The sequence below is a fragment of the Perna viridis genome, chromosome 8 (genome assembly GCF_037379345.1).
Source record: "Perna viridis isolate PV_CMFRI_1.1 ecotype Kerala chromosome 8, ASM3737934v1, whole genome shotgun sequence".
Taxonomy (NCBI): Eukaryota; Metazoa; Mollusca; class Bivalvia; order Mytilida; family Mytilidae; genus Perna; species Perna viridis.
Genome location: NC_142452.1, coordinates 43,093,622 through 43,361,843, shown reverse-complemented (window position 1 = coordinate 43,361,843; position 268,222 = coordinate 43,093,622). Strand labels below are relative to the sequence as shown.

The following is a 268,222-nucleotide window of genomic DNA, read 5'->3' as shown; positions in this document are numbered from 1 at the left end:
AACTTACTGTAACGTTAACCCTCCCCCACCCCCCCCCAAAGAAAAAAAGAAATCTTGAGCAGTCATACCTCTACAGCACAAATTTTATAGCAAAAAATTGACATAAACGTAATACCAATTCATGCATGGAATGAAGTTAATACTACTTTCTAATTTCACATAGATATTTCTCCCAATTTCCTCTTCTCTTGACGATCAAAAACTTTCGTGCTGATCATAATGGTAAAAAATTAGGTGTTATTAAAAAAGCGGAGAGTTACTAGTATCGAATGAATCATGTGTGAAAAAAATGGATAATTCACAATATTATTTCACTCTCGGATTTTCTTCCGCCAAAATGTCAGAACATGAATATGAATTCGCCTTTCACAAATATAAAATTTATGCTGAAAATACAAGTAACAATCTATAAATAAAATCTGTATGATAAAAAGGATCATTAACCAATATTTAATTATTCGTGGAAGAACGCATGGAGATTTAACTCGTGTATGAAACAAGTTCTGCACACGCGCTAAATGTAAGTGTAACACACTCAGTTCTTCGGCACTCGTGATCATATTTTGGTTATTCACTCTTTCGAATTAATCATCTTTTTTTTTGTGGGGAGGATTTTTACGATTTAGCCTCGTTTTTAAAACTGTTACATTTCAACTGAATCACAATATTTTGCAAGATTATGGTAAAAATACTAAAATTTAGACATGGCGGAAAATTCGAAACAGGGAATCAAATATGTCTATGGGACGAAAACCCTACCAAATAACCTATAAGACTTTAAATAAACGATGAGAAATAAATCATGTCAGGAGTCAGCTGTCGACCGACCCGTTAAAAGACAAAAATACCGCAATAGCAAAATGGGCAACATGATATGCAAAAATTTGCATTTACCCCAAAATGGTTTCCTGTACTACTTGTAGCAGTAATAGCGCAGCAACGGAATTCCGGGATCAGATCCCATCCATTTTGTAGGAAAAACTCGTTCATACCGTGCTAAAGTTTAGCAAAAATTTGCGAATGATATTTTGAACCCCCCTCTATCTCAAAAATTTCTAAAGCGCCCAAAACAGTCATTTTTTTTCTAATGAAAGTGCTATATTTTTTCAGTAGAATGTGAGAAATTTATATTTTGACAAAGTTGTCTCCCCTTCTTATACTTCAATTTAATGAAAATCTAACTCATATGTGATAATTCATGTCTTTATTTCTTCGTTGTGGTGGTAAAAACAGTATAAAATAACACAACTGATTTTTTTTACAATATAGCAGGGCTGTCCATATTTTACTTTTTTTCTGACCCACTGCCTGATTATTACATAGACCGGTACTTAGTCTTAACTTCAGGTCAATCCACATCCGTGATCTTTAAAACTGTAGTAAACTCCTATCTAGCACTTTAACCCTACTTCATTGTTGGTTAAACCCTTATTTATCACCATTACAATAAGTATCAATTTCAAAATATTTCCCGTTCTATTTTAACCCGGCATTTTTTAATCTATGCCATGAATAAAGGAGCGTTCGTCGAAATATAAAAGTCACGACTTATCAAAGGACTCGGCTATTTAAAATGGTTGCATCTTTCTGAGATTTAATTCTCTCTGTGTTGACATGGAATTGACTGCTGTTTTACTTTCCATCATTATGATTTGTTGTTTAGCGATTTACAAGTAAGTATTTAAGTCTTTTCTGAATTAATTTTACAATTATTGGTGTTTGCAATTTCAACTTTTATTTCAATACATAATGTATTCTAAGAGGCTTCGGGAAACTCTACCATCTCACTGCCAGTAAATCACCACATAGATATGTAGCATGCTATGATCAACGCGAAATGTTTCTGCAAAGATGAATATACATAGAGTAAATCAGGCCTTAAGTTCCATCCGTGCGTACCCTAGGTAGACCTAGGGTAAGGGACATAACTTTAGGAATCAGTGATATGTTTGTAACATATATTCAATTTCACCAAAGCCTTTCAAGCTTCCCTTTGAAATAGAATGAACTCAGTCCAAGTTACTGTGATGCTTACATGAGATTGATGTTAATTGCTGAAAGCAAACGTTCCAATGATTTGTGAGAGTTGTGTCCATTACCATAGGTCTACCTACTTAAATCCCTGCTCCGAAATCTATGGCAACACCACCTACACATTGTCCAACGCTAGGCTTTATTAAAATTTCTGCTTCCATTAACGGGGTGATACATGTACAGTCTATAAGAGTATATACATGAACTAGAGTCAAAACAAGGCTAGCTACATCCGTCGTCTCATGATTAACTAACGAGAGAAAGTTTCATTTAAACAATCCATCAAAAAATTTAAAGTTCACCTAATAGCGGTGACATATTTGGAAAAGTAGAGGGTATGCTCACCTCCTAACGTTTTGGAAAAATGTATATTTTGCATGAAATCTATATCTTTCATTACCCCCCCCCCCAAAAAAAAACAAAAAACAAAAAACAAAACAAAACAAAAATTAAAAAAACAAAAAACAAAAACACACAAAAAACACACAAACAAAACATTCCTAATATGGAAATCTTGATCTTCAAAATACCCCCTTCTAATTAAAAATTATATTGTACCTCGTTTATTAGTTATGTTAGCGTCCCGCATCTGGATCCGATCCTTTCGAGAAAAAAGAATACTATTTGGTTTAAAAGATATTGGATTTTGTACGGAAGCTTAAGACAAGCAATATGCAATCGTAATGCCAAGATTTGTTGTAGTCGGATGATTTCGTAACTTCATTTATGAATGTAGTTCGGTACTACAATTAATCAGATACGTGTAATACATGTAACTAAGTATGGTTCAATTAAGTGTTAAATATACATATGCAATAGTTTACAACTTCTTAACCCTGCTTCTTGACCCCTACCACAAGCCAATTCATTACCTATTATGTTTTCTAACTATTTGTGAAAATACATCATAATGTGGTATAGAATATCCCCTCACGGAGTCAATCAGGTGTGTCGGGTATACAGATAACTTAATATTTAAATCTTTACAAAACTTATACCATCCAAACGCTTCTGATTCGAACATGGATGTATATACTGCTGGAGTACTCGCTTCTGTGATCACCTTGTCCATAATATTTGTGTAAGTAGAGAAAAATATCTTTTACCAATTTGTGCAGAGCAATTATAAATTATACCTTTATTTACAATAGTTCATGTTTTTTTAAGGTTATACAATTAACGTTGAATGTTTTTAAAAGCGACAAAATCTTAAGTTTTATGTGGTTAAAATATACACCTTTCACATGAGTGGTAACTTACATAATATGAAATTAAGAGTTCACAGAGAACGAAACTATCAAAATATTCGTGAATCACGCGTTAGTTACAGCTTGTGCCGATTACTTAACTATTTGACTCCGAAATAACTGTAGAATTGATATAAGGAATTCTAAGTATAAGGTAACACAAAACAATTTTACTCGTCGTTGATAATGATTCTTTATTTCCCCATTACTTAACAAGGCAGATTTTCAAATGAAAATATTGATTTTGGTTACTGATGAAATTTACCTCCAGAATAAAAATGGATGTTGCTTAATCACTCATGTTTCGCCGGCAATTCCTTTGACCAGACTCGGCAGATATAAAAAAAAAAGCTTGCCGTAAATGTAATAATTTTCGCGGTGTACTAATTTTCGCTATTTTGGTGGTGGACTGAAAAGCGCAAAAGTACCCATGAAATTGATCTTATGAACACTTTGTGACACTTATCATTATTTTAAACCACGAAAATTAATTCTCAAAAATATGGTCACTTGACAAAATCCGCGAAAATTGACAACAGCGAAAATTAATACGTAGTTACATGTAACTAAATGTACAATCTCCTGAAATTGATCGCATTCGAAAAAAAGTGTATTATGAATTTTACATGTAATCTGTTATTAGGGTCGACTCCTGGGACACCAACAAAAAAGTTTCATAAGTTGTCTCAATGCCAAGGAGGGGTATTTAGTGTACGGGGACTTGACTAGTTATGACCTGCAACGATTAATTATTATAGGTGTCACTTCCAGTAACACGATTTATATGTAACAGGTGTCACACTTTAGTGCTAAAATTGTATATGTTGTTTTCCACATGTGACAGATTAACCAAAATGTTAGCTAAACAAAATATTGGCAAAGTGTGAGTGAACACAATTCGTGGAATCCTATCTTCCCAAAACTGGCTTTGTACATTATTTTAATCAGCATCTTCAAAACGCTTTGTTATCGTAAATTAATCCCTGTATTTCAGTTTGCTCCTCTAACTGCAGTCCGCTATCTTTATTTTATAGACATGGAAAACTGCGTTGTAAGGAAAATACAAGTCTTGCACTTTACGGTTTTTGCCCCTACAAGGCCAAACAAACAAGGAAAATGCAAGTCTTGCACTGTACGGTTTTTGCCCCCCCCTACAAGGCCAAACAAACAACGTATTACGCAATCACCTCTATTTGTTATTCTTGTGGTTGACAATATTACAGATATAAATGAATATCAAATAAATATAATATTTTTAAAAGTGTTGATATTATTTGTAGTACAAGTAATATTTTGATATGACATGTAAAGGCCAGATATGTGGGCTAGATAAACCAGGAAGACTGCATTCACAGTAAACAAAATGATATAATTTAGTATGCTAAATTACAAGTGATAATAATAATTTGGCAAAACTAGTAGCATGTCAGGCACATATGTCTATCGAAGACTTATCCATTTGAAAATGTATATCTACATGAACTTATGTGCACACCATTGAAGTTCTACGTACTTTCCTTTTACCTCCTCCTTTAATTGGCCAGACATAAAATAAGAAATCTTTGGGTCATATTGGTCATCAAATCTGAATAGGCATCGAAAGTAGATTTTCCATAACAAAATTGCGAGTTGTGACATAATCACTTCTTATGTTCTTTCCATAGACATTAGGTCAAATCTTAACAAATTAGTTTACAACGAAAGATATTCAATTCTAAGGAATTACATGTAATAAAAGGTGTACTTTGAACGCTAAAAAAACTTGCAATGCTGCAATCTCAAACATCGAGTGATCAGAAAAGGATATCTAGAAGTCTTGATTTTGTTTTTGTTTTTGTGTTTGTTTTTAATTTCTTCCCAATAATTTTTTGTTAAATTTCATAAATGAACTATAAGGTTGTCTTTCTTGTCGTTTACCTTTGTGTATTTGTGTATTTGTTTGTTTGTTGGGGTTTAACGTCCGAGCAGCAATATTTCAGCTAAATTCAGACGATGAACATGAAATTGATGATAAAATGAACATGAAATGATGATGAAATGAAAAAGGGATGGGACACAAGGACAATGGGGTCGACAAATTTTGATTGCCACTGGAAATAGGGAGAGGTAGGTACGGTCGGGCAATTTAGCCTCCTGTGGCGAGCCCTATGGTTCCTACTCCGGGAGAATACCACAGTAGGTTTTGTTAACGTGCGAGGAACGTGGCATCTTTCCCAACACGGTGCACCACTATGGTTTGCGGTCAGGTTTTCTGTATTATAGCATGACAACCCCAGCATGTAACATACCAGGGGTACCCCATTCCACCACCTGGGGCACACAACCCAGTTGCTCTGTGGGCAGAACGCCCTAGTCCCCGGCTAAGGTTCTGAGTACTATTTAGTCGCCTTTTACGACAAGCCTAGTGCTACTGCAAGCCTATTCTTTTAACACCCGGACCTGCACGGCCACCTTCGTGTATTGGTCTCTCTACCAAGGACGATGATTGTGACTTACCGTCTATGTACTGGATTCCTAAACTCCACAAGAATCCATACAAACAACGTTTCATAGCTGGATCTGCAAAATGTACCACCAAACCTCTTTCAAAACTTTTAACTTCTATACTCAAAACTGTCAAAGAGGGTCTGCAGTTCTATCACAACACGTGTGGTATTAATTCAATGTGGATCCTGAAAAATTCGAAAGATCAGTGCAAGACTATTATCTGAATATAATAGATTAAAACCTATGATTTTTTAACACTGTATACTTATATTTCCCGTACTCAGTTAAAAACATTATACATCGTTGTTTTTCAAAAAAAAAAGATGGTACACCTAGATACAAATGTATAGTTCTTGGTAGAGATTCCTCATACTTTGTAAGAAATAATTCCAAATCATCTTCCAAATATACATATGAGAAGAAAGTGCTGGAATTTTTAATCGACATATTTGTCCAGTGTGGTGGACGTGTTTTTCAACAAACGGTCGGCATTCCAATGGGAACGAAGTGTGCTCCTTTACTTGCTGACGTATTCCTTCACTCTTATGAGGCTGACTTTATAGCTGATCTGATCAGAAATCAAGAATATCGTTTGGCTAGATCCTTTAATCTCAGTTTCCGCTATATAGATGGCGTATTATCTCTAAACAATCCTAATTTCGGGGATTTGATACATCGCATCTACCCCAAAGAAATTGATTTAAGAATACTACAGACACTGTGAAGTCAGTCTCATATCTTGACCTACACTTAGAAATCGATGGTAAAGGAAAACTATTGACCAAACTTTACGACAAACGTGATGACTTTTCATTCAGATTTGTCAACTTTCCTTTCATCTGTGGCAACATCCCTTCAGCATCTGCGTATGGAGTGTTCATATCACAACTCGTACGTTATGCCAGAGCTTGCCGAAACTACGCATACTTTTTGTATCGCGCTAGAACTCTAACAAATAGGCTTCTGGAACAGGGTTATGTTGCTATAAGATTGAAGTCATCACTACAGAAGTTTTATGGTCGTCATCATAAACTCGTGGATCGTTATGGTGTATCCATCTGTACCATAAAAACTTATTTATTCAACGGGTCATAGTTTTCCTTTCCTCGTTTGTCTACCCGGACTTGACTTTTTATGAGCAACTCGGCGGGTGTTTCTAGAAAAGCAGAGGACGCTTACTCTACCGGTGCACCTGGTCCATGCTTCCAGTTTTTAGTGGAGTCCGAGTTGTTCATTTGCTTTTGTTACTTTGTATGTATGATTTTAGTTACTCTATTTTCTTTGTTGTGTATGTCTGTTTCCCATGTCGGGTCTTTGTCCCTGGATTACATTCTTTTGGTTACCGCTATAACCTTGGTTCCCTTGATTACTCTTCAGTGTAAATAATTAGCGTTGTTCTTTGTCGACGAACGGTGCCATCTCTACCGGCTTTGAATGGTACTGTAATTCTCATGTATAACCAGTTAAATAGTAAATATCAATATTATTTTCGACATATTCCGAAAGAGGTACATTTCATTGTGATAATTAGTCCTTAAATCTTTGTTTACACAAAGTTTGAAAAGGTACTTGGCCATAGGTATTCAAAGAGATCCTTTAACAACAACCAGATTTTGTGAGTATCGCGGTTAATCTTTGTGTTTTTATAGATCAGATCATTGTAAATAGTAAATTGTTGACGTCGAATCTGCTCAGTTATTGACATGGTGCTTTAAAACAGTACTTCATGATATAATGACCTATATCCATTTAAAAACCTCAGTAAAGTGGCATAACAAGATGGCTAACAACATTATAACAGCTATGCTAAGCTTAATGTCTTTAATTGTGTAGTATATAGACCGAACACGATTCTTTGCTTTGTATAAAAGTGCTCCCTTCTGTATAGAGTCGCAAACATTTTCAGAATATCAAAATATTACTCCGCTTCGAAGTTAGTAATTTAAAAGATGTAGGGACGTGTCGATGATATCTAAGGTCACTCCTTGGTACACGTGTACAGCTTACCGAAATTTGAAATATTTTATGAGTGGTACTTTTTGTAAGTTTTCGACATAAGATAGTGGTTGATGGAATGGTATTCATTTTGCGGGTTTTATAGGCGTTTTCGGCAGGATTCATAACCCATCTTCCATTTTAAACACACTTTTGTCTCTATGCAAATTGTAGAAAACTCACCGAACATACATCTTCGTATGCAATATTTTTACGTAACAATAATCCTCTATATAAACAGATCTGTATTTTTAGGAAGCCATACTAGCTTCCATCTCGAAGTAAAATCAACCAAATTACACCAAATCCACAATTTGATTTCAAAGTGCCAATTTTATACGTAATCTGTGTAACTTTTGTCTCAAAATTTTAAGTGCAACAACAAAATGAAAAAAACTAAGACTGATTATATGATCTGTATAGTTTTCTCTAACTTAGAAATAAAAGTAAATTCGACGGATTTTAGGCCTACATGTATCCCATCCTGTCTAATTTTTAAAACGACTGCTACCTAATAACATACGTAATGTTATTTCTCCCATTCCGGAAACATGGCCGTTGAACTCAACAAAACAAAGCCTATGACATAGCACGCTTTAAAAGACTCGTTAAAGTTCTTAATCTGAACCAATCTTTTTTAAAAGAAGAAGGTTATCAAATCTTTGTCACTTGTAAACTGATAGATGTTCCTTTTAATATTATCCTATGGATATTAAATTCAAAATTTATAATTTCACGCATGGTTCGTAAAAATGAAAAACAACGATTGAATTAAAGTCATAATTTAACCTCAAGATAGGAGTTTAAAAATCTCAACCATCTTTCATTAATGACAAAAATTCAAAACAGTGAAACCTATTTCAACCGGCCCAAATTCAGACAGGCATTTTTGTTCGGTTTAGACATTTAATCGGTTTACGCAGGTTCAAAACTCATTGAAAATGATATGAAATTACTTCAAAAGATGTTTAGATTACACTGGTTTCCAGTTTATCCAGAGTTCGGTTGAGGCAGGTTTCACTGTAACATGCAGAATTTTTGCGGTGTAACCCTTTCAGATTCTATTCACTGAACAACAATACACATGTAAATTAAACAAGAAAAATTCTCACATGAGAAGGATTTATGGATTTGCATGGGGTGACAAATTGTATGAAATGAATATCAATGAAGTACGGTAGATGATTAGGTACTTCTTGCTGTTTCCGTTTTTAAATTGGGACACCACAAGGAGTGCTGTTATTCACGTTGCCACATCATCATTTGGGTCCACATTTAATAATGTGATGAAAAAAAATGAATTATAAAATAAATATTAAAATTACGCACATGGATCCGGTCGGGGGTATAGTTTTGACTCCCTTACTTTTAAGGGCTTTGTGCAAAATTCGTGGCAACAGATGATACCTTAGATCACTATTTTATAAATTTAAATTTCGAGATTAGATACCTACCCTTTGAAACATTTTCTTGGTGCGTTCCTAGCTGTTTTGTGAAAAAAAAAATATCTCCATTTTAGCTTCAAAACATTGATGATTTTGGTTAAACAGTTATACGTCTTCTTCATATACAACATGATGTTTCTAGATCCGCTAGAAAACTGGAGAATAAATTTGGTTTCATCGGCATAGGGTCCCACTGTTCATGAGATGCGCAACTTGGACGGGGCTGTCAGGCGCAACGTGATCGATGCTGTTAGAAAATGTTATCAATAGTACTTAACTGACCAGTTAGACATAACGAATTGTCAAACGAAAGACATAAAAAAAGAAGACAGTCGAAGAAAGTCACATACTACAGAAAAGAAACAATAATGTACCCACAGAAATCAATGACATGAAGCAAAACCCGTGGATGTATCCAAATGCTCTGAAAGGGTTGGTAGTTCCTGACACAAGTCCTGCTACGACGAATGATTGTAGGTAGTTCAAGAGGGTGACTTAAAACTAAACCATCCCTTTACTAATATTGTATTTAAATCGATTCAAACTGTATAGTCTGTTATGGTGATTTCAGATATACAAAAAATGCTCATGGTTTCTTTAGAAGAATTGGCATCAGTGGACCAGATCCGAAGCGTTTATTTGGAATATTTCCAGAATATAAATCGAAGGTGAGACAATAACTTTTATAAAGGGCTATACTGGACTGATTTATTGCACAAATATAGTAATACCTATTTGAATACAAGGACAGCAATTTTCATATTGGAATCATGATCAAACATCAAAGACAAAATCAATAATCCGAAACATAATCAATAAACTTACATGTACATGAAGAGCAGAAAACCAAAGTAAATATAAAACAGGTGAGAAACAAGAACAACACTGAGGAACCGAAAAAAACATTAAATAACACACTATACCCATCTAAAACTTGGAGTAATGCTCTGGTTCATCGGCAGGGTAAGTATCCTCGTTTCACCATTCCAAAAGAACCAGCTAAGTTCCTGATTCAAGTCGGACCACAGGGACTTGCTCCAACTCCAAATATGCAGCCCCACTAGCATATATAACCTACAGTCGTAGGTTATATACACTAGTGGAGCTGCATGTTTGATAATGGAAGCAATTGCAGGTTATGTATATACTAGTGGGGCTGCATATTTATAGTGGGAGAAAGCCCCTATGATCGGACCTGTACATGTATATTGGAGAAGGGAACAAAATTTACTTGTCCTTTAAAACGAAACCGTATGGTTTAAAAAACATAAAGCAAATAGAATCCTACAAACTGACCCACCACCACCACCCCCTCCGTAAATGATTCGGATTAAATAGGTTTTATTTGACCAGAAAAAACTAATATATGACAAAAAAAATTTTTATTGGAGTACACCAAATTTAAGGAACTTTTTTGAAAGCGACAGTCTACAAATGATTTAATTTCGGGACTATCATTTTTGACAACACATTTTAATTGTTCCCATTCTTAAGAAAGTCGAATAAAGGCCGTAAAATAAATAATTAATACTCGTAAAAGTAGTCGAGGACTTTTAAAACAGCAATGAACGTTAAAACAAAATTTTGACATAGACCTTAGGCTAGTTCTTCTCAGGTAGTATCCATAGCTCTGTTGTGAATTTGGAGTGTTTTCTATGTAAAATAGGGTATTCCACAAATATTCCCAGAAAAAAAGAAAGATGTGAGGTACCCGGAAATACAATGTAACCATATCATGTGTCCGACCTTGTGCACCTGATACAGGTAATGCAGAAAGACCAAGTGGTCAAGGTCGCTTTTGAATTCATTGTCCCGTTATCATTGTAATATTCTCCAGTGGAAGGATAAACGAAGCGATGCCGACAAATTCAATCCATACACGTAATCGTCTTGCTTAGTAATCTGATAAAAATATCTGATATAGAACAAGCCTGAACATCTTTAACGATATATTATACCTGTACATGCATACAGATACATGAGCTGCGTGATCTATTCTTGAGTAATTTTATTCGGGAAGTTTATCTTTGTGTAAAAACTATCAGTTGAACAAGTTGCATAAACAAGGTGAAAAGGAACTGGCATTCGTATTCGATATACACAATATTACTCAGAATCGATAAGCGTAGACTAGTATCAATGCCCAAATGCTGTTTGAATGTGTGGCATGATTGCTCACTTTTTCTTCATTTTGTGTGTGTATATATTTAATTAATGTGTGTTATTTTTTGTGTTGTATCTGTTTTCTTTGTCTAGACTGTCTCCGGGTAATGGATATCATATTCCTTGTTCTTACTTTTATTTGCAATATTTAATTCATGGGTAAATTGAGATATTCTATTTGATCACTTTCAGGGTGTTGCCCAGACTGATCTTGAACTGGTTAAACAATATGGGAAAGTAGTAGGGTAAGCTACATTTATCATAAATACATATACATATATTTTGTCTCCTAACGGGTGGAAGTTGTAGGTCAGAAAGTCCAGGATTCTTGCCAATTTAACGCGTCAAAGTTAAATGTTAAAATTTTTTTTCAAAGGAATGCAGACATATTATGCTGCATGTGTTGCACAAAATAAAAAAAATAAAAACCCACAACACCCCCCCCCCCCCTAAAGCCCCACTGCAGGATCAGAATGATAGAATTGACAAACGAACAAGACAATGCAAAATATTATATTTTATACAAAAATCACAAATTTCTAATGGAAAAGCTTTATGTGTTATTTTGGTCTATTTCTTTCTAGCTCTGCCCCTAAAAATAGTTGGTTGTTACGATATATCACCACGATATATTACCCTCATATGTCACTCTCAGCACGATGTATCTACTTCTTGACCAGAAATGCCTTTCCTTGTCCGTATATGCACCCTTTTCATTTTTATTCAAGGTGTATAGTGAAAGTGTTCATTTTTGTTACTTTGCTTTTGATTTATTTAAATAATAAAATACTAGTACTTGTAATGTTCATTCCAGTTACACATTGACTTTATCTGAGTTATTGTAACAACTACGATTGAGTTTCTTAAAGGTTAAAGGTTATGTACATGTACATAAAAGTGTGATGTATTAAAAATGGTATTCAGTATGATATAACATATATTGCTTGTAGCAGAATGTGGTAAACTTGAGTTACACACTCAGAAAATATATTTACCTCGTGTGTTACTTCGGCGTATCACCCTCTACTGCGGACAATATGTGTATAATGGAAAAGCAGTATTTGACCAGAAATGAATGAACTCACTTTGTCCTAATATAAACACTAATTACTTTTGGAAATACTAGAGATACATGTATAAATAATGAATGACCGCTTTCTTTATCTGGTGCAGACACAAAAACTCTTTTTTTCCTTCAAAACATTTATGGAGTTAAGAATATCTCATCACACTAACGTTTTTTTTTTCTCTCTCTGATTCTATTTATAGAATATATCACGGACACAAACCAGTTATATTGGTTGCCGACCCGGATATTGTGAAGTCCATATGTGTAACGGAGTTCGCGAAATTTCCAAACCGGAAGGTATTCTATTGCTGTCTGTTAGAGATAGACATACATACATCCTGATCAACTAGATTAATCTTTGAAAACAAATATTTTAAAATTGAATCATAATGGCAGATAGGGACATAATCTTTTCCTGTTCATTATCAGAGACATTATCCTTACTGGTATTTGTTATAGGCTTCCCAGAAGTTTTTAATTGTTCCCTAAGTATCCATGATAAGCGGAGTCAAAGTTCAATTTACAAGACTATTGTATATTGTTTTCTTGTCATTCAAAAGCGTAATACATCATAATTTTGCCACGGAAATCAGGTAAAAAGAGATACTGTAATATAACCAGAACGTGTATAATTGTACTGGAATCCCGAAATTTTATTTCCAGTGAAAAACAACAACTTTAGTCATATCCTAAGAATCTTGTATTCCGAATACAGCGTCAGAGCGATACCATGTATATAAAATATATTATATTTTAATTATATTTGATCTAATAAATATACTTAAATAATTCTTTCAGTATCGATAGAAATCCTATATTACTGTTTTGTGTAAATGATAAAATTCTATTAAGTTGAGGTTTAAACCTTGCAATATATAACATCCATTTTTCCCACAGTGTTTAAAAAAATAAATTACATCTAAAACCTTCACTCAATGTAACATTGTTGTTAATATACTTACCGTTGGCGTATCTTTTCAGACCAGCTTGGATCTGGGACCTCTTCTTAGAAGAACGGTTGCCTTATCGAAAAACAACCAATGGAAATTTCTAAGAGAACACATATCAGAGATATTCAAACCTATATACTTGACTAAGGTACTATTTTACACATCACATTGTATTTTTGTCAATTATGTTTTAGTTTGAAACATGACACGCACGTACGTGGCTTCCCTTCGCTGTACATATTGTATTAATGCTTGTGTTCACAAATAAACTGAGGACGGACGAACAGACGATAGAGTCACATATGTACTACTGTACATCCCGCGCTCTGGGATAACAAAATGCAATACTTTTTGACAAACTAAAGCTTTTGAATTATTCATTACATCCGCGGGATGCTATCAAATGATCAACTGAATGTCCGTCCTTACGTTTGCCCGCCACACATTTCATATTCCATGATGGATTCTTAAGAAAATTTCAGGGAACGATAATTGGACAAGCCACTTTGCGGTTGCTATTTTGATTATGTATCTAAATGACTTTGGGGTTTCCATATATCATAATTATCAATAATTTTGCGACCCAAATATATATAGTACTTTTTTACAGTGCACTCATTTTATAACTGCGATCCCCCCCACACTTTTTCGCGCCTTGATTTTTTTTTATTTTCATGTAGTTTGCTACATTTATACACCTTGTTTTAATTGTCGATTTCTGTCTATTAAAATATTACGATTTAAGGAGGTAGACCTGAGATAAGGGACATAACTCTTTAAATCAGTGATATGTTTGTAACATATTTAATTTCTCCAAAGCCTTTCGAGCTTTCCTTTGAAACAGAATGAAATCAGTCCAAGTTACTTTAATGCTTACATTAGATTGCTGTAAAATGGTAAATACAAACATTCCAATGACTTGTAATAGTTGTGTCCCTTATTCTAGGTCTACCTCCTTAATAGGCATTCTCAAAAGCATAACTATGCAGGAATGTAATTTGCGTCCGACTATACCCTTTAGGAACTATGCTGACGATATGTTTATAAGAATCATAGTTATTTTATTAATTGAGCTTTTTTATATAGAAAAAACAGGTATACCTATGTATTGTCGGATTTAAGTACCTGTCCACATAAAATTCTGACACTGCCAGTGGTAAAGTGATTTAAGGTGTAGAAAAACTCACCAAACAAATAAGGCTTTTTTAGTCTACATATGCTATATACTTACACATAACGATAATCATTTCTGCATTCAGATCTGCACCTTTTAGAAAATCATACATTCATCTCCCACTAAAATCAAACAAATGAAATCAAATCAAGAATGATAACTTCTGCAAAGGGCCAATATCATATACAACATATATCATTTTTGTCTCGTAAGCGCAACAAACAAATGAAAAACTGAGACTGGTCATGTGATCAGTAACTGTTTCTGAACAAGAAATAAAACTGAATTCGGTGGGTTTTTGGCATGCGCGAATCACATTCTGTCTGATTTTTAGAAAGACTGCTACTTAGATTTTGAACAAAATAAATTGTAGGTATAGCTCATGAAAATGATTACATTGTCTGTTACAACGACCTGACAGTAGATTGTTCCTACAGTACAAACTAAGATATCGGTCGTGTTTTGGTAGTTTTTATGGGGTTATTTGTTTGTATGATTTCTTGTACCAGGTACTGATTTTTTGGACCAACTTAAGCGATTTGAGAATAATGATAATATCTATATATAATGAATAGCCACTCATTACTGCCAAAAGAATAGACCACTCAATTAGTTTGAGAAACCAAACCGCTCATGAAAATGAGTTGTTCCCACTTTTTTAACCATCTGACGTTCCAGACCTACTTCTGAAAATAAGTTATAGGATAAACTCAAAGCGAGATTTGGCTGTTTTTGTTCCAATTCTATACTATACTGGAGAAAAGGGGGGTCATATCGCACATTTTAGGTAAGATAAAAGAAACATTTTATTGTCTTTAAACTAGCCTGCACGATTGGTTTTGTAGTTGTTTGATGTTTAGTTTGTTTTGCGTAGATTTTTTTCTAAATTTATATTTTCGTAAGATTATCTATAGATTTAAATGAGAACACCTCATTTTATGTGTCGCTTCTCTTTCTTTTGCGATAAATTAATCATGACTTCGCGTGCTACACCTATAGTACCATGTCTAGTATATTTAATTCTAGTGAGATAATTTTGATACTAGGTGTTCTCTTCCTTGTCCGTAATATTGACATCGCGTGCCTTCAAACCTTTAAAGATGTTTTTTATTATTTTCATCTATCCATGCATTATTAAATTTGATGAACCTTTGTTGTTTCAAAAGATTCGCATGTAGGTTATCGTTCAAGCATCGGTAGACAAATATTGTCACTATTGTATGTTTTCGTATGATCTTGAGGCTTTGTTACGAACGAACTTTAACCTCAAAGATATTGGTATTCATAATTTTGTAGTATGAGTTACTCTTACTTGTGATTTGTTTTCCGAAACAATAGATAATTGCCTGGCTTGCTACCGAGAATTTCTTAAGTTCTAAGACGGAACGTGTTTGCTAGTCTGAATTCCAGGTTGAATTTCGCGAAATTTGATATGAAAAACAACGGATGGGCTTTGCTTTTGTGAAACAAATGCTGAGATATAATATTTTGAAAGTATGAACGGATTTTTAAGTAAAAAATATATACCGTCACGTTAAATTATTATAGATTGTAGTGCATGCAGGTGAAAATCTTCAATATACGTTAAATCCGGGCAGTTGATACGTAAATAAGGTGCACCACTCCGATAGCGTTATTTTAAGATTATAAGTCCAATAAAATATACTATAGGTGAACTATACAGGCCTTCAAGTGGGTTTTGGTTAAAAACAGGGCTTTTAATAGGGCTAGATTTCTTGAAAAATAGGTCATTATAGGGCTAATCTGATGAAATGAAGGAATTTTTTTTTCTAAATTTTGTACTAAATTTAGAAATACATACCTATTCATTACGTTCATCTAATTATAATGAAGCACTCACCAATGGACATCATATCACGCGTACACACATAAATCGTGTCTTGTAAATGACTGCACTACACCAACTGAGAAACCAAGGTAGTTTTGCAAAATCTTGAAGTCTTCAGGAACCATAGATCTGCAAACTGCCAAACCTGTCTTGGTACCATTTTGTTGTAATCCACCACAAAGACTTGAGTATTGTGTATTACATGAAATGATTTTAAAAATCTGATTCTGAGAAAAAATAAAGCTATAATTGTCTTCTATTTGTAGACTTGACTTTTAGATGTGAATAAACATGATTTACTATTCAATCGAGGCGAGAAAAATCCAACATTTTAAAATTTTCCACCAATTAATTTCAATATATAGGGATAATATAGGGAATAGAACTATTTTAAACAAAAATATAGGGATTAAAGACATTGCTAAAATTATATATAGGGATTTTATAGGAAATATAGGGCCGGTTGAAGGCGTGACAATATTGAGGGCAAATTCTGTCAAAACACTCAACTTCGAGATCGAATGGTGATAATTAAGTTGCACTCCAACTAAGAATCATGCAATATGTGATTCATGGGTTAAAAGCCTACATATTTTTATTTTTGATATTTTATTTGAATTGCCATAGTAAACACTAAACATTCAGTTTTTCATATAACCCGTGTTCTTAGGAGATAAAAATTATATAAAATGCACTGTATATTTCAAAATTAAGGGAGATAACTCTGTAAATGACACCCAAATACAATAGAATCTATTGGATTTTCAATGTTGATTATCTCCTAAGAGCAGGCAGATTTGAATGAATAATTACACATTTTATAGTATAGACCCATAAAACAACTTAATTACAAAAATAAAAATATGTAGCCTTTTTTGGGGTGTATCACATTTTTCAGATTTTGCATGATTCTTACTTAATAGTAATCTGGGATATTTATCGATATTGAGATACAAACGAGGGATATTCCTTGGACAAAACAACTAATGGAACGCCAAACAGACAACATACAAAGAACAACAAATAAAACACAGAAATGTATACACAGAAAAACGGACAAAAACAATCAGCGCGATAAAAGGACATATATTATGTACTAGTATGTACCCAGAAAAACGCACAATTAGAACTCTACTTGAAACCCAGAGTGAATCTGGTGCTCTGGAAGGCAAGTTAAAGTTTAAAACATCATCTGCTTGGAGGACATGCATGTTGAAAACATTGAATTTTTTTCCTTGTTAGTACGGTCTTGCAATTAAAACCAAAGGCCCTTAGTCAAATGTTAAAAGTCGAAATCAAAGTAGGAAACAACGTAAACGTAAAAATCACCTACTGTAACAGTAACATTTCATGTGAATTTCATGTAAATTTCAGGAGATGCTCAATTTACCCGGATTTCACATTGAGAAGAATCATTGCTTGTGTAACTAATTTTTCTGTTTTATTTTGTTTTGACAATTGCTTTGTTAGAGTGTTGAAGTTTTACTTGTCCTCGTGTAGATGAAGCTATAGTTGTTACCTTGAATGGCTTGAAAATAATTTTGTTTGTTTTTATGTATTCAGATCACCAATAACCTGGTACAGTCAGCCTACTATCTTGTGTCCAATGTTCAGGAAATTCTAAAAAAAGAAAACGATTTCAATTTCCAAGAGTAAGTACCGATTTTGTACAAGTATAAGTAACATGATAATTGCAAAGCAATATAATTATTATACAGATAGCAGTGTTTTATCGAATGTTCCCTGTGTAATAAAATTTCGATAATTCACTGTGAAATAAATTCGGTAATTTCACTCTTGTGCTTTCTCCTGCCAAAACGCTACAACTTTGATATCAATCCACCAATCACAGAATTCAAAGTTCATATTGAAAATATCGATAAATTATGAAGAAAATCTATATAATAAATAAGATATTCAATTGGTTATCGTGAATAACCAAAATATTATCACTCTTGCAGAGAACGCTTGACATTTGACTCGTGCACGGAACAAATTCCGCACACTCTTTAAATCTAGGCGTTCTTCGGCACTCGTGATAATATTTTGGTTATTCACTCTTTCCAATTAATTATCCCATTATTATTCATTGTACACATAGTACCTTGGTGGGATTATCATAATATTAAGACATTGGGGACATGTTTTTTTCATTTTTATTGATGTCAGTTAAACCATTAAAAAGGTATTATTGATAATATTGATAGTAGCTACACATTGTTTAAGCTAGCATAAAAGAGGGGTAATGCATTATTCTTCTCTTTTTGATATGTCACTTTGCCCTTTTGAAGGCACAAAAAAAATATTTCAGTCATAACTGTCTATACTCAATGTATTATATATACAAGCCTTTTTAGTTGTACTTACGTTGTCAGGGGCCGATCCAGACACTTTGAAAAGGAAGGGTGCCAGCCGGGGTTCCTCAGAAAAAAGGGGGGTGCTAGAGAACATTATTTGCCACTTTAAATTGTCAATTCTACACATGGAAATGCAATATTTTCCAAGAAAAGGAAAGATGGGTGCCAACCTTCTGCACACCCTTGGATCTGCCACTGATTGAAATACTTTCTTAAATGAACAATGAATTATAACATTTAATCATAACTACACACAACCATTGGCCCTTTTGACGAGCAGGTTAAGCTGTCTCTTTTCCAAGATTGTGTCCCTCTGTTTTTCTTTGTTGTATGACTGCTATGCCTTTTTTTTCACCACACTCATATCTCTTTAAGAAAAGTAAACAAAAATAAATTATGATATGTATATATCTATCGTCACATTGATATTTAGTAAGACTGATTATATAGACGCAACAAAACCCCATGCATAAAGTGAAGAAATGCTTTTTGATTTCAAATTCGCTTGTTAGTAATTTCAAAACTCGTCCTTTAAATTATCTGCATCTTTTAGTTTTGGGGTATAAGGAGAATGGATATGGTGAATATGTCAAAGAGACAACAACCCCACGGGGTGTGGCATATGTCTATTTTGGTGTTTTCTTCTTTTACTTGTATAAACATATCGTAAATCAGTACTTTGTTTCGTATTTCAGACTTTGTTTGTCGTATTCTGTGGATTCTTTATGCAACAGTTTATTTAGTCACAATGTTGACTCTTACAATGATAAAAATGACAGCACAGTCACCATGATAAAAAAAGGCTGGGTAGCTGGCAATGTTGGTGTCATCAAACCTGTTCTTAGCTGTGGTATGTGGGTATTGGAACAGTAGTTGTCGAAGTGAGGTCTTTTACAAGAAAAAGCCGATTGAGCGTAACATCAGACAGACAGGTTAAAGCCATGAAGACACAAATTAGTATGAAACGGGACTAGATACAACAAAAACAAATGCAAAAATATAAAAAAAAAAAGCATAAACGAAGAGAAAGGAAGAAAGTAAAAACGAATTAGATATTCTATTAAAGATTAACAAGTTTTCATTTCAAAATTATATGCTTTACGCTTCAAACACATAATTAGTTGTGCTTAAATCATAGGTGTACAAATATATTACCTTTGATGACTGTTGTTATAGCTGTCTGTCCAGCCATGAGTAGATATTATGCAGCACGGAGGTATGATGCCATTCCTGTAGATGTGAGAGAGTTTTTAACACGTCTTGTCACGGCAAAGATGCAACAAAGACATGATTCTGAAGTAAGAATAACTTGCCCCTCGCACATGCAAAAAATACCAGGGCTGCAATCGACCATTTTGAAAAAAAAAATCATCTACTTCTCAAAAGGGTGTTAAGGATGAAATCATATATGTACACTTGTACCAGTGTTACAAGAAAGAAATAAAATTCATAGAAACTTTTTATGACTGGTGAAGTCTTCAATTTTTCATAATTTTAGATATTATTTATTAGGAATCGGATAGATCTGTTAGGTTACACAAGCAATATTATTTCACACGATTTTCAAGCCAATTGAACAAATTTGTGACACACTTCGCCTGAAATTTAGGTGAATCGAGCCTTCACGTGAAATTTGCGTGAATTGCTCACATGAAAGTCGTGTTTAGTTAATTTCACGTGAAAATCACGTTTATTTCACGTGAAGTTCTCGTGAATTTCACGTGAAGCTCGATTAACATTAATTTCACGAGAAAAATATTTGTGTAAATGTCATCCAATTGTGAAAATTAGTTTATAATGTGCAACAAAACAACTAACAATTTATACTATGCATATTGCAAACTATGAGTGATTATGTTTTGATTTTAGGAGTTTTCTGATTTCTTGTATTTTCTGATGAACAAATGTAGACGCAATTCTCTTGTTGTTGATAGCCAAAACAATACAACAAAACCTACTGGAAATCTGTCTTATGGTAAATTTTATCACTGATTAATGTATAGAAAAAATGTGTTCTCTTAACGCTTCATAATTATGATTTTAGGCTTATATTAAGGAGGTAGGCCTAGGGTGAGGGACGTAACTCTTGAAATCAGTGATATGTTTGTATCATATTCAATTTCACTAAAGCCGTTCAAGCTTTCTTTTGAAACAGAATGAAATCAGTCGAAGTTACTTTGATGCTTACATGAGATTGATGTAAATTGGTGAATACAAACGTTCCAATGATTTGTAAGAGTTGTGTCCCTTACCTTAGGTCTACCACCTTAAATGGACCGATTCAGAAAATCAACTTCGGATCCATCCTTTTTAACCACTTAACCTATCAGAGATGTCATGAACAATCCCAGAATTTCATGCAGTTTCTTAATCCCTCCATTGTACAAATATGCTAAAATGATTTATGCACTTGATGTTTTCGTCCAACTTTTCAAAAAAGTGATGAAGAAATATACAATGTCATTTTGTACAACACGAACGAAAATGTCTACAATGGATGATTAAAGTATAAAAACACTACATAGTTTTATATTCTACGGACCAATTCAGAAATTTAGCGTACTCGTAAAATTCGGCTTGATCAATCTGGGACGTAAAATGAACAATAGCAAAAAGAGGGTTAAGTTTCCAATTAGTATCAGCATACCGCATAAATGATTGAATCCTACTAAGACATATAACAGTTTTAATGCTCAGCTGTAATTTGATGGAAATTTCCCCAATTACTAAAAATATCAAGGAATAGTACAACCGTGTCCACATTTTTTGTATTTTGAAATAGTACCATTCTTAAGCCTGTTAATTTAGATTTGCCAGTATATAATTTTCTTATCCTCGGAAACACAAATGAAATACAAAATAAATGTTGGAGATAGAACGATAATTAATTGTGTGCTAATTATTTATTACATACCATAGACAACCTGCTAGCGTTGTATTGTTGTATAATTGCAAAATAACAATACAGAATTGTCCTACTTGATTATTGTGTTTGTTTCCTTTGTCTAAGATTAATATGGAGAAATCATACCAGTAAAATGTTCTGCTTATTGTATTTCTTCTCTGGTCAATTAACTTGAAAAGGTGTAAATTTAAAAAAAAATTCTAGGCCTACAACCCTTAACATTCTATTTTGTTGTTGAAAATTCCCTACTCTCCATTCATTAATAAATGGTCTTGACTTTTTTTTAACAGGATAATTACAATAAAAAATATTTAATTTCTCAAACCATCTAATGAAGAATCCAAAAATAACTTTCATATTTTTAGAAACACTTCTCTAGAGTTAACTATTTTTTTCATTCGATAAGTCCGAAACGTTCCGAACGTATCTAAGTTATGACGTCTGACGTGAAGGTAGGTCACAAAAGCCTGAAACAATTGCATCCTATATAAGATTTGTATTTCTTCTCATGTGGATATTTAATATTTTATATGAATTTTTCATCACCTTAATCACATAAATGCCCATCACTCGATTTGTGAACGACAATTAAGTTTCATGATTTAATCGACGCGTAACACCTCCCAACTCTACACATGACGTTGGATTTCTTCAAAAATAATATAAGAAATAAGTTTCCGTTCCTAATGTATAAAGAGTAAGTAAAAATATGAATTATCCAGGAAGCTACAAATATCATTGATTACTTTTTTGGTACACGATAAGTAATTAAAATTACGGTTTTTATTCATGCCGTTGAAACGATAAAGCAACCGAACAGCAAAGTACCTCCGTGGCCCCGAATTCCTTTGATCCAATCTGCACTGACTAATAGGAATATAACTATGATTGGGGGCGCTTTAAATACCGTGCGAATTTTTCAGTCTAATATGCCTCAGAAAATCATTCAAAATATTAATAATTTAATAACTTGGAACAGGTATTTTCAGTAAAATTTATGAAAAGAATGGTTGATGTTTGTTTACATCGATTTTTGGAGTGAACTCTTTCGACCAATGAGCGATGAGACCGCAATAAAATCACCCTCTCGGGAACCTAGGTTTCTCTTGTACTTTATTACCCAATGAAAAAGCTGACAGAATCGATTGACCAATGATCTTTGACCATCTAAAATGACCTCGATTTAGGACTTGAAATCACGTTACTTTGGACTTAAGAAAGAACTGTACTGCCAGTATGTGTTTCTGGCTTCCCGGCTGATTTTAGCAACCATATTGAAAAAATTCAGACATTGCAGTTTTGTAACTACAAGACTTGAACAAACTTATCAGAAAAAGGAGGAAATGAAAATTATGCATGATAGGTTAACATAGAGTGTACAAAAGAAAAAAGTCAAATTATTTGACTCGTAATTCCGCAATCTTCAATTCCAAGTCCTTAAACCTGTTGAAAAACAGGAAGAACTATACATAGACCATAGAGTTCTTGTCAAATACCATCTATGTGTGAAGTGTTTGTAAGAATCGGGCAAATTAAGAAAATAAGAAACATGCAAGTAAAAAACCCGCCGATCTGAAAATATAGTTTCACTCAAAGATGACTTCTACTCTTTGATCTCTGCATCACTGGATTTAGTTAAAAATATTTCTAAAGAATGTAAGAAAAATGAGATCTTTACGAAGTTGTCTGCCCTTAAAATGTTAATTTTCAGTTCATTTCAATGAAATTTTAACTCATGACCAATATGGAAAATCTTACATCTCTTTTTCATTTATTCTGATCATGAGTGCTACTTTCTAAATGGTAGGTTTTACGTAAGAAAATGTGACCTGAGACAAAACAAATTTATCAATTTATTCAGTTACATAAATGCCATTATACATACGATTATCAAAATGTGATGATTTACACCTTTATACATGTTTAAGTATGTAAATTTTCTTCGCTTTAGATTACAGGCTGTCAGATGAAGAGATAGTGGCCAATTCTCTATTTTTCTTCCTGGCTGGATATGATACAACAGCCAGTGCAGTCATCTTCATGTTATACTGTCTAGCTAAAAATACGGAATGTCAAGAAAAACTAATCAAAGAAATGAGATTATATAACAGGGGCGTAAGTGACCACTTAAAATCAAAGTTTGTGTCAGATTCCATATTGACTACCGACCGCTATCTGTAATCGATGGTTTCTTTTTTTTTTCACCCAGTATATTGATCTTCACGAGAAGCACGATTGATGCATTGCATTAAGCAGGAGCTACCCTCTCTGTTGAAGCACACAAGTTCTCCTCTAGTTTTGTTTGGGATGATGTTTCTGTATACTAAAATACTTATGTTGCTGTAGGGTTCTTTTTTTATATTCCCAATAGTCAGAGTGTTTTGTTCATTGATTTCACTTGGAGTATGACTCTCTGGTATTTCTTTATGTTGTTAGAATTTTCAGTTTGGCGTTTGTTTTTAGTCAAACTGTATTAAATACAAACCACGGATAGCCAAAATTAAAATGGTGCACACACCATGAAATTTCTGAGACAAAGATGAAAAGAAGAACAAATTAAAGTAAATACGAAGCCACACACAAACATCTTTAAAACATGAGAGAAAAAAGCAGATATTAGTTAAAAGTCAGATGACAAGCCCAGTGCACAAAAACTTGAACAAATCAAATTCTTGTCTGATAATGCGGTAATGTAACGAACCTGCTCTGTTGGTGAAAATGTTTATATTCATAAATATTATAATGGCGGCGATATTTCTCCATTGATTATACACATAATATATTTTCCTATTTTAGTCAAATCGTACTGTATATATAGAGAAATCTAAAAGAACGTTTGTAAAACAATCTTGCTTTATTTATCATTTATACCAGCCAGGTTTGATATATAGAGTTTCGGTATTTGGATGAATGCATCCTGTCGTAAAGTCATCCTATTATTCACTGGTATGATAGCCAAGTATTCAGTTCTGACTTTTCCTAGCCAGATTATCATTTTCTGTTTCAGAATATTTCCTACAATGCTATAGAAGAAATGCAATATCTTGAAATGGTTTTAAATGAAACTTTGAGATTATTTCCGACTTATTTAAGGTATGTACAAACGCACATTTCCATTCATTCTAATTGCATCTGAACTTATATTCCTTTAACTATTAAAACGTCAAAGATATAGAACCTATTATTGATGTTGAAGTCGATATACTTCTGTTGTTTATTGAAACCAATTGCTTACCAACATACACCGTAATCATTTAAGATTTAAATTTTCCCAGTATCATCGCTAGCTTTTAGTCCTGACAATTCAATCACTACATCCAGACATTTTACTAATGCATAGAATACAGTGTTGCGATCAGTTTCCATTGTTGCCATAATTTGTACGTTTTTTTTATTTTTCGATCCCTGCTTTTAATCTTAAAGAAATTGCAGCTTTGAAGGCGGATATTAGCCAACCTGATTCCATTCATCTAGAATTTGTAATAAGCAAGTCACTTTCCTTTCCTGATGATATTTTATCAATATCCAAAACTTGAAAGAAAATTCGCCTTTTGGATCCCTTAGTTGTTACTGCGAAAAAAAAACGATTTATTCAGTTTTTCTTTATTGTTTTTTTTTATTATTCATTTCTTGCAGGTTTGGAAGAGAGGTAGAAAAAGACACAGTTATTAAAGGAACAACATTTTCAAAAGGACTTGAAGTATCATTTGCGGTATATGCACTTCATATGAACGAAGAATATTTTCCAGAACCTGAAAAATTTGACCCAGAAAGGTGAAAACCCGAGAAACACAGCTCCCCTTAATAATATTTATATACTTTTCCAAAACAAGTCATTTTGGTAATCGTATTCTCAAACATGACTACATATAATGTTTAGTCCATAAATTACATGTTATAAAACAAAGCGGAAAAAATGAAATTTCGAAGACGTTTCGGACTAATAATCTATTTTTTCTTGAAGTACCTCAACATAAATTACATAAATATGTTTAAAACATCAAATTACATTTTTTTTGTTTTAGATGTTTTAGGACGATTATTAAGCATATGAGTCGTTGACTATATAATATATGAATATTTACCACAAATTACACAAGACAACTAGAACTAATCACAAATATGACGATTTAACTATTTACACAATACAGAAATATTGCTAATATAAACTTCTTTTTTGTAGGTTCAACGAGGAGAACACATCTAAAAGGCATCCTTACTGTTATATACCGTTTGGAACAGGACCAAGGGATTGTTTTGGACAAACCTACGCTAAGCTCGCTGTTAAAGTGGCTATTATCTCATTGCTCAAAAATTTCAAATTTTCTCTCAGTAAAGTTAAAAATGTAAGTGATTTGTTTACAAAACGATAGCCCTAATATATATATGTATCAATTTGATCCGATGGAGCAGTGTAGCGAATAGAGTCGTCACATTCTGAGACGTTGTATAATATTGATTTGTTGTGACATGCATCATTAAGTTGATCCTCTATCCTACATAATAACACCCAAATGAACTGTCCCGTACTACCATACATCGTGTACTAAGTTACAGCCCTAGATTAATCCTACGAGGAGGAATGACCCGGCCAGCGAAAGCTATATTTTTCTGGCCGAGTGGTCTATGGCGCTGAACTTAGTGCAGGCGGTGTTGCCATAGATGTCACAGCGGTACAAGTTCGAGTCCCGCGGAGGGAACGACCAAAAATTTGCATCGCAAATTTGACAGTTCTAACATCGTTGGGAAGTTTTCAGACCTATCTATACGTTTACATATCTTCCCTGTGTCAATTTGATCTGATGGAGCAGTGTAGCGAATAGAGTCGTCACATTCTGAGACGTTGTATATATATATATATATATACCGACATTTACATTATGTGTTTAGTTTCTACAGTGTTATGTCTCATTTCTGTCACCCGTGAAGGGGGGTACAATGTCGGGAGAATTGTGTGAAGTGGATCAAAATGAAATTAAATTGCGAGTTATTATGTTAACACAAAAAAGGTCTTTGACTAAACAAAATAAAGTTCAGTGAATGTCTGGTATATTTTTGGTATTTGTTACTTAAATAAACAAAGTCATATCAGATCTAGTGATTGATTGTTGGGGTTTAACGCCCCAGCAGCAATATTTCACCTATATTCAGGCGATGAACATGAAATGGATGATATAATGAACATGAATGATGATGAACTGAAACAAGGGATGGGACACAAGGACAATAGGGCCGACAAACTTTGATTGCCACTAGAAAAAGGGAGATGAGTAGGGTCGGGCAATTTAGCCTCCTGTGGCGGAGCGAAAGGTTCCTACTCCTATGGAATACCACAGCAGGGTTCTTTAACGTGCGAGGAACGTGGCATCTTTCCCAACACGGTGCACCACTATGGTTTGCCATATTATAGCCTGACAACCCCAGCATGTAACACGCCAGGGGTATACCCCATTCCACAACCTGGGGCACACATCCCAGTTGCTTTGTGTGCAGAACGCCTAGCCTCGCCTTTTACGACAAGCTAAGCGTGCTGCAGGTGTATTCTTTTGACATCTGGACCTGCACGAGGCCGAATCTAGTGAAGAATAAAGAATTAGATGAATAATTTCACTAAAAAGAATAGGTCAAAATAACTCATTCTTGACTATGTATTCTAAACTCTTTTGTGGTAAGTTTATGAGCATGTTCAATTTACACTTCCACGAAGTAGGGCTTGTGTAGAACAAAAGCATTTTCCTTGCGGAATGTATACTGCGCATGTTCCACGCATGCTCGTCGACTATCCTACAATTAGCAAAAAGGGTCTATTATCAATTTTACTTATTTTTCAGGACCCACCAGCCCTGTCTAAGGAAATGTACTTACGGCCAGCTGATGGACTTTGGCTCTCAGTTGAGCCACGATAAGATTTTAACATGCAGGGATAAAATATGTTTCTCAAATTCTGGTGCAATGGTGATAATTATACATATATCTATAGATTTTTACTTCATTTATTTTTGTTTGACATTCCTGCCTGTTTACTCCAATCTAATTAAAATTTGACTTATTAAATGTTAGATAACGTTATTCTCCACAAAACCTGTAACTGTAGTGAGGTCGATTTTGCACTTGTCTGTTACCGACAAATCGCATCATAAATTTCATTTTGTACTGTCCATGACTTCTTTTCGCAGATGAATTGTTCCGCGTTTGAAATACAAGTATTACATTGTACAATACACATTATTGTCGAGTTTTGTTAAAATATAATAAATTATTGGCATTTTTGGGCAAAAGATTTATTACGATATTTTGACCAGCTTTTGGTTTAAGACAACATACTTTACAATTATATTGATTCCTTCAGATAATTTTTCGGTCTTTCAAATTGCATGGATCAAATTTATTACCATCCACAGTAAAATAAAATGAATGCACAATTCGTTTGGTGACAGTATTTAACTTTTTTTTAAATTACAACCGATACAAATACGAAATATTGTACTGTCTGGTTTTTGTTAAGTTGTATAATAAGTAGCAGATCAAGTAACTTTCAAAAAGATTTCCAGGACAAACAAATGATGGTTCAAATCACTAAACACAACCAATTCACCCAACTTTCTTTTGGATCTGCCATATTCGGATCCATCGGGGGCATGTGGCCTAGCCCCACTTTAAGTCGGAAAAATTTAGTTGACTGTATAGGAAATCACTGAGCCATAACAGTCAGAGCCGGGCCTCCTCTTTTAGAATCTCTGGATAATTGGATGTTAAACATGCAGATCAGTTACAAAAATCAGTATAAAAGGACATGTTTAATGAATGAATGAATCTGATAAATTGCCATATTCAATACAATATTTAGCAGATTACGATAGTTGTTTTGGTTTTTTTTTTCTTGAAAAAAAAGGGGGCGTACGCCCATTACGCCCTCACCTGGACCCGCCCCTGCGGATGATCGATCAAATATTTGGTAAAACAAAACATGCTGAAGAATCAAATTCTAATTAGATTGGTTTACTTTAAGATGTAGACAGATATTTTAGCAATGTAGTCTTCATAAGACTAAATACTTGTAGCTTTGTCAATCAAATATACCATAGGTGTAAATGACCACGTGTTCATTTGTGAAGCAGTGGATGGGAAAGAGAACGAAAGTATTAAACGATATACATTTTGTAGTTATATATAAAAATATGTAAACGATATCTTCTTCTCTCTGTTATTGATATAAACTAGTGCTGTATGGTTTAACTGTTCACCAGGGTGGATATTTTACCCTCAGGTAATAACAAAAAGGTCCTCCATTCTGGTCAAATTTACCGAGACTACTAGGTGTACATTCTCGCCTATGTTTTCTTGCTATATGTAACCCCCACATGCAAAGTATATAGTGATAAAAGTGTCCGCCCCTTCTGTTCTTCCATGTGAGGACCGATCTCTTATCCATTACTCCTTCAATGCCACTGTAGGAATTAGATGAAACTTTCACTTCCACGTAATCTTTATTACACATTTCCATTATGCAAACCTATTTTAGATTCGATTGAAATCAGTATGGTAGTTCACATAGCAAAATGTTGATATTGTCATTATTTTATGAATATGGGGACATGGGGGTACCCATCTCTTATCCGTTACTCCTCCTTCCTCACTGTATGGAATTTGATGAAACTTTCACATAATCATTACTACACAATTCCATTATGCAAACCTATTTCAGATTTTGATTGAAATCAATTTGGGAGTTCACACAGCAAAACATAAACTTCGTCATTTACGGATATGGGGACATGGGGGGAGGGGGGTACCCTCTGCTCATACGTTACTCCTCCTACACAGTTTAAACGTTCAAAATTATTTATTGCACATCCGTATTTTGCACCTCTTCACTAAACCAATTCTACACAGCTGAATGAAATTTAATGAAACTTTCGCAATATATTTATTACATATCGCCAGTTTGCATCCGCTTTTCGAATTTTGATCCAAATTAAGGTTACAGACCACCAATTCAACCAATGAGCATTCGGAACGCAAAAATTGTCCTACACAGAAATTGCCTCCTGTTCCTCATAGTGGTGTGAAGTAAGTTCTCATTTTATTTAAAAAATTGAAACAGTTTCTGAAAGGAAAAACATTTCTGTACATTTTATATGTGCATTTTGCTTCTTGTGATTTAAAGCCTAATCTCCACAATGATTTCTAAATATACCCCTATCTTGTGAAAACTCAGGGATTTCCCATGCTATTTATAGACCCTTCACTTCCGGTGACCAGTACTGCACTGTAAGTCTGCTAACCCCATATGCCATTCTGATTGATTGATTGATTGTTGGGGTTTAACGTCCTAGCAGCAACATTTCAGCTATATTCAGACGATGAACATGAAATGAAGATGAAATGAAAAATAGGGATGGGACACAAGGATAATAGGGTCGACTAATTTTGATTGTCACTAGAAAAAGGGAGGGACGGGTAAGGTCGGGCAATTTAGCCTCCTGTGGCGGAGCGCAAAGGTTCCTACTCATATGCTACTCCTATCGAATACCACAGCACGGTTCTTTAACGTGCAAGGAACGTGGCATCTTTCCCAACACGATGCACCACTTTGGTTTGCGGTAAGGTTTTCCGTATTATAGCCTGACAACCCCAGCATGTAACACGCCAGAGGTACCCCATTCCACCACCTGGGGCACACATCCCAGTTGCTCTGTGGGCAAAGCGCCTAGCCCTCGGCTGGGTTTCTTAGCACTATTTAGTCGCCTTTTACGACAGGCTTAGCGCTGCTGCAGGCCTATTCTTTTAATATCCGGACTTGCACGGGGACAAACCATTCTGAGGATTGTGAGCTGACATATGTAGAAACATGCTGACAGTCCTCTGCAGGTTAAAATTAAGGTAAAGTCCAGATAAGCCATTGAATATTGTGAATTAAGCATAGACGCCTATGGGAAGTGGAATTAATAGTTTGTAGCCTTAATCCAAGACCAAGGAGAAAATGTGCAGGTTATCGAATGTGGGAGTGGACTGCCAGTATAATAAGCAATGCTCACAATATTCCTATTTAAACACACATTTCATTTAGGATACATTTCCTCTCCTTTCTTAATTAGTGGTCGCCTCTTATGTAAAAGAAGAGAGACCTGTCAACCAAAGCACTTTACATGATATGCTTGCAGAACGTTCAGCCATGAGTATATAACGCACAGGTTTTAGGATTTTCTCAATGATTGACCATGGAATACATTGTTATGCCTTGATTGTACCGTTCAGTTCCTTAATTTTAACAACATTGGTAAGTGTGTTTAGGAAACTTCCTGTTTGTTTCTGCCCCTGATTTTAATATTATGTTCAGCTTTGCTTTTATAAGTAGCTTGTAAATCTGTTTTAATTTGATGTCTTTTTTCTATGAGTTGAATGCCTTGTTCATCTGTAGAATTCTAGATTCCAGTTTTTTTCCTTTCAAATCTAAGTTCAAGTACTGTTTCAAAAAAGTTGAAGTTCTCTTTGTTGTTTAAGAAATTTATCACGGAAACTCAATTTTATCATTGTTTTACCACGGGCTGACCAAATATGTCGCATTACTTTATCCCGAGTATGTGTGCAAGTGAATTTTACGGAAAATAATATAACTTTTTTAAGACATAAGTTTAATATATTTATTATGAATTTGATGTTCATTCCCACTACTGAAATAAATGAAAACAGCTGCTACACATCGGAATGTTACGTGTGTTTGTTTACATTTACATGATTAAAGTGGGCAGTAATTTACAACATACACATGCCACGCACAAATAATTCGTGCGCTGCTCATATAGCTGTCGACAATCGACCACAGTTGTGGTCTCAAGGCCTGTTAAGGACGTCATATTTGAATTCTAGCATAACTGAGCACTTTTTAATATACAAATATGTCCCTGTTCCATTTACCTAAATGTGTGATGGTTGTGGTTTAATGCACGCTAGTTTTGTCTCTCTATGCGAGATATTGAGGTTTTGATGTTTTAAAAAAAAACACAAAAATTATGATGTGAAATGGTTGTCCAGATCAGGACAAGTTATTTTACGCAATCAAATTTATTGTAATTGAAAATGTGAAATTGAGATATTTTACTAAGTCATTCCATTCCTTTGGAGTCCAAAAAAATGCAACTGATTTTGGACAGATGAAATGACGGAAAGATAAGATGACGTACATTCCACTCACGAGTTGGGTTATAATAAAAGGAGACTAACACAGACAAAACGAAAGCGTGAGCAGAAAGACAGACATTGAAATTACAGTAAACATGCAGCTTCCCACTCAAATGCTAAAAAAGTAGGCAGTGAATAATAATTTCATATAAATATGTTTATAAAAAAATTTTAACGATGGATTAGGTAAAAATTTGAGGTTCCATGGCAAAATCTAGAGCATATTTAATGATACATGTAGCCATCAAACTTTGCTAAAGACATGTTTTACGAAAGAATTGAACATGGCTATGAGCGATAGAATGTTTGAATAGAAAAATGAATATATAAAGTATGTGTTCGTACAACATGTTAATTACAACCGTATTGTTTCATGCTCAATTTAGTGGTAATATTTACAGTGTGATATTCAGTTAAGTGTTTTATGCATTGAGTGAATTTGGTATTATTCGTTGTTTGCCGTACAAAATATGTAGCCAAGAGTGGAGTTCGATTTGTTCCCATTGGAATGCTGGTTGATTTCGAAATTTATCTTCTAGACTGAATAAGTATGTAATAAACTAAAAGTCTGTATTTTGTATACATCTCCCACTTTTTTCTTATAAAAATTTGAGAGATTCAAGGTATTTATCTCATAAAAACCATGTTGCATAGCTACATAACTTTGAATGCGATTTCTGTGATTGACTTGATGGGGTCAGAGCCTTTACAATGACAACATCAAAGCATTGGCCATCACATTTATTTTAGGATGCACTTTGTTGATTGATGTTCAAGATTTAGTTCCAGAAACCATTTTAGAAGACTTGTTTCCAAATACATTGTTTTTCTCTAGTACTGAGATAAATCCTTGATTTTTTTATTTAGACACAGACCGTGGTCATTTGATGGTGCCAGTCCATATAATTTGGGCTTTCAAATGATGTGCATTGCATGTTTAGCCATAAAATAGATTTAAGGTATTTCCCAATGACTGACCAATATTTATATATGGCTATTATATATCATAATTAAGCCCTTCTGTTCTTAATATAAGCAACATTGATGAGTTTAGAAAAGTTTCTTTTTTGTTTTAATTAGTTTCTGTTTCTGTTTTTATGATTCAACTTACCCTGTGATTTATTTTTACATGTACTTTCAACAATTTATCACTTCATATTCAAATTAATTATTACATCTATGATTTTCATTAAATTACCTTAAAAAGTTACTAAAAAATGGCATAAAGGTGTGGTTCGGAGCTTAACTAAGCATTTCTCATTTACTGAACTGTAACTGTGTCTCCCAATGAAATTTTTACTTTTTTTAACAAGTCTTCTTTTATCTAACCTCCATCTTGTTCGCCAAACTCCTCTGTAATGGCTAATTAGAAGAAAGTTGGCACCATTTGCGTACGCAGTTTGTGCAATGTCTAATTCAGAATTCTAACATGGATGCCATTTCAAAATGGCTGCAATTCAAACTTTTCAAAAAGTTGTCCTAACATTATAGAAAAACTGTAGAAAGTTCATACTTGGTTTCAAAATATATGTGTAGGTCACTACATGGGCTATTGATTGACTATAATGAAATTTCAAAAATGGTCACAATTTCAAGATGGCTGCCCATCAAATTTTTTTTTATAAACCAAGCAAAAAACTTCAAATTCATGGAAGCATACAAAGTACTTAAAAATGGTCATGTGACAATGGGGAGCTGGGAGAACATCCTGTTACACTGTGTGTAACAATTATATATCTAGTTCAAATTCAGTTACACTGTGCATAACAATTAAACTGTACTAAAAAGCATACACGAAGTTTCAAGGATATATCAAATGCATTCTTGAAATTATGACAGTTGACTAAAATATTTTGATAAGTTATGTCCTAGAATTTTACTTCAGAACAACCTTAAATGGTTTCAGGAGCATTAAAGTCAAGCTATATACTGTCAATCAAAATAAAACTTCTGTGTAAGCAAATACTTTTCTTAAGTAATAGACAAACATACATAATCATCATACACTCGCATTTGGAAATTAAAATAATTGGAAAAGTGCAAAACAAAGAGCCTGTCAGCCAAGATAAATATCCATTCACCAGATACAATAATAAATTGCAAAACTTAACAGTAACAACAGCGTCTCAGTGTTCAAACATGTCAGAACCAGATGAAAGTTGTTATTGCTTAAAACCCACATATATACAAAAATCACTGAAATTACAGCAAGTACACAATTCTGACAAAATTTTAAAAAATGCTACAAAAGTCCCTGGAATTATACAATTTGAAAAATATTTAACATAAGCAAAGACTTGCAACATCATTCACTGCATTTTAACTATAATTCTCAATTAGTGGTAATTCATATGCCATTGTAATGAAATAAGAGTGAATTAAGTGTCAGTCTCTGTAAGAGTCAGGCAGTGGGTGATACATGATATGAAAAAAACACCATTTAGAAAGTTTAGTTTAACTATATGTATCATCAGAATCAAGGAAAAAAAGACAAGATTTTCCATATCATTTTGGTAGATTGAATTAAAATTTCATTGAAATGCACTGAAAAGTAACATTTCAAGGGCAGATAAGTCTATCTAAATCCTATCTTTTCTACCATTCTATCGAAAAATTTTTGAGCAAATCCAATAGTGCAGAGATCAAACATTGGTCTTTTCAAATAAAGAAATCATGCTTAAGTGAAATTATATTGTCAGATCAGTGGGATTTTGACATGCATGTTTCTGATTTTTCCCATATTGCCTGATTCTTACAAATACTTACACTAAGTAAAAAAATGATAATCAAATATTCAACCATAATGTTGATCACATGGCTACAAACAGACAATATTCAGTGTGTCCAGTCATGGTTGTTTAGACAATGAATTATCACAAAAATAAATATATATCAATGACGGATAAATAAAAATGATACATAAAAAATATGAATATCCTATCATCAAGATTTTAATTATTCTTCAAAATGCTGAAAATTGAATTGTCTCTTACTAAAAAGGCCAAAAGTTGATATTTCATTTTTGGCAGATTTTTTTTTCTTTTCTTTTTTTTTTTTTTTTTTTTTTGTTCGTTTTAATTTTTTTTTTTTTTTTTTTTGGTATTGCTTTTCAGAGACAATACCAACTGGAATGCTTGAAAAGTACAAGAAAATGACTTTGGCTGTTCCTTGTATGCACAAAAATTTATAAAACAAATATGTATACATACATTTCAAAAATGAATATAGTGTGTAAGAGACATGATCTCTAATTTAATTTATACAAGCACCAAAATTACAAATTTATGAAACAAAACTTTACAATAATATTGCAATTCTTAAAAAACACAAAACAAAATGAAACAAAAAGTCCATTTTCTATTTACTGGTTCCTATACATTTCATGTAAAGTGAAATAACTCCCACACCAGACACTGCCTCAGAAAGAAGCATTCATTTCCACAGAAATTGGTCATGCTACGAAGAGGCAGCATTCTTTGAATCTAAAATGGTTTTAACCTTAGAAATTACTTGATGATTTTTAAATTTGTTTCAATTCATTCAGGTACATGTAATTACCAATGTTTGTACTGTTTCTCCTTTGCTATGTGAGACAGCCAACCAGTCTGTCTGGTGTAGGAGTTATTTCCTTTTCTATGAATTGTCTAAAATCCAGAATGAAAGCAGTAACTTGAAAAGGACTAAAACAAAAAAAAAGAGAAAAACAGTGCCTTGAATGACATCTACATCTTTTCCTGCCACATGTGAGAGTCAATAACACTTTTGCTAACAAATAAAAAATGGTTTTAGTAACTATATATTTGAATTGTTTGTCAGACGTCTTGTCATCAGACACTTGAAATATTTGCCTAAATGTCTCAAATGCCTTCAGTCCCATACTTTGACAGAGTTATTCAACTCCACTAAATCAATTAACAAGAAATTGTCAGACAAAAACTCAAGAGTTTTACTATGATGGTAAGACAAACCGGATCTAGCATGTCATGATTAAAACAAATTATTTTAATGCTAAAATTTAGAGGAACATTAGAATATGCCCCAATGGCCCAGGGGTGGGTGTGAGGGACGTAGAGGGGTGTTACTCCATCATTTTATGACAGGGGTGTGCATTTTTCAAAATGAAATCCTTACTCAAATCTATGTAAACCAAAGCCTGGATAACCATGTGGCAAATCAATGGTCAAATATATGTAATTTAGTCCATTGTTAATCTATGTGACCAACATATCAATCTCTACCAAGGAAAATAAACACATCCAATTCTTGAAAACTATTTTGAAAAAAAAGACCCATAAAAATGCATATAACAATATACCTATATACAGGGAGTATACCCTGGCTCCACACCAATGGCTTTAGTAAAACTATACTGTAAAGGAACTTTTTGTTGGGATCAATTTCCATTGATAGTTAAAATTCATCAGTTCATCGAGTTTTTAAGTAGAACTCCAGCTATGAATCATGCAAAATGTGGTACATGGTTGGAAAGCCTACATATCTTTAATATTTTGTTTAAAATGCTTTAGTAAACAGAAATTAACATCTGCTTTTTCATATAAACCATGCTCATAGCAGATAAAAATTGTATAGAATGCACTGTAGAATTCAAAATTACGGGAGATAACTCTGTAAATGACACTCAAATACAATAGAATCTATAGGATTTTCAATGTTTATTATCTCCTAAGAGCAGACAGATTTGAATGAATAATTACACGCTTCATAATATAGACCCATAAAACAACTTCATTACAAAAATAAAAATATGAAGCCTTTTTTGGGGTGTATCACATTTTTCAGATTTTGCATGATTCTTACAAAAACAGCTACTTAATTTATAGAATCAGTAGAATACTGTAAATGAACTAAATTTTGCAGTTGCTATTTTTTCGGGAATTCTGTCGAAGGGAATATACCATAAAGTGGGTAATTTTAACAGAGAATTATTTTTGCAAATTTTTAATTGATTTGACAAGAAAGACCAAACCATATTACACAAATTATTTCCTCTGGGTTTAGTACTTGATGCACCACTTAGTATCTGTCAAAAATTAAAAACTTTTTCATATGCCTTAAAATAGCAAAACTGTACACCTGCAAAAATAACCTGCCATCGGTATTCACTGGTATCAACTTTCACGGTTTGAAAAAATGATTATCATTATATGTAGTGTTAAAAATAAATTTTTAAAATACTTATTTTATGCTTTTCTGTCTGCATTTGAAGTAGCCAAAAATTTTTTACCACTAATATTAATACATTTACAGTAATATGACAACTTTTAATGGGAATTTAACATTCTGTTATTAAATTACCTGTTTGACTGAACCACAAAAACCTTGAAAATTGGTAATTTTTCCCATAGTATATACATACAGTACCTGAACCAATCCATGAAACTATAATTTGGATCACACTTCAGTTTCTAATCAGTCATCGATCCATCAAACTGATCCATGAAACCAGTGATTGCTTCCTTTTAACATCATGTGGCTAATGATCAGTTTTTAATTTTCATGGAAAGTTTGTTTTGTTTTTTTTTAATTTTTACACACATCTACTAAACTATATAAATTTATTAATTTACTTTTCTATTTAATTTACTATTCTTAATGAAATGTAAAATGTTGATTTATCATTTTCAGCTCTATATAGATTTAATATGGCACTTTATTTGATTTGTTTACATGAACCCATCATCAATCATTTTACATAAACAAAAGGTCATTCAGATCGATCACTAGTCATCAGTTTTCAATCCATGAAATAGTTGCATGGATCAGTTCAAGGACTGAATATACATATACTGTGTTGAAAAATGTAAAAAGAATTGATGTTCTTCCTCAAAACAAATAACCTTTCAACAACAAACATAATAATTTGTCAACATACACTTATAATACCATAATGTTTTACAAGTGCTTATCATCTGTTGATAAGCTTGTAAAAAAATAAGGTTTGCCCAATATAAGCAAATATAATGCTTCCAATAGTTGAATGCAGTATTTTACAAAATGAAACATAAGTTGTCTTAGATAACACCACTAACCCAAACTATGAACTCTGAATCATGATTGTAATGTCTACCAAGTTTTATAGAAAAATCATAATGTATGACAGATACACTGACAACAATTTAAGTTGTGGGGGGGGGGCATATCAATTACGAGTATTTAAATAAAAAAAAACCTAAACCTAAACCTAATTTATGAGTATTTTTACAACTCTGTTTTACTGCTATCACTCCCTGCCTCATAAGGTTCATCAATTTTATCTAAATTCCCAGTCCAATGGTGATGAGCTAGCAAAGCTACATTCCTGGCTCCTATGGCAACCATTTCCATGGCAGAAGCTGCTAATTCTATAGAATTCACATAATAAAGTTTATCATGTAAGACAAAAGGAGGGAGATTATCTGGGTTAAAGTCATACTCAGGATATGCCTGCCAATATACCATCCGTAAATCTTCCTCATTGTTGAAATAGGTTTTAAGCTGTTCCTTACTAGGTGGTAAATTAGAAAATACTTTATAAACTGGAGAAGCATCTTTATCAGAAACTGGATTATGTTTGCCTATAGAATTAAAGAGATTATCTTTATTTGAGACAAGAAGTTCTGTTGGAAAATCATTTGGTGAACTTAAACCAAAGAATGTGACATTTGGCTCTCCTTTTACCATGGTAGCAGTCAATATATGGTATTTTTGTTGGAAATTTTTAATTTCCGTCGGAAAACCTTCAAATTTTATATCATTTATATCAGGATGCAAAGGTGATGCAACTACCACTAGATCATACTCTCTTGTCTTAACTTCTTTTATATCTTTGCAATTTTTACACTTGTAATCTATTTCATATATGGGTTCATCATCATCAATCAGACGGACAGTGGTTACCTCCCCTTCTATAAGATTAGCTTTAGCATATTTCTGTAGTAGTTCAGGAACTTTCTTATTTCCACCTTTCACAGACCACAGCCCTGGTTCAATTCCTGCCATTGACACAACACCTATGAAATGAAATCCAGAATATAATTTTTTTTCTTGTAAAAAACATATGAGGAATACAATTTCTAGGCTAAAACAGAAATGTTGTAATAGCAGGTAGACCTTCAGTTTTGCTCATAATGAACTTAAACAGCTGAAGTAACAATGCATTCCTATATGTACTGGTACATAGCCAAAAACTGCAAAATATGTTTTTCGTATGTTTTGAAAGACATATGTTTATCATATATTTTTCATATGTTTAGGACCATTAAGAAAAAAATACATTTCTGACTAACAAATTAATTCACGAAAAACAATGAAGTATAAATCATATGGTATTTAAATGTTTTCAAAAATATTTCATGTATGAAAAAGTATGGTTTTCATCTGATTTTTGAAAACATGATTTCATGTATTTTTAAAGGCACTAAACATATTTTTACCATACTGGTCCTAAACATATGTTTTTATATGTTTAAGAACACTTGAAAACATATGTTGCAATTTCAGTTTTACCTAATGTTTTCTTTTGATGCTTTCCTATTGAATTGATTATTTCACTATCTAAACAAAGTTTTGGTAATGCTGTTCTCTTATTTCATTATGCCCATTTAAAAAAGTTCAGACCATGACTGCTATGAATTCAAACATAAGGACATTTATTGGTAAGTCCCTTTCAATGCTTCAAATTCACCTGTATCACTTGATATGTTCTTTTCACAATTTTTCAACCAAAAAAATTGGTCAAGTGATCTCTGATACCCTGCATTCTATATACTTTTATGATAACCTATCCAGTTTTTATGAATATCTGCTGTATAGTTACGAGTATTTTACGAACAGTAATGTTTATTCAAAGGGGATAAATTCACTCATATAGATTTAAGTAATACAGCCTCATGCATACCTTTTTTTAAATAAAGGGACATTATCAAACTCCTGAATGATAATGAAGCATACACTATCAAAAACAATATTTAATGGAGTAAATTTCGAATGATTTGGTTGAGTTGTTCTTTATCTAATCCATCAAAAGTGTGAAGGATAAATGAACAGATGGAAATTAGGAATCTTATGACTTTATTCCCCATTAGCATCGTTGCACATGTAAGACTTACGTACATGTAAAACCTTAACAAACCAATGGGAATTATGTGCCCATCACGCTTACATATGTTTTGTGTAGGAATGCCCTGATTCATTGAAATAAGGCTTCAGTATAAATTAAAATCTTACAGAAGAAATACATTTATTTAATGTAACATCTGATTACTCATTGATAAGCACAGTTTTTGCCATCTAAATTGCCAACAACAAGCCCCTTCCCTTAATCAGAAAATAATTTTATATAGGATACATTGGCTTGGAAGCAAAATTTCTGCAAGCCCACCACTATTTTTATCACCACTGGCACATGGCCTGGTCCCAATTTCAAAGACTGTTTAAAGCATTTTTGAAATAAAAATTTGAGTTTCAATGACTTGTCTAATAAGTTTTATCATATCTTAAATTTATTGCCAGATACAAACCAACAAATGCTGGAATATCTGTTGTCTGGCCATAATTGGTCTTCATAGCTCCCATCACAAGTTCATCTATAAAACGGTCTGAATACCCCTCCTTCTTGAAAAGTTCTTTGACACTCAGTGACATGTACTTTACAAATTTTGGGCTCATGGCATTAAGTATGTCAGTTACAGATGTATAAGCATGACCACTTTCTTGGATGTTGTAGATTCTTTAAAAAAACAAAAACTATGAAAGTACTATTTTTCCTGGGGAACCAATTATCGTGGTTTTAGTGGGTAGGCCAAACCACGAAATTTGGTTCCAAACTAATAGGAGATTCCAATTGATGTGTGTACTAAAAAACCTCAAAGCCACAAAGTTAAGAAACCACCAAGTTGTGTTTCTTCTCTAATCCATGAAAATTGGTTACCACAAATTAAAGCACTTTCACAGTACATCATAAATTGAGACATTGTACATGGAATTGTAAAAATTCAGTAGTACAATATCAATAACAACCATACACCACAAATTTAAGTTTCAGAGGTAGGGCTCTAGAATTCAAATTTTACAAGAAAAAATATGCCAAAGGAATAGTTACACTTTTACTCTGACATAGTCATTTGTTAGATTGACTATTCCCTTTGAATACTGCCTAGATTCTATCAGTTCGTTAATTATGCAATAGCCTTCACTTGCACTGCAGTGACCACTGATTTACTAATTATGACACTATAGCCTGCAAATGCTATTTAATCAACACCGGTATATTCACACAGCAATGAGAGAGGGAGGTTTGGAATACTGTAAAACCTAGATTTTATCCACCAATACATTTAAAATGCCTGTATCAAGTCAGGACCACTGCGGTACTAGCTACTTTGATGATGTAATATCAATTTTGTCAGATTTATTTTGGACTTTGACTTGATTATGGATGGGATTGGTGTTCTGTAGTTTTGTTGTAAACCTTATTTGTAAGTTTCACAAATTTATTTCTATTGTGGGAAAGTTATTCATCAAGCTATTCGATACGAAAGTAGAACAAATCTTAAATTTAGACCACTGTTAACGGATGAGGTTTACAATATTTGAAAAGTTTCAACTTGTTCATTTTTGTATACATGAATCTGTGGTTTTTAAACATTGTAGATGAGATAGACCCATCATTATATTTTCATTATGTCTTTACCAGCAATTAGTGAGTACAAAAGAAAGAGAATTTCTCCCTTTTGAGTTCCATTAATCAGTTTTCCTGGTTTTTTCACAAGATCTGACAACTCAATGAGCATTTCTAAAAATACAAAAAGAACTTGTCGTACCAGCAAACCTGATCAATGTTTCAAGTATTTTGATTAGAGTCTTGGTTGCTCATTTATTTTTTTAGTTTTCTGTATGTTTTTCATTTGGATTCAGTTTCTGTCTCAGCATGCTTTGCTTCTTCTTTTTTTCTTTGGATCATGGTATTTTTACCCACGATTTCAATTGCATGGTCAAGGTATAATATACCCAGTATGTGACCATTTTAAAATTGTGTATGAAATTTTTTGTTTGTGAAACTTTTTCAGATTATATTCTTACCTCATGAAATCATTCAGTAGTTCCTTTTGTACCCAGCTTTGAATGTTGTATATATCCATACCATATCTCCAAAATAACTGGGCTAGTGCTGCCACATAATAGCTGCTCGTCTGCAACACCATTTCTTCACCATTCCATATACCTAAGGTGGACCCAGAATGTGTCACTTGCTCCAGTCCTGTAAATAAAGAGACTAATTTTATTTTAAGAAGAAATACACTAGTGTCTAAAATTTATGGACAAAGAAATCAAATCATCAAAAGTTGTTTTAGGATCAGTGATCAATTTCACAAAAAGTCATAAAGGTAAAATAGTGCTATTTGTAGAAAATTATACTGTAACAAATTTTGCATTGACAATTTTTTGTGAAATCGACCATAGGCAAACATGGAACTTGTAACCATGTTAACTTCTTATTACATTTTTCTTTTTTTTTCATAAATGCCTCACAGATCTGATTTTGAACATAAATAGTTGGACATCTGGACTGGAAAGTACAAAGGGAACAAAATGATAGAAATACATGTAACGGCACATCAGGGAAGTTCAAGCTATTTTTAACTTGCCCAAAAATTTGACACATAAAAATGTACATGTACCAGTAACGGTGAGTTACCTATCAAATTTCTTTACAATCCTTTCCACTTTTCAGATATATTTGACAACATTCATATCGTTGTATACCATTTCAAAAGGCTAAACACAATCTACATGTATACATATCATGTATATAAACAAACCAAGTATCTTTGTAAAGTTGACCATGTACATATTTTTGGGATGAATAATAGCTCCTCCAACTTCATACTCAAAGTCATCAATTGAGACAGTAGCAAGTCTTCCACCAACATTTCTCTTTTCATAAATATCTATTTTTGCATCACCTCCAAACAGTTCTCTCATAAAATGAGCAGTTGTTGTTCCTCCAACACCAGCACCAATAATACCTTAATGAGAGATAAAACATTCAGCCAATAGTAATTTTCACAACTTGGTCATGGATAGCAAGTATTAAAGATGATTTTACGAGGTCATCAAACAAAGCGGAAATTGGTAAAATCGAAAATAAATAAACAGTAAGAAAAAGGTTAGTAACAGTAAAATCTGGATTACAATTAATGGAATTCTGCTAAAAAGCCGAATAAAATCATCCCTGAAGTATATGAACTGCAGATTGATTCATGATTGCTGATTATTTAATGTCCAGCTGCAAATATTCCATGCATAACCATGACAAGAATAGAGTCTGGTTTAAAAAATCTCAATTGAGATTTTACTCAAATCCTTCCTAATCTCAAATATCGACCAATCAAATCACATGAAATCAAAGATTTGAGGACATAGACAAGGATTTGAGATAAATCTCAGTTTGCGATTTTTTTATAAAACAACCCAAGCCAGGTTTTTGAAAAAAAATAACTTGAATCAAAAAATAAAATAAAAATACAATATAAAGGACAAGCAAAATGCCAATAAACAAGAGGCTCCCAGTAGCCTGAATTGCTCACCTGGTTGAATTTTACCTTTCAAGGGCAATAAATTTAACATGAAGTTGTCCAACAATTTTGACTCAAGTGGACTTTGGCAGGACTTATCATAAGGATCATTTTGGCAATTGAAAGTTTCTATCTATCATAGTTTTCAAGATATTGGCCGAAAACTGTAAAAAAAACCAATTTTCCCCCTTCAAGGGCAATAACTCTTACAAGGACTTGTCTGACAACTTTTAACCCTGAAGACTTTTGTAGTCTTAATAATATCAGCTATGAAAGAATTTGGGTAAACCTAACAGTTTTGGAGATATACGCGAAAAATTAGTCTGACCCCGATGTTCTATTTTTATTTAATGGCGGCCATGCTTTTTGACGGATCAAAAATCCCCATACTGGTTCTATGCAGGATACCCCTAGGAACATTCGGACCAAGTTTGGTCCAGTTGATCAAGTAGTATCAGAGGAGAGGATTTTTGAAAGAAATATTAAAAAATGGCAAAAAATGTTGAAAAAGGGCAATAACTCCAACTTGGCTTAACGATTAAAACAAAATTTGACAACAGACAGATCTCATCATGCTGAAAACTTTTACCCAATATCAGAATTTAGCTAAACCTAATGGTTTATGAGATTATATGCTAAAAACTACTGTCTTACCCCTATGTTCTATTTTCAGTACGGGCAGCCATGTTTTTCAACGGATCAAAATTCCACACGTAATTTCTAGGCAGGATAACACTAGAAACATTTGTTCCAAGTTTGGTTTCAATTGGTCATGTAGTGCCAGAGGAGAAGATTTTTGAAAGAAACAACATTAAAAATAGCAAAAAACGTTGAAAACAGGCAATAACTCCAACATGGCTTAACAGATTCAAAAAAAAATTGACCACAGATGGATCTTATCATGCTGAACACTTTTATCCTGTCAGATTTTAGTTAAACCTAGCATTTGTGGAGATATATACAAAAAACTACTGTCTAACCCATATGTTCTATTTTCAATAACAGTGGCCATGTTTTTTCAATGGATCAAAAATCCCCACATCAGTTCTATGTTCCATGTTGGATACCCCAAGAAACATTCATACCAAGTTTGGTTCCAATTGATCAAGCAGAGTCAGAGGAGAAGAGTTTTGAAAAATTGTTGACGATGAAGGACGACAACGAAGGAAGCCAAGTGATTGCAATAGCTCATATGGCCTTCAGCCATGTGAACTAAAAGTGGGAGAAATGGCTAAGGGAGAAAAATTTTGAAAATAAAATTACAAAGACATCGTTAGACATTTGTTACAGATAAAACATAAACTATGAAACAAAATCACAAAAACAGTTTAGTGTGAATGAAATTAATAAACATTCATTTAAAACCACTTTTTACATTTTCGGATATCGAAAATATATCCCTTCTCGTTATTGATTATCAATGGGACACTTTAAATGTTCAGACAACTTTCATAATAATATTGCATGTTTGGCAACAGCGAAGGAATGTGACTATTTTTTTTCCTCTTTCTCTCTATCTCATATAAAAGTGCAGTCAAAGGTCTACACTGCAGACGTAAGCTAGACTATGAAGTTTCCCTGTTACACTGGTTCACTCCTATCCTGAAGGGTAACTATTTTCCTTTTAAATATTGAATGTTCTTGCACTAGTTCTTTTCGCAAAATATTTTTTTTATATCTTTGATGACTCTTCTTTTACCTAACATTTTTTCTGCATATGTAAATGTCTGATGGAATTTAATTGTAATTGTAATTATGAGATAAAAAAAAAATTTGTTCATTTTTAAATTCTAGCAATTTGCCTTATTCCAGTGATTCATATCAGTTAACTTTCTTCTGGGAATCACTGTTGTTCCTACCGTCAAATGATGGTTGAGAAAAAAAAATGGTAAGTCGAAAATCTCATTTGTTATTATTTCTCTTCGTATTTGCAAAAAGTTATGCATCAAAAAATAAATCAACACTTACAAAAAAATATCAAAAGCTGTTACGTGAACTACCAGTAGCACCCTTAATTTTGTTAGTTACTACTACAATCCTTAGTGGTGGGGGTATAATTTTGTGAGTTTAATCAGGCTCTCCCGTTACAAATGCGTGCGTGCGTGCGTGCGTGCGTGCGTGTGTGTGTGTGTGTGTGTTACATGTACTTGTAGCTCAATGAAGCACCCACTTGTAGGCAGACATGTTACTGTACTTGTACAGATAATTCAGACTCTAAGCAAACCAGTTGTCACACAATCTGCTGCATGCATGTGTTATGCAGAAAAGCAGTGATGATCAATTTTAAGAGTCTTAGATAAAGCTTCAGCTGGGAACTGAACCAACAGGCTTTTTGTCCTTGAGGCAAGCAACCAACCAAGAGATCACTGAGGCAGTGTATTTTAATCAGAAGAAATGTTGTAAACAGTAATGATTACTTTATTCAGATTGTTATCCGTGAAAAGATGCTTTATTTCATGAAAAAAACACACAAGTGTGTCTCTGCAAGGGAATTTTCTTGCTTGTTATCACATGCATTAAACCATTATTTGGGTTTTACTTACTTCTTCTCCCAAAAAGGGGCAGTACTTTAAACCGGTAACATTTCAGTTAAGTACTTTAACATACATGTATATACATGTACATGTAAATACCACTGTCACATCATGATCATAAATGATGTACATAATATGTTTGTTACATGTATTCTTGTTCTTAAGCATTTTTTAAATTCATGCCATATATTGTTATAGTGATTGCACAAATAAATTTTGTCTATTGTCTATTGTAACACCTGCCTCATAATGATAATATAATGATTTTGTAAGAAATACATGTAATACAAAACTGAAAAATATTTTAAAATACTGTGATGAAAGCAATCATACATATACATTGCATATTCTCTCAATATGCAGTAGCGGATCCAGGATTTTAGGTTATGCAATACTGCCCCATAAAAAGAATTCAAGGCCAAGTGAAGGGACCCAAGGAAGTTTTTGGGGTGGAATTTCGTGAAAGTCAAAAACAAAACTTTCTTGCCAATTTTTTTTTCATTTTTAAAGAGGGTAGGTTTGTACCTGATAGAACATTTCCTACTAATTTTCTGAGCATGTTCAATTTAATTGCTGCAATGCAAATGTTATGCCTGTGTGGCATAGGAATAATATTAATATAACTAGAAGCCCTGTTTATCAAAGGAGCCCGCACCTCATTTGTTGGTAGTGATTTTTTTTTTAAAGTAAATCAGATGTGTCTGTAAGACACTACTGATGCCCCCGCTTGCTAGATTTGCCAAATTAGGAACATGTTTATTTGACGTATGAAGACATGTGTTACTCATGGTCTGGGGGTCAATTTGGGGATCAGAAATTCCTAAATATATGCATATTGTATCCTGACCACATAGTGTCATGAAATTCTGTTTGGGAGTGTCAGACTAGTTGCAATGAGAAAAAGAGGACTGATGGACATATTAATGGATACATAAAAAATGTTTATACCCCCATAACAAATCCCTAACTTTGTTGCTTGGGATATATTTCTTACAAAATAACGAAGTCTAACTATCACCCAGTTCCGTAATATTTCATGAAAATCAAGATCCTATGACCTTGCACACCATCATTATGTGTAGAAACATGCTGCAAAAAATATTTTAGATGATGAGATAGCCATACAAGCCATATAGCCCTATTTCTGATGAAAATGACTAAGTCTAACTTTCACCAAATTCCGTAATATTTCAGGAAAAATCAAGATCCTTTGACCTTGTACACCATCATTATGTGTAGAAACATCCTGCAAAAATATTTTTGATGTAGTTCAAAAACTACAGAAAGAGATAGCCATACAAGCCATATAGCCCTAACTTTGACGAAAATAAGTAAGTCTAACTTTCTCCAATTTCCGTAATATTTCACGAAAATCAAAATCCTTTAGCCCTGCATACCTTCATCACATGTAGAAATACCCTGTATAATATTTTAGATGAAGTTCAAAAACTTTACGAGGAGATAGGCGGACAAGCCATATATAGTAAAATGACTCAGTGTAACTATCACCAATTTCCGTAATATTTCATGAAAATCAAAATCCTTAGATCCTGCACACCTATATCATGTGTAGAAATATCCTGTAAAATATTTTTTGTAGTTCAAGAACTGTATAACTATAAGGAGATAGCCAAACAAGCCATGACCATGTGTAATATGGATGGATGGACGGACAGATGAACAAACGGACAGACTGGGGTAAATTAATATGCCCCCCAACAGTATATCGTGGGGGCATAAAAACATTTAGTTTTCAACCAAATTTAAACATGGTCATGAAAGTGTTGAACCTACAACAAAATTATTTATAATCTATCACGAAAAAATATCATGACAGTGGAAGATTTATATTCATTCAACATATTGCAATTAACTTGCAGTCATGATTTATGCCATTTAGCCTTTAGGGCCGACCAGACATGTTCTACTCCACCAGTGGCAGTGACCAGGGCACCATGTCCACTGTCACTGACACGTTGACATTTATGCAAAATCCCCAAAACTAGCTGTTTGGATATTGCAGTATTGTTCTATACCTATCGTTGGAATTTTCTGTACATCAACAAATGGAAATATGATGACACACCATAGGAAAGCAATAACAACTGGACCGGCAAACATCGCGGACTTTTGACTCATCAAGAGTTACTTCCCTTCGTGGTTGAGATTTTCGTATATGTTAAGATTTTACAACATTGTACTCTACACACCCCAGGAATTTTTCATATCTTTACTGGATATATTAATTGAATCAGATCCTTAATAATCAACTTCAAATTAATTCAAGGTCGTTTATTACCATTCGAAAGCGTGGCTCAATTTTGAGACCATAGAAAAATGTTGATGAAGCTTTGCATTTCAAATGTGAAGATGTGAAAAAATTACTAACTGAGAAAGTGGTAAGTTTCCGATTAACACATTATAAATTTAAATGCAAAGTATTCATCCTTGGCATATTTGGTTATTTAGAACACATGAGGCAGCTTTAAACCTTGTCTTTTTTATATTTTGTGAGTATATTTTGCACAATTGCAGACAAAAAAATTAATGGAATGACAGAAAGTTATGCAAGTTTAAGATGAGGATGTGAGCGAATTAAGCAATAAAATAATTTATCATTCCTCAGTAAAAGGTTTTTTAAAATCGCTAGTTAGAAAATTACGAGTGAACATGGGCACTTGTTTCATATATTTTCATAAAATGTAAAAATGTACATATACAATGTACATGTACATTGTATTTGATAGTAACCAGTCATTGATTAGAAACAAGTATCCATGTTATCAACATCTAGTTTTGAGTTACTCATACTTAGTAAGTGGTTGGATTATGTTCCCTATTCTCTTACCTCAAAATGCCATAGTGCAAACCTTACATTCCAGCATACATATGTACTTTGATTGAGATTGGAACCATACTAAAAAAAAGCTTTTAAAGCTTATCATGCTTAATGTAGAGTTTCTTGACTGTACACTGTACATGTATGTGAGAAGGTGGTCAAATTAAAGTAAAAAATATATCCTTAATGAGAATCAACACCTTACTATATTTTTAATATCCTTAATTGTGTTAATTTAAAGGCTGCATGACTCACTACAGTGGGGTAATAAAATGTTGAATATTTGTGAAAAAAAATATATACACATATATACATTGTATTACTATAGTAGAAAAAATCTCTCTTCTAACAGAAGAATCAGTTAAATTTTGTACACTGTAAAGTTAATAAAAAATCAACAATAAACAACAAAACAAAATGAACTTCTGTTACTACATATACATGTATATGTATCAGTATGAAATGTTACCTTCATGCAACTTGACAGAGGAATCTACAAAATGTTCAATAATGTGCATCCTTTATGTATGAAAATTGTGTTTTCAGTTCATTCAATTATAATTCAGCTATTTCATTGGATTTCTGGGACTTTTAGCTTAGGATACATTTTGCATTTTTTGTATGTACATGTATGTTTAATGTTTTGCAATTAGAATCCACAATTTATTTCAAAGCTAGAAGCTTAAATAATAATGTAAATTACAGGTCTATGGCTACATGTTCATTTGGCTGTCAATCAAAATATTCACTATTCATTTATATCTGAAAATAGTGTTTATTTAAATTATTTTATTTTTGACTTTGCAAGTTTACAGTACATTTGTGTGTGTTACATACATGTACATGTATGTTCATGAGTTGGTTATTTTGTTAATACTTAGTGAAAGCCTGTGACCAGAAATTATACAGAGACTGGTATAGAAGGGCACTTTGAAGTGTTTTTCTAATGTAATGTTATCTGAACAATGTACAAAATGTATAAATAAAATTATGTTTTGCAATCTGAAAATGCTTAAAATTATAAATGCATTATGGGATACATGTAAATTTCATTTAAAGCTACATGTATGTAAAAAAGATACATCTTGTAACTCAGTGGACAATGCAGAGTTTGTCTTATTATGGTCATGATGGTTGAATGACCATTTCCTGATGAACTTAATGAACTGGACAATTGGCAAGGCCAAGGAGACTTAAATTTTCTTTTATTTCATAGGACCTACATGTACATTCATTGACATTTGTACATTTGAATTGATGTACATGTATGTATGAAAAATTAAATTTCCTTCTCAATTGTCCAGTTAACTACAACGTACATTTTGTATGTACATGTATATGTATATGTTGTACCTTCATGTACATGATGTGTAAGGCAGTTTGCAAGATAATGTACACATCAATCAAGGAAAGTAAGTCCAACTTGATATGTATAACCTGACTGTTTAACAGTGCTATTTTTTTGTAAATGTTTGTAAATAACACAGAACATATGTTATGACTGTGTACGTGTATTACATGCATTAATGTATGCAATAAAAATATTTTAATCCTGAACCTAAACTGACTCATAATCATAGAATTGAACATAACAACTTAACAAATTTATTCTTGATACAAGCAGATACTTGTCTTTTCTTTTCAGAGTCTGGGTGGCTGAGTTATGGCATGTTATGGCCTGTACAAAGACAGATATATATTTCAGACCAGGATAGTGCCGCCCCACCCATGGGAATCTTTAGCCGATTTCTGTCAGGATTTATATGACGCCACCCTAACTAGCAGTAGCAATAAGAGATTGATTGTGTGTTTGTCCTGTTCTGGGCAAAGCTACAAGTTTGACCTAACTGTTGGTAAGTGTTTGTCTTGTTTTGGGCGAAGCTACAAGTTTGACCTAACTGTTGGTAAGTGTTTGTCTTGTTCTGGGCGAAGCTACAAATTTGACCTAACTGTTTGGTAAGTGTTTGTCTTGTTTTGGGCAAAGCTACAAATTTGACCTAACTGTTGGTAAGTGTTTGTCTTGTTTTGGGCAAAGCTACAAATTTGACCTAACTGTTGGTAAGTGTTTGTCCTGTTCTAGACAAAGCTATAAGTTTGAACTAACTGTCTGTAAGTGTTTGTCCTGTTCTGGGCAAAGCTACAAGTTTGACATAACTGTTGGTAAGTGTGTGTCCTGTTCTGGGCAAAGCTACAAGTTTGACCTACAATGTAACTGTCGGTAAGTGTTCGTCCTGTTCTGGGCAAAGCTACAAGTTTGACCTTAACATGCTTACTGTTTGCAAGTGTTTTACATGATATGAACAGTTCAGTGTTCTAGCTACATGTACATTGTAGGATCTGAGAATAAAGGGCATGGGATGAGTGTGTATTGGGCTAGGCATATACCATGGAACCACAAATTTCTAATTTTTCAAATTAGCACCTTCCATGAAAAAGTGAATTATGATGTGAAATATGTTCATGCTTACTATACATGTACATGCAAGTTAAAATTTTACCACTATACCAATTGATCAATATTTATGTATGTGTTGAAATTATTGGTACATGAATGTGTTATTGAACTCTCTTGTAAATGTGACATACATTTACATGTATATGTTCATGTTTCATGACTGTATTGCAATTTTAACTATGGGACTGGGTATTAAAAATGTTTCAAGTCTTTTTTATACAACCACCAAAATTTTTTTTACAACAATTGGTACATGTATGGCACTGTCATCATCATATATGTGTTTGGACCTCGTCATCCTTATACACTTTTTTTGTGCTGTATTTGAGTATTGGTTGATCTTTATAAATTCTTTTAACAATGTACAAACTACAAATGAAGGTTGGTATTGATTTTGGGGGTTATGGTCCCAATCCTTTTATTTAGAGTTACATGTAGGGCATTCTTCATTATGGTAAAACACAAAAATTTAAAATGTCAGCTTTTCAAACAACTTGTCAGGCTTACAGCTGTATTTTACATGTACATAAATGTACATATAATATAGAATCCAGGCATTAAAACTTGTGCAAACTTTTGAATGTTTCATGCTGTTAAGTATAAATAATTCATAAATTTAATTTTGGGTTTTACTCTGAACCCCATTTAAAGCCTAATTTAAGGCCAGGCGAAAACAATTGTCTGTTTAAGAATACCCAACCTACCCTATTTTTTCTGCCTACCCTAGCACATTTATATTGATTTTTTACTAAATGAAATGTTGCTATACTATAAATTTTTAGTTGAGCATGATTAAAGTCAAGAAATCTTCCCATACAAAATAGAAGTGACTATATGAAACAGTCATTTTTATGGGCCTAAAAAGTAAAGTATATTTTTTGTAATTTTAAAATATGAAATACTTTTTCCTCGGTTTCTTTCAACAGTATCCTAACAAAACTTTCATATTAAGATGACTGGTCATATGACGTTGTCATTCAAGTATATTCATGATTGAATAGAGGTGAAGCCAGAAATTTATAACGAGAGTGGATTTCCATTGCAGTATTTTTTATAAGGGTGGGCATAGGATATTATTTGCTAATTTTGCCCAAATTGTGCCCAAAACAATAGTTCATTTTATGAGGTTTTCAGACCAATAGGACCACCCACTACTGATTGAACATTTATCCTTTCCCCAATTTTTCCATCTGTTTTGTATAAGACATGAATGTACATGTAGTTTTGAAGAAAAGAAAGCCACAACATACATTTATATTTTGTACATGTTTTCATGGAATAAGTTTAACATTCATGATACCTGCCAACATTTGAAAATGTCCATAGCGGTTTTAAATGGCAGAAATTGTCCTCAGCATCAAAGAAAGCCATATCAGGGACCTCCCTGTATGACATATCAGGGGCCTCCCAATTATTTCATCAATGTATTGTTTTCTGCTTTTTTTTGGTTTTTTTTATGACAACACAAATCTAATGCACCACTTTTTATACATGTATGTGTGATTGTTAATTGTGGTCAATACTGCTCTTTAAAAAATTATATTTTGAAGCTCTCATTGCAGATCTCCCCTGCACATATAGTAATCGGGATCAGAGGGGGCAAATTGTGCCTTTTATAACATTCCAGCTGAAAAGGTACCATTTAAATAACTTTTTACAAAGAATGTTTAAGAATGGACCATTGAATTTCTTAATATCATTAAAATGGCCCATTTTCAAAATTTTAATCCTTATAACACTTGTCAGGCATGTACTGTTTACTAAAACTGGAAGTTTGGTACTGACTAAATAGGACAAACTTTAATATGTATAAAATTTACCATTAACTTTCCATTAACACAGGCGTTTAACTTTATTTTTATTTTTATGAGTGAAAGGTACTGGATCTCTCCTAAGTTTCAAAACAATTGTCCACTTTGACAAAAAATCATAAGTTCACATTAAATGTCAATTGAAAAGATTGCAGGTCCTGGACACAGTTACATGTAAATAAAGTTTTAAAGGTCCTCAGAACTTGAGGGTCCCTTACCATTATTAAGGGTTTGTCCTTTCTGAATTAGCATGTTCATTCAGTTTCCAATTATTTTTATAACCAGGCTGTCACAGTGTGTAGGATATGATAAGTCCTGCTATTATGGCTGCAATGTATATATACAAAAAAAATCAGTGATATTCCCAAGTGGCGTATTATGTAAATTTTGGTTTATGGTATGCATGTTCATATGCTTGTACTATATAAACGAAATATATGATCATTAGATAAACATGATTATGATAATATTTATGATGAGACAGATCATAGAAGTTGTCAGTGTTACACTATGTACAACATATAGATACTTCTACTGGACAGCCTTCAGGTAATATAGTACACATCAAAGGATGAAAGACACTTTTCCTAATTTGTACGTTCATAAATGCACGTTCATGTAATCTGACAAATTAGAAACCTATTTGTAGTCTACCTCAAAGGCCAAAAATGTGTAATTATTTGATTCTCAAAACTAAAACTTGCCGTTCTCATTTGAGAAATAGAATTTTTTTATGAATTTTATGATCATACTTTTCAAGTCATGTTTTTTTTTTGGGGGGGGGGAGGGGGTTAAAAAAAACAGTGAAACCTGTCTATACAGAACCCATTTTGGACTTATAAATTGGTTTGGTTAAACAAGTGTTTAATATACATTTTAATTGGTATAATTGGACTTTCAAAAGTGTCTGGTTTAGACAGGTCTTGGGATTTTGCATGGTTAATTCCATTTCCACATGTTATCCTGTGTGTAAGATGATTGTGCTGTTTAGTATGAGTGTCTGACTTAATGCTGAATGCTAGATAGTGCCAGTATTTTTCAGCCATAAACTGTATGCATAAGACAATTAAATATTGGGGGCGCTTGTGGATATTTGGAAAAACTTTGTTTGAATATTGGTACAGTATATTGGAAATAAAAAAAATATTGAAATTGAGATTTCAAGCTAGTAGCCAAAAAAAGTTTTTTAGCAAAATTTTTCTAGGCATGTCTCTTAGGCATTTCCTACTGTAACTTCACCAGTGTTCTGGTGTTCAACTTTCCCATCACCCTGGCATAAGTATTCTGGAATTCCACTTTCCTATCGCCCTGGTATAACTATTCTGGAATTCCACTTTCCCATCACCCTGGCATAAGTATTCTGGAATTCCACTTTCCCATCGCCCAGGCAGAAGTATTCTGGAATTCCACTTTCCCATCGCCCTGGCATAAGTATTCTGGAATTCCATTTTCCCATCGCCCTGGCATAAGTAATCTGGAATTCCGCTTTCCCATCACCCTGACATATGATAAGTGCAATTTTTGGTTAGGAAAGTTGTTTATTTGTTTAATTTTCCCTTTTGGGAAGTTGAAGACTTGAATTTCTGAATGATTTGTTAAGTTCAGAAAGCAAGAAAGTTAATTCTTTATTTGGAGTTTATCCATGGTAACCTTAATTGTAAAACTTGTCCACTTTCTAGGTTATTCTAACGCATTATAGTTTCACTTTTTACACTTCGACTCGAAAGACGCTCTTCCATTCTGTTTTCTGATGGGGCAAATACTGTTAACTTTGTAGCGTTCGAAAAAACTGTATCGAAAATTTAAATTACGTGCCATGTGTTATTTCCCGAATGAAATGTAGAAAATTACAAGTAAAATGAATAAATTTTACTGCGTCGACTATTGTTTTTAAAAAAATAATACCTGTTTTCTTTTCAAATCACCTCTAAATTTCTATAATTAGAAACAGATCTCTACTCACATGTCCTTTGACATTAAGCTGTAACATTGAAACTTTTAGGAAAAAACAGCTTTATTTTTTGCTCAACCACCTTTAGAGTTGGTAACATGTATTTAAACTTATCATCTATAATCCTTGTCACTGGACACAATGTCTTCTTTTTCTGCAAAAGTTCATCCAGATTTCATAGCAAGATTTGGTAGTATAATCTGAATGACCTATTTAATGACCCTTACTAATTACATATCAGAATGTGTGCCATGAAGCAAGTATTATTTTTCATACATAATAGATACAAATGTAAGTAGAAGGAATTAAGTAGAGTACATGCTGGTAATTAGTTCATACTGATGTAAAAAAATAAATTATGGCATTAAGTTATTCATACATGTATTGTATTAAATACATGTACTTTCAATGGTACTAACATCTGACTACATGTACTTGTACTTGTATGCAATTGTTTGTAATTTGACAACATAAAAACTGACTTTTCAATAATGGTTATGATAAGATCAGGTAACTTTTATAAAGATTTTTAGATTTTATTACATATATATATGTGATGTCAACAGCTGGTCTGTTGAGGCCAAGTTATAGAAATTTCATAAGGCACAATGAATTATGATGTCTAATAATTTGATAAATTTCATATTTAATCTTATAGGCAGATATTTTTCATTATATTCAATTGTTTTCTTTTCTTCATTCAACCCTGTTGCTCTTAAATAAAGAAAACAACTTTAATGAATTCAAATTGTTAAAAAAATTGACAAAAATAATGACTTGTCCTTAATCTACAATTATAGCCATGTCTTCATAAACAAAGTCCTTTTCTGTTTGGCCTCAGTCAGATAACATTGAAGTTGATACACACTTTTGAAGGAAGTAGTCAGGATTTTTCAGTGTCCCTGGATCTGGGGGCCTAACTGTACCTACCCTTGGTAGGTAGGCTCCCAGGGTACAAAATGTATATAAAATGTATTTCATTGAAGGATAGGGTACAGTTATCTCCTGTATTTGCCAAGATATGGATACCGTCTTTTCAATTGACAAGTAAGTGTGATCGGGTACTAAACAATATATCAGCTATATAAGTACACAAACTTGGGTCATTGATAATAGTTCAACAGGAGTCGTGTAGGTCTTATACATGTATGTAAATAATCAGTCATGTAAAATAGCCACAATTAATTAAAGAAAGGAAAATAATTAATCACAAGAAAGATTATTTGAAAAGATTATAAGTTTCACCTTGAAATATGTAATCAGCATGACCAGTGGGTGGGTCAAGTTTTCAACAAAAAATAGGGGATCACCAAAAAAATTATTTCAGTAGAATTAATTGCCAACCAATTAATTTTGAGATTATTTGTATCTATCAAATCTGTCTGTTTCCAGTCCTTCAATTTTCCAGTCTATAGGTTGATTCATACTTAGAAGTTGCCTTTTCTATGAAACTTGGAACAATTGAATGTCAGAATGTGATCTAGGCATGTAGTGAAAAATGTACATGCATTTTATTTAATAATTTTGATTGCCTGATGCACAAATACTTTTCTTTTTTTTTTCTTGAAAAAGTAAGGTCAGATTAGAAAAAACCAGAGTACATTTTATAGCTGGCCTAGGAAGCATGCAGGAAATTTTATTTTATAAATTATTATAAAAAACAACACATCTAATTGTATGTCAATGTTTTGGATTGAGGAAGTTCAGTTACAGTTATTATCAATTAAAGGGGTCATAGGTCAATGAAATTATTGCAGTGACTTGCAATGGTATATTAGAGTGTATTTGGAGATATATTTGAGATTGTGAAAGTATGGGACTAACATTTAAGTTAAAGTGTTCAATTAATCAGTGTAAGAGAACTCAAGTAAGAAATCGGGAGAAAAAGATTGACCATATTCCACCATAAAAACGTTTTTGTCAGGTTTTTTTTACGGATCGGTCAGGCTATGTCAGACAAATTAATTTTTTATTTTGCCTTAACTTTCCATATCGGATTCTTCCATTTTCTCACTGAGGAAATTGTGGAAGGGCATAGTTGTGAAACCATACGTCTGTCCATCTGTAACACCCTTGTGAACATCAAAGAATCAACATCCTGTAATGAATTGTGACTAAACTTGGTTAATATACTTGAAAGAAAATCTGGAATCCTGGAAGTTTCAATGTCATAGATCCAAGGTTGAAGTGGGACCTCAGTATCAACTCTTTGTTGTCACGGTAAAAAAAATAAAGGTTATCAAGGTCACATAGGTGTACATTAAGGCCAAGTTCACTTACCAATTGGATTTTGCATTGTACTGATAAAAAACCAATTTTTTTTTTTTTTTTTCAAAAGTAAGAGAGTTCAAGACATTTTTTTTCTAAAGCTTAATATTTTACTTTTACTTTAAGTGTTCCAGCAGATATACAAATATGCATTGATACATAAAATACCATTGAGGTCAGATCTTTTTGTAATTCAGTTGACAAGTTCATTTGTTTTTTTCTTAACCTTCATCACTTTGATATTATAATGATAACAGGTCAATTTTCAATGAAGATAATGTATTTCCGGTTTAAATCTTTTAATCCCCCTTTTCAAGTCTATAAATAACTTTTAAAAGTTAAAAGACATTTAAAGATTTTAAAGGTCAATATCTTAGTTTGTGATGTAATTTGAAGATGAGAACATCCCCTCATCACAACAGTAAGTGACACTTTTTTAATAATTTCAAGTATTTGTTTTTGTGAAATAATAACTTTTTTAAATCAAAGGCTTTTACTGCCATTTTAACAACACATGTTTTTTGGTACATTTGTATATTGCAATACCAGTTTGAGCCTTTTTGCGACTAGCTTTAGACTTAAGCAATAGATATGTAAAAACTAAAGACTTGTTTAAAATTAATGGTAGTTTTTTTTGCTTAGGTTGGAGAAAATGTAGAAATATAAATGGATTTAGATCAGGTTTAAAAGGAGAAAACTTTTTTTCTGCTCAGACTGAAATACATGTAGGTTATTGCATAATCTAAGGTACTTTGTACATACGCTTTTGTAGTCGACTTCATTCAATGAAGATACACACAAGTACGGCTTCAAAGTATAAATATAAACTCTTTTAATCATATCCCTATGCTAGAAACTCAAAAACCATGTTGAACTGTCAGAATTACATGGGTTTTCAAATTTACCTCAAGAGTGAAAAGTTTTGGACTTTTTTGCACCTTTAATGAAAGGTTCTCTGAAGTGTAAGTCCTCAATAAGAGTAAATGCAAATATGGTAGGTCAAAGATTTACATGTAAAATAATGATATATGTATTTCAAAGGTCCTGCATCATAAATTGAGTGTTCTGAACCTTGGACCAGTGCAAATTTAAACCCCTTAGATTAACAAAGATAAAATAAACTTTTGACAATATTATTTTGAACCTTAATTTTCTTATTCTTAATTATCTTGAGTTTTCTGAGTTGCAGGATGCAGCAATCGTTTTTTAAACTTTCATGTACATGTATGTTCAAGGTTGGGTCATTTGGAGTCAGGAATACTTTCAACTGTTGTTCAAAATGAATTTTAGAATATGTGAATTAATTTTTTTTATTTAGGAATTTGAATTCTCAAATTTTGAATCAAATTTTGATTGAATTTTACCATTGAATTTGACACACATGCTCAAAGCACCACTGTGACTCTAAGTTCTTAACAGAAAAGAGCCATTGGTTTGCTTTTAATGAAGGAATAAAAGATTTCCTTTGACTTCAAATAATTTTAATATGTCTTCTGATAAATGTATGAAAAAAGGGGCTAATAGAGCCAACATTCCTCTTAATTTTTTTGATATTGAAGTTTTTAAAGTTGAACTTAAAGAAGACTATGTTCTATAATGTAATCGTTAGAGGAATTTATATGAGTGCTTATTTTATATTACCTGAAGCATTTTTTCTTTATATTAATTTGGCCCCCTATTGATTCTTCAGAGCAGTTGGAGTTTTTTTGTAACTAAGAAATTCTGTATTTTTTTTCTCATCTGAGATGAAAGTGGCAGAAGGGGAGACTTATATGTAGGTATTGTTTTAAGCAGAAAATCTTCAAAGTTTCGAAAGAATTTGTCCATTCCGACTGCTGACTATGAGTGCTGGAAAGTTAGTTTCATTTAGATTTCTAAACTTAATTAACTTTTCAAAAAGCCTAGAAAACTGCTAATTAGTCTGTCACAATGACAAATGTCATTTTTAGTCATTTTTTAGCCAAAATTTGTAATTTTTTTAGCCAAAATTTTGACTAGGATCATGTGTATGTTGAGAGAGACATGTATCTGATTACACAGGATTCTAGAATACTCAGACTGGAGCAACCACAAAACTTTATAAAAAAACTAAGACAAAAAACACCTGTCTGAGAATGTGCCTAACTTCCATGGTAACTCCAATCAAAGTCTTTGAAATTGGTAATGCCTCAAACAAAATTTTCTCAGACTTGAGTGGTTTCCAAATTTTGTGGCCATTGGGCCTGGTGTCTGAGTAGATAGATTCTAGAATGTTCAAGTGTCAGTTAACATGCTTATTGAATACTGTGGATGACTGTCTGATTGCCATTTTTTATGTTGAATACACAGGTATCAGATAAGACTTTTTTATCATTAATTCTCAATTCTTTCAAACTTTAAATCACTGACTGGTACATTTGACTGCTAGGCATTTTTGGTCATGCTAGTTTGTGTACTGCACATCTGGAAAGTTAAAGATTACTGTTCAGTAAAAATTAATTTGTATATCCTATTTGAATTGGCATATGTATGTTTGCCTGCTTGGTATAGCTTTTCATTTCTGTTACAGTGTTATTTGATTCTAATTAATAATGGTAATCTACATTTTGCACCTAACTATTACTTCAGAAATGTCACAATTTAGGCTTGCAGCCATGAACTTAAAATAGTTTCAAAGTTGTTTTTGTTTCCATGGCAATGCTAATTCTGCATATGATCCTGCATATACTCTTCTTTTGAAGTGGGGCATCATTACAATTTGTAACAAGATTACTCACCTTGAAGTCATCACTACAGAAGTTTTATAGTCGCCATCATGAACTTGTGGATCGTTACGATGTATCCATCTACGCCATGAAAACTGATTTGTTCATCGTGTCATAGTTTTCCTTTCCTCTTTTGTCTACCGTGGACTAGACTTTTTATGAGCAACTCGGTGGGTGTTTCTAGAAAAGCAGAGGACCCTCACCATACAGGTGCACCTGGTCCATGCTCCCAGTTTTTATTGGACTCTGAGTTGCTCATTTGCTTTTGTTACTTTGTATGTATTATTTTAGTTACTTCATGTTCTTTGTTGTGTATGTCTGTTTTCCATGTTTGGTCTTTGTCCCTGGATTGCTTTCTTTTGATTTCCGCTAGCACCTTGGTTCCCTTGATTACTCTTTAGAATTAATCTTGGTTTATCAATTTCCATAGGTGTTATTGTGCAAATGTATATTTTCATAAGAATGTTGTATTTGATGTTGTGACATTTAAATTATATGGTGCATGAAATACATTATTTCTTAGCTAATGCTTTACAGTTGACTCTGTCCAGCTTAGTGGCCATGCCAGCCAAAAATAGGTGAACCCTGCATACACACCTCTTTCCATTTTGATATGCTTATCTATTAGTTGGGAGAAAATATCAATTCTTTCTGTCAAATTTGCATACTTTTTTTAAACATCTGTATTTCTTTTTTCACTTAAATATCCAGACTTAAATTTATTTAATTTTTTTATTTTATGCCCATGAAATTAGTTCAGATAAATTGTTGATCAAAATGGTCCTTTATCACAATTTTCTAGCTGAATCACTGTACTTCTCAGGCATTTTAAATGTACTTGTATAAAAATAAATGCATGTGGGAATGCCCTAATAATTTAGGCAAAACAAGCTTTCAATTAGTTAGATTGCTTCCTTGGTGCATCAACTTGGCAAGAAAACATATATTGTTTTCAATCATTATAGCAGTATTCTTCTTTTACTTCACAAAAGGTATGTTTTTTTTTATGCTGGCATAATTCCTATAAGTATATTTTTGTTTTACTGTGTACAAGATCGCTGATGTAACACTTTAATGTGCTGTAAGGGTCTCAAGGGAATCTTTATTGAACAGATGCTTTTTACACCCATGATTGATAAGACCTGATGTTTATAATTGAAGTATTTATAGATTGCAAAAATTATAGCATTAGCATATGCTACATTAATGATTCCATTCTTCTCTGGGAAGTGTAAACAAATAAAGGCTGTTTAAAATAGATTATAAAATTGAACAAAAATAGACTTTTTATTGGAGATTTGTAAAGAATTTGGACTTGTGGAGTACATCATTATGTGTGCATTGATCTAACTAGTGCCGGTTTTGAACTTTTAGAACCTAAGTTGTGAAGCAGATCAACTTAAGTCATCAAAATGTGACCTTTAAACTTCACTTTTGAAGAGTTGACAGGTGTGTGATGTTGCATTGAATGTGAAAATGTTACCTTTGGAGTTCAAGAAGTTACAAATTTTGAAATGTTTAAAAGTTTTTGGAAGTTACATGTAACTGTGTGGAGATGCCAAACTTAGGGTAGTGGTTAGAAATTCGAACTTTGATAGTTTGCACCTCTTTCAACAATATGAGTTGTTGTGAGTGCTTTGGACTGATGGAACCAGAGCTGTATATCTGCTCTTTTGAGGAGGCCATGTTTTTGCCAGAAAGCATAGTATTTGTGACAGGTGAGATCTGTTTTGGCAGATAAACAACTAAGTTTTATAAACAATGGATTTTTCTTACGAAATATAGTGTACTATTGTTGATAGTAATTTATGATTGATCTAGCCCCCATATCTGATCAATGAAGATTCCTAGCATATTACATCTGATGACCTTAGTGACAGCACTGTGGTAGTCACTTTAAGACTTAGCTGAGAGAAGTCACAGCTTTATCCATGCACTAAAGCCTGGAAACCTTTCTGAACTTGAACTGAATTTCTTTGGCACCAAACCCATGTTGGCCTTCTGAACTTGACCTGCATTTTTGTGGATTAAAACCCAGGTTACCCTAGTCTGAACTTGTACTTCATAATTTCTGTGGCATTAAGCCTGGTGGCCATTCACAACTTGACATGATATGTGTCATAGTTTTCCTTTCCTCTTTCATCTACCTTGGACTTTTTAAGAGCAACTTGCTGGATGTTCCTAGAGAAGCAGAGGATGTTTAGCCTACTGGTCCATGTTCCCAGTTTTTAGTGGAGTAAGGATGTTCAGCCTACTGGTCCATACTCCCAGTTTTTAGTGGAGTCCGAGGATGGTTAGCCTACTGGTCCATACTCCCAGTTTTAGCGGAGTCCAAGGATGTTTAGCCTACTGGTCCATGCTCCCAGTTTTTAGTGGAGTCCGAGGATGTGTAGCCTACTGGTCCATACTCCCAGTTTTTAGTGGAGTCTGAGGATGTTCAGCCTACTGGTCCTTACTCCCAGTTTTTAGTGGAGTCTGAGTGTTACTCTATGTGTACTGTTTTGGTTATTTTATGTTCTTTTTTTTTGTGTGTCTGTTTTCCATGTCTGGTTTTTGTCCCTGGATTTTTTATTTCCGCTAGAATCTTGGTTCCCTTGATTACTCTTTGACTAACAGATTGTACACACATGTACATGTACATTTTATTAGACACTAAACCCTTGACAGTCGTTAGAAGCCCTTCTGAAGTATGCCATTACTTTTTGACACTAAGTTCTGGTAGCCCTTCTGTTCTTGGCCTACACATACATTTCTTTTTTTAATTGTTATTTTACAGCCTTGGTAGCCTTTCTGAACTTGGACTGCATTTAGGAAAGATACACTGCAAATATTTTAAAATGAAACTACACAGTTTTGGTCACTTATAGTAAACCATTTAGATTTAAGCACTGATTGACATTGAAGAATTCCCCTTATAAAGATAACATAAGAAATTCTTGACTCCCAATTCATTGTTTCAGAGTTTTTGAGCTTAAAATGAGGACAGGCATATCTATTATTTATTTGATCTTCAACTCCATTGCAAAGGTAACATTGTGAGAGAGTTTTATTTTGTTGTTTGTTTTTGTTTTGTTTTTTTTTGTGCAAATCATAAAAAAACCTTTGCTTCAGCTACAATATCTATCACATGAGTCATGTACCTAAGACAATCACACTTCCACTTAATAAATATTGGCATTTTATTTGCAACTGTTAGTCTGGAATAAAAGGAACAAAGGGTTATTATGAAGGAATTGATGTTTTCCATGCTAACACAAAGAAATAAAGATACATGTACTTGTTTATCACATGTATTACTTAAATCAACCAGCGCTCTATGTGATATTAAAGGTGTACAGACGAAGTGAGGAGAATCATTCAAGAGATTGACCAGTGTTCAGACCTGAAAAGTGCTTTTATTATTCTTTCCTGTGTTTACAAAGCTAAAAAATGATATTTTTAGACAGATTTTTTTTTGATAAACACAAGGAATGAGCCTGCACAAACTAGGGGCTAAAAGTACCATTCTGGAAGTGTAGGCTCAAATATTTGTTGAGGATGTAACAAGGTTTTCAACAGAGGGGGCACAAGGCAAATTTCAATGCTTCACTTAAATAAAATCATCATTTAAAAATTAAATTTTGTTTTAGAACTTAAACAAAACAAAATCTGATTTCACCTGTTCAAATGTTAAATAAAAGTTATTGAAATCCGTGGATGTAAGTAACAGTCCAAATATTTAGCAGTAAGACTTGTACATGTAAAAGGACCAATCATTTGTCATATTTGTTGCAATCACTTTCATCATGTCATTTTATCTAGTTTTTTTGTATTCTGTTTTCCCTCCCAATTTTTAAGGAAAGTACATGTAAGTTCTCTTGATGAATGATTAGGTGGTCAATGTACATATATAGGTGTTTTTAGGTAGTTTTTTACAAATTTATTTGAGCTGTGTCTTTTTATGCCCCACGCAACAAGTTGGTGGTATATTGGATAAAAATGTTATGGTCTGTTCAAATTTTCTCACGATTATTATGACTTCCAATACATAGATTGATTTCAAATTTGGCATGTGACTTTATATAGATGGGACATATGTTGTTAGCCAGTTTGGTTGCTCTCGGATATCAACTTCCTGTTTTATGTAATTGCTATATCAAAAGTTGGGGTGCGGTGTGCAACTTTATGTTACTTTGTAGCTAATAGCCATAGGGCTCCTCATGGTACATTTTTCAGTATATTTGTCCATAGGGTACTATGATATTTGTTTTTCACTTCTTTATACCTAAGCTCCAAAGGAAATGGGTATACATTTCAACTCTTGTCCGTATTTCTGTTTCCCTGATCATCTGTTTTTCCATAACACTTGATTCCAGCAACTGCTCATCACAATGGCTTGAAACTTTAACACATTCCTACTGTAATTATTCCATAGGGTTGAATTAATTTTGGGGAAAATTTGACAACATCCTGTTTTCCCTGAGGACTTTATTTTCCTTATATCATGATTAAAAGCTGGGGAATCACTACTGAGCCATGGTTCACAGATTTCATGTTTTTCATGAATACATTTATCTTAAAATCACAAACGCAGTACCCACAATCATAAATCATAGAATCCTTGGTTAACTCAAAATATATAAATTACCATCTGCTATGATGTAGGTGTGCATGTACATTTTGTAGTTACAAGATCGTGATCAATATAAAATTTCACGAAAATCTCTAAATTTCTGAAAAGGTGCAATATCTTCCCAATACTCCTCTGAAAATTTTTACAGCAGTAATTTATGAAAACTGTATTACAATTTCATGTTTATATAATCTTTTTGCATAATATTTAATGAAAAATCAATTTATAACTTGATGAAATAATATTTGTGTAACATATTGTGAAGCCAATGTACCAATGGACTGGGTCCATATTTGCATTATCAAAGTAAATATTACAAATAATTATTTTCTGTTTACAAAAATCTTTTTATATTATTCTAAGGTGACAAGAGCGCTATTGTACATGAACTGCAATTTCCAATATCGCTTGATTTCAAATGAAGTTTTTTAAGGAAGAAAATTAAATATTATTTGTTTAGAAAGTAGTATTTTTTAAGATATATTGAATTGGTTCAAGAAGTGATTGAAATAAGTTGATTTTAGTGAATCACACTTACAGAGTTTTAAGTAAATATATTTTCAATGGATGTGCCATGTTAGAGGAGAATCTTAACATAGGAAAAATAATAACACCTAAAATAATATGCCAGAAACCTTAATTACCAGTTTGTATCAAAATGGTTTACATGCTTTGAATTTTTTGTGTTAAGGGAGATAACTCAACATTTTAAAAAATGTTTATGGCTGAATATTTTAAGTGAAGTGATGATATGATCTTATAAATTGACTTCAGAATATTGTATTTTGTATTATACAATCACAAAAAGGTTTGCAGATGTATGTTACTGCAATGTCTTCATTTTTTTGTTGTCATCTTTTTTGATATGATATTCCATCATACAATGTATTTAAGCATTGTGGCATTGAAATGTTTTATTGCTACATCTGTTCTAAAATATTGTCAGCAAAATTTTCAGAACCCTCCATAGGAATTATTTGTTAAATATGAAATATTTTGGAGTTATGCTTCATATTTGTGTGACTTATCTCTCAGTCAAGCATTCACATCTTGTGCGTAGGGATGGTGGGGGCATATGTGATATGATTATTGATTTTCTAGGAACTTGACCTTTCAGAACAGGAAAAGATCACTTCCATTTTAACAGGAAATAAATATGACATTATATAGTCAATGTCAGTTTGGATACAGGAAGCTAGAAAAGATGACCACGACTTAATCATACACCATTTTACATGTAGTTAGCATTTTTCCTATTTGTACATCTGTCTTTTTTGTTTCCTGTTTTCTGTTCTTGTTTTCTTACCCTTTGTTTACAGGTTGACATAGTTTATGATTGGTTATTGAAAAGACTTATTGTGACACATGAAATAATATCATAGCCTTTCAATAAATGTTCCATTTATTGAAAGTTTTTGTGAAAATGTGATCTGTAGATTCTCTTCCTTTCATTAATGACTGTGATGCTCTGTAAATTAATGGTTGACAAACAGTTTGATGGATGATTGTGAATACCATTACTTATTACTAATCTCCTCATGTAACCAGAAATCTAATAAGCAGTTCTCACTCAAACCAGGTGACCTGATACAAATGTATATAATTTCTGATTTCCAATATATTCGAAGAGGTTAAAATTGGTTCACAAGTGTTATGAAAACTTGTAAGTTTTCATAACAGGCATTTGTAAGATTAAATACAGTAAAATCTGTCTGAACAGAACCTGTTTTAGACTGAAATTTGTTCAGTTTAAACAGATGTTCTGTTTACACAGGTTCAAATTGCTTGTATATACATGTATATGTTTTAATGGAAGAACTGTCAGACAAATTTGATTTACAAAGGTTTTTGGTTTATTCAGGGTTTGGTTTAGACAACTTTCACTGTAAAGGGGGAATTATTGATTAGCATGTCTATTGCAATCTTGTACATTTCACTTGCATTGAACAGTTATTTCTTTGACCTTAGTGTTAGAGATCAGCATCCTTTAGTTGCATTTATTCCTTGCTGGGAACTTTTTATTTAATGTAATTGACGTCAATACCAATTGGTTAATTATTTGAAACAACAAAATCTTGGTTGAACTAAGTAGATCTCAGATTCAAAGTTTTTTTTTTAAATGTTCAGATTAAGCCAAAAGATGATACTTCAACATGTAGCTTGATAAATGAGTTTGAAAAGATCTTCAAAATGTGGCAGTGCTAGATCAGACTTAATGCAAAAATTATTTATGCTCCATGATTTGAGGTGATATTGTCTGCTTTGTATAAAGCTGCAAATGCATAGTTTTCTTTAGAAAATTGTACAAATTCATCAAAAAAATATGATGTGCAGCTATCTGAACATCTGGTTTTTTGAGGACAGGCTGGCAGAGAATTTTTCATATATATGATGTGGTGCTTATTTGATCAGTATAACTAATTTTCATTTTCTTTTCAGCTAAGTCTGCTACTGTGATCTGTGCTGTGGGGATCAGTTTTGGTCTTGGTGGGTTCATCTTGTACAAACTCTACTGTCGATTTATTCAGCCACTCTTCAGGAAGCCACCAAAGAAAAAGAAATCTAACTCAAGGAATGCAAGCAGAGAGTCTACTAAGGTTGGTAAATTTACACTGTTTATTCTTCTGTGGGTTCATAATCTGGGACATAACCTATCAGAAGCTTTTGTTTATATTTTGAAACCATTTTATGTACACTGTTAACCAACCTATTCTCATGAATATTTATTTTCCCATTTTAAGATATCTATTCATATTCAGCGCTCTTTACTTTCACAAATTACACTTACAATCATTCCATATTAGGGGTACTTACTTGCGACAATTTATATTTGCAGTTATGTAGCATAGCACATGTGTATATGCTGAACCCCATGATGACTAGAATAGCTTTAACAGGCCTTTCTCCACAATTACACCACTATGATTATATATTTATATATACTGTAGATGTATTTATTTTCGCAGTGTACTGATTTTCACTTTTTTTTTAGTGTACAGAAAGCTGCGAAAAATAGTACCCGCGAAATGGGTTTTAAAACCATAAAGCAGTAATAATTTTGTTGGAACCGTGAAAATAAATACATATACAGTAGTAGCATAACTCAGATTTTTAGGCCTATGCCCCCACAATAACAGTTCAAGGCCCAAAGTGAAATATGTTTACCTTAAATTGATTTCAGATAGCACTGTGCTTAAAATTATAGAAGTGTTGTATGCTGATACCCCAAATGCATTGCATTTAAATTTAGATATATACTGTTCTCACCAATCAATGACCCTCGACAAAGGAATCAAATTAGATGATCTGAAAAAAAATCAATTAGCCCATGATTAATGTAATATGTACTCCCACGTATGGTATGTCCACAGAAAATCTATAGTTAAGTAAATTTAAAGCATACCGTTGTTAAGCATGTTAAGTCAGAATTCTGTCTCTGGGTCTTATCATGGTCTTTTCCAGCTCTGTTAAGTTTTTGAGGGATCCCCCTTGAAGAGATATGATGTCCCTTCTAGAATGGTATTCATGCTACCTAATTCCTTAATACTTATTAAGAAGAACAAGAGGGACTCGTAAAATTCCGATCTGAACCAAATTCATGGAGAAAACATTGGGTCCTGTTCCACATTACAGCTTGGTATTCAGACCCTATGTTCATCAGGACATTTTATTGTAGTTGATATCTTAATCTGTCATTTGGCCCATACCTTTAATGAACTTTGAAGTGAGTCTGACGAAAAGGTAGTACTACACAGGCATGATATTGCAGGGATTAACCTGGGATGGGCCCTTTCAATTTTACAGAAAAATGTGTCGAGATTGAATTAAACTGGTCATTTATTTGGCTGGGCTCCTTGATAGGGCACCAAAGTATACTGTTTTTTTCCCCTTATGACAGTATTAAGTGATTTCTGGCCCATCGAAATTTTGCAAGGGCCCATCTCTTTTTTTTCAAATGCCCCATTAAAATCGTGAATATTTCCATAGGCTACAATATAAAATGGGCCCTTGGCTAATCATAAGGGCCCATAATTATCCAAAGCCAGGAAAATACCTGTATTGTAACTGCTTATTGGAAATAGTGGGTAAATATCTTCACCACTGGAAACCTAGAGTGAATTGTGTGGGGGACTTTTCAATGATAGGAACTGCTTGACAAAAATATATTAAATTTAAAAAAATTTGAAAGTGAAAACAATGCCAGTTTCTTGGATTATTTGTTGGAAGACTCATTACACCTTTCCTTGAGGTTAGGAAAATACCAAAAAATTAATCACACATACTCCCCAGATATTTGAATTGGAGTGCTGGAAGTCTATTTTGGTTGATTTGATATCCAGATGAATGATATGGTTCAAGCTACAACCAAAAATGTATGGAATCAATAATTAAATGACTGGGGCCATATAAGAGATTGAGTGCTTACAACAAAATGTTCGTCAGAAAAAGCTATCTGTATATGTAAAATGATTCTGTCGACAGCCTGAACACCCTTTAAAGTTATTGTTTATCACCAGCTACTACTGTTGGTATTCAAGGTCACATGAGCAGTTTCCTGCAATATTTCTGTTTGACTGTTGGCTTCACCTTGCTAAATTGTATATTAGTATACTTAAAAAAAAATGAGTCATTTTGACATTTTTTTTACCATGAAATAGCAAACTACAAAAATAAAACATAAAATCTTGAACCAAGGTTTAAATTGAAAACCAATGTTCATAGAATATTTCTGTTAAAGAAATTTGTTTTCAGGGTTTAGGTCAGAGTCAGGTTGTTAATTTTAGTGTAAAAAAGGAGTCTTTTTTTATACTTACATAGAAATGAATAGAAGCTTCTATGTAAATACATGTACATGTATTTGAAAATATATCCACAGACTTTATTAAAAAAAAAATAGTATCTTTTTTTTACAATTTTGATTAAAAAGGTTGAGTTATCTCCCTTATGTAAACAACAGGAAGTGTTATTAGTCAATAATTTTATAATGACTATTCTGTGTTGGTCATGAGATTCGAGGGACAAATGAACGTCCCAGCTAACTTTAACCGTCAACACCAGGGACTATTCAATGAAATAGACGGTAGGTTCATGACAGCCTTTGTTAAAAATATTCACAAGGGTTATCCAGCTATGATTTTATGAATATTGATTTAATCCTATGTGAGAAACAATGGGGATTTCAATCTTTCAGTTTCACATGGGAAAAAATGTGTTATGACTCTTAAATTTAATTGTAAATTTTTGGTGTAATCTTGTACCTGTCTTTTTTATCCATATGGACTTTAAATTTACTAGTATAAAATCTGTGAATTAAGTTAAACTAAAAATTAATCACAGAACATTTTGCATGTGCATATTTTGTTTATATCGTAACTCATTCTTAATTTTGTTTGAACCATTCATAAAATTTACAACATGAGGGTAATGATTTTTTTTTAATTACCGTAAGTTGAGAAATACCATGATTGTTCTGATTTTTAAGGTACATGTGTAATTGTGATAAAAGAGGAAGTCTGAGGAACATTTTACACTAATACATGAAACTATTATGATATGTACAATTGTATTGTGTGGGAATGTTTTGATTTTTTTTTTAATCATTAGATTTAGAAATACTGTAATTAATTTAATTTTTATGGTTGATGTGATAATACAGGAACAATTTTACTATTAAACATAACATAATTACGATATATTGTTAAACGGCCCTCAAACATTATAGATGGTGTATCCTCTTATCCTGTTAAATATACATTTCATAGGCTTAAAGTGTCAAGAGTGGACTTTAAATGTAAAGAAAACATAAATCTCAATTGTAAGTGGATTTAATCCGATTATTGTCTGTTTTTCTTCAAACTGTAACTTTATGTAATGTTTAGCTCTCAGATATAGGTTTATGGATATGTAATACTTGTAGAAGGAAAAAGAGGGACATTACAGTATGATAATACTTGGAATTGGAAAAATATTTCAAATAATGATGAGGAAATTTGATTTGACAGGCACTAAAATTGCTTTAGATTTGTTTATATTAAAATGCATTTTGGTTTAGTTTCCTATTGTCATTTTTTTTTTTTTTTTTTTTTGTGGAAGGGGGGGGGTGATTTTGTCCCACAGAAAATATTATTTATGGTGTTTGGAAATCAATTTGTTTGTCTGTTTATCTTTTTTTGCAATACAATACCTTAAAATATTTGATTGACAGTAGTGAATAGGTAACTGTATTGTATTTAATAAATATTCAAAAGCCAGTAATGGTATATTGATGTTGACAACACATAGCAGAGTTACATGTAGTATGTGTGAAGGGCTTTTAAATATGCAACCATCAATAAAAAAATAACAAAAACAAATCTCCATGTACAGAACAGTCATTTCTGATGTAATTGTTGATTTGCATTTATTTTTTTTTAATAACATCTGTGCATTAATGAACAATTTGAAGGATTTAATTGTGGTGTTCTTATATCCTGAGATTTTACATCCAGTGAAATTCAATGTTGACATGAATGTTGCATCAAAATGAAACTTTACAAGGCTTTTCTTAACAACTTGAGAAAATGCAGTTTAGAAATAGTTTTGCAACAGATTCAGAATTAACTTATAGCCTACCAAACTACCATAGTTTTTTTTTATGAAATGCTGTGAAAAACGCATTTGTTTTATACGGCCTGACATAGAAACAAATTCTTTATATGGGATAACTTCTGTGACAATTTTCAAAGAAATGAAAATATTTGATTTTACATGTAATTGTTTACAGAAAGTTGATGGAAGTGTTGGTGGGGAAAACATGGGGAACTCAAACTCCAACAGACCAGAAACCTCAGCTTATTTCAGTCCCAAAACTGGTGTAGATCTCCAAGTTGGCAGAAAATCTAGAAGCAAAGACAATCTACGCACACAGGTTTGTATATACATGTGCCTCATATATACCACTGGACCATTCTGATAAATTTTTAACTCCTTCAGGTTGGACAAAATCTTGTATCCTGGTATTTCAAGTATTTTTATAGTTTGCTCTTTAAAGCATTGGCTGTCTTTGTTTCTATATCATAACATGTACTGAAACATAAGACTTGCTACAAGCCTCTTTCTGACCTCTTTTTCATTTATCATTTTTTTTTAAAAGTGTCACATTTAAAGAGAGATACATGTAGTGTACATTTTATGGTATAGATTTTTTTCTACATATACCTGGTAGCAACCATGGAGAAGTTCTATCAGAAAAAAATCATTTGAAAAAAGAATTCTTAGAGAAAAACTAGCAGATTAGTCCAAATAATTATGCGGTCTTGGGAGGCTAATTTTTATTTTGCTTATTTGCCTCCTTTTGAGGCATAAACATCAGATTAAAAAAATGTCTCAATGAATATCATGATTATCTACACTAGTAGCATATCTACCTGATGGGAACAATGCAGCATTCAGTATTCAGTCTGTTCTTGGAATACCCATATTTGCAATATTTATACATTTTTTAATTTCAACCAATGAAAATTACTTATTGCTAACAAAGTTGCCAAGAGATATTCTAATACTACTGTCCATTTTTCCATGTGTTCATGTGTTCCTGTATGTGGTATGTTTGTCAAACATGGTATTGTATCATAATACTACGGTACAACTCCTACCGATTGTGCCATATTTGTACATGAAGAGAAGTAATCAAGGAAATCAAGATTCTTCCAGAAATCAACAGAATGTAATCCAGGGACAAAGACCAGACATGGGAAACAGACAAACACAACAAAGAACATAAAGTAACTGAAATATGCATACAAAGTAACAAAAGTAAATGAACAACTGAGATTCCACTAAAAACTGGGAGCATGGACCAGGAGCACTGGTAGGGTAAGCATTCTTTGCTTTTCTAGAAACATCTGCCGAGTTGCTCATGAAAAGTCAAGTCAAGGGTAGATAAAGGAGGAAAGGAAAACTATGACACGTTGAACAAATCAGTTTTCATGGTGCAGATGGATACACAGTAACGTTCCTCGAGTTCATGATTACGACCATAAAACTTCAGTAGTGATGACTTCAATCTTGTAGCAAAATAACCCTATCCTAGAAGCCTAATTGTAAGAATTTACACTTGTCGTTTTTCATTTTGCTTCAAACGATCCCTGATTTGTCTTGGAATAACCTTTTGATTTCAGAAATACAATGTAATTTTACTTTTTAGCATTAGTAATCTGTCAGTTGACAGTGCGTTGGGTATTAAACAACGGGAAATATATTATTTTCGTCATCAATGTCATCCGTATGTGTATTTTCAGTTAATGCATGTAACAGGGACTAACAATACAAAAAACAGCTGAACAATAAAATACCACAGAATGGAATGTTGTTAGATCCTACATGTTAATATGCAGTAACTGAATGGTACAATTACATTGAAGTACATGTAGGTTTTGTTTTGTGATGTAAAATTTCAGGGATGATTTTTTCCCCGCTTTTATGTGGAATTCCCCTCATTAAAATTCAGATTTTACTGTTACAATTCTTTTTTTTACTGTTTATTTATTTCCTGTTTTACCAATGTCTGTTTTATTTGATGACCTCGTAAAATTGTCTCTGTTAAAAATGAAGCAGTGTTAAAGATCCTGCAATTGTTCTACCCCGGACTTGACTTTTTATGAGCAACTCCGCGGGTGTTTCTAGGATTCAGAAGATGCTTACCCTACCGGTACACCTGGTCCATGCTTCTAGTTTTTAGTGGAGTCCAAGTTGCTCATTTGCTTTTGTTACTTTGTATGTATGATTTTAGTTACTTTATGTTCTTTGTTGTGTATGTCTGTTTTCCATATGTGCTCTTTGTCCCTGGATTACATTCTTTTGATTACGGCTATAACCTTGGTTCCCTTGATTTCTCTTGTGCAAAAACAACATATGGTACCATTACACAATCACCACTACAATTAACTATTAACTTTATATTCTTTTGATTACAATTCATGATTTCCCTTTTAACAGTTTGATGCATATTTTCATTCAAAGGGGTTGTCGGAATCTCCTATGACTATGGGTATGAGCTAATTTATTTTTTTTCTATTTTATAGTCAGAATTGTCACATGGTAGAACAAAACGGAGAGTTAAAAGACGGAAAACATCGGTAGATTCTGACATGACCAAATCAGTGCCTGTCAAAGTCCCTTCCAGTAGTAGTAGTCAGAGTAACAGTCGTCTCATCCACTCTGCTTCCGACGTCTCAAATATTGACCTTGAGGGGTCACTCAAAGCCAATGTAAGCTTACAGTCTCTTTGTGATAGAAATATGAAAGAGCTTGAAAAATTGAGGAGGGAAGATGAGTTGAATTCAGATCAAGCTCAATTTTCATATAGAAGTCCACAACATAGGATGTCTTCACAATGTGATAATCTGTCAAACAAGGAAAATTTAGCTGATGATAGTTGCACTCAGGCAGCATCTAATGGTAAATTTCACATTGAGTTGTCAGATGATCTTTTGACTGTTAGTAGTGTCCTCTTAACTCCTCCCTCAGAGGATGATGGGAAGGGGCATGTAGACAAGTATGGGAACCATTCTCAACCCTCGGTGCTATGTGATCATGATCTACAGCATCTATTGTCTTCCTCCGATTATCAAACAGACTCAAAAAACTGTCACATGTCTGGTGCTGATGAGTCTTGTAGTTGTGATGAAAAGGACTCTGTTGCTTCGTTACCTAAGCTCAGATCACCTGACAGATTTTTTCGTGAGTCACTACGTCATCGTCTCCAGGAATGTCAAAATGGTGCTGGTTCTAGCAATTCGTCTTCATTAGATTCCTCCCCAGATTTTTCACCCTATGCAAGAAATAGGAAATACAGTATTGAAACAGACAGTCTATCTTGTCTTTCAGGGATAGCTACTCCCGAAAGTGAAATTTTCAACTTGGATGTAGATCATGGCACTGAGGACCAATTTGACCATCTTGAAGAGGAGGTTTTAGATATTGAGCAGGAATTTGCAGATCTAGCAAGCAAACTTAATGAACTGAAAAACATAGCTTTAAATAGTGATGGTAGTAATACTGATTACTCTCCAAGCCACCCATTAGCTAAAAAAGCTGTAGAAATTGTTGATAGAACTAGAAGCAGATTAAGTAGATCTAGGAGTGTGTCTGTTAGCAGTACAGACAGCTCACCAGCTCTTAGCTTTGACATGCCTGACCTTTCATGGGACTCTGAAGGATTACATGCTAACAGTTCTAGTCACCATGGTAACAATTTAAACAAAATTACACCAAACAGTCGCAGATGTAGTGAACCTGGAGGTTCTATAAGAAACAAACTTCATGCAAAGTATTTATTCAGGAATTCAAATGGACCTAGCAGTATTAACTACGATAGTCCCATTGAGTCAGACCTGGAAAAAGACGGAACTTTGGACAATTTATCTACTGATGAATGTTTTGATCTGCAAAATCTTAGTGACTGGGCTTCTTCAGAAATTCCTTCAAAAATAGATTCTAAACTGGTATCAGAAAATGGATATAAATCTTCATCAGAAAGGAGAGAATCTTCATCAATTAATGGACATACTTCTGCAGAAATTTCATCTAAACCCTCCTCAAGTGGAAATCCATCAAATTCTTCTCCTTCACAAAATGATAACAATTCAGCTGACCCAATGCAAGCAGACAGCAAAAGTGATATGTCGTCTGCTTCATGCTCTAGTGATGTCTATGAAAGTGCCAGAGACACTAGTGGTGTTCCTGATTGTAAAATCAGTTCAAAGAAAAGTGACCAGTCTCCCAATATCAACCAAGAATCTAATAACAATGGTAAGATTTATCTAGGATCCTGATTTAAAAGGAAACTTGGCCTTCTAGGAATTTCATACATAGGTTAAAGTGGGGGGGGGGGGAATTTTCACAGTGTTTCAATCAAAAGCTGGCACTGTTGTTGCCACCTATTACATATAGTTTTTAGTTTTTGCTGAAGAACTATCCCTTATTTTCAGTGATTTAGGTTTTTTTTAATTTTAGGTTCCTGTGTAACCAAAAAACTCTAAATGATTATTAAACTTTCCCATATCCAATGTTAACAAATTCTTTTGGAAAATTCTAGTTATGTACATTAAGAGAAGTTTTCAAATTTTGAAAAAATTTCATTTGTCTAAGGAACCAGAACACTACCATATTATTTGTTATTTTGAATCTGATTGATTCAACAAACATTTTAACGGTGAAAACATGAAGAAGTATGAAAAAATTCACTCTCAAATTTCATCAGGAAAATTGATAGAAAAACTTTGTGGTGATGCTAGATATATGAAAATTATATTGTATGTACAAAATTGTTTATAAGAATATGTCAAAGCTACAAAAATGTACATGTACACAATTTAATATTTTTAAAATTACAACACTAAAATTGATTGCACAAAATTTTTAATGTTCCTATGCTCTACATGATTTATTTTTATGAGTGATCAAGGGAACCAAGATTCTAGCAGAAATCAAAAGAATGTTATCAAGGGGCAAAGACCAGACATGGAAAACAAACAAACGCAACAAAGAACATAGCATATCCAAAATAATGCATACAAAATAACAAAAGAAAATGAGCAACTCGGACTCCACTAAAAACTGGGAGCATGGACAAGGTGCATTCAATTCAGCCTTAATATTGTCCAAATTTGTACAAAACGAATAAATAATGACTTTTTTGTCATTTGATATTTTGAACCAAGTTTATTCTCATTAAAAAAATAACACTTCAAATTCAATGTCATGTATTCCTCAAAGTATGGATTGAAAATATGAGATTAGGACTACTAAAGTATTTCTTTTTTGTTATTTATAATACATGTATGTCTCAATCTTATTTTAATAGGTACAGTCCAAGTCAGTAAAAAGATTACTATACCTGATTATGTGAAGAAGGAATGGAAAGGACAGACCGACAGGGCTTCTACAATTAGAAAGGTATATATCATCTTGAGAATAGTAAGTATTTACATGAGTCACTTTTGAAGATCTGGCGTCAGTTTCACAAAAAGTCGTAAGTGTAAAATTGATCGCAAGTTATGACGTCATTACTTACGATCAACTTTAAGCTTACGACTTTTTGTGAAATTGTTGCCTGGGATTTCTTTCATTTTTGTTCAGAAAGAGTAATCAAGGGAACCAAAATTTGAGCGATAATCAAAAGAATACATGTAATTGTATATTCCAATGATAAAGACTAGACAGACATAATAGACACACACACAACAAAGAACTTAAATTAAACAAAGTAATATGTACAAAAAAACAAATAGCAAACCGAACTTAACTAAAAATTTGTAGTATGGACCAGGTGTACCGGTTGGGTAAGTGACCTCTGCTTTTCTAGTAACACTGTCTTTTGCATGGGTGTAACACAGTAGAATGAATGAAATTCTCATGAATGGAGGAAATCTAAGAGTTTCAATAAAGATGAGGTCTAAGTACAAATGTACCAATTTCTTCCAAAAAGGCTTCATTTTATAGTTAATTTACCTTAAAGTCAAGAAGAATGCCATCATCACTTCCCATCCTACAACTGCAATTGTGATGTTACATTGCAAAATATGAAAATACCAATTTACATGTAATATAAATATTAAAAAATCACTAGTCTTATATGATGTATCTTTGTAAATTTTATTTTCTGATAATGCCATATAAGACAAAGTCATATGCAGCTATCTTCATGGGTTATCTTCTGTAGAAAATAGATCAAAACAGAAGAAAATAACTTGATAACAAGTTTGAAATTACAGAGAAAACACTTGAGTGCATTTTTTAGCCTTTCTTAAATGTTCATGGAGGATTATACAATGAGAATATCCATGCCATGCTTGAAACCATTTCAATACTGTAAATCAAGCAATATTTGTGATGTCTATTTTCCATGGTTTTTCTAGTTATTTTAATTTTGTGCAGTCTTAAATTCATGATTGGTTGTCAATTGGAATGAAATTGACTTAAAGAAAATATTTGTGACAGTTTTATTTTTGTGTTAAGGTCTTCCCAGTTGTTTATTTTTACCTTTAATCTGTGTGTGTTTGTGTGTTTATAATACCTGCATGACGTATCACATCATATGTGTAAATTTATCTGCTTTTTTTATTCCAGGCATATGAAGAAATTCCAAAACAAACAGGATGTAATCATCTATGCAGGGTCAGAGGAGATAACTATTGTGGAATAAGAGGAACATTGTTTCAGTGTTTACGGACTGGTATTGATATATCTAAACATTGGTCAGATTACAATACAATAACTGATCTGTCAAAAAAATATGCTGATGAAAATTCAGGATTAAAGTTATGGACATTTGCCAAGCATCTTTCATGTACAGAAGGTCAAAGGTTAACACTCATGAGGCAATGTCTTTCCATGTTGTTTTCGAAGGTATGCCTTTAATGATAGAATTGTTTGTAAAAAATGAACTATTTTACACTGAAATCATACATTTAGGTTTCTCAAGGTCCACGCAGCGGCAGATGTTTGTTCCGTCTCTTACTAAGTACTGCACACAGGCCTTTGGAAATTCTTGGTCACTTTTCAAATAAAATGTCATATGACAATGGGATAACGGGGCGTAAATTATCATTCACTTTTTCCTGACTTTGCAAGATTCTTGCATTTTCTGAGCGGGATGGCTGCAGCGTCTAGAGTGCATTTTGAATGTTAGACACTGTTTCAGGGCTTGATAGGCTTCTGCGTATTTCTATTAGATTAAAGACTATTAGTACCCGGTACATATTACATGAACTGTTTAGAATTTGAGATGTCACACTAGTTCATAATGATGATTATTTAAATTTCTTAAATGATGCTAGAGGAGTAGGATAAGAGGACTAGCTGGTATCTTAAATGATGCTAGAGGTGTAGGATAAGAAGACTAGCAGGTATTTTAAATACCTACATTAATACATGTAGCTTAAATTGTATTTACACCATGTTAATCATGAAACTAGAAATTCTGCACAAAATTTACTTGAATAAGTAATACTGAAAATCCACATTTTTGCCTTTTCTGCCAACTGATAGCATGATGACAAATTACTCACACATGTAAACAATATTCATACACTTTTGTAGTAAATATTATTTTAGAGGACACATTCTAATCTTTATTTTGACTGATCAGAATACACACAAATAATGCACTTACAATACATAGATCTAGGTTCAGTGTGTTTTTGGTACTTTAGTACTACATAGGGGGTGGGGTGGCCATTTGACCTGGAAGTAGTTAGTGAGACCTCATGGCTTGTAGGTTTTTGATCCTGAAGAGATCAATGTTATTTTTTTCTAACTGGCACTTCAGACTCAGTATTTACACAAAACATAGAGCAAATGTAATTCCTTAGAAGTTTTACTAAATTCTGTTTGGAAAATAAAATGATTTACATTTTTGTCTATATTATCTTTTACAGCGACTTCTCCCTGTCAAAGAAAAATGGGAGAAATGAGCACTAACTAGGAAAAGCTCATTTCTCCCTTTAGATTAGGTCCCCTGAATGTTTTAGAGAATTGTTCAGCTTTATATTGATAGATAATTGTTGAAAAATGAAATGAAGGTCTTCTAATCAAATAAAGATAAATGGTATGCACTTGTATAGGAAAAAGTGTTCTGTTTTATTATACCATAACAGTCCATGAAGTCTTAATTTCAGACAACAACCTCTGCCCTTAATCTGAAAGAATTTTATATAGGATACATTGGCTTGGAAGCAAAATTTCTGCAAGCCCGTCACAGTATTTACCAGCATTGGCTGGTGGGCTGATCCCAATTTCAAAGACTGTCATAACTTCCTATTGAAGTCTATGTCACATTCTACCTTTGTTAAATGACCATCAGTAAAAATTACTTTGGTAACAAGAATGCATTTCCTAATTTTTTAATAAACTTGTTTTACAGTTTGAGGAGGCCAAAGCTATAGAATCACAACAAGAAAGAGAAAACTGGACAATTAACCTTTTGAACTCTGACCATTCCTGTGACCTTTACCTAATGGAAGGAATCAAACTGCTGATGTTACTAAATGTCCTTGACCTTAAACAAAAACAAGATCGAGGTGAAGATGTTCCGATATTTGTTTGGTTGTTATTTGCTAGGGATACTTCAGAAACACCAGTGCAATTTGTCAAAAACCATCTAAACACTCTTGGAGATATTGGAGGTATTGAACAGGTAAATATACACTTTTTTCTACATAGAAATAAATTGGTAGTTGTCTTATCCAATTTGTCCATTTCAATTTATGTTCGGTTGTACAGAAGTTTTATGGTCACCATCATGAACTTGTGGACCATTATAGTGTGTCCATCTGCACCATGAAAACTGATTTGTTCATAGTGTCATAGTTTTCCTTTTCACTTTCGTCTACCCCAGACTTGACTTTTTTATGAGCAACTTGGCAGGTGTTACTAGAAAAGCATAGGACGCTTACCCCACCGGTGCACCTGGTCCATGCTCCCAGTTTTCAGTGGAGTCCAAGTTGCTCATTTGCTTTTGTTACTTTGTATGTATTATATTAGTTACTTAATGTTCTTTTTGTGTATGTCTGTTTTCCATGTCTGGTCTTTGTCCCTGGATTACTTTCTTTTGATTTCTGGTAGAACCTTGGTTCCCTTGATTACTCTTACTTAAAATTAAAAACAAGTCTTGGTGAAAAGTGGACATTGGAAATGAACTAGTTGTTGTCTCATCAAATTTTGTCCATTTCAATTTATGTACAGTAGTAACTACATAATTGAAAACAAGTCTTTGTGAAAAGTAGCATTCAATAAAACAAATGCTGCCAATAATGTGATAAATGCGTGTGAATTCCAAAAATATGTTTCCAGACAAAAAGTTTACATCCAGACTTATATGCAAGACTCCTACTGTACTAATGAGTACTAATTTTGGGGTTATTCTGTCTAACAGACAAGCCTCTTTTTATTTTAGGCAAATAACATAAAAGGTCAGTGTATCAGTTACAAAAAAGGATAGACAACTTTGTTAAGGCACAACTCAACCTAAGTGCAGCTCTGATGCTATTAGAATTTTTTTCTTATTTTGAGACTGTTATCATTATTGCATTCATCTTTTTCAGGTTGAAATGTTCCTTCTTGGGCACACCTTAGGAGTTCGTATTCAAGTGCTTAGGCTAAGCCAGTATAGTCAGGAAGATTTTATTGTGTACTATCCTGACGAAACAGACAATAATTGGTCACAGGTGGCATTAATAGCTGAAGACGATCGTCACTACAATGTTCCTGTCCCTTGATAGTAATGGCACACAAATGGCACAAAATTTACAGGTCAGGGGCAGACAACTCCTGATATCCTCAACATACTGGTTCACTGTTCAAAATGGTAGTCGGTAGTCATCATCACAACTGTCACTGGCCAATGGTCAAAGGGAGATTATTCTGCAGAATATCTATAATGATAGATTGATTTAAACTTCAATAATGATTTGTAGATAAATTATGAATTGAATGTAGCCATTATATGATATGCAAAATCTTGTGAATTCAGAATATTATGTGTTTATATCAAATGAATTCTTGAATTATTGCACTTAGTGAAAAAGTGTACAGGTGCAAAAATGAAAACAAGCAGATGAAATCTTGTTTACCTTGTCTCAATAAATAGACTATTTTTAAATCTTTTGTATGATGGATTCATATTTATAAGAAATCTCTAACGAGCTTTATGAAACATGCTTTATGTTTGTAAGATATTTAAAACAAGGGTAAAAATACATGTACTTAATGTGCTTAAATGAATTTTATTATGATTACTTACTGCTGGTATTTTATTTATACGAGGACAAAAATATGGTATACATTATAGTAGACATAAGGAACGTGGTCACAAAGCTGATTGCCTTTCAAGAGTCTACATTTAAAAATTTAACATGTCTTATTACATTTTTGTGATCCTGAAAATTTAAAATATTCGTTATATGTGGAAAAATTCCTCCATTTTCCAATTACTTATTTGAATAGTTTTTAGTACCAACTAAAGTCTTAACATCCTGGATATGAAATGTATAAATTTTATTCACCATCAACATAGTTAGCTGTGTAAAAATTCCATTTACCTACAAGGAGTTGTGAATTACCTAAGTTATTATTAGTAGTAATTTTTTTTAGATTGTATTTAGTCATGTGATGTGCAATACATGGTTGCTTAGCAACTTATTTGCAATGTGTTCAGGTGATGGTTTCTATTTATTTGCTTTTGGGGCCTGCTTTTACAGTATACCCTACTCAATGAGTGGACAATAAATTGGAATTCACATGTCTGTCTGTCTGTTTGTAGGTCCCTCCATTACTCTGTCCATCCAATTTTATCGCAATTACATGTATCTTGACTCCCAATGGATGATATAGACAAGGCATCTGTGTTAAGGAAGTAGACCTCAGGTAAGGAGCACAACTCTTACAAATCATTGGATCATTTGTATTCAGCATTTTACATCAATCTTATATAAGCATCAAAGCAAAATAGCTTAGATTGATTTCATTCTGTTTCAAGTGAAAGTTTGGTAGGCTTTGGTGAAATTGAATTTGATACAAACATATCACTGATTTCCAGAGTTATGTCCCTTACACTAGATCTACCTCCTGAAACCATCTGGTTTTTGAATGAATGGGGGTATACCTAGCAAAATGAATCTTGCAATGTAGTATTTTTGTAACATGTACCTAACAATTTCCATATTGGTGTGTGCCACAGTTTTTTGTTGGTAGATTGACACTCAGAACTCACTAGTATTAAATTTTGTATTTATTTATCATGTTTATACAATTAATACTTTGTTTCATAATAGAAAATGAATAATTTCACGAATGAAACTAATTAACTTAGTTTTTTCTCTACAATTCAAGGGCATTATAAATAAGTTTTGAAAAACATTAATTGCTATAACATCTTAAATTTATTGGATTTCATTGGTACCAGTACATGTATTGCATTTTCTAATTGGAGAAAAAAATTATTTATCATCACCTTCACCTAATTTAACCATGTGACCATAAGGTCATCAATGATTTTTTTTAATGTTTTTCACCTTTTAATTTGATACTAGAATATAAATTATAGGATTGACTAATACTTGTTAGGTTTGTTTGAAATAATATCATTGCACATGGCGCATACTTGAAAGAAAACGATATTTAGTGTGCATAACACATGGAGATGATTTCTTCATCGATCAAAAATATGTTACTGCATAAAATATTAGTATCAAATAAATGACATCAGCTCTAAGGGGGACAACTTTGGATTAATTGGTAAGGTCTCACTAACTACTTCCAGGTCAAATGGCCACCCCCTATGTAGTACCAAAAACACAATGAACCTAGACATATGCATTGTAAGTGCATTATTTGTGTGTATTATGATTAAAAGTAGTCAAACTAAACCTGATAATGTGTACTTTAAAATCATATATGTTATTAACTACAGAAGTGTATGAATATTGTTTACATGTGTGAGTAATTTGCCTCCATGCTGTCAGTTAGCAGAAAAGGTAAAAATGTGGATTTTCAGTATTATTTATTCAAGTAAATTTTGTGAAGAATTTCTACAATCATCGTACCATTAGCATAATGCTTTTGGAAGCCTTATTTTCCAAGCTTCGCAATGGTACACAACTTTAAGATGTTATATGTCCTGGGAATTCACAGTGAAACTTTGAAAATTACTTTTTTAACATGTAAAGTATTGGAAACGTTAGAAGTGGCTAGTGAGACCTAAAGCGGAAATAGGCTCTACTTTGCTTATTTTATATGTAAGGAAACACTAACTGGAAGTGATGACTATCTCCATTGTCTTTCATGCTTCCAAAGTGAAAATGGTTTAACAACTCAGAAATGTGTTGTGTATTTGTAGAATGGGGTACAATTATAAATACCTTTTTTTTAATTGCTGGCAAAATTAGTATGAATTAAATCTGTGTTTAGTGTGTAATTGTAATGAAATCCATTTCTATGCTTTTTGGTGCAGAAATATTGTGCAAATAACAGTGTTAAAGAGAAGTGCTAAATTTTTCAAGATGTTTGATGGTAGAAGTATTAAATCATATATTGTGAATGATGTATGTATCCACACAAAATTTTGGCATTTGCAAATATATTTAAGTAGTACTCCAGCTAAGAATCATGCAAAATGTGATACATGGTTGGAAAGCCTACATATTTTTATTTTTGATATTTTATGTAAAATGTAAACAAAAAATATATATGGCTTTTCATAGAAACTGTGTTCTTAGGAGATAAAAATTATATAGAATTCAAAATTAATGGAAATATGTCTGTAAATGACACTAAAATTCAATAGAAACTGTTGGGTTTTCCATGTTGATTATCTCCTAATTGCAGACAGATTGGAATGAACGATTATATATTTTATCAGATAGATCTATAAAGCAACTTAAAAAAAATAAAATATGTAGCCTTTTTGGGGTGTATCACATATTACAGAATTTGCATGATTCTTACAAAGACTGCTACTTAAAAGTCATTTGAGCTTACTGTTGGTACTTATGGTATTTTATGTATGTTTGCAGTACAGGACAATCCCCTGTGCATAATATTTTATGATTTCTACATCTCAGTTTTTCACTGCACTCAACTTTGCCCTTTCCATGGAAATGAGTACACCAGAAACAGCTTCTTAAAGACTTACATTTTAAGAGTCATGCTCATGACTGGCCCAAACTTTCATATCACAGGATTGGGTAGCAGAGTTTATAAGGGAGTCGAGGGGTACAATCTTGATTAAGAGGTTACTGAGTTCAGGAGATTGAGTGAAAAAGAGATTGTGATAATTAATAAAGATAAAACAAGTAGATGAGGATATATAGAAGTGTGAAAAGAAAGAAAATTGAATGTAAATGGGAGTAAATATTTTGTAGAATGAATTGAGTAGGAACTAGAGTGGAATGTGTTTTATTCAGAATACCTGATGACCTCTTTGAATGACTTTGTGTGAGTTCTCATGTACCCTCTGTTGTGAGAGGGAGATTTTTTTGTGTGATGTATGATCTATGTACTTTAATTTTGTACCATTCAGCCTTTCTTTAACTTTAGAGAAACTGTGATTTTCTATAGACATTCCTCTAATGAATCAGCAATAATTTTTTATCTTCTTTCTTGTTTTGTGTCAGCATTTTTCTTTTCGTAATTTTCGTTTCCTACTTTGAGGGAGGAAGTTACAGAAGGGAGATAAAAAATGAAATGTGGCTTGTTTGTTCAGATTTGTCCCCCTTTGCCTGATGTCATGGTATATTCCACTCTTGTGTGGTCTTGTTTGGTAGCTGAATAAAAGGAATTTTCACCATAGTGTCCTTGTGTACTTGATGAGGTACACCTAAGGTAAGGGACACAACTCTTACAAATCATTGGAATGTTTGTATTCAGCATTTAACATCAATCTCATGTAAGCATCAAAGTACCTTGAATTGATTTCATTCTGTTTCAAGTGAAAGCTTGTAGGCGTTGGTGAAATTGAATATAATACTAACATTTCACTGATTTCAAGAGTTATGTCCCTTACCCTGGATATACTACCTTAAGTATGATGTTATGGACCATACAATATGAGTCAAGATCAATTATTGTGAATATTACATTTACCATACAAGATTTCAAGGATTTGCAATGCACATTTGTATCAGTGAACTTCATATTAACCTTAGAGTTAAAAAAAAAAAAAAAAAAAAAACAATCATGTTTATTTTTCAAAAACTGTTTCAAGTTGTGAATTGAACTTCCCATCCTGTAGTAATCATAAGATTAAACATGCATGCTTCAGAATATAAAAAGATCCAATGCGAGTTGCTTCTTTGGTAAAGGAATTATTTCAAGTAGTTGTACATCCATCTCAAGCAATATAACTTTTAGCATGGGTGGTCAAGTCTGTGTTTAAGGTACCCTGTCCCTATTATTGTTCAATGGTTACCTTTATTGGTTCATCTGGGTGTGTTCAAGTTTCTGTCATGAGTACTACTGATGGTTTTCTGCGTGAAGGATAGAAATCTGATCTACTGCTTCATGGTTATAAGTGCTCTACATCAACAGTCTGATCACTGGGTATTGACCTGAATCTGCTTTTTTTTTTTTCTTTTTTTTTTTTCTTTTTTTTTTTCTTTTTAAGCCCTAAATAGTGGTCTGGTCTATCAGAGACTTTATATTGCATGAATATACTCCCTGGGTCTTTACAGATTGAAGGTGTGAGATATGATTAACATACATTTATGACTCTTTTTTTCACAACCCAGTGATACTTTGGTACCCAAAGCTTGAAACTGAACGCTTCCTTTCCCCATTGTTTCCACCATGTCCTGGTTCCCTGTAGTGTCATGGTTAATATACCAGCCAATGTAATACCAGTATATGTCACTGTTGTGAACTGTTGGGGTCATTTGATTTTAACTGTACATTGTTAGTTATTTATATGAGATTGTTACTTAAAATATGATTGTGGTGATGTCTAGTTTTAGCACACCATACTGAAAAATAAAACTTTACAGAATAAATTATTGTCGTTTTAAGTAAGTAGAAAATAAGATGACGGAGGAAAAGACCAAAGAGAACATCAGTCCAGAAATAATGAAAAAAAAATTGCAAGATGTCACTTTCCAGCATTCATCATTAAACCAGGTATCCCAAAAGACTTTCTTTCCACTAATGCCATTTATTGGCCATTACTATTTGACACAACTATAGACATTCATTTGAAAAATAAACAAATATACCAAAATAGGTCATTATTTGAACATAAAGTAATACTGGTGAAAAATGAGGGATGGAAGAATGCTCAGAATGGTCCTATCCTAATCTACAGTTGGGATTTTGGTGACAATTGAACTGAACCTGTATTCCATAGAATTTAACAACTCGTTGAAGTTGAACAAAATTTTATCCTCTCTCAAGTGCATATCTGGAAAAACTTTTTGGAAGTATTGTATGATTCCTGTCATGTATAAAAAGGAGAATAGCAAGGCTATAATCTATTGTGTAGATTTATCTTACATGAGGACTGGTACAAAAACCCAAGAGTTTTGGGTACATTTACCCTTGTCCATAAAAGAAACATCTTCATTCACAACATGATTTTATTATCTGAAATATCCATAAATTTGGAAAGATGGCTATACGAGAGAGGTTTTTTTTATATAGAATACTGAAAATCAACGTTATGGAGAAGAAAGTGTCATAGTACATGTTAACCCTCCCCCACATTATCGGGGGGGGGTGACTTCCACAAAATCAATGAAAAATTAAGAATCTCCCACAGCAATGTAAGAATTGTGGGATGTTTTTGGTTAAAATTATTATATTTTGTTAAAATTACTAGACAATTGAAGATTTACACCATAAGTTAGCTTTTTTTGTAAAAATCTCCTATACGATACAGTTTCTCCCACATCAGCTTTTCTTAAGGTTAACAAGTATGAAACATGCCTAGAACATGTTTGTTTTCGGTCAGGAAATCTGTTCGTCCGACCGTCTGTCTGTCTACTGGGCTTCCTATCTTAAAAATACGTCGTCTTCTGTATACATGTGAGTGTTTAGACTATAGCTTAGTGTAAGTGTAAAATGACCACACGCTGCCAATATACAAAAGGAAAGCTTAGGTTCAATGATTTTGGGTGTTGTGACTGACTTGATCTGTTTAGAAGCTAAGGTATAAAAGGAGACGGAGAAAAAAATAAAAGTATTATTTCCTGCTATCAGCCAGAAAAAAAGGATAGGAAGGTAAGGAAAGTCTTAAATATATTTTTTTTTTACATTAAACATTGAGTTTATGGGGAAAGTAAAACTTTAACAGTTGCATTATTTAAGGTAGGCACACAAATGAGCTAGATAAAGTAATAAGAAAAGGCATTGTGATCACGCCAAAGTACGTTCACCCCGCCTCATTTTTGCGCCTGTCCCAAGTCAGGAATTTCTGGCCTCTGTATGTCTTGTTTCGTTATCACATTTAGTTTATATTTTTGTTATGTTTCTTGGATATATAGGTGCAACTCTTTCCCTGTAACTGTATATAATGATGTTTTGGACCAGCTGCAGTCTGCCCTGTGGTATCAGGGTTTCTTTGGCCTTCATTTAAGACCAATGCGTGGGTGACATTTCCACCCCAGTGGGGTTGTCTCTTTGACATATACACCATACCTATTCTCGTCGTATAATTCTTTGGTCTAACATAAGGCTCCATACCACAGATGCTCTGCGGTTGGTTTTGTGTCTTGACCCTATTTTTAAAAGCTGAAACACAGAAATTCGGTGAGAACAACGACGCCATTTTTTCCAATCGTAATGTTTATGAACAATTACATAATATACATGTATACGCACTGTGCTGTCATCTTTAAGTCATGTAATTGTCTCTATATGTTGTAAAAGTTAATTCAAAAAGGGAAAGGCTATTACTTGTACATTAATATGACGTCAATGAGATTTATAGTTGAATTCAACTTCAAAACGTCAATAACTTGAATTACCCTATAATTAAAAGTTTTCGGTTTCTAATCACAAATTTGTTCTTCGATCTTTGTATGGGAAATCAAATAAATCGAAATTTAAAGTATTAAAATAAAGTCAAACTCATTCACCGAACACTACAAATACACTTAAATACCGTCCGACGGAAGCAATTTACTTATAAAGTACGCCGCACTTTGTACCTTAAATTGCGGTTAAATGATCATTCAAGAGTGAAATCGACAAGTCATTATATTAAGTAAAATACATAATACGAAAACACGTCTATTACAAACAAATAAAATTGCTGTAAGTTCACTCTCCCAAATAAATCAACCGTGAAATGTCACACTATGATAGCATTGTTGTCAGCCACAGGGCGGTCACCTAGGTCCATCGTTCACGCTTCGTTAACTTTGATCCAGTCGAACCATTAATCTTTTTTGACCGACCCTTCCCCTTGGTAGCCTCAAGTTAGAGCTATGCATCACACTTGCAACTGAACGACGATAAATTTAGCATCCGATGTTTCTGGAAATATACTCTTTATTTGAACTACGTCACACAGATTTGTGATACATCATTGTTAATTAGGTAAGTTAATTAATTACCTTTAAATGACTCATTGGACAAAAACTGGTTTTATCTGTTTCTTTAGGGCAATAGAAATTTCTTAGCAAAATATATTGATTGTTTATTCATTTGATGGATGGGGATGCTTGTAGCATGAGGTTCTAGATCATGGTTGTTTTTGTACGAATTTCGAACATCTTTCAACAAGCATTTCAAAACCTTATAATAGGGGAACACTGAGTCCGGACTCACATCACAGTTTTGGAAATGATACCGCAGTATCACGTGCCCAGTATATATTGCTGTATTTTGGACAAATGCATTATAGTTCAGAATTTGTTTATGCCATGTCTCAATATATTTTGTAATTTAACTTAAGGTCCAGTTTGTATTAATAAAATACGTTGAAATCTACCAGAAGTACCAAATGCCCCCTCTTTAAAAAGGGGGGAGTGTGACAATCCCGTAAAGCTAATAAAAGTTTTAGTTCACAAAAGATATTGTATTCTACATCAATAGCATGAAATAAGGATTTTCTTTTATACAAAGGGCCATTCATGACACATTAAAATGTATCAGCATGCAAAATCTAGGTGAAGTATAGTTCATCGAAAGATCACATTTATAAACATGAAAATCGATACCAAAATGAATCTATTTTCTGATATTAATGAAGCACTGTATACGATTCAAACAGTACATTTTTCCAATACACGTGTGTTGACTAGAAATACACGTCAATATCACCACACACACACACTGATATCTCTAGAGAGAGGAGGAGAATGTGTAAAAAAGGGGTGCATATGGCAGCATCTGTACAAATTGTGTATTTGTCGTGTTGCTCTCATTCACCATGCATCTCTTCAACCTCCGATGTCCATCCAGAAACTCCGAGAATGTAGGGGCTGACTGGTCGAAAGTGGGAATCAAGACTGCGTAATACGATTGTTTTACCATCAACTAAACTTTCCGGTTATAAGGGCCCCCAATTGGATCTGACTATGCATTATCTCTTCCAATTGTACACGCTCACCATTTAAGTCTAAGATAACAATATCTTCGAGTATATGACCGGACTACACATTCCCTTTTTCACTACATTCTCCACATTTCACTAACTTAACCAAATAATTATGACAATCAGATAGAAAATATCAATATTCATAAAGCATGTTAAACTATGAAATACATCGATATGCCGGTAATACAAAAGATAACTGTCAAGATGGTGTCCGAGATGGGATGTAGATTACAAATATTTCCATGGCGATGGGTGGTAAACATCTCTGAATAAACAGTATTAAGCTGATAAAAATACTAGAAATTAGTCTGACTTGTTGGTTACTCCGATCTAAATAGCTTCTTGGAAGGGGGAAGGAATATTTTCGAAATTTTTAAGTTTCTTCAAATCTTTTAAACGTATGGGTGGAAGGGGAGTGGAATTGTTGATAATTCGAATGAATGAGATTCCAGCGCATAAAGTCTTATTTTCACTGTTATGCAAGGTTGTTACTGAGCTCTTTTTGAATCGGGTAACGATTGGGAGTGGCTGGTTTAGAGGAGAGGGCAAAATTGTTATCATGATAGGAAGAAGTCAGTATTATCAAAACACCGACTTTAAATTTTTTCAGTGTTCACCCAAAACTACGGCAACAGCTGTAGCCAAACGAGTAACAAGAACCAATTATACAGCTATAATAACAAATGCTCTTCGGCAGACTTGTAGTCTATACTCGTGGACATGATCCACAAATTTTGATAACACGAAGGTACTAAATCTATATATAGTCGGATTTTACGAATAATGTAAATTAATACGTGGTAATTACATAATTCAATTTGAACAAAACAAATTAGTTGGTCGAATTACAAACACATGTACAGTTTACCGCTGGGATCCGTTCAAATAATACAGTCTTGCGTAACGTTTGCAATTATTTACATGTAGATGTATTTTACTTTCAAGCAGAAAAATTTGTCTTGTCAGTGGTTATTTGTCAGCCAAAATCAAGTGACAAGAGACTTATGTTTTCTTCTGGTTTTCTTCCTTTCTCTCTCATTTCTTTCTTTGTTTTCTGTACTTATGAATGTGTCTCGAGGTATATATAGGTTTTAACTAAATAACAATGTTATATTATAGTCCTCCATTAAGTTCAGCAAATGGTCCTTGTACGTAACATTCATCGATTCGATGTAGAAATACGATACCGTGCACTTATTTTATCAACACTGCAATTGACCCAGACTTCAACCCTCAGCCCGCCACTCTTACAAGATAATTTACACGAAAAAGAATAACTTTATATACATTTAAGATATTTGCTACGTACAACCCTTATTGTACTTCCTAGAAATTTTTGCAGCATGAGAAGCAGGGCGCCCACAAATATTACACTGTTTACAATAAAATTATCGATATTAATAAAACAATTCCCATAATTGTGATATAAATAAGCCATGGCGTTGGTACGCTACATTATTAGTCGGTTTGGAATGTACTGTTTATATTCGATAATATCTGGGTCTGTGGGATTATCAGTCTCTGCATCATCATCTGAAGATAATCGCTTCGTATATAAATACTACTTATATTAGTTAAAGAAATTCGTGGGATGTGGTTATAGCAGGTGTTTATAACGCCTAGATATATCATGGTTTGAGATTGTGGTGTTTTGTAGGATATAGTATTCATTCCATGTAAGTTTTGTGATGTATTGATTTCATCCATTTTATTTCGAATTTCCTTTACAATACTCAATTTTTTTCACACAAAATGATGAATTATGGGATATTTGGAGACCGTGCAAGTAGTGACATGCGTATTCAGTCAATTTTGATATCCTCTCTAGTCTCCCCAATTATTTGAATTAAATCCTACCAAGTTCCACTTTTACCGGTTGGGAATATGGGGATATACATGTAGCTAAAGTATAAACTGGAGATGTCGAATCTAGCTACTGTAAACCAACAGTGGTTCTGTAGCATGTCAAGAGGGTTTGGGTGGAAACCCTCGTTTGCAGGAATGTTTTGTTAATTTTGTGTAAAATTTGGGCAAATACGAGCAAAAAATAGCCTGAACACCCTTTTTTCCAAAATTTGTGGATCCGTTCCAGGCGGTGAAGAGACGGTTTACTTCCTTTTCATACCTATTTTCACTTCATTGTTCTGACAAGTTTATTGATATGTTCAGCCTGGAGTGCACTCATAACTTAACTGACAGTGAATGATAACTATCCGAATTAGAATGCAAATCTTCATTAAAAGAAACATCAAATACTGACATGATGTTGCCTTGAGTTTGATTTTCGTAACCGGCGTGAACAGATAAAATTATGTTATATGACGATCCCCTCTTCTCTCCTCCGGGCTACTGATGACACATCGGCGTGTACACATAAATGTTTTAACAAATTCACTAACTCGACATTCTTTCCGCGTGGATACTAATGATATTTGACAGTGTTTGATTTTATGCTGGGTTTATTTTGTTCAACCTTCAGCATGGAGAGGTAATAGAAATATTTTGTACTTAAAAGAGTTTAATTTTGTTGAAAACCATTCTAATTTTTATTTGAAAGCTATGGAATTCATGGATGTTCGATCCGGTCAGTTAAAAGGTAGTTTAATTTCGGTATAAACGGGTTATTGCTTAAAAATGATTTTAAGAGGATTTGCTATTTGAAGTTTTCGCGTCGTTGATATCCCGATTTTGACAGGAAGTATTATCAATTCTATTGCCTCACGTGTTGTCAAGATAAGACAATACCGCATTTTGTTCTTTAAAACCAAATGGTTTTGCATGAAGTTTCACTCCTGATTTAGGTTTAATGCTGCGTTAAGTGTGTTTTTGCAATGTTTATCCGTTTCTTTTTCTGTTTCAGATTACAATATTTTGAGAAATGGCTCACCGGATTCCAATCCAACAAGACAATTTGAGCTTCCAAGAACGACAAGGTAAAATCTGGGAAGACATGGAAAGAGATATGGAAATGAGAAGAAAAGAGTGGGAATCAGACATTGAGAGAATGAGGGGAGATTTCTTTAACTTGAGGCCTTGTGATGATTTGGACAGTGGTTTTGATTCTTTTAATGATAAATTCCGCTTCAAAGACCCTGGTATCGATGATGCAAAGTCAGTCATCGAGAAAGACCAGAATGGTCGTCCAGTATTTAGAGCGAGGTTCAATGTGAAGGAATACCAACCAGAAGAGGTTAACGTTAAGATGGACGGCGATAGGATCATAGTTCACGCTTCGCATCAGGAAAAAGACGGGACCAAATCAGTGAGTCGTGAATTTAGCCGTGAAGTTAACATTCCACGGGAAGTAGATCCTGTCAATTTACAGTGTACGATTTCTTCCGATGGTATTCTGTCGCTTGAAGCTCCGTTACCGACACCAGGATATCCACAAGTTATGGATAATCCAAGACCCGTAGCTTCGCATAGAATAATTCCCCAAACTACAGCAAACATTGCGAGTACACCACCTAGAAACACACCTCCACCGGGAACGACATCTCCGGCTTCTACACATACGTCATCATATACGACGTTCATGTCACCGAAGGGTGCAGCTCCTCCGTATTCAAGTACACAGCATACGATGTCAAGCCCTTTGAATTCAACCCCGAAACAATACAGTACGCAAACATCAAATACATCAGTTTCTTCATCCAAATATGATACTCGAAATAGCGTTGATTCTGCACCTGCTACGATCGAATCCGAGAAAAAGTTTCGTGTTGAAGTTGATATTGAGGATTTCAGTCCGGAGGAATTATCTGTGAAAACTATTGATAAAAAGTTAGTGATTACCGCAAGCAGAATGGAACGTATTGGAAGTAGGACATCAACAAAGGAGCTTAACCGTGAATTTCACTTGCCCGACACTGTAGACCCAATGGCTGTGAAAGCCTTCTTTTCAGATGCAGGCAAAATGATTATTGAAGCTCCATATATGAGACCAATCACCGTTGGGCACTATTCTGCACACGAAGGAAGCCCTCTGTCGGGAAGGTGAAAATAGACCTTTAAAATGATAATTTGCAAATTTGATATTAAACGTGTTTTCTGCTTTTATCATGCATCATGTTGATAACAGTTTGTTTTAACAGTTTCATTCTTCTGGTGTCATATATTCATTTGTTATTGTTTAGCAATGGATTTACACCAGGATTTCGTAGCTAGATGTGGATAGCAAAATGACACTCGTGAATATTGTGCACACTTAAAACATGTCCGACCCATTTACATTAGTAACTTGATGGTTAAGTTAAAAATGAAGGTTTGGTCTTTTAGTATATGGTGTATGAACGTGAACTGATAGGGAAGGTCGATCATCGGTTTATACGGAACGTTACGCCTTTCATGGCCGGTAGCTATACGGTATTCAATAAATAATTCATAATGTTGAGATTGTATCATTTTGTTTTCCTTGGAAGTTAGGCTATCGTTTATGGTCATTGATCAACTGAATAGCCTTATTAGGACCTTAAAATAGAATTTGATGGAACGGCTATGAATAAATTAAACCTGAAAGCAGACCATTTCAAAACTATAATGGAAACTCATTAGTCTGAATATTGGTTATTTTTGTTGTTTCGTATAAACTTGAAGAAAAACCAATAAAAGATATTCTGATGACAGTGCGGATCCAGAGTTTTAGGTAAGGGGGTGGGGCCCAAAAACAACTTCTTGACAGGATCACCGGTGAGGATCACGAAGTGATCCGAATTTGTTAGGGGTGGGAAATTTGGAAAAAATTTAAAATATTAAACCTGAAATCCTGCATTCAGAGGGTATCCTTAACAGTTTTTCAACAATTTTTTAAAATCGCAATTTTCTAAGGGGGGAACCCCCCGGATTCCCCATCGGGTGAAATCTTCGCATTTAGGGAAATATACTAGTCGGTTGCTATTACTAGAACTATGTGGTTTAATGTGAGAGCGTGATTCACCTGTAGTAAAAACCTGCCCCAAACAAGCCTCTTGGTGACAATTCGGTGTCAAACCGATTCAATCACCTAGAGTACTAGTTCTTAAACATGTCGAATAAGTGGCAATATAAATCTATTGTACTTACTACAACATAGGTACCCAAACCTACCACACTCCCCTCCTTAAAAGTCCCCATTCTAAGGGAAGTATAATTTCCCAAACCCAGTGGATCAGAAAGAAAAAAAATGTCAAGTTAATTGCTTGATTTCTTTCTACTGAGGTAGATGTTAAAACAAATAGTCATATTTCGTTCACAACTAATCGGTGCTCTAACAAAATAATGACTGGGAAAAGTCTGGTCTAAATTTACAATAAAACAAATCCCAGATAAATATACCTTCAAGTAATAGCTCCTTTTCCTCATAAACAAAGTGGTAGTCGCCTTTTAGAGGTCGTAAATGGAATGGAGAGAAATGTTGCGTGTACATAGTAATGCTTTTTAAAAGAATATATTTACAGCTGCTCTGTGCTTACTTGTATAGTGGTTTATTTGAACAATAACAATTAACATTTGTTGAGTAGTTTGCCAAGAACATTTGTTACTAGGACGCGGTGTGTAGATTGTTTCAAGGGAAACCTATGCAGTACTGAAAATTAAGCTACTTGAACACCTTTTGGCGAAGATCTTTCTTTTTTATCTCAGAAACATACCTACACATATCTTTCACAAAGCAAGAAATCAAACTCATATTTTGGAAATCAAGGAAAACGGATATATCTGTGCTTGCTAAATATTTGGTCAGTTCATATTCACCAAGTGCACCGTAAGGGTAGCCGGCATTTGCACTCGCCGTGACGAGTGGTAATAAACTATATATAGGTCTTTAATAACCTTCAAAAATATTTTCTAAAAGCGGAAGATTTTCCTGTCTTTTTTGCCCCATGCATGTGTTATGTGCAACAGATCTTAGGGAGCAACCATATGTTTTTAGGGGGGGTAGATATTGTATGGTTAAAAAACAACTGGGTAAAAAAAGCAGAATGCAAGTCATAGTGAAAAATCTAGACAGGCTAGAGTAAAACATTAAAAAGACAGGTCAGATATTGTACTAAAAAATCTAGGATACAAAATTTAAAACTTAGTCTAGCTCCACCCCACCTCACTAGAAATTAAATGGTAGCTCCATTATTTGAACTTCATTCCTACTTCACAACCGTAGTTCAGATAGGTCCAATTATGTGTTTGTATTGATAATACAATACATATTTGTTACCTCATTGTGTGTTTATATGAGGTTGTTAATTGAAACAAAGTAATAGCGTTGTAATTTGTAAAGGTCACTATAGATGATGCATGCAGGGTACATGTATCTTAATACACATGCACTGAATACTCAGAAAGTGTCCAAGAAAGCAGGAAGAAACAGTTTTATATATATATATATATATATATATATATATATATAAAGAGATGAAATAGTAAGTACGGCTTTTTTATGTAACCATGTAACTTAGTGTAACCACACGTATTTAAATTTGGGGGTTACATATTATGATTGTGCACACATTTCTTGTCATATATGTGACACTTTTTCGTGATATTCCCTACCCTGAAAGATGCACATAATGTTACCAATGGACTTTATCACATATTCGAGGTAAATTTGTTTTGACAGGATTTGAAATGATATTTATGATTTTTTTAGCTGATAATTAAATTTAGATGGGAGAATTTCCGAATGCGGCTAAATCTCCCGCTGTATGACACGGACACGTAAGCAGGGGATTGTTGTAGAAATTTATGATGAAATATCGGTGTTTTGAAATATCAAGAGACTCCCGTCGAAATCAGGAGACTTAACACCTATGCTATACATGATTTCACTCATCTTTAATTCTATAATTTTATATGAGACAATATGTGAAGGGTTCCAGTTTTTGTAAGACCTCAAAACATGAGGAGAAATGATATGGTGTATGTGTCAAAGAGACAACAATCCCACATGGATTACAAATTTCAGCTGCAGTTCACCCATGGGTCTTCAATGAACAACGAAGAAACCCTCTCACAACTGGGCAGGCTGCAGCTGACCCGAAAACAACATATATACACAGGTACAGTGAAATATTTGCCTCTATATAAACCAGCAACATGAAGTAAACTGAAAGAATTGCGGTCGTATAAAGGTATGGCGCTGTAGTCGTTACGGCGTCATGTGCAGTATCCGACGCCCGCCGTCAATTAGGTTAGTGGACAATAATCTAGGTACAGGTATATATTGATCTAAAAATTCTACATTAGAAGGTGCTATTCTACAAAAGAAGTGCTAATGTTGATTTTAAGGAATTTTAAGTTGAACTGGGACCGAAAGGGGACTAGAAACAAACATTTACCTGGTTTCCGGGTAATAACATATTGATAAGTCAATGTATTCATGATCATAGCAATAGCACAGAAAAAAAACCTTAATCATCGGAACGCGATCCTTATTCTGCAAAAATGGCTGTAGATGGGCCAGATGTACTGTTTCGGCAAGCGTCCTTATGTTTTGCGACAAGCTATCGCAGAGAACTTCTCGGGACTTCAATCTCAATAAACATAACCCTGCCAACAAAAGAATATTTGTTATAGTGTCGTAAGTGAGCCTTAACGTTAACTTTCCATTACCAGCAGAAAAGTGTGGAATAGAAAATGAAAAAATTACAGTAAGTAAAGAAAAGTCATACCATTTTTCGTAAGTTAAGTACCATTCTGTATAAGAGTAATCAAGGGAACCAAGGTTATAGCGGTAATCAAAAGAATGTAATCCAGGGACAAAGACCAGACATGGAAAACAGCCATGCACAACAAAAAACATAAAGTAACTAAAATCATACATACAAAGTAACAAAAGTAAATGAGCAATAGTGCATTTAACCTAAATTTGACCTACCAATATCTTTAAAAGGTAAACTTTACAAACGATTTGACAGTGATTTCTTGAGGTATAAATACTTGGATAATGCAATAAAATCTCTGCCAAGTTTGCGTCGTGCCCTCCGCGGAATTCGAACTCGTACCGCAAATTTGGCAGTTCTAACATCGTTGCGAATTGTTCAGACCCTTCCTTCTATCTAGATAGACACACACACACACACACACACACACACACACATTTTCCCTAATTCTTAGACGGAGAAGTCGCCAGTTTTCGTCTTTTATTCATTTGAAATAGTAGTTAACGGCGCAAAACAGACCTATTTTCTGTGAAATAAAAAAGAAATACGAAGGAGAAAAAAAAAGAGATTCTAAAACTATACATTGCGTGTTTACAACGGGAAATGAATTATAGGTCTGTAAGCCAAATACTGTTTTCTCATTTTTTTTTTTTTTTTTTTTGCAAAGACTGACTTCTATTATTGTGGTCACAAGTCGACAAGAACGGAGCTTCAACTCCGACTTATGAAATGTCCACCTGATTAAAAAACATGTTGTAAATACTTGTACAAAGTACAAGAATTTTTGTAGCCAAACCACAGACGGAATACGGAATGCACTATTAATATACATTTTACATGTCAAAATGAAATGATACTTAGGCTTTTTTTTGGTCCAACACAAAAATGATTGTGTATTACTCATTAGTATATACATGTATATGTAAGGAATTCAGAGAAATGCACATGTTATCGGCCCTCTTTTTTAAACATCTATGTTTTCCAGAGTATGATCAAGTTGATTTGCTACGTATACTATAATGGTGGGATTGCACTCTCCAGATAATTTATCTTACAAACGTTACGCTACCAATATCCATTAAAATAAAAAAATAAAAACGAAAACGTCATGAAAACCAGTGGCGGAACCACAAAATCACCTAATCATCTAGTAACCCCCCCCCCTCCGCCAAAAAAAAAAAAAGAAAAAGAAAAAGAAGAAGAAAAAATTCTTAATAAACACCTTTTAATAGACCCATTTACACACATAATAATAAGCTATTTTAATTTTTTGCAAATTGATAAATTGATCCCAACATTCCCTTATGGATTTGCAGGATGAAAAATGGAATATTCCGCATTTCAGTAAACTGACTATCTAGCTGTTTGTTTTGTTTTTGTTAATATATTTCGAGGAGATGTTATTTGGGAAGCTGTTTAGGTTAAGACGAAGTGGACTTGGAATGAAGTTATATAGGCTTTCCAGTATCGTATATTTTTCTGGGTACGAAGTACAAGTATACATACGCTAGCGCTGTACTCTGGCGGGAAAATTTCATTTTTTTATTTCAGAAGGTTGCACATGCGTTTATTACATTTTTTAAGGAAAAATGCTGGAGTAGCCATGTGGGTACCCCTGAGATTTCCAGTTTTACTGACTAATTGAGGAAGTGTTATGAATACACATAGCAAGCTTAGATCCGAAAATATCATTCACTGTCTTCATTTGAACTAATCGATGTATACAAAATATTTATAAAAAAAGAAATGAATAAAAAAAAAGAAGGGGAAAAATCGAGGAGTTAAATGTAAATCCTTGGAAAAATCCAGAAAAAAAGCTAAAACGCCTAGAAGAACCGAATAAAATTCCATGTATAATCAATGAAAAAAATTGGTAAAAGCAACTAGAAACAAAAATAATTTAAGTTTCTATATGATAGCAATTTTGTGATGATGAAAGTGTGAAGGAATTTTTTGTCCGTTCAAAAATGTTATGTTACATTTTGGTTATTAGTTCAGTCATAATCATATTTAGCGAAGTTTCACTCCCCAACATCTAAACTACCCTAAATAACAACAAAGAAATGACAATTAATAATTTTGCGCTTTTTATAATGTCTGTAGAAAACATAGCGACATAACAGTAAGGTAAGTAATAAATCAGTTTCTATGAAGTGTAAATGCGCTGGTAAGATGTTTTATTATTAATATATGGTTTCCCTATATTATTGAACAGAGTAAAGACAGTAAAAAGTCAGTTTGATTCTACATATGTATCGACTATTTCTAGTTTTGAATAGTTATTGATATTTTTAGGCTTTGCAACTGTACATGTACTTCTTTTTTTTTGCTTTTGTACATGTACATGTATATATTAGTACGTGTATACGTATAAAGTGCTACATAAAAAAATGCAGCAATAATTTTATAGCAAAACAATGTAAATTAAACAAGAAAAAGTAGTTCAACTGCAAGTAATGAGTGTATAACAAGATTTTCTTTTTATGTATAAGTGAAATCTTTAGACAGAATGATCACATACCAGAAGGTCTACACAGATCATGTGCGGTCTAGTACCTTTATGAGCCAGTTGACTGTACTGTGGAGAAATCAGTTGATGTGTGATGCTGAAATTATCACTGGCAGTACAGTAACAAAGGTAATGAAAAAAAATATTTGGGTCCTGTTATTGTATCCCTTCGCTGGTCAGTGTCAAAAGAGATGGCAGTGTCAAATTGTAGATGGCTAACACATGTAAATGGCATACATTTTACATTGTATATCAATTCTTTAGATATAGAATATTTTGTAATTTTTACATCATGCATATAATTCTCTCAATGAATTTTTTTTCAAGCTACTCTTATAAAAAAGGTAAAATTAAGTCTGAACTGCAGAATTATATGTACATTTACAAATGTACATTCATTTGCAAAATAAAGTCAAACATTCTGAATGACAAAAGAAACCTCAACTTTTCAAAGTACACAAACATGTATGTGCTTCTGTGTAGAAAAAAGTTCCATACTTTCAAATCTATTCTTTGAATTGAATAAATTTCTAATGGCTTACTTTCCAAACTTATTCTGAATTGAAAATGAAGTAAACTATGTTGATGTTATGGTTGTATGGTCTACATGTATCTCAAAAAAGAGGAAAATTAGGAAAAAGACTATTGGATGTGAACTAGTAAAAATATTAATTTCTACTTTCACTATTGATTAATAGGAAAAACTGTGCTTTTTTAACTTATATATGAATAGAATAGAATTTTGTATTGATACCGATCATCGGCCCATAAAGGGCATGTTACACAAATGATTACAAAATTATATAATAACTTAGCTGATATTCATGTATGTAAAAATAGCAAGAAAGTATCAATGAAGAATAAGGACTAATGCACATATTTAAACATAAAAAAAGTTGTTTAACATAAAGTTTTCCTCATTTCAAAACTTTTATGGCAAAAATCTGCTCAAGTGTTACAAGGTTCACTATTGTCACATGAAGGTAGCAAAATGAATTTATTTTCTAGATCGTAATGTTCATATATATGTAACCTTTGAACATGCAAAATGGCTTGCACTCAGTGTAATTCAACAGTCTAACTTACAACTTCAGTATTTTGGATACATGTTGCAAATAGGCTAGACATTGGACAAATACTGTAAGTCATGGCCTGTCAGATAGGAATAAATTTGTTCAATTCTATATACATGATATAAGAATAGTTTTTGTTTCGTTATGGTACACCTGTAATAATTCCATTTATTTTAAAAATAAGCAGATTTATTTCATTATGGGTTTTCCCTTAATTTTTTAAATCCTTGATAAATGTACAACGTTTGATGGTACTTGATCAATGTGATCCCAATATTTGTAAAATAAAGATACATAAACAATTTGAAAATTAGAAAAAGTCAACAGATATAGCAAGCTAGGCTTGTTGGGAAGAAAAATAACTGAAAACAATATTATTTAAATATTGTGAATTTCGATGCATTTCATGGAGTAACTTCTTGTCAGCCACCATCATGCAGCATTAAAAACAAAACGTTGGAGGATTGATATTAAAAATGAATACTAAGTAGTGCACAAGAAGTACTAGTAACAACATGAATCGAAATAAAAACCAGGTCAAGCACCAAGAAATTTTAGCATGTGCAATATAAGGAATGAGGCATTATTGTTTTAGTGGTTTGAATTTTGTGATACTGCAGATTTTTGTAAGCAATCAATGAATGTGTAATCAAGGGAACCCAGGTTATAGCGGTAATCAAAGAATAATCAAGGAAACCAAGGTTATAGCGGTAATCAAGTGAACCAAGGTTATAGCTGTAATCAAAGAGTAATCAAGGGAACCAAGGTTATAGCTGTAATCAAAAGAATGTAATCCAGGGACAAAGACCAGACATTGAAAACAGACATATACAACAAAGAACATGAAGTAACTAAAATCATACATACAAAGTAACAAGAGCAAATGATAGAATTCAGATAAAAAAAGTCTGACTGCTGGGCTACCAGATAAAAATGAGAGATTTTCTACACTCAGGGACTGATGATGTGACATGTAACATTGATAACATTGTAACAAGTGAATGTCTGGACTATAGCCAAAATAAGTACAATAAAAATTTTCACCAAACATGACTAGAAATTTTTTACACAATCCACAAGGAACTGGGGGTTAAACCGTAGTTCCATAGAATTATAGTTTTATAGATTTTTTTTTTTATCAAATTGATTTGGTTGTAACATGTACATGTAATAAACCATCACTTTAATAGCCGTTATGTACATGGGTCAGCTAAGGTTCAAATGCCAAATAATTGGAATATGTTTGTACTTGATTATGGTAAAAAAAAAGTTTAGAAACTTTCAAAGTAAAGCCAAGGGTACATGTAAACAAGTAAATAAAAACAACCTAATACTTATAAAAAATGGAATTTCAAAAAGTTTCCACAGACCAAAAAAAAAGACACAGAAAGCAGACAAGTACAATTTAGTGACAGTAGATAGACTAACTTATTACAATGAGAAATGATCCAGTTCCATCTGTACTGTAGTGGCAAGCATTGTGTCCAGGCGAGTAGCTGCCGTTAGGCAAAAAAGCTTTTGCCTGCACTTAATTTTACCAATTTTTTTTATAGATAAAATACATCCAGGAGAGGCATAAATGATGCTCTAAAACGCTATCTCTGCAGAGCTTCGGGGGAGGGGGGCTTTGCCGTAATTTTGCCTACACTTCAATTTGGCCTCAGCTATGCACCTGGTGTCCAATGAAAACATACATAAAAATAGGAGATGTGGTATGATTGCCAATGAGACAGTCATTCACCAAAAATCAAGTAATACCAAAAAATATGTTCTGTTTATATATGTATGGTCTTGTTAATTTTAGTGTTGATACAATGGATTCAATTTAAGGTATCTCTTAAAGACAAAAATATAATTAACTTTTAAAATGGATTTGTTGGCAATCAAGTGCATCTTTTGAGTTTTTTTGTAAATTGTAAATGCATTTTAGTCAAAATTCTAGATCTGTGCATAAGTACTCCCTTGACACATATTTACTTTTAGTTTAAATAACCCACTTTTATCTGAGACGATCTAAGTTGATGTATACTTGTTTTTAAGAAGTCTTGATGTATGTCTCTATGTATAAAAGTAATGTACTTCTCTTTCAAAGAATCAGGCAAATATATATAAGGTGATGCACATGAAAAAAGATGCAGAGATTCTATTGCATGATCCAAGATTCATACATGTACCTTATAAGCTTCAGAGAAAATTGCCCCCCACTTTTACCCTATATAACCAGTAAAAAATATGTAGGTCACAGATGCTTCAGAATAAATTCAAATAGCTTGTCGTTTGTTAACTAGATGTATTGAATATATTCGAGGCAAAAAGTCCAAAATGACAAAAATTATGTGCCACCTATTGCCTGATTCTTACACAGAATGGTACTTACAGAAAATGTCCATATCTAAGTTGTAAACTCCTTGAAATCAACTTGAAAATTGTTTTTCTGAGCCATCCAATGCCATTTAAAAAAATGTTAATACTATAAAACATGCATATGATATAAACATTAGTGAAACAAAATTCCTTGGGGAAAAATAAGTTGTCCACCTTTATTTTTGGATCTGCCTGATTTTTACATGGACACCTGTAACTGCTAACAAAAAGGAAAGATATTGAGTATCGGTTTTGTATTTTGAGCAAAGTTACAAAAATATTCTCTGAAATTAGAAGACAGAATTCTATGAAAGTTGTATGGTTGCTCCTTTGGGTATCTTTCACATTATTAATGTCAGGATTAATTTTTGATCTGTGAAAAAAAATGGTGTCGTTTCTAAAAATTAAAAAACAGCGTTCTGACACCTGTTTCTCAATAACCGTTACAGAGGAGAAAACAAATGCTTCTTTTTTCTCAGCTAGATGAGATCTGCCTTCCCTGAAACCTGCAAAATGATTCAAAGACCCATTTAAGAGTTATTGTCCCTTTTCTGCAATTTTTAGCTTTTTTGCTGTTTTTAGTTGTTACTAAACTATACTTAGATTCAAAAGAAAAATTGCATTAATATAAAGTTGACAAGGTATTCCATATATCAAAATTTCCCTGATTATATATTTTTTGTTTTTGTTTTAGTTTTGGTGGGAATGGCTACATATACATGTATGACGTTTTCTATTTAAGGCTCATCGTTTGGTACTGGTTGCTTCCTGTGGTATTTGGCATTCGTTTGATGAAACCGCAACTGGATCAGTTCTTGAGGTTGTGTTGCCTAAAGACATCTCATCAGCCAGTGTCAACACATTTTTAGAATTTCTGTACGAAGGTCACATGATTCTTTCAGAGGATAATGTAGGAGAGATTGAAAAAATTGCCCGGTTATTGAATGTAGATATTGTCTTGAACTGTTGCCACGATTTTAGAAAGACAATAAAATCTGATGAAAAATTAAAGGAATTTGATTTCCGATTTCAAGATCTGCGTACTGTGAACCATATTAGGTCTACAACGCTTGTAAAAACTGTATCCGAAGGTGCCTCATCGGGAACATCATCAGATAAAAGACAAATATCTGAAACATCTGATTCTTCTAATGATAGAAGGTCTTCTGATATCCCTCCTCGAATTCATGAAGGCAGATCGCAGCATTCAGAATCCTTATCATATTCATCATCAACGCCCTCTGATTTACATAGACAAAGATTAAAATTTCAGAAACAGAATCAAAATCATATTAATACTGAAGTGCATGAGAACTCTAGTCAAATAAAGTCATCACACAGTATCGTAGATCTCACAAATGAAGCCAGCATTCATAACAAATCACCTCGATTAAGCAATGATTCGGTGCCATATCAAAGACAATTCTGTGATTCAAGTAGGATCAAGTCACCTCGATCTAGTATTGAATCAGTTTCTTATCAAAGGCAAGACAGTCATCAAAATGAAACCATATCAAATGAGGACTTTCAAGTCATGTCGATATCTCCTCCAAGGCAACACTTGCCTAGTAATATTGTCTCCAATGGTAGCATGCAACTGTCAGAAATGTATAAAAGACAACAATCTGGTATGAGTCGTCCTAGGTCTACAGACTCATATCCTAGTGGTGGGAGAAATTTAATTGAAATGGCACAAAATGCAAATTACAGCCGTTCAGTATCCGATGAGGGCCTTGATAACAGCCAGAACAAAAATAAGTCCACTGAAAGTTTAGGGTTCCCTTTACCCAGCATCTCAGCAGGTTTGTGGGACAAGACATTAATGCAGTATAATGCATCGCAGGAATACTTCAAAGCATATTATGATGGTGCTTTTGGTGCCTTGTATGCAAAAGCCAATGAGCCTCGAGCTGACGAGAGTACAATGGATATGTCTCACTCTAGTGATCAGCAAGGTTCAGAAGATGGAAGGTAATTCATGAGTATGATGTACCTGTGTGCGTTTTGTGTTACTACTTTGTGTGTTGATGTTGTCTTTTGTAAGTACTTGTTTCTGTTTCAATCTACATGTGATTTACCCTTTCAAGTATACAAAGTTACATCCCCTTACAAGAGTCAATTTATTTACATTACTTCGAAGGTACATATAGTCGTGCTTATCAATATAAATCTCCTCCGCAGACCTATAACCACTTCCTGATTTACTATGTTTCACTCTGCTATAGTTTACAGGATGAGTGGCATTGGTGTAAAGTTCTGAAATAGCAAATATACCCATATTGTAGGAGATTGTATCAATTCTCATGCTATTTGGCCAAATTCAAATTTTTACTTTCTCAAGGGAAAAATTATTGTAACTACTCCTACATAAAGGCGTATGTAAATTGATGAGACTAAAAAGTAATAGTTTAGTTTCTGACTACCAGCAAGAGCAACATAGGGTAGATATGTAGGGAGTTTATTTTAGTTTTCAAGAACCAAGGTTCTAGCAGTAATCAAAAGAATGTAATCAACAAACAAAGTAACAAAAGCAAATGAGCAATTCAGACTCCACTAAAAACTGGGAGCATGGACCAGCTGCACTAGTAGGGTAAGCGTCCTCTGCTTTTCTAGAAACACCTGCAGAGTTGCTCATATAAAATCAAGTCCGGGGTAGACAAAAGAGTTCATGGGGGAACAATTTAGACTTAAAGGGTTATTGAGCTTAAGTGGCTATAAAATTTTTACGATAGGCACAACAAAATGGGGTAGGTAGGATAGCCGGAAATAGACATATTTTTGTTTTGGCCTAATGAAAATAATTAACATGCATTGAATTATCATTAACATCTTTTTGTTTATTTTTTCTCCCAGGACAAATTTTGAAGCTGGTCAGATAGATCTGTCTGCAGTAAAGATAGAGAATTGTGATGAGCCTTTAGACCTTCATGTTGAAGGCATCAGTAATGCAGAGACAGGTATGTTTAATATATGGCAACTTGTCTAAATGAACCTTTTGGACCATAAGGTCTTGTTCCCACTATTGAATGTGCAGCCCGACTAGTATTCATGTTTTTATACTAGTCTGGCTGCATATTTGGTAGTGTTTGGATTAAAGGGTTTGTTAGGTTAAGGTGAATGATTGGTTTACACAGGTTCCAATCAAATTGAATCAGAAATGAAGAAGAGTAAGAGAGGGAACCAAGGTTATAGCGGTAATCAAAAATATTCAAAGGAACTTCAGAAAATATCTGGTTTGACAATATTTCTGGTATAGTCCTGTTTTACTATACATTTTTTTTCATAGATATATTCTTATACTGTAATCCTTCCACATGTAGTAGGATAACTAAAAGGTTTTTCATTGTTTTCCATAATTTCATTTCTGAGTTTGGTGACTTTTAGGTCCCAACAATGGGGATTGGTACATGTTCCATGCCTCATTGGCTTTCTTGTTATAAAGGACAAAGTTTTCAGTCATAACAGTATTTATTCATAGCTTGGAAGCACTGAGAGCCTGATTTCAATCTGACTGGAAGTCGCTCCCATACAAAGTTTGGTATTTTCATATCTTCTTCACAAAAAAAGCCTTCAACAGTTATTTAAGATCATTTGCTTTTTTTCGTTCCTAACATTCCCGGTCTCACTAATTAGCAACAAGAAGTGGCAAGAACCATCAAGAGACAAGAAGAAAAAGATTTTTAAATATATATACATATTCAACTTTGTTTTCAGTTGGCCTGAATTTCAAGCAAAGTGATACTAATCACACTGTATACTCTCTTTTTTTTTAGGTTCACTATCAACCCATTTTCACACCCCTGATATACATGTAACAGATACCAGTATTAATACATCACTAGAATCACACACTGCCCAACCAACTACATCTCTTTCAAATCAAGGTCTAGCGATTTCAACCAATCAAAATGATCCTAACAAACGTCAGACGAGTCTGCAGTCATACCCACCACCAGCAACAGCCAGAAAAAAGCCAGTGACTATGTCTTCCAACATCCAGAAAATTATTCAAAACCTTCAGTTGAACAGACGAGCCTTGGCGAGCCCAGCGTCATTAAATTCTTTAGCTGTTGGAAACCACCGTCCTGTTAGAATGCCTGGGAAAAACAACTATAAAGTGTGCTCGTTATGTTATAGCAACAAAATCAGAACAAAATCTGGATATTATGTGTACAGTTATTATAAATGTTCAATTTGTGATGTTCCCCTGTGTATTGGGAGACGGAAATGTTTCGTGGAATATCATAAAATGTCTGGGGCAAATAATGCATGTGTATCTACAGAGTTAGATTCAAACCATGGTCATGATTAGTTGTTAATGAACATGACTTATTTTTGTCAGGCCACTCAAAATTATTAACTTATTGTTTGAACCTATCTAAATTTACTTTGAATTCCTCACTGAACACTTGCAGTGGTGGATCTAGATATTTGTGGAAGGGTACAGATTAACAAACTCCAAAACCCTCCTCTGGATCCATCACTGACTTATCCACATCTTTATATTGTGGTAATAAATTTCAAGAAAAAATATTTTCCCTGTAATATTCCTTTCTTCTGTTTCCTTTTTTATAACAAAAAATTAAAAACTATCAAAGAAAAAAAAGAAATAAAATAACAGCTACCATAGATAGCCTTAGTAAAGTTTTGTTTAAGTAGCACTCCAGCTAAGGATCATGCAAAATGTGATTCAAGGGTAAAAAGCCTACATATATTTAACATTTTCATATAACCCGTACTCTTAGGTCATAAAAATTATATAGAACACACTGTAGATTTCAAAATCAAGGGAGACAAATCTGTAAATGATGCTCAAATACAATAGAATCTACTGGATTTTCAATGTTTATTATCTCCTAAGAGCAGGCAGATTTGATTGAATAATTATGCATTTCATAGTATAGAGCCATAAAACAACTTAATTACAAAAACAAAAATATGTAGCCTTTTTTGGGGTATATGACGGTTTTCAGATTTTGCATGATTCGTACAAAGACAGCTACTTAAAAAGAAATTCAGTGATATCAATCTCTCTATTTGAACAAGAAATATATACTGTTAAGCAACTTCTGCAAGTGATTTATTTTTGCAAATATTGAGCAATATAATTTCTAAAAAAAAAATAATGAATCTCGCAAAATAAGTCTTTTATTATGGAATACATGTTGAACTGCATATAAGTAACGAAATTAAATTGATATCTTTAAAGGCAAAAATAAGTATGCACAATTATAAGTAGGTTTACAAAACAAATATAATTAGGAGTGGACTAAATGAGAAAAAAAGCTAGATCTGAAACATTATTACATGTATCTGTTTAAAAATTAAAATTAAAAAAAAATATCCTTACATTTTGCTGTAAGCCTTCAAAATATAGTAAAACTTATCCTGACCAAACTCCTTTTGGACTTTTGAGTTTGTCTGCTTTAGACAGGTGTGCTGTTTAACCAGGTATTTAAACTGATGTAAAATGACTTTAGTGACTCTTTTAGAGAGGTTTTCAGCTTCTTTGTAGTATATTACTAAATACAGCTTCACCTAAGAATCATGCTGAGGTTTATAATATCATGTTTTTGTCAACTTTCATATTAGTGTGAAAGAAGATTGTAGGATATCAATTTCTTCGTACTTTTTTGTTTTTGATATTAATATAAAAAGTTACAGTTAGAAAACAGTGCTTTTCTAGGCCTTCCCCCTAATTTTTTTCTCAGTTTCCTTGTTGAAATTTTTTTTTGAAAATTAGAGATGTCCAGCGATTTTTTTCAAACCACAGAAATAGTGGCTCATAAATAATTTAAGTCCCTTCAGTATTCAGTATTATATTGGCATCTATCGTGTGCTGATGATGAAACGAGAACCAATAAAAGTATTGGAGAAATGAGGGAAAACATTGGTTCAATAATCTGTAATGGGAAAACTTAGCTACATGTACTACTCCTGGTGGTATTTTCACCAAACACGTGGCTTTTTAAAGGATATAAGGTTGTTTTAAACTTGGCAAAATGTATTAGCTTTCAGTTTTTTTCTGTAAAATTGCATGGTTTTTAGGTGGAACCCTACTTAAATACACAGAATCGTCAAACCACTTTTTATATCCCCCATAACACGAAGTGGCAAGGTATTATGTGATGCCCTCCGCAAAGTTGCGTGTTCGTTCGTCTGTCCCTTTACGGTTTCTAGTTGATAACGTGAGATAAGATCTATTAATGTTTTTGAAAATTTGTACAGTTGTTAAGTACCATAAAGTGAATTTTTTTTCGAGTAAGACCATTTTGAACTTTTTGCCATCCCCTTTTTAGCTCACCTGGCTTAAATGTCAAAAACACCAGGCATTCATATATGAAAAACCTGTGTCCCATTATAGATGGGGGCCTGTTTCTTCATGCTTATGATGTCAACAGTAAAACATGCAGACAGCTAATTCTGAGACTACTCAAGTCATTGGGGGTGTGATTTTTTTTTCTAAATAATTTGGAACCAACTTTTCTTCATACAAAAAAATCCATAGCCTCTCACTTGAAATCAAATTCTTCAGGCAAAATAAAATCCATAGCTTCTCACTCGAAATTAATTTGGCTAGGGGAAAAATAGTTAGCCCATTCTCGGAATAACCTGGGAAACAATAATTTTGGTCTTCGGTATGGAAATACTCCGAATACTGGCTTGTTCATGATTTTACAAATAGTAAACAAACCTTGTTGTTCAGCTAAGATTACAAATGTGAATAGCACCACACAAACATACGAACAGAAACGAAAGAAAAATGAAAAAAAAACATGGGTCTATTTGCCGTGATGCTGGGTTTATGTAAGTAAAGTGTATAAATTTTTCGACACAGATTTTGTGTTAGAATTTTTAATTGTTTTGAGGGTGTTTTCCTAGTTTCATATCGTATTTATATGTGAAACATCAACCAAAATCGCTTACAAACGTATTCTTCATCTACATAAACCCACACATCAACTTGCCAATCCTTCCAATTTATTGCGAGTCGAGATAATTGCGACGATCCTTCAAAATTAGGACGGACAAAGTCATTCCAATACGCTAACCACTCGTTACATTTAATAACAACCAAGCAGTTTTACATATACAAAAATCGTTGTAATAGTCCAATTGCTGTTATTGGTATCAGCACATCAACTAAAAATGTACACTGTAATTATAACAATGTTCCATGTCCAAATGGCAAGGGAGGTAGCTTTTTCAAAATGATTTTCAACCTTGTCCGAGATGGTAATGGACGCCAATTGTACCAGATTCGTTGAGACATGAATATATAGTGTTTCAGATCGGTATACATTTTTTTTTCACTTCAGAACTTAGATATCGCATTTTCTTCACACTAAATTAGCAGATTTGTAGTTCCTACAGAACTTTATCTGCCAGTATCAGAATTCACGAAAAACGACACTTTTATCTTCTACTAAGTTATCTAAAAGTCAGGGGAAATATGTTCCAAAACGAACATAACACACACACTCACAAAACAAACAAATAAAAAAAAACAAGCAACAAACAAAAAGAACCGATTTGTCCCGCCTTCATTATTTACATAGAAACATCAAAAAAGGCATAGAAAACGATTTTTTTATGAAAAGAAAAAATAATACATGATTGTAAGAAACAAAATAAAACTACAAACTTAACAAAGTAAAACAAAACGAAATTTTAAAATGTTGCATATATAGAAACTGCAGTTGCTGTATGTAGAACTTCTGGCCTGTTTGTAGGATGTAGGACTTCTGGCATGTTTGTAAGATGTATAACTTCTGGTCTGTTTGTAGGGTGTAGAACTTCTGGCCTGTTGGTAGGATGTATAACGTCTGGTCTTTAGGATGTAGAACTTCTGGCCTGTTGGGAGGATGTATAACTTCTGGCCTGTTTGTAGGATGTAGAACTTCTGACCTGTTTGTAGGATTATAAATTCTGGTCTCTTTAATTTTCATCTTTGCGTCTACGGAAACAGGAAAACATACCACAGAAAAACCTGGACATTCCTGATTTATTTTTCCTTTTCTTCATTTTCTTAACTGAAAATATATAAAAATTAAAAATTAGAAAGTTTTGGTGCTGTAACCATATTGTTAGCACTCTAATTTAAGATAGAAAAAATGATAGTTGTAATGATAAAAATACAATGTATCAATATCACACAGATTTAATAATTTACTGTCGTATCTCCTATTCAAAATCTAATATTATTGGTACATGAATCTTTCATATCAATGTGCTCTCACGGCATGGGTACACAATAAAGTATAAAAAATCCCATAAGGGTGCAAACTGGCCAAAAAAGACTTCCAATTATCTCCAATAAAATCACATGCAATTTTTTATTCAGTATAAAAGGTGGGCCTCATATGAATCCCACATGGATTAGTCTATGGTTCGCGTTTGCATAGGATTTTGAAATTCTACTCCTCCTTTTTATGGTCTTCTTCATTGCTAATATTTTCTATGGCAAGTACATGTTGCATTCCATAACATTTTCTATAACTCTTACCATGGTCACCAATGGGACTGGGAGTCAATTTCTTGGCCATATTTTCTTCTACATCTGTGGGTACTGTTTTCATATCATTATTATTCAACCCAAGGTGAATCTGCAAGAAAACAGCATTTGTACACGAAGAATGTTTTAATTTCAAACATAATGATTACCTAAAGTGACTTTAAACACTTGCGTAAACATTTTTTTACCATACGAAATAAAAAATGAGCCTTTTCTACAAATCTGATGGAGACTCTAAAGCTCAGTTAACGCATAAAGGTGGTGGATTGATATCCACATCCATAGATATCAGCAGACAAATAATTTATATCAAACTTAAATTACTGACGTCACGTGATTAACAAGAATTGCATGAGTTGTTTTCCCAATAGCTCTGATTAATTTGAACCCCGTAAAAACAACCAAAAAAAAAACAACAAAACAAAATAAAACCTTGGAGTATATTTTATGGAAAGCTCGAGTGAAGCAATAATATGTCGTGTTGTGTGAGAGATAATTGAGAATACAATTCTTACCAGTAATGCTTTCGTCATTTGTGAAGTTCTTTCTTTTATATATTCATAGTCTTGTGGATCTGAAAACATAATCAAATTTGATATTTATAACAGTAAAGACTAATTGTTAGTAATATATTTCTATTCAGGTTATACATTTGCAAGCAATATCTTTGCAGTTCATTCGATTCAAAATATATATGGGCAAACGACCCAGGGAAGTAAAAAACGCTAATTATAAATATCCCCCCCCCAATGTTACAAAAAGTAGAAGTGAGGGGGTATAAAAAACAGGTCCTTACCGTCAATTTTCAGCCATTTATTATACAGTCTTGCCTCATAATTTCTCCAAAATTCGTCGCTAATGTCTTTTTTTGAAATTCCACCACTGATGGAGTTGTTTACCCTTTTTTCTTGAGGGGTTTCTTCAGACGAGTCTGAAAATCAAAAGAACGGATATTAGGAACAAACTACAGGGTAAAAAATATAGTTGTAAGTATGGTGTGTAAAAGGGTTGGTCATAATACAGTCCGGATCCTAGGGTGGGCTATGCACTTAAAAATCAAGTGGTCACTGCTATCAAAATTTATTCGAACAAATGCTTTCCATGGCAGTAAATTGCAACGGCTGAAATTGTATTAAAATGAAAATAACTAAATACACAACTTATTAATAAATACAATAAGTATCTGGACTAACGAAGTTCAATCTTACTTTCAATTTTCAACCATTTCCCATAAAGTTTGGCTTCGTAGTCCCGCCAAAATTTATCATCACACTCGTCTTCTGCTGTTTTGATTATTTCCGTAACAAACGATCTAATTTCCTTCTCTGTTGATTCATCAGTCGATCCTAAAAATAAATAATGAATTTTGAAACATACATTTAAATAGGTTAAAGAGAGTTTGTAAATACAATGTATTCATCTGTTTTTCCTTTTCACTTCGCGGAAACAACCGAGTAGTTCCTTTAACGTGTGTGCAATATTTGTTTTGTGTTTTGTTCATACGCTTTTCTATTCACACTTCATTTAAATGATCCGTCTAGAATTACTGTAACTTAAATTGTGATATAATTTTACTTACGAACAGACAAGGAAGGTAACGCGTTGTGATCAAATGCACCATTCTCTGGTTCCCCGAAGTCTCTGTGTTCAAATCCGTTTTCATAACTGCCTTTTTCGTTTTCATAAGTCTCATCTGCAATAAATATTACCAGACCCCAATTCAATGTTGATGGAGAATCTATGGAATTTTAAAACCTGGCTCTTTTACCAAATAAAACATCGACTTTAATGATAGCAACATCGTATTTAAACAAAGTACATGCACAAGCATGCATGTGATACAAGTCTTTTTAAGAACCTAGCACAATGAGTAAAATTGACGCATACATTTCAAAGCATAACGATCTGGTCGTATACTTTCAATCGTTGAAGTATTATTTGCAATCTATTTGCAATCTAGATCTACATGAATGGATAAACGTATTTATTTGAAATATTTTTATTAGAATATTAGAAAATGTAGGTTTTTAAAAGTTTGCAATGATCTTACGTATTATATTTGAACAATCCTAATTCCGGGGATTTGATACATCGCATTTACCCCCAAAGAACTTGAGATAAAGGATACTACAGACAGTGTGAAGTCAGCCTCGTATCTTGACCTACACTTAGAAATTGATGGTAAAGGAAAACTGTTGACCAAACTTTACAACTAACGTGATGATTTTTTTTTTCAGAATTGTCAACTTTCTTTTCGTCTGTGACAACATTCCTTCAGCACCTGCGCATGGAGTGTTCATATCACAACTCATACGTTATGCCAGAGCTTGCCGAAACTATGCAGACTTTTTGTATCGCGCTAGAATTGCTGGATTACACTCTTTTGATTATTCTTTTGAATCTTTCATTTTATTGATTCTATTTTGTCAATGGTATATGAAAAATCTTGCTTTTATTCTTTGATTCCGATGGTATAAATAGTCACATGATATTGCCAAGGTAGCAAGTCATTTTATACTATGTTTCAACGACTGCCTGATTCTTACAAAGACTGAGACTTGAGTAAGTCTCAATGTACAGGCATCCAAACAAAACCTTGGTTCGAATAGAATCTTGAAGATTAGCAAGCATTGTCTAAATATTATCAGAGCTTGATAACTATGTCCGTGTAGTACCAGTCAAGAGTATACAGTCCATTTACTAAAATTGAAAATTAAATATACAGTGCAGTTACCTTTGTGCATGTTTTCTGGATTGTAATCACTATTTTGCATCATTGCCAGCTTCTTCCAAAAATTAGACTCGGTTTCTGTCGTTGACACATTCAAATAACTAGATATAAGAGCGCTCTTGCCACTGTCTAAAACTTCTAACGGAAATGAGCTGCTCATTTTGTGCTGCTGCAACAAGCCGTCAACTTTTACTCAACAACGACGTCGTCGCTATGGTATGCCAGTGACGTTACTTGTGCCGTATGACATTTCATTGCTTAATGTTCCATGCTTCCGGTTTTTAGTGGAGTCCGAGTTGCTCTTTTACTTTTGTTACTTTGTATGTATTATTTTGGTTCTTTTAGGTCCTTTGTTCTGTTCATTTTATGTTCTTTGTTGTGTATGTCTGTTTTCCATGCCTGGTCTTTGTCCCTGGATTACATTCTCTTGATTTCCGCCATAAACTTGGTTCCCTTTATTACTCTTTCAATGTGTAATGCGCTCTTGATTAATTACACCCTCGCACCAAAGGAGAGGAAGAGATAAACTGTTTAATTCCTGTTCATCTTTCTGTTCGTAACCTATTTTGTCTCTAACTACATGTTACCGCTACTTTTATACATTGATACACGGTTTATGTATCCGATATTGTGGGATTAAATACAGGCTTGGGCGACATCTTCTTGTTCGAAGATTCTGTTTTAAACCTCGACCTGAAAAAGTAAGGGTGTTGGGGTATTTCTAGCGGCAAATGACTCGCAGGTTGATTTTTTCTTCAATCTGAATTCTTATCATCGCATTTAAGTATACAAGATAGCACGGTTTCATGTCAAAACAGCGAGACGGCATGGTAATACTGCAAGAAGAAATATGAAATATGATTAGTGCAATTTCTCTCGTTTCACTCGTAATGATACTCGCTCGTGTATTCAGCAGGACTGACACTGAATGATAAAGGAAAAAAAGAGCTATTGCAAATTGTTGATACTCAGATTAAACTATGAGCACAATATGACCCAAACCTTAAATCCGTTGAATCTGAATAGACCCTTTTGTGCTAACTGAGCTCTACGCATTTTCAATATGCGCTTCCAGGAAAATTTGTTTGTTCTAGCCACTACTTCGAGGAAGTGTATACTGAGCTCATCAACTTACCACAAAAGGGTCTATTCAAGATGAACATTGAAAATCAAAATGAGAGAATATTAAACGAACTTCAACTGAAATTAAGGAGATCTATTGTGAAAAGGAAATGCAAATCATATAAACAAGCACCTTGAATCCAAAATTGATTCTTATTTCCAGAGAAGAGGAAAACAAGACATTACTAGGAGAGTCAACATATATTTAGTTGCAACACGTGTCATTTTTTTTTTGTTTTTTGTTTTTTGTTTCTAGAATGCACGAGCCACTCAGCCTGACAGAACGACTGAACAATGCAACAACAAACAAACAAAACAAAAAGCATAAAAGTATAATATGCACATGGTATTTTGAGGGCATGACGTGGTGACAATTGATGAAAGATTAAAATTAAATTCTTGCATTATAATTTTAAAATGCCAGTGCGATGACCGAGGAGTATGAAAAAGTTCCGGGAGGTAGGGCTCAATCTCCTCCGCAGACCTATAACCGCTTCATGATTTAAGTAGCATTCCAGCTAAGGATCATGCAAAATGTGATACATGATTGGAAAGCCTACATATTTTTATTTTTGATATTTTGTTTAAAATGCTTCAGTAAACAGAAATTAACATTTGGTTTTTCGTATAACCCGTGCTCATAGGAGACAAAATTGTATAGAATGCACTGTAGAATTCAAAATTAAGGAAGATAACTCTGTAAATGAACGGAATTCCAATCGCTTATATTGAGGAGTACCTTAGACCTTAACTTGTACGTTTGACAATATGTCAACATCTCCAGCCTATTTAGTATACATTTCACAGTTGATCCGTTACTGTCGAGCCTGTGATCTATACAAGGAATTTCTCTGTAGAGCATGAATACTGTCAACCAAGGGTATGTTCATCCTTTGTTAATATCATCGAGAGTTTTACGGTGATCATCACAATTTGATTGACCGATGTGAAGTTTCTATTTCACGGATGAGACAAGATTCCACGTCTTCCCAGATTGTCAACTTACCGCACTGGATACTTTGACATATAAGTACTTCGGGGCAAGTCAAAGGTCATATGATTAACTGTGGTATTTTTTTTTAATCGCAGTTACATGTAGTAATCACACTACCATCATGTGATGACTTCTATATGGATATAACTATTTATGGTCAAGCCAATTAACACCAAATGTTGGCGCTATAAAAAATGTACTAAAACAAAGGCTAGTAAACCAATTTTATCAGACTCGTTTCTGAAATGGAACAATCTTCTAGGGAAGGTTTTATCTGACTTTAAAAACTGATTTCGAACTAAAAAAAAATCCCCATCTGTATTACACAATGAAGATCGTTCAACTTCTTGCTAATTCAGATGCTATAAATTGACAATTTAAAAGTAGGTCACTGGCATAATATATTATACCAGGATAGGCAATGCCTTTTGTAGAATTCTGAAGGAGTATGGGTATCATTTATTTATCTGTTTACTTGTAGTAACAAAGAGTTATTGGAACTAAGGAATAAATATATTCCGAGTAATTTCACTCGAGCTCTAAACCCGTCATCCATCAGGACGCAGGGTTTATTGTCCATTTTTATCAAAGAATTGTTGTAAGGTTATGTATATTTTAAGAAAACTAGAAAAAAATGTTTTCGCGATTTTGACATATGTGTTGATTTTCATTTAAGCTGTTGATATCCATGTTTTCTTTCTTACTGTTTGCCACATTGTTAAGTACTTGTTTATATATTGCTCTTGTAACACTTACACATGCCTGAGTTAGCAAAATAAATTTCTCTAGTCTTGCCTACACTTAGAAATCGATGGTAAAGGAAAACTATTGACCAAACTTTACGACAAACGTGATGACTTTTCATTCAGAATTGTCAACTTTCCTTTCATCTGTGGCAACATCCCTTCGGCACCTGCGTATGGAGTGTTCATATCACAACTCATACGTTATGCCAGAGCTTGTCGAAACTACGCAGACTTTTTGTATCGCGATAGAACTCTAACAAATAGGCTTCTGGAACAGGGTTATGTTGCTACAAGATTGAAGTTATCATTACAGAAGTTTTATAGTCGTCATCATGAACTCGTGGATCGTTATGGTGTATTCATCTGCACCATGAAAACTGATTTATTCAACGGGTCATAGTTTTCCTTTCCTCCTTTGTCTACCCCGAACTTGACTTTATGAGCAACTCGGCGGGTGTTTCTAGAAAAGCAGAGGACGCTTACCCTCCCGGTGCACCTGGTCCATGCTCCCAGTTTTTAGTGGAGTCCGAGTTGCTCATTTGCTTTTGTTACTTTGTATGTATGATTTTAGTTGCTTTATGTTCTTTGTTGTGCATGTCTGTTTTCCATGTCTGGTCTTTGTCCCTGGATTACATTCTTTTGATTACCTCTATAACCTTGGTTCCCTTGATTACTCCTTGACAAAGACACACTTCACTTCGTTCAAAAGAGTAATCAAGAAGCCAAGGTTCGAGCAGAAATCAAAAGAATATAATCCAAGAAATAAGACCAGACTGGGAAAATAGACCCATACACACAACCAAGAACATGACAAAACAAAAGTAACACATACTAAGAAAGAAAAGTTAATAAGCAACTCGGATAATGGACCATGTGTAGCGGTAGGGTAAGCATCCTCTGCTTTTCTAGAAACACCTGTCGAATTGCTAATAAAATGTTGAAAGAGGAAATGAAAACTATAACACGCTGAATACACCGTAACGATCCACGAGTTCGTGATGGCAACTATTTCTGTAGTGATGACTTTAATCGTATACCAACGTATGTTTCAAATTTGGTTCATTTTGTTAAAATAAAGCTGTTTTGAGGCAGTCCACTGAGAAATTTCAGGTGTTTTTCTTTTAAAGCACATATTTTTCTAATCCTTTGTGAGTGGAGGTTCAAGTAATTTATAAGTAAGTTATTATTGTCATAAAAACCAGTAGCCATGGTAACAAATTAAAAAAAAAATATTACCGAGTTTTAGTACAAAGCAGGAGTGTTTTTCAATAACTAACAGCTTAATACTATGTTTGATTAAATATTAGGAACTTAGAAAGTAGCACAGAATGAAAGCATACATACAGGAGGTGGGAAAAATGTAAAAAAAATAATAATATCCTTTTCACTCGGAAGCCATGTGACTTCTGAGTTTTAAAACCATCTTATGTCAATCAAAAATACTTCCGGTTGATAACCGCCTTACAAGTACTTTCACCGTGATTGGCTATTAGTATGTTCAAAACTAAAAATCGGTTGTCAAGATTACACATTGACAAACACAGTTAAAACGAAATGAAACCAAAAAAAAAAAAAAAGAAAAAGAAAACAAAATTTAAATTGAAAGTTTGAAATTTTGAATAATCAGTAATATGGGTGTAGTTATAGTTATGATGAGAGCGCTGGTCTTGTTATAAATAGTTAATAGTAAAATAGTTTTGGAGACAGAACAAATTACCGTCAGCGGATTTTAAAGTTTTTAAAATACCTATAAATATCTCATGACTTCAGAGGTTCAACGCCATCGCCGCTTTGAATAGTTCATTTTCTTTCAATTTTAGTTCCTGAAGTTTGTGCGAAATAAGGTATTTTGGAATTAATCTGCCAGCTGATGCTGAAGAGAGACAGGTAACTGAAACATTCTGTATACTTATCTTCATTTAATATACTTCTTAATCATTGTATATATTACATATGTCATTAACATACCCACCAAATTTCCATTTGTAGTTATTACGTTTTAGAAAATTAGACCGGGTCAACTTGGTGCGCCTAAATGTAACAGTATAGTACACCCTAACCCTGCTCCAGAAATTTAATAGTAAGAAGTTGAGAACAGTTCAAAAAATCTGCGAAGTTACGGCAAGCCCTCACGACTTGCATGACATATGAATTGTAATATGAAAAAACTCCATACTCCAGGTGCTGAAGGGGTGTTGCCACCGATGGAAGGAAAGCTGACAATACGGAATGAGATGTGTCATGGGTTGTCCTTTACCATTGATCTCAAAGTGTAGGTTAAGATATGACACTGAATCTATAGTGTCTGTAGTGTTCTTTATCTCAAGTTCTTTGGTGTAGATGCGGTATGTAAAATCCCCGAAACTAGGATTGTTTAAATATCATACGCCATTTATATAGCGGAAGCTGAGATCAAAGGATCTGGCTTAACGATGTTCCTTCTTTTGGATCAGATAACCTGTAAAGTCAGCCTCATAAGAATAAAGGAGTAAGTCGTAAAGTAGCGGAGCATAATTTTGTTCCCATTGAAATGCCGACAGTTTGTTGAATAAAAGCATCCATCACACTGGACAAATATGTTGTCGATAAAAAATTTCAATATTTTGATAACATCTTAGGTATATTTGGAAGATGATTTGGATTCGTTTTATTAAAGTGCTACGTGTCTACAAATCTTTATTAAGTTCTTGACAGCACGACCGGATCCAGATACTTTGAAACGGAGGGGTGCCAACCGAGCTTCCTCAGAAAAAGGGGTGCTAGGACATTATTTGCCATTTTTTGTCAATTCTACACATGAAAATGACAATTTAAAAGTGGGGGTGCCAAACCTCTGCACCCCACTCTGGATCTGCCACTGAACGCGATGTAATGTTTTCGCATGATTTATTTGTATGTCATATCAAATTCAAGATAAAATGTTCCAGTGTTTTTACATAGATAGTTGATATTGTCCCAATGGTCGATCGTTCCCTTAAAATGAAGCCAACTACTTAAATCAGACGCTTTTAGTAGGATTTTACAACACTTCATATTCAACCTTAATTCTGTTCAGATGATATTTTTCAGAACTTGCAGAGTATAGAATGGAGTGTATAAAATGGAACAATTAGTAGATATTATAATTTCAATGAGATTACATATGGTCGTCATACCGATATTTATCCAATGATGGATTTTTTCTTAATATTTACGTCCTATTGAAAGAAATGGTAATGTAATAGATATTCCAAAATTTCCTCATAATATGTATTTATTTAATCAAGCATTGAAGTCAAGTTATAATAGAAGCAATTATTTCAGTAAACACCATTGTAACTTAATTAGTTTACCCTTATTTTTAATAAAGCAAAGGGAAATCACTCGATCTACCATAAAAAAAATTGTTATCATTGGAAATAACCGTCATCATTATTCGAAAATACGGGACTTGGCTTGGAAGTTGAAATTCTGTAAAGTCAATGAAAGACGATTGTACACCAGACAACACTATTGACAAGTTTTTTTCACTCTGTATGAAATTTGCACACTGTTCAGTTTTGCGAAATTTCTCAATATTTGGCTCCGAGATCTTGAACTTCATAAAGTTCAAGATCACACTACTTTTTTCATTTCTAATCTAAAAAACAATTACACAGAAAAGCATATACATAATATTGTTAATAGTAATATAAACTTTTATTACCTACCCAGTTTTACCTTTTCAAGAGCCAATAAATTTTAGTGTCGAACCGCGCACCAAAATTGGTGCGCAAAATCCCTGTGTAGCTTTGACGTCCCACGGTCCAAGTTTGTCTAGCATATCAGCTGTTGGACGTCAGAGCAATCTCGGGCTATTGTAAGGGACATTTTTACGCATGGATTTCGGCGTTTAGAATAAATTAACAGTCTTGCGCAAAAGCCCACTGAGGTCATTTTCGTAGATCAGTACAAATATATAATATATTTCCCGACAACATATTCTAAAGTAGTAAAAAAAGAATTGTGAAAGTTTCTTTAACTTAAGACTGAATATCAACAAAGTCTTACAAGTTATATGTCCATTGAATACATTTAAGTACCAATCCGTGTACAATTCAAACAATGTCAATGGAACTTTTGATTCAAGGTGCAGAACCCTACCTCCGAAGAAACGATGTTTTTTTCGATCCACACTCTTTTTGGAATGTAGATTCTGTTCGTTTTAAACAGCTGTTCGGTTTACCTAGGTTCAAAATACATTTCAACAGATTTAGAATAAAAAATGTCTGCTTAAGCCAGGTGACCTGTTTATTCAAGGTTTTGTTCTAGCTGTATTGTAGGCAGTGTTTACGTCAAATTATTACAGTATTTCCTGGAATATATCAAATGTCAATATAATTAATTGCAATTAACAATTGAAAGGAAGGTTGCATTAAATCTTCAAATTGTATAATTATTTGCTTTTCATACAAGCGAAAAATATCAATAATTGGATTTTGAAAAATCTCAATATTAATAGAATGGCATTCGTTTAATAATTAGTATTGTAGTTAGTGGAGTTCAGTTTAACTCCATTTTATTTATTCTTAAAAAACCGGGATAAAACATGGTTTGCTTGAAGTGTTTTTTCGGTGTTGTATTCATCGGGTCATTTATAACTTCCGTTTCCTGTTACAATAGTTCAATGGAGGATATTTACGTGGATCTTTTTAAGGATTATAATAAAAAAATCATTCCCAAACCAAACGATTCCAGTCCTCTACAGTTATGGTTTTCTTTTACTTTACTCTATTTACAAGATATTAATACTGTTGATGGAGTTATTACTTTGGCTGGATTTTTTTTCTTTCACTGGGTTGATAAACGCCTGATATGGGATCCAAGTATTTACAACAATTTGAGTTCAATAGTTGTGCCATCGGAAGACATTTGGAAGCCGTATTTGATCAACGGTAACACGGCAATGGAGTTTGTGGCATTCGGAAACTCAGACTCTTACGTCCGTATCATGAATAATGGTCAGATCTTATGGATGCCAGGTCATCGCTTTGAGTTTGTATGCGTAGTTGATCCCGGAATATTCCCATTCGACACACAAGAATGTCATCTTTATACTTTATCATGGATTTACGATTCATCTGACATCATGTTTACTATTCATGAAAGCGGACAAGACACTGGTTTCTACCATGAACACAATGAGTGGGATTTAGTATTTACGTCAGTTAATCTAGTTCCATACGATAATCCTGGTTTTAACCTCAATATGCATTTCAAACGACGCCCTCTTTTTTCCGTGATCAATCTAATTTTCCCTATTGTTTTCTTGGCAGTCCTTAATCCATGTGTCTTGCTTTTGCCTCAGATTTCTGGGGAGCGAATTGGATTTGCTGTAACCATCTTACTGGCAAATGTTGTTTTTCTTACGATTGCGCAGACCATGCTTCCGGCAACCGTTGAACCACGTGTTCCAGCAATTTGCATTCTATTGTTGGGAAACCAATGTTACAGCGGACTGATAGTACTTGTGGTAATATTTAGTTCAAAATTATTTCATAGATCTGATAAGGAGAAAATTCCGGTCCATTTGCAGAAATTCGTCAGTATTTTCATATCACCAAGTCGCGTCGACAACCAAGTCGTCGATGTAAAAAACACTAGTGATATTAACAGCAATTTTGATGCGCAGAATTGGAAAGTAAACCAAGGTCACGCCACATGGGAGGTAGTCTCTACGATCTTTGACAAAATATGTTTCTACTTCTTTTTGTTTGTGGTTCTTATTGGAGTGATTGCCTTTATAATCGATGTAAATACCAACTGAAATAAGTCACTCTTGGCACACTGAACATATTCAAAATAAAAGTTCATTGTCTGATTCTTCCATTTTTTATATAGAGATGTCGTGTTTTTTTTTATATTTGTTATATTTTCAAAAATATTTGTCTAGAGACAGACACTAAATATGGTTTTGGATAACCCAAGAAACAAACAGATATATGGTTATAGGTCGAAAACATGAGAGATAAAATCTACTGTATCAATCACATTTCAATATGCTTGACTTTCCTTCTCATATTAAAATTCGAAGTTGCTCAAACCTCTTAAGTAATCTATTCATGTAAAAACAATAGTTCATTTTAAGTTTTTTTTTTAAGTTGCATAGAAGTCACTGCAGCAAAACAATTCGCGGATTGGAATCTTGCAAGCATTACTTGGGTCGAGATTAGGTGTCGATTAAGCGTAATAACATTCAAGTTTAAGGGAATTATCTTCTTGTCATGCATCTCTTACCTAAAGTCTATGATCCGCCTCTATTCCAGTTTTTGTTTCATGATAGTTTCGTTCTTCAAACGTTTATCATATTTTTATAAATGTTAGTGCCATCAATTAATATAATTATGACTTTTACTTTTGAATTACACATTCTCAATAATCAAATAACAAACTTGTTGACAAGGAAAAAAAACATTGGGAACATCCGGGGCACTCGACGAAGAACAAATAAAACTCAAAACATATACACATAAACGGTTAACTGTTGCAGTAACAATGATTGACTCCCTTTATCACAGGACTGTACTTTTTCCAATGATCCTCTTAGCTTCAATTTTGATATTTAGATAAATTGAAGGTCTTCAATCACTCTTTGCTTCAGCACTTTAATTGTATGTTATTTCTTTTTTCCAGACAAGATTTCTTTGATCTTTTATTTTTATTTTGTTACCGTTATTGCTCGTGAACTAGTTATTAAAGCAGCCATTTAAGTTTAATGAAAACTATCTATTCAACTTTTTTTGGGTTAAATTTGTTGACTTATGAGTTGAATTCAATGTTTTCGACTGAACGAAGAGAAATTGATTCATATAAGCCAATTAAGATAAACGGTGATATAGGTGGTGTTATTGACTACTTTAAAGGAAAAGTTTAGTAACACGATTTTCAAGATTTTATTGATACACTCAGACACAATTAAGGTAACATGAGGTCAATAATAAATATATAAATACACAATGACAGGAAGAATAAGTTGACAGAAAGTAATACAATAATCATAGAAAATATTTGTTAAGTTTGCTTACAAAAGTTGCAATATAAGATAACAATTTTACATGACAAAAAGTTAACATTCCTTTCATCTTATAAACACTGGGATTCACATAATAATACCTTGGTATGTATGTTTGCCTAAGCTGAACAATAGATTCATTATCACAGATAAATAGATAGTGGTACTCATCTCCTATACCATTCCTACACAGAGGACATATCCTCTCATGTCGAGGGGTCTTATTCCATCTACCCGTTTCGATTGGTAGTTTTAGATTACATGTTCTTAATTTCGTATTTTCTTTTTGACTCCGGCAGCCGTAAGAGGTAATTCTCGATGCCAAAATCTGTTTTAAAAGTTTCATAAAAATCCCCTTTAGATGAATTCACTATATTCGAAAACCAACTCTGAATAAACTGATCCCTAAAGCGGTTATACAAAACAGGCTTTAGAGTATTCCATTCAATGTGTAGTTGATTTGCAAATATGTATCCAAGGCCAGTATTGTCAAATAAGGATCTGATGTGGGCAATCCATCTAAAGTTCATGCCTTCGTTAATGTTTAAAGCTAGCATCAACTTCTAAAGAATGCTACTAAGTTTTGTCTCATTCTTTAAAGGTCTACACCAGAACGAGACCATTCTCATATTTGCTCGAACATGTAATGGGTGACGTCCAAGTTCTCCATACAGCATGAAGTCTGGGGTCGAAGGTCTCAGATTGAGTATCCTTGTACAAAACTGTAGGTGCACTCTTTCAATTATCTCAAGATTCTCGTAACCCCAGACCTCAGATCCATAGAGTAAAATAGGTTCAACCAAGGAGTCAAATAGCTTAAGTTGCACATCTACAGGTATACTATGGTTTCTAATTTTTTTGAATATAGAAAACAAAGATTTTTGTGATTGCTCGACAAGTTTTTTTCTTGCATCGCTAAAATTGCCGTTAAATTCAAAAACAATACCAAGGTATGTCAGCGAATCAACAATATCTAACTCTATACCATTTAGTTTAATTACAGGATTATTTCTGGATTTACGTTTGCTAAAAATAATAACTTTAGTTTTTGATACAATTACCGAAAGCTTCCATTTAGTACAAAATTCTTGAAAAATATCAAGTGCTTTCTGCATTCCTTCTTCAGATTCAGAAAAAATAACTGTATCATCAGCATATAACAATACAAAAATTTTAATTAAATGGTGAAGTGTGTTTTCAATTTTCTCTTTAATGACTGTCAATGGTAGAACATTAAGATCTTCAAAGTACTTTTCTAAGTCATTTAGAAATATTGAAAAAAGAAAAGGTGAAAGGTTTTCACCCTGTCTAACACCATTCAGACACAGAAAAAAATCAGAAGTCTGGTTGTTAAATGACACACAAGATTTAATATTAGCATACATGTTATAGATTATTCGGAAACACTTTCCCTTGATACCATAATTTTGTAACTTTTTCCAAAGACCAACTCGCCATACAGTGTCGAAAGCTTTGCGAAAATCGACAAATGTGCAATATAATTTTTTACCATAAGTCAAATATAATGAAATCAGGGCATGCATAATAAAAATATTATCTGTGGTTGAGTAACCCTTCCTGAAGCCGGATTGACATTTAGAAATAACATCAAACTCACTAGAAAGAAAGTTTAATCTACTGTTGATAATTGATGTAAATAATTTACCTAAGCAGCTAATTAGTGTAATAGCTCGGTAATTATCTGGATCATATGGATCACCTTTATTCTTGTATATCGGACGAATAATTCCATTTAACCAGGTATCTGGCACAATACCAGAATCAAACACAATATTAAAAAGTTTACAAAAAATAGAGACGAGATGCGGCGAGGAACATTTAAAATATTCATTTACAAATTCGTCGATACCTGAAGCTTTACCATTCTTTAACCCTTTAATTGCTTCATTTACTTCATCTTCAGTTATCTCCCCATTAATAATTACATCATAAAGGTCATTGTCGCATATGTTATCAAGGAAAGCGTCCGAATCATCTTCATCAACAACATCTTCACTGGTATTTAATTTCTTAAAATATTCATATAATTTATCAATATCAATATTAGCATCTTTCTTATTTGAAAAGTTCATATTATTAAGTATTTTCCACATTTCTTTGGGATCAGATTTAGAGGTTTGTCTAAGTTTTGTTGCATTCTGCTCTCGAAAAAGTTCAAAACTTTTGTTCATAGCATTTCGAAACTCTTTTGCTTTTAGATTTAATTCATTTTTGACTTGATCTGATTTATCATGTTTATATTTATCTCTGAGTTTATTAAATTCTTTGCGTTTTTCAGCACAAGTTTTATTAAACCATGGTTTTGACTTATTATGATCATTTAATCTCTTTTTAAGAGTGTGTGTCCCAAATGTATTTTTTGCATTATCAACAAAAATATTTTGAAGATCTAAAAACAAATCATCTATAACACCTTTGGTAATGGTTTCTATACAAACGGAGTTGACCTTTTCATCTAATTCTTTAATGCAATCATTTTCATCTGAATTAAGATTATTCACAAACTCTTGACTCTTCACCTGATTCCATTTAATAATTTTTTCCCCTTCACTAACTTTAGCACGATTATCATGCTTGTCATTTTTGGACAAGATAGTAAAGTATATTCTATTGTGTATGTCAGAGAACATGGGATTAAAATCACATATTTCAAACTCTATAATATATTGGATTAACAATGGGAACATAATTAGATAATCAACAGTGCTAATGTTTTTGCTAGTTGTTTTACCACAAAGTTTATCAGCATGTAATCTACCTTTAACTATAAATAAAGAACACCGTTTACAAAGATCTAATAATTTGTGTCCATATGGATTAATTCTACCTTCATCATTGTTAAATCTTTCAAGAGGAATACCTATATTTTCTAAAATTTTGTGAGTATACATGTTTTCAGTTAAATCATCATCTACAATATGGAGTATTTCTTCTAACAAATTTTCATCAGGTGTAACAAAATCTGGAAGTCGGGCGGTTCTTGCATTAAAGTCGCCAACTAGTGACACATACTTCGATTTTTGTGAAAAATTAATGATGTCATTTTCTAGTTCAATAAAAGAATTTTCAGACGAATAGACCGAATTTTCTGGAGGTATATAAACACAACCAAGATAAACTTTACTCTCAAGGTTTAGATTTAATTCTACCCATTGAACAACATCTGATTCTGAATCAATAAACTTAATAAAGTTAGATAAACACTTTTTGTAAATAATAATAATACCCCCAGATTTACGTTTACACCCTTTCCGATTTTTACAATAAAAAAGATAATCGTTTGGTAAATCTATAGTATCAAGTTCGTCTAGTTTTGTTTCAACAAAAATAAGTACATCATATTTTAATATGAGTTCTGAAAAGTCAGGATTTAACAATTTCGATTTTAATCCACATACATTAAGATATGTAACATTTAGTTTTTTATCGTAACAGTTTAATTCATTGGGATTTAAATGTCCAGTGTTATTGTTTACAGATGTTTCGTTGGTATTGATTGTGTCCGAGTGACTGTCCTATTTACTCAAGTCGACGTGGGGTCCCTCAGGGGTTTCGCTTTCATATGGTTTGCCATTTATCAAGATTTTGTCATACACCATTTTAGCGTTTACGCCTTGCCTTTTAAGTTGTTTGAGTTCTGGTAATAACGCTCTGCGTCTATTTGCAATTTCTGTTGGGTACTGCTGATTTACGGTGTAGCCTCTTTTTCCTTTAAGGGCCCTTGGTACAGCTCTTAAAACTCGTTCATGATCACTATATTTTGTAAATCTAGCTATGATGTTCCTTGGTTTGTCATCGTTTCGCTGACCCAATCTATGAACATTTTGGAATTGTATGCCTTCCACGTTTTCAATATGAAGTTGTCTTTCTAGAAACTCACGAATTACCACCTCAGTATTTTCATCTTCATTGGTTTGTCTAATTCCACCAAATATCAGGTTATACTTCATAGAGTGACTTTGAAGTTTCAAAAAGTCTTCCCTCAAGTTATAGTTTTCAGCCTCAAGATATTGGTTTTGTCGTTCCAGCTCTTGAGTTCTGTCTTCTATTTCATGATGATGCTTTTCCTGTCTTGTAGTAATTTCACTTTGATTTTTCTGAGCCTGCTTTATATTGTCAATCTCACCTCTCATGTTGATGATATTTTCTTCCAGTGCATCAAATCTCCTGGAGATTGAGTCTAGAACATCAAGCTTCTGTAATTTTTCATGTAGGATAGATTCAAGATGTTGCATCTTTTGTAAGATTATATGAATATCTTTAACAATGTTTACAGATTGCATATTATCTAAAGTTGGTGGTGCACATACAGAGTATGTTTTGTTTGGATTCAATGATGTCATTTGAGGGATCTGCATGTATTCTTTGTTCACAGTGTTTAGAGGAGGAGGTGGCACTGGCTGTTGAGTATAATTATACTGTGGTGGTTGTATAATGTTTTGATTTGGTACAGGTGTACTATGTTGAATATGTGGTTGGACTGGTGTAGATTGAAACACAAGTTGCTGTGGCTGGACAGGGGATCCTGTTATGTTCAAATTAGGAGCTTTATATAAGGTCTCATGAGCTTGGGCTATAACATTTGAGGTCTCATTTTGTTGTTGTTGTATGGAGGCCGCCATATTTGACTTGAATGGTGGTGTCTCCCCTGAGTGGCTAAGATCGTTTTTCTTTCGCTTCTGGTTAGTTTTCGTACTCATTTAAATGTTCAGTTGATGTTCAAATGTTTAAAATACATCAATATCACTCTAAGCACTTATAACTCTTCATAAAACACACAAGAATAGTCTTTTTATGTACAGCGTATACTTCTGTCAACTCACTCATCCGCCAATTTTATTCACAATAGTGTTAATATTGAATCTGTAGTAATTATTTCCTTTAGCTGCTTTGACAACAAATTATGAGTTTAGTTAATAGAAGTAATACTAATGAAAGAGTTATGATAAAATGATTCAATAGATATACAAATGGTTTTAACTCCAACTCAGTTACACAAGGTAGTTTAGTTTTAATAGCTCAAACTCAGTTACACTAAGTGGTTTAGTTAAAATAAATCCAACTCAGTTAAACTAAGTGGTTTAGTTTCATATAGAATATAACAGAATAAAATTGTGTAAATTACATATAGATAATTACATGCAACTTAGACATCAAAGTGTATTGGATGAATACATAACTGATGTCATCTTCGCTAGGCAAGGGTCCCGGTCCTGTCCCATTCACTTCCCTTGCAGGGTTCCGGTCCTGCCCCCTCCCTTCCCTTCAAGGTTCCGGTCCTGTCCCTCCCTTTCCTTGAAGGGTTCCAGCCCTGTCCCCTCCCTTCCTTTGAAGTAAGTGGGGTATGACCGGAACCCTTGGCTTGCGAAGATGAACCAATGTTAAAATTGTGAAATGGTTTTACATCTTGTTTTTCCTCTTTCTAGACACTGTACTATGAATTGAAAGACATCTTAAGAATGCAAGAAAGTTATTTTTTTAAGAATTATATGTTTGTTTTTAGTATTGTTCATTTTATTGTAGGTTTTAAAAAAAAAGAATTTATTTTCTGCTCGAAAATACCTCACTGTCTTTTTCTAACAACAACAATTAAATGGAAAATGAAATTCGTCTTCAATGGATATATTACATATTTGACAAATTCTTTCTGCAATAAGAATTTGTAGATATCTCCCTCTTTCAATCATTAGTTGTTGAGAACTTGTTCTTAGTTTGCAAATCATGGATCTATGAGTCAAATTTATTAACTTTTCAACATAGGTTGGTCTTTCCCCCATCTCGTAGATTCCTATAAAAAACTAGTTTTAGATCTAGTTATTTTTCCGACGCAGTCGGTATAGTTTCGCTTTTTACCCTTCGACCTTAAAGACGCTCTTCCATGGGAATGCAAGTCACTTGATCGCAATTCTGTTTTCCGATTGGCCAAATACTGATAACTTAATGGCGTTCGAAAAAACTGTATCGAAATTGCGTGCCATGTTTTTTTTTTTCCCGAATGAAATGTAGAAAATAAACAACTGAAAAGAACAAAATTTTACCACGTCGGCTTTCTTTTCTTTGAAAGATAGTACTTGTTTACATTAGAATCCTGCTGTTGAATACATATATGTCGTGAATTCTTTGTTCAACCTGTTTTTTTTTTAATTGGAATTGAGCGTACTAAAATTAGTAAGTAACAATAACCAAATGAATTTAAAAAGTTTCGGAACTTCTTTGTCCATGGATTTGAATTTTGGGGTTATTTTATAATTCCCATATGCTAATGTATTCTCATTAGAAAGATGATGATTATATCTACATTGTAATAATCGCTTAATTAATTTTACCTTTCATGTGTAACGGGAGTCTTCTGTGTGTGCAAGCTTCTGAAATTGGCCAGACAACACTTTGAAATCTAACTAAGAAAACAGCAATACCAATCTAATCATATAAATAGTGTGATATTCTACCTATATTCAGACTAAATAACCTTATTAAGACACCATGTTGTGTGGTACGTTCGAGCACTGGGCTCTATAACTGTAACACTGTATAAATAAAAACTCTTTTTAGAAACACTTAGTTTATTTGACCAAATACAAAGCCTTTGACATAAAACAATGGTGCATATCGCTTATAAATGCACAACGCTTAATAACTTCAAAATTAACCGGAAAGACAATGCAACTGGAAGTGAATGGCTTAAAGTGTAATTAACACTATTTGTAGCTCGACAGAAAACCAAAAAGACAAATAATTTCGTAATAATTTAGCGTATAAAGCAGCCAAAATGTCCGAATAAATCTAAACCAAAACATTATCTCGGAATGTTACATTCCTATGAGAAAAAGGCATAACTGTAGATAAGTTAGAAGCAAAGAACATACAGACTGTAACAGTCTTACAGTGTAGAGACGGTGTGCTACACACCTGAATGGCTATTTATAGAAGAAGCGAAAAACCGCGCCGACGAACTCGCTTAAATACTAAATGCCGACTGAATTGACCAATCATTGCGACCGTTGTTACTCATGTGTTATTAACTCAATCTCGTTTTCAAACACATTAAGCATATGTAAAATACTGAGACTCAACAGTTAAATGTAAAACTCCGAGCTCAGCTCACTACTGTTTATATCCATAATGAAATCATATGATAATCACGTGATTATGGCAAAACCGTGTGTACATGTAAACAGATTAAAGTCACTTCAATTACACATGCATGGGCAGTCTAGCTAGCTCTGTTAGACAAGCATATTATATACAATTGAATCTCAATTTCAATCATTATCATTTTTATTTATTTGTTTTGTTTGTTTATTTGTTCGTTCTGCTTTTTTTTTTTGTTTTGTTTTATTTTGGTTTTTTTTGTTTTGTTTTGTTTTTTGTTTGTTTTTTGTTTGTTCTTGTTTTTGTTTTTGTTTGTTTGTTTGTTGTTGTTTTTTTTTGCAATTGTTTGTGAAACACATATCGAATACTGTTCGATCTTAGTATATGTCTCTCTATTATGATGCTAACAAATGGAATGAGCCCTCTTTGGCTTTGTGTAATGTACAACAAGCTCCACACAGCGGTAGACGTTCATTCTTTTTTTTTCTTATGAGTGAGTTTTGAGCGTCAGATTCTGTTTTGAGCTTGTTGATGACCGAAAAAGAATCTTGGTATATGGCTGTGGAGGGACGAAATGAACCAAGTATCTTTAAGCAAAGATTCGTAGTTTCCTTCCCCAGGATTATTCTTTCCCCATTTTTCGAAATGGAAACCGTGAACAAAATTTTGTGGAAACTACCAGAATTGGCACTAGCTCGCTTTCCATTTATTAGCGCTTTCACACTGTTGATGATTCTTGCTGAAAGAGATGAAAAGTAAGAGCAACTTTTACGCTTTTCTTTTTTTACAAAATTATGCGCATCATCAAAGCCTTTAATAAAAAGCTGTCTTCAGTGGTCGTTTCATGATACAGTGAGGTTAAATTTTATTTGCTTACAAGTCCCATCAGACCCCATGATATTAAATAGGATTTTAAGAAAGTGCCTGAACAAACGTCATGATTTATACCCGTGTACAGAGTGGCTGAAAGGTTGAGGTGTTAGACATGTAATAATGAGGCTTTCTAGCACCTACATGAACATGCACTTGGATTTTTACTGATTATATAGCTTAGAATATTGTTCTCTAAGCCTGGCCATCATCTGAGCCAAATGGTTGTTAATCCTGTTGCTAGTTAAAAAGCACTATGAAGTTAAGTCCGAATTTCCTCAGACCCTGCAACTCTTCTCTTTTTTTATCAAACTAGGTAGATGTGACGTGCACAATTTCAACTTGCAAGTCGTTACAAGCGGTTGAAGGGCGGTACTCCGTGGTACTGCTGAATCTCTAACTTTTTGTATGGCACATTGTTCTGACCCCAACCTGACATATCAATATCCAAATAACAAAGAGGAGGGTTGCAGGGTCAGAGGAAATTCGGACTATATGAAGTTAATAGTGTTAATTGTTGCCTTGTACATTCATGTACATATTGTACATGTATTTATTGACCATAAATAAAATTTGCCTTGACCTTTATAACATCAATTTTGAAAAAAAAAAGATTTATGGTTTTTGTGGACAGTGTGTCAACAAATGTACAGAAGAAGAACATACATGTACTTTGGTGTGAAGCCCTATATAATGCCCCCTTTCTATTTCAAGATTATGGTTACTGATTTTAAGTTTTGTTATTATTTTTCATTTTTTTATAATTTCCCCATTCTATTTATTTTTCTAAAATGGAAATCTGTCTGGAAGTTTTCTATAGGTTCTTAGTTTACTTCCATGACCTAGGTTTGGATAAGCTCTAAATAATTAATCATACCAACATTTTTTTATATATTTTTCATGCAATGTTTTTAAAACTTATCTTTTATTTATTTTTTCATTAATAAATGATTTGCTTTCTGGTATGCCCATAAAATCTTGTATAACCTTAATACAACTAATCTATGATGATTTGTTATCCTTTGATAACTGTTCTGATGTAAGGAAAGCTTTGGTGATGAGTTTATTATCACTAAAATATAATCTAGCATAGAAACATGGTGTGCCTAAGCCATGTACATGTACAAAATATACATTTTTTACATAGAACTCCATGTAGGAGGAAATTCACACAACAATGGCAGCCTCCGTGAACAAACAGTTGGCAATACTAAAAAAAAAAAAAACAAATACAGAAAAAGTGGACACTTCCAGCATGGTACAGGTGTATGATATGTCATATGAAAACATGTAACTTTCACATTATAGCAAAAAGCTAAGGAGCATGCGGCAGTGTACATTCAGACATATGAGCGTTGATTAACATGTAAGATATATATTTAAAAAGCCAGATTACATATTACAATGCTAACCATTGTTGTCATTAGTGTCTTGAAATTCTCAAATTATTTATCGATACTTGTTTGCTATTTCAGGTATCCTCCGATACCTCCAAGGTTAATCTATACCCATATTGCAATATTCTTGGCAGTAGGCTTCTTGATGTCATCACGCCTTAAAAGAAAAGAGTTGTCATTAGTATATGCTGGTCAGCTGTTATACTTTGCATATAATACATATTCAAACCAAAGTTTACGCTATACAGAACCACAAAGAGTAAGTAATACTTACATGTATATGTACATGAAGGTCACAATAAAAAAAAAAATGATTTTTTCTCCACCAACTGAAAACAAATACAAATGTACACATTGTATTTACTGTACATTTGTACACTATTCTGTGTTTACACAAATGTACAGCTGCAATATGTATAAATGTAAATGACATATATTGTTTTGATTTTGTCATTGTTGACTTAAAGACATGGCAACTTCTATTTTTGTGATATCAAGAAAGTTAATCAGGTAATTTCTGACATTTTACTGGTTACAGTATTTGGTCTAGACTACAGTAGGCACAATATACAAATGTACATTTTGTTTTAAATTCAATTTTAAAATAATTAATTATGAAGTTTCCAAACTATGATATAGGTGCTACAGATTTATTGCGCCATTTTTAATACACACATACAAACACACACATATTTTTAATGCTTAAGTGCAAGGTCCACTTTCTTCAACCAACATCACACAGTATAAAGTAAGAAAATGCATGAATAGTGAGAGCGGGAGAATGCATCTACCAGTATAAACTTTTCTTTTCAAATTTGTCGTCTTCATGTACCTTGTAGACTAATCACAAAATAAAATTCTGTGTTTTACTCATTGAATCATTTTCTCTTTTCCAGATAAGAATGTCAATTAGATTGATAGGATGTGTGGGAACTTTTCTTCTCTTCTCACATTTTTTTGACCAGGTCAAATCTAAGCAGCTTAGAAAACTTGGAGAGACGGTTCTTGGTATCTTCCTCACAGCATATGTGTACTCTGTTAACACAATTTACGAGGAAAAAAGAGCTTTCCTGATGCACATACCAGGTGGAGACTGGAGCCGTTATTTTTTGACACTTGTTTTGGCCTGTGGTGCCGTTAGTTTTTTCTCTGGGTACTTTCTTAGAGATGTGTGTATATCTTTAGCATTTGTTCTTGCCATTATAACACTAATGATTGATTGTGATGTTAGATATTGGGTTGACAAGCGAGGAATGTTTTTCTGGAATCAAATTAGAATTATTACAGATGATCTCTGTATTATTTTAGGTTTTTGCATGTATATAACAAGGGGAGATAACAAAGTTAAAACAGATTGACATGAATGAATAGATTGCATTGTATCTCATCATTACCTCCCTTGTTCTACAATGAAAAAGTCATTATCTTCTTAAAGTTGATAATGATAATCTTTCCATTTGGAAATTATTCTCTTAAGAGCTGTTCCATTAAAAGATATGAGGTACCCAGGGAGGGCACTTTTTCACCAGGGGAGCTACCCATAGAAGTTCTATTGTTGTTTTGTATTTAAATTTTGTCGGGAGACCTGAACACCCATATACATAGAATAAAAGTGCCTTTCCCCGTCACTCATATGTTTTACTGGAAAAGTCCTAATTAAACTTTGTAACCTAACCAACACATTTTAATTTCTCTGTTAAAAATATTCCCACTCTGACATCAGACTGTGCCAAAGCATTTTTATATTCATTTCAAAACACATATTCAATCCTGTCTATACACACCTCAATAGAGTAAAAAAAAATGAAAAAAAAAACATTCAAAAGACCATCACCATGATCCACTTCATCATCATCATTCATTTTGAACATTTTCCCTCTATCCCAACAGAAAAAGTTTTAAGTATCAGTTTATGTAAGGGTAATTCATATTATGTCCTATGCAATACTCCAACAAAAAGGCTACACATTTTTATTTTTATTATGAAGTTGTTTTAATGGTCAATATGGTGAAAAGTATAATGATCCATTCCAATCAGTCTTATCTCAAAGATAATTCACCTCGAAAATACAATAGTTTCCATTGTATTTCAGTGTATTTTATAGACTTATCTCCCTTAATTTTGAATACATTCTATATAAGTTATATCTCCTAAGATCAATGGTAGCACATATATGAAAAGCCATTTTTTGATGTTTATTAACTATAACATTTTGAAACAAAATATCAAAAATAAGAATAAACAATCTTTCCTACCATGTATCCCATTTTGCCTGATTCTTAGCTGGAGAGCTTCTTAGAACTCTCTAAGAGCAAATGCTTATTAATAATATGTGTCATTGAACTAGTAATATATTGTGCAGGCACTGAGTCACATCAGTTAGAGTCTCAATAGGTAAAATATAGATTATTAAATATACCTTAGAAAAAATCTCAGTTTCTTCTACAACAATGAGCAATGATTGCCTTTTGTGAATTAGTGGTGATGTGACCACTGATTTACTGATTATCACTCTATAGCATGCAAATGGTATTTATTCACTACTGGTATATTCACACTGAAATTGAAGAGGATGATTTGGCATGCTGTAAAACCTAGATTTAACCCTCCATTTCGTTTGAAATGCCTGTACCAGGTCTGGACCATTGTGGTATCATCTACCTCAGTCAGGGGAGTAGCTAGGCCTGTTTTAGTTGTACGCAAAATTACGGTGAGGGGTCTTGGGGGGGGGTCGCTCAAGGCCCCCAGTGAGTCTGGCAAGGCAAAGCCCTGAGGGAAACTCCTGAATTTTAACGATTTTGGAACCAGTTTTTATGTATTAAAAAGGATTTGTCATTGCATAAAACCTTTATTTCATTTTTAAAATGAGTGTTTTTATTTTTGTTACTTTTTCCGAAAGTACGCAACTGCGTATTTGCGTATAGGCAGCTACGCCTCTGTCAGTTGTGTTATATCTATTTTGTCAGATTTAATTTGGACTTATGTTTGATTATGGGTTTGATTAGTATTCAGTAATTTTGTTGTTACACCTATTTAGTTGTTTCCACAGAAAATTACTCAAGCACAATATGAAGAAACCCAAATTCCTGCGAGGAAACCAACATTTCTTTGAAACAATTTTTCATGATTTGCAACTTACCATTGTGGTGCCAATTTGATTTGTGGACTTGACAGTATTAAATATACTTTTTATTTGGGCTTTTAATTTCATGGCTAAGCCCATCTATGAATACTCCAAAATTGGTACTCAGAAGTGACAGTTCTATAATATTGGCATTGGCAGCCTTAAGCTTCCAATAAATATATGAAATTAGAAGAAAATGTTGATGGTTTTTACTCACAGAATAATTAGGTCTCTCTCCCTTTCTGATAAGTGGACATGAGGAACTTAATGAAACATGCTGATCATTCTGGTCACATTTTTTTCTTTAAATATTTACATATATGCAGTTGCTGTTATGATTTTTTCCATTTTTTTTTTTACTGACTAATAATTCCCTTTCTAAGAGGTACCTGTAAAATGCAAAATGAAGTTGGAATGAAACAAAATGAAATGAATGGAAATGAATCACATCAAAACGAAAGGAAAGGAAACAAAATGTATTGAAATGAAAAGAAATAGAAATAAAACATATTAAAACAATTTTATTGTTTTAAAATAGTGTCTCTAAATAAAATTGCTTGACTCCACTTGACCAAAAAATGTTTTTTTTGCCAGTTGCAAAATAATTGAGTATTTGTAGCATTGAATGTCTATTTGGGATTTATTTCTTTTCGTTGCGATTTGTTTCTTCCATTTCCATATACACTTGTACTTTTTTTTTGTTTCGTTTCAGTTCATTTTGTTTCGGTTTCGTTTCGCATTTTACAGACACCCTTCTTAGCATTGTAGGATGAAAATGGAAATAATCACTAGTAGCTTTAAGCGCACATGCCATTGATACACAACACAATGTCATAAGCAACATAGGCGTAGGAAGCAAATCTTTTTTGGTACTGTTTTTGATATAGGGACACGAGGCTTTACCGCAAAAATGTGAAAATTATTGGTACGGCATGCTGTACCTGTCAAAATAATTGGTACGGTTGGAGCAGTACCAACCCTACTGGTTCCTACGCCCATGAGCAAAATAACATTAATCTATTATCAATTGTCACATTCACTGTGATTTTCTGTTTTTGCTGTGCCAGCTAAAGTTAGAATATCACGCTATTCAATCATTTTTTTTTTATTTTGATATGCTATTAGATTTAATGTACATGTACCTTGACAAATGTAATTAAAGTTGTTAAATCTGTTTAAGAATTTTGTTGTCTTGTGTCATTTTTTTTAAATTACCAATACCTGTTTACCAATATCTGTCCATATGTCTGCCACAAAATGTTAAATGGCTCAAAAATGCTAATAAGGATTTTGATATTTTTTGGTACATGGTTTATAGGAAAATTCCTATCATCATAATTTTGTTTTCTCATTTGAGCGGCATACTGGGGTATGATGTATTGTCATGCAGAATTTACTCATTTAAAGAGCCAGAACAATTTTTTTGACTTATGATTATTAATATATGTGTAAAAATTACATTTTATGTTAAATAGCACTCCAGCTAAGAATCATGCAAAATGTGATTCATGGGTAAAAAGCCTACATATTTTTATTTTTGATATTTTGTTAACATAGTAAACAGAAATTAGCGTTCAGTTTTTCATTTAACCGGTGTTAATAGAAGATAAAAATTATATAGAATGCACTGCAGATTTCAAAATTAAGGGAGATAACTCTGTAAATGACACCCAAATACAATAGAATCTATTGGATTTTCAATGTTGATTATCTCCTAAGAGCAGGCAGATTTGAATGAATAATTACACATTTCATAGTATAGACCCATAAAACAACTTAATTACAAAAATAAAAATATGTAGCCTTTTTGGGGGTGTATCACATTTTTCATATTTTGCATGATTCTTACAAAGACTGCTACTTAATTATTTATGTTTATTATTGATTTTTTTTTTTTCGTACTTTAATTTAATGTTTATTGTTTTTATCTTAATTGTGTCAGATAATGTAATAATTGATACTGTTCTAAATGCTCAAGTCCCCCCCTCCCCCCCAAAAAAATGGAATGAAACTAATGGCTTTTGTTTGTTATATTTGATATGATGAATGTGTTTTCATTTTTTTATATCTTTTTCCTTTAAGCTTGCTATTTAAAATGAAGAAACAGCTTAACCATTCCATCTATAAAAAAGTATACTAGTACATCCATTGACAATTAAGGAGTAATTCCCCTTATACAGGCGCGTAGCTGGTTTATTCCTTGAATGCCAACATCCTTTGATCTACCGACAACTTACCTGTAAAATTTTGATGGTGTTCAAGGAATAGGTGTCAGTGGTTATCAAAACAAAGGTGCATGCTTATCAAAACATTGATACTAATTAACAGATAGGTAAATTACGGGCGACTTATTTCAGTTCATATTTCAGATAGTTATTCCAGTTGTTAAAATCTAGTTTTATTGGCTGTTTCTGCTCATGCATTTTATCATAAAATCATACATGTACATGTTGTTTTTGTAATCCAATAACCTGAAAATATTTCCATTGATCATTCAAGTTACGTAGGAATACTAGTACTGGAATAGTTACTAAGTTTTTGTTCAGTTAAATAAAATATTTGTAATTGCAACACAATGTAGAAAATCCTTTTTTGCAGTAAGTGGTTTAAGGACTATACTCTTATTACTATAAATTGATATTACATGAGGCATAAAATGTAGAAAATAAATGTATTCATATAAATTAGTTAAAACGGTAGAATGGTAAAGAATAAAATAAATCATTAATATTAGGTTCAGAGTTTGGAATAATGTTTATTCACGTTAAATTTCTTTAATATCTCTGCATATAATTTATACATTTCTAAGTAAAAGTTTAAAAAATGTTAAAATTTTATTATATTCTTACATATTTTTAAAAATCTGCTGATTTCCATATAAAAAAGGTATATTAATTTCAACAGTTAAATATTTATAAAACGTTTTAATTGTTATAAAAACACCTTTTATTATAATATAAACATCTATTGAAATATTTTTTGTTGGCATTCAAGGAATAGGTAACATATAAAATGTTGGCAATCGAGGAAGACACCGCGTAGCTGAGGCCAAAATTACGACAGGGAGTCTGGCGGAGCTCTGATAGGGGGTTCAGGGGGGTGAAGCCCCCCGAAGCTCCGCGGAGATAGCGTTTTAGAGCATCATTTATGCCTCTCCTGGATGTATTTTATCTCAAAATTTTGAAAAAAAAAATTGGCAAAATTAAGTGCAGGCATAAGCTTTTTTGCCTAACGACAGCTACGCGCCTGTTACACATCCATGTACGTGACTTTGGAAGACATATTGGGTTAGTAATATCAGCTATAAGGAAAGGCCATGAAAATCACTTAGAACTATTTTTGATATCGTATATTATAAGTTATAAGCTCCCAGGTCTATGGTTATTTAGACAGTCAGTAGACTCTGTTGGAGGGTAAGGCTTTACCCCAATCCCACCAACGTTGGTGGGTGGGTTTCCTTTTATGGTAATTTGCATATTTTTCCTTCTGATATTTTAAAAACATGCAATGACGGATTGATTTTCTGTGTATCATTTTCATATGCATATTGCTGCTTTGCTTATTTGGACGAATAATTTTATCAAAACAGGAGTGGTCAACACAACGCAAAATCGTATATTTACAATTAGATATGCTTTTTACAGTTAAGTCCCAGTCTTACCAGGCAACATAGGTAAAGTTAGAAACATCCAAGACAAATACCAACTAAACTAGTGCTGTATTATTCAATCATGGTTTTTTTGTCTGATCTTCACCAACATTTATGCTAGATACATTTGTTGAACACATTGGATTTTATATTACGGTCGTATAATAGTATTACCCTATTGTCATTGTCTTTGTTCGTAAACTTTCGTTAATTTATGATAACTTGATTAAACTTATCCAATAGTTTTTTTTAATTTAAACATATTGTTCCTCTAGAGACATGAAGGAATGTCTTTTTTTAAGGTTTTTGCCCACCCTTTGAAAATAATGATCGAACATAGGTGCTATAATAAGAATTCATAGAAAAGGCTTAATTTTAATCCAATGTCAATATGCTCCTTGAGATATTCTGTTTAAGACTCGCATAATAGACTTATCTTTGACTGTTTTGGAGTTAAACTGATAATAAATCCCCCCCCCAAAAAAAAAACAACAAAAAAAACTTTAATTTTTGGTCCGATTTTGATTTTTTTTTTTATTCAAATCAAATTAATTCAAACAACTGTATTGTCATTAAACATATATAACAATTATGTTTATGGAAAAAAACAGAACTCAGGAAGAATTGCATGTAATACTATGAACAAGATAACAAGGAACAAAATAAACACGTCATGAAAATGCTTCTATCTTTCAATAATTCTAACACATGTCTAAAAGAAACATGACTTGATAAAAAAAACACCAATTTTTGCTCATACGAACTCTTCGAGAAAGTTACATTAACTAATTCTCATTTTTTAGAACAAAGATTCTCTCAAATTCTGATTTGCTTTACATTTTAGTATAAAATGGGCTTTATCTTCAATAACTCAAAACAACTTTTGCATAGTCTTTCAGTACGTGGACTTTTATTATAACGAAATATATCATAAAAAAGATAGTGTACATAGGCGGAAAACTAAAAGAACCTGTCCGACTCAATTCTTTAGAATACAATTCTAATTTTAGGGCTGTTAACATTACTTTTTTCTTGGTTTCTTTCTTTCCGGCAAATGATGGATTCAAACTCAGTATAGAGGAACGAACTACATGTACTTTGTTCCGCGGATCTTCCAGAATCTATTTAACTATTTCTCTCTTCATCCGAGTTTATTTAAGTTGAGAATGCGTCTTTTTGTATTCATACATGTATATAAAATCCCTGGTGTAGCGGAAATGTCGGAGTACAAAAAAAAAATGTAATTCCGATTGGATGTTTGCTGACACTTCAATAACATTAGTTGTTGGTCATATTTTAGGACGCCCACCCCACCGGCGCACCTGCTCAATGCTCCTAGTTTTTACTGGAGTCTGAGTTGCTCATATGTACATCTTGTATATAATTATTTTTTTGATTAAGACTCTCCTATACATTTGATTCTATTGCTACTGATGAGAGGTTACTCCTTGAAACACGTGTTGTGCGAATCGAAATATTGGTATTTTTGTATGTTACTTTGGTTTCTTTGTATTTGTTTGTTTGGTTATTTCACGTTCTTCGTTGTGTATGTCTATTTTCCTTGTCTAGTCGTTATCATTGGGTTTGTTCTTTTTGATTTTCTCGATTCCAGATTCCCTTAATTTTCCTCTTGAAGTACTTAACCATATAAGAGAAATAGATTTCACAACTCGATACTATAAATGGGTTGATATTATCTCCCCATATTTGATTTCAAGAAAAACAATATACTCGGCAAGCGATATACGATTTTTAATTCTACCGTTTTGTGGTATTGGTTTGAATTGTCACGATGTGTCCTGTTTTGCGCGTGTTTCATACTGTGTGTTGGAGGAGGGGGGTTCTTTCATTTTGATTATGCAGGTTTTTGGTTTTTCTAATCATGGTTTCCTCTGCTTGGTTTTTGTAACTTCACTTTCGAATTTAGTGTTATTCATTTTTGCGGTTGATTTTAATTGATTTTAGTCAAATGCCTCTCCACAGAATCTTCCTAATGAAGAAAATGATGATTAGTCGGAATTTTTCCAACTTTTTAAACTATGTAAAATCTTGCAGACAGTCATGTTTACTTTTAAAATTCCAGTATCTAAGGTAGGAAATTTAAAAAATGAGTTGAATTCTATAGAAAAATATTTTCGCATTAACACTCAGCTATTTTTTCTTCAATTTTCTAAAATCCGGTATTTGTTTTCGAATCATTAGTGTGACAAATGCTTGATACATAAGTTGACAAAATGTATACTTGTCACATCATATGATTGCACTTAAAGTTTCGTGAAAAAGTGTTATGATTTTAGTATTCAAGAATGCAAAAAACGATCTCAACTCTCCCACGAATATGACTTCAGTAATGGGTGTCCTAATTTCAAAATTCAAATTGAGTTGAGATTGTTTATTTTAGGTGCCTGAGGGTCGAGGTGGAAAGTCAGTAGGTTTACAAACAAACATTTTGTGTTTCATATTAGTTTTTATCTCATGGGTACGGCTAAACGAACATCTGTACGAACCAACATAAAAAACCATGTAATATACCGCCAAGAAAATTAAGATAGAAAAAATCATTTAATGTTAATTGAAAAAGATATTATGGAAATAAAATTACCACCATAATCAACGGCTAAATATTCGTTATTATGTAATGCATAAGTAAAAATACAACTCCATTAGATTACCAGCAGGAATTCCCCTATCATCCTGCTGTTAACATGCTAGTATACGGTGATCTTTAGGGACATTACTTAGATAAAAATGAAAATATGTAATTAGCTGATGATTAAATATAATTATTGACACAGTTTGAAACATTAAGATCTATTACGAAATGAATTTAAGATTCCTGCTCTAATGGCCATGTTGAGAACATGTAAAGTTTTTGTTTTTGCAAATAAATTTTTTTGTCTCTACACTTAGGTCTTTTGGCAGAAAATAAATTGGTAGTGCATCAAGAATTGAACCTAAAATCTCGCTTGTTGTGAAAAAAATACATTATTGAGATAGCATAACACCCGCCCTCCTATTGATACATACTGTTTAGTAAGAAAAGGGATACAAGTATAAGAAGTTTCCATAGAAGGAAAAAGGGGGGTTGGCTCTGTTAAAAGCAAAAGGAGCTTAATTATCTTTTTTGTTTACTTCAAGCTTTTATAGAACTAAACAGCTGTTTAAGTTCATGCAAGAGATCTCGGCTTACACATTAAGAAGGGAAAGGACTTAGCTAGGCGAGTCATCCTCTCGTTCGAAATTTCTGGATCTCCACTGCGAATTCGCCCTAAAATAATATTAGGCGCGACAATGTATTTTGCGGTTCATTGAACGGTCACTTTCTAAAGTAGTTGCACGCGTTGTAGTGCTAGAATACCCCTTCTCGCAGAAGAATTTCATATCTGAGACCCTCAAAATAGCTTACAACGTACGGCCAATCTATAAATTAAGCCACATCAAATTTTAAATCAATCGATCAATTAGGAGCCGACATTTGTGCGACGACGATTTTCAATATCATTCCCACATATAGTGAACATGGCAGAATCCAACGAAACAGTAAGATGATATCGGAGAGCACCCAAAATCGCATATAGCATGTACCCAATCTACACGAAGTACACCTCAAGTTTGAAATTAATCGAATAATCGGGGGCTGAGATTTTTATGGCCAAAAAATTCTACATCATTCCATATTGTGAAAAATGGCAAAGTCACATGTAGCAGCATGTTCATATTGGGAAGCACCCTAAATTGCTTACAACACATGCACCATCTATATTTTATATATTAAATCATACGCAAATTTTGAAATCAATTCATTCGTTGAGATGTGAAACAATTGCTACGGAATTCGAAAGGACGGACGGACGAACAAGATTATTCCAATATACCACCCACTCGTTGGGTGAGGGTATGATTAGTCATCAACTATGAGTACACTTCTATAAGACAAGGGTGATACTGTTTCTTAATCGTGTCTCCATGTCATTTGGTAAATATAGCATAGTTGTGGGTGGGTGTAAGACGACCATCAAAAGAAATTAAAAACATTCGAATATTTTAAAACTTGCAATATACAATGTGTTTCATTTTTTTTTTCGTAATTTCTATTACAACATTATATAGAGATATCATATCTTAAACTTGTATGTATCAAAGAAAGTGGAAAAATAAATGATTTAAACTAATAGAAAAAAAAAATAGATATATTCTTGTATTAGTACTAATATTTTGTGAAAAGAAATTTTACAATGGGTATAGGTCTGGTGACAATGCTCATGTTTGCATTTCCTAAAGTTAGTTCATTTGAAGAAAAAAACATATTCTGATACATATGTTTTAGATTTGATATAATTCTTGACTGCTCTTACAGTATACAAGTATCGCACCGAAGAAAGTTTGGATTTTTTTTCATGTACGTATTTTAAACGTAGAATTCCAGACTTATTCCGTATCCGTATGAACAATATTTCAGGTAAATATAGGACCAGAAAATGATCCACTAAGATTTTTATCAAAAATGGCTGATTTTTATGTTGACGTTTTATGATGCCGATGTCTCTCATTTCGAAAGTTAGCAAAAATTACAATCCATATAAATTTGCTGTCCACGCTAAAGGTGATTCATAGTACGGAAAACCCACCAAACAAGCGAAGTATTTTCGATCTACAAACGCTATACTATTAAAGTAAATTCTGCATGTATTTTAGAGAAACCCCATTAAAAAGCATAACAATATTCATTTCCGTATTCAGATCGGCGCTTCTGACAAAATCTTGTATTTATCTTTCACTAAAACCAACCAAGTCAAAGCAAACCAAGAACGATAACTGTTGTAAAGTGCTAATTTCATGTACAATTTATATACATTTTATCTCAAAAGCGCAACACCCAAATGGAAAACCAAGACAGGTTATGTGGTCTGTATCTGATTCTGAATAAGAAATAAAAGTAAATTTAGTGGGTTTTTGATATGCATGAATCACTTTCTGTTTGATTTTCCGATTGGTGGTTTTTACGGTCTTGATCATGACTATCTTACTAATCTCGCACGTACGGGGATTGTGTTATTAGCTTAATGTGACAGAGCAGGCCCCCTTCTTAGGGGGCGTTTTCCTTAAGCGCCAAAAAGGAGGCCTTTCGTGTCACAACTCTTTCGCGCCAGTTTAATTTTCGATTTTCGTAGTTAAATTGCGCCAATAAATTAATGATCCTTTTGCACCAGAATAAAAGGTAAATTTATATTATGATATTGTTTTCTTGTTGCATTAGTTGCGTGATGTGGTTATTGTATGTTATTCACCATTTAAAAAAAAAAGATCTCTTTATAATTGGTTGTTCATCTCTTTGGCAAGTATAATAATAAAAATGTAAGAAATATAAGACATTTATTTTAGTGAAATAATGTAAATACAAACTCTCCTCATTTTTCCAGGCTTGAGACCGGCAGGTTTCCCTGGCGGAGTTAATGTTCATTTTAAAAAAAAAATCTTAATACATGTATAGCATTATTAACTAATACTTACCGGAATAATTCAAATCTGTCTTGTCGGGTTCGGATAACAAATTCTAATTCTAAATCATTTTCTTTATTTTATGATCGTTTTACATTAGATTTATAGCTTTTTGACATTTAATATCCTTATTTGTATTTGGCGCAAAAGGTAGTCTTTTTTTCTGGCAGAAAAGAACTATATGGAGAAAAAACAATTTGGCGCAATTTAACAACGATTTTTTTCCAATTGGTGCAAAAGGACGATGTCCTTCTTAGGCCAGTCAGGGGGCCCTGCTTTTGGGAATCTCTGGATCCGCCTCTGTATGCCCATTGCATAGCACATCTGCTGAAATGTGATTTTTAGACTTGATGAGTTATTTTTTTTAATGATTTTTATAAACTACAACCTTTTAGATAGCATGAGATTCGTGCGTTTTGTGATCTTTCTTTTTTGTTTAATATAAAAAAAATGTTGTTTTAATTTGTTGTCTTTGTCATTACAGTTGCCGTTACGGTCTTTTTTTTTAAATTTTCATCTATAAGAAAACAGAATTTCCCCAAAGGAACTTAATGTTTTTCGTTTTATTTAGGTTTCTTAAAAAAGCTCACCCGTTTAAAAACAAAATTTGAAGTTATTTTATCTTATTGTAAATTGTAGATGAAGGGGTATTTCCCAAACATGACATAGTTTAAAATCTTTTTACATATGCGTAATTAATTTTCAAATAAGTTTACAAAATTGTGTGTAAATATGATCATTTATATTATTCACAAACTCATTACTTTTATTCAATATTTAAATGAACATTTAGTTTTTTTTCTAAAGGGATTAATTTCTTATGAATTTACAAACCACCAATTTTCAAATATTTGGACAAATTGAAATTTTCACACTTTTCCGGACTTCGGATACGATGACACTCTGTATGGCATTAATCCAACCGGATTATCTCCATCCTCTAGGGACAGAAACGTTATCATGAAACATGAGATGGGGCATCTGGTTGGGCTTGTCAAACACTCCCCTCCGCGTCAATCTGCATGTACAAATAGTGTTTGTTTATTTATCGTAATGATATCATGGCTAAGTAAGACTGTATCTAATAGCGAAACAGCGTGCCAAAATCTCGAACCTACGAACAGACTTAGTGATCCTCTTGATCTAATTGTCATTAAACAAGAGGACTTAGGTTAAGTAAGATACAGTTTAGCGTCAACGTTATTTTTTTTTACGGAACAAGTGGTAAACTTAGCGACTCTTTTTTACTGCGTTTTCTGTGTAATTGGAACCAAATGTTAAGCACTGCAATGAGTTCAACGGATTTTATTGATAAGCATACAATGTACTTGAACTACATAAAACCTTCTGAGTCGGCGCTTGGAGAACCAGCATCAGACTTTACGGACGCGATTGATTCTGTGCAACCAATGGACCCAAAACCAATCACTAATCAGCATTCTATAGAAGGCATACTGTCGTCTGGTCGAAAAGAGATGGACCGCGTTCATAAAGGTATCAATTTTCTGCCATTAATGGATTAATTTAATGTATTAATAATTAATTTGATTAATTAGGATGAATTATTTTGTCAACTTCCATTGGTTTCGTTAATAAATTGATTTACATATAATAATGTTTGGATTTTGTTTTAACTAGTTTGGTTTGAAAAAGTGTGTTTTTTTTCTGTCTTTGCGAAAATTTACTTCAGTATTTTTTCAACAGAATTTCTATAATCGATAGCTTTTTGCAATTTCTTCCACTTCTGTTATACCTTATTTTTTATTTAATCTACGATTTTTTAATTACTTAAAACAAATTTGTTTTGCCGGAAACACAAAATGAGCTATCCGATTATAAAATTTCGTTAGAGAGGTTTCCCTGTGTTCAAATTTGCATGCCCCCTTTTATCGAAATTTTATAAATTCTTTTAGAATAGTTTAATGTTTCTTTATGTTATGTTAACGTGGATTACATAAATAAGTTAAGTTGAGAATCTTAAAATGAATGCATTCCTTAACCTGAACTTTATAAATTTAAAATTTAAGAATTTCTTCAATTTATTTATTACTCCTTTATGTTTCACATTTTTTAGTTATTCGATTTAACGTTATAGTTTTAATGTTTTTAGATTTTGCGAACATATCAAAGAATTCGGAAACTTCCCCACAGAGCAATTTAAAAGCACATTCAGGAAACTTAGAAAAGGACCATTCCAAAACAACCTCTTTATCGCCAAAAGCTTTAATTCAACGGAAATCTGACCCAGCTGACGATGACGACGAAAGTTTAAAGAAAGAGGATTTGGACGAAAATGATGCAAGAAATAAGAAGCGAAGGAACAGAACGACTTTTACAAGTTTCCAGTTGGAAGAAATGGAACGAGTCTTCCAAAAGACACATTACCCGGATGTGTATGCACGTGAACAGCTCGCGCTACGGTGCAACTTGACAGAAGCCCGAGTTCAAGTAAGAATTATTTACTTTTGTGACTTTATTTTTTGTCTTAAAAATTTTATTAATTTTTTTAATATTTTCTTTTTCCTCACTACATCAAGGGTACAAAAATACTAACATATAAATAATGCAAGTTTCGGTATGATGTAACATAACGAATTTCATGGATAATCCTCTCATCAGCAGCATTATATCCAAATACATAAATAGGTCAAGATTAAGTTTAGAGACAGCCCTTTGACCAAAGAGTTTTAAATTATTTTATTGAATTTGGCCAGAAAGAAACCATTTTATATCATAATTCTGTGTTCTGAAATGTCACAACCTCCATTAAACAAATGAAACAAAGAGGTACTTCAGCCGAATGGTTTAATTCGTTTCAAATTAGAAACACCAACCGCTTCTTTCATCGTTTATCGAAATGGTGTTAAAAGTTTTGAAGAAAAAGAATACTGTGTAACGAGACATTAATGTTTTTTTTTCTTAAAAAACACTACTTATAATTCTACTAAAAAGTGTATTTTATGTCATACGGCTATTAACGACCACTTGAAGATTCGCACCATTACAAAACTACGTAGCAATTACACATCATGAAGATTTATCCACGTTTAATAACTTATTATAACAATAATACCCTTTCTTTTAAGTGTAACTGACAACAGTTTAGAGCTTTATAATTCAATTTATTAAACGCGTTATAGGATCAAAAAGCTAATTTCACTCCGCCACTCATGACACGTGGACTCGATTACTGGCTATTTATTCTGAGTAAATACAGTGATGTTTTGGGGGTATTGGAACGTGTGACTTCCCACTGTGTGCTTATTGTCAAACTTGTTATTTTTATTAACGGCCTCGTTATTTTATTTACGGATTATTGAGTATTGTCAGGGATTATTCTAATCAGAGGAAGTGAATACTTTCCCAAAGCAACCCACTTTACCAATCGAACGAACTACACGTACTACAAAAATATTACTATGAATTTTGGTACTTCATACTACATTATTTTTATTGTTTTTTATCTTACTTTGAACAATTTTTAGCCACTATAAACGCAAGAGTTTTATAAGGGTAATTAATTTTTAAGTATTTGTACTAAAAATCTGTCTTTATCCAAAAACAGATGTATGCATTTAAACTCGAATGACATGTATACGTTTGCAGGTATTTGTTTCAAATTATAAGTATTTTTATTTTAAAAAAAAAGTGGGATGAATTAACGACAATTTTTTGCAAAAACCTTAATTTGCATTTAAACAGATAAAAAGGAGTCAAATCGTAATCGAAACACATAAAAGTCTACTATTTTGACTTTTCTTTGTTAGAGTTGTTAAAATGACTAATTGAAGTATTAAAAAATTCGCATCTGCAATAGATAATTAGACGATTTTTTCTAATGGTATTTTTCATCCGGCCACAGATATTTTGTTTTCCTCTAAATCAATTTAAAACAGCTGGACCTAAATAAGCAAATTACAAAATGTATCAAACCACAAAAAAACAAAATTAAAGTGGTAAATCTCAAATTTGAACTTCACTAGTAGTCTAACATACGGTGTACATAAAAACATATTGTTTTATTTTTTTTCAAGTGTTAATTATAGAAAATTAAGCAATCATATCAATAATTTAGAGTCATATTTCCTCATCAGTGTTAAACAGACTACAATTTTATTGGTAAATAAGATTTTGGATCCCATATCGCCAACTCTCAAAGAGCTAAATGAACTTAAATAATAAGAATAAATTATGATCAAATTTATATAATAACACTTCATATAAATACGTTATAGTGAAAACACTTAACATATTATATGTTCAAACAACCAGTAATAAATTAAACATTGATAAAAAGGCTATGCTTTATATAAAATGTCCGATCTTGAATTTGTATCTGTGACTGTTGAATTTGCATTACCATATTTTATTTTAGTGTAAAAAATCTGTTATCAACTTAATATTCAAGGTCCCATTCTAGATATATTCCGTACGGTATAAGACTATTATACACCTGACGCTTATGTAAAGTAAAAGATGCTTTATATTTACAATAATTCATGTTCCAGAAAAAAAGGACCCAAAATAATTTCGATATAAGAAAATGAAACGGTAACATATTTGACATGAGGAAAATATTAAGCTTAAAACGTTGATTTTATTTTTTTAAATGATATTCAAGGATTATTAAGATTTTGTTGATGTTAACTGTTCATTAATTTCCATAATTAATGGTCGAGGAAACATAAGAAGTTATGCAAATTTGTTTGTTTTCAGTATTTTACACATTCTAGAAAGACGATGCAGTTCTATGGAATGCATTGTACCAATGCAACCCAGTTATAAAGCATGGAAGTTTATAGAAATATCATGTAGCCCGAATTCCATCAACCCTGCAATTTTTCTTAATCAATTCATTTATTTATTAATTTATTTTGGATACCGAAACGGTCAGAGAACAACATTATACGATGGTCTCCTTAGCGTATACAGAGGGGTCAGGTGGTTGTTTAAAACTTGTGTCAATTTTGTGCATTTGTATAGTAAAATGGTCTCAGCTGGATCCAAATCTCGCTTTCCACAATCTCTAGGTCCGCATCGGTGTCTTTCGAATTTAGGTTCCACTATATAGATAGTTCACTACAAGCAAATCCAACAATTTTTTCCTGTAAAAAGTATATATTTCTCAAAACCTTACATTATGGACATCCATGAAAAAAAGATATTCTTTCTATTTTGTCATGAAAATCTGTAGCCATGGTAACATAATAAAAATATATAATCAGTTTCCTTCCCAAAGTTAATTGTCAAAAAAAAAGGTTTTCTAAAATATCAGGCACAGAAAAAGTAAGCAGGCATGGTATTATTTAAAAAAAAAAAACATATAAAAAGTGTACCTTTTTCTGCTAATTTGTTCATGATTTTAATTGTTAAAGTTCGTGCGAAATTTTGCATTTTTGAAAAACAGCCAGTGGTACAGGGAAGAGAACCCAATGAGGACCCGAATCTTTCCTCATATCTTAAAGCATGTATTTTACACCTCTTTATCTTCACAAGTATTTTATCTATTTATGTACGAATGCTCTACTACTCACAATCAATATTTCCACCAAGTTTCATCTTTTATTTTTAAGTTTTACAAAATTAGACCGGGTCAGTTTTTGGGTACGAAACAGAGCACCCTCAATCCCATCTGTATAGTGCAACCTTATTTGTTAGACTCAGATTCATGTCTGGTCTCACAAAGTTGTCCGATTTTGCAAACATGTCCGATCGTATTGTGACGTCAAAGATAGTCCAGTTACATTATGTAAATGTACTGTGTACGGTTTCATAAAAAAATCTCAAGTTGAGAATTTCCTGAAATCATGAGTTTTTTCCTAAAAATAATCATTTTCAAGTGATCTGATCGGCCAAAATTTGAGTCGAGCAAGGATATGAGGAAAATCTCAGTTTGAATTTTTTTTTATGAAACCCGGGCCTGATGTGATGTACCTAAAGGATCTAAGGAACGTACACACGACACCAAGCTAAGGAAAGAATGAACTGCAAATATTATGGTTAGCATGTAAAAGAAAGGCAACAGAAATGACATCCGGTATACCATTATAGATTTTTTGTTCCGAGTTGTTCAAAGTGGACAAAGAACGGCATTGTATTTCTTAATTGGTGGTTCAAACTTGACCATATTTTATTTCACATTGTTTTTTTATATAAAGTTGGCTCAATTGAGTATCGTATTTACATGTACTGAATGTCAATGATAAATGTGTTTGGAGGAGTGGTGTTCAACGTACACCTTTTCATTTTTAGAATTTTATGGACACTTTTGATATAACAGGGAATAACATCACAACGTTGTTCAAACACAGGGCTTGCTCCAAGTATCAAATACGCAGTCGACTAACTAATAGTTAAGATGCATATTTTGGGAGCAACCACTGTGGTTCTAAAGTGCAGTTGATTGTGTTTGCATCAGTTCATAAATGAATTATAAACAAATGCAACACAAATTACTATTGAACGAAATGTATGTAACGTAAACGTGAAGGGTTTAGAAAAGTTTAAAAGTGGGGTATAGGCTAAAAACCACTAATTCCACTTTCCATAGGCTTCTATGCTAATTTCACAATATTCAATGGCTTCTCTGGACTTTACCTTAACTTTAACCTGCAGAGGACTATATATCAGCATGATTCTACATATGTCACCTCACAATCCTCAGAATGGCATGTGGGGTTAGCAGACTTGCAGTGCAGTACTGGTCACCGGAAGTGAAGTGTCTATAAATAGCATGGGAAATCCCAGTGTTTTCACAAGATAGGGGTATATTTAAAAATCATTATGGAGATTAGGCTTCACATCACAAGAAGCAAAATGCACCTATAAAATGTACAGAAATGTTTTTCCTTTCAGAAACTGTTTAAATTTTTTAAATAAAATGAGAACTTTTTTCACAGCACTATGAGGAACAGGGGTAATTTCTGCGTAGGACTATTTTTGCGTACGTTCCAAATGCTCATTGGTTGAATTGGTGGTCTGTAACCTATATACCGCAATTGTGGATCCAAGAGAAAGGTTCTGGAGGTCGAAACCCTTTTTTGCTTGAAAATTTTGTTAATTTCGCGCAAAATGTTTGATAGCCCTTGATCTATTTTTCTGAACCTCTTTTCAAAGTCACTGGATCGATTCGTGAGTGTACGGAATCCGGATTTGCTCCTAGCGCCGGTGTTCTGTGTTATACCAAATTGAACAATACAACTTGGCTATCATTGTATCGTAATATCAATTTAATATTATTCAATATCAACTTAATATTTTTGTATTGTTTAGTTATACAATAAATATTTTTAGACTTACAACAACTCCCTTTTTATCATCTTTAATCTATCGTATCAAAACACGAAAATAATCTGGAAATCAAAACCTGTTGTTTAACTGAACACTTAGAAAGTTGTTCTTTCCACTTCAGACATAATTATCTCGCTAATAGGAAAATGAATCAAATAAAATCCAGCTCAACGAGAGCTGCTTATCGTAATGAATTCAATAATAAAACACAGTATATGCTTTGGTGCTTATTTTAATTTAGTAATTGAATTATTTTGATGCATAAGATAGGTTTCTAAATTACCTCCCGTAGTAAGAAAATTGTAAGATTAAGAAATCTACATGGTGACATAATATACTCGCACTATGGACATGTAGAGTTAGTTCGTCATGTAGTCTGGGAGTTCAGCATGAGTCGTTCTTGATTTTTGAAGAAAAAAAAAATACTTGAATCTTCTCTCGGAGGTTACCACCATACCAACCATCTCTGTTTGTGTTCATTTGTTTTTAAATGCTTAATCTGTCTGGTTTCTGTTTTCACTTCCTGTCAAACTGTTTTGTTTTCACCGGTCTGCCCGTTTTTTTTTATTCGTCCGTCACACCGCCAGTTTCTCTGAAAATTTGCATTTTGATTTTCAAAACAAACAATTACAATGGGGCCATGCTAACGTGATAATCTTTCTATTTTGATGTTTTACTTTTGAATTAAGAGCGGGGTTAATGTGTTTAATTAATTATAATATGATCATATCACATGATATTTCAATGCTTACGACAACGATTACAAACTATGAAAATGAAGTACTTATTACATGTTCTAGTTCAATTCTTATATATCTGAAATAACATACAATGCTCTTTACATACTGAATATTACTGCCAAATCTGTATCACATGTGATATCAGCCCGAGACTCCCATATCATCCCAAGGGCCATCGACCCGCGGGGTGATATAGGTGGAGGGTTGACACCGCATGTGATAGATTTTTATCATATTATATTTTCATTATATCATATATTTAATTATACTTCAAGTATGGTCCGTGAAGGGGTGCGATATAGGGTATGCGGTATTGGTCTAGGGGTGTAATATAGGGAATGCTATATAGGTATAGAGGTGTGATAAATGGACCAGGTATGCTATATAGATCTAGAGGTGTGATATAGGGTAAACGATATAGGTTTAAGTAAACACTTATAATGGATATATAAAAAAAGTATATTTTAATATAAACATATGATATATCACACCCAGGGACAGGTCGAGTTGATACCGCTTGTGATGCAGATTTTGACATACCATGCTCATTATATCATCTAATTTAATTATACTCCAAGTGTGTTCCATGTAGTGATGTAATACATGTTGTATATGGTAAACGAAGCATACCAGGGTTGAAACAATCACTTATAATGAATATGCAAAAAGATACATTTCAATCTCAATATATGATATATAGAGAATAATACTTGGCAAGATCTGTACCACATATGCCGTATCATTCCACAGGACTAAGTATGGTCATGTATGCATCGTATGAAAAAGTTCATTGAAAAAAATTAGGACAACATTGTATAATTTTGTGCACAACAATTTGATCTGAAAGAACTTGTGTCAACTGAAAAAGGGTGACACAAAGTAGGCTGTTTTCTGGTACTATGTGTTCTGTTGATCCTGAGTCAACACTCATACTAGATGTAAGATATAAAGTTGTAAAACGCCGAAGTTCAAATGCATGCACTTAAAGATTTTAATCACATAAGGGATCATTCTTTGTCATTCATTTTTTAATAGGTTTGAACCATGATAGATTTGACCTCAGTGCTACGAATATTAAATAGCGAATCAAATAGGAGGATAATATTTGTATCTATTTGTGACATCATTAAATCCGGGACTTTGATTGTAGTACCAGTTAGCGATACAAATACTCTCAGACTGTCAGATAAATTATTTTTTATAAGTTTTGTGACACCAAATCTTAAATAAGTGAGGCCTAGGAGGCGACAAAGAGGGCTTATATGAAATTCTTTTTAGTTAATATTTGATATATTTTGTTTCCCTTCGAACTATTCCTCCAATCTGTGCCGTTTTCTAAAAATGACTCAAATTTAGAAAATGACGATATGAATGGGAGTTTAAGGACATACTTTCAATACGGGGGTTTTTAACATCATTGGGTCAGTATTAATAGAACCGGACATGGTCTTCTCCTTTGCGATAATGCGTCGTAAGAATTTAATATCTGTTATCGTTTTTAGTTATAAAGTTCTGCTTCTAGCGACATGAAAAAAATGTAGGTCTACAAGACTGAACACAATTGGTTTGAATGAATCCTTCTTTCTCTTCAAATTTGCCTAGCTGCTATTTTGCTAAATTTGGGTAAAAATCAGCATCATATTTATCTACAAAACTATTTCGATAAGTTACATGTCTATATATTTTTTGCAAGTTTGAACCATGATAGATTTGCCCCGAGCGCTACAAATCTTATAAGTTATCCGAATAACTTGATGGTATCATTAATTTGACATGCTCTTTTAACTTAGGACTTTGAAAACATGATCACGATCACTCCAAATCTGTTCTGTGTACGGAATGGGTTTACTATATTACGCTAATAATTAATAATTCAGTTAGTTGAAAGTTTTGAAACAATATTTAAAAAAAAATCCTCAAATATCTTGTATCCATGTCAAAGCAGTTTTTCTGTTTCAAAAATAAATATAAGCAATTAGCACTAGATTAGTCTGTTAGTATGCGTTGGGCGAAGTGCAAGGCGTTCGGAAATAAAATGGCAATTCTAAAGTTGTCTTTCATTGCCGTAATACCTCTAAACACTTGTGAGTCAATTATACGCTGAATTTTCTCTTTGATCGTGTCTAGTGCTACACATGCTAAGTGTATGAATTATGATATTACAGATCAAAGGGAGACAAATCCCACAGAAGTTTTTCTTATTTGAAACTACAAAACGTCTCATTGTTAAGTCGAAAATGTACATTAAATTATTTTTTACAAAGCTTGTATAATAGGATTCACTTAAGCTCTATACTCTCGTGACTGAGACTAACCGTCGTGCATACATGAAAGCCAATATTAACAGAAAAGTTTTTAAAATCCAAAAAAAATTGTCTTATTTCTGAAAATATACACCGTCAAGAGAATGTCTGACATGAAATAAAATCGGATGAGGTACGAAAATCAAAAATCGTTCGAATAATTAAAAAAAAACATCAGCAACGTTAGTGAAAACTGCCAAGTAGTATGGGAAAGAAAGACGGACACAATGTTAACTGTCACTATACGGACGATACATTTATTCATATTCATTTTATATAATAACTCATTTCAGTTCTTGATTCGCTTTTGTATTTTTCATGAGAAACTTGATGCGGATGTGTATGTACAATTTGTACATCAATCGGCGATGGGAAGAGTCTATGTGATTTTTGTGGTGTAAAGGTATAGGGGTATTAAGGAGGTAGACCTAGGGTAAGGGACATAACTCTTGAAATCAGTCATATGTTTGTATCGTATTCAATGTCACCAAATATAGCTTTCATTTGAAGCAGAATGAAATCAGTCCAAGTTACTTTGATGCTTACACGAAATTAATGTAAAATGCAGACTAAAAACGTTCCAATGATTTGTAAGGGTTTTTTTCCTTACCCTAGATCTACCTCCTTAAGCTAAAATATCAATTTTGTTGTAATAACATAAAATTTGTCCATAACATATTAAAAAATGTTTACATAAGGATAAAGAATGATTTGTGACATTATTTTATTGTAATAATGAGGTCATAATGGTGCCCCAATTATATGCCATTAAACCAAAAAATGCCGAGCGTTTGTTGTTGTTTTTTCGGACATACTTACATTAAGAAAACTAGTCCACACCCAAGAAATACTTACTATTTTAACATACGATGAACAAATTAATATGTATTTGTATGTATTGACTTTATATAAAATTGTTTCTTGAGCATGGACACAATTTTCTTGCCAAAAATATGATCAGGAAGTGACCAAAAAAAAATCAAAATAATCCGAATATCTAAATTTGGTAAACTTCAAGCAATGGTCTTGACTTTTTAATGCAAACAAATATCAGAAGTCTTTTTTTCATGTTTGCGATGGTTAAAATTAAAATTAAAAGAGGGAAATTGGGTCTGATGCTAAAGTGGGGTTGACGACTATCCCGAGAACGTAAAATGTTTTCTACTAAGCCAAAATCTACCTAGTTGCATTTGAAAGTCTGAATAGAAGATTAGTTGTTTTGTTTTATGGTCAACATAATTATGTTTAGATATCAACGATATGTTCGTAATTATATTTTCCTCAATGTAAACTATTTTGGAAATTTAATCGTTTTGCGAGCCATTCAAGGGTTCTCTCATGGTCAGAATTTTTTTTCACTAATTCCCCCCCCCAAAAAAAAAATCCATATATAGATTAAGACCAGAATACATACTAGTGAAAAAAAAAAACAAAACAAAAAACAGTCAAACGAAAAAAAAAATAAGTGTACAAGCTGATACATGTATGCAAACATGACTCGTATAGCAACATAAGATGTACTTTATTTTCTTCTTCAAGCGAAAGAAGGAACAAAAGCTAAAACACTTAGATTTAAGTGTAATTATTTAATATACTTCACGAACTCTTAAATTGGTGTTCAAAATTGTAAGTGTTTGTCATAACCCACTGTAATTTGAAGGAGAAACGCAGAACATTAAGGCTAAAAGACATCAGGAATCATCCTTTTATTAGTTTGAAAAAGGAAAGAATTCATGTAATCGCTAAATATATTACGATAAAAACATAATATACAAGTTGTAATATTGCAAAATAATTATGTAATAACTAAGAAAATGCACAATTCTCGAAGTAAAAATTTAGTACTACATTAAGTTATGAACATTAACATCTAAAACCCTAGCTGAGCGTTAATTAAGCTCTTTTCTATTATCCACAGTTATTACGAAATATAATATCATATTTCAAAAAGACGCTTTGAAGTAGCTGGTTCCCGCAGAAATACTCATCCCGCCCTTCTCTGTAACGATGAAAGGGGGTCGGTAGGAATCTCAATTCAGAAGTAATTTACAGAGAAAAAATCATTATGAAAACACTTATAAATATACAAGTGCATAAAAGAATAACGAAATTCTTGTTTCATCGCGATTCAACATCTGATATTCGTTTGTGAAGCAAATAACATAATTTCATTAAATACTTAATTAAATTTCATATCTAACAATTTGTAGAAGAAAGGTATATCGCTTTGCTATTACAGACCATTTGGCGTCTAATCGCCTGCTAATGGCTGTATTACTCAATGTGATCTTTTATTACATTCCTATATTATGCACGATTCTGTCTTATTGCACGATAAAATTGCAATTTTGTTGTCGTTAGACATGGAACTCTCACCTAACCCAATGGGAAATTGACAAGTTCTTCAAGAACCCATCACTATCAAAAATCATTTGTCTCACTGCGTTTTGGGCTTTGATGTTTTCTGTGCATTACATAAAAATTCATACTTGTTAAAACACTTTATAACACCCTTCAATGAGCAATAACAACTTCCAGGAGAGATATTAATCTGTTAAAGAGACAAAGACCCATTAAAATTGTACGTTAACGCTCTTTTGTGCCCCATTGGAAATACAAGTCTAGGTCTGTCCATCAGTCCGTCTGCTACAAATATTTTGTTTATTCGTTTATTTGTCGTTGTTGTTACGGGGCTAATAATTTTTTTAATCTATTTTTTGTAATAATTATACTATGAAATTTCGTTCTATGAACTTAGTGTCTAACAAAGCTCGCCGGTCTATTTTTCATTTCGACCAGCAGAGTAGACAAAAACAAACAAACAAGACAAAAACAAAGAGACAAATAGAGAAATATAAACGCGCGTTAAAAAAAATATGTTTCATGGGGCATAACTAAGGAGAATTATTTTCAATACAGATAATCAGATTTGGGGTTTGGGAAAATTTTAATCATTTTAGTCAAATAAATCGTTTATTATGTAGAAATTTTTATGCTTCTAATGATTGCAGATGGGATAATATACAAATCACATTTATCAATAACTTCCTGCCAACATTGAATGATATAAATATTTTTACGATCAGCAACTTCAAAACATTGAAACATCAAGGAGAAATCTCATATCTCTTATCTCAATTTTTCAATTTTCTTCATTTAGATTACTTAACTATTTCATTAAAAATTTGAGATAAGATGAAGTGTTGATTTCATGTTGAATCCAGACTTACACGTGTTAACTCGGTGTAACAACATCCTATGGCGCTATAATGAGTTTAATTACACGGAATAGCCATTTGAGCTTAATTACGCAGAAACACAGCAATGTCATTAGCACTTGCCAAGTTCAATAGGCAGTAATGAAAAACAGATTATCATATCATGAATTTGTATTGTACATTTATTTTGATCGAAAATAAATGTGAAAGAACTCAGAGTTTATAGATGCAATTGCGAGACTTTGATACCCGCATAAAATATTTCAAAAGTTTAGCAACTAAATTGAAACCGAATTGTTCAATTCCGTTGACCAGAAAGAGCCTAAAATGGCAAAATTTGCATCGACATTAAAGTTTAAATTGATGCCGCATAGTCTCAGTTAGATACTTCTATATTTACTAGTGACTAACATTATGAAAATAGTCGCCCATTTTAATTTATATCGACTTTTCCCAGACTTTTGAACTAGAACTATAAAATATTGCATTTGTCAATGACAATTCGCTCTGCTTTGCATTATATATTATTAGAATTATTTACTTATTTGTAAGTAAAACCGTGGACTATATAAATAAATACTAACCCGGGTAAAACTGAACGAAAAATGAATGGTAAAAATTCAAATACATTCAATGGATAAATTGAACGATAAAATAGAATAAAGTATAAAGGAGTGAATTAATGGAAAAATGAATGATAAAAATTCGAATCCACTGAGTGGTATAAATTGAACGATAAAAATATAATTGTTCAATGGATAAAATGAATGATAAATAAAACTGAGCGAAAAATGAATGATGAAAATCAAAAATACATTCAATGGATCAATTGAACGATTAAAATATTATACGATTTAATGGATAAAATGAGTGATAAATAAAACTGAACGAAAAAAAATGAATGATAAAAATCTGAATACATTCAATGGATTTATTGATCGATGAAAATATATTACAGTTTAATGGATGGAATGAATGATAAGCAAAACTGAACGAAAAATGAATAAATCATCCGAATACACTGAATGGATAAATTGAACGATAAGAAAAATAATTCTTTTAATGGAAACAAAATAATGATAAAAATTAGAATACAATTTAATGGATAAAATGAAACATTTTTTTTAAAAACTAGAATAGATAAAGCAAGCGTCAAACAAAAGAATAGCATTTAATAGATACAATTTCATAACTGTAGGTTTGGTTCCAAAACAGGAGAGCAAAATGGAGAAAGAGAGAAAGATATGGACAGATTCAAACCATGAGAGGCATGGGCACTGGACCGTTCGATATGGGACTTGGAAGACCAGAGACATACTCACAGGTACAGCAACTGGGCATGTTTGTCTTTTTAGTTTTGTTTCTGATTCATTGGCAGTTTAATTTGTTGTTAAATGCTACGTTTAAATGTTTCATATTAAAGAACTTGGACGACTAAAGACATACTGGTGCTCACAGGTATACCGTTTTTGTCTTTCAGTTGTTGTTGTCTTTATTTGTTGATTGGCAATTAAATGTGTAATTAGAAACTACTTTTAAAAGTTTTATATATTTAGAACTTAGGAGACTAGAGACATACTAGTGCTCACAGGTATCGCGACTTGGCGTTTTCTTATGATTACATTTGTGTTATTTATTTCGTGTTTTGCAGTTATTGTTGTTTTTTGACAACTTCTTGTTACTTAAAAGTTACAACACCGATAAAACATTACAAGGCAATACATATGGCCTTCACGAAATGATGAAGGATATCACATATTTTCTAAGGAAAAAATAACAGCACAAGGCCATCGCGAATTGGACATAGTACGTCTAGCCAGGAGCTAGGATATCACAATTTTTTTATTACGAAAATGAGATCGCAAAACGAAGAAATTTTTATACGAAAATATGATTTACTAAAGATCCCCTGAATCATCCTCCCAAGTCAGGGTTTTGAGTCCACCCTCGCTCCCTCAAACCCCTGACATCACTCATTCATATTTAGCGGGTATCGTCCAGCCAATTTCGATTGGTTGCTTCTCGGGTGCGAAGCACCAATGAAAATTGATTTGACATAAAATGTCAGTGAAAAGGTAAACAATGATACGAGTAACTGATATATGCAAGATGTCACAAATTATTCAATATAACAAAAAAAAAAAAAGATGAATGTAGATTCTGTTTAGAGTCTTTAGCGAAAAAAATGACGTTATGTGTATGTAGTCATTTGGTAAGTTATATCGAAGAGTTTCTATACGAGTGATTTGATTGGATTTTGGATCCGGGTTAAATTTTGGTAACTCACTAGATGGCGCTGGACGACACCCGCTAAATATATATGAATGAGTGATGTCAGGGGTTTGAGGGAGCGAGGGTGGACTCAAAACCTTGACTTGGGAGGATGCCCCTGAATGGATTGTTTTGTGACTTTACTCAGAAATAATTTGCAAACAATACAACACAAAAAGTTGAAATATCATTTCATTTGTTCCGTGAATCATAAATCAAGCAGGCCTTTATTTATCCCAATAGACTATTCTATTCTTCTTTTTTTTTTAGATCCAACACAGTCCATGGATGGGAGGACATCAAATGCCATATTCAATGCAGAATTCAAATTGTATGGTTTCACATTCACAAGTGCCAAATTTCATGAACCTTGCTCATCCGGGTCATTTTCCTTCATCTCAGGCTGGTCTCCATCAGTCGGGAATATCGCTTAACGGGACCCAGTCGCCTTCATTTGATTGTGAGCCTACGGAAAGGCGATCTACCAGTATAGCAGCACTGCGTTTAAAAGCACATGAACATAGTGTGGCGATGGGTTTGTTTAGTGCTTATGGAAAGTAAATATGGATATTATGCCATGTTATTTATGTAAACAAATACGATAATTATCTAATCATTTTGCTCATTAATGATCTGTGAAAAGATGAATTAGTTTCGGATTCTGGACAAACATGCTAATGGAATGTCAACTCCAATTGTCTGCCGGGCAGTGATGCGTGTGTTAATGGCAGACAAAAAGATATTTCTGGGCATGACTGCTGACAGTCTTCCAGTGAAAGAACGGTCACTGAAATAAAATGTGTAGTAAAGGAGTAACCTTTTGGTGACTTAGGGCGATACCATTTGATTTTGAGAGGAGGGCTTAGAAGAACTTTAATATAAATATTTTGCCTCCAACTTTTTTGGAAATAAATATTTCGATATTATAGATAGAAGAAAAAAAATAGTTTGGTCCTTCCTTAACACTTTAATTCAAGCATTATGATTGGAAGTTCTAAAAAGGAACGAAAAATAAAATTAGGAAACAAGTTGAAATTGATAAAAATCCCTAAAAATTCAAATGGTTGCTCTTTAGTTTATTTATGTACTCTAATACAAATATAGTTCCAGAAATACTGGAATGCCTGACTGAAAGCATAGGTGGTGCATGTTGTGGAGCAGGCATTGACTTGTTGAAAAATATATATTTTGTAAGAGCGATTATTAAAATTTTATCCTTAATTATAAATCAAATAAAACTATTTAGATTACATCAAATGAATTCTTTTCTATTTTTTTTTTCAATTCGGAGACCACCTATCAAGGGTCAAAACTTCATGGTTGGACAGTTTAGATTTCTGATTCTAAGCAATTTTCGACTTATTATTTTATAATTTTAGATATTCTCTGATTTTCATCAGTCTAGACGATTAGAGTGATGAAGAAAGATTCTACCATCAGATTAGATTTATTAATTCTCAAGGAGGCCTAGGAAATGAAAAAGTTAAAATAAGGTAGACAAGAGAGAATAGCTATTTAATTAACTGTCCTTGTAAGAATCATGCAAAATCTGAAAAATGTGATACACCCCAAAAAAAGGCTACATATTTTTATTTTTGTAATTAAGTTGTTTTCTGGGTCAATACTATAAAATGCGTAATTATTCATTCAAATCTGTCTGCTTTTAGGAGATAATCAACATTGAAAATCCAGTAGATTCTATTGTATTTGAGCGTCATTTACAGAGTTATCTCCCTTAATTTTGAAATCTACAGTGCATTCTATATAATTTTTTTCTCATAAGAGCACGTTATTTTCTGTTTACTATTACATTTCAAACAGAGTATCAAAAATAAAAATATGTAGGCGTTTTATCCATTAATCACATTTTGCATGATTCTTAGCTGGAGTGCTACTTAAATGCCCCAAATCTATAAAGGAAAAATCTAAGACAAGCCTAATAGATTCTTGGGAACCTTTATTTTCAAACAGAGGTTTTGCTTCGTCGTAATTCTGCACCCAACCCCATATACTGAAGTTCAGCAATTGTGCAATTCTGTTCAGAAACCCGTAATTATGTTTCTGTTTTCTTGTAAGTGTATCATAGTTTTCTACTCTGATCGTGGTCTTGTGCATTTGTTTGATAACTGATCGCTAGTCTAGACAGAAATCAGAAGTCAAAAATGTATTGGCCATAGAAATTACTTCTTTTAAACTTGTTTAAAGGCAAGAGAGAGTTGTTTATCTTTGCTAATGAACTTGCTACGTGTACTAATTCTATTGATTAGGTATAATGAACGACTGATAAACAGCATTATGTATTGGAAAGGAGTGCGCAACGTCATCCAAATCCAACGCCTACAACCTGTAAGAAAACGAGGTCAAATGGTTTTCAGCTTAACTGTCTAACGATTAAATCAAAAATACTTTATTAGGTCCAAGATTAAATACCAGTTGACGATTGATTGGTTGAGATTTTTTTTTAAATATTGGACTTTCAGTGCTACTATCGTCTTTAAAAAGTATCTGGATAGCAAGGTACCATGTACCATTAGCCATGTGACCCTCCGCGGAAGGCGAACCTTGCATAACCGCTTCATCACCCCACTAGCTACATGTAATTAATACGCTCTGTGAAAAAAAAGGTATCAAAAGGCATGAACACGATTCATTACAAATCGGCCCCTGAGCAGAGCTGTTTACAGTCTGCTATTCTTATTTGCATTAATAAGCGGGGCTTAGTAAGGTTTAAAAGTGACTATATCGAATTATATACGGTGTAGAAAGCTCTTAACAACATAAGAAAACGGAACGAATATGGTGAAACGTTAAAAAAGCACCAGCGCACATATAACCCGAATATAAATAGTTGACAATTTCAGAGATCACCAAAAGGTCTTTAACAAATGAAAATACATTTTTAAATAAGCTCTGAAAGGTCTAGCAACAAAAGTAATAAAATTCACGATAACAGAACGATGAACAAAGTTCTAAGCAAAAAAGAATGGAGAGTTTTGAATTTTATGATAAACAAAATGAAATTGTCGAAATTATCTTTCCAACCACGGTTGGTTTTATTTGATTTACTTGTTGAAAATATGGGAGACATATAAGGCTTAGAACTGCAAAGATGGGTTCCCAAAGGCTTTAATAATTCTGATTACATACAAGCATAATTCCAGCAACAGAATAGTAGAACCGTTTATCTTTTGCGGTAATCTGTGATTGTCCATCGCGGTTCACACACCAGCACCTGAAAAATAAGAATTCCTTTTTGTGAAAGTTCACCGACACTGTTCATTTTTCGGCCTAAAACTTTCAATAAACCGAGAGCAAATCCGGTGCATTTGTACCTAATACGCCCATGTTATCATTAGGAGGCCAAATGAATTCAAGGGCAATAAAGTTTATAGCTACATTGCATTTCAAAATTATCGAGAGCCGAGGGTCAAAAACAAATAAAAAACAAACTGAAACAAAAAAAAAACTAAGACAAAAACGGAGACAACGAACGAAATGCAAAGAAAAAACCACTTAAAAAATAAAGGCACTAAAACTAGAAGCATAGACCTGATTTTTCCATTGAATCGTCAAATTCAAAAATCTGAGTAAATCATGTCATGTCAAATTTAACGAGAGAGAATAAAAACTATATGTATGAAGGCAAACCGGATTTTCCTGCAGTTCTATTTTTCGCAATAAAAAGAAATGATTCCATCAAAGACTATTCAAGTTATTGCAGGACCAGTTTTAACAGCCCCTCGCCTGCTGTGCACCATCAAATTATAATTAACAGACTTTTCACCCTGGAAAATCCACAATAACGGAACAAACAAGACATCGTTCCATAATCGCAGTAGAGATAAACGAAATGAAAATGTATATTGTTTCTTCTCAAACAGTTCGAGATCATGAGTAAAATTACAAATGTAGCACTTTTCTTAGCAAACCGTTAGCTTGTGACTTTCATTTGAAGAAAATTTTACAGGACTAACAAGCAGTTGTATTGAATTTAAATGAAACTTACCTGCAGTGACTGAATTGTTAAAAGGGTTTAATAGACCCTATTGTGCTAACTGTTGACTTCTCCATGAACATACATAGAGCATGCTCAATACACACATCCGCCAGGAAAATTCTTTTGTTCTACCCAAGCCCTACCTCGCGGAGGTGTATACTGAGCATGCTCAATAACTTACCACAAAAGGGTCTATTACCTTTCCAGATAGCATTGTTTAGCAGCGAAAGATCCGTCTTCGTTACAGCTAGGAGAAAATCCATATTTACTGGCTAACATAGTTTGTGCCCAACAATTTTTCAACATTTTTGGTTCTTCCCATGGAACATTAGCTGAAAACAAAAGAAAATCATGCTTTTCAGGTGAAACACACTATGGTTTGAAATCACAGAATGTGAAATTACTGCTAAAGTGAATTATAAATTATGACTTGGCATCTTGTGAATAAGAAAACACAACTTTTGTGGAAAGCTTTAAGTCCAAATTAATTGAATTCTGATACTACACTCTGTCTAATAAACAGATAGATTATATTTTTTTTACTTTTACTTGTATGTTATTTATGGCATATAATTGATCAAATACACGTACAATTTAGTACAAATAATACACTTCACTAACTTAAAACAACTCTTTAATCCAAGCCCAAATGGGACAATTTTTAAGAAGAGGTACAAATAACAAGATTTGGGAGAATCACCACTTTCATATCTAATATGTGATTGCAGCAAGTATGAAAATTGCATGAATTCGAGATACCTCAAAACATTTTAAAAGTACCAGTCCATATAAAATCAAGACACTGCCTATGGTAGAAGTGATTCCTGGTATAGAAAAAAAGTTTACTTCTTACATTTTACTATATATCAAATTAAATGGAACCAGATCTGTATTTTTTTAAACCATGATACATTCATCTCTCACTGGACTGGAATCAAACAAGTTAAACCATACCAAAGAACAATAACTCTCGTAAAGTGCCATTTTCATATATACAATCTATACCATCGATATCACAAATGAACCGAATGACAAACTAAGACTGGTTATGTGGTCTGTAACTGTTTCTGAATCAGAAATAAAAGTGACTTGGTTGATGTTTTTTTACATGCTTGAATCTCCTCCTGCCTGATTTTATAAAGACTAGTGCTTTAAGTCTTCCTTGGTCCAGGAACTAATTTTGATATGTAATGGATCTACCCCAAAAACCCTTCGCAGATTTATTGGAAAAAATGCACGTAAGTAAGTTAATATACCACACTGAACAAAACCCTCTGACTGCTTTGAATCTTATAATATGGCCATTAAAATGTATACCTTTGGCATCCTTTGAAAAATATGACAAAAATTCTTGTTCAATTTCCTCCTCTTGGGCTATTTTTCCAGAAGACGTCCCGCCTAAATGTTTGTAATGCCACTGGGCACCTGCCTGTTCATTTTGGCCTAAGAAAAATATCAAAAACTGTGATTTTACATGTATCAGAGAATATTCGTTGGGTCATATTGTGTAAATTCCATTTAATTATAACATAGTTTTAACTTAGTTACAGTTTTCACACTCTGATGTTAATAAATATAATTGCTTTAGCCGACTCACACTACTAAAATTCATAAAATCACCAAGAGTCCATGGCATATAGTGTGAAAAAAATTAACTTTCATTGGACTTACTGGTTTGTACATGTATGGCCACTGGCAGTGGCACTGCAGGAGCCCAGTTGCAAAATTGTTTCAAGTAAGATGATTTTAAAATAATGTCTGGACCCGAGCTCCCATAATCTTTAATGCATACAGATTCTGTGTTCGTAAAGGATACGGGGACACCGTGAGAAGTCAAAGGCCTTGTTGAAAGGTTGAAGAAAATGAGTAGAACACCAAAGTCATCTTTCAATGGTAAACATAAGCCCAACTGAAACGAGGATGCGCTCCAGAAACTCACCTTTGATTTGCTTTGCAAAAGCGGTCTCAAATATGCAGATTAATAAAGTTATTCTAAAGAAATATGTACAAAACATAGCAACAAAATAATTTGGAACGTCAAGTCTTTTCTTGAATGACGTCGGAAGGAGAAAATAATGGCAAAACAAAGCCGGACACACAAAACATCCGTACATCGTTACGCAATTTTCCTGCGTGTCTGATTGCATTTACTACATTTCACCTCATCTTAAATTGAATAGATGAAACAACAACTGTTGAGGAAATTTATTTGTGTAACAGGTTTCAAAAGTCAGTCACGGATTTTAAAGCGCCAATACTAAAATGTTACTCTACCCGCTTTAAATCAAATTTATATTACATATAAACAGTACAATTGCAGTGTTTTCCATGCCTGAAGTTCGATATACAAGTATTTAACCAAGCTTTTCGACAGCATTGCCCCTTCGCCACCCCACCAAATTTTGGATCCGCCTATGATGAGTACACGTGAAGTCGACGACGACGTCACAATCGTCGTCACTGTCACTGAAGTACACTAAATAGAGATGGGAGCGTTGCTTATAAAAGCCGATTGCACGGGGTGTTTCAATGGAGGAAAACAATGTAGAGTATCGCCATTAGTGGTGATAGATAAAACGTCCCCACCAGAAAGACGGCTTTCGGAAGAAATTATTAAAGAATTAAAAACTTGTGGTATTTTAACTTCGAATACCGCGACGGCAAGGGGCGGCTTAGCATTCGATATAATGCCGGATGGAATTGTTCAAACTCGGAAACCAAAGAGGCTCCAGCTTTACAATCAAATAGTAACAAAGTCCACCCCAGAGGAACACAAGGTATGCTTTAACATTGTGTACCATTGTAATAACTGTTTTCGGTGTGTGTTGATTTTATGTTTGTTAATAATTACATTAAAAAATAAGAAATCAGAGGATCGAGATGGAGGTTCTTTAAATTTCTGACGATTCATTTATATTTAGTAACCCTTTCTACTGAAGCTAAAATGGTTCCTGTGTTTTAGGGAAAGTCGATCATTTATAGTCTCAACCTTTCGAAACCCTTATGCTTGATTTTTTAAAGGCTACCTGTAAGTCAAATATATAGCTAAGTGTATTTTCACGAAACTACTTTAGAAAAAAAAACGAGAGCGTTTCCACGCAAATAAGTGACAGTTATTTGTGTTTATCCTTGTATTTACTCTGCCACTACATTTCTGTCATTTGGATATAGATTATGTCGGATTAGAGCTAACCCCCACATATCAATATCCAAATAAAAAAAAGAGTAGGGTTAAATGGTCAGAGAAAAGTTGGATACTTAAGCGTGAAATGAATGTTTCTGGAAATCAATGTTGAAGAACCATAGCATGTACCTCGTTTGATTACTGTAAAGAGGGTTCATGAAAATGCTATTTCACGCGATTATTGTCTTTTATATCTTTGTTTCAGCTAGCGCTATTAGAGGAGAGAGAGAGCAAAAAAGCAGAAATTAAAAGAAAAGAAGTGCTGAATGGGAAAGGTACAATTAGTGTCTACATATCAACCAGAATCATATAAATTGTGAACTGGCTTAGTCTGCGCATAAGTTTTTAATTAAAAGTGATCAATAGCCATATTTAAAAGGTAAAAAGGAACTAAATACATGTAAATCACATAAAGTGAGGCCCAAATTTTTCGGCCTTACGGTTTTCATCAGGAGCACAAAGTACTAGCTGCATGAGAAGAGAAGACTCCCAACCAAGAGTACTATAGAGAAATATTAATGCTTATTTTGCAATATCAGCACATCGGATGCCTTGCAAGAAACAAGAACTCCTCACCCTTCATCACCCTAGTTCATCCACGGTTATAATAAGACTAGTTCTGCTTCTACTAGCTTTTGTTTTGTTCTCAGTGTATAATAAATTTGGAAATCCCTTGTATTATCGTATATCCATCCCTTCGTTTGCACTTTCGGTACTAATGATTATTCATTAGTGTTTTTTTCTTCTTCTGGAAAATGAGTGAGAATTAACTTTCAAATTCACTGAAGAATATCTGTTACATTTTTCGTACTTGTATTTTCAACACACAAATGCAGATGAAATATTCAAAGGCGGAGATTAAAAAAAACTTTTTTAGAGAGGGGGGTTTCGTTTTCAGAGGTCCAGGTTATCATTAGTTCATTTGTACCCAAATTTTCACATATTTGACAAAATATTCCAATAAAAAGGAAATCGATATTCCCATAACAACCCCAATGAAACCGTGATTTCATTAACTACATGTACCTGACACTATTATGCAAATAACCCGTTATTATATGATGTATACATGGTGGCTCGTCGGATTGCGTCCCTTAGTTTGTGAGAAAAAAAGTGTAGTGATCAACGCGCCTCGAACCTTGCGAATCCCCTTGAGAAAATTCTCTATCCGCTTACGATTATTTAAACATAAACAACTGTTTTGGATACTATCTGAATGTCAGAATATCTTTCTAAACAGAAACTATCCATTGTAACCAGGGAAGAATTATAGTAATCTGGGTTTCATTGGTCAGTCAAAGCGAAAAAAAAAAAAACAATTAAAAAACAACCAAAACTTAGAAGCTTTAAGTTAAATCTCCATAATTCAACAAAATTTGGATAAACCACGAAAAGTTCATTCCCAAGAATACAGTAAAAAATTCCTATAAGCGTTATCTTTTATTTAAATTTATTTTGCAAAATTTTGGGGCCAAACAAATTACACAGAGTTCTTACAAAAGAAAATAAACAAATAACCGATGTGGACGTCCTTCTTGCAACTCTATAATGATAGCCAATGAAGTAAAAACGCAGGACTAAACTTCAATTTTTTGGTTTATTACTATAATTTTATGGTTTTTCCATAGTCGACATTTGTGTCTACCGAATTAGTATTATTCAACGCTTGAAATCTTATTTAAAAAAGTGTTTTTTATAGCATCGTACTGTAGTTTTACAACAGAAGAAAATGGTGCTTAACACTGGCTTCCCTCGTAATATGTTTGTATCTACCCATTTCAGAATCGAATAACTATATGTAATGGGACATTATTTCCATTTAAACAAAGAAATAATCAGACAATATGATGCTTTACATTGCAGGAAAAATGGGAAGAGAATACGAAAAAAAGCGTATGGAAGTCCTCCAAAGAAAGGAGGATAAAATTAAAAATAAAGTCAGACGGACGGAGGAAAAATTAAAGAAAAGAACACTGGAACTGAAGAAATAAGCATTGAACAGTTGAACTGAAGAGATATAGGCAGTACTTTTCGAGAATTGGCGTGAATCTATATGTCATACATACACACTTTTACTTCTGATGTTTTACTATAAACCAAATTTGAAAGTTTTATAATTTATTAATTGTATATATTTTTTCGAATAAATGCTTATTTGCTTGGAATAAAAATATATTTTTTATTAGCAACGCTCGAAGTTTGTTGGCATACTATTCCCTAATTTAGTACTCCAGCAGTGCTAGAGATTGCTTGGCAAGCGGTTTTTTCTAGTTAGGTAGTCCAGTAGTGCTAGAGGTTAACATACTATGGCAATGTTAGAGGTTCGTTGGCAAACTATATCCTTATTTGGTACTCCATCAATGCTAGGCATTGGTTGGCATGTGTTTTTCTACCAGTGGTATAGGTTAACAGTTAACTGGCAATGGACTCTAGCAATGCTGAGTGTTGGATGGCAAGCTATTTCATAATTTTAGAGGTTGGCTGACAGTGTACTCTAGCAATGTTAAAGGATGACTGACAAGATACTTTTTATATGGTGCAATCATTTAATGAAATTCAATCGTATATATACAATATTAGTGTGTTACAGAAAAATATAGAAAGTATTTGTATTAGGCTAAGGAAGGGGAAGTAACTGTGAGACTACAAATATTTCAAGTGGAATTTTACCCAACTCTCCATAAACCATAAAATTTGGAGTGCTGCTTCTCAGCTTAAGGATATTTTTACAAAATTTAAGATGCACCTTTTCAATGTTTTTCTTATTTTCAAAACCCCATACTTCAGAGAAATATAACAGTATTGGTGATATCAAAAGTATCAAATAACTTCAACTGTAAATCAATTGGCAGTGGAATATTTCTTAGTTTCCTATAGAGAGCAAATAGAGCTTTTTTGGGCTTGATCTATTAGACGATTTCTTGCAATAGTGAAACTGTCGTTGTAATTGAAAACCGTGCCTAGATATGTATACGACTCTATTTCTATATTTTTGTTATATATTTGAAATTGAAAATGTTGTTTACACTTTCTTTTACTGAAGACAATAACTTTTGTCTTTTCAGTATTAACTTGCAATTTCCATTCTTTACAGTAATTAGCAAATCCATCCAATGCTTTTTGTATAGCTTCCTTTGTTTCTGACATTATAATTGTATCATCTGCATAAAGCATCACAAATATTTTGACATATACATCAAACATTTCTGAGCATGAACTTTCTATCAAATTTAGATTTTGTACTTCATTTCTTGCAAACAGATTTCTAGATCATTCAAAAATATTGAGAACAAAAAAGGTGACGAGTTTTCTCCTTGTCTTACACCAACTCAACAGTTAAAAAAGTGCTGAGAGTTTACCTTGATGCCTAATACAAGACTTAATATTCTGATACATATTGAAAATAACTGAAAATATTTTTCCTGTTACATTGGATTTTTGAACTTTTAGCCACAGACCATCTCACTGTGTCAAATGCTTTTCTAAAGTCAACAAATGTGCAAAATAGTTTTTTACCTTTTGAAAAATATATAGCTAAAAGGGAGTGTAACACAAAAATGTTGTCAACAGTAGAATCAGATAAGAGCTCAATCTCATCAGAAAACATAGTAAGTCTTTCATTCAAAATGGATGAGAAGGTTTTCCCTAAGCATGAATTTAGTGTAATTCCTCTACAGTTATTTGGATCCGATACCAAACCTTTGTTCTTATAAATAGGTACAATAATTCCTTGTGACCAAAGTTCTGGTACAATACCTGTATCGATTACTAAATTAAAAATCTTTAAGTTTAGACATTAACTCCAAAACAGTGTTTTTAAGATATTCATTAAGAATATCATCAACTCCACAGGCTTTACCATTTTATATTTCTAATATTTTAACTATTTCATCCTCAGTGATTGGACCATTAAGTAATTCGTTCAATTCACTTGGTAAGTTGTTAAAAAAATTTTCAAAATCAAAAGTCATTTTCCCCCATGTTTTCTTTCTCATTTAGTTCTATGAAAAAATCGTACAATGTACCTACAGAAACATCACTTTTGTCTTTTTTCTTTTTTGTCTATGCTGTTTAATATTTTCCAAACATCCTTTGGGTCGGAATTGTTTGCTTTTCGTAATAGAGTTTGGAAGTTCATAGCTACAGGCAAAACTATAATCCGAAATATTTTGAATGATTATACATGTAATCGAGTACATATTTGGTGCCATGACAAACCTTGTGAATATCATTTTTAGTCCTACATATGTTTAGTGAATGAAAGAACGTTTTAATTATACGTAACACTTTTTATGAAAAAAAGTCCTACTATTTCCTAGTGCTACATTCTTATGTTTTAATGAATAAAATAAGCTAAAAGTTTCATCAAGTGTGTATGAATATATCACTTTCCTAAGTTAAGTCATGATACAAACTCGTAGTGCTGCTTGTTTATGTTTTAGTGAATAAAAGTTTTTTTTTGTTATTATCAAGAGCGTTCAAACAGGTCCATATTAACTTGGGTTCACTTGCAACTGTCGTCATCGTTTTCGGTGATGTTTTATAAATGTTGTAATTGACTAGAACAAATCCAATTTTACATGTAGTTGAATATCAAGAAGAGAACATTTGAAATACTGAATAATTTACCTATATTTTACCTGTTCCATGGCGCAAAAAGTTTATTACTTTCTTGGTGCAGAGTCAATACACTCCGTGCGGTTAAATCGATTTTTTTTCGGCGCAATTCGATTATTATTTTTCAAAAAGGTCGGAGTAAAATATATACTTTCAAATTTTTCCAACCACTTCCCTACTTGTCGTTCATCAAAATGGACAGAATCACTATGTCATGTGTGAAGATAGCGTCATGATAAGTCCAGGCCCCAGCGCCACAAAATTTGAAAAATTATTTAAGTCTAAGAAAATTTTAAACTATTTGACGTCATCAATTTCAAATACTTTCATTGGAGTTTCCATGGAAATTACGAATATTCTCTAACTTAATCATTTTTTCAGTTTTGTGGCGCTTGGACCTGATAATTATGTCAATTCCCTTTCAGCAATGCAAACCTTGTTCAGAGCTATTTCTGAACTCTCGATAGTTAAATCTAAATTTCAACTAGCTTTCTAACGCTCGCATGATGAAAAAAAAATGTTTTATGTCCATCATTTTTAAAGAAAATACAATGAAAACCACCGCTTCAAAAATTGCACCAAATATTAAAAAAAAGGTTGATTTTTTTGCGTAACCTCCTTTTGCCCTGTGCCTAATTGCAGGCAGGTTTCGTGACAAAACCTAATACAATTATTTTTTTTCAAATTTCCATGCATCAAGAACAAATAAGTAGATTTTTTTTGGGTGTTACCCCCTTTAACCCCTTATAACTAATCACAAGGCTCCCAGAAGCTTGAATCGCTCACCAGGTTATACTTTTGCCTTTCAAGAGCAATAACTCTAACACGGAGTTATCCTACAATTTAGACTCAAAGAAGACTTTGGTAGGACTTATAAGGATCTCTCTATCATACACTACAAGATATTTACTGAAAACTGTAAAAAACACTGTTGTTTTTCATCGTTTAAGGACAAAACGGAGTCGTCTGACAAAATTTATCCCTGCAGACTTGTGTAGACCTTATCATAAGGATCATTTCGGCAATTAAAAGTTTCTCTCTGTCACAATTTTCAAGATATTGACTGAAAACTGTAAATAAAAGTCATTTTTCCCCTTTCATGGGCAAAAACTCTAACAAGGAATAGTCCGATAAATTTGACCCCCACAGACTTTTCTAGGCCTTTAATAAGGATCACATACTAGTATGTGAAAAAATTCTGTGTGACCTTATTCCTTTTTATAGTATTGACAGTCATATTTTTCTTTTGATCAAAAATCCCCACATAAGTTCTATGCACAATAACCTATGAAGCATTTACACCAAGTTTGGTTCTAATTAGTATAGTAATTTCAGAGGAAAAGAGTTTAAGCTCACATAGGTCCCTTAATACTAAAAAAAATAGAGTAAAATTTGAGAAGTAAAACCTTCTACATTAATTTTAAATAAACACCTATTTAACCCCTTTTTCAAAACTGTAGGGGTCAAGTTTAAGTAACAAGCTTCCTCAAGTAGCAAATAACAATATATCAAAATTTCATGACATAAGGAATTCAACAAAGAAACTAAAAGTTGAACAATGCAAACAACCATCATAACATTATATGACTGCAATTTTTTGTGGTTGTATAAAAACAAAATGAAATGAAACAGTGACAAAATTTACTTTTTGTAAAAAAAAATGCTGTCTAAAATCATAACAGTCTATAAACTGAATTATGGTGATCACAGACAATATAGTTTTTAAATTTGATCACATTCAAATTATGAAAAAAAAACAACAAAAATATGACAACAAATTCACCTTCAATATATGGAGAGATTTCAGGGATAGATACAAAGATTTAAAAAAAGGGGGGAGTCCAAGCTATTAACTGCCAAATCTGCAATTTTTTTTTGCAAAGTAATCAAAATTTTCCTACTTGGTGGGGTTTGAAACTGCCACTGTACTTTCTTCCTGTCTAAAGACAATTGGATTTGTATTTATTGCCTTTATCATATCTTGAATATTTATTGTGTGACTGTAAAGTCCCTTGGAACAGGCAAATATAGGCAGTGAATTAGTATTTTCTCTAGAGCATCTTTTGAGTGGGGGTCTTCCTAAAAACAAGGCTTGCTCTTACATATGCAAATGCTTAATTCGTGAATACATGTTCAGAAACAATGGTGTACAGGGTTGGAACTTGGATTCAAAATTTATGAATGAGGGAGGGGAGGTGCCAGGATATTATTTGATTTTTTATCTGAATTCCTTACAAAATTAAACAAAAAAATTCCCAATTAAAATTGAAGTTGCTGAGAACTAAATACACACCCATAACTGAGAACATGAGTCACATTGACATGTAAGTCATTTAAAATTTTCTCAACCGTTCTTATTTGGATCAGTGATTCCTGAATATATTTGTTTTAAATATGTCTACGGAGAATCATAAGGAAGAGAGCTAAGTCCCAATACAAGTTTTAACACAAACCAGAGGCAGATCCAGGAGGAGCATAACCCTCTTCATAAACAGTAAGTGCTGACCTGGGTAGGACCTAGGAATATATCTCAGGTGTTACTAAAATTAATGTCTACATAACAGTCAAACTTGTCATAACAACCACTTGTATTCAGCAATAACTTGTCTAAAAAGACTAAGATAATAATATCCCTATGTCCACTTGTATTCAGCAATAACCTGTCTAAAAAGACTAAGATAATTATATCCCTATGTCCACTTGTATTCAGCAATAACCTGTCTAAAAAAAGACTAAGATAATAATATCCCTATGTTGCAGTGGTGGATCTGGAGGGGGCAGAGGGGACGTTCACCACTTTAAATTGTGAAAAAATATTTTTAGCATGAAATCTAATTTTTCACAAATTCTACTCCCAATTTTTTTTGCTGTGTAGTGCATTCTATGTAAAATTATCCTTATTATAAAAACTCCATCTCTTAAAATGTTTGTGTTCCTATGGAAAGTCTCTTTGGCAAAAACTAATTTTCTATTGAGGAAGCCTGGAATTTTTGTTAACTCAGAAGCACTAAAATACTTTTTAATTTTTTTACAGCAGCATCCAGATTTATTTTTTTTAAAAATCTACATCATTAAGTGATGAGGAAAAGATTGAATCATTTCATATTCTGTCTATTGCTGAATAATTTTAAAAAAAAATGCTATAATATAGAATAATTTTTTTTTCAGAACTAAATCCCATGCTCCCAAAGCTAAAAAATGGTTGGTGCCTTAAGGAGGTAGACCTAGGGTAAGGGGCACAACTCTTAGAAATCATTGGAATGTTTGTATTCATTATTTTACATTAATCTCATGTAAGCATCATAGTGACTTGGGCTGATTTCATTCTGTTTCAGAGAAAAGCTTGAAAGGTTTTGGTGAAATTGAATATGATACAAACATATCACTGATTTCATGAGTTATGTCCCTTACCCCAGGTCTACCTCCTTAAAACAGACTTGACTATACTTTCCTTCTTTTACAGTATGGCCAATTTTAGGCAAAGTGTCTGCCTGTCCCACCCCTTTTATCTACTCATGAAGACACTGAGTAACTTTTTAAGGTAAACATGTAGATACTAATTCATCTCAAACTTACATCAAAATTTATGGTCACAGATTATCTTCAAGTGACTACATGTTACCTTTATATTATTTAACTATAAAATGAGATAAAAAGTGAAAATGTAGTTTCAATAGAGAAGTCTGATTATTATCAAAACTCCAAAGCAGTATTTGGGGAACTTGATGACGGCTCTGTTTCCATGGCATCAGAATCCTGTTTTTTGTTTCCAATTTCCAGTCCAGGGGTATCACTTTTGTTATCATTTTCAACATTTGAATCAGGTCCTGACTTAGCTTTTTTATCATCTGTATCAATGCTTAAATCACTTTCTACTTTTTCATCAATCTCTGTCTTAACATCCATTTTTTCTCCTGCTTCACCATCCTCACCACTCAGGGTGTCATTTGAGTCTTGTATATAATCATAACCTCCAACTGTTTCTTCTATATACTTCATTTCTTGGGACTCGTCCATTAAATCTTCGCCTAAATTGTAATGGTACTTTTCATCTGTTTCCTTATCTGACTCATATCCATTTTCAACTTTTCTCATGTAGTCTTGAATATATTGCCGTTCATTCTCAATTCTCAACGTTTCAACCCAATAGTCCTTACAACTTTTGTAGCAGTTTTTCAAAGTCTTCTTTTCCAAAGCTTCCTCGATAATGAACTCTAAGAATTTCACTTTGATATGCTCATATCCCATTTCTCCTAGACACTTCAGAATTCTGGTGATCCTCAAATAGTTATGGTAGGACCTAAAAAAGAAAAGTCAAAATTAGTTTTTTAGCATAAATTTTTGTAAGAGTCAGGCAAAATGGACAAAAAATAAGAAACATGCATGTCAAAAACCCACCAATCTGACAATATAAATTCACTCAAGGATACTTTCTCTACTTGAATAGGCCATTATTTGACCTCAGCAAATCTGGATTTTTCCAGTAATTTATCAATAGAAAGGTAAGAAAAAATGAGGTACACAGCAGAGTTATCTGCTCTTGAAATTTTCATTTCCAGTGCTTTTCAAAGAAATTGTAACTAAATTTACTGAAATGGTATGGACATTTTTTCTTCGTATGTACCAACAATGGCATCACACCACAGCTGATTGATTGACTGATTGTTGTGGTTTAACGCCCAAGCAGCAATATTTCAACTATATTCAGGCGATGAACATGAAATGAATGATAAAATGAACATGAAATGATGATGATGATAAAATGAAAAAAGGGATAGGACACAAGGACAATTAGGGTTGACAAATATTGATTGCTACTAGAAAAAGGGAGGGACAGGTAAGCACTCTACCAAGACGTTTTTTTAAGAAAATATGTTCACAAAGTATTCCTGAGATGATAAATGTTGAAAATAGTTGCAATTATTTCAAACTGTGTAGAATACTGCGAACCAACTCGTATCAATTTTATTTCACTACTATTTATTTTTCGGTATTTACTTTAATCTGTAATGAAAGCCATTTACGGGACATATTCATACTGATTTAAAAAAATACAAGCATTCCAATGATTTGTAAGAGTTGTGTCCATAACCCTACATCTACCTCCTTAAACTATAACTGTAAACAATAGTTAATCTCATCCTTAGAATAATCATTTGGAATTAGTGTAGCTGAGATAGTTGAAATAGAATTTGGATAGATGGTGGAATGGAAGGCAGATGTATATACAGCTTAATTCATACCATAAATTGGGATATTTTGGCGTCAGGTTATTCTAGTGGTTTTCTATCAACATAAGCATGTTTAAATTTGGTGCATTCAGAATGATAAAAGTTTCATTTTGCCATTTTTCCTTACAGTGGAAACAAACAATCCTTCATTTATGATCCTTAAAGGAATCTAACCAGTGACCGATCCAGAGATCACTTCAAAGGAGGGAAGCACCATATGGGGACCCCCAAAAATGCATGCATTTTATGTGGGCTGCCCCCCCCCCAATCCCCTTGAATCCAATGATACACAATGTATGTATTGGCATTTCATATTTTCACAAAAGTTATATCATGGCATGTTTATTTTTGGCACTTTCTAAAGAGAGTGCCAAAATAAACCAAAATAAAACTACGACCAAAATATCCCAATTTACAGTACCACTCACTGGTTCAATAGCAGTAGTACTTACCTATTCAAATGGGCAAATCGTTCCTTCCAATTCTTATTCTTCTCTAATTCACCAGTCATTTTATCTTTAATCTTCATGCCATAGAAATCAAGCATCATCTCATACGACTTCATAACTCTGTGATGAACTTTGGGATTCTCTTTGATTTTCTAAATAGATAAAAATAAAGTGCTTTACAAGAAACAGCTTGATCATGCTGATATGACCCAAGAGTTCACACCTTGAACAGCGAGGACAGGTTTGGACATAAAGTTCAAACTGTAAACAGCTTTAAATTGGGATTATGATTAATTTTTTGCCATAGCATTAGATTCTGACCAAAATAAAGTTGGTCAGAGAACTTTACATCTCACAATTTGACATGAAAAATAAACAATTTATTCATGTCTATTGCTGGTCATTTTTGGTTCCAATGGTCTAAAGTTTACAACCATAACATTTTATATTTATTAATTCTTGTTTTTTCAGCCAATGATTCATAAACAGTTCAGGCCATGACTCCTAAAACCAATACCAGTCCAGTCTTTGTAGTATAGAACCTTGTATATAATTTTAATAGAGATTCATACATTTATACTATAGTATTATAATTTAATTTCATGAAATTTTTGCTTTTGGCCCTTGGATTGGATCATTAACCTCAAATCAATACTTATGATTTGTTTATGGTATGAAACATTGTTACGAAATTTTACAAAGTTTCATCAATAAATATTGAAATTACCACACAAAACCTTTGTATCTTACTTCATATTTTATGAAATTTTCTATCAAAACCCCATAATTTCTTCAAATGTCAGTAGAGCAGAAAGTCAAACACATCAAAACACAATTGTATATTAAAAAAACAACTCAATTATTGCAAGTGATAAAAAAAAATCCAGAAAGGTGTCATATCTATGAATACAAATCTTTCTCTTACTAACCTTGAGGTACAATGTACATTCAGTATTGTGATCATGTTGTCAGTCCGTTTGTCCGTTTTTCATACTCTATTCTGCAACTCCTCTGAAAGGGCTTAAAGGACTCATAGATTCTTTATTTCATAATTCCATTGTGTACCTTTTATTTTGTTTATTAATTTAAATGACTTATTGGGTTTCCTGATGCAAAATATTGGACCGAATCATTTGTTGACCAAAGGGGACCTAGAGTCCTCTAAACTGCAACTCCTCTGAAACTGCTCAACGATGTTCGATGAAACTTTCACATATTCTCTATTACATAATGCCACTTTGCACCTTTTTTTTTTAATCTGAAAATCACTCATAGGGTATCCTTTATGGTTTCTGTGGAGGGAAGCGAGTGAGGGGGAAATCATCAAGTGAGCTGTGCTCACAGTATTATTAGAAGGAATTTAGATGCCTTGTTTCAAACATGAAAAATCAGGTATCTAGAATGTTGTATTGTATTTGAGATCATTTAAGAAGGTAGACCTGGGTTTAAAGGACATAACTTTTACAGATCATTGCAACATTTGCCTCAAGCATTTTACATTAATCTGTTCTAAGCATGAAAGTAACTTGGATTGATTTCATTCTATTTCAAATGAAGGCTTGCTAGGCTTGAGTGAAATTAAATATGATGCAAACATATTACTGATTTCAAGAGTTATGTGCCTTACCCCAGATCTAATTCCTTAAATACAGGCAGGAAATTATCACATGCCACCATGATCAGTGCTCAAATTTACAACTAGTCACAGCAATGACCACTGGATGTTTCGCAGAAAATTGATTTAGTATACCTGCTTTTAAAAACACTGCCCTTTCTACAAACTTGTACTCATCATCAGGGTATGACCTAATTTCATTATTGTAAAACTTCAGCCACTTTGTGGTGGGATAATTGAAACTTCTTATAAAGAATGATTCAGTATGAATACATCATGAAGGTTAACTTAGATATACGGGTAGTCATTCAAAACCCATTGTGAAAAATAATTTCCTCTGTAAGTTTCTTCAATTTTCAACAATGTTTCAACTTTTGATGTAGGCTGTATTATCAAATTTTGAATCTACCCATTGAAATGAGTAAGAAATTAACAGGCCTATAATTGTCACAAGAAAATGTCCCTTATCAAATATTTTTCAAAACTATAAGTTCTTTTTAAAATTCCAACTTACTTCTATTTCATGCATCTGTAGTTCTTGTGCATGAAAGTTCATTCCTGCAGATTCACGCAAGGGGAACAACCTAAAAATATAAAACAAAAGTAGGAGTAAATAAAATGCTTTGCAAGGTGCAGCTTTATATGCCCAATGGGGTCGAAACCTAAACAGTTGTGGCAAGTATGGACACACCAGCCAAGCTTGATACAACTCTGAATCTTGATAGCGATTAAATATTTGACATAGGAAAAGAATTTGACCAAAATCCTAATGGCTCCATATTCCTCAAGAAAAGCAAGATCAATCCCAGCCTTCCAGGTATGGCACCTTAGGTACAATTTTAAAGAGAACCATTCACTTTCACTCAAGTTATTATCTTTACACCAGGACATGGCTTGTTTCTGGCCCCTTTATGGTCCCTCATTCTTTATCAGTTCAAATTACAACATCTACAATCAATTCCAGCCTTCCTTTTGTGGTACATAGTACCTTGAACTACACTTTGAAAGTGATCCATTCACAATTAATCAAGTTATTGGCCTTACATCACTAAATTTATCTATCTCCCATTTAAGCTATTGAGTAACACTAACAACTTAATATAATGTAAACGTTTATTTCATCTTGCCAAAATATTACTCACCACTGAATATATCCATGATGCCTCTCTAATCTTTGATAGTCTCCAAACCACTTCTGATGAATATTTGTGATGTAATCACCTGGCAATATACAAATCAAAAGTTATCAGGTATAATTCCTTTTATTATCATGCAATCATCATCATCTTCCACAATATACAATGTGTTGAACACAGCTGTGCTGTATTTTGTGGGAACACATTAGTGGTCTTAAGGTAGTCTGCTTGTCTTAAGTGCTGAAGTCCATAAGTTTGATCCCCAGTTACCAAAGACATTAAAATTAGTTTCTACTGCTTCTCTGCCAAGCATGTGGCATTTAGGAGATAGCGTGAAGACTGCATAGAGTCAAAATAATGAGTCAAAGTGGCCTAGTGGGTTGACAAATCTACCTGCTGACAGTTGTTTCTATGAGCTAGCACTTTTAATATCTGGCTCTGATTGTCAGACTAGTGTGTTTGATTGATCTAACATTCTTGTCCATAAATGCATGAAATATCTACGGATAGCCTAGGATAGCGAACTAAAATATATCAACCAATGTGTTTTTTTGTACATATTTCCTTATAACAGTACCTTTTTAGTCATGTATATAATTTTTGGCCAATAAATATTAATCTCTGGTGGTTCTCAAATCATGAAAATTGATTTACCATACCTGCTTTAAAAAACACTGCCCTTTCTTTAAATTTGTACTCACCATCAGGGTATGACCTAATTTCATTATTGTAAAACCTCCAGTTTTCATCTTTATTTGGGTCATCTTTTTTGCCCTACAAAAGAAAATAAAGGCTCTAAAGTCTTAACAGCTTGAATTGTTCACCTGGCTTGATTCAATTCAATTTTTTAAAAGCGGTCTGTTTTAACGTTAAAAATTGCCAAAAGATGTTAAGAGCAATAACTCCAACATGGCTTAACAGATTTAGGCAAAAATTTGACCACAGGCTGAACACTTTTATTCCATCAAAGTTTTGATGGGTATGATAAATCCTAACAGTTTTAGAGATACATGTATATGCAAACAATTTCTGTCTGTCCTCTATGTTCTAGTTTCAGTAATGGCAACCATGTTTTTCAATGGATCAAAAATCCCCACATCAGTTCTATGCAGAGTGCATACCAAGTTTGGTTCAATTTGGTCTATTAGTGTCAAAGGAAAAAACATATAAAAGTAATAACATTAAAAATAGTGAAAAAAACTTCAAAAGGGGCAATAACTCCAACAAGGCTTAACAGATTTACACAAACATTTGACCACAGATAGATCTCAACCTACTGAACACTTTTACCTCATTATATTTTAAATAAACTTAACAATTTTGGATATAAATGTGAAAAGCTTCTGTCTGACCACTATATTCTTGTTTAGTTAAGGCGACCATGTTTTCGATTGATAAAAATCCTCACATCAGTTCCATGCAGAATACCTTGAGAAATATTCATACTAAATATGGTTTTTATTGGTACAATAGTCTCAAAGGAGAAGGATTTTGAAAAATTGTTCATAACAATAACTGACCCCAAATAACCTATGACATTTTCTGGTCAAGTGAGCTAAAATCATAAAATGTTGAGTTAATTTGACCTTGCTTAATTTTTCATGATAATATGAGTATGGGTCCTTATCTATTGATGATCAAATCTCCTGTACCTGCTGAGCATTTGAGCATTGAAATAAAGCTACAACTCTGCATAAAAATTTTCATTATCCTACTTTCAATATGTATTAGTAAAATGGTACATAAGATACAGCTTGATACATGTACGACCACAATGGTTGAACTCTAAGCAGTTGGGCCCAGTATGGATACACCATTCAAACTTGATGCAGCTTTGATTTTTTACTGTTATTAAACAAGTGACACATACGAATTTGTCCCCTAATTCATAATTGGTTCATGGCACAACAGCTACATGGTACTTACATTGTGCATGTATTTCTTATAAAATTTTAGAAGTGATTTCAGCTTGAAGAAACAAATTACATGTATTGAATAAATACTGTATTAATTGTACATATGTGTACAATGTACATGTTCTCATTTTAAATCTATTTGATCTGGAATTTCTACCATTTAAAGCATTTAAAACTGAAGATGAATAATACAGAACCTGAAATTACTCAAGTGTCTCATCTGACAGTCTCTGCTGTATAACTAAATGTGTATACATGTACATGTGTATGTACACATGCACATAGCCCTTGAAACTTTAAAAAAATCTATCTAAACTCAAGACATACAGGATAACCATTTCTGTAGTCCTCTGAATCTTTCTTTCTCCAATCTGTAAACATCCAGCTTGACCAAAATGTGTCTGAAGAAGTTTGGCCCCCATCTGCTGCTGATGTCTTGCTGAATCGTGTTCTCTGTTCAAAGTATATACAAAGCATTGTTTATCATTATTCATTTTCATCAAATGCCATACTGTAAAATGGAAAAAGAGTCATTTTTTGTGAACAGAGTCCTTGATTTCCTGTAACCACCCTTTTAATATCATCTTCACCTTCAAATGTGCACTACAAAGATCAACATAAATAAGCAACCCATTTCTCATTTCTGTAATGGTAAACAGGCTTTTAACTAAAAATGTTTACTTGGAAGCCCACAAGTTCAAGTTAAGTAGTCAATATATTAGTTCTTTAGAATCACAGTAGAAACTGTAGTACCCAACACCAAATTTTATGGGCAATTGGCAAGTGTGCCCCTGCTAATTTCAAACCCTGGTATTTTCCACAATCAAAATGGCACTGACTGAAAATGACGGACTAGTTGAATGTTGAAGATCTCACCACAGTTAAGTAGTCCTTTTTCATATTCTCAATTTTGACATTTTTTTTTTTAATTTTAAGCAATGGGAAGTAATTCTCCAACCAGACAGACTGGTTTCCTGTCTAACTGGAGCAATGGACAGCAGTAAACATCAAATTCAAATATTTGATTTATTTGAGCTGTGTTAAGTACTTAGATACTTTTAATTAATTTATTTCAACCATTTAGGTTCTTACCAAAGTCAAAATAATTAAAGTTTCAAGGAAAAATGTTTCTTGTTCCTTTCCCCAATGAGACTGCAAACTGTTGGTGGGTTATGTCCCTTTAAAAAAAACTTGGTAAAATGGTTTGCATTCTGTGAATATGAAAAAGGTCTATTTAATTTTCTGGAACTACATTTACCATTTGATTTGTGAAATCTTGATACTTCACGATCTACAGATGCTTTAGAAATAAACAAAACAATGATGCATAGACAAACATTTCAAAGATGTCACTGTCATTTGATCGGAACTACTCAGACATTTAAAAAATAAAAATTTCTGTTTAAGAAGATATTGATAAAACCCTGCATTTGATGCTGAACCTGGAACAGTTTGTCAGAGATAATTTTTCAAAAATTTGGAATGTCCTTCACAGGCTCCCACTGATCAAAATATATCTTAATCAAACTCGCCAAAAGTGATAAATGACATGAAGTCTACTGGTTTGAATGGGAACCAAGATTTGTATAACTTTATGCTTTTTTAAGATACATGTACATGTATAAGGCAAAAAAAATAAATACGCTGTTTCCTGCTTCCCTTCCTACACTTTGGTCAGCTTGAGTTTTATTTTTCCACTCTACATGGTGGAGGAAAATAGTCTCTCTATTTTAACTCTACTGTGTCTCAACCAAAAATAAAACTGAGGTAAAATTACTGCAAATTAACTTTTTCCAATTATTTTCTCTGTATATAATCAAAACCTTGTTTAACTCACAGAATTATTGTCTACATATATATGTTTATCTTGGTATGTTTGCAAAAGGAAAAGGCTAAAAACATATTTTAAGGAGGTAGACCTAGGGTAAGGGACACAACTCTTACAAATCATTGGAATGTTTGTATTTCTGCATTTTACCTCAATGTCATGTAAGCATCAAAGAAACTTGGATTGATTTCATTGTGTCAAATGAAAGCTTCATAGGCTTTGGTGAAATTGAATATGATACAAACATATCACTGATTTCATGAGTTATGTCCCATACCCTAGGTCTACCTCCTTAAAATGGTAACTCCACTGTGTTGGGTTGTGAAACTGTGACCCAATTTAACTCCACCTCAATCATGTAGAGTTGAAAAATTAAAATTCATGCTGATAGCATACAGTAGATTTTTGTGCCCACCCTAAACATTGTATGGCCATTTTGGCTCAAGCACTGAAAAAGTCTAGATTGTGACTTATTTCCCCATTAACTCACTGTAAACTGTTATAATAAAAACAATTTCCCTACCTACATACCCTTTTATTTTCTTGTTGGTAGCAGGAAACATGTACCTACATGTACATGTAACAGTAGAAGCACTTTCCATCATTTAGTGCAGGCGAAATTTCCAAACTGTCCTAAATGAGAAAAGCAAATTGAATGTAGATTAATTTGGTTTCTTTTCTGGACATATGGAACCACAGACAAGTTGTCCCAACTCCAATACTCACTGGTACCTGCAGTCCGAATTTCCTCTGACCCTGCAACCCTCCTCTTTTTTATTGAATAGGATATATTATAAATGGAGTCTAATATTATTGAAAAAAATATTATCCCTTGGGTGTTCTCCATAATCACTTTATATTAAAATATTTAGTACCAGCTAATGAAACCTGAGATTCAAGTCCTGGCTACATGTAGCAATATTATATCACTACATTACAATTTTCAATATGCCAACAAATGACTAATTCTAAAAAAAACATGTCATGAGATTTGGTGAGTTTAAAATAAAAAAATGGAAAATCAAAATTTAACACAAAAGTAGCTTTTAATTTTTAACAACAAATTTATTTCAAGCTTGCTTCTGACCATGAGAACTTCCAGAATTATAGATGTTCAAAATATCGATAGGTCAGCAAATATGGCAAATACCTAGAAAGTAGAGGATATCACTAGTAAATGTAAAAATTGTAATAAATAATAATCAGCACCAGCTTAATTGAAGAATAATTAGGCATTATAAGGTCAGGTAAACTTGCAATAATAGATGAAATTTTGCCATCTGCATGCAGTAAAAGACTTTTTTCAGCCTACCTTTCTTGAAATATTTAGACTGCAACTGACTTGTTTGGTTTAAAACATGATTGACTTTCACAATGTTCAAATCTTTTAAAAATACTAATATAATCTTTAACGTCAAATTGTCAAAATCATGTGTGATTAAAAAACTACATAGAAGTAGGTAAAATGACTAAGTATAAAGTCCTGTTCTGTATGGATGAAAAAAATTCTAGGGAAAGAAATCCAGTTCTAAAAAATAACAAAGCTAAAAATTCCTGTTGGGTTTATAACTTAAAAGAAAACCCTGTTACTGTCCTGGTAATGACCAGAAAAGTACAAGTGACAGTAACAGGAAGTGAAAACAAGACCAGGATTCTCAGGGCTGGGATTTTCATTTATTACATGTCTTGCTCTTCATTGGGAGAATTTTAGTTTTTTTTTTCAAAATCCTGCTGGAATCCTGGTTTAGTCAAGCTGGACTCCAGTTGGATTCCAGTTGACATTTTCATACAGGGAGCATTTTTAAATGTTTCATCTTCCTCATATCAATAACAGGGTTGACAAAACTTATGAAAGGTGTATGAATTAATAGCGAGCACTGCAAAGCGGTGTGAGCTCTACTGTTATTATGTGTACTTTTTAAATTTCCCTTAGGGTTCCCCAATATACAAAAGAAAAAGAATTCATGTCCCGGAAGTAACAAAAAGTGACTGTCCTTACAGAGAAAATTCATCATTTCCTTCAATCAAACAAATAAAAAAATATAGGTTAAGATTATGTTACAAAAAAAATAAATTAATTTTTCTGATAGTTGTCAAGTCTTTCTCTATTTTTTTTTATTTATTTAAAGAAGTAGATGTTGCTGTTGCCAAGAACCTAACCAGCCTTGGAAAAAAATATAACTCCGATTAAATTTTCAAAATCGAAGCATAGCTTTTTGTTTTGAATTTGCAGCTGTCGTCTTAATTTTGTTTACGTCACATGATATGTGTAAAATATTCCCACCAACCGTGGAAAACTGTAATATTTCTGGTATCTGTACAGATAGATATGACCGACCAAAACTGAAATGGATGTTGTTAGAGAAGCCCTTAAGGGATAAAAAATGTAAATTATTGCGAAGTGGGATTGGAATATTTTGGGGAGAAAAAAATTTAACTTATTAATTTATTAAAAAAACTCCCCCATTAATTAACAAGACATATTTTCAAATAGAAATATTGATTTCTCTTGCTGCTGAAAGATAAATAAAAATGTTGTAGTTGCAAAGCAAAAATATTCATCCAGATCAACTCCCGTCTGTTTAATGTCCTTTATTATTTTTACGAATCTCGCACCGATGCTACATGTATAGTAAAGCTCATGGTGCTTGCTGATTTAGGCATTGCCTACTCCATTTTATTTTTTTTTTTGTGTGGGGGAACATATTACAAAAAGTTATTGAATGAATCATGACACGTTCCCAGGAACTATAGAAGAAGAACTGTTTATTCACCAATAAAGGGCCCATAAAGGGCATGATTACAATACAATTTTTTTTTTACATACAACAGTTTTGATTGAACATATATAATAACATATAATATCAACAGTTAATTTACAAACTAAATAACTGTCACATTTTTTGAGCTTTTACTTGCATTATGAGTAATACATCATAGTAATCAGCACATTGTGTTTAGTTATCATACTGGCACACCTCAGTTTCATTTATAAAATTGGATTATGATAATGGAAATTATAATTATGATCATCAAATTATTATATGAATAAAGAATGTAAATGTATATTCACTTAAGGACATATGTATTTTCAATAGTGATAAGAATGCATTAAAAAAAAGAAAAGAAAAAAAAAAATAAATGCAGTGGACATAATTCTCACTAGAAGCCTCCTTGTGCCCAGTGCAGAGAAGCAAGTCTTTTGAGTTGCTTCAAGACAAAGGACACCAAGGGACGGTGCTCTAGGCTTCAAGTATGAAAATTAAGAAAAAAGTTAGTATAATAAAGCCCTGATGTACCCTGTCAATGGAATTGCCTTTCTCTTTATCATTTCCCTTTTTGTCTTTATCTTTTGATGCTCTACTGAAGTAGTCACCCATAGTCGTTTGCTTCGAGGTCATATTTTGAATATATCATTCATTGTTCGCTTTCTGTTTGTTTATTTAGCTTCCTGGTTATTTCACCAGAAAATGAAACAGGAAGTTACAAATTTCGTTTCGTCCCACTTGAATTTAGGACCATACGATTTTCAATCTCAAATAGAGAATCTAAATGAAAAAAAAAATAATAATATTAATCAATTAAAATATCAGTGAAATTAAAATTTTCTTCACAATGAGCTAAAAATTATACACTCGAAGGTTACTTTATACACTTAGGCTTTCTGTTTTAAAAAGTTGAAAAGCATACGTAAATGTTTGTCTCTCTCCCCTGTAAAAAATACCCCTTCAAAACAATGTGAAAAGAAAAGAAACATGCGCTCTTTTACTATTTCAGGAAATAAACTAAGGTATACTTTTATATTTGTACTTGCTAGATATGAACAGAACTTAATTACCACACACAGGCGTTTTTGCGACTCATTGTAATGTAATGTCTAATGACTTGGCGAAAGTATTGACCTTTAATACTCTACATTGACTACAAGTACATGTACAACTACAAGCATGTATACGTATCTGTTAAATTTTGCATCAGGGATTTTAATTGAAGTTACTGTCATCCATTACCCCATTTACAAACCCCTGGGTATAATGTTTACCTACTTCTTTTCTTGACAATATGTGCTTGTTCGAAAAGCTTGAACTCCTTGTCAGCTAGCACCGTGTCTTCAATTTTGCTGTGAATTCTCTTTTCTTAACATCTGGGCACTCAAAGAGGTAAAGCGAGATCACAGATGCTACATAGAATCCCAAAAGCTGTCTCATGATTTGTAGTAGCTAGCTTTTTAATCAATAAAAAACCTCTCTTCTTTTACAAGTGTAAAATATATGATATTTTTGCACATGCTTTTTGTAAGTTCATCCATTTTCATCTATATTTTCTTCTGAATAATAATATCTAATTTGAAGTAAGAATATGACTGTCCAGCTCTGTGATAAATACATTTTAGTAAATCCATATTTTTTTGGTGTCGGAACGTGTTGTACATAATTTATGTTGTTGATGATTGGGGTGCGTAAAAGATGGCGCAATAAAAAATAAAATCGAGAAGTTGAAAATAGTATTTCGTTGAATGCTACCTTGCTCTACAAGTTCCCCTTGTTGAAGCCAACTCTGTAACACAAGATCTTTTGACCAGATAATCCTGAACATTTTAAATATCAATTTCTATATTCGAAGATATTAACTATCAATAAATAAGAATTTTTCCATCTCAAAAGATGGACTAATGCTGGTTCAGTATGTCTTCCTGTCATTTAAAATTCCTTCAATTTACCAATTAAATTAAAGTGTGATGTTGTAAAATCCAATAGTATCCTTTGTGAAATACTTTTCCCCAGGAAAAAAAATAATATCAAATTTGATCCAGGGATATTTCATAATACATGTAGTTTTCCATGTTTTCCATGGCTATCAGATTGTTTCCATGCTCAACTATATGATGATTAAACACACAAGTTTGTGAAAGGATTTTATTTAGGGGTATTATTAAAAAAGTGGGGCTTATTTATTTGTTGGGTAAAAAGAGGTCACAGTGTTATAGGTGTTAACAATTTGGATAGTTTTTTATATGAAATGTTATTATACCCCATGCAACGAAGTTGCAAAGGGTAAAATGTTTTTGACCCAGCTATCCATCCGTCTGTCAGTCTATCATCAGTTTTCTGGACTTTTTTTCTTAATGCTTGCAGATATTGACATGTTTTTGGTATATAAATTCACCATGATAAGTTACAGATTAAGTTTAATTTTCGTTTTGCTCTGATGATTTTTATCAAAATTACTGGCCTTGAACTTTACAAAATTCACAGAAATAACAGTAAAAATTCACCATGGTAAGTTACATGACAAGGCTGCAGTTGGTTATGCTCCAATGATTTTTACCAAAATTATGGGCCTTGAACTGAACTAAATTCACAGAAATATCCGTTTTTCTGACTTTTTTTTCTAAATGCTTGCGGATTATGACATTTTTTTTTTGTATATAAATTCACTATGATAAGTTATAGGTCCAGATATTAATAAGTATATATCCTGGATGATATTTCATGGGTTGTTTTACACATAGTTTTTCATCCAGGATATTATGTAATTGATAAATATCATCCATTTTATCAAGAGCATGAATTATTTTCACTATTCATATGTGAAGTATATTCAGGATATTATTTAATAGTATGAAATAATATCCTGTGTACAATAATGACTACCTCTAGCTTTTTCATAATAAATTATAGTAAATATTATTGTTCAAGTAGTGGAAACAATCTAATAGGAATGGAAAACTTTCCACAGTGAAATGATTTCCACAGGATAAAATTTGATTTGGATAGTAATATGTTTTACAATGTAACACTGAAAATGAGAACATGTTTTGTTGTATGTAATGCAGTTACATTTGCCCCAAACTAAAAAAAAAAATCTCACTAGGTTTATATAGCTGTAAAGTGTTTGAGCTACATGTAGTTTTATTAAAAGTAATTCTTACTCTTAAGAAGTAATTAACTCTCTTGAGAGGCTTGATCCAAATACATTTATAAAGTTCAAAGTTAATTAATTCAAATCAATGACCTGCTAAGGACACAATAACAATACCATATTTGACTAGGGGGAAAAATACATGTATATGCAATTGTGTACATACTTATGTTTATAAAGTATGAATATATTTTTTTGTATAATGGTGCCTTTGAAAAGAAAAATGTACGTGAAGTTGATATTTTAACCATTCAGAACTATTTTGTATTCTTCCTAAATCATAGGACATCCTAGTTATCCAAGACCCAATGCTGATAGGCATACAAGTACAGTATTGTCGTGAGATAATCAATAAAATAATATAATCATTGACCAGAACTCAACACTGCAGTTTAAAGGAAAGCAGAAAACACATTTTTAAATAAAATTGTAAAATTTAACCATAAACCTTCTTATGGAGATGTTTGTAATTACAAATCAGATGGATCCACAATTTGTTAAATCAAAATAAGTACCCACTCCCTTGCAATTGAGAGAGGGCGGTATAAAAATATACATGTACCTGTAAATGACAGAATTTGCAAATCATGCAATGCAAACCAAATTGAAGGTGCTTACAATCAGTATGGACAAGTGTTTATTTGTAAAATAAAAAAAAAGCATGTCAAATTTTAATTCATTTACAGAAAATAACATTACATTAATATTTAAGGTGGATCATACCCATTACACGGCACAGTCTTTTCTCTCATCTAGCAAAGTCATTCCGACACATATATATATATATGTATATATACACAACGTCTCAGAATGTGACGACTCTATTTGCTACACTGGTCCATAGGGATCAAATTGATACAGGGAAGATAACGTAAACTTATAGAAGGGTCTGAAAAATTACCAACGATGTTAGAACTGTCAAATTTGTGATGCAAATTTTTGGTCGTTCCCTCCGCGAGACTCGAACTCGTACCGCTCGTACTACGTGTACTAAGTTACAGCCCTAGATTAATCCTACGAGGAGGAATGACCCGGCCAGCGAAAGCTATATTTTTATATAGCCTAGCTGGCTGAGTGGTCTAGGGAGCTGGATTTAGTGCAGGCGGTGTTGCCATAGATGTCACAGAGGTACGAGTTGACATCTATGGTAACACCGCCTGCACTAAATCCAGCTCCCTAGACCACTCGGCCAGCTAGGCTATATAAAATATAGCATTCGCTGGCCGGGTCATTCCTCCTCGTAGGATTAATCTAGGGCTGTAACTTAGTACACGATGTATGGTAGTACGGGACAGTTCATCTAGGTGTTATTATGTTGGATAGAGGATCAAATTATATATATATGTTCTATTATCTACTAGTGTTTGAAGTGATGTAAAAATAATATACATGCATTTAAATAACTTCAAATGATAGTTTTACATAAAAATTAGAATTGCAAAATAAAAAAAACAACATTTAAATAAAGAAAAACCCTTTTTCTAAGGGGAGATAATTGGTGAGAAAATGTTCTATTGAAATGTTAAGGTATTGTAGTCTTTTTAATATTGCAAGAAATGTCAGTCTAGTATATGTATTCTTTGTATAAAGTTATAAAAAAATTTGTCAGCAATTTTATTCAGAAGTTTGCGAAATATTGAAAATTCCCCACAGAATCCATATAAAATGTAATTAGATATTGGCTTTAATAAGGCTCAGTTATCTCAAAATTAAGTACGGTGACCTATGTTTTATATATTAAAACACTCAAAGTTTTCTATAAGGAAAATTAGGAAAATTTATCTACTAGAAATATTAAGAACATCTTCCTTAACAGCAGTTCAAAAATGACTCTTAAGGCTACTATTGATTATGTAAATCATTGTTTAGCCCTTACTGATTCAGTGTAAATACTTTTGTATTCAAAATTAGTCGCCACCACTCATGGTGTATATGCAGTTTTCCTCTTTATAACCATTGTGTCTATTTGGTCTTGTATCATGACTAATTATTGTGAATATGTTGGTACAATAAAATGTTTATATTTGTATTTGTAGTAAAGTCATGTTAAGTCATATGTTCATAATGTTATAAACAAAATAAAAAAAAAATTGTAATAGAAAATTTCAAACCTGTGCAAGATGGAGTAAGGAATAAAGAAATTTGCTAATGAACAAGTTGGGAAATTGGGAACAGTTGCATTATTCAAAAACAGATTCATAAAAGAAAAGTAACTTGATCATTATCAAGAATTTTGATTTAATAAAATGTTATAAATCCTTTACAATCGGTTTCCATTCCTTAGAAATAGAGAGAGGTCATTATAAGAAAAAGAAACAGTGAGTTGAGAGAAAATGCATTATGTGTGATGCTGATTGCATGGAAGATGAAATTCATTTTCTACTTGCATGTAAAAAGTATTAAAATTATAGACAAACATTCTTGAACATTTTAGACAACTGTTGTTCAAATTTCACCTTTTTATCACAATGAGATAAATTGATTTAGTTAATGATAAATGAAATTGAGTATGTTATCAACCAACTTTCAAACTTCATGCATTTATCTACATAAGTAAGAAGTGATCCCAAAAATTCCTGTAATAACCATGCTCTTATGTAATATTGTCAGAAAATTTTTCTTTTTTTTCTTTTCATTTTTATTGGTTCAGCTGCAATTTTATTGTACATGTATATGCTAACTATTTGCAATTATATATGCCAGAAATGGCAGGAGATTGGTTTTAATAAATTATTCTATTCTATGGGTCTGCCTTTTCCTGCATAGGACTAGGTGTCATAATTTATTTTCTGTTATTTACAATGTAAATTCAAACTCTCAGTGATTCAAAGGTCAAATGTAAGATTCATAGTGAATCATTTGATTTCTATAATGAGGACTTGGACTTCTGTAAATGTACAAAAAAAAATGTATACTGTGGTAATAGTATATGTGCAGTAAAACTTCTCTAAAGCGAACCCCTTTCTTTCTGTAGAATTTGGTCGGTTAGGATAGGTATACAATTTATCCAGGTTCAAAATACATTTAAACTGACACGATTGGACTTCAAAACTTGTCTGGTCTAGGCAGGTTTTCAGTTAATTCAGGGTCGATTTAGACAGGTTTTTGGTTAATTCAGGGTTTGGTTTAGACAGGTCTCATTATACTAGTATTTTCTATTCTACATACAGGTTCATTAGCAATAGTGCAAAATCCTTCCTAAGAAATGGAGACTTCATAAGATTAGACATCAAATTGAAACTCAGGTCATTTTCAACATCAACTCCAAGTAAGCAGTTTTGGAAAGGCAGTAAATTGGTGATTGGTGCAGCAGGATTTTGTGGATGTGGTGCTGTAGCTTTAAGAAACATTCCAAGTGTACAGTGCAAAAGTCCTATTATCAGATCTCGACTAGATCATCTTAGCAATAAAACAGAGGGTGAAGAAGCTAAATTTGACTGGAAGAATTTTTTTTCTCTTTTAGTTCCTGAGCTAGGATATTTGATAGCAGCAATACTTGTAAGTTTCAACTGATTAGCCTGGATTCATAATTGATGTTCAAAACTTTTTTTGAACTAATATAATCAACAGGTCTATATAACTTCATAAGAATGTCATGGCCAAAGACTCATGAATTTAAATAAAAAAAATACTTTTATGCTACTATAATAAAGCTTATAACATCAGAATTTAACTGCATCTAATAGGCTTTGTGCCATCCTGTTAACCAAGTGAAATACTTTGAAACTCATGAAAGTTTTGGGAAAAAAAAATCTAAAAAATTAAACCTTTAGTTACAATATATGAATCCATTCTCAATACACACTGGAGCTTATTGTCACACCTGAAAATGTGCATATCAAGGAAGCTGAGGTGGGAGGGGGTTGTTCCAGTATGTAAATTAATTAAAAAAGAGTGTTTTTTGTCCTAATTGTGCAAAACATGAACAAAATTTGCAAACATTTCCAATGAAAGGGGAAGGGGGGCTAGCCTAGGATCCACCACTGCATAACACATCATGAAACATGTTATATGGCATCAGGAATTACATATTTAGTACATTCATGTAAATGGGTATCTTATGTTAAATATTACTTTTCCTGTATGAAAAAATGTTTTCCATGCTAAATGATTCCTTCCAGAGTGCTCTTGCAGCTGCATTTATAAACATCAGAATTCCAGTATTGTTGGGTGATTTGGTGAATGTGATATCAAGTTCCTCCAGAGATGAGCTGAAAAATGTTTTAGAAGAAATAAAGAAACCAGCAATCAAGTTAATTCAGTATTACAGTCTCCAGGTAAAGTACATTTTACATGGTTTGTACTTAATCATGACATTGTATAGTGAATACTCTTGTATGAACTCTTTTCACACTGACATATTTTTTATCAAAGTTCATACTTGTGAATATACACTCAGTTATAGGGATTAGGCCAAAAATTAAAATGTCTGTTTCCTGCTACCCTACCTACCCTAGTTTTCTATGCTAACCTAAAAAAGGGCCATATTGGCTCAGACACCTTTATGTCTAGATTGTTTCCTCTACAACTCAAAGTAAAATGTTGGTGAAATATAAAATAATTTCCCTACGTTATTTACCATCTTTAAAGTGACCTACCTTTTTTTTTCTTGCTGGTGGCAAGAAACAATACAATTATTTTTTTGGCCTTAGTGGGGCCTTGTGCCTTTTATTTTATACTTGCTGAAATTGTCCCATTAAAATAAAAAAAAAAAAATTTACAAAGAATATATAAAAGAGTTGCATTGAAGTTCTCCATGTTCCGATGATAATTTGAAATGGCCTATTCTCAAAATTTAATCCCAATCACTGTACCATGTAAACATTATGTACACTTACAGTGTGTTACTCATACAGTAAAACCTATCTAAACAAAACCCCTTATAATATACAGATTTCGTTCAATGTAGAATGCTGTATGGTTTACACAGGTTCAAAATGCATTGATACTTACCATACTTACTGAAAAACTTACCATACCTACTGAAAACTTACCATACCTACTGAAAACGTAACATACTTACTGAAAAACTTACCATACCTACTGAAAACTTACCATACCTACTGAAAACTTACCATACTTACTGAAAAACTTACCATACTTACTGAAAACTTACCATACTTACTGAAAAACTTACTATACCTACTGAAAACTTAACAAACTTACTGATAAATTTACCATACCTACTGAAAACTTACCATACTTACTGAAAAACTTACCATACTTACTGATAAACTTACCATACTTACTGAAAACTTACCATACCTACTGATAAACTTACCATACCTACTGAAAAACTTACCATACTTACTGATTAGAGTTTTCAGAAAATATCTTATTTTGATACATTTCTGGTTTATTTAAGGTTCAGCTTCTATAGATTTCACTGTAATTTTCTGGAAAGATTTTATAAATTAAATGGCTACAGCTGTCTAAATTTTGTGAAATAAATATTAATTGTGAGGTACTCATTTTTCCCTTTTAACAGTACATATTGATGAGTAATCAAATGGCACCAATAAATGTACAACATCACTAACTAATTTACTGTCATTCTTAAAACAACAATGATGATTGGGGGTTGTTAACGACCTTGAATACCCATACAGATCTCTCAGGGTCAATGTTAGTATATTAGTACAACCAACTGGTGTTGGTAGAGGAGCCCAGCCTTCGGGACACTTGACCAAAGAACTTGGTCAGAGTATGTCTTACTAGTGGCTGGCTGCTGTGTAGATGCTCTAACCTGCTCTGGGTCTGGGAGCGTTTCCCCACTCTAACTGTCTTGGAAGTATGTCTACTGAAAGGTGTTAAAAACCACAAAAAACTCTTTTTCTCCTTATGTTTGTTAGTAAACATGAAACTTAATTGTAGTTACAACTTCTTTAACCATTAAATGGAATTATAAGAAATTTATACATAAAAAGTATAAAGTTTTATAGGCTGTTCCATGGAAATATATAAAGTTAGGAAGCCACCCATAGAAGTTCTAGTGATGTTTTGTAGTAAAATTTATATTTTGTCTAGAGACATGAACCCCCACCCATATACAAAGAATAAAACAGACCTCTCACCTGTCCATGTTTTACTGGAACAACCCTAAAATGAAGCAAATGCTTGCTAGGGGAGATCATTCAACTTAATATTTTTTAGGTTCAAAGTCAAAGAGTATTGGATGTATCCCCTTTGTGGGACTTTTACATAAATTTGAATGAATACTAGTTATTTAATCTTTTTTTTTACTTATAAGATACACATGACATATAAGCAAACCAAAATAAAGATTTTAAAGCTTTCCTGCAATGTTCTTCATTAATGTGTTAAAAGAACAATTTGTTTTCTTTAACAGGGAATATTAACATTTTCATACATATCATTGCTTACAACTGTTGGAGAGAATGTTGCCAACAATCTCCGTAGACAACTTTTTGAAGCCTATCTGGAACAAGATATTGAGTTTTTCGACAAAAATAAAACTGGAGAGCTGATTGACAGGTGGGTATCTCTCAATGTGTGTCATATTAGAACATTGCTGAGTTGGCTGAGTTAGTAATGCCATAGGGTGATTGCAAAATTTCCCCACAAAAATTTAGTTCAACACTTAAATTTTTATTGGAAAGTGTTGCATTTACCGCATGGAAGAACTGCCTTAGCCTGATACAATAAAATAATACAAACAAGTCTTTTGTACAAAATAGGTTGGACCTTTCCTTTTGCAATACAAAGCAAGACTAAGGTGCGGACAGTTTTCTTCTCAAAGGGGGGGGACTGGGAATTTATTGTGAGTTAGTTTTTTTTGTTTTGCCGCAAGCCTGCAATAATCAATTATTTTTAGCAGCAGCTGGAGTTAAAATTTTTAATTGAAAATCTACATTGTAAAGTAATGGAAGAAATATTAAATTATAGTATTTTTTGCTGTCCATAGCTGAGTAAAAAAAATTTTGCTCAAATATGGAATAATTATTGCTATTTTTATTAAATTCCAGCCCATCCCTCAATATTAAAATGATAATGCCTAAGTGTTGAATCATATTCACAAGTCATTCTGAGAATCAATTCATGGTCTTAAATTTTATTCACCAAAGTACCTATTATCATCTACCTGAAATATCAAAGGTTATTAACACTGAATTCTTAGCACTTCCTTGAAATACAAAAGTTTAAGTGTGTCAATAGTTGTCATCAACTGCTCATTAAGTAAGATTTTATATACCGGTGCATCATCTTGTATGTACTGGATGTTTACAAGTTGTAAATATTGCCTTACGGAAGTTTGTAGGTCATTTTCTGCCACTTCTGTCAGATTTTCAAACTCGACTGTTTTTTTCCATTTCAAAGCATTAATATTTTTTGCTTAGTGACTCCCACTTTTCTTTTCATTATTTCATTAAACACGCATTAAAATGTTATTTGGGAAGATTTTTTTAAAATGAAATCCTTGTTATTTCTTCAGTATTTTAATAGATAAAACCTACTAAGATAAACCTATGGAAAATCTAGAAAAATTCTTTTCCCGGTAAAGTTTCAAATGCTTATATCTGAAAAAAAACAAGCACAATGACACCTCCAATTTTTCTTCTAATATTGTTCTAGAATGAAAGATTTAGAAAAATTTCACATCCCTTTGAAACATTGTTGTTGGTAAATAGAGCAGTAAACATTCTTCAGGTCATCAGCTCCATTGCCATTTCTCATGGAAACCAATGAGTAAAGGAGAGATTTTCATGTTTACCTTCTTATTGCCCCCACCCACTAAAAATATGATGAGGATGGTGTATTGTTTATAGCCAGATAAATAAATAGGGAGGTACTTATTTTGTATTTATCTTTTTGGTATGGTAATAAAATGGGTATAGGCTGTCAAAATTGAAATAATGGGCTTTAGAACCAAGAATTAATTTTGTCAGTAGTTAGCCAAACGCTTTTCAATGATTAATTTTTTCTCCCTTTTTGTAGGCTGACCTCGGATGTTCAAGATTTCAAAAGTTCATTTAAACTATGTATATCCTCTGGTTTGAGAGCAGTGGCACAGGTAATATATTATTCCTAAATTTAAGTTGTAGTTGTTTGCCCTTTCTGCACCTACATGATTCTTAAAAATATCTCTACTGAAAAGCTTTATCTCATTTTTTAGCAATTTTTTTTATATCTTTGACAAGGTATTAACACTGATATTGATTATTTTAAATCCAAATTGTGGATTCTGAATAGCAAAATAAGGTTTATTTTTCTGTCTATTTATATACCCACAGATGTAATTCTGATTATTGTCTGATGATCAAAGCTTCAACATCAAAGGTCAGTTTCAGAATTAAGATATATGTGTTACTTAAAACTTTATTTTCGCTTCAGACAATAGGTTGTGTTGGCACCATGTACAGTGTGTCCCCCAAACTGACTGGGCTGATGGTGACTGTGGTCCCTGCTATCATAGGGACCGGTACGGTGATGGGATCTGGACTCAGGAAAATGTCTAAAGAGGCACAAAATCAGGTAGGAGGGGTAATTTTATTTAAAGTAGATGATTATGATATTATAATTCATGGGTAGTGATTTATTTTGTAAGAACGAAATTCTGCATTTAGTACCCTTTGCATTTATAGATAGAAAAAAGATGAAAAACTTGCAGTACATTATATATTGGACACTTTTCCACATTTCTGCTTCACTGTTGCAATACACTACAATTGGGCCATGTGTAGAATGAAAACTTGGTACTTGGTATATGTATCTCTTCAATTTTATTTCAAAATTACAACAATTTTGATATTTTAATCAACATATATATATAGCAGGTCTTTGTATAAATATAAGGTGTTAACCTCATTAGTATTTTCATTCTAAGATGCATTTAACTTCAACATAAATACAAACAAGTGCTGTCTTTAAAAACAGGTAGCAGACGCAGTAAAAATTTTCTTCTTTTTATTTCTAGGTTTCTACATTTCTTTCCAGAAAATAACAAATGTTACACAATTACACATTTTCAATACAGTTTTATTTTAACGGCTTTAAGTGATCAGTATTTGGCCAATCGGGAAACGAAATTGTGATCAGATAATTGGCCCTTCCATAGAAGATCGTCCTTAAGGTCAAAGGGTGAAAAGCGAAACTATATTGACTGCATCAGAAAAACAAATAAGCAAAAACAAATGTTGGTACAGATTATACTTACTGTTTTGCTACGAGTATTTATTTCAAATTTTAGCTACAGTAAAAACCTGTATAAACTGAACCCTGAATAAACTGGGTACCTGTCTAAACTAGACATCTATTAAAGTCTGTTTATTCCAGTTCCAACGCAATTTGAACCTGTTGAAAATATAATATTTGCCTACATGTTAATTTAGAAATACCACTTAGAAATACCTTTAGTTCAAAAAGTGGTTCTGTTAGATCAAGTTTCACTCTACATCTCTGTTTTCCAGTTATCAAAATCAACAGCTGTCGCGGATGAAGCAATTGGTAACATAAGAACAGTCAGAGCATTTGCAATGGAACCTAAGGAGAAGGAGTAAGTCTTATGTTTCACAAGGATAGTTGAATTTTTATCTTGTGTCAGCCATTGTAAAATATATTTCATTTCATGTTGTTATACCCTGCCACACAAGGTATTATGTGGTACCCTCCAAAAAGTTGCATGTCTGTCTGTCCCTCATCCATCTCAGTTTAAAACAACATTGTTCCTATGACATCAAAATGTATTTTAGAGGCAATTCTTTAAATAGGGAGCAAATGAATGTTGAGGTATCTTCTTTCCATTAAAAAATTGTACTCTTTATACTCATATACATGTACATAGTTTCTATGAAAGTGTTTTTTACATGCAGTTGTTGATCCTTGATGCTCCAGGGCAGCAAATTTGAGGGACTTAGTAGTATAATCTGTCTGTTTGCCTGTCTGTCTGTTCTTTATGATTACGTGTAGTGAACTTAACTTCTCTAAGACTGACTATATATATTAGATTTGATTGGTTTTTAATTACTGATGGAAATGCAGTCTAAAGAATACAAACTTTTACAAGGAAATTACACTTAAGTAGTACTCCAGCTAAGAATCATGCAAAATATGATACATGGTTGGAAAGCCTACTTATTTTTATTTTTGATATTTTGTTTAAAATGCTTTAGTAAACAAAAATTAAAATTTGGTTTTTCATATAACACATGCTCATAGGAGATAAAAATTGTATAGAATGGACTGTATAATTCAAAATTAAGGGTGATAATTCTGTGAATGGCACTCAAATACAATAGAATCTATTGGATTTTCAATGTTGATTATCTCCTAAGAGCAGGCAGACTTGAATGAATAATTACACATTTCATAATATAGACCCATAAAACAAGTTGATTACAAAAATAAAAATATGTAGCCTTTTTTTGGGATGTATCACTTTTTTCAGATTTTGCATGATTCTTACAAAGACTGGTACTTTTGTTTTCTTTTGTAGATTATTCAGAAAAGAGGTAGACAAGTCTAGCAGACTAAATGTATGGCTCGGTATTGGGATAGGAGCATTTCAAGGGTTATCTAATATAGCTTTAAATGGTAACCTTTTCTTTGAAACATGTGGGTTATAGAACATGGAGAATAACATACATGATTGGAGTCACTTGCCTTCCTGTGTTTTGAAAACAATCATATCAATTACCCAGTTAAGAGTTCTCATCTTAAAATTTTTGTCAGTGGATGTTTATCTACAATCAATTGATTAGGAATGTGATTAACATATGTTTAATTATTTTTACTCTGTCTTTTGAAAGATTAATCTATTTAAAGCTTTTCAGTATTTTCTTTGCTTAGGCAGAATGAAAATGCATAGGTATAAACTCTCCTGATTTTGGCTGAAGCCTCCCGATATTTAATCATTAATTCCAACATCTCCCATTGCCTTGCTGGTCTCCTGGTAGATCCCAATTTTCGAACTTCAATATTTCATCAGTCTCTATGATGGGGAGAAAAGGGGAGGCCAGGAAGCTAAAAATTTGGACTAAAATAACAGTTATTTTCAAAATTTTAACCTGATTTGGTAATGTATGAAAACAACCTGTCAAGATTTCTTATAAAAAATTTAACAGCTAAAATATGTCTTGGAAATGACACTATGTCAAATCTATCTCTTTCGCAAAAAATTTAAGAGGGAAATTTCCCTATTTTGAGTTTCCAAAGGTCAACAGGTATGCATATGTTGTTATTAACTTCCTGGCCCCAGGCTACAAAAACAAGTTAATTAAATTTGAGAATATTCTTTAATAATTCCAATCTAATTAGCATATACTTTTTTTGTGCCTTATGATTGGTTGTTCACCATTTACGACCTCAGCAAAGACAGTTTTAATTTACAATAGTGCAAATTCAATGTACAATGTAAACAACATGGCTACCATTGCTTCACCAAACACTGTTTTTCCAGAATTAATCGATGTGTAAAATCAGACCATTCACTCACAAACCTGACATAAAAGTATGTCAAACTTTTATTTGTTTTGTGAGTGAATGGTCCGATTTTACACATTAATAAATTCTGAAAAACAGTGTTTACTCCTATAAAATTTTTGATGCCTTTAAATCCATTGATTTTGATTAGAGTTATCATGGAAGTTTAAATATTGAAGTTGTTAAAATTTTGTGGGGCCCAGGTCATGTATAGTACTAAATATAACATTTTTAGGAGGAATTATTATCACCTTTCAGGAATAGTACTAGGTACAATATTTATGGGGGGCAGATTGATGACAAGGGACGAGATGTCTCCCGGTGACCTTATGTCTTTCCTGGTCTGTACCCAAACTATTGAAAGGTTAGTAATATGAAAGGAGAAGTATTTTATGAAATAAGGGAGACTTATTATACAGAATTTTTGAGTTTTGGTCTCACTAATCACTTTTAACGTTTCCATTAGCAAAGTTTTGAAAATAAGACTTTCAAAATCATTATGCTAATGGTACGATGATTGTAGACATTCTTCAAGAAATTTACTTGAATAAATATTACTGAAAATCCACATTTTTTACCTTTCCTGCTAACTGACAGCATGGAGGCAAATTACTCACACATGTATACAATATTCATACACTTTTGTAGTAAATTACAAATATGATTTTAAAGTACACATTCTCAGCTTTATTTTGACTACTTTTAATCAGAATACACACAAATAATGCACTTAAAATGCATAGATCTAGGTTCAGTGTGTTTTTGGTACTATATAGGGGGGTAGGCATTTGACCTGGAAGTGGTTAGTGAGACCTTTCTTTAAAAGATTTATTGTTCTTTTCTTAATTAAAAATGACTACCTGTACATGTATTTATATGTATTTTGATCTTACATTGAATATTCTATGTGTAAATGATGGTATGCATTATACATGTATCTATTCATATTTCTTCAATTTCATACACACCTATGGCTACATGTATAATGTTATATGACTATTCTTACATTTATCCACATGTTATACCATTACAATGTTGATGATTTTCAGGTAAAATGTTGCCTGTATGAAAGGAAACCCCTTTTGTTTTTTATTATTTTTCCTATATTTTGTTTCAGAATCATGATCTTTAGTAAAGCGCTTGTTTTAATGCATCATCCTATTAAAGTAAATTTTAAATGAATACTGTAGATATTAGAATCAATTATTGATTCAGAAAAAAATCTCAATTTACATTAAATGTACTTAATTTATTACTGCAGGTCTTTAGCCCAGCTTTCATTGCTGTTTGGTAATGTTGTCCGTGGCATGAGTGCGGGAGCGAGAGTATTTGAATACATTAACAATAGACCCAGCATTCCACTAACTGGAGGAAAGAAAATACCATTTTATACTCTACGTGGCGATATAGAGTTTAAGAATGTCAGATTTTCTTATCCAACAAGGTCTGAACAGGTTTGTGAGAAATTAAGTAAAGTCCATCAAAGAATCATGCTAAATAAGAAATCAATGACACATTTAAAAAAAAGCACAATTTTTTTATACAACAGCAAAAACTTGGGGTCATATAGTGAAATTAAGTTGTCATTATCATCCTTATCATCCTCGTCATCCTCATTCATAGACATTCAGCATTTGGACAATAGCATAATTATAGGAGTAATGGTTGATCTTTTTAAAATTATAATACAAGGTACCATATCACAAAAAGAAGGCTTAGATTGATTTTGGGGATTGTGACTCTAACCCGTGAGAAATAGTGGACATAAAAAAAAAGCCACCTTGATTATGGTCAAATTCTTATCTTGTTAATTGCAATCAAAACTCAGAGCTTTATTGAGCTTGAATGGTGTGCACAAAATGTTCTGGGTTCAACCTCTGCAGTCTTATGAAGTTGCATCCTATAAGAGATTTTATCATATATTCTGCATGTTTACATCAGTCATTTTGTTGATGGAGTGGACAGTTGTTTTTCATATGAAGTTCTCTAGTGAAAAATATTTGAAGTGCAAAATAATAAAAGAATCCTTTGGCAAAATGAGAGTTAACTTCCCCTCGAAGAAAAATTCAGTGCTTTTTTTTTTAATTTTTATCTGCAAAAAAAAAGAAAAAATATATGAAATGTTTAGTAATTTTTCTATTCTGTGAAATATTCTTAACAATATATTATTCTGTGAAAAAAAATGAGTGGTCTTTTGACCCGTTAATCATCCCTGCATGCCTCATAGGTAGTTAGGTACTTAATGAAAATTATTCTTTCAGCATTACATATTTCATTTTGTCAGATGAAGTTTGCATGAGTTATTTCAAAATAAATGCTGTTTTGTGGTTTCCTTTGTACGTAGAAGGCATAGTCAATATGTTTCAAGTTACTTATAGTACTTCCTATTGCAAATTCATTTACCCTAAAACAAAAAATGAAACCTGAGACAAACAATAATAGACATCAACCAAACAAAACAAAGAAAAAAAAACAGACCAGTTAATAACATAATAAAAAGTTTAAACGTAACCAATGACATGGAAACCTATTATACATTGATTTCAAACTTTTCTCTAGCTTTTATAATATATTTTTTTATGATTTAGGAAGTTTTAAAGGATTTTTCCCTAAAGATCCCAGCAGGAAGAGTTGTGGCCCTTGTTGGATTGTCAGGAGGAGGTATATTAATCTTTTTACTTTTACACAATAAGAATTGTTTCCACAATTTTGAAGTTTACCTAATTCAATGAATGTGACAAATGTTGATTTGAAAACTGAAGGATATTTAAGACTTATAAATAATTGGTGTTTTTTTTTTTGGTGTGAGTTCCCATGTTTTTTTCACAGCAGTTGGTTTAGGAGCATACAAGAATCTCATTGAAAAAATATTAAGTAGCATTCCAGCTGAGAATCATGCAAAAAGTGATACATGGGTGAAAAGTCTACATATATTTATTTTTGATATTTTGTTTAAAATGCTTCAGTAAACAGAAATTAACATTTGGTTTTTCGTATAAACTGTGCTCATAGGAGATAAAAAATGTATAGAATGCACTGTAAAATTCAAAATTAAGGGAGTTATCTCTGTAAATGACACTCAAATACAATAGAATCTACTGGATTTTCAATGTTGATTATCTCCTAAGAGCAGACAGATTTGAATGAATAATTACACATTTCATAATATAGACCCATAAAACAACTTAATTACAAAAATAAAAATATGTAGCCTTTTTTGGGGTGTACCACATTTTTCAGATTTTGCATGATTCTTACAAAGACAGCTACTTAATACCAAGGAAATAGTTTTTCCCCCAAAGTAATAGTACTTTTACAATAACTTCTTCTTGAAGATCTTTATTTTTTTAAAACATATAAATCATATGAATATTTGGGGTTTTTTTATGTTGATTTTGTGCAATATATTACAACCTGTAAAAATTCAGTATGACTGTTGCATTGTTGTTGGAAGTGAGCTACACAGACTGGGAACAGATGTCATACCTCACAATATTAGAAACAATCCAAAGACCAAATACAATAGAAATATGTCAACAAATATCAAGCAAAGAATCAAAATAAGTGCATGAAATTTACTATATTGTGCATACATATTGTTTTATAAGGTATTTACAATGTATTTCTAAAATTGCCTGTATTTGTAATTACAGGCAAGTCAACAGTTGCCTCTTTATTGGAAAGATTTTATGAAGTGAAAGAAGGAGAGATTTGTATCGATGGTACAAATATTAAGAACCTGGATCCTTCTTGGTTGCGAGGGCGAGCCATTGGTTTTATTAATCAGGTAATATCAGGTCAGGGGAGACAATTTTGTATTTTTGGGGCATAAACAGAAAATATGGCATTATCAGCAATTTTGTGGGGTTGGTAGTGTAAACTATACCCATATATCTTTTTCTTGGCATAACCAAACTCTGAATACTGTGGGAGATAGTATAAACTACTATAGATATCATCTAGAATCATATTTTGTCTGTTCTTTTCAACTCAACTCAACAAACGGATGGTATATATTTGATTCACCTTATTACTGTTGAATGAATGATTAATTTTTTTAAATATGGTTTCTAGTTTTCGCCATTTCATCAATTTTCAGTTTATGGAAGCCTAAAATCTGCCAAAAACAACAAGATTGGTAAAAATACCAATTTTCAATGTTAAGTTTGTTATTTACAAAGGTCTTTGCCAAGATATGTGACCCTTTGATATCTTAACTGATTTAGACTCCTTGCAAAGTGTCATTTAGAAATCATAAATAAAAATTTTGGGTTGGGAGCACTCCAAATTGCAAAAATGTTCCCAAAAGTGCTCTATTTTGGCATATTTGCAAGAAAATTCACAGATTTTTCAATCATTGAAAGATGGAATGCTTTTCAATATGGTGAATATTCTAAGTTATTTATTTAACATTGTAAATAACAGAAAAAAAACTTTTCTATATCAAATTTCTAATTTCCAGTCATATAGGCCTTACCTTCATAGCAATTATCTTGGCTCCCAATAAATGGATTGATTTCAAATTTGATGTGTGACTTTATACAAATGGGGCGTATGTTGTTCATGAATTTAGTTGCTGACAAAATCCACTTACAGTTTTGTGGGACTTTGCCACTTTTTAGTTAATGGAAAAAAGTGGAGGTATACCTAGCATGAAAATGCATGCAGCTTCATCTTTATTCTGAATGTTTTAGGAACCAGTATTATTTGCTACAACAGTAATGGAGAATATAAGATATGGCAGACCTGATGCATCTGATGGAGAGGTAACAAGGGTCATAATAGTGGCAGTCCAGGTCAGATAGCAAATCAAGAAATAAAGAAATTTGGAGGTTTTGATTACGAAAAGGAGGGGTATCAGGCTGAAATATGCTTGTTTTCGCACAAATTGAACAAAATTTCCTTACAAAAGGTGGATTCCAATCCCCAAACCTCCCCATGGATTCACCACTGCTGATCATTCACTTTCTGACTGATGACATCTGAAATTTCATTTACCCACGATCTGGGACATATTCATTGACACTTTATTAAAGACTTTTGCTTTTCCTTAAGGTGGTAGAGGTAGGGTTAGGGACATAACTCTTGGAATCAGTGATATGTTTGTATCATATTCAATTTCACCCAAGCTTTTCAAGCTTTCATTTGAAACAGAATGAGATCAATCCACGTTACTTTGATGCCTTTATTAGATTGATATAAAGAGCCTGAATATAAACGTTTCAATGATTTATAAGAGTTGTGTCTCTTACCATAGGTCTACCTCCATAAGTAGACTTGTAAGAGTCTAGGACCTTCCACTTTTAAAAAGTAAATTTTGTCCTTTGCAATATTATTTCTTTTTTGTACTTGGTGCAAAAATCTGGAAATTTCTGTTGGAGATTTTAGTCTGTACCTTACATGATCTGCCCTCTACGCAATAGTTTGGTGAAGGATAAATCGCTCAAATTTATCACCCTGATATTTCACCCTCTTGACTGGATTATTCCCCCTAAATTTTCTGGTACAAATGTATTAACTTTAATACATGTATAACACATCGTGCCCTCACCATCATTTGTTATGCAAGAATACCATACCAAAAAATGTATCAACCTCGACTGTGTCTCTGGCAACATGTTTTCTCTGTGTGGTATTTAAGTGTACACTTAAGGCACTATATATGTAATTATTACACAGAATAGGATACAATATAATACCACTCAATAATTCTAACATTCACTGTTTTTATGCTTGTCAAAAAAAGTCTTCAAAATTTAGTCTCCTGTATTAAATATTTTATAATTGAGAAAAACTATGTTTTGAAGTGGAGCTTCAAGTGTGGTTAGGTGTATGATTGATTAATTGATGATTGGGGTTTAACGGCTGAGCAGCAGTATTTCAGCTATATTCAAGTTAGGTGTATGTGAAGTGTCTTAAGTGTTTGAAGTTCCTGTTTACCGAAAATTGTTATATGAATTAAGAAATGGTATAGATATATATGTACTTTATTAGCATATCTTCTAGTCTTACCCATTCAAAATTATTCCACCATTTCTACTACACAAAAAGATAGCATCGTATGCAGAGAAAAGAAAGTTTCCGAAAACAGATCTAGTAGTGATTAAAGAAGTGCATGTATAACTCTGGTAAATGTTCTTGTGGAAAGCAAAGTGTAAAAGGACTAAAAATTTGTCAAATACAGGAAAAAAATACATGTAAAAGATTCCTTCACTTAGGCCATAAGAATGTTCTCCTATTTGAATTAGGAAGACAGGTAACCTAGAACATCTGGTTTTGGTTTACATAAAAAATCTCAAATTAAGATTTTCCTCAAATCTTCAATTTCAAGTGATTTGATTGGTCAGCATTTGAGTTGAGTAAGAATTTTAGGAAAATCTCAATTTGCAATTCTTTATGAAAATAATTTTTACAATTAAATTTTTTTGTATTTGTAGAAATAATTGCTGGAGTCATATTGCAACTACACAGTGGAGATAAAATAGTTAGCTGTATCTGTGGTTTTTTTTTAAGGTATTAGAAGCAGCTGACTTAGCCAATGCCCATGGCTTTATTCAGGGGTTCCCTCAGGGGTATAATACAGTATTAGGAGAAAGGGGAGTAACTGTTTCTGGAGGACAAAAACAGAGAATAGCAATTGCCAGAGCCTTGATCAAGAACCCCTCAATACTGGTCCTTGATGAAGCTACCAGGTAAAATTTGTAAATATGCAAACTGTAAATGATCATTCCCATCCAGTATAGTTGCAAACAGAAATAGTCAAACGACTATCTGTATTCTGCATTGATTAAAAATATGACTAAACTATAGCTATATTGTCCATTCTACATAAAATTTACTTGTACGGTTTTATAAAGACCACCTATCTTATAATTATACCCCAACTCTCATTAGAGTGGAGGCAATATTACTATCACTTTTTCCTTGAGTCCTTATGTTACACATTTTTGTAACAGATTTCTCAGGTGTAAATTGGAAGAATGCTTAAATATTTGGTATATTGCTATAAACATGTTTAGTGGTAGTATGATAACTTGAACCATGTGTCCCCTATTCATGTTAATTCCTTTTCTACCTCCTGTATATCATAGATGGTTGAGTGGGAGTATTCTTATCAACAGAAACATTCTGAGAAACATAAATGTTTCAAATTCTTTGTGGTGTAAAAATTTGTTGTCTCATGTGCAAATGTGAGCAACTAGGGGTCAGTTTTTTGGGAAGTTCATCCATTTGATGAATATTTATCTACAGGATATCTTATTAAGGTTGAACTAGACTTATCCAGTGAATAACTTCTGTCCAGTGGATACATCTTTTGAACAGCTGTGATATCTATATCATAGTATAAACAGCCAAAAGGATCACACATGAGAATCCACAGGTACGTGAGGGCAGGTCCCTATATGAGTCTCTGGGTGCCCCTCCCACTTTTTTTCTATCTATATGTGTATAGGCTACACATATCAGAAACTGGACGTGGATAATAACTGCAGTTTGATGGTATCTTTTGCATTTGTAATGGTGATCCATGTTGTATAGAAAAAGGGAAAAAAACAACAACAAAAAATAAGTGAAAATTCTATCAGATAGAAAAAATGGGGAGTGGCACCAACTTGCTCATATAGGGACCCATCCTCATGTACCTGTGATGAGAATCATATTAAGGGCAACATATCATCATCATATAATTGAGCCTGAAATTAATATTTATATTATAGTTTGCATATGATTATTGCATGATTATAATTTGATAACCCTATACTGGTATATAATGGACAAATGTGTGCTTTACATAGCTAAAAGTGTTACACATGAGAATCATATTAAGGGAACATATGATGATCACATAATCGAGCCTGAAATGATTAATATTGATGTTATAGTTTACATGATTATTGCATGATTATTATTTGAAAACCATATACTGGTATATCATGAACATACGTAAGCATGCCAATTATTATCATATGATTTCTATTAAGTATTTTATGAATTAAGTGTAAGTATTTGTAAGAATCAGGCAAAATGGAAAAATCAGAAAGATGCATTTCAAAACCTCACTGATATGACAATATAATTTCACTCAAGGATACTTACCATAATTGAAAAGTCCATTATTTGATTTCTGCATCATTGGATTTGCTAATATTTTTTTTCAACAGAAAGTTAGAAAAATGAGGTTTTTGACAGAGTTATCTGCCCTTTAAATGTTCATTTACAATACATTTCAATGAAATTATATCTCAATGCACCAACATGATCTGGAAAATTTTGTTGTTTCCCTTGATTTTGATTGTTCAAATAGTCAAATTACACTGTCAAAGTGATGGGTTTTATCATACCATGTTTCATCCACTGCCTGATTCTTACAAAGACTAACACTTTCGGCTTAAGTATAATTGATGCTTTTTACCAGCAAATGATTTATATTTTCAGTGCACTTGATGCTGAATCAGAGAGAATAGTACAGGAAGCACTGAATAAAGTTATCCAAGGTATGTTTAAATGCAAAATAGAGGAACGACAATGGAAACAATAAATAAATTATTTATTTTTAGCTTTTAGGTATTTTTACAAAAATATTTTTTGTAAATCATGGGTATCCAAGGAAACAAAATGAAGACCAAAACAACTAAAACAATGTACAAAACCCAAATAAAACTCACATAAGACCTCAAACTGAATAAGAAATGAGGACATTAAGAATTTTTAAGGTTATAATGGTGTTGACTACCATATTTTCCAGACTATAAATCAATATTTTTACACAGCAAAGTGTCCGCCTCGACTTATCGTCCACTTCGACTAATATAAGGATTTTTCAAGAAAAAAAAAATGTTCTTCTATGATGCATTTCATTAGATTTGTTTAGTTTCTTTTGATTGCTTTAAGGAGGTAGACCTAGTGTAAGGGACACAACTCTTAAAAATCATTGGAACGTTTGTATTCAGCATTTTACATCAATGTCATGTAAGCATCAAAGTAACTTGGAATAATTTTATTCTGTGTTAAATGAAAGCTTGATAGCCTTTGGTGAAATTGAATACGATACAAACATATCACTGATTTCATAAGTTATGTACCTTACCCTAGGTCTTCATCCTGAATTCAAAATTGTGGGTAAACTCCAATCAACGAGAGTCGTCACTGAAACAGTCAAACCAGTGATTGAACGCGAAGATTATTGATCAGTGCTGCTATACTTTATGAATGAATACGATGATGTGAATAAAAACTTTGAAAGTTTGAAACCATTAAAATATATAAAATGTATAAACAAACTGTAGAAGATATGTTAACAAAACTCTTTTTTAACTGGAAAGACATAATCGAGTGTTCCAGAGCTATTGGTCCTTTAATATGCATATTTATACCCATTTACGGTATGTCGAAACACATTCGCATGTGGCTCAAACTATAATTCAGTTAAGGTGTTATTAAAACGATTGCAACCAAATTTACAGGTAGCAATTATTTTTTATTGTATTTTGTAATACCAGGTAATAATGTTTATTAATTACCGGTTGTAATTATGATCAATTCATCAAAAGAATTTCCCACTTATTTCACACATGGGTGCTTGACATGTTTACAATTTCGTACACCTGACGATCTTAGGAGTTAGAGTCATTGACACGCCATTCAATAAAAATATATGACGAAGTACACTTTAACAGAAACACAAATATTAATTTAAATCAGAAAAGCTATACAAAGTAACATCGCTGGATATGCTATTAAAAACAAACTGCTCAACTGGGATCTCGCTGACACCTACGATATAAATGCGCACATTTGACCCTCCATTTATCAGTGATTGGGATTACCATGCGCCATAGACACATTTCCTCTTAAAATGGTGCATTGAGTGACTAATGTGTTGCATCATGTGCGTGCATTAAGTTTCCATCATTGACAGTAAAAAAGACATAAACGTGTCTTTTAACAATGTTTTTATTAGCTGCAGGGGGATGTTTTGATCACCATGTTTACGAGGGATTTGAAGACCAGGGAATGAAACGGTACTTTGTAGATTTTTTGGATTACATATTCTTGATTGCCTAAGCTTTTGAAAGAACATAAAACATTGTTTTGAAGAATAAAAATAATTTGATAATATCAGAAAAGCGTAGACTGGCGGTCCCATTTGAAATTGAAAATGCCACCAAAGACATTTTTAAGCTGGACCCATGGCAGAAGAAATTATTTTTTTCAAAGCCTAAAAAAATATTAATGATGGTAATTACCAAAATCAAACTGCAGTTGTTGTAGAAACTAACTTGGCAGCTGGACACGATTATGAACTCCCTATTGAAAATATTCATAATGGTGGTGTCATATTATCTGGTCCTGAAGCACCCCCCAAAAAAATCCAGAATCTGATTGCAGCCAAAAAAAAAAAAAATAATAAGACTCTTTCCTATCATTTGTGATAAACTTATTTAATATCAAAGTTAGGGTCTAACTGATGGGGGATCTGTAGACTATGATAAAGCACTGGACAATACATTAGTATATAAACTCTAACAACAGAAAAGAAGTGATTTGATGTGACAATTAATTGACACAATTAATTGTTAACTCTTAATAAACATTTGATCTGCAGTGTAAATTAAAGTTTGTTTATGCTACATTTGGTCTTCAATATCTATGTCTAGCAGGCCTTAGCTGCTATTCCAAATTTTGTCCCATGTTTTTTTTTAGAATGGCCCATTGAAATTGAAAATGTCTCATTGAATTGAAGGGTAAGAGGGCCATAGTCCCATTGGCAAAATTTTAATCCCAATCACTGATTTATCTGCCAAATTCAACTTATTTATGTTTTTTTCATTGATTTTGGTCAAAATTAGGCAATTCGACTTGTACTCCACATCGATTTATAGTCTAGATAATACAGTTAACTTGGTTATTTCTACTACACAAAAAATAACTTCTGATGTAGAAGGGAAACATTTTTAAATTATGCCAGAAATGTAGCAATTTGCAAACCACATTAGTTCCATCCACCATGTGGCACTTAAAATTAAAGAAGAGGAACTCCTCAAAGGCATAAATAGAGGAGGTAAGAAGAAAGTAAAGGTGAAAATTCAACCATTTCAGCTATGAAATAAAATAGATACCTCTGACTAATGCATTCAAGGATTTTTTTTTGTGTAATATGAAAGGCTGAGAAGTTCCAGTTGTGTGGATTGATTAATTGTTGGGGTTTAACGTTGGAGCAGCAATGTTTCAACTATATTCAGACGAGAGTTGTGTGGATAAAACATATTTCAGCTACAGAATGTGTTTAAACTTTTTTGGTGGTGTGTTATCAACTTTACATGGAGGTGTAATCAATCTATTTTGTTTGCTCTCTATGCCTGCCTGATTTTTACATGGAAAAGTGATCTTTTTTTATTTTCTTTCATAGCTTTGCTAATTTTTACATGGAGAAGAAATGTGTTTGTTTTCTATAATTGTCTGCCTGGTTCTTATAATACATGAACATGTAATAAATTTGTCTTACTTTCTGTAATTGTCTGCCTGATTCTTATATGGACATGAATATGTAATCAATTTGTCTTACTTTCTATAATTGTCTGTCTGATTCTTATAACACATGGACACGTAATCAATTTGTCTTACTTTCTATAATTGTCTGCCTGATTCTTATAATACAAGGACATGTAATCAATTTGTCTTACTTTCTATAATTGTCTGCCTGATTCGTATATGGACATGAACATGTAATCAATTTGTCTTACTTTCTATAATTGTCTGTCTGATTCTTATAATACATGGACACGTAATCTATTTGTTTTACTTTCTACCTTTTGCCTGATTCTTATATTGACCTGTTGTAAATTTATTTTGTTTTCTATCTTTGCATGCTTAAGTCTTACATGGACATGTAATCTATTCATTTTGATTTCTATTGGTCGACTTACTCTTGGAATGATATGTCCCGGTAATCTGTTCATTTAACAGATTGATTTTGTTTCTTATCAATTATTGCCTGATTCTTGAATGGACAAGTAATCTGTTCCTTTTGCTTTCCACCACTTGTCTTACTCTTGAATGGAGGTGTAATCTTCATTTTGCTTTCTATCGCTTGCCAGATTCTTGAATGGACATGTAAACTATTTATTTTGCTTTCTATCGCTTGCCAGATTCTTGAATGGACATGTAATCTATTCATTTTGCTTTCTATCGCTTGCCAGATTCTTGAAAGGACATGTAATCTATTCGTTTTGCTTTCTTTTTTTAGGTAGAACAGTACTGATTGTTGCTCATAGATTGAGTACTATACGTGATGCTGATGTTATAGCTGTGATATCTGATGGTAAAGTTGTAGAGGTTGGTAATTGTTCTTGTTTATTATAGAGGGGCTAGAACAGGGAGTCATGTACAGCTTTGTAAATAACAGAATTAATACTTTATTATAAGTGTTGTTTTATTTAATTTTTATTGGTGGAAAATTTGTTGCGATGCTGGAATAAATCAAATACAACGTAAGGGGAAATATTTGTTTATGGCAAATCCTGTGATATTTTATTTTCATGTCACAGTGACTACCACGAATATAGGCAATATTAAAACTGAGAAAACACTTACAGTAACTTATTTAATCAATAATTGGCATAGAATGCATGATCAAATGTTGACTTCTTGCCATTATCATTATAATATATTATTATGACTTGCCAGGGTTTGAAATTAGCAGGGGCCCACTCGAAAATGGCCCTAAAATTTGGTGTGGGCTACTAAACTTTGACTATGATTGTAAAGAACTATATATATACTGACTACCAAAATTTAATCTGTGGACTACCAAACAAAAATGTTAGGCTAAAATCCTGATTGCCTGCAATATTTATAGATGGTGCAGTCTTCAAATATAATTATATTGTTGTGATTATGAATATGCTGTTATGTAGTTTTAATACACATGTACAGCCACAGAAACTTAGTGATTGAATAATTGTATCGAGCTGTTGTCCTTCTTGTTGTCGGCATTGTTGGTGTTGCGTCCTTGTCGTCTGTAGACACTTGGTTTTTATGCAATGTTTAAGTATTGGTTGGTTGATCTTTATAAAATTTTACAACAAGTTTTCAGTCTATCAAATGATTGGAATTTCAATTTATTAACTCCAGTAAAAGCTTACATGGATGTTCATGATATTTTTTTTCATTGTTCTATACCAATAAGGGCAGACTTGGATTGATTTTGAAGGTTATGACCTTATTCATTTAGGAATGAGGGGGAATAATGGGGGGGGGGGCAGAAACAAGCATTTACCTGAAGTGCAGACAATAAGTTAACTATATAGGAAGGTTGGAATTCATGTTTGAGGTTGTGACTGTAACGATTTAGGAATTAAAGGTCAAATAGGGGCCACTTGGATGTTTTCATGGTAAATTCTTATCCTGCATCAAATGTCTTATCTTGATCAAATTTCAATGTTGTATCAATCCTAAATGGTGTACATACTTGCCCCAGCTCTTCAGAATTAAACTGAGTATTATCCACTATACTGTATGTATTTGTCTTGGTCAAATAGTGTGAAAGGACTTCAAAAGAATCTTGTATAATTGCTTAATTATACCCTCACTTCAATGAGTGGATGGTTTATTGGAATTACTTTGTCTATCTTCCGGTCTTTCTGAACTTCCCATTTATCTTAACCCACATTGGATGGATTGATTTTAAAGTTGGTATTGGACATACACTATTAGAGATTTTTGTTGCTGTTCAATTTCAACTTTCTGTTTTGATTGATTACAGTTCAAGTGGGGGTATACCTAGCACATCAATGGATAGCAGTTTATTTATTTATCTCAGCTTGTGAAGTGTTTTATCCATCATGTTTCTGGTTTTAATGGACAGTTTGTAATTAACACTGCTTTCACTTTTGATTACAACTTATTTTTTTTTTAAATTGCAGCAAGGGAACCATGACGAGTTGAAGAAGAAGAAAGGCCTGTATTGGGAACTGATCAAACAGCAGGAAATAGAGGAAGAAATTCAGGAAATGAGAGGACATTTCTTTTAATTTATTGAGAAATAAAAATTATTTTAATTCAAATATATTTTGCTTTGCAAAATTCTCTTCCAAACTGTGAAACAATTCCTTTTTCTACACCTAGCACTCAAAATCATGCTGTGATGGACTTAAATCTTTTTTTTGGTACATGGTTAATTCTCATGTAAGGAAACTCCTTTTTGTTTATGGATGTTTCCTGGTTGCTTTTGTTTCTAAGTCATAGGACTTTTTAACACTGAGAAATTTTGAAAAAGCATTTTACATGCTTTAGTATTTTAATGCATTCAAATTGTGTTGTTACTATCATGACTCCCAATGTATGCATTTATTTCCAATGTTGTATGTGGCTTTATACATGTATTTTAAACTAGTATTACATTTTATTCTTATTATATCTGACTTTTTGCATGAGATAGACATACCATGTTTATAATATTATATTTTAACTTAAGTAAAAAATATATTTGACTGTCATTTATATAAGTGATTTCATCTCAGTGTGTCTTTTTGCATGCTTCAAAACCACTTGTTTACGTCTATGATTACTACTTTTAGGTACTTATTGCAGTGGCAGATCCAGGGTGGGGTGTTACCGTCCCTCCCCAAATCTGGACACTTTGAAATGCAGGAGTGCCAGCTGGGGTTCCTCAGAAAAAAAGAGGAAGTGCTAGGAGATTATTTACCATTTTTTATCAATTTTACACATGAAAATGACAATTTCTCAAATAAAAAGGAGGGTTGCTAACCCCCTCCTGCACCTGTTGGACCGCCATTGCTTCCTATGTACTATGCATTAGGTTCTAATACTGCTGATGAGATGTTATTTTATTCTTGAAAGACAGGAACAACATACAGAATTTGCGTAGGAACTTGTAGTTTTAATACATGTTAAGTATCAGTCCTTGTAAGAAACAGGCAGAGGCTGAAACATGGGAGGGATAACCTACCACTTTAGCAGTTTTAATCTAAACCATCAGAATCCACGAAGAAAGAAAAGGTTTTTGTTGTCAGTTTGGTGAAATGAATAATAGTTTAGTTGAAATGCAATGTAAATTAACATTTAAGGAATATATATTACTATGTGCAAACCTTAACACTGGCAATAAACTACCATTTAACTCTTAAAAAGGTAAGTTGCACAAGGGGCTAAAATCAGGTTTTAATGTCACTACTCCTTGGAGAAATTTTTCCAACAAATGGGTGGGGGGGGGTAATTCAACTCGCTGTCCATCTTTCTTTCCCACAAAATAACTCAAAATTGTGCTTTACGACCTTTTATTAACTTAAAAGTACAACAAACAAAATTCCATTCGAAATTTAGAAGAAATAATTACAGGTTTAACAGAAAAAACGTTTAGAGAAAACAAGAATAAGTTAACGACGTCGTAACACTGGATTTGCAAATAGATAAATATATAATATATAGTGTTTGCTGGTGAAATTTTCTAATTCATCCACTCTGTATCTTTGCCCTGCAACAGAAATTTGACTTTTATTTATAATGCTGGTTATCGTTTTTTATGCAATCTTGCTAAATGTGATTAAAGCTAGCCGCTCGGTGTTTTTTGTCACGTTAACGTTGAAGCAAGGAGTTTTGTAGTGGCCTTCGTTGGAAGCAGCAGAGCTATTTTGTCAATAGTTTCACATGATTTTTTGTGGCCCTTCACAGCTTGCTTTGTGGTATACGTTTTGCCCATCATTGAAGACTCTATGGTGACCTGTATATAGAAGTACTTGGCATTTGGCGGATGACTTTGTTATTGAAAATCATACCACACTTCCTATTTTTATATTAGAAATAAGGATGTGAAAACTTGCATGTAGAAACTGAGGCATATAGGTGTGCTAGCACTATATAAGGCACCATCTACTAGACACAGTTGAGCATTGGATTGGGTCGACATTTTGGCGTGACTCTTTGCAAATGAACATTGATTTGTAATAAAGCTTTTGTCTTATTTGCATCCAAATTCTGTGGTTATTCCAAGAACAAGTAATAACTACAAATATTGTTAATAGTATATAAAGCTAAAACAAAAAAACAAAAAAAAAGAAAGTACTGTAATATAATTATCTTTACAAAATTTACATTTTGTAACTCCAGTACTCCACTTCTCTCTGAAATAGTCCGTGATGTTATCAGTCTATTTGAAAACACGTACCATACCTTTAAAAATCATTATCCAAATGTTCCTTGTTATATAACTCCATCCATCATATCTGCTACGGCTCCATCAATTTCTGCAATTTTGGCATCTGAAAAGGTATGATTTATATAAATTTGGAAAATTCTTTTTGAAAAATGCATGTATAGTATAGTTAAATCTGTCAAATCCAATACCCCTTTTGTACTGAAGGATTTATACAGGTCAAAAATGCATTTAAAACTGGTTTTAAATAGATATTAATTCAGATAGTGTCACTGTAAATATGAATTTTAAATTCACCTGTTAACTTGCTCCATGTATGTGGTGTGTTGTATAAATTTTATAGAAAACCAATTGCTAAAAACAGATTATTACCAAAACTTTCTTCCATATCGACAAGCTCTGCCATCTTCGCCCATTCGCCAACTGCTTCATAATCATGGAACCTATCTATGAGGGAGAATGATGAGAAGTTTGTATTCCAGCAGGCCTGGATTTCATCCAAGTCGAGTTTAAAATTGACGTGAAAGTCATCATGATTGGCTAAGTCGTTTGCTCTCTTCAATCTATTCTGGATAACGTAGCATTTGTTTTCAAAATTCTTCAACGCCATTCCAGTTTCTGCCAAGAGAAATTGGAAAAATCAATTATTGGCAAATTTATCTGTTGTTGTTTTATTCCAATGCGTCATTTTTTTTATGATTTCAGGGGAAGATTACGAGGATCGGGAGCGGGTAATATACGTTGACGGCGGAATCATGTATATATATATATATTTTTGAAAAGATGAAAGCAGATCTATAGCAATTTTACTTGCTCCAAAATTATATTTCTATTAGTCATGCCCTTATTTGGTATACACTACGTGTACATGTGCTGTTTGTGTTTGGCTGGAATTTCGTACGAAACTAACATAACCCATAAACCTTACCTGTGGAAAATTCTGTGATTTGTTGTGCCACACCCATATCATGACATCTTTGGTATAGTTGGTCGAGTTCTGAATTTTAAAAAAAATGTTACTATAATTTATACAGTTTGGAGTAAAATGTGTTTTGTTTGGCTGTTGTTATTACATGCCATTCTATAATAACATGTAATTCGCGTGATCAGGGTGTTCATCGATTAAATGTGCAGCTAACGGCTTTAATGAGTCCATTGTTAACCGGTCAATCAAGTACCTTTTAATGTGTGTGTCAAATGTAGCAGAGGTGGGTCCATAGATTTTGAAAAAAGAGGATTTCAGGCTATGATTTAACAAAACTTTCCAACAAAAACTTGGGGATCCGACCCCTGGACCCCCATTGAATCCACCATTGTATAAACACAGAAAAGCATGCAAATTTATAATCAAATTCAAATATGACGTGCTTAAAAGCTCTGTAGACCATAGCCATGGTAAAAGTGACACACAACCAACACCGGCTGCGTCTGTTCAAAAATATGAAGAAACTAGACCTATTAGAGTCGAAAAAAATATCAGGGAAACTCCATTTTATTTTCATACTGAAGATCTTTGTTCAGTATATCAGGAACTTTAGCAGTTATTCGATTTAGAAAGGTGACTGGTTTATTCGTCGTACGGATATAACAGTTTCAATGTATAATACATGTATACACGAGGCAACGATTAACAATGAGATTAGAAAGAATCATATAATACATAAAAATGTTTCAAAAACAAAAATAAATGCAATCATACCTTCTTTTTCATTCTGTAAAATTCTCCACTGCCTTATAACCATGTAACACAACCAAACGACCGTTGCTAGCATCAATGTATCAACTATTGGAATGGTCTCGGTAAAAGAAGGATCCTGAAATTGAGCAAAATAATAAGTAGAATTTCGGCTTCCGTTCTACATTTTTCACGTTTTAATGGAAGGATACTTAGAAAAGGTTGAACGTAGAAATTCTTTCATATGCATCAGGGACAAATATCAGATTTTTTGTAGCACGTTTTCAGAAAGTGATAAAAAAGCTATAGGGTTTTTAAAATTAAGTGTCAATAGTTCCGTATGATCGTTATATGATGCAGAAGCAAGCTAAGACACTCACCTCATACTCTAGAAATTCGAGATCTGCTGGGTCAGGTGAGAAGCTGGAAAATAATTAAAAGTTATATTCCAAGTAGCCACATCCTGTGGAGATTTATTAACAACAAATTAAAAAAAGAGTGAAATGACACGGTTTTATTGAATGAACATTAGACACAGAAACATCTATAATTGAAATTTTGATCATTCGAAAGTTTAAAATGAAACAAAATCTACAGACAGTGGATTAAAGACAAATTGTTGATTGGTTGGTTGATTATGGTTTAACGTCATATGGCAGATATTTCATGCATGTCAGAACGCCGCTTTGTACTAGTCCGACACGCTGAGCCAGATCTTTAATTGTGCTAGCTGCCACAGGTAGGCATGTCACCCAACTCTATCCAATAAGCGCGTGCTTGGCGGAAGAAGTGAATACCAGCTTTAGTGTCTATGGTGTGACTAGCCCGGGAATCGAACCCACGACCTCCCGCACTCGTGGCGAGCACACTATCCTGAGACCGCCAAGGCGGTAAGGACAAAATAAGATTAATCTTTCATATTGTATGATCTAATTATAATAAAGAGGAGCTACACACTAGTTTCAGGCCCGTCTAAATCATGCAGTGTTAGCGTTAATATTAATACATGAAAACCGGTCTTATCTGAACCAGTCCAAGTCGGCAACCCAGTCTTCACGAGTCAGTATAAAAGCTCTACCCCGAGAGCTTATGTTTTTGTGATGTATGTGTATCCGATTATAAATATTTTTTTACTGTACTGTTCAGCTGAATTTCCTTCATACTTCAGTACGAAACTTTAATTGCAAAACAAAGACCTCTCTGAAGTAGAATGTGGTTTGGTTTATATCGATTTCATTGTCGTATCATTTAATCGATCTAAGATGTATCACATCCCTCAATGAGAACTTACACCAACTCAAGTCTCAGTTGTTCCTTAATCCATTCTAGATACTCATAAAGAATAGCCATCGCTTTTTCAGCTCCCGTAGAAAAGCGCGTCCACTCATGTACGACTTCGCGCTACTCTGTTCTGTCGTTAGGGGCGTCGGTAGAACGTCACTGAATGTCCATACATTGACAGGCAAGATTAAAACGTTCAGTACTTCCGTTTCTAATATCGTTCGCTTAATTTCGAAATGATTATTTACAGCTAAAGTAAATGGAAACACCAAGCGCACCAGTTCTGTACGCCTTTTTTTCCTAACAGGAAACACTAAAATACTTGATGTTTGGACCGCTGGTTTGACTTACCCTGATGGAAATGAAATTCAAATACATGTATTTTATTGTTATATCATCATGTATTATTGTACTCGTTACTGTGCAGTGGTGGATCCAGAGGGGTAAATAAAGTCCTGGCAACGAATATTTCGAGTATACTCTTTCGTAAGACCGAGTACTCGAGTACAATAAAAGTACTCGAATACTCATTTGCGTTTAAACGTCTTCATAGAGTTCTCCTCATTTAAGTTATATTAACAACAACGTGAAAATGGCTCATTGGGCTTTTGTAAAAGTTTCAACCGACAGTTACTCATTCAATTTGATTACTTGAATGTTGGAATAACTATTTTATTAGTCGGAAATTTCGTTTGTAAAAATACTTAGGTCTCACTAACCACTTCTAACGTTTCCATTACTTTACATGTTAAAAAAAGTAATTTTCAAAGTCTCACTGTGAATTCCCAGGACAAATGACATCTTAAAGTTGCATACCGTTGCGAAGCATTTGACCCGGAAGTGGTTAGTGAGACCTTAATATTGTATAATTTTAGATACTACAACACTTAGTTATGTACCTGCGTGTATTCTTTCCACTTTTTGTTTAGGAAAATCATGATATTTTACGATAAAAAATATTTAGAGTCTAAAGCTGTTTCAGCTGTTAATGAGCATTTAAACCAAAAACAGAAGGGTGGATCCAGAAACATACAAGGGCAGGAGTAGGCGTGTTTCGATCCATAGGTTTTTTAAAGGGGAAACCCTGCCTTTAATCCGCAACTGAAAATTATCCGCCTTTCGCAATTATTTTTCTTATTACGTGTATGTACATTTATATTTATCTTAAAACAGTTTCTGGTATCGTTGTACCTCGTCGTTTCAGAAGTTGTTACGCGCGTACCATTTTTTACCAGGACATTCTAAAAAAAAACATCAACAGAAACCAAATCATTTGTTAATAATAGGTATACATGTAATAAATGGCGGAACTAAGAAAAATAGCTTGATGAATAATAAAGTTATTATTTTTTTTACCCTGCCGGTGCACCTGGTGTGACCAACATGAATTTTATGAGTTTTCAAGTTATGTTTACATACAGTGTTTAGACACACCCAGTTCTGTACAATATCAATCTAAACTCATAGTTGATATGTGAGCAACATCACCCCCGTCACCTCCCCCCCCCAAAAAAAAATAGATATGAGCCAAATATACTCTGGTTTAGGGTTTTATTTTCCAGAAGCAATAAAGTCTTGTTGAATCGAAAAATTCATTCATTGCAGTTGTATCATCTGAATCATGATAAGATTTTTCATATCATTACGGTAAAATTTAATAACAGTTCCATTGAATTGCAAATCCAAATGAATTTAGGGGCACATACTCTGTCAAAAACATTCAAATGTAAATTTCCAAAAATCTCAATTGATACAGAGATCAAATCAGGGCCAATTCAAATTCGAGAACCTCAGGGAAGTTTTTTGTAGGATTCTGGATTTTTTACATTCATGTTTTCAGGGGCGGATTCAGGCGTTCGCCCTCCTAAAATTTGTAAAGCATGGGTTGTCAGGGGTAGATTTAGGCGGTTTTAGGTTGAAACTTTAATTTCTCGCTAATTTTACCACTAAAGATGTCAACATTGCACCCACTCTAGAAGAATATTTCAAAAATTGAACTTTTAACTGTGCCCCCCCCCCCCCATCTTAAATCCTGGATCCGCCCCTAGTTTTATACATTTATTTTCAATGTTTCCATTTGAAAAAATTTCTTGACGCTATTTCACTGTACAGTTTTTTTTCTTGACACAGTGACGCTTCTTGTTGTTTCTTGTCACATCTTGTTGCTAATTGTTAAGTTCTATCGGATTTTTCTCACAGACCCATTTCACTCCCCTGCTTCAAGCATCTCCAAATTCCCGGCTTCAATCCAGTTGAGTTCTTGCTGTCGAGTAGTTCAGGTAATTTCATCTTATTTAATTTAAAGTATTTTTATATCCTAGATTATGGACCACATGCTTTTGCAGAGACACATTGATCGGAAGTTTTTTGTAATAGGAGAGTTCTTCGTGATGTCATCATTTACCTATGGCTATGGCTATGATTTGGTTTTGGACTTGGTTGGCAAAAAATCCATTGAGTGGCATGGGGCATCAACTGTAAATCATCATAACTTTTTCGTTTTTTAAGATGATCGAAAAATTCTTTTGGTTCCCTAAACTGCCAATAAAACTCTTTTTATCCATGGAATTTTTAAGTAAATATTCAGAAACTAGACTATATGAGCTTAAAATTTTAAAGACAATTTTATATGAAAATAGAGGTTTACATATAAATATTGTTTCAAATTTATTCTTCAAGTAAAACAGTTATACATTCACACATAGAATATGAATTCTTTTATGTAAATGAAACATTTTACAAAACCAAAAATGGATGTAAAATAACAAAGCAATAAAGTTTTGAAAATTGGAATTCTAATCATGAAATTGTTAATTGTTTATTTAGTTGTTTATTTGCCAACCAATTTGACACTTAATGATATGCAAGTTAGTGAATATGACATCACTGATGAGATTGGCGAACTCTCCTATAGGTCGTTCTCCCTGGGCAGTACTAAACAGCGAAACGAAATTGAAAAAAAACGAAACAAAATTACTATATATACTGTGAAACGAAATTTAATGGAATAATATTTACTATACTGAGAAGGGAGACACAACAAAACAAAATTTACTAAAATGAGAAAAAAAATACAGAATTACTATATCGCATGATGGAATGGTGATACAGAATATACATCGTATATAAAGATTATTAAGCAGACCAGTCAAAGAGACCTATATTTCTATGGTTTGAATTAATAATGAGGTCCATTCTCTTTGGCAATTTGCCGCAATTCAATATACTGATGACCGACAGTTGAAATAACTTTCATGTAACAGTTACAGCGTTCGGTGGACCATTGAGTCAGATTTTGAAAGGGAACTGTTTGTACTATAATGCTTTTAAAATCATAAAACAATATATACTTGACTGAAATCCTTCTCTTTGAGTTGAGGAGGGGGATAACTCCTTATACAAGTATATCACTGTATAGAGGTGTTCCAACCCCAATTCATGAATACTTCTCATTGAGACTGTGCAATTGTCTAGATTGATAAAATCATAGCCTAATCCCTTTGAATAGATTTATAGTTGATCATTTATAAAAATATGTACCTTTTTCCATAAAACTTTACAGATACCCCAGGTCATTGAACAACCAAAATGTTTGACATATGGACAGTGACTTAAACTCCCCCAACTTTCCTTTACCAACTACCGTTTTAACTGTTTAACTTAGTGTCACTACTGGGGCCGAAAGTGGGGATAGAATATTAAATATTAGGATTGCGGTGTAAAGAAGATAACACTGTTATATTAAAAGATATAGCAATTTGACATGAACAGGACCCCCCCCCAAAAAAAAAACAAACCAAAAAACAAAAAACAAAAAAACAAAACAAAACAAAACAAAACAAAAAACAAAACAAAAATAAGCGTTTTTGTGAAAGAGACTATGTTATTCACGGTCAAAAGAAAACTAAGTATAAATATGCTTACTTTCACTTAAGACTCATGTGCACGTAAGAAGTTTCCTGAATTAAAAAAAAACACAACAACTGAAAATATTGGGAGACAGTAAGTCCATCATTTCAGTTGACATTTTGAATGAACTCAAGGAATTTGGAAATGGAACTCTGAAATAGAACAATAACTTTGCCAGTTTCTGGTATTTAGATTAAAACGTATCATAATTATGCTTTTACAAGTTAAGTCACAATGCCTTTGTTGTCTTTGATGTAATATCAATCAAAAAAAATAATCGAAGAGATATTTGGAATTTACAGCTTATCATCGATCAGTCTAAATACTAACTAATAAAGAGCAACTGGTACCAATAAAATTAATAAGAAGAAAGTTTACATCTTCGTCTGGAGCAAAATAGAAATAGTCTTAGTTGTCCTATTGCAAAACACGGGGAGTCAGTGTTTTTACATGTTGAAGCGTTTCCGTAGACGTACATAATAATAGCAGTGATAAGACCTACACTGCTACCACTCTTTCCAAAGAAGAGATTGTGGAAAACTATAAATCTGTGCTACCCTCTTTTGGTCTCTCAACCAAGGATGATGATTGTGATTTACCGTCTATGTACTGGATTCCTAAACTTCACAAGAATCCATACAAACAACGTTTCATAGCTGGATCTGCAAAATGTACTACCAAACCTCTTTCCAAACTTCTATAACTTCTATACTCAAAACTATCAAAGAGGGTCTACAGTCTTACCAAAATACTTGTTATTCCCGTAGTGGTATTAATTCAATGTAGATCCTGAAAAATTCGAAAGATCTTTTGGAGACAATCAGTTCAAGACTATTATCTGAATATAATAGCATTAAAACCTATGATTTTTCAACACTGTATACCTCTATTCCCCATACTCAGTTAAAATCCCGACTTAAAAACATTATACATCGATGTTTTTCCAAAAAAGATGGTACACCTAGATACAAATATATAGTTCTTGGTAGAGATTCCTCATACTAAGAAATAATTCCAAATCATCTTCCAAATATACAGAGGAAGATGTTTACAAAATGCTGGAATTTTTAATCGACAACATATTTGTCCAGTGTGGTGGACGTGTTTTTCAACAAACGGTCGGCATTCCAATGGGAACAAATTGTGCTCCTTTACTAGCTGACCTATTCCTTCACTCTTACGAGGCTGACTTTATAGCTGATCTGATCAGAAAGAAAGAATATTGTTTGGCTAGATCCTTCAATCTCAGTTTCCGCTATATAGATGACGTGTTATCTTTAAACAATCCTAATTTCGGGGATTTGGTACATCGCATCTACCCAAAAGAACTTGAGACAATAGATACTACAGACACTGTGAAGTCAGCCTCATATCTTGACCTACACTTAGAAATCGATGATAAAGGAAAACTATTGACCAAACTTTATGACAAACGTGATGACTTCATTCAGAATTTTCAACTTTCCTTTCATCTGTGGCAACATCCCTTCGGCTCCTGCGTATGGAGTGTTCATATCACAACTCATACGTTATGCCAGAGCTTGCCGAAACTACGCAGACTTTTTGTATCGCGCTAGAACTCTAACAAATAGGCTTCTGGAACAGGGTTATGTTGCTACCAGATTGAAGTCATCACTACAGAAATTTTATGGTCGTCATCATGAACTCGTGGATCTTTATGGTGTATCCATCAGCACCATGAAAACTGATTTATTCAACGGGTCATGGTTTTCCTTTCCTCGTTTGTCTACCCCGGACTTGACTTTTTATGAGCAACTCGGAGGATGTTTCTAGAAAAGCAGAGGACGCTTACCCTACCGGTGCACCTGGTCCATGCTCCCAGTTTTTAGTGGAGTCCGAGTTGCTCATTTACTTTTGTTACTTTGTATGTATGATTTTAGTTGCTTTGTGTTCTTTGTTGTGTGTGTCTGTTTTCCATGTCTGGTCTTTGTCCCTGGATTACGTTCTTTTGATTACCGCTATAACCTTGGTTCCCTTGATTACTCTTTCTACTTTCGAAACACTAATGTTTAGTATTTTATACTACTTTATTCTTTATATATTAAACTTAGTCGTTACGAATTAAATAACAACCTAGGATTACTGAATACAGCTACAAAATAATCGACTAATATGACATGGGTACTATTGAATGTTTCCCTGTTGCCCTATTAGGCAATAAATTCGGTGCCTCCCATACATGTTCATAAGTCAATGTATATCCTTGCATGCTTTAAGTTGACCATAACTCGCATATGAAATCTCCACAGCGGCATATTATGAGGTACGCAAGGTAGAAAAATGTTATATTTACACAGATTGGTTGTTCTCCACATTTTTTATTTATTTTTCGACGATAAAGAAAAACTTCATTGCAGTTTACCAATTTTTCCCTATCATTTGCTGTATCCCCATCTCGTAATTTCGTTGTTTCTTTGTTTCAAGTGTACAGTACATTTGTTACCATTTCTCTTTTTAATAAGTTTCGTTTTGCAGTCTAGTAAATTTCGTTTCATTTGTTTTTGCTATATTTGTTGCATTTTGTTTCATTTCGTTTCGTGTTTCGTACTTTACCACTTCCCTATATCCCTACGCAAGAACCTCATATAACATAAGACTTCGTAGTTGCGTGATGTTTTTTATTTGGATGTTTATATATGCGCAACACAAAGTCTACATCACATATTGACAATCATGGGTGGGCATAGTCAAATGACAGACGAATTGCATTTACTGCAGCCAGGGAATTTATAGCACTACTTTATACAATCTAATTAAAGTGTTCCATTCAGTTACTACATGTAGAATGGAACAATTGATAGGTCTAATTTAAATTAGAGTGTACTTTTAAGCTCACCTGGCCGAAGGCCATGTGAGCTATTGCCATCACTTGGTGTCTGTCGTAGTCTGTCATCGTCATTAACAATATTTCAAACTCTTCTCCTCTAAAACTACATCGTCTGAATATAGCTGAAATATTGCTGCTCGGACGTTAAACCCCAACAAACAAACAAATCTAAAACTACTGGACCAATTGGAACCAAACTTACTTTGAATGGGGTATCCTGCATAGAACTGATGTGGGGATTTTTGATCCATCAAAAAACATGGCTGCCGTTACTAAAAATAAACATAGGGGTCAGACAGTAGTTTTTCGCATATATCTCCAGAACCGTTAGGTTTAGCCAAATTCTGACATTGCTTAAGTAGCTGTCTTTGTAAGAATCATGTAAAATCTGAAAAATGTGATACACCTAAAAGAAGGCTACATATTTTTATTTTTGTAACTAAGTTGTTTTATGGGTCTATATTATGAAATGTGTATTTATTCATTCAAATATGCCTGCTCTTAGGAGATAATCCACACTGAAAATCCAGTGGATTCTACTGTATTTGAGTGCAATTTACAGAGTTATCTCCCTTAATTTTGGAATCTACAGTGCATTTTATATAAATTTTATCTCCTAAAAGCATGGGTTATATGAAAAACCACATGTTAATTTCTATTTACTATGACATTTAAAACAAAATATCAAAAATAAAAATATGTAGGCTTTTTACCCATGAATCACATTTTGCATGATCCTAAGCTGGAGTACTACTTAAGTGTTCAGCATGATGAGATCTATCTGTGGTCAAATTTTGGGGAAAATCTATTGACCCATGTTGGAGTTATTGTCCTTTTTTGACGTTTTTTGCTGTTTTTGTTATTATTTTTTTTTTAATCTTCTCAGAAAGTACTTTACAGAATTTAATGAAAGTTGGGTATTTTTGTTTTAAAGGGTGTCCTTAGCAAAATGACCATTTGGATTTTTGATCTGTTATAAAGCATGGCCACTGTTACTGAAAATAGAACATAGGGGTCAGACAGCAGATTTTTGCATATATCTCCAAAACGGTTAGGTTACACCAAAATCTGACGGGATAAAATTATTCAGCATGAAGAGATCAATCTGTGGTCAAATTTTGGTGAAAATTTGTTGACCCATGTTGGAGTTATTGCCCTTTTTGGACTTTTTTGCTGTTTTTGATGTTATTACTTTAAAAAATCTGCTCCTAAGAAACTATTCTGCAAAATTCGATGGAAGATGGCATTTTTGTTTTGTATGGTATCCTAAACAAAATGACTGATTTTTGATCGCTGAAAAAACATGGCTGCCATTTCTAAAAAATAGAACAATGGGATGCGACAGCAGATTTTTGCATACATCTCCAAATCTGTTAGGTTTAGCCAATAGCTTTCAATTGCTGAAATGATCCTTATTATAAGGCTTACAAATGTGTCCAAAGAATCAAATGGAGTCAAAATAGTATGAGAACTCCTTGTTAGAGTTATAGGAGAGTTCGCCAATCTCATTAGTGATGTCATATTGACTAATTTGCATATCATTAAGTGCCAAATTGGTTGGCAAATAAACAACTAAATAAACAATTGACAATTTCATGATTAGAATCCCAATTTTCTAAACTTTATAACTTTGTTATTTAATATCCAGTTTTGGTTCTGTAAAATGTTTCATTTACATAAAATGATTCATATTATGTATATGAATTTATAAATCTTTTACTTGCAAAATAGATTTGTAGTGGTATTTATATGCCAACCTCCATTTTTGTATAAAATTTTAATTAAAATCATATGTACATATAGTCTAATTACTGAATATTTATTCCAAAATTCCATGGATAAGAAGAATTTTCTTTACAATTTTGGGAACCAAAAGAATTTTTCAATTATCTTTAAAAACTAAAAAAGTTATGATGATTTAAAGTTGATGCCCCATGCCACTCAATGGAGTTTTTGCCAACCAAAACCAAATCACGGGTTAATGATGACATCACGAAGAACTCTCCTATTGCCTTTCACAGGCAAAAATTTAACCAGGTGAGCGATTCAGGCTCCACGGAGCCTCTTGTTAGTACTTATTCTCCATTACGAAAATCCGGGAAATTCGAGATCTAAGAGGTGAAGTGAGTGGACGCTTCATATACATTTGGGTAGATGCCCCGGAAGAGCAGTGGCAGATCCAAAGGAGTGCAGGAGATTTGCACCCCGCTTTTATTGAAAAATTTGTCATTTTCATGTATAAAATTAACAAAAAATGCAAATAATATACTAGCACCCCCGTTTTTCTGAGGAATCCTGGCACCCCTCCTTTTCCAAGTGTCAGGATGCGCCCCTGATTGAAGAGCTATCTTCTGTTATAATTCAAAGCATAATAAAACTTGAAAATGAATTTATGTATTCCTTAGAACTGTTTTGATTCCTTGAATATGTACATTCGAAGATATTTGCGATTGAAAAATAAGCATTTTTCCATCTTGATAGTTCCGGACGGCTTCTTGTCAGTTTTATTTTCTCTAATTTACCAATCAAATTAGAGTACGAAGTCACACCGAAAATGCGAATCGGTAAGGGTTTTTGAGGGAAAATTTTGTCAGTTTCACGCAGAAATGAGCAAATAATAACATGGAACTCGCTCTTTTCAAATTCTCTGGACCAACCCCTGAGGATAGTTATTAAAATTTATTCTCATCTGGATTTATTTCAAAAGAATGACTAATGGGATAAAACAAGTAATAAAAGTGCTCGCCGGACCTTGTTTTTCTGATTTAGTTAAAAACAATATTTTTGTGAAGTACGGAAAAGCTAAATTTTGTATCACAATACCTGTTACAGCTGCATGGCCAGTCGGTCTATATGCAGTACTTACTATATAGTAGGCATTGTCTACACAAGCGAACATCATGATGTTCAACATTCTTTAATTCTCATTAAAAATGTTGTACCCTTACGAGCAGTCCTAGCTTTATCCATTTAAGTTTTAGTGGGTCTAATTCAAAATGATACCCTCGAAATGAAGAATGGGGGATATATATGTTTAACTCTGTCCATCCGTCCGTCTGTCTGTCTGTCTGTCCGTCCGTCTGTCCATGTTTCCAAACTATTTTCCAAGCAGCTTGTTTCATTGTTATGAAAATTTGTTGGGTGTGATATTATAACAACATTGAGTTTTGCATACTGTCAGGAATTTATTTTCAGGCAAAAATTGTAGAAATCGCGGCTGATGAACTTCGGCGTTTTCAGCAAAACTTATACATGTTATGTCAATGAGGCACATAATGACGAAAAGTTATGTTTGTATTTACTAAAAAAATCTTTTTTGTGGGCTTTTTCAGTGGCGGATCACTTGTGATGGCATGTAACTCCCGAGACACAAGTCAATTGCCAATGGAGAAACAAAGTAAAATGATCTACTTCTCTCTTAATGTTGACAAGACAGTGAATGGGAATGATAGCTCAAGACAAATTCTGACAAACTTGAAATTTTACAAATGTGAATCATGTGATGTGGCAGTTACTGAAAAAGAGATACTTAAGAAACACATGAGACTACATTCTGGTGAAAAACCTTACAAATGTGAATCATGTGAAAAAGCTTTCACATTTGAAGTAGGACTAAAGATGCATATGAAAATACATAGAAATCCTTCCAATTATTATTTTAAGTGTGAAGTTTGTTCTAGATCCTTTAAAGGAAACTGTGCCCTCAGTAGACACATGAGATTACACAACAGCGAAAAACCTTCTGATTGTACATTGTTTGATATTGGTTTTAGTAGAAGGGAGACAATCCAGGCACAGCAAAGAATATGTGTTGAAGGAAAACCTTACAATTATAAGTTATGTGATACAGCCTTTACTGTAAAAAATCAACGAAAGCTACACATGGGAACTTGTGTTGAAGAAAAAACAAATTATAAATGTAGATTATGCAATGAAGCTTTTAAGAAAAGACATCAACTTCAGCTACACATGAGGATACATAAGGATAAAAAATCTTACGAATGTAAAGCGTGTAACAAAGCATTTACTGTGAATTCGAGGTTAAAAACTCACATGAGGATACATTCTGGTGAGAAACCTTACAGATGTCAAGTGTGTGATAAAGCCTTTACTGTGAATTCTAGTTTAAAAACACACATGAGGATACATTCTGGTGAAAAACCTTACAGATGTCAAGTATGTGATAAAGCATTTACTGTGAGTTCGAGTTTAAAAACTCACATGAGGATACATACTGGTGAAAAACCTTACAAATGTCAAGAATGCGATCAAGCATTTATTGAGAGTTCTAGTCTTAGAAAACACACGAGGACACACACTGGTGAAACACCTTACCAGTGTCAAGTATGTGATAAAATATATACTAATAGTTTTAATCTTAAGAAACACGTGAGGGCACATACAGGTGAAAAACCTTACCAATGTCTAGTATGTGATAAAGCATTTACTGTGAAGTCGTATTTAAAAACACACATGAGGACACATACAGGTGAAAAACTTTACAAATGTCAGGTATGTGATAAAACATTTTTTACCAGTTTTAGTCTTATGCAACACATGAGGACACATACAGGTGAAAAACCTTACAAATGTCAACTGTGTTATAAAGCATTTATTGCCAAGCAAAATCTGATAAGACACACGAAGACACATACACGTGATAAGCCCAGCAAAATGGATATGTGATGGCGAATTTACCATCATTTTTTTTCTTCTGGAACACATGAGGAGACATACTGGTGGAAATCCTATAGATGTGGGAAAGCTTTTATTTCAAATGGAGTAAAACTACACATTAGAACATATACAGGTGAAAAACTTAAGAAATAAAAAGTATGTGAAAAAAAGCATTTTTTTATCCATCTCTTAAAAGTTTAAAGAACCACACATCCTAGAATACACTGAAGTGAAAAACCTTTAAAAAACGAAGTGTATGAAAACGTATTCATACATGTACTTGGAGTTAGGTGCACAAGGAACACGTCATAAACCATACTGTTGGTTTGAAGTCTTCAAGGACACATACAGGTGAAATACATAGTATGCAATAATGCATAATGTTCTTAACCTTCATATTTGAAGAATTACATGAGGATATATACTGGTGAAAACTGTAAAAATGTGAAACGTGAAAACATATTTCCAGTGAATTCAAGTTTCGTTGTCAATGTTCCAAAAGTCGTTAGTCCGAAAAGTGAGAATAAAACAAAACATTTACTTCAAGGTGGTTCACGAAAGCTTATGAACACATGAACGTGACGAAAAGATGTATCATGTTTTTTACACTGGAACTCCAGTTGAAGAAGCACACGAGAACACTTATTGGCAAATTAGTGTATACGCAGGAACACCAGTTGAAGAAACACACGAGAACACTTATTGGCAATTTAATGTTTACACTTGAACACAATCATAATGAACACATGAAAACAATTTACTGGAATGATTTTACATGAAATATGGAATAAACAGTCTTAAAGTTGTCTTAAAGTATACTTACTTTTTTAATTATTTGAAGAGACATTGGGTCACCTATGTTGTTTCCTAACATATAATATTTGCAAAATAATGAAATTCATTTGCGTTCCTACAGGCAACTTTATGGCACATTTTGTGTATATATATGAATCTCGTCGAAATGGTATTTCGAATTAATATTTTGCAAATTGCAGTTTTGTTTTTTTAATTGTGTCCAAAGATTTTTTTTTGAAGTAATTTTAATGTGATGAAATGCTACATTAAAATTAATCATCGTCTAGCAGATCTAGAGTGATTTAATATTTTTGCAAGAAATTTGATTCTTCAAATAATACACCCCCTCCAAAAAAAAAGTTCGTATTTCATATACTAATAATATAGCTGATTTTTTTAAAACATAGATTGTCTTTTCAACACATTCGAATCGCATAAACATGGATTGTCTTTTCAACACATTCGAATCGAATAAAGAGAGTAAATCAGCCATAATGATTGTGTACCAAGAGAAAAATGTTGTGACGTAGTCAAGGAGTGCAATTTATTGAGGCAGCAACCATTTGATTTTTTAATGGGGGTTGGATTGGTTATGGATTGCTAGTGAGTTGGGTTTTTTTGCTTGGATGCATGAGTACAAACTAAATAGACATATTTTTATCTGAAACAAAAGTTTAATCATCATGACCGTTAAATTCAAACACACGTATGCTTTTTATTCAATTCGCTTGGTCGAGTTGTCACCGTATAAGTTTACAAAAAAGGGGGAACTGAACCCAGGGCCTAAAATATATTTTTTCCTGGAGTAATATATGAAAATGACAAGCAACATATGTTATTCACTTGTGTTAACAATGCAACGCTCAATATCAGATGTGCTATAAAATTGTTTCTTGTACTCTATTGCTTACTGAGTATTTCCTAAGTGTATAAGATATAAAATACAATTTATAAGGGAAGGTCATGGCCACCTGGTGTACCTTTGAATCTGCCGATGCTTTTTTCTTCGATTGCCCTACCGGTGCATCTGGTCCATGCTCCCAGTTTTTAGTGAAGTCCGGGTTGCTCATTTACTTTTGTATGAGTTATTTGGTTATTTCATGCATGCTCTTTGTTGTGTGTGTCTATTTTCCTTGTCTAGACTTTAGCCTTATAATATATATATAACGTCTCAGAATGTGACGACTCTATTCGCTACACTGCTCCATCGGACCAAATTGATACAGGGAAGATATGTAAACGTATAGAAAGGTCTGAAAAATTCCCAACGATGTTAGAACTGTCAAATTTGCGATCCTACGAGGAGGAATGACCCGGCCAGCGAAAGCTATATTTTTTATATAGCCTAGCTGGCCGAGTGGTCTAGGGCGCTGGACTTAGTGCAGGCGGTGTTGCCATAGATGTCACAGTGGTACGAGTTCGAGTCCCGCGGAGGGAACGACCAAAAATTTGCATCGCAAATTTGACAGTTCTAACATCGTTGGGAATTTTTCAGACCTTTCTATATATATATATATATATATATATTTTATTTCCGCTCGAATCTTATAAGTTCCCTTTTACTCTTTAATTAAGTCTTCAAAAACACATTACAATTGCGAATCCAGAGGTGCAGGAGGTTGGTACTTCCTTATTTATTGGAAAATATGTCATTTTCATGTGTAAAATTGACAAAAAATGGCAATTGATATCCTAGCACTACCCTTTTTCTGAGGAACCTCGGCTGACACCCCTCCCCCTATTCAAAGTGTCTCGATTCGGCCCTGCATTAAAACACACTAGTAAACAGGTGAAAATTTATCTGAGAAAAATAGGAATATATGAATATTCTTTAACCGTTGATATTGTTTTTTATCAAAACCTTCTCATCTTTTGGGAAACTTTGAACAGTTTTTTTTCGGAGTTAATTTAAGCCAAACAAATTATATCACTGTTTATTAATATTAATTCAATATGAACAAACACATTAGAACACCTACAGGATAAAAATCACACAAATATAAAGAATACTTGGAAAGAGAATCTTAAAGCGAGTTGACCTTAACCTCTGACCTTGTACATGTAAATACCAGTTTTTATTTTGCAGGAAATATTTAATCCTCATAAAATCGCGGTCGTTGTTGAGTTCGCTTTGACATCACGGGCCATCCGTGGTGCTTTACAATGGCAGCTAACAACCTCGCCGTTTAACTGGACAAATATGGCAAGCCAAAGTGGGCAAAAATCAATATTTTGTAATATTAGAAAATGAATTTTTAATATTACAAAATCATTTTTTAATATTAGAAATTCGTTTTGTAATTATTAAAAATTCATTTTCTAATATTACAAATTCCTGATTCAGTGATATTATAAATTATCACACATTTTGTAATATTACAAATTGAATTTGTAATATTAGAAAATCACTTTGCAATTTGCAAAATCAGTCACATTTTCTAATATTAAAAAATCGTAATTGAATACAACAAACCAATTTTCTAATATTAGAAAATCAATTTCTGATATTAAAAAAATGTTTTTAATATTAGAAATTCAATTGAATATATCTTGATCACACTTAAGTATTTGATGTATAAAACAAAAAGACAAAATTGATGTTACTAGGGGCACCATGATTTGGCATAATTTTGTTTTCAGCCCCATTCTACTTTCACTTTGTCGTTCTCTCTTGGAAGCCATTAAAGGCATGTTGATTTTTTGGCACAGTTTCTGGAAATGTTGCTCTTTACCATGATACCACTGTCATTTCATTTTAACAAATAATAAAAATGATATGGACCTTTAAAGTGACTGGTTTTACTATAGAAAGTAATGGGGATTTTAATAGTGGTTTTACACCTATATATAGGGGGCATTTGTGTCAGGATTATTTCCAACCACTTTCATATATTAATATGATTGTAAATAGTCAGTCAAGCAATTAAATTGTTTATTGAAATTCGAAACCGCACACAATTCACCAAATATTTTTCTATTTTTTTCAACGAGAAAATGTGTCAGTTATATTGTTTAAAGATAAATATATAATCTTTGTTATGAATGGCACTTATCGGCATCCCTACTTGGCCGCACCCAACAGTTTGCAGACATGAATAAATAAATAAGATATGTGTTCTTATCTTATCAGAACAACAAAATAAATATTATAGGTCAATCAAATCTATAAATATTCACAGATGGTTTATAAAAAGGGAGGTAACACAGGTATTTCGATAGACAGTACTACTATTTCAATAGCGATTTAAATGTTTTTGTTAAGTGTTATTCATATCTGTAGCTAGCAACTAACGATCGATATTAAGTGTATTTCTGGAAAACTTGTTCGGAAAAGGTAAGAACGGGACCAATTTGTAATATTGTACTAATGCAGAGAAATCTAGAGAAATATAAGTTTATACATTTCAACATTCGGTTGACATCCACATCTGGTTTTGATCATAACAAGGAAGATGTAAATTAAACTGCCTTAAAGAAGAGACTGTTTTACTAATCACAATAAGAAATTTCGCAATATTTTCCCTCTCCTAACACAATTTGGTACTTGTGATGCATTTTATAGTCATCGACGGGTCCAAAGGGAGCAAGGCCCGTACCCCCTTTTATGCACGAAAAGTTCGGCTGATTTTAATATCGAAAATACTGGAGTTTGTAAAACAACTGGGGACACGTTGTTCAACTATAAAAGTATAAGTCCGGAAAAGTCAACCAAATGATAAATAGGAGCTGGGCATTCCACTATTTCAAGTTCTTAATCCATTGTTCTAAATATATCGTTTATTATGATGTTATAAAGATGGCACAATATTTTACAAATAACATAAGTAACGCTCGATGTTACAAGAGCGGAGCATGATGGTAAGCTAACTCAAGATACAATACGTGCGGAGAATATAACACACCAAAAACTCCTCCCACAAATTATAAATAAAACATCAAAAATTCTAACTCTGACCAATGGCTAACTTTCTTAAGTTCAATCGAACCAAAATATTTACTTGTCAAAAGCAATTAATTAAATCAGTGTAATTAATGTTCAACAGGGGATAGTGTCATAAAATGTTATCAAAATAAAACTATAGATCTTTATCCTGAGATACTGGGATCAATCAACAGATGGTCCTGAGAAAGTCTGTGCATACAACTGTTAACATTAATTTTAATCCTGATCTAGCTAATTACCATTTACTATTTCCTGACCCATAATTAACCCAATACATAACGAGTGTCCCCCTCACCCCATTTCGGATTTTTTTATCCGCCACTGTGTAATAAAATTGATATAAAACGAATTGGATAAAGTTGACAGTGGCGGATCAAAAAAGGGGTTAGAGTGAGGAGTCCACGGTTGCAACCCTCTTTTTGTCAATTGTTTAATTGCTAAATTACTTTGGGCAAATATGTTACTGAGCTCATGCGCGTGGAACCCTTTCTTTGCAAACATTTATAGATACATTGAATAGGTCACACGTCAGAAATGGACAAGGCTGACTTCGTAGTTTGTAACCTTGGAAGTTAATTATTTATTTCATGTTTTTATGTTTCGTGTCAGCTTCGCGGAATTGGCTTTCACTACAAAATGCAGTCTATGACTTATTTACTTACTACAGTGCAAGGTGAATGGCAGGTCAGTAAGTCAACTGCTGTTAACTGCTACTCCCTATGAAACTATCATTAATCAAATTAAAACTACACGACATTATGTAAATTTACAAATGATCCAGAAGATTCGTTACTGGATTAACAACACTAACATTTAACCTTGCTAAGTACAGGTCTTTTTAAGGATCACACAGTATTTGAAAATTCAGTTTTTGTATTTGTATCTATAATTTATTATCATTATGCTTTTGTCTAACTGAATATATAAGAAACTTTATTCTGTTTTTAAAAACTTTTATGACTTTTGACGGAGGTATGTATATTTGTTCCCGAATCGTTCATTTGTAATGCATGTCAAAAAAAAATATTTGCGAATTCTCGCCTGGCTGTGTACAGTGATGGAAGTCCGCCAATATAATTCAAATTAAGTCTAGGAGCGGATTCAGGATTTCAGGTTGAGGGGCGCAAATATAGTTTAAAAGAATGGGGTAGATTTTGTGAAAAATAAAGATTTTATGCTAAAAAAATTCCCTAACTTAGGGGGCAAATGTCCCTTCCGTCCCCTCTGGGTGACTGAATGATTCTGATTTTAAATAGATTGGGAATCCAGTGTTCCCTTTTCTTTGAAATTTTGTAAAGTTTGGCTAATTTTGTCTTAAAATGGACTAAAGTGCACAATTGATAGCTTGATTTTTTTTTTAATTTATGGATTGAACCCCCTTCTTTATGAATATTTGGATTTGTTCGTGCTATAAGTCTACTTCTGATGATAAAAATAGGATTTTCCCCAGATTCTTAAATAGACTGAATCTTAAATGTTTACTATAATGCTCCCAAACAGCAGTGGTGGATTCGAGAAGAGGGAGGGGAGTCGGTGTGGATTCACCCCTTTCATTGGAAAATTGATATGTTAAGTTTGCGTATAAATCGCGCATAAATGAGCGGATGATAACCTGGAACACCCACTTTCTTGAATAAGTCTCTGGGTGGACCCCTTAATAACTGGTATATATTTTCAGATCCACCATATAACAGCAAAAAAATCAAAAGTCGGTCGTTTCCACTACAGTACTACCAACTTATAACTCAGTTTGTGTAACGAGAAAGGCTGAGTAGTTCCGACTGAGACGGATCCAAGTAAGGGGACATCGACCCTTCCCCTTTTATGATCTAAGTTAGGTTGGTTTTGTATAAAGAAAGAAATAGAAATCACTGTACAAAGCGCCCCACCCATTTCTGAATTTCTGGATCTGCTACTGTGTAGGATTTATGCTCAATATCTTACTTTCATTTTAAAATCATATTTTGTAGATCATTGATTTAAAACCATGGAGGCACAGTCTCGAGAAATTTTATGTCAATGTAAAGAAAAAACAGAGATTCAGACACTTACAGAATGGTGTATCACGTGCAATCTGCCGTTTTGTAGAATTTGTATAAAAATTCACGACGAATCTTATTCAAAAAAGGATGCAACAGCAAAACATCGTTTCCTCTGCATAAAAACAATTTGTAGCCAACATTCTGAAGAACTGACTCACTTTTGTTCTTATCACGGAGACGTTTGCTGCATGAAGTGTATACGTGAAATTCACGAGAATTGTGAGGAGCTACATCAGATCAGAGAATCTCTTGGAAATGTTCCGAGATCGACAGAATTTTACGAAGTGGAGCGAGCACTCGGGGAGTTAACGAAAACTTATGAAAACTTGATAGACAATCGAAAGAATAACATTAAAACAATTGAAGAGCAAACCAAACTGACTATTGTCGAGTTGAAAACCATTAGAAAGGATTTGGTAAATGGAGTTAACTTCCTGGTTGATGATCTCATCGGCATGGCGGAACATTTTGGTGAAGTAACGGTCTGCGATATGAACAAATTAGTAAAAGAGGTCAAAGAAAGTCAGGAGCATGTACAATCTTTGCAAACGTCGTTTACGAAAATGAAAGATAACTTTAACAACCTGCAAATTTACATGGCAATGAAACAAATAAATTCTGAACTGACGAACATCCAAAACGAGGCTGAAGATCTTTGTAAGCAAGAAGGGGCAGACGAAACACTTGCTATTTTGCACATTAATTCTCATTTTCAAGACATTATTTCAGGATCTACTTTATTAGGAGAAATCAAAATATTAAGAAGTCCGTGTGAAATACAGGTTGGATCATGGAAATACCGACAGGCACAACAAATGCTGGTTCAGAGCTATCCCCACTTGGATATGCTTACGAACTCTTAGGCTTTCCTGTGCATTTCAGACAGGCATATACCTGAAACTCTTGAGACAAGGTCGAGGATTTAATAGCCCCTTTTAATTTGTTCTAAAAACCTGTGTCTTGTGTTCGGTAGTTACTTTGTTTTCCAGAACCAAACTTAATGCATTGCTGTAGTACTATCATTCAAACTTGCTCAGTTAAACTTACCTTTCTGAAATTACATGTCTTTGTATATACAATCCCTCTCTTGACTGTTCAAATAGCAGAATTTTTATACGACCGCAAAAAATTGTAGTCGTACTATGATATAATGGTGTCGGCGTTGTCGACGTTTATAAATATTTCGTTTCCGTGCGATAACTTTATTTATAGTGGACCAAGTGTCATGAATTAATTTCGATACACTGTTACTGACTGCTTGACGAAGATTGTTGTTCGATGTGGAATCACTGGCCCCTATCGTTTTGCAAAAATGTAGGTGTTTATTTAAATTTGATGTTAATTAATTTTCTCAAATACTTTTTTAAAAATTTGTTTCTGTTATAAGAATATTTAACAGACTTAAAATAGCATTTAGCATTGTCAGTCTGTCGGTAAAAAATACTATTAAAACCTTTTTGTTTTGGTCTTATTTTGAATATTTTTTACTAGATTCCTCATGAAAATCCTTGTTTACATTTTCGTTCAGATTTCATATATGTCTTATGTTTTTCGAGTTGTAAAGGGTCTTAAGAGGCAACGTAATAAATCGACTTAGTTATTTGTTTTTGGTGCGATTTTGAAAATATGCCCTCGTGAAAATTCCTGCCTGCGTTTCTCAATCGGATACAGATATCTATTACTCTTTTTTGAGGTATTATCCACGTCCCCCAAAAATCAACTTTTAAAAAAAAATTTGGTGCAATTTTTTTTTATTGTATTCCTTATGAAAATACCTGCTTTGCATGAGCTTTTGTTAAGACGTATGCTATCATTTATTGTTCTTGAGATAACGAGGTACAAAATGATTCATAAAGGCACCCTGATGCAGAACTTTGTTCTAAAATATTGTTCAATATTGTATCAAAGTGTGTTGTGTCCATAATGATCGGTAAGTCCCTATGTCCGATGTGAATAGAGCTCAACTGGTTTCGGTCGTATCATACAGTTCGCGGCGAAGCGCTTTATTTAACTTGGGTGGTTTAATTGAAATGGAAATTGAAGCGGGAGATTTTCCACCAAGGTTTAAGTAAGTTAGTGAGTGTCAATGCTGCATACTAGTTTTCAAAACTACCGATGTAGCCAAAACATTGTCTACTTAGTACTACACATGACAAACATGTTGTTGTACCTGCAGACAAAGCCCAAAACAACATTATTTTTGGCTGCAAGACACATTACATCCAATGTTTATATTATCGGAATGTGACGTAGAAAAAATAGCAGTGCAATTATCACACTCTCCAAAGAAGAGATAGTGGATCCGTGCTATCCTCTTTTGGTCTCTACCAAGATGACGATTGTTACCTTGTTACTTCAGAAAAAACGGTAAACCTAGACACTGATACGTAGTACTTGGTTGAGTGTCTTACTTTTTAAAATACGATTCCAAATCATCTTCCAACAAACGGTCGGAATTACAATGGGAACAAAGTGTACTCCGCTAATCACTGACCTTTTCACTCGTATAAGGCGGATAATAAAGCTGATCAGATCCTGTAGCCCGTTTCTGCTATATGGATGACATATTATCCTTCTTTCGGGAGTTTGTATTTTGCATCTACCCATAGAACTTGCGATAATGGACACTACAGACACAATGAAGTCAGCTTCATATCTTGACCTAAACTTAGAGATCGATGGTGAAAGAAAAATCATGACAGATCGATGGTAAAAGAATACTCATGACAAAACTATACGACTTTTTGTACCGTGCTCGCTCACTATACCGCTGTACATTGTTCATTCTTCCAATTTTCATTGCATGGAGACCAACTTGCTCATTCGTTTTTGTTTCTTTGTGTTATTTTACTTAGGTCATGTTCTTTGTTGTGTGTATCTGTTCGGACTGTCTGGTCTTTATCCTCGAGTTATATTTTCTGCTTTGTTCCCTTGATTACTCTTCCATCAAAAATGCCTGTACCAAACTTTCCAGTTTTTGTCTTGATGTTGCCAATTGTGATAAGGACTGAACTCTTTGACTTTTCCTTTTGACTTGAGTTTATCAGTTTGATTATTTTGTTAATTATACCCTTCATTTACTTCCTATTTTGTGTTTCCTACTGAATGACCTTTGGGGTGCGAAGGCACGGATCCAAGGACTGACGTACCGGGCCTACGCCCCCTCTCAATCGGTAAGAAAAAAATATTTACAAGTTTCACCCATAATATTTTTTGCCTTGCTTCGTACAGCATTTAATTCAATTAACGCCCCCCCCCCACCCACCAACTCAAATCCTGGATCCGCCCATGGTGCTTATATGGTTTTTGGGCAGAGGATCACCTTGTGAGATTCGCTTACAGTTTAGTTTTATTTTACTACAAAGTATGCAATCTATTCTCCAAGTGAAAGTCGACAGAGTGAAGTGTGGCAGGTAAATGCGCGTTTGGGTACAGGCCTACACAAAGAGAATGCTCCACTCAGCGCTATTCAATCTGACTACAGAAAACACAAACTGAGCAGTGGGACAAGTATGTACCAACAATTCTAGCTAAATTTGGATTGTCATTAAATGTTTGTGAAACTGAATAAAGATCTGACAGAATGAAAATATTGATAATTGGAAGAGTAATCAAGGGAACCAAGCTAAGGCTATAGCGGTAATCAAAAGAATGTAATCCAGGGACAAAGACATGACATGGAAAACAGATATACAAAACAAAAAACATAGAGTAACTAAAATTATACATACAAAGTAAAAAAGCAAATGAGCAACTCGGACTCCACTAAAAACTGGGAGCATGGACCAGGTGTACCGGTAGGGTAAGCGTCGAGTGCACAGGACAATTTAAACAATGTTATTTCTTAGCACTATTATAAGGTCATTTCCTAAATGACAATAACAATAACCCCTTGTATAAATATGAACAACTGTTCACAGGAAAAATGGCAACATCTTTTCTGGAAAAATGTTTTTCATGCTTTTGAAAATACACGAAAAAAAAAATTACATGGACAGATGAAATTCATACATGGAAATCCTATTGAAAACAGATAATGACTATTCATTTTTTATTTAATTGTTTTTTTTTTTATAAATTAATTTATAAGCCAGAAACGTAAGTTTTCCATGGTGGTCCTAAACATATAAAAAAACATACAATAAACATATGTTGCAATTTTTCCTGTGTAATTGTTATTGAACATTGTAGATCATTTTCACAGATCATATATTTGCATCAGTAGAAATCAATCAATCTTTATGGCTAGAAAATGTTTTAGAGAGATATTTATTACAAATTTTTCCCTTTATGTAAGTAACTTTTGCGAATAACACAAGTCCTGTCTCTGGCCAAAATTGGGAGAGTGAAATTTGTTGTGCACATCTACAACTCAATGCTAGAGGGGTGGGTAAATAGAATTTTTGAGGTAGAGTTTGTGAAATCTAGATTTCATGCAAAACAATTTTTTCTAAAAATTGTGGGTAGGCAGAAGGGGCATATTCCAGGTCCACATCCCTATAAATTTGCTTCTGATTTGACAACAACTACAAAGAAAATTAACAACAAAATATTTATTGTTTTTTTATATAATCTACTTAAAATATAATTATACCTGAAGTGTCAGTCCATGTAAGGATCATGATGTTATTAATATTAAAATCACATGGATGGTAAGCATTAATTTATTGTTTGCTTTTGCAGTGGTGGATCCAGGGGGAGTCCTGGGGTTGATGGTCCCCACTTTGGATGAAAGTTTAAAAATTTTGTGCAAAATTCCAGAAAAAATGGTTCTTATGATAATCCTATTTTTTCCATTTTTTTTTATCTGCCTCTGTTATATACTGTAATATTACCATATATTGATACACAATAATATTAATATAATTTGCATAAAATACATTTAAAATTCACAGTTCCTACAGATTTATAGGCATGAAATGATTTAGCTTTATCTGTTCTTTTGTCAATACAGATTCTAAATCATTTGATTGCCATGAAAACATCTTCACTTAAAAATGACTGAATTTAAACCTGGCAGGTAGGCACATAAGCAACAAAAACAATATTTCCATTCCCTTGGGTGAGTTCTTACAGATCCCGACCCAATCCGCACAATTATATGACAAATCAAGAACCAATGATTGATTGATTGCTGATGGATTGATAACCAATGACCACTGACCAATCTGATCATAGTTTTGCAATGTAAAATTACAAATGAACATTTCCTGTAAATTTTAGAATTTTGATCAGAATGAATCAAATTAAATGTTTTACTAAATTTACTTTTAGCTTAAAATAATAAATCAACAGTTTGTATTTCATTAAAGATAGTAAATTTAGAAGACAAATATCTCAATTAATGTCTGAATTCATATTATTTAGTAAATTTGTGTAAAAATGGAAGACCAAAACAAACTTATCTGTAAAATATATTAAGTAGTACTCCAGCTAAGAATCATGCAAAATGTGATTCATGTGTAAAAAGCCTACGTATTTTTATTTTTGATATTTTGTTTGAATAGCCATAGTAAACAGAAATTTACATTCAGTTCTTCATATAACCCTGTGTTCTTAGGAGATAAAAATGATATAGAATGCACTGTAGATTTCAAAATTAAAGGCGGTAACTCTGTAAATGACACTAAAATACAATAGAATCTATTGAAATTTCAATATTGATTATCTCCTAAGAGCAGACAGATTTGAATGAATAATTACACATTTCATAGTATAGACCCATAAAACAACTTAATTACAAAAATAAAAATATGTAGCCTTTTTTGGGGTGTATAATATTTTTCAGATTTTGCATGATTCTTACAAAGACTGTTACTTAACCAATCGTAGGATGAAAAAAGGAAGCGATCAACTGTTAAATGGATCAGATTGACAGATCGATGACTGATCAGACACTCATCAATGATCGATCGCAATTATAATCGCATGGATTGGTTCAGGTACTGTAATTGTTTATTTCCTTGGATAAACCATTCCTTCATGATCCTTGCATGGGCTATAGGGTATGTAAGGCTCGTTCTAGTTTCATTTTCTTTACTGGAATTTCCAACGTAGAAAGTATTGGAAAACCAAAGACCAATCTGCATTTAATTGTTTATTTCCGGGTAATCGAAACGCTGTATAACAATGCAAAATCTTCTATTTTATGTTTTTTTTATAATACCTTTATCATGTAGAAATAGATTTTGTCATTTTTATTGGCATGTTTTACACAAAAAGATGTTTTGCCCTTAAAACTGAACTCAACGCTCTCTAAATGACTTATCTCCATGCTTTTGAATGGTAGACTAGGACCTGTTCTCATGAAATCACGGGGTCACATGATGAGACTTACATATCCTATTATATGCTTAAAATGTAAAATACCCAAATAACAAAAATTAGATAAATCTAAAACAAATGTAAATGCACCAATAGATCTACTACTAGTGTATCATTATACAGTTCATTCACAAATTATTGCAATGTTCATTTATGCAAGTTTGTCCCATGTTACTATTGCAATGTCAGTCACAATAAATGACATTTTTGCAATGCTAACTTTCATTTATTGCAAAATGATGATTACTGTAATAATTAATACAGGTACTGTTATTTGCAATAAAGAATGAGGACATTTCCTTAAACTGCATAAATCAACATATGTTTTTTTAAAAAAAAAAGTCAATTTGCAATAATTTCAACTCATTGTTCAAATAGGTAAACAGAAATATATGAACAAGTTATATCAATAAGAAACCTGAGTAAATTATAATAAATTTCCAAACTGCACAAGTGCAAATATAGATGGGTAGCAGTCTTCATAAAAATCTGACATGATTCATGCATGTCAAAACCCACCAAATTCAGTTTTATTTCTTGTTCAGAGACAGTTACTGATCACATTACCAGTCTTAGTTTTTCATTTGGGTGTTGCGCTTTGGAGAAAAAATTCATATAAATTGTACATATAATTTGCATTTTGCAAGAGTTATAGTTCTTAATTTGGCTAGATTTGGTTGATTTCAGTGGGAGATGAATGTATGATTTTCTAAAAAGTGCAGACCTGAATGCAGAAAGGCTTATCATTAAATGAAAGTATAGCATATGAAGACTGAAAAAGCATTGTTTGTTCGATGGGTTTTCTTCACCATGAATCACTTTACCATTGGCAGTGTCTGAATTTTATATGGAATGGTACTTGAAATTTGTGACAATATCTGTGACAAAAGTTCATCATTAACATGACTAATTTATATTGCCATACAATAAGAGGGTTATTGCATAAAAACTGGGGAATATTATGCCTCATATAATGTATATTCCACTTATAAACTGGTGCAATATAGAATTCTACTCTGGATAATATTCCCAGTATTCATGCAATAACCTTATAGTATAACACATAATGTTGTAATATAACTGTACAATGTAATCAAGGACTCATAATACATGTAAAACATTATTTAGTCCAAAAAGGTATTCAAAAAATAGCTGTCTAGTTCACTGAAGCATGTGCCCTATACACTGATACATTCAAATAAAAAAAACAGTAAAATTAGGGCTATTCCATTAAAACATAACTGGCACAAGATAAGACACTTAAGTGCCAAGGGACTTACTTATAGTAGAATTTTTAAGTTAATACTATCATTCATTCATTTTGTCAAGAGTTTTGACAACCACCCATGTATAAATTTAGAGAGTGATTGCCTCTTGTACCTCATATGTTTACATGGAACAACCCTTATACAGAGCCACATGTGCCACATATGATTATCATATGGCATTTGATTCCTATGATAATCTGAAGATAATTTACATATGATAGTCATATAATTATAATATGTTAAAGCTGCATTAGCTGCCATTTTCGTAAAAAAAAAATTTCTGTTGAAATATGCCTTAATTCTACTAAATTGCACTTTTCCTATAAAATTTCACTCAATATCAACAAAAAAAATGTGTTAAATACATGAAATACGTGTCTATATATTTATTGTCTTGCAAGACAAAAAATTGACCTAGATAAATTTGTATGCATGTGACTTCTGGTGACCTGGGTAAATGTCCTGTCGGCAATCTTCGGAAGTAATGGCGAAAAATAATCAGATCTGAGCTATTGATCTTCTTTGTTTTTACAATATTCTGTAGGTATTATCGACATTTATTGCTTCAATTGCATTATTACAAACTTATTTCATTTTATCAGCAAAATTCAGTAGAATCAAAACTGAACAAATTTGGTGGCTAATGCAGCTTTAATTTTGGATAGCAAACATATGATAATCATGCAATAATCAGATATAAACAAAAACACATAATTAATCATATGTAAACTGAAACACACGATCATCATATGTAAACTGAAACACATGATTATCATATGTTGCAAACCAAATGATTCTCATGGGCAGCACTTTTGGCTGTGTAGTAGGATAAATAAATAAATCCAGGATAAAGTGGAAGAAAATATATCTGAATAATAATGAAATAAGTATACAGATTGTTTTGCTATCTGACATTGGGTAGCACATAAGTCTTGTTACAAAAATATGGATTTCAAAGTCACTCAAATCATGAAAGCTAACAGACTGGGCAATACAAACAAGGCAAGTGCGAAACTTGTGCACATATTTCAAATTTACCCTCTCAGTGAGTAACTAAAAATACTTTTTTTTTGAGTCTACAACAAAATTCAATAACTTCATTGTCTTTTACATGAAGATTAAAATCTTGGTTTTTAGGCTTTTTTGATAATACGCTATCCACTATTATTAATGAATAATGCAATTTTAACATGAGTACAGCAATATGGGCTTGAATTTCTGTTATTTCAGTCCAGGACAATTTCAAAGATGATAACGGACACATCTATTGATATATTTTTTTGAAAATTTAGGCAGTGACCATTTTTATATTGAAGAGGGGGAGGGGGGGATTAAATAAAATACATTGTAGAAGTTATTTCAAATTAGAGCCAAAAATGTTTTTTACTTAGCCAAGGACAGAAAAAACTACTATGATCCAATATTCCTCCCATTACTTAACAATGTAGATTTTCAAACAGAAATTTTAACTCCAGCTGCTAATGAAATACAAATTTCCAACAAAAAAATGAAATCCCAGGTCCCTCAAAGAAGAAAATACACTGTTCCTAAGCTATTTCCAAAAATTGAAAAACAAATGGACTCAACTGTCTGCAAAGGACTTTAAAGATAGAAAAAATATTATGAAGCAATGTAAAAAAAAGTAATATGAAAAAAAATGTTGAATAAAACAATCTGCTAACCTTTTACCAACCTACTAGGCCACTCAAAATAAAATATTGTTTATCAGACCATTTAAAAAAATGTCTGTCTTACATATACTCTTATTTCAGATTTGTTTTTTTTTAAATAGTACAACTTTAAATGCTTAAGTACAGGTAATTTTACTTTCCTCAAATTAATACATTTAAGAAAGGTGATAACTGAAAAAAAGAGTACTTTTCGAAGTTAACAAACTTTGCAAACAATTTTTAAAAGTAAGAAAGTAAAATTGAAGAAGCAGCATACATTTTTAAAAAAGTGAAGTATTTTTTTTTCTGGAAACATTTAAGATTTTCTAGTATCAGGTCTGGAAAAACGTGTATATAATTTGGAGTGGCCTAAAAGTTCTAATATCATTATAACCATTCACCCATCTATATAAATTCTTTGAGCTAAAACAACTCTGTGCATCATAATGCCAGGAATTCATCCTTCCTTTTAAAATACTCGTTGAGCTTCATTATTGCATAACTGAAATAAAGAATACAAAATCAATGTATACAAAAGAGTAATCAAGGAACAAAGGTATAGTGGTAATCAAAAGAATGTAATTCAGTGACAAAGACCAGACATGGAAAACAGACATACACAACAAAGAATATAAAGTAACTAAAATCATACAAACAAAGTAACAAAAGCAAATGAGCAACTCAGACTCAAGTAAAAAGTGGGAGTATGAACCAAGTGCACCTGTAGGGTAAGCGTCCTCTGCTGAGTTGATCATAAAATGTCAAGTCTGGGGTAGACAAACGAGGAAAGGAAAGCTAAGACACATTGAACAAATCAGCATTTTACATCAATATCATGTAAGCATAAAAAAAACATGTAACTTTGGTTATATTACTGAAAATATCATGTGGAATACTTCAACCAGTGCACACCTGTTAACCCTACCACATTAAGGGGAAGACCCCCTCAAAGTCAATAAAAAATTTAGAATCTCCCATAAAAATCTGTAAAATTTGGAAGAGGTACTTGGTTAAAATAGCTATATTTTCTCAGTGAAAAATACTAAATAATTAATTTTTCACATGAAAATTTTGCTTTTAAACAAAAAAAAAAAAAAAATGTCTATGTCAACTGGAGAGGATCTCCCACATGAACTGTTCTTAAGGTTATTAGGTGTGCAAGTGCATTAATTGGAGTTGAGATATTCCCTGTTAAGGGAGTACTCCTAGGGTAAGGGACATTACTCATGTAGTTAGGGATATGTTTGTACCATATTCAATTTCATCAAAGCCTATCAAGCTTTCATTTGAAACAGAATGGAATCAGTCAAAGTTCCTTTGATGCTTACATGATATTGATGTAAAATGCTGAGTTCACACAAACGTTTCAACGATCTGTAAGAGTTATGTCCCTTATCCAAGGTCTACCTCCTTAAATTGTCAAAATTGAAAGTAACTATTATTCTGTTTATCTTTAATCAAAATTTGACATTTTCATTCATTTCAATGTAAATTTATATTATTGACTACTAAATCTTGTAGTACAGCTTGTGATAAAATATCCATCGACAAGAAAAAGTGCAGAGTACCGATAAACCATGTATCCCTCAAAAGATATATAAATCAACTTACTCTAGATAGTCAAAATCTATTGCAGAATACTTGGACTGTATCAATGCCCAAATTCCCCAGAAAAAATTGGCAGCCTGTCAAAAAAAAATGAATTATGATCATAGCTTCAAATATAAACAAAGCTTTAAAACATTTCTAAATTAAATGTAGCACGCAAAAAAGTTGAAATATCAAAAGGCTATACAAAACATGGAGTACAGTCAAGACAAAATTATATTCCACATGACATTAGATACATTCAATTACATATTTGTTTACACATCTGATTATGTGATAACACAGGTCACACAACCAAACAAAAACTGGATTTCAAATTCCAATGACCAAGTTAGTACATCTGTGTACTTATGCATCAAATCGTGCGCATGAATATAATCGACAAATCATTAGGTGCTGAAAGTAATCAATTTGATTGCCTAAGTAAAATCATTACAGTAGTAGAAAGGTTTTCATAACTATACTAATGAAGAATAAGTAATGTACATGTATATTTAAACCTAAGACAAGAGTTCAGTGAAAAATTCTTGGCATATATCTGGGTAAGAATTCGGAAGGTTTTATGGGGTGTAATGATACACTGAAGTACAGAACAATTTAGATATTTTGCTCCTTTGAAATTTGATCCATTTGTTTTTTGTTTTCGGTTTAGTCGATTGGACTGAATACTTTTTTTCTGCTCCATTGAAAGTAAAAGTTACTCCCCATAAAGTAAGTGCAGCAGAAAAAAAGAGTAAGTGCTTGTAATGGCCATCACTAAAGACGTGGAGAACATGGAGATACAGATTCCTCAAACAATATTACGTTCCAAAGTATTGCAAAAACGTTAATATTTTCTTTTAAACTCATTTTTTCTACCATTTGAGTCATCTTGCAATCTGTAATTACATTCTCAGAGTTATAATTTAAAATCTTGTAGTAAATTTTTGGCCCTGCTTTGTCTATTTTTGAAAGATTTATTGCTTTGGGATATCTAGTTCAAGATTAAATTCAAAATTCTCCACAACTAATTGATGAAAGGCACATATTTTATGGTGAATTTTTTCCCCTAATCTAATTTTGTCAATTTCGGATGTTTGTCCACTATTTCCAAGTTGTCTGCTGTGCTTGCATAATTTATCACAATATTCAACACAAATTGAATGGTAGATTGATATTCTTGTTGTGATGTTTTGGAGGGAGAAAATTCGAAAGTGAAATTACTGAATTTATTTACTTCACGGTATAAATTTTCACAGGGAACATTTGATGAATCAATACAATCTATATCATTATACCCTTATAAGTTTTTTTGGTGATTACTGTCTTGCATTAGTTTCCCATCTGAAGACCCAAACTACAGTGATAGGGAAAGGCAGGGGCTAGGGTCATATGCCCATTGAAGTTACAGGATTTTATGTAGAATGTTAATAAATGGCCCATTAACATATTGAATACTTGTAGTAAATGCTGAAAATGGCCCATTTGAAAAAATCTTTCCCAACCACTGGGACTGGCTTTGTTTATACTTACTAAGGCACATTTATTGACCTGTTTATACCACTTTTCTACTTCGTCATCAGTAACAGGGGAGGTAATATTGTTATACTGATTCCATTCTTCTAGATAGGTTCTAAGCCATTTGAGCTGATACTCCTTGTCTGGGTACCTGCTGAAATCTACTTCATCCACACCTATATTATGGTTAAATTTTCATAAAATTACAATTTTTATATGCAATAAACACTGCATTGATGTTCAGCTCTATATAATAGCGAATTTGTAATTAGGAAAGTACTTAACAATTTCATCTGAATCAATACATGTAGGTTTCTTCAACAAATATAAAAACACAAGAGGTTCCCAGGAGCCTGAATTACTCACCAGGTGGAATTTTGCCTTTCAAAGGCAATAAATTTAACAAGAAGTTGTCCAACAATTTAGATTCATTAGGACTTTGATAGGACTTATCATAAGGAACATTTCAGCAAATGTAAGTTTTTTTTTCTATCTATAAAAGTTTTAAACATATTGGCTGAAAACTGAAAAAAAAAACCTTTTTCATCATTCAAGAGCAATACCTCTTACAAGGAGTCATCTGACAACTTTGATCCCCGGAGCCTTTTCTAGGCCTTATTATGAGGATCATTCAGCAATAGAAAGAATATGGCTAAACCTAACAATTTGGAGATATATGCGAAAAACATACTACTGTCTGACATCTCAGTTCTATTTTTATGCAACAGTGGCCATGTTTTTCAACAGATAAAAAAATCCCCACATCAGTTCTATGCAGGATACCCCAAGAAACATTCATACCAAGTTTGGTTCCAATTGGTCAAGAAGTGTCAGCGGGAAGAGTTTTGACGACAACAATGACAGACATCAAGTGATGGCCAGGTGAAGTAAAACGTACAAAAAGTGTTTTGTATAAAACTTTAAAGGTTGAATGCCTGTAAAGCTTTATGTAGTCATAGAATTTTGATAGCTAAATTAGATGGAAATATAAACCATAAAATTAATGAATTTCTTCGTATGAGTGTTTTCCTGTTATTTCCCTCTTTTCACATATGTTTGGAGGGATGTGCCTCCTCATTTCTCCTTCCAACATGTATCTCCCTCTTTTCCTTTGGAAACTTGCCATTTTATTCAAGGAGAAGTTATTGCCAAACGTCCTTTATACCGTCATATAACGGCAACATGGGTATTTTTGTAAAAGAAGGAGCACTGCCACTCCAGAACACATGCAGACAGACTGGTTTTCAATATAGAATTTACAATGTTTGTTTTTCAATGTGTAATTTTGTTTTGTTTTGTTTTTTTTTAAGATTTGTTCTTAGTATGTTGTCCTAATGGTGTTCCCAGCATACATTCAAAATTGTTTCTTCTTTCTATAAAGAAACTGTATAAATGACAAAGCATCTGTTGTAACCAAAATACCAAATGTCTTTTATATGATAGGGTACATACTGTATGTTATAGGCCTTCAACTCTTTCTCAATGGATCCTCGGCATTTTTCTAAGACCTTACCTGCATATTCACAGAAGTGGTTGCCAATATCAAACGGCTGGTAGTTGAACATGGCATACTCATGGTCAATGAAACTTATCTTGTCTAAAACATAAAGAGAAAGTAAAGTTAGTTTTAGTATGTCTCTCACATACCCAAGTTCAATTGGCTATAACTCCCACAAAATTTGGTGATTCATCAAATCCTGATTGTACGCATAAATACATATCACGTGTAATTACCTACAAAGTTTCGTAAAATTTTGTGCAGTAATTTTTGAAATGTTGTGCTGGACACACAGGTGGACAGGGCAAACATAATATGTTTCTCAACAAAAATGAGAGAGGGGGTGGGGGAGACATTATATCTTCATGGAAACCTTTAAAAAATTCCTTAAGCTCTGGCAGTTCCTTAGAATCCCATTTGATAAATCAGAGATTTAAACAAAACAGTCATATTGAATGTGCTTAGACAGAATTTCTTTTCAATAACACTTGATTAACAAAGCATCCCCTTTCCATATTCTCAATGTACCATATTAAATGCTTGTCAAAACAAATGCAAGACAGTGATCAGCTAAAACCTTATTTTCTGTGTGTTTTTACCTGTATCTTTGTCATACACCATGTTTTTCAATAAAAGATCATTGTGACTCATAACAACAGGAGTGTTCATTGATTCTATCGTTGTCCGTATAATCTCCACTTCTTTTCTCAATTGGTCAATGGATCCAACTTCTTCCTGAAATCTAGGAAATTACGAAGAAGTTAGATATATTTTATGGTACAGGTACCAACTGAGAGCTAGACCTTAAAGTGCTGAATGTAAATGTACTGGTACTGAAAATCGGGTTTAATCTAGACATCGATGACAAGAAGTTTTAGTAAATTCTGTTAGAATAATAAAATTATTGACAATTGATTACAAAAACTTCTCCTTGTCAAAGACAAATAGAAGAAGTGAGCACAAACATACTGCAGTATGGAAACAAAAGGACAATTAGAGTCAACAGTCTCCAAATATATAACCAAAACTAGAGATGATTCACATACACAATCGTCAATTTCCATGGTTTGTCAAAATTCACCGGATTTCTGTGAACATACTTTAACTAAGAAATTTTACCTTTCATTACACAGGCAAAATTATTTCACACGATTTTCACCCAAACTGAGCAAATAAACTTTGTCACAGAGTTCATGTGAAATTCGGTGAATCGAGCTTTCACGTGAAATTCACATGAATTGTTCACATGCAATTCATGTAGAGTGAATTTCATGTGAAGCTTGATTAACATGAATTTCACATGAAAAACATCTGCCTGTGTATAGGATCTTAAAATTGTGGTACATATACAGTGAAGCCTAACCCCTTTTGAACTTTCAAATTGGTTCAGTTTAGTCAGCAAATTGACATTAGAGGACTTTAAAAAACAGGTTTCACTATATAAAAACAAACTATGCAAAAAAAAAATTAAAAAAGATGTTCAAAAAAAGTTTAGAGAAGAAGACAGATGCCAAGTGATGGCAATAGCTCACAATTGCTACAAAGAATAAATTATTTCATTTCAGGATACATGTACCTTTTCTGTTTCTCTGGCTGCTCAAAACCATTGGGGGCTACTGCAAGCCAGTTCCGCAATTTGGGATACCAGCCTGCAGTTGGACTGGTACCTGCTGCTGGTTTCAGGGAATGTAACCTCACCATTTCTCTGGCGATTTGTCTGTAAAAACAATAAAATCACAACAGCATTAATGCAATGCCATTCATGAGACTAAAAAGTGCAAAATACAGCACAGAACATCAACAGTGGATTTCTTTCTTCAATAAATTGGAACTTTACATATATGTACAAATAAGTTGATAGCCTTTTTATTTTTTTATACAGCAAAGAAAATTTTGAAAAGAACAGTCTTAATTTGGGTGGCCTTTCAAGTAATAATGATAACTGCTGTAAGCATGACTTTCAATTTCCATACTTAATGGAGAAGGAAAATAGTCTTCACAAAAAGTTAAACTATCCTACATGTAAAACAACTTTATTTCCAAATTTTGAAAATCAGTTTTGTGTACATGATTGAAATGTAGTCAAACTACTATAGTGTTAAGGAGATTTTAGGCATTTCATAAAAGTATTGAGCTGAGATACAGATTCTTCTTCAGTTAAAAGTGCGATGAATTATTTCTCCACATGAGATGGTAAAATTTAAGTTTTCAAACATGTAAGCTTTAGCGAGCATGTTAAAATCTTATATTTATCATAGAGAGTAGAGAATAATTTAAATCAGGAATGGACTAAGGAGGAATTGGTTTCTCCCATGAAACCTGTAGAAAATTTGGATAATGTTATATGGCCAGAAATCTCTCACTTAATTTTTATTTTCTGCCCTGTGGTTAAAAGGTCATGTGCATTTTTAATCACTGGCTTAGAATGGAAGAAACCATGATTCAACTCAACTTCATTCTATGAGCAAGCCCACAGAAGGAATATCCCACTTCAAATGAATTTGTATGCTGTTAATACAGGTAAATGTGAAAATCTGTCAATGCAATTACATACGTACATACATACATACATACATACATACATACATACATACATTCATTAATTCATTTTCTTTCCATTCCATTCCTTCTTTCCTTCATTAACATCAGCATGTAATGCTTTATTTTGCTATGAATTTCAATTGAGCAGTGAAGGAAGATATGTTCTAATAAGTTTTCATAAGTATGAAAACTCCTGTGTGTAACTATCTCTCTTTGAAAGCACAGCACAGAGATCATCTTCTTTCATTTGCATCTCCACATTATGCATTTCATCAAAAGAGTAGTCTCAACAATTAAGTTGGATTATCTCCTTTGGCAGGCATTGAATAATGATAAATCTACTTCAAGCATAACCATCCTATATAATTTCATCAAAATATTTTGAACAGTTTAACTTTCAAGATATTTGGACATAGAGAGGAACCTAAAAAGGGGGGGGGGGTGATAGTGACGAACAATTTTACACCAAGACATGGGCTCTCCCCAAAACTGAGTTTGATTTGAAATATACCTTACAATGACATTCCTTCCTCTTCAACACTAAGACAGTATTAACTGAGGAAACAGATAGCCTGCCAACATCTAGCATTGCTGGAGTACAATGTTCATGTACCAATCCATCTTTGGTTTCCCAAATTATACATGTATGGAGTGGAACTTTTTAAAAAGAATAACAAAATTATTGTAAAGGTGGTTTCACATAAATCAAAAATAAAATGTATCACATGACTTTATAAGACATATTTCAAACATGAAGTTGTATGTGTTGTCATGCTATGTATACCACCAATTCATACAGGAAATTGACATTGGACAGCAATCATGATTGCTTACAACTTATGCCCCATGCATTAAAATTGAAACCAATCCATTCAATGGGAGCAGAGATTTTTGTGAAGAAAATTTATCTATCATTCGATATAGTGAATTAAAGTTTGTTTTTGTCTGCAAAAACATGTCTCCCCACTGGATCCACTTGCAGAATCCATCATGTCCAAAAAACAGCTTCATAAAATTCTATGGAGAGGCTGCAGAGAAGTTGCACTAACAAGGTAATTATGAGAATTTTTGACATATTTCTAAGTTCAAAGGGCACACAAATTTCTAAGTTCAGGGGATCAAAATTTCCTAGTAATATGCATGATAACATATGATGTCCCTGCTACATACCACATTTTATAAAATTTTGTTCAATAGATTCAGAGGAGTTGCGCTGACAAGGTAATTTATGAGGATTTATGGAAAATTCCAAGTTCAAAGGGACATAAAATTTTGGTGATCAAAATTTCCTGGTAATATGCACAACTACGTATGATGTTCTTGCTACATACCAAGTTTCATAAAATTTGGTTCAGTAGTTTCAGAGGAGTTGCGCCGACAAACTTTGTGACAGACAGGCCAAAAACAATATGAACCAAGTTACATTGTACATGAATAAGAAATTTCAAATGTCCTATAAAGTCCTTTATAAAGTAGAAATGAAGACAGTAGAAGGTCCTGAAGCTAGGTACATGTAGGGTAAATGAAATTTCAAAGGTCCTAGGTTAGAAAAAGAGGGTCCTGAACCTCGGACCACAAATTTGAACCCCTGGTTCAGTGACTAGTATTAACTTACATTCTGTATGTTTTCACTTTTTCACAGTCCAGTGTCTCTCCACGACAAAATCCATATGCAAGGCCATTCATAAAGGAGGCATAAAGTGGAGGACAAAGATCATGTTCTGATAGGTATTGGATGTTATTCTTTTCCGTGTTCCTGTCAATGATCAAGTCTGTGTTCGCACCATAAACTCGGATAAGGACAACATCTTTTCCAAAGCCTTCATTTCCATCATAACACCCAACCAGCTTGTTTGTGATTCCCTCTGTAAAATGCTGAAAAATTGTTAATAATATATGTGTAGTTGTTACTGTTTCATTCTCCTTTCTGGAAGTTTCAATGTAGAACGTATTGTATTCTGAAGACCGATCTGCATTTTATTGTTTACTTCCAAGATCTGCAACATTTTATCAAGTAGAAATATATATTTGAATTTTTTTGTCGGTATTTACAAAGAAAGATGTTTTACTTTTATTTCTAAACTCAGAGCTCTCAAAATGACAAAGTTTCCATGCATTTGAAAGGTATGGTAGAACCCATTTTCCTGAAACCATTGAGTCATGTGACAAGACTTACATGTACATATCCTATTGACATGGACATTTTTAAAGATAATTCCTACATGTACATGTACAATAAATCAATAACTGTCCTTCAATTTAAGCTGATTTTGAATTGGGGAAACTTCACCCTTGTGTTTTATATATGATGACTTAATTGGCAGGCACAGTGAACATGACTTCAAAGATTATTTACTTGTATTAATTGTTAGAATGTTTGTGACAACATTAGGATTAAATTCAATTAAAAGTTTCAGAGGAGATTACATGTATTTAAAAAATGGGTGTGACAGGGATCTCCATGCCCTCTTTTTGCATGGTGCTGGGCCATATTTTATTTCCTTTGCGCCACAAGTTCAAAATGAGCGGCATGTATTCAAATTTGCATTATGCATTGCAAATCGTCACTGTATTTCCCAATTACTCTTGACCTTTAATCACCTATACCTGTCATTAATCAATATGATTGGCAAGTATGTTCATTTTAATGTTAATACAGTGTTTTGGTGCAAATCTTGCATTGCATATCCCTGAGCGGGTGAATGTCAAAACATGGAGGGTATAAAAATATACTGCATCTTCTCTTTGTCTCTTTACAAACTAATGTTTTTTTTTCCAAAAGATATGAACAATGACTTATAAAATAGAGTGAACATGACACTATAAGATAACAAACTTTTTGTTAAGAAAATTTGACATTATAGCATAAAAATGTTCCTCTAAAAAGGTTGGATTGATGAGTGTAAAGTGAAAGTAGAGAAAATGGCTATTTATAGTTCAAGATTACTTTTCTGTCAAATTTTCATGGACTCACCTTACATTTTTTGCAGGAAATTATTTTTTCACGTCCTTACAATTGCTACATCAGTAAAAGTTTACTGAATCAATTCACATATTTTTTTAAATCCTAAAAATATGCACTTCACTATGGAAATATTAATGCAAGATTGAAACCTTTTAATTGGTAATTTCTGTTAATGCGTCAGGGAGTGAAATGTGTATATATAAGTAATCAGGGAGTGAAGCATGCGTGTAAACAAATCTCGGATCCGTCAAATTGGCTATTGTTAACGTCAGCAAAATCTATATGATTCAAATAAGTAGAATGATTCCTACTGTTTTTGTTAAATGAATAAAATTTGATAAATTTCCATTTAATAAAATATAGAAAGTATCAAGAATTGAATTTAATTTGACAAAGATCAATGTGATCAGAGAGGGATGAAGACAATCTTAAAATTTATAGAACAATGTCTTGACAATCTTGAAAATTTGTCCAACCGCAGAGTACCAATATTAATCAAATTCATCAAATTATCTATTTTAAGCTCTTCAATATAAAGAAAATAAGGCCAATACATATCTGGATCTGTGTCATTGTCATATATATGTCAGCACAAAAGTGTCTTCAATATGTATAATAAACAGCTGTGCTTTAATCGCATGATACATCTGTTGCCCTTTTGACTTGTCCTTATGCTTTTGATGAATTTGTATGATCAACTAGAAATACCCTACCCCCCAAAAGTAAATAAGTAAATAAAAAAGGCACAAAAAATTTGACACTATCAAAGCTACCTCAATTTTAACTAAGTTTGTTGTCTTGATTTTTCACCCATACATTTCTATCTTGTTTAAAACACAATTTTCTGACAAGGTTACCAAGTACCTTTTATATTTATTAGTCGATCATCATAACAAATGGTCTGTTTTAAATGATTTTTCAACGAATAAAATTTTCTTGGCCGTTTCTGGCCTTCTTTAAAGAGTAAAACTTCATAACACAGAAGCAAAAAGTTTGACATTTAAACAAATCTGAAGGGGCTTACTTCAATAGTTATGAACAATTCACCAAAGTCTCATAAAAGTTAAGGAAAGCGTTTTTGAGTAATTGTGTGAAAATTTTAAAATCTTCCTTTTTTTAAGTACAGTTTGTATAAAAATTCATAACACGGAAATGAAAGATCTGAAATTTATAAAAATTAAAAGGGAACTTATGTTAATAGATATGAACAATTCACCAAAGTTTCAAAAAAGTTGGTGAAAGTGTTTTTGAGTTATTGTCCAAGACTTGAAAATCCCCCTCTTTTAAGGAAAAATATTCATAACAAGGAAACGAAAAATCTATAATTTATAAAAATCAAAAGTGAACTTATGTCAATAGATATGAACAATTCACCAAAGTTTCATTAAAGTTGGTGAAAGCGTTCTTGAGTTATTGTCCGAAAACTTGAAAATCCCACTTTTTTAAGTAAAAAAATTCATAACACGGAAATGTAAAATCTGAAATTTATAAAAATCGAAAGTGAACTTATGTCAATAGATATGAACATTCACCAAAGTTTCATTAAAGTTGGTGAAAGTGTTTTTTGGAGTTATTGTCTGCAGTGTGGACAACAGACGGACGGAAAACAGTACACCATAATACGTCCCGTCTTTGATGGGCGTCTAAAAACTAAGCAAGTTAAAAAAACTACAGCGTGGATTACAAATTTCCACATGAAATGTCTAAATTATAGCAATGCTATGTATACGCTGCATATACATGTACATGTACTGCTAAGAATGGCTAAATTCAATGTGCTAAAACTGGGGGAAAATTATCAATTTCTCCATACTAGTAATAGGAGGTGCAAAGTAATTTGGGTAATTTGAAACTTAAGTATGCTTTAATATTATACCTATATATTAAAATAAGAAAGCGAATTAAAAATGTCAGTAACGTATCCTGAGAGTGGGGGTTTGAGGGTTCAAATGGGCTTCTCCCTAATGTTGGAAAATTATAGTTACTTTTGTGCAAAATTTTGGCAAATATAATAAGCAGGGCTTAATCTAGCCATCAATGACAAGGAGAAGTTTTGGTAAATTCTAATTGAAAAATAACAATATTGACATTTTTGTCTATGCAATCTATTACAAAACTTCTCCCTGATTAAGACAAAAGGGAGAAGTGAGCACAAACAAGGAGAAGTTTTGCTCATTTCTCCTTCTAGATTATGCCCTGTAATGAGCAAATAATAGTCTGGACCCTCCCTTTCCCAAAGTCTCTAGATATGCCCTTGAAAATGAGTGTTGGAATAAGTCATCTAAGTAATCTATTGTCAAGGTAAAGTACATGTATAGTACAGTAATCTATTGCCAAGGTAAAGTACATGTATAGTACAGACAACACTTAACACTGCATTGATAAAATTAGGAGATCAAGGTTATCATACACAAATGTACTTGACAGCTATCCACACTTAAACTTTTACCTTAAGCATCACATAGATACATAGTGGCTTCAGTTTTATCTGGGACTTTAAATTCCATACATGTGTAGACCTTGGTACATGTATAATGTAGGGTAATTTACCTTAAGAACATTTAGGCCAGACAAAAAAACTTTTCTGTATATGCCATAATATATGTACATGTACCCTATTTTTACCCTACCGGTGCACCTGGTCCATGCTCCCAGTTCTTAGTGGAGTCCGAGTTGCTCATTTGCTTTTGTTATTTTATATGTATGATTTCAGTTACTTTATGTTCTTTGTTGTGTATGTCTGTTTTCCATGTCTGGTCTTTGTCCCTGCATTACATTCTTTTGATTACCGCTATATCCTTGCTTCCCTTGATTACTCTTTTCTGCCTACCCTGGCATATTTTATTGGTACTTTTATGAAATGCTGAACTATCATTTTTTAATCAAGCATTTTCTAAGTGAAGAAATCCTCCCATAAGTGTCTATTAATTAATTTTAAAAAAGAAGTTTGTTTCTGTATCTATAGAAGTCCTTTCCTGTCAACATTTCAAATGCCTACATCCCCCACAAAAAAACCACACTGACTCATCTATTTTTTCTTCAAATATTGTTCGAACATGAAAGGTCTTAAAAGATTTCATAACCCTTTGAACTCTTTATTAACTTAGAAAAGAGCAGGGAACATCCTTATCACCAAAATGCCATGACACTGAATTGTTTATTTCTATTCAGCTATGCATTTGATTTTTTTTATCATACCCTACCGATTCTTCATGGGCTTTGTCCTAAAGGGTTTGATCTTTTAAAAACACAAAAGAAATAACAAAATTTCATAAAAAAAACTTCTCATATCACATTATAAGGTGTGTTTAATGAAATTATGAACAAAAAATGTAGGGGTCACTAAGCAAAAAGTATTAATGATACATGTATGAAAAGCATAAAACCAGAGGAGTCAGAAAATCTGACAAAAAATGGCTGAACAAGACCAGCCAATATCTTTTAAGTCCCAAAACTTCAAATTACCCCATATTTGTATGAAATTTGTCCCATAATTCAAAAATGTAAAATCCAAAACATATAAAAAAAAATACCCCAAAAAACAAAAAAGAAGCTTACATAAATAGATATAAACTATTCAAATATTTAAAAAAAAAAAAAAAAAGAGCATTTTCAGGTTGTTGCTCAAATATGAAAATCTCCCCTTTTATGTGAATAAAATCCTAAACATGTAACTCAAAATGAAAATTTTTAAATTCATAAAAATTAAATGAGAGTCCTTAACAGTCAAAAGAAATGAAAATTCACTATAGTTTTGTGAAAAACGGTGTAACAGCTATTGATTTGTAGTCTGGAAAATGTAACATTTTCCCTTTTATTATGAATAAAGTATCATAACTCTTAATCATAAAATCACTTTTCAAAAATTGAAAGAGTGTTTTAATCATTATGATGAAAGAAGAAACAATGCACCAAAGTTTCACTGAAATTGCTGAACAGGTTTTCGAGTTCTAGTCCAAAAGCAGAAAATCACCCCATTTTTTTGTATCGTGCTACAACTCTAACAAATAGGCTTCTAGAACAGGGTTATGTTGCTACAAGATTGAAGTCATCACGAACTCATGGATCATTATAGTGTATCCATCTGCACCATGAAAACTGATTTATTCAATGGGTCATAGTTTTCCTTTCCTCCTTTGTCTACCCCAGACTTGACTTTTTATGACCAACTCCGCGGGTGTTTCTAGAAAAGCAGAGGACGCTTACCCTACCGGTGCACCTGGTCCATGCTCCCAGTTTTTAGTGGAGTCCGAGTTCCTCATTTACTTTTGTTACTTTGTATGTATGTTCTTAATTACGTCTTGTTCCTTGTTGTGTGTGTCTGTTTTCCATGTCTGGTCTTTGTCCCTGGATTACATTCTTTTGATTACCGCTATAACCTTGGTTCCCTTGATTACTCTTTGTACAAAAGAAGTCTCATAAAACAAAAATGAAAACTCAAAATTTTATTAAATCAAAAGGGAGCTCACTTCAATAAAAAAACAAAACAAAAAAAACAATTCATTGAAATTTCACAAAAATTGGTGGCAGCGTTATTTAGTAATAGTTATTATGTACGGTACATTGTATAAATGACAGATGGACGGAGGGGCAGATGGACATCGGTATACATGTAACATTATATGTTCCGTCTGAAAAGATGGGCCTATAAAAATAGAAAGTTATAACCTACATGTACCAATATACCCTATTTTTCATCAAATGTCACGTTAAACAGACATACATTTTGTCTTGGCCTTAGTTATGTAACATTAAACTTCTGTTAACTTTATTTTATGTTAATTTTTCATTACATATTTGTATTTTATGACTGAATATTGTAAAACTCAAAATACATAAAGAATGAAAATATCCAATAAAGTATAACAACATACATAAAATGTGAGATTTACGGCTATTGACCTGAAAGGTAGTTAAATCATTCAGAACATACTAAACTACATGTACTCTAGAATTTTCATTGAAAGTGGTATACACTTTGTTTAAGACCTTTTGGTGACCTTTGAAAGTACACTGTATATTTTCAATCTAATTAAAATCAGAGACATCAACTGTTCCATTCAGTCACAGCATGTATAGGATTCAACATATCACTCCATTCTACTTTCTGTTCAGATGACCTTTTCATAATCCTTGGGCTTTTTCCTTTGAATAATGCTTTCAAAATCATGAAAGATGAATTCTGATTGGCTGATCAGAAAGGTTATCAGAACAGAAAGTAGAATTGAGTGTCGTTGGATCCTATACATGTACATGCAGTGACTGAATAGAACAATTGATTGGTATAATTTTAATTAAATTGGTATTTTTTATTTTGGTAATATGCTAGTGCATTTGTTGTATTTCAACATGTATGTTAATTATATAGTCCATTTCGAATTGCTACATATATATGTAAATGTATATAGAACATACCAGATTGACCCATCTGACAAATGGAGGACTTTTTTATGATAATACTTACATGTATAAAACTGGAAAGTTTGATAAAGTCATACTTTAGTTACATTGTATATTGGGTATTGAATTTAATCCATCTTTTCAGAAAATGGTACACTTTTAGTTTTAATACCTTAAAAGCTACAGGAGTTTTTTACTTGGGTATGAATTTTTCGATCTGATTATAAAATCAGCTGTTATGATACACTCCATAACATTGTAACAGCTGTTAATCAGACTGTGAACTTTTGAAATGATAAAAATAAATTCTTACTTCCTTTGCAAAAGTTGCTCAAACTTACACAATTATTTCAACTTTTGACATGTATACTTCATATAAAGAAAACAATTTTTTTTAGAATGGGAAAAAAAAAAGCAACACATAAAAATACCAAAGCAATCTAATTACTTCAAGACAGATCCCCAACCTGTTGAATGAAAAATAGGTGATGTGGTATATGTATTATTGTAAATGAGACAGTCATCCACCAAAATCCAAACTGAACTAACATGTCACCACATTGTCTTCAATGATGAGCAAAACCCATACCACAAAGCAAGCTGTCAAAGGCTTCAAAGTTAAAGTAGAGAAACTATTCATTAAAGACGAAAAATAGACCTAATCTATAATAAAAAAAAAAAGAAAAGGAATAATATGAACATAAAAAACAAAGACAACCACTGGACTACAGGTTCCTGGCTATGGACAGGCATAAATTGTATAAAGTTTGTGGTGGGATAAAACATATTTTTGAGTACTAAATTCTTCCTGTAATCTGGGACAGTAGTGGGAAAATATAACAATAAAAAGAACTATACAAATCTGCTCAGTTTGGATTTAACTCTTGAGATTGATACAGAATACAAATACATACATGTACATGTACTTAACAAATAGGACAAAAGACAACAAGCTGTGTCTACCTCAAAAGTATAATCCCTTTTTCCGTAAGCTAGTTCAAAATCCAAAAGCAACTGATATGCACACCTACATGTTGTTTTTTTCAAACAAAAATATCAATAAAAACATTTATTATATAGATAGCAGTTTTTTACAGATTGTTCCCAGTGTAATTTTTTTTCGATTATTCACACTGTGAAATAAATTTGGTAATTTCACTCTCATGCTTTCTCCCGCCAAAACGTCACAACACAAATAACAATGTGCTGTTCACAAAATTTTAAATTTGTGTAGAAAATAACAATGAATAACGGAGGAAATATATATAATAAATAGGATAATCAATTAGTTATCATGAATAACCAAAATATTATCACTCGTGCCAAGAACACATTAAGATTTTACTGGTGCACGGAGTGCGCACAAGTTCTGCACACTCATTAAATCTAGGCGTACTTTGGCACTTGTGATCATATTTTGGTTATTCACTCTTTTCAATTAATTATCCTATTAGTAAAAACTTTGTTGTTATATATATTACACTTCAGGTTTCTCAATTTACCAACAAAAAATCATGTACTGGAAATTAAAAATGTTACCATTCTAACAGGGAAGTTTAACATTTCCATTAATTAACCAAACAAACAAAAAATTATATTTTTAAAGATCACATTTCAGTTATACAATTTTCCCCTTTTCTGATATATTAGTAAGTACTCTTGAGTGTCTGTAATTTTTTTCTTAATCATATTAATGACAAAAAAAAGACATATATAAAAATTTCAGGAAAGTTAGATATATGCTTAAAGCTTTCCAACTTGTTCCATTGACCTCCAATGGCTGTTCAAGAACCTCATCTGTCTCTTTAAAAAATAGTATACATGTGTAGACATTATTATTCAAATTAAATTATATACTGTAGCTTTTCTGAGATAGGAAAGGCAATATAAATCATTATCTGTTTGAAACTCATGTTGTAAGTTATTATCTGTTGGAAACTCATGTTGTAAGTTACATCAAAAATGTTTACATCACAAGATAGTATAATACATGTATATTCCTACTGTCCATGGAGAACTATTATTTTTCTGGAGTTCATAAAAACAACCTTATTAATAGACCTGCTCAAAGAGGTAAAAATGAAATTTCAAGTAGTGCAGTTTGCAGTGTTTTGTTTATTAAAGGCAATGCCATCTCCATATTGTATATGACAATATGACATCCCCATGGTACATGTACATGAGTCATGACAAAGTCAAATGTACATGTACATTTGTACACTTGGATCAGCTGATACACATTTTGTAAATACCCCCCCCCCCCACCACCACAAAAAAAAGCTGTTGCAGATACTTTCAATTCAAGAAGAAACTATTATTATGATAATTTCGAATCCAAGTTAGGGCCAAAATAATGTAATTGTGAAGTTCAATATTGTGTATACTTTGTATTGTATTGCAAACCCCCCTTTTTTTCTGTCTCCCTCCCCCCAAATCTACCACAAAAATTTGTTTTTCATAGTTTTATGATAACTGAACATAATTACCTTAAATTTGACACACTCTGCTTTCCACTGAGGTCTTACATGTGTTAAAAGTTTCAAGGAACCGGCTTCAATGTCCTTTTCATCGCTGCTCTCAATCTCGAAGTTGTCGTCCCGGTAAGCCATTCTCGTTGTCGAATCGTCCCCTGATTAAGTCGGCCCATGTTCATGAAACCTTGAGAAGGAGCAAATGAGAAGTCCCCGTGATAACAGTTGTCATAGATTTCACTTTACTAAATTTAGATACTTGTACATTGTAACAATACACGGGAAAGTACATGTATTTGTCAATATTGTAGGTTGAAATATTTATCCGTGCATTACTAGTATGCATGTAGTACTAATTGCCTTATGTTATAACAGGGACTTTATATTTAATGT

The 268,222-nt window shown here is 32.9% G+C and overlaps 17 protein-coding genes and 1 long non-coding RNA gene across 33 annotated transcripts; 11 read left to right on the top strand and 7 right to left on the bottom strand.

Moving 5' to 3' along the window:
• Positions 1 to 1,519: 1,519 nt before the first annotated feature.
• LOC148610639 (cytochrome P450 3A17-like) lies at positions 1,520 to 28,865 on the top strand. Of its 2 annotated transcripts, none has more exons than XM_088595867.1 (14): positions 1,520 to 1,673; positions 9,780 to 9,876; positions 11,564 to 11,616; positions 12,641 to 12,737; positions 13,422 to 13,538; positions 17,977 to 18,065; positions 19,466 to 19,620; positions 19,947 to 20,068; positions 20,640 to 20,745; positions 23,627 to 23,790; positions 24,683 to 24,768; positions 25,312 to 25,449; positions 25,859 to 26,021; positions 27,507 to 28,865. In XM_088595867.1, the coding sequence occupies exons 1-14, from the start codon at positions 1,615 to 1,617 to the stop codon at positions 27,579 to 27,581; spliced, it is 1,521 nt and encodes a 506-aa protein (XP_088451993.1). In that variant the 5' UTR covers positions 1,520 to 1,614; the 3' UTR covers positions 27,582 to 28,865. The 2 variants fall into 2 exon arrangements, with proteins under 2 accessions (XP_088451993.1, XP_088451992.1); XM_088595866.1 differs by lacking the exon at positions 1,520 to 1,673 and adding an exon at positions 2,970 to 3,115.
• A 1,521-nt stretch (positions 28,866 to 30,386) lies between these two features.
• LOC148610637 (uncharacterized) lies at positions 30,387 to 86,171 on the top strand. 6 transcript variants are annotated; one of them, XM_088595861.1, is made up of 9 exons: positions 30,387 to 30,955; positions 50,452 to 50,659; positions 67,087 to 67,244; positions 71,411 to 71,554; positions 73,710 to 75,438; positions 76,493 to 76,584; positions 77,758 to 78,036; positions 79,553 to 79,825; positions 80,733 to 86,171. In XM_088595861.1, exons 2-9 carry the CDS (start codon positions 50,470 to 50,472, stop codon positions 80,904 to 80,906), a joined length of 3,039 nt encoding a protein of 1,012 aa, XP_088451987.1. In that variant the 5' UTR covers positions 30,387 to 30,955; positions 50,452 to 50,469; the 3' UTR covers positions 80,907 to 86,171. The 6 variants fall into 6 exon arrangements, with proteins under 6 accessions (XP_088451987.1, XP_088451986.1, XP_088451989.1 ...); XM_088595860.1 differs by lacking the exon at positions 30,387 to 30,955 and adding an exon at positions 48,286 to 48,366; XM_088595863.1 differs by lacking the exons at positions 30,387 to 30,955; positions 50,452 to 50,659 and adding an exon at positions 55,857 to 56,070.
• LOC148610638 (prenylcysteine oxidase 1-like) lies at positions 32,586 to 48,140 on the bottom strand. The gene is made up of 5 exons (XM_088595869.1): positions 48,004 to 48,140; positions 42,678 to 42,884; positions 41,938 to 42,115; positions 40,377 to 40,585; positions 32,586 to 38,867 (listed from the first exon to the last, which is right to left on the bottom strand). Exons 1-5 carry the CDS (start codon positions 48,104 to 48,106, stop codon positions 38,077 to 38,079), a joined length of 1,488 nt encoding a protein of 495 aa, XP_088451995.1. The 5' UTR covers positions 48,107 to 48,140; the 3' UTR covers positions 32,586 to 38,076.
• LOC148610636 (uncharacterized) lies at positions 80,610 to 88,046 on the bottom strand. The gene is made up of 2 exons (XR_015924719.1): positions 87,994 to 88,046; positions 80,610 to 81,062 (listed from the first exon to the last, which is right to left on the bottom strand). It is a non-coding gene; the product is annotated as an uncharacterized LOC148610636 (long non-coding RNA).
• Positions 88,047 to 88,575: 529 nt separating this feature from the next.
• Positions 88,576 to 94,109, top strand: LOC148610635 (uncharacterized). Of its 3 annotated transcripts, none has more exons than XM_088595857.1 (2): positions 88,576 to 88,713; positions 92,577 to 94,109. In XM_088595857.1, the coding sequence occupies exon 2, from the start codon at positions 92,595 to 92,597 to the stop codon at positions 93,714 to 93,716; it is 1,122 nt and encodes a 373-aa protein (XP_088451983.1). In that variant the 5' UTR covers positions 88,576 to 88,713; positions 92,577 to 92,594; the 3' UTR covers positions 93,717 to 94,109. The 3 variants fall into 3 exon arrangements, with proteins under 3 accessions (XP_088451983.1, XP_088451984.1, XP_088451985.1); XM_088595858.1 differs by lacking the exon at positions 88,576 to 88,713 and adding an exon at positions 91,303 to 91,392; XM_088595859.1 differs by lacking the exon at positions 88,576 to 88,713 and adding an exon at positions 92,067 to 92,204.
• Positions 94,110 to 99,290: 5,181 nt separating this feature from the next.
• LOC148610634 (uncharacterized) lies at positions 99,291 to 109,502 on the top strand. Of its 3 annotated transcripts, none has more exons than XM_088595855.1 (5): positions 99,291 to 99,477; positions 99,859 to 99,988; positions 104,039 to 105,267; positions 106,150 to 106,253; positions 107,070 to 109,502. In XM_088595855.1, the coding sequence occupies exons 2-5, from the start codon at positions 99,860 to 99,862 to the stop codon at positions 107,606 to 107,608; spliced, it is 2,001 nt and encodes a 666-aa protein (XP_088451981.1). In that variant the 5' UTR covers positions 99,291 to 99,477; position 99,859; the 3' UTR covers positions 107,609 to 109,502. The 3 variants fall into 3 exon arrangements, with proteins under 3 accessions (XP_088451981.1, XP_088451979.1, XP_088451978.1); XM_088595853.1 differs by having other exon boundaries at positions 99,293 to 99,477; positions 99,855 to 99,988; positions 107,070 to 109,501; XM_088595852.1 differs by having other exon boundaries at positions 99,293 to 99,477; positions 99,843 to 99,988; positions 107,070 to 109,501.
• Positions 109,503 to 110,872: 1,370 nt separating this feature from the next.
• On the bottom strand, positions 110,873 to 114,740 carry LOC148610633 (uncharacterized). Its single transcript, XM_088595856.1, has 7 exons — positions 114,546 to 114,740; positions 113,391 to 113,504; positions 113,020 to 113,157; positions 112,608 to 112,742; positions 112,327 to 112,385; positions 111,803 to 111,902; positions 110,873 to 111,329 (listed from the first exon to the last, which is right to left on the bottom strand). Exons 1-7 carry the CDS (start codon positions 114,700 to 114,702, stop codon positions 111,235 to 111,237), a joined length of 798 nt encoding a protein of 265 aa, XP_088451982.1. The 5' UTR covers positions 114,703 to 114,740; the 3' UTR covers positions 110,873 to 111,234.
• A 7,309-nt stretch (positions 114,741 to 122,049) lies between these two features.
• On the top strand, positions 122,050 to 123,198 carry LOC148610632 (neuronal acetylcholine receptor subunit alpha-6-like). Its single transcript, XM_088543210.1, has one exon. It carries the CDS (start codon positions 122,050 to 122,052, stop codon positions 123,187 to 123,189), a length of 1,140 nt encoding a protein of 379 aa, XP_088399336.1. The 3' UTR covers positions 123,190 to 123,198.
• Positions 123,199 to 132,169: 8,971 nt separating this feature from the next.
• On the top strand, positions 132,170 to 141,271 carry LOC148610631 (transmembrane protein 101-like). The gene is made up of 3 exons (XM_088595851.1): positions 132,170 to 132,302; positions 133,893 to 134,073; positions 134,711 to 141,271. The coding sequence occupies exons 1-3, from the start codon at positions 132,193 to 132,195 to the stop codon at positions 135,170 to 135,172; spliced, it is 753 nt and encodes a 250-aa protein (XP_088451977.1). The 5' UTR covers positions 132,170 to 132,192; the 3' UTR covers positions 135,173 to 141,271.
• A 5,923-nt stretch (positions 141,272 to 147,194) lies between these two features.
• LOC148610630 (ALX homeobox protein 1-like) lies at positions 147,195 to 163,166 on the top strand. Its single transcript, XM_088595850.1, has 4 exons — positions 147,195 to 147,581; positions 148,198 to 148,535; positions 160,837 to 160,962; positions 162,180 to 163,166. Exons 1-4 carry the CDS (start codon positions 147,362 to 147,364, stop codon positions 162,468 to 162,470), a joined length of 975 nt encoding a protein of 324 aa, XP_088451976.1. The 5' UTR covers positions 147,195 to 147,361; the 3' UTR covers positions 162,471 to 163,166.
• Positions 163,167 to 165,019: 1,853 nt separating this feature from the next.
• LOC148610629 (uncharacterized) lies at positions 165,020 to 168,002 on the bottom strand. The gene is made up of 4 exons (XM_088595848.1): positions 167,846 to 168,002; positions 167,224 to 167,349; positions 166,106 to 166,238; positions 165,020 to 165,141 (listed from the first exon to the last, which is right to left on the bottom strand). Exons 1-4 carry the CDS (start codon positions 167,919 to 167,921, stop codon positions 165,036 to 165,038), a joined length of 441 nt encoding a protein of 146 aa, XP_088451974.1. The 5' UTR covers positions 167,922 to 168,002; the 3' UTR covers positions 165,020 to 165,035.
• A 277-nt stretch (positions 168,003 to 168,279) lies between these two features.
• LOC148610628 (uncharacterized) lies at positions 168,280 to 171,255 on the top strand. The gene is made up of 3 exons (XM_088595849.1): positions 168,280 to 168,683; positions 169,296 to 169,365; positions 170,954 to 171,255. The coding sequence occupies exons 1-3, from the start codon at positions 168,393 to 168,395 to the stop codon at positions 171,079 to 171,081; spliced, it is 489 nt and encodes a 162-aa protein (XP_088451975.1). The 5' UTR covers positions 168,280 to 168,392; the 3' UTR covers positions 171,082 to 171,255.
• Positions 171,256 to 172,223: 968 nt separating this feature from the next.
• Positions 172,224 to 189,370, bottom strand: LOC148610627 (opioid growth factor receptor-like protein 1). 2 transcript variants are annotated; one of them, XM_088595842.1, is made up of 7 exons: positions 189,182 to 189,370; positions 184,382 to 184,507; positions 182,840 to 182,912; positions 182,145 to 182,223; positions 181,517 to 181,586; positions 179,391 to 179,539; positions 172,224 to 178,007 (listed from the first exon to the last, which is right to left on the bottom strand). In XM_088595842.1, the coding sequence occupies exons 1-7, from the start codon at positions 189,281 to 189,283 to the stop codon at positions 177,401 to 177,403; spliced, it is 1,206 nt and encodes a 401-aa protein (XP_088451968.1). In that variant the 5' UTR covers positions 189,284 to 189,370; the 3' UTR covers positions 172,224 to 177,400. The 2 variants fall into 2 exon arrangements, with proteins under 2 accessions (XP_088451968.1, XP_088451969.1); XM_088595843.1 differs by lacking the exon at positions 189,182 to 189,370 and adding an exon at positions 186,414 to 186,515.
• A 218-nt stretch (positions 189,371 to 189,588) lies between these two features.
• Positions 189,589 to 217,309, top strand: LOC148610626 (mitochondrial potassium channel ATP-binding subunit-like). 2 transcript variants are annotated; one of them, XM_088595840.1, is made up of 17 exons: positions 189,589 to 189,672; positions 194,975 to 195,302; positions 195,926 to 196,081; positions 198,154 to 198,299; positions 199,761 to 199,836; positions 200,157 to 200,297; positions 201,233 to 201,318; positions 202,258 to 202,355; positions 203,502 to 203,607; positions 204,505 to 204,697; positions 205,832 to 205,904; positions 206,897 to 207,030; positions 207,938 to 208,009; positions 209,757 to 209,935; positions 211,680 to 211,738; positions 215,491 to 215,579; positions 217,169 to 217,309. In XM_088595840.1, the coding sequence occupies exons 1-17, from the start codon at positions 189,638 to 189,640 to the stop codon at positions 217,274 to 217,276; spliced, it is 2,079 nt and encodes a 692-aa protein (XP_088451966.1). In that variant the 5' UTR covers positions 189,589 to 189,637; the 3' UTR covers positions 217,277 to 217,309. The 2 variants fall into 2 exon arrangements, with proteins under 2 accessions (XP_088451966.1, XP_088451967.1); XM_088595841.1 differs by lacking the exon at positions 207,938 to 208,009 and having other exon boundaries at positions 189,590 to 189,672.
• A 1,170-nt stretch (positions 217,310 to 218,479) lies between these two features.
• On the bottom strand, positions 218,480 to 222,547 carry LOC148610625 (uncharacterized). Of its 2 annotated transcripts, none has more exons than XM_088595847.1 (7): positions 222,384 to 222,547; positions 221,473 to 221,515; positions 221,117 to 221,231; positions 220,346 to 220,414; positions 219,790 to 220,035; positions 219,430 to 219,523; positions 218,480 to 218,739 (listed from the first exon to the last, which is right to left on the bottom strand). In XM_088595847.1, exons 1-6 carry the CDS (start codon positions 222,440 to 222,442, stop codon positions 219,465 to 219,467), a joined length of 591 nt encoding a protein of 196 aa, XP_088451973.1. In that variant the 5' UTR covers positions 222,443 to 222,547; the 3' UTR covers positions 218,480 to 218,739; positions 219,430 to 219,464. The 2 variants fall into 2 exon arrangements, with proteins under 2 accessions (XP_088451973.1, XP_088451970.1); XM_088595844.1 differs by having other exon boundaries at positions 219,435 to 219,523; positions 222,384 to 222,545.
• Positions 222,548 to 224,423: 1,876 nt separating this feature from the next.
• Positions 224,424 to 234,801, top strand: LOC148610624 (uncharacterized). Its single transcript, XM_088595839.1, has 2 exons — positions 224,424 to 224,652; positions 232,463 to 234,801. Exon 2 carries the CDS (start codon positions 232,479 to 232,481, stop codon positions 233,814 to 233,816), a length of 1,338 nt encoding a protein of 445 aa, XP_088451965.1. The 5' UTR covers positions 224,424 to 224,652; positions 232,463 to 232,478; the 3' UTR covers positions 233,817 to 234,801.
• Positions 234,802 to 237,220: 2,419 nt separating this feature from the next.
• Positions 237,221 to 242,193, top strand: LOC148610623 (uncharacterized). Of its 3 annotated transcripts, none has more exons than XM_088595838.1 (2): positions 237,221 to 237,289; positions 240,516 to 242,193. In XM_088595838.1, exon 2 carries the CDS (start codon positions 240,533 to 240,535, stop codon positions 241,448 to 241,450), a length of 918 nt encoding a protein of 305 aa, XP_088451964.1. In that variant the 5' UTR covers positions 237,221 to 237,289; positions 240,516 to 240,532; the 3' UTR covers positions 241,451 to 242,193. The 3 variants fall into 3 exon arrangements, with proteins under 3 accessions (XP_088451964.1, XP_088451963.1, XP_088451961.1); XM_088595837.1 differs by lacking the exon at positions 237,221 to 237,289 and adding an exon at positions 237,783 to 237,809; XM_088595835.1 differs by lacking the exon at positions 237,221 to 237,289 and adding an exon at positions 237,793 to 237,936.
• A 2,932-nt stretch (positions 242,194 to 245,125) lies between these two features.
• Positions 245,126 to 267,995, bottom strand: LOC148610622 (ethanolamine kinase 1-like). Its single transcript, XM_088595834.1, has 8 exons — positions 267,845 to 267,995; positions 258,609 to 258,868; positions 256,029 to 256,169; positions 255,052 to 255,194; positions 254,468 to 254,551; positions 252,970 to 253,130; positions 251,461 to 251,534; positions 245,126 to 250,351 (listed from the first exon to the last, which is right to left on the bottom strand). The coding sequence occupies exons 1-8, from the start codon at positions 267,965 to 267,967 to the stop codon at positions 250,291 to 250,293; spliced, it is 1,047 nt and encodes a 348-aa protein (XP_088451960.1). The 5' UTR covers positions 267,968 to 267,995; the 3' UTR covers positions 245,126 to 250,290.
• Positions 267,996 to 268,222: the final 227 nt, after the last annotated feature.

What these genes read in the sequence shown, in the direction of transcription:
- LOC148610639 (XM_088595867.1), top strand. Translation starts at nt 1,615, where the DNA reads ATGGAATTGACTGCTGTTTTACTTTCCATCATTATGATTTGTTGTTTA. An exon ending in TTCCAGAATATAAATCGAAG is followed by an intron (nt 9,877 to 11,563) that starts GTGAGACAATAA and finishes GATCACTTTCAG; the next exon opens with GGTGTTGCCCAGACTGATCT. An exon ending in AACCTATATACTTGACTAAG is followed by an intron (nt 13,539 to 17,976) that starts GTACTATTTTAC and finishes TTATGTATTCAG; the next exon opens with ATCACCAATAACCTGGTACA.
- LOC148610638 (XM_088595869.1), bottom strand. Translation starts at nt 48,106, where the DNA reads ATGAGTCAAAAGTCCGCGATGTTTGCCGGTCCAGTTGTTATTGCTTTC. An exon ending in CAACTTTACAAAGATACTTG is followed by an intron (nt 42,116 to 42,677) that starts GTTTGTTTATAT and finishes CTTTATTTACAG; the next exon opens with GACTGGAGCAAGTGACACAT. An exon ending in AGATATTCCAGCATTTGTTG is followed by an intron (nt 38,868 to 40,376) that starts GTTTGTATCTGG and finishes TTCATTTCATAG; the next exon opens with GTGTTGTGTCAATGGCAGGA.
- LOC148610637 (XM_088595861.1), top strand. Translation starts at nt 50,470, where the DNA reads ATGGCATGTTATGGCCTGTACAAAGACAGATATATATTTCAGACCAGG. An exon ending in GGGCTTCTACAATTAGAAAG is followed by an intron (nt 76,585 to 77,757) that starts GTATATATCATC and finishes TTTTTATTCCAG; the next exon opens with GCATATGAAGAAATTCCAAA. An exon ending in TTTCCATGTTGTTTTCGAAG is followed by an intron (nt 78,037 to 79,552) that starts GTATGCCTTTAA and finishes CTTGTTTTACAG; the next exon opens with TTTGAGGAGGCCAAAGCTAT.
- LOC148610635 (XM_088595857.1), top strand. Translation starts at nt 92,595, where the DNA reads ATGGCTCACCGGATTCCAATCCAACAAGACAATTTGAGCTTCCAAGAA.
- LOC148610634 (XM_088595855.1), top strand. Translation starts at nt 99,860, where the DNA reads ATGATCACATACCAGAAGGTCTACACAGATCATGTGCGGTCTAGTACC. An exon ending in CTGGCAGTACAGTAACAAAG is followed by an intron (nt 99,989 to 104,038) that starts GTAATGAAAAAA and finishes TTTCTATTTAAG; the next exon opens with GCTCATCGTTTGGTACTGGT. An exon ending in CATCAGTAATGCAGAGACAG is followed by an intron (nt 106,254 to 107,069) that starts GTATGTTTAATA and finishes CTTTTTTTTTAG; the next exon opens with GTTCACTATCAACCCATTTT.
- LOC148610633 (XM_088595856.1), bottom strand. Translation starts at nt 114,702, where the DNA reads ATGAGCAGCTCATTTCCGTTAGAAGTTTTAGACAGTGGCAAGAGCGCT. An exon ending in TCCAGAAAACATGCACAAAG is followed by an intron (nt 113,505 to 114,545) that starts GTAACTGCACTG and finishes TATTTATTGCAG; the next exon opens with ATGAGACTTATGAAAACGAA. An exon ending in TAAATGGCTGAAAATTGACG is followed by an intron (nt 112,386 to 112,607) that starts GTAAGGACCTGT and finishes TTATGTTTTCAG; the next exon opens with ATCCACAAGACTATGAATAT.
- LOC148610632 (XM_088543210.1), top strand. Translation starts at nt 122,050, where the DNA reads ATGGAGGATATTTACGTGGATCTTTTTAAGGATTATAATAAAAAAATC.
- LOC148610631 (XM_088595851.1), top strand. Translation starts at nt 132,193, where the DNA reads ATGGAAACCGTGAACAAAATTTTGTGGAAACTACCAGAATTGGCACTA. An exon ending in CTTGCTGAAAGAGATGAAAA is followed by an intron (nt 132,303 to 133,892) that starts GTAAGAGCAACT and finishes TTGCTATTTCAG; the next exon opens with GTATCCTCCGATACCTCCAA. An exon ending in GCTATACAGAACCACAAAGA is followed by an intron (nt 134,074 to 134,710) that starts GTAAGTAATACT and finishes TCTCTTTTCCAG; the next exon opens with ATAAGAATGTCAATTAGATT.
- LOC148610630 (XM_088595850.1), top strand. Translation starts at nt 147,362, where the DNA reads ATGTTAAGCACTGCAATGAGTTCAACGGATTTTATTGATAAGCATACA. An exon ending in TGACAGAAGCCCGAGTTCAA is followed by an intron (nt 148,536 to 160,836) that starts GTAAGAATTATT and finishes TCATAACTGTAG; the next exon opens with GTTTGGTTCCAAAACAGGAG. An exon ending in GACCAGAGACATACTCACAG is followed by an intron (nt 160,963 to 162,179) that starts GTACAGCAACTG and finishes TTTTTTTTTTAG; the next exon opens with ATCCAACACAGTCCATGGAT.
- LOC148610629 (XM_088595848.1), bottom strand. Translation starts at nt 167,921, where the DNA reads ATGTTTTGTACATATTTCTTTAGAATAACTTTATTAATCTGCATATTT. An exon ending in TTTTGCAAAGCAAATCAAAG is followed by an intron (nt 167,350 to 167,845) that starts GTGAGTTTCTGG and finishes TATTTTTCTTAG; the next exon opens with GCCAAAATGAACAGGCAGGT. An exon ending in TTTTTCAAAGGATGCCAAAG is followed by an intron (nt 166,239 to 167,223) that starts GTATACATTTTA and finishes TTTTGTTTTCAG; the next exon opens with CTAATGTTCCATGGGAAGAA.
- LOC148610628 (XM_088595849.1), top strand. Translation starts at nt 168,393, where the DNA reads ATGGGAGCGTTGCTTATAAAAGCCGATTGCACGGGGTGTTTCAATGGA. An exon ending in CCACCCCAGAGGAACACAAG is followed by an intron (nt 168,684 to 169,295) that starts GTATGCTTTAAC and finishes TCTTTGTTTCAG; the next exon opens with CTAGCGCTATTAGAGGAGAG. An exon ending in AGAAGTGCTGAATGGGAAAG is followed by an intron (nt 169,366 to 170,953) that starts GTACAATTAGTG and finishes TTTACATTGCAG; the next exon opens with GAAAAATGGGAAGAGAATAC.
- LOC148610627 (XM_088595842.1), bottom strand. Translation starts at nt 189,283, where the DNA reads ATGACCTCGAAGCAAACGACTATGGGTGACTACTTCAGTAGAGCATCA. An exon ending in AATTAGGTCATACCCTGATG is followed by an intron (nt 182,224 to 182,839) that starts GTGAGTACAAAT and finishes GTATATTGCCAG; the next exon opens with GTGATTACATCACAAATATT. An exon ending in CGATTTGCCCATTTGAATAG is followed by an intron (nt 178,008 to 179,390) that starts GTAAGTACTACT and finishes TTTCTTTTTTAG; the next exon opens with GTCCTACCATAACTATTTGA.
- LOC148610626 (XM_088595840.1), top strand. Translation starts at nt 189,638, where the DNA reads ATGCGCTCTTTTACTATTTCAGGAAATAAACTAAG. An exon ending in ATTTCAGGAAATAAACTAAG is followed by an intron (nt 189,673 to 194,974) that starts GTATACTTTTAT and finishes TTCTACATACAG; the next exon opens with GTTCATTAGCAATAGTGCAA. An exon ending in GTTTGAGAGCAGTGGCACAG is followed by an intron (nt 199,837 to 200,156) that starts GTAATATATTAT and finishes TTTTCGCTTCAG; the next exon opens with ACAATAGGTTGTGTTGGCAC.
- LOC148610625 (XM_088595847.1), bottom strand. Translation starts at nt 222,442, where the DNA reads ATGGCTATTCTTTATGAGTATCTAGAATGGATTAAGGAACAACTGAGA. An exon ending in CAACTGAGACTTGAGTTGGT is followed by an intron (nt 221,516 to 222,383) that starts GTAAGTTCTCAT and finishes ATTATTTTCCAG; the next exon opens with CTTCTCACCTGACCCAGCAG. An exon ending in TCGAATTTCTAGAGTATGAG is followed by an intron (nt 221,232 to 221,472) that starts GTGAGTGTCTTA and finishes GCTCAATTTCAG; the next exon opens with GATCCTTCTTTTACCGAGAC.
- LOC148610624 (XM_088595839.1), top strand. Translation starts at nt 232,479, where the DNA reads ATGGCATGTAACTCCCGAGACACAAGTCAATTGCCAATGGAGAAACAA.
- LOC148610623 (XM_088595838.1), top strand. Translation starts at nt 240,533, where the DNA reads ATGGAGGCACAGTCTCGAGAAATTTTATGTCAATGTAAAGAAAAAACA.
- LOC148610622 (XM_088595834.1), bottom strand. Translation starts at nt 267,967, where the DNA reads ATGGCTTACCGGGACGACAACTTCGAGATTGAGAGCAGCGATGAAAAG. An exon ending in GGTGTATGACAAAGATACAG is followed by an intron (nt 254,552 to 255,051) that starts GTAAAAACACAC and finishes TTTATGTTTTAG; the next exon opens with ACAAGATAAGTTTCATTGAC. An exon ending in CCACTTCTGTGAATATGCAG is followed by an intron (nt 253,131 to 254,467) that starts GTAAGGTCTTAG and finishes ACCATAATATAG; the next exon opens with GTGTGGATGAAGTAGATTTC.